Source organism: Ranitomeya variabilis, chromosome 1 (genome assembly GCF_051348905.1).
Source record: "Ranitomeya variabilis isolate aRanVar5 chromosome 1, aRanVar5.hap1, whole genome shotgun sequence".
Classification (NCBI taxonomy): domain Eukaryota; kingdom Metazoa; phylum Chordata; class Amphibia; order Anura; family Dendrobatidae; genus Ranitomeya; species Ranitomeya variabilis.
The window spans coordinates 738,781,389-739,035,215 of NC_135232.1; the positions used below are offsets into that span (position 1 = coordinate 738,781,389).

General features: G+C 46.7%; 2 protein-coding genes across 6 annotated transcripts; one reads left to right on the forward strand and one right to left on the reverse strand.

Moving 5' to 3' along the window:
* Nucleotides 1-46,800: 46,800 nt before the first annotated feature.
* On the forward strand, nt 46,801-142,846 carry CDC42BPB (CDC42 binding protein kinase beta). Of its 4 annotated transcripts, none has more exons than XM_077268938.1 (38): nt 46,801-47,230; nt 72,063-72,154; nt 75,520-75,603; nt 75,739-75,834; nt 76,991-77,139; nt 77,752-77,845; nt 78,393-78,593; nt 88,245-88,493; nt 88,973-89,052; nt 89,181-89,347; nt 90,279-90,398; nt 90,484-90,617; nt 91,722-91,964; nt 92,307-92,417; nt 93,025-93,278; nt 93,558-93,663; nt 93,968-94,092; nt 94,214-94,319; nt 95,084-95,134; nt 95,663-95,811; nt 96,901-96,995; nt 97,080-97,153; nt 102,030-102,122; nt 102,228-102,305; nt 104,141-104,246; nt 104,472-104,608; nt 104,773-104,912; nt 105,131-105,212; nt 106,119-106,338; nt 106,437-106,499; nt 106,972-107,568; nt 138,682-138,779; nt 138,859-138,943; nt 139,393-139,513; nt 139,597-139,714; nt 140,926-141,046; nt 141,278-141,333; nt 141,884-142,846. In XM_077268938.1, exons 1-38 carry the CDS (start codon nt 47,056-47,058, stop codon nt 142,013-142,015), a joined length of 5,202 nt encoding a protein of 1,733 aa, XP_077125053.1. In that variant the 5' UTR covers nt 46,801-47,055; the 3' UTR covers nt 142,016-142,846. The 4 variants fall into 4 exon arrangements, with proteins under 4 accessions (XP_077125053.1, XP_077125073.1, XP_077125063.1 ...); XM_077268948.1 differs by having other exon boundaries at nt 46,802-47,230; nt 93,025-93,269; nt 141,884-142,845; XM_077268958.1 differs by lacking the exon at nt 95,084-95,134.
* A 4,324-nt stretch (nt 142,847-147,170) lies between these two features.
* AMN (amnion associated transmembrane protein) lies at nt 147,171-224,777 on the reverse strand. 2 transcript variants are annotated; one of them, XM_077268978.1, is made up of 12 exons: nt 224,627-224,777; nt 218,290-218,411; nt 217,396-217,440; nt 175,621-175,705; nt 174,971-175,206; nt 172,896-173,033; nt 172,665-172,773; nt 170,713-170,795; nt 169,854-170,031; nt 169,358-169,532; nt 168,580-168,700; nt 147,171-147,321 (listed from the first exon to the last, which is right to left on the reverse strand). In XM_077268978.1, the coding sequence occupies exons 1-12, from the start codon at nt 224,718-224,720 to the stop codon at nt 147,235-147,237; spliced, it is 1,473 nt and encodes a 490-aa protein (XP_077125093.1). In that variant the 5' UTR covers nt 224,721-224,777; the 3' UTR covers nt 147,171-147,234. The 2 variants fall into 2 exon arrangements, with proteins under 2 accessions (XP_077125093.1, XP_077125098.1); XM_077268983.1 differs by lacking the exons at nt 174,971-175,206; nt 175,621-175,705.
* Nucleotides 224,778-253,827: the final 29,050 nt, after the last annotated feature.

Genomic DNA, 253,827 nt, shown 5'->3' on the forward strand with positions numbered 1-253,827 from the left:
GTCTCAATGACATATATATATATATATATATATATATATATATATATATATATATATATATACATACTGTATATATGTTTTAATGAACATTTGAGCACATAAATCCATTAGATGTCGGTTTTGCAAGCCTGCGCGAAAATATCGCAGTACGGATGCCATACGGATGTCACACGGATGTCAAAAGGATCATTTGATGCGAGGAAATTGCATCCTCGCACTGCACACGGATCACTGTTTTGGAAACATTTGTGCAATTCTCGTCCGTGAAAAACGGACCGTTTTTCTATACGTTGTGTGTGTCCCCGGCCTTATAGTAGTTATATTCTTGTACATAGGAGCAGTATTATAGTAGTTATATTCTTGTACATAGGAGGCAGTATTATAGTAGTTATATTCTTGTACATAGGGGCAGTATTATAATAGCTATATTCTTGTACATAGGGGCAGTATTATAGTATTTATATTCTTGTACATAGGGGCAGTATTATAGTAGTTATATTCTTGTACATAGGGGCAGTATTATAGTATTTATATTCTTGTACATAGGGGCAGTATTATCACAGTTATATTCTTGTACATAAGAGCAGTATTACAGCAGTTATATTCTTGTACATAGTGGCAGTATTCTAGTTGACATACTTTTTTACATATGTTATAAAAATAAATGTATCTCAAAGCTGACAATCATTGCCCGTTGTCAGAATGGTGCTGGGCAGTTTTCATTTCTCTTTTTCCACTCTTTTTTAGAATACATGATGCAGCTGGGGAAATGTTGGGCACAGAGAAAATCTCCAATAATCAGGAAGATGTGAAACCTGTGCTCCGCCCCAAGGAGCGATGTCGATCATGAGGTCATCTTGGTCACAGCTATATCCCTATTTTTGGAATAGTCTTTGCTCCACAGTAAGTGAGTACTTAAAGAGCAGACGGCAGCTTTTTACTGGACAGCCTTAACGCAATTACAAGATGTCTTCCAGGATAAATGGATCTTAGTGTTGTGTGCTTCCTGTCAGCTGAACACATGGGGATTTCTACCATTTAAAGGGACCTGCACACGTTATATTGTCAGCCTCGTGCTACAGATGATGTGATCAGATTTTTGGGAAATTACAATTTAATGATTAATAAATCTTTTATGTTCTGTACATATGATTTTCTCTCTTTGATGTCAGAGAAGTGTCTACTCCTCACAATAGAACACGTTGGACATCTAGATTTTCTTATTCTGTCTTCCTGAAGACTAGGGGGTAATCCGGACTGTTCCTTTATACTAACAGCAAGCAGAGATATTATGAGAAACATATTTCCAGGGTTACAATATGGTTTGCCTATCCTTAAGATACGTAATCAGTGTCAGATTGGTGGGGGTCCAAATGGTCGGTACCGGGTCCGGTCGCAATTAAAGGGGTGGTCACGGTGGCAGTGACCCGGTCCGTGGCCCTGGGCGCCCAAGTAAAAGGGACAGTCTTTAAAGGGTTTTTTGAAATTAGGAAAGTTTGTGATGCCACCTGTGGTATTCGGTCAGTGGGGACCGACGCTGCTTAAACGGGTCCGCTGGGGTGATGTGATGGCAGCTAGATGGTATATCTTCCCACAGGTGAAGTAGGTCCCTAGGGCTCCCGATGTATTTAGCAGGGATGGCGAATGCCGCAAATAATTTTGCAGTCTTTACCTGGTTTACTGAGATGGTATTCAGCCTCAGTCCAGGGTACCGGCAACAGGTGTAGATGGAGTCCAGGCAGCCTGAAGACAGGTAGAAATCCCCTTGACAGGTCAGTTTAGGAGCCTTCCACTGTGCGCTGGTCTGTGGTCCCTTGCTGCCTGTAGCTCTCTAACAAGGTCCTCTTTCTTCCCTGTCCAGGGACAGTATCTGCACGGCAGGCAACTTGAGCCGTCTCTTTGGGGTCTCTGTTCAAGGTGACTCTGGGCACTGATTGCTGCTGTACCTCAGTTATTATGTTGGCAAGTCCCTTTTAGTTTTCTACCCTCTGGGATCTGCCGTGGGGCTTGCAGTCCCCCTCAGCCTTGGGCTCTCGGTACCCCGTTTCTGCTTAGAGAGGCCCAGTAGCAGTCTCTCTCTAGCTCCTAAGTACCTCTGTCCTCCTTCACTGTCTGCTACCAACTGTCAACTCTCTGCTTGTCTGCCTATTAACTGCCTAGCAACTGACTCCTCCTCCCGACCAGAGAGAGCAGCTCCCCTCAAGTCTGGTGTAGAGCTTCCCCTTCTGGCCTGGAGTCAGAATGTGCTGCATGTAAGGTTACCTGCCAAAGGGATTCCTCCTGTCTCCAGGCATGGCATTACCCTCCCCGAGAGGAAGGCAATACTACTGTGGTACCTGAACTCCTGGAAGGTGAGAATAGCAGGTTTTTTGTTTTTTTATTATTTTTAACATGACATCTTTTTACTATTGATGCTGCATAGGCAGCATCAATAGTAAAAAGTTGGGGACACACAGGGTTAATAGCAGCAATAACGGAGTGCGTTACCCGCGGCATAACGCGGTCTGTTACCGCTGGCATTAACCCTGTGTGAGCGGTGACTGGAGGGGAGTATGCGGGCGCCCGGGCACTGACTGCAGGGGAGTAGGGAGGAACTAATTCTCGGGCGGACTGTGCCCGTCGCTGATTGGTCGCGGCAGCCATGACAGGCAGCTGGCGAGACCAATCAGCGACGCGGGATTTTCGTGACGGAAGTACCCCTTGGACAATTATATATATAGATATACAGCAGCGCACACTACAATAACCACACATCACAAAGCCCAAGTTTGGCGCCTTAAGCCCTACATCACTGTATAATGATCAAACAAACCAAAAATCTACAGTGTACACTGTGTTCCAAATTATTATGCAAATTGGATTTAAGTGTGATAAAGATTTAATTGTTTTGTTTTTCAAATAAACTCGTGGATGGTATTGTGTCTCAGGGCTCAATGGATCACTGAAATCAATCTTAAACACATGTGATAATTGGTTTTCCAGGTGATTCTAATTAAAGGAAAACTACTTAAAAATGATGTTCCACATTATTAAGCAGGTCACAGTTTTCAAGTAACATGGGAAAGAAAAAGGATCTCTCTGCTGCTGAAAAGCATCAAATAGTGCAATGCTTTGGTGAAGGGATGAAAACATTAGAAATTTCCCGAAAACTTAAGCGTGATCATCGTACTGTTAAGAGATTTGTGGCTGTATCTGAGCACAGATGTGTTTGTGCTGATAAAGGTATAATGAGGAAGATTTCTGCCAGGCAAGTTCATCGGATTAAGAGAACAGCTGCTAAAAAGCCATTACAAAGCCGCAAACAGATATTTGAAGCTGCTGGTGCCTCTGGAGTCCCTCGAACCTCAAGGTGTAGGCTCCTTCAAAGGCTTGCTGTGGTGCATAAACCTACTATTCGGCCACCCTTAAACAGTGTTCACAAGCAGAAACGGTTGCATTGGGCCCACACATACATGAAGACTAATTTCCAAACATTCTTGTTTACTGATAAGTGTTGAGCAACCCTGGATGGTCCAAATGGATGGAGTAGTGGATGGTTGGTGTATGGCCACCATGTCCCAACAAGGCTGCAACAACAGCAAGGAGGTGGAGGAGTCATGTTTTGGGCCGGAATCATGGAGAAACAGCTGGTAGGGCCCTTTATGGTTCCTGAAGGTGTGGAAATGACCTCTGCAAAGTATATAGAGTTTCTGACTGACAACTTTCCTCCATGGTATAAAAAGCAGAAACGTGCCTTCAGGAGCAAAATCATCTTCATGCATGACAATGCACCATCTCATGCTGCAAAGAAAACCTCTGAGTCATTGGCTGCTATGGGCATAAAAGGAGATAAACTCATGGTGTGGCCACCATCTTCCCCTGACCTCAACCCTATAGAGAACCTTTGGAGTATCATCAAGCAAAAGATCTATGAGGGTGGGAGGCAGTTCACATCAAAACAGCAGCTCTGGGAGGCTATTCTGACTTCATGCAAAGAAATACAAGCAGAAACTCAATGGATGCAAGAATTGTGAAGGTGATATCAAAGAAGGGTTCCTATGGTAACATGTGACTTTGGCCTGTTTGGATGTTTTGGAGTTAAATAGCTTTTTGTTCAGTGAATGTGACCTCCTAATGCTGCAAATGCAACAAATGAGCATTTTCAGTTCTTTAACCCCTTTGCGACATGCGCCGTACTAGTACTGCGCTGCCGGCACTGCATTTGTGCCAGCAGCAGTACTAGTACGGCGCATCGATCACCGCGGTCTCGCGCTGAGCGCCGCGGTGATTGGGTGCGGGTGTCAGCTGTATATGACAGCTGACACCCCGCAGCAATGCCCACGATCGGCGCTATTGCCGATTGCGGGCATTTAACCCCTCTGATGCCGCTGTCAATAGTGACAGCAGCATAGAGGGGGATCGCGCAGGGACGGGGGCTCCCTGCGCTCTCCCACCAGAGCAATGCGATGAAATCGCGCTGCTCCGGTGACCTGGAAGGAGTCCCCGGATCCAAGATGGCCGCGGGACTCCTTCCGGGTCATGAGATGACCTAGCTTGCCGCGCCTGCTGAGAGTTCCTAATAGCAGGCGCCGGCAAGCCTCTGCCCTTGCCTGTCACATCGGTGATCTGACAGAGTGCTGTGCACACTGTCAGATCACCGATCTGTGATGTCACCCCTTGGGACAAAGTAAAAAAGTTTAAAAAAAAAATGTCCACATGTGTAAAAAAAAAATAAAAAAAAAATTCCTAAATAAAGAAAAAAATATATATATATTCCCATAAATACATTTCTTTATCTAAATAAAAAAAAATCACACAATAAAAGTACACATATTTAGTATCGCTGCGTCTGGAACGACCCCACCTATAAAACTATATCACTAGTTAACCCCTTCAGTGAACACCGTAAAAAAAAAAAAAAAAAACGAGGCAAAAAACAACGCTTTATTCTCATACCGCCAAACAAAAAGTGGAATAACACGCGATCAAAAAGACGGATATAAATAACCATGGTACCGCTGAAAACGTCATCTTGTCCCGCAAAAAAAAAAGCTGCCATACAGCATCATCAGCAGAAAAATAAAAAAGTTATAGCTCTCAGAATAAAGCGATGCAAAAACAATTATTTTTTTATATAAAATAGTTTTTATTGTGTAAAAGCGCCAAAACATAAAAAAATTACATAATTGAGGTATCGCTGTAATCATACTGACCTGAAGAATAAAACTGCTTTATCAATTTTACCACACGTGGAATGGTATAAACGCCCCCCCTAAAAGAATTTCAGGAATTGCTGGTTTTTGTTCATTCCGCCTCCCAAAAATCGGAATAAAAAGCGATCAAAAAATGTCATGTGCCCGAAAATGGTACCAATAAAAACGTCAACTCGTCCCGCAAAAAACAAGATCTCACATGACTCTGTGGGCCAAAATATGGATAAATTATAGCTCTCAAAATGTGGTGATGCAAAAACTATTTTTTGCAATAAAAAGCGTCTTTTAGTGTGTGATGGCTGCCAACCATAAAAATCCGCCCAAAAAACGCTATAAAAGTAAATCAAATCCCCCTTCATCACCCCCTTAGTTAGGGAAAAATAATAAAATTTTAAAAAATATATTTCCATTTTCCCGTTAGGCTACTTTCACACTAGCATTGGTACGGGGCCGTCGCGCTGCGTCGGCCCGACGTACCGACGCATACTGTGCAAGCACCGCACAACGGGGGCAGCGGATGCTGTTTTTCCACCCATCCGCTGCCCCATTGTGAGGTGCGGGGAGGTGGGGCGGAGTTCCAGCCACGCATGCGCGGTCGGAAATGGTGGACCGTCGGCACAAAAAAAGTTACATGTAACGTTTTTTGCTGCCGGCGGTCCGCCACAACACGATGCAACCGTCGCACGACGGTTGCGACGTGTGTCAATACGTCGCAATGCGTCGCTAATGTTAGTCTATGGGGAAAAAACGCATCCTGCAGATGACTTTGCAGGATGCGTTTTTTCGCCAAAACGACGCATTGCGACGTATGCAAAAAAACGCTAGTGTGAAAGTAGCGCTAGGGTTAGGGCTAGGGTTGGGGTTGGGGTTAGGGCTAGGGTTAGGGCTGGGGTTAGGGTTGGGGTTAGGGTTTCAGTTAGAATTGGTGAGTTTTCACTGTTTAGGCACATCAGGGGCTCTCCAAACGCGACATGGCATCCGATCTCAATTCCAGCCAATTCTGCTTTGAAAAACTAAAACAGTGCTCCTTCCCTTCCGAGTTCTCCTGTGCGCCCAAACAGTGGTTCCCCCAACATATGGGGTATCAGCGTTCTCAGGACAAGTTGGACAACAACTTTTGGGGTCCAATTTGTCCTGTTACCCTTGGGAAAATAAAAACGTGGGGGCTAAAATATCAGTTTCGTGGAAAAAAAAATATTTTTGATTTTCACGGCTCTGCGTGATAAACTGTAGTGAAACATTTGTTGGTTCAAAGTTCTCACAACACATCTAGATAAGTTCCGTGGGGGGTCTAGTTTCCAATATGGGGTTACCTGTGGGGGGTTTCTACTGTTTAGGTACATCAGGGGCTCTGCAAATGCAACATGACACCTGCAGACCAATCCATCTAAGTCTGCATTTCAAACGGCGCTCCTTCCCTTCCGAGCTCTGCCGTGCGCCCAAACAGTGGTTCCCCCCAATGTATGGGGTATCAGCGTACTCAGGACAAATTGGACAATAACTTTTGTGGTCCAATTTCTCCTGTTACCCTTGGGAACAAAAAAATTGCAGGCTAAAACATCATTTTGTGGAAAGAAAAAATGATTTTTTAATTTTCACAGCGCTACATTCTAAACTTTAGTGAAACAATTGGGGGTTAAAAGTGCTCACCACACATCTAGATAAGTTCCTTAGGGGGTCTTCTTTCCAAAATGGTGTCACTTGTGGGGGTTTCCACTGTTTAGGCACGTCAGGGGCTCTCCAAACACGACATGGGTTCCGATCTCAATTCCAGCCAATTTTGCATTGAAAAGTCAAATGGCGCTCCTTCCCTTCCGCGCTCTGCCATGCGCTCAAACAGTCGTTTATCCCCATATATGAAGTATCAGCGTACTCAGGACAAATTGCACAACAACTTTTGTGGTCCAATTTATCCTGTTACCCTTGGGAAAATAAAAAATTTGGGGCAAAAAGATCATTTTTTGTGAAAATTAATATTAATTTGTTTTTTACGGCTCTACATTATAAACTTCTGTGAAGCACTTGGAGGTTCAAAGTGCTTACCACACATCTAGATTAGTTCCTTAGAGGGTCTACTTTCCAAAATGGTGTCACTTTTGGGGGTTTCCACTGTTTAGGCACATCAGGGGCTCTCCAATCGCGACATGGGTTCCGATCTCAATTCCAGCAAATCTTGCATTGAAAAGTCAAATGGCGCTCCTTCCCTTCCGAGCTCTGCCATGTGCCCAATCAATGGTTTACCCCAACATGTGGGGTATCGGCGTACTCAGGACAAATTGTACGACTTTTTTGGTCCAATTTCTCCTCTTACCCTTGGTAAAATAAAACAAATTGGATCTGAAGTAAAAATTTTGTGAAAAAAAGTTAAATGTTCAATTTTTTTTAAACATTCCAAAAATTCCTGTTAAGCACCTGAAGGGTTAATAAACTTTTTGAATGTGGTTTTGAGTACCTTGAGGGGTGCAGTTTTTAGAATGATGTCACTTTTGGGCATTTTCTGTCATATAGACCCCTCAAAGTCACTTCAAGTGTGAGGTGGTCCGTAAAAAAAATGGTTTTGCAAATTTTGTTGCAAAAATGAGAAATCGCTGGTCAACTTTTAACCCTTATAACTCCCTAACAAAAAAAAATTATGTTTCCAAAATTGTGCTGATGTAAAGCAGACATGTGGGAAATGTTGTTTATTAACTATATTATGAGATATAACTCTCTAATTTAAGGGCATAAAAACTAAAAGTTTGAAAATTGCTAAATTTTCATAATTTTCAACAAATTTTTTTTTTTTTTCACAAATAAATGCACGTCATATCGAAGACGTTTTACCACTATCATGAAGTACAATATGTCACGAGAAAACAATGTCAGAATCGCCAGGATCCGTTGAAGCGTTTTAGAGTTATGACTTCATAAAGTGACAGTGGTCAGAATTCTAAATTGGCCCTGTCACTTAGGTGAAAACAGGCTTCAGGGTGAAGGGGTTAAAACATATCAAATGTCTAGAAATTCTACTGTGCCTAATAATTTGGAACAGTGCTTTTTAAGTTTTTATTCATTTTGGAGATTATACTGTTATCATTGGGAGGTTTATTCAAAAACATTTGATGTATACTCTAACGGGTGATTACTTTTATTAGACTGACTGTCATTTGCACCAACCATTTAGGAAAATCAGAGAAAAATGTCATTTGCATAATAATTTGGAACATAGTGTATATCACACGGAGAAAATAGGAGTCATTAGGTATAAAAATAGTAAATTTATTTGTACTTCAAAAAAATCAACATACTAAAACATACTAAATCCATTACATCAAAAAACAAGTATCTGCAGGAAATTGAAACAGAAAAGAAGGAACCCTGCTGATTACCCCTGCCCACTCTGTGCAAAAATAGCATTAGATAAGGCATACCTCCCAACTTTTGAAGATGGGAAAGAGGAACAAAGTTTGCGGCACGCAACGCGGCAAATTTTAGGCCACGCCTCTGACCACACACATTCATAATTAGTCACACCCATATCCACGTCCCAACCACACCCATTTAGCACTGCTGATCACACTGTTTTATATACAATAATTATAAACAAAAAAAATATGGCCACACAGTGCTCCATACTGTATAATGACCCCACATGATGCTCCATACTGTAAAATGGCCACACACAGTGCTCCATACTGTATAATGGCCACACAGTGCTCCATACTGTATAATGGCCACACATGATGCTCAATACTGTATAATGGCCACACATGATGCTCCATAGTGTATAATGGCTGCACATGATGCTCAATACTGTATAATGGCCACACATGATGCTCCATAGTGTATAATGGCTACACATGATGCTCCATACTGTATAATGGCCACACATGATGCTTAATACTGTATAATGGCCACACATGATGCTCCATAGTGTATAATGGCCACACATGATGCTCCATAATGTATAATGGTCACACAGTGCTCCATACTGTATAATGGCCACACAGTGCTCCATACTGTATAATGGTCACACATAGTGCTCCATACTGTATAACGGCCACACACAGTTCTCCATACTGCATAATGATCCCACATGATGCTCAATAATGTATAATGGCCACACTGTTATGACCCCAATGGCAGAGGGTCTCAGAAGTACATACCAAGTCTGCAAACATAAAAAAACAGCTCATAGGGCAGTGGTAACTGGGCTAACCGTATATCTGATCCTAGCACCACAAATAGCAGCAGCCGGGGAACGTGCCTACGTTGGTTCTAGACGTCTCGCGCCAGCCGGAGAACTAACTAACCCTAGAAGGGAAAAGATAGACCTTTCTTGCCTCCAGAGAAAAGACCCCAAAAGTTGGATACAAGCCCCCAACAAATAAAAACGGTGAGGTAAGGAGAAAAGACAAACGTAAGAATGAACTAGATATTTAGCAAAGAGAGGCCCACTAGCTAATAGCAGAATATAGTAAGATAACTTATACGGTCAGCAAAAACCCTATCAAAATTTCCACGCTGGATATTCAAGAACCCCCGAACCGTCTAACGGCCGGGGGGAGATCACCAGCCCCCTAGAGCTTCCAGCAAAATCAGGAATCACATTTAGTACAAGCTGGACAAAAATAAGAGCAATGCAAAATAACCAAAAAACAAAGAAGCAGGACTTAGCTTAATTTTGCAAGAACCAAGACCAGCAGACAGGAGCAAACAGAAAGGATCTGAATACAACGATGCCAGGCACTGGACTAAGGATCCAGGAAGTTTATATAGCAACACCCCTGGACTAACGACCCAGGTGGGTGCCAAACTGAGGAAATACAATCCCAGAGTCATATCACTAGTGACCACAAGAGGGAGCCAAAAAGTCTAATTCACAACAGTACCCCCCCCTTAAGGAGGGGTCACCGAACCCTCACCAAGACCACCAGGGTGATCAGGATGAGCAGCGTGAAAGGCACGAACTAAATCGGCCGCATGCACATCAGAGGCAACCACCCAGGAATTATCCTCCTGACCATAGCCCTTCCACTTGACCAGATACTGAAGCCTCCACCTGGAGAGACGAGAATCCAAGATATTCTCCACCACGTACTCCAACTCGCCCTCAACCAACACTGGAGCAGGAGGCTCAAGAGAAGGAACCACAGGTACAACGTACCGCCGCAACAAAGACCTATGGAACACGTTGTGAATGGCAAACGACACCGGAAGATCCAAGCGAAAGGACACAGGATTAAGGATTTCCAATATCTTGTAAGGACCGATGAAGCGAGGCTTAAATTTAGGAGAGGAGACCTTCATAGGAACAAATCGAGAAGACAGCCATACCAAATCCCCAACACGAAGTCGGGGACCCACACCGCGGCGGCGGTTGGCAAAACGCTGAGCCTTCTCCTGTGACAACTTTAAGTTGTCCACCACATGATTCCAGATCTGCTGCAACCTATCCACCACAGAATCTACCCCAGGACAGTCAGAAGACTCCACATGTCCCGAGGAAAAACGAGGATGGAAACCAGAGTTGCAGAAAAATGGCGAAACCAAAGTAGCGGAACTAGCCCGATTATTAAGGGCAAACTCAGCCAATGGCAAGAAGGTCACCCAATCATCCTGATCTGGAGAAACAAAACACCTCAAATAAGCCTCCAGAGTCTGATTAGTTCGCTCCGTTTGTCCATTAGTTTGAGGATGAAAGGCAGATGAAAACGACAAATCAATGCCCATCTTAGCACAAAAGGATCGCCAGAACCTGGAAACAAACTGGGATCCCCTGTCAGACACGATATTCTCAGGAATGCCGTGTAAACGAACCACATTCTGAAAGAACAAGGGAACCAGATCGGAAGAGGAAGGCAATTTAGGCAAAGATACCAAATGGACCATCTTGGAAAAGCGATCACATACCACCCAGATGACAGACATTCCTTGAGACACCGGAAGATCAGAAATGAAATCCATGGAAATGTGTGTCCAAGGCCTCTTCGGGACAGGCAAGGGCAAGAGCAAGCCGCTGGCACGAGAACAGCAAGGCTTAGCTCGAGCACAAGTCCCACAGGACTGCACAAATGACCGCACATCCCGTGACAAGGAAGGCCACCAAAAGGATCTAGCCACCAAATCTCTGGTGCCAAAAATTCCCGGATGCCCTGCCAACACCGAGGAATGAACCTCGGAAATGACTCTGTTGGTCCACTTATCAGGAACAAACAGTCTGTCAGGTGGACAAGAGTCAGGTCTACCGGCCTGAAATCTTTGCAACACACGTCGCAAATCCGGAGAAATGGCTGACAAGATTACTCCCTCTTTAAGAATACCAACTGGTTCTGTGACTCCAGGAGAGTCAGGCACAAAGCTCCTTGAAAGAGCATCAGCCTTCACATTCTTTGAACCTGGTAAATACGAGACCACAAAGTCAAAACGGGAGAAAAACAATGACCAACGGTTCTGTCTAGGATTCAGGCGCTTAGCAGACTCAAGATACATCAGATTCTTGTGATCAGTCAAGACCACCACACGATGCTTAGCACCCTCGAGCCAATGACCCCACTCCTCAAATGCCCACTTCATGGCCAGCAACTCCCGATTGCCAACATCATAATTCCGCTCAGCAGGCGAAAACTTCCTAGAGAAGAAAGCACATGGTCTCATTACAGAGCAACCAGGGCCTCTCTGCGACAAAACGGCCCCTGCCCCAATCTCAGAAGCATCCACTTCAACCTGAAAGGGAAGTGAGACATCAGGCTGGCACAAAACAGGCGCCGAAGTAAACCGGCGCTTCAACTCTTGAAAAGCCTCCACGGCTGCAGGGGCCCAGTTAGCAACATCAGAACCTTTCTTGGTCATATCCGTCAAAGGTTTAACAACGCTAGAAAAATTAGCGATAAAACGACGGTAGAAGTTAGCAAAACCCAAGAACTTCTGAAGACTCTTAACTGACGTGGGTTGAGTCCAATCATGAATAGCTCGGACCTTGACTGGGTCCATCTCCACCGCAGAAGGGGAAAAAATAAAACCCAAAAAGGGAACCTTCTGTACACCAGAGAGACACTTTGAGCCCTTAACAAACAAAGCATTTTCACGCAAAACCTGAAACACCATCCTGACCTGCTCTACATGCGAGTCCCAATCATCAGAGAAAACCAGAATATCATCCAGATAAACAATCATAAATTTATCCAGATACTTCCGGAAAATATCATGCATAAAGGACTGAAACACTGAAGGAGCATTAGAGAGCCCAAAAGGCATCACCAAGTACTCAAAATGACCTTCGGGCGTATTAAATGCGGTTTTCCATTCATCTCCTTTCTTAATGCGCACAAGGTTGTACGCACCACGAAGATCTATCTTGGTGAACCACTTGGCACCCTTAATCCGGGCAAACAAGTCCGACAACAGAGGCAAAGGATACTGAAATTTAACAGTGATTTTATTCAGAAGCCGATAGTCAATACAAGGTCTCAAAGATCCGTCCTTCTTGGCCACAAAAAAAAATCCCGCACCAAGAGGGGAAGAGGATGGACGGATATGCCCCTTCTCCAGAGACTCCTTGATATACGAACGCATTGCGGTATGCTCAGGTACAGACAGATTAAATAGTCTTCCCTTAGGAAATTTACTACCTGGAATCAAATCTATGGCGCAGTCACAGTCCCTATGAGGAGGCAGAGCACTGGACCTGGACTCGCTGAATACATCCTGATAATCAGACAAATACTCAGGAACTTCCGAAGGCGTAGAGGAAGCAATAGACACCGGTGGGGAATCACCATGAATTCCCTGACAGCCCCAACTTGACACAGACATTGCCTTCCAATCCAAGACTGGATTATGGGTCTGTAACCGTGGCAAACCCAAAACGACCAAATCATGCATTTTATGCAGAACAAGAAAACGAATCACCTCCCGATGTTCAGGAGTCATGCACATGGTTACCTGTGTCCAAAACTGCGGTTTATTTTCCGCCAATGGCGTAGCATCAATACCTCTAAGAGGAATAGGATTTACCAATGGCTCAAGAACAAAACCACAGCGCTTGGCAAATGACAGATCCATAAGACTCAGGGCAGCACCTGAATTCACAAACGCCATAGCAGGGTAGGAGGACAGTGAGCAAATTAAAGTCACAGACAAAATAAATTTAGGTTGCAAATTACCAATGGTGACAGGACTAACAACCCTAGTTAGGCGTTTAGAGCATGCTGATATAACATGTGTAGAATCACCACAGTAAAAACACAACCCATTCTGATGTCTATGATTTTTCCGTTCATTTCTAGTCTGAATTCTACCACATTGCATTAAATTAGGTGTTTGTTCAGACAACACCACCAGAGGACTCGCGGCTTTGCGCTCCCGCAAACGCCAGTCAATTTGAATAGCCAGCGCCATGGAATCATTCAGACTTGTAGGAATGGGGAACCCCACCATCACATTTTTAATGGCTTCAGAAAGGCCATTTCTGAAATTTGCGGCCAGAGCACACTCATTCCACTGAGTAAGCACGGACCATTTCCGAAATTTTTGGCAATACACTTCAGCTTCATCCTGACCCTGAGAAATAGCCAGCAAGGCTTTTTCTGCCTGAATTTCAAGATTGGGTTCCTCGTAAAGCAATCCAAGCGCCAGAAAAAACGCATCAATATTTGCCAATGCGGGATCTCCTGGCGCTAGCGAGAAGGCCCAATCCTGAGGGTCGCCCCGTAAGAAAGAGATAACAATTTTAACTTGCTGAGCTGAGTCTCCAGATGAACGGGGTCTCAGAGATAGAAGCAATTTACAATTATTCCTGAAATTCCTAAACTTAAATCGGTCTCCAGAGAACAATTCAGGAATAGGTATTTTAGGTTCAGACATAGGACTCCTAGTAACAAAGTCTTGTATACCCTGCACACGAGCAGCAAGCTGGTCCACACTTGTAATCAAAGTCTGGACATTCATGTCTGCAGCAAGCACAAGCCACTCAGAGGTAAAAGGGAGGAACAAAGAGAGGAGAAAAAAAAAAAAAAAACCCTCAGAATTTCCTTTCTTATAATCCCACTTCTGCAATGCATTAAACATTCAATTTGGGCCTGGCATACTGTTATGACCCCAATGGCAGAGGGTCTCAGAAGTACATACCAAGTCTGCAAACATAAAAAACCAGCTCATAGGGCAGTGGTAACTGGGCTAACCGTATATCTGATCCTAGCACCACAAATAGTAGCAGCCGGGGAACGTGCCTACGTTGGTTCTAGACGTCTCGCGCCAGCCGGAGAACTAACTAACCCTAGAAGGGAAAAGATAGACCTTTCTTGCCTCCAGAGAAAAGACCCCAAAAGTTGGATACAAGCCCCCAACAAATAAAAACGGTGAGGTAAGGAGAAAAGACAAACGTAAGAATTAACTAGATATTTAGCAAAGAGAGGCCCACTAGCTAATAGCAGAATATAGTAAGATGACTTATAAGGTCAGCAAAAACCCTATCAAAATTTCCACGCTGGATATTCAAGAACCCCCGAACCGTCTAACGGCCGGGGGGAGATCACCAGCCCCCTAGAGCTTCCAGCAAAATCAGGAATCACATTTAGTACAAGCTGGACAAAAATAAGAGCAATGCAAAATAACCAAAAAACAAAGAAGCAGGACTTAGCTTAATTTTGCAAGAACCAAGACCAGCAGACAGGAGCAAACAGAAAGGATCTGAATACAACGAGCGTCCCATGCTGGACAGCGGGGCGAAGCAACAAAACCGGGACATTCCTGCACAATGAGGGACGGTTGGGAGCTATGGATAAGGTGCAAGTGCAGTAATATATTGCACATAGAAGGTAAGCAAAAAAAAAAAAAAAAGCCAGCCAGGATTCTAAGATCACTCTATCAGTATATCGGCCAAAGAGTAACAAAATGCTTACCAAAGGCAGGGAGGTTCCAAACCCGGGCGTGGATGCCCCAAAAAACCCCGACGCACGTTTCGCGTGTCTATAACACCGCTTTCTCGGTGATAGAGTGATCTTAGAATCCTGGCTGGCTTTTTTTTTTTGCTTACCTTCTATGTGCAATATATTACTGCACTTGCACCTTATCTAATACGATTTTTGCACAGAGTGGGCAGGGGTAATCAGCAGGGTTCCTTCTTTTCTGTTTCAATTTCCTGCAGATACTTGTTTTTTTATGTAATGGATTTAGTATGTTGATTTTTTTGAAGTACAAATAAATTTACTATTTTTATATCTAATGACTCCTATTTTCTCCGTGTGATATATATATATTTTGGAGTTGGTTTGCTTTGCTGTTTCTTTTGTTTTGGAATGGGCTATTTTTAGGCCCTATTGTAATGATTACAATATGTTATTGAGGTTTTTGTTTCTAAAAATCTACAGTGTCAGCAGCAGCCCACCTCTAGGAAAGGAGATTACCAGACTAGGGCACACTAAAAGAAAAGCCCCTCCAGAGGAGAGCGGCCCTCTGTGTGCCCAGTCTCTCATACTCCAGAGAGCGCACCTTCACCAGGTCACCGAGTATGATCCTAAACACATCGTCCACTGGGAGGATTTTTCGTTTCATTGATACTAAGCACCATGCGCTCCACGTGTGATACCTAACCACTGCGCTAACTAGAAATAAGGTGCAGCGGTCCCGACCACCAAAGTCTCCGAATGCTCCATAGGCCCATTCTGCATAAGAAAGATCGGCCAGCCGAGACCAGCCAATGGAGGCGAATGAGAGAAAAAGCATCACTACAAATATGCACACCACATACACAAAAATAAGAGACACGATAATAAATCATATATAAAAAAAACAAGATTTTTATTGACACAGCCAATGGAGGCGCCCACCCTGTTGTACACCTCTGTGTTGAAGGGACAATGAATCAGGAAGTGGTCCATGTGCAGCGCCCCAGAGTCCTGGTCGTTGCAGTACTGTGGCTCCGCCACTATGGGGAGCCATGGTGCGTCCGATGGCACTGAAGGAGTTCATCTGATCAGGTATCACAGACACCAATACATTTCACAGCTGGGCCTCCGGGGGGAGCTAAGGGTTCTATTTATTAGGCCACTCCCCACCATAGTGGGTAAACTGGGGGTCAGGCAGGAAGTTAGTAGAGAAAGCTGACTGGATTGAACGAAGCAACACCTGGTGGCAGAGGGTGTTGTGGAGGAAGAGACAGTAGGGTCTCTGTCAGGGGTGGGATCCTGACAGAGGCTTGGCATTGAAAAGAACGTAACGGGTCCGCGCCAGCTCCGGGAAGCGGCGGGACCCAAGAAAGGACTAGAAGCGAGATAGATTGTGCTGAGTGAGAAACGAGATCAAGCAATAGGAGAATACCAGTAGGGGTCGTGCTGTAAGACCGGAGCAACATCCTACTGAGGCGCACTACCGGCGGCCGGAACGCCGAGGGAGTATTTCATTAGACAGCTTCAAGCAATACTCTAAACAGCGGCAGGACAGTCAGTCTCAGGCGGGCTGTCTCACCTAAATCACCTATGAAGTCTTGGGAGGCAATTGCGGGAGAGGGGCGTCTCTAGGGTCCCGGAAGAACTCCAGGCCTACCCGACAAACGGGTGCCGTTCTAACTGTAACATCAGGAAGGGACGGAAGATTAGCAGAAGATCAGTTAATCGAGTTGTGAGGGAACACGAGAAACAGACACAACAGTTGTGGGGTACTTTCCGTAAGCATAGCAGGGAAGGACTACAACACATAGCGCTAAGAAGGAAGGCACCGATTTCCACCTGTGAAGTGAACTCTGGAGGTGCCATTGGACCGGCCGGACTTGCGCAGCCTGGTGAACCATATTCTGGACTGAGGACTCAGAGATCTCCAGTAAAGAGGTAAAGAGACTGCAACCTGGTGTCCTCGTTATTTACCGCGACCTGCACCCCACAACTGCACCACCAACATCCACACCTAGCATTCACTGTGCGCCCCACGGCAGGGTCACGGACCGGGGCCTAGCCGCCGTGACAACCCCAGAAGCAGAGACTCAGAGGCCCGGTACCGGGTACCCCTCGGCCCTGCGGCGGTGGGGGCGCTACAATTTGGCATCACGAACAGGATCTACTTAAGCCTGAAGAATCGGGTCATGTGTGCCTTGGAATTGTGATTTATTTTGCTTGAACTGTGACTTATTGCAAAGACTGTGGATTGCCACTTGCCGCCAAAAGTTCCCGCCAAAACCGCCGCCATTGCAGCGCCACAGGGAGCGCAGAGGGAGAAGAAGGGCGTGCCATGGGAGGAGACTACCAAAGCGGCGCCAGAAGTAGCGACCGCCCCCTCCGACTCCTGCTGCGAGAGAACGACCTGCCCAGCAGCGGAGGAGAACCGCCTCCTGATCTGCAACGGCGGGAACGAGGTGAAGAAGGAGCCCGGCCCTGGAGAAATGGCGGAGTTAGGTGCATGCACTGCCACCGACTATCAGGCAGCGATGACGAACAGCAAGTGCCTGAACGAGGAAGGAGCGATTCCGGCTTGCCTTCCTTCACCAGAGGCGCACCTATGTCCACTGCAGCGGAAGGATCTGAATTCTTTGGAACCGGCCGCGGAGCTGAGCTTACCCATCCCGTCCTCGGAGTCAGCGGAGGAGGAACCCTGGTGGGCGGAGCCGCATCCAGGGACCCCATTGGAGGGGCCGCGGTCCGGGCTGCGGCCGACTCCAGCGTTCTCGTTAATGGACCGGAGCGACATCGGTGGAACCACATCAGGCGCAGGTATGGAAGACGCCCCTGCTCCCTTGCTCGATCCCGCTCCCGCGACCGGCCCTCGCCCCAGTAAAAGTCATCTACTATCGGCAGAGCTAGTGGTGCTACCCCCCGATGCAATGGGGAAGCTGGTGCCACCGCTGCCGACTAGGATGGGGGAACCCGTAGACGTGGGCCCAGACGGGGTGACCCTCCAGTGGGACACCCCCCGGGTTGGGCCAGATGGAGTTCGGGAAGAAGGATTCACCCTTGCTGTGCTTACCTGGGAGCAATACAAACAATGCTTGATCCTACATTGGAAAAGGCAGAAAGAGGCAGAGCTGACTGCCCCACTGAGGGTACGACAACCACCTCCTGCAGGTGATGACCGGGACGTGGTGAGGCGGGGCACTGTGTTGGCCTTCCACCCGAAGAGAGGATGGGGCTCCATACAGGAACCGGGGCTACCAACTGACGTCTTCGTTGCCAGCTGCAACGTGAAGGCTCCCTGCTGTGGCCGAAGTGGTAATCCGCTACAAAGGGGAGATCCGGTGACTTACACCCGTCATCGGAATGCATACGGGTGGTATGCCCGGGACGTGCGCCGTTGTGAGCTTGGGGGAGCGTCATCTGGTACTTCAACCATGATGGAACCAGACATCACAGATCTTACCAACATTGCTGCCGTACGTCTCATTGCAGCGACTGAGCTGGCGGCTAGAGTCCGCCTTCGGGTCCAGACATCGGGTGGTCTGACTGCACCAGGGAAATCCATCGGTGATACTGGTGCGGCATCAGCTGCTGACCTAAGATCAAAGTCTGCACAGTCGGAAGGTGCCCACTTTCGGCTGATGTCTTGTGATTTACTATGAAGATAAACCTCGATACCATGAATCTGTAAATAGTTACTGTTTCCTGTTGGCTGCTAAACCCGTTCAGGGTAAACTTTTAAGGGGATCCCTCTATGGACCCGGGATCCCTATTGTTTTTGGTTACTTTTCTATTTTTTCTATGTTATTCAAAAACTGCTGAAATCATGAACAGTGCATGATCCGAACTTCTTGTAAATAGTTGCACCTTATTAAAGGCGCTCCCTACTGGTTTTACTTAAAGACTCTTTGCGAAGATACCGCACTGGAACCTTTGCTGAGTATGGACTGGTAGCTTGAGAAAATACGCTACCTCACAGAGACTTGGTCCTCTCTTAAAGGGGATGTTCATTTGTCGCGTTTCGATAGTAATATTGCTTAAGACAAGTAGCAATAATGATGATGAGAGAAAAGTGATGATAATGTTTGTACAAGAAAGTTATATGTGTTTAATTAGTTAAATGTGAAGAAATACTGATGATGTGCTCTGAGAATTAGAAGGTGAAAGATAGAAGAAAGATGCAGTGGGCCCGTAGAGATAGATGTGGTGTCCAGCATGCAAGAAAGGAAGAAAGATAATGAGAAGGCTTAATGTTCGATAGACAATGTTTAGATAATGCTGATAGAAAGTTAGGATAGAAGGTAAACCCTGAGTCCTGATAGGAGTCATGTAGAGATGACTCAGTGCTCTTAAACTGAAAGTAATGTTATGTTCTATACTGTGTATAGTAGTTGAAAAGGCAGTAGGCCCTGGCTGAACGGGGCGGTCCTGTAACAGAAAGGAGAGGCAGTAGGTCTGGTGCCGATAGGACAGGCGGTCCTGGAGATTTAAAGAAGGCGAGTGGGAAAGTTAAAATACCTTATAATGTGATTATAGGAAGGTCTTTAGTGGATTTAGAGTGTGAGTCCTTAAAGGCAATGTTAAATTATTGTTCAACAATTTTGTACTTAGTAGAATACCCGGTTGGGTAACAGGAGTTATTTATAGCCTGTAATTTATAATGTTAACCATGTTTGTAACGTTCAAGTGTCCTCACCTCCCATAAAGGGAAGCCTGTTCAAGTATACTTATTGTTATTACACTCAATGAAACTGTGTGTCTTTTTGCTAACTTGTATTGTTGTTTTCTTCCCAGTCCCGGAGTACTGTGTTTAACCAGGGGGGAGTGCAGCTCCCCAGAGTCCTGGTCGTTGCAGTACTGTGGCTCCGCCACTATGGGGAGCCATGGTGCGTCCGATGGCACTGAAGGAGTCCATCTGATCAGGTATCACAGACACCAATACATTTCACAGCTGGGCCTCCGGGGGGAGCTAAGGGTTCTATTCATTAGGCCACTCCCCACCATAGTGGGTAAACTGGGGGTCAGGCAGGAAGTTAGTAGAGAAAGCTGACTGGATTGAACGAAGCAACACCTGGTGGCAGAGGGTGTTGTGGAGGAAGAGACAGTAGGGTCTCTGTCAGGGGTGGGATCCTGACAGAGGCTTGGCATTGAAAAGAACGTAACGGGTCCACGCCAGCTCCGGGAAGCGGCGGGACCCAAGAAAGGACTAGAAGCGAGATAGATTGTGCTGAGTGAGAAACGAGATCAAGCAATAGGAGAATACCAGTAGGGGTCGTGCTGTAAGACCGGAGCAACATCCTACTGAGGCGCACTACCGGCGGCCGGAACGCCGAGGGAGTATTTCATTAGACAGCTTCAAGCAATACTCTAAACAGCGGCAGGACAGTCAGTCTCAGGCGGGCTGTCTCACCTAAATCACCTATGAAGTCTTGGGACGCAATTGCGGGAGAGGGGCGTCTCTAGGGTCCCGGAAGAACTCCAGGCCTACCCGACAAACGGGTGCCGTTCTAACTGTAACATCAGGAAGGGACGGAAGATTAGCAGAAGATCAGTTAATCGAGTTGTGAGGGAACACGAGAAACAGACACAACAGTTGTGGGGTACTTTCCGTAAGCATAGCAGGGAAGGACTACAACACATAGCGCTAAGAAGGAAGGCACCGATTTCCACCTGTGAAGTGAACTCTGGAGGTGCCATTGGACCGGCCGGACTTGCGCAGCCTGGTGAACCATATTCTGGACTGAGGACTCAGAGATCTCCAGTAAAGAGGTAAAGAGACTGCAACCTGGTGTCCTCGTTATTTACCGCGACCTGCACCCCACAACTGCACCACCAACATCCACACCTAGCATTCACTGTGCGCCCCACGGCAGGGTCACGGACCGGGGCCTAGCCGCCGTGACAACCCCAGAAGCAGAGACTCAGAGGCCCGGTACCGGGTACCCCTCGGCCCTGCGGCGGTGGGGGCGCTACACATGCTTTCCAGCACGGTACCACAATGCTCCCGGGGACAGTTCCTGTCTTCAGAGCTCCTACACTTCGGATTGTCCCTCACACACAGTTTCCCATTGAAGCAGCGCCAAGCCAAGTCCCAAAACTTCGAGGGGATTCTGATAGAATTCAAAGGATGCAAACCCACCCCAAGATCCCGACTTGGGCAATCTCTGAGCTCCAGAGGCCTCTGGAAATGGGTCAACAGAACCCTATTGTCAAGGAGTTTCCTTGGCAGAGTCCTGATCTCCCACATTCCCAGACCCCACCGATGAATTACCTTCAGAACCAAGGTAGCCTAAGCCGGAAAATGTCCATGCGGTGTGCGAAGATCCTTCACTTGCCCTCCTGCCTCCCATTCGTGGAAGAAAGGCTGAAACTATCCCCTACAGGAGAATACCCTTGGAGGAGCCCTCTCTTTCCAGAGGTTTACAATATTGATCTTAATGAAGGTATCCACAAGGAATACCACAGGGTTGACCATACCCAACCCTCCTAGTCTCTCGTACGGTAAGTAACCTCCCTCTTGACCAGGTTCAGTCTATTCCCCCATAACAGTTGGAAGAACAAACTGTAGAACCGAGTCCAGAGAGATTCCGGCAAGATGCACACTCTGCCCAGATAAATAAGTAAAGGGAGCATGTAAATTTTGATCAGGATCTCCTTCCAGCTAGAGACTCTCACACTTATCCCGGTTGATCTTGGACCCGGATGCCTCCGAGTAGCGATCTACCTCTGACATCAGCCACCCTGCCTCCTCGTGAAAGGAACCAAAAACAGTGACATCATCGGCATACGCCACCACCCTCTGAGTGGCTTCCGGTGCTGCCCGGTCCATCCTGATCCCGGCCAATGGTCCACGCTCCACCCTCTTAAGAAGTGGGTCAATCGCAAACATGTACAGCAGTGGGCTCAAGGGACAACCCTGGCGAACACCAGACCCAACCTCAAAAGAGCTGCCAATCCAACCATTCACAAGCGGGAAACTCTCTGCCCCACTGTACAAGGTCATAAACCAATCAACAAACCCCCCCGTCAGGCCATATCTCAGAAGGACGGACCAGAGGTACTCGTGATTAACCCGATCAAACGCTTTTGCCTGGTCCAGTGACAGCATGTACCCCTTTCAGTGACCAGCTCTACCCTGCTCCACTGCCTCTCGGACACAGAGCACAGCACTAAATGTGCTGCGGCCTGGAACAGAGCAATGCTGGGCCCCCAAAAGGAGTTGGGGGTGCAAATTTCACCAGCTGATTAAACAGCACCTTTGCCAGAGCCTTCCTGTCTGCATTGAGAAGTGCTATGGGACGCCAATTCTTGATGCAAGATCGGTCCTTACCCTTTGCAAAGATGATCAGGGCAGACCTCCTCATTGGCTTCGGCAGAGTGCCCAAGGAAGGACACTAATTGAATACCTCAGTCAAGAGGGGAAGCAAAACGTCCTTAAAGGTCTTTTATAATTCAGATGTTAAGCCATCTGGACCAGGCGATGTTTTTTTTTGGGGGGGGGCAAGCCCTTCAATCGACAACTTATCTTCCTCTGATCATTTCTGTCAAAACATCAAGAGAGGGGTCTACCCCTGGTTCAGGGATGGCTTCAGCCAGGAAAGCCGACATCTCATCCCAATCAAGATCCCTCTTCCCCAAGAAGTGTGAGTAGAAGGATCTGACATCCTCCAGGATCCCTGAACATCTCCCACCACTCTGACTTACTACTACAAAGATCCAGTAATGGTACCTGGCTCTGAAGAAAATCCTCAAAGGACTGTCTTATCTCCGCTTCTTCCAAGAGAGACGAATTGAGCCTCCAAAAGCCTCTTCCCATCCAGAGGGTCTCTGTAACATTCAGAGAAAACAAAATTAAACAGTGGTCGGAGAACTCCACCTCAACAACAGACACTGCTGAAGAGACAGCTTCCTCCTTTAAATAAAATCTATCTATCCTAGACCTACAATTACCTCTATGATAGGTGAACCCCTCGTGGTCTGGGGTGTGCTGAATGAGGACATCCACCAGGCGAGCCTCACTAGCTATACTATTAAGGGTGACGCTATCATAAGTCAGCTTGTCTCTGGAACCTCCCCTATCTCGGGGCCTCGCGACAGCATTGAAGTCCCCTCCAAAGACAACCTGCCAACTTGTAAAAAGGTAGGGCTTGATCCTCAGAAAGAGACACTGCCGGTCCCACTTAGATTGGGGACCATAGATGTTAATGAGCCGGAGCTCTTGTCCCTTCATGAGGACATCTAAGATCAGGCACCTCCCCATTTCTAACTCAATAACCAGTCAGCATTCCACCTTTGCGGTAAAAACACTATACAGCTCGGCAGCAAGAGACCAATAGGAGGGCCAGAGTCTCCACTCCCTCTTAGCTTTAAAGGGAACCTGTCACCCCCCCCCCCCCCCAGGCGTTTGAAACTAAAAGAGCCAGCTTGTGCAGCAGTAATGCTGCATTCTGACAAGGTGGCTCTTTTAGTTCTGGGTGCTGTAACTGCAGAAATAATCAGTTTTGTAATTTGTCAGAAAATACCTTTCTTCAGTCAAGAAGGCAGGCCTTTTACCCCTGCTGCAGACGCCACACAGCCGTCACTCAAGTCTTCTTGGCGCCGGGCGCTGCCTCCTCAGCACTGTTTTGAAATGAGCCGGCGCCTGCGCTCTTTTCTCCTGCCTTGGGCAGGCACAGTGAGCGCTGCCCGTCCTCATATGCAGTCTAGCTGACTGCGCCTGTGCGGCCGCCCTGCCTGTGAATCCCAGCCCCGCAGTGTCTTCTGATTTATTCACAGAGAAAAGAGCGCAGGCGCCGGCTCATTGCAAAACAGCGCTGAGGAGGCGGCGCCCGGCGCCAAGAAGACTTGAGTGATGGCTGTGTGGCGTCTGCAGCAGGGGGGGAAAGGCCTGCCTCCTTGACTGAAGAAAGGTATTTTCTGACAAATTACAAAATGGATTATTTCTGCAGTTACAGCACCCAGAACTAAAAGAGCCACCTTGTCAAAACGCAGCATTACTGATGCACAAGGTGGCTCTTTTAGTTTCAAACGCCTGGGGGGGTGACAGGTTCCCTTTAAACACGTCTGCCATGTTTGGCAGCCTGGTCTCTTGCAAAAAGAAAATGTCAGCTTCAACCCGGCTGAGAAAATCAAAGGCCGCAAATCTAGCTGTATTTGACTTTATGCTGGCGTCATTAATGGACGCCAGCGTCAACGGAGTGGGTACCGCCATCACTGGTGATTGAGTTAGATGGCTTTCTTCTTCCAACTCCCCTTATCCTCTACCTCAGAGGAGGAATCCTTCCCCCTCTTTAAGGACATAGAGGTATCCATTTACACGTGTTTTTTCTGTTTATCGTCTTCGTCTCCGGACTCTGGGCCAGTCTCTCCCTCCAAGGACCTTACATTCCCAGAAGAAGGAGACTCAACGCCCCCTGTAAGCCCTGCCGAAGCCAGAACCTCACCCTCAGCTTCCTCCTCAGAGAAAGAGATGTTCTCAAGGGCTTGGAACCGGTTAGAAAGACCAACCAGAGGGGAGTCAGTTTTTCCTTCCTTAGGTACCTTGGTCAGAGCGGGAGATGATGTTTTATCTCCCTTCTTTTTGGGGCCGAGCTTACACTTGTCCTGTAGCCACTGCCTATTATCCTGATCCATACTTTCATAATGGGAGGATTCAGAGACAGTGGCACTTTCCTCCCTGTGGATCCTCCTAACCTCCTTATCCAACTCATCATCCCTCGGGGCCTCAGCAGCAAGACTGGTGTCCAGGACAGGGGCCGCCCCAGTAGCCTGGGGCTCGCCCAGCTCCCTATCCTGTCTGCACCTGTCTAGACACCTCAGCTGGGCAGACGTCTTTTTATTGCCTTTCTCCTTGGCCCCTCAGCTCCCTCACCTCTGCTAGTCCCTTCCCCAGCAGAATCAGCCTCATGGCTTTCTCCCACCGGGGTCACGACTGCATTAGCAAATGAGCGAGGACAACGGCTGACCTAATTCACCACACAGGTGGTACCTAATCTACACACAAGATGCAGCAAGATGGCCGATATCCCCACACAATGCACATTTCTGTACAGTGCTGTTTGCACTGAAGTGTGTGGGGTCGCCGCACCTGTGACAGAGCTTCGGTTGCCCCTGGTAGAAGACCAAGATACGATCCCTACCCAGGAAGGCAGATTATGGTATGTGGGCAACCGTACCACCTGAACGCTTAAGTTTTACCATAAACGTCCAGGCCCCTGACCAGATACCAAACTCGTCACGGTTTTTCTTTGGCATCTCCACTACCTCTCCATACCGGCCAAGCAACGTCATGATGTCATACAAAGAAAGCGACTCGTTACATGCCATCACGGTCACTTTCTTGACTTAATTTTGGCGAGACACTGTCTGAATGGCAAAGTCTTGCCAGCCGGACTCATTTTTTGCCAACTCATAGTTCGACCAGAAGAGCTCAAGCCCCTCCGGCCGAACAAATCTGACATCAAACTCAAGCGTGGAATAGGGATGTATGAAGGTGTAGATGTCAAGCGCCTTGAAGCCCATCCTCAGCAGGAGCTCCACAACCTTTGACCTTGGAGGACATGCATCACTGCCCCTCCACCGAAGACGGTCCACATTCCTACGCACACTACTCGGCCCGGCTGTTGGGAGGGACCACACTGTATCCCCCTTCTTTGTTCTTGGAAGGCCCCGAGGCCATGCCTCTCTATCCAGAAGGATAGATCAACCTCTCGACCCTTTACCATTAGCGATCTCTCCCCCTTCTTTAGAGCTTCCTGGAGACGCCGCTGCAACATGCCGTCCCCAGACCCCGGAGATGAGGACGATGCCCTATTTCCTCCAGAGGTGACAGCGGCATAACTCCTGACATGTGCTGCCACCACCGAGGTGGCAACCGAACCAGTGACCACATCCACACCAACAGCATCACTATTACCCACCTCCATAACCCCCTCACCCTCCTCCAAACCAGGAACCACACCATTAGACAAAGAATTTTCCCCATCCATACCCACCACCACATTCACTTCTGATGGACCAGTGACAACAGGGGGTGGCATTTTGACCTCCGCATCATCAGGCACAAGGGGCTGAATCTCCCCATACAACTGTGGGCGACCTCACCCCTGGTTTTGTGTGTGCCCTCCGCATCATCAGTTGATATTTTCCCCCGCTTCATGGTGGCTACCAGGCGCCGTTGATCCTTAGCTGATGTGAAGCACTGCTGATCCTTAGTATCAGGATCATATTGACCAGCGGCCCCAACACAAAATATGACTTTGGTGGGAGGACCGGAACTCCCAGCCCCGGTAACCCCCTCATACTGCCGCCGCTTCTCAACTAAGTGATCAGTGGCAACAGCAGTCAGGGGTACTGAGGTTACCGGAGCTGCCCCTGACACTGGGCCGCTCCCCCCTCCCACTGAGGAGCGCACCACAGCATCGTGCCCTGACCGTATGCCCACCACCGAGCCGCCCTCACTGTCCAGCCTCTCGGCCGATGCACCTGCTGCTATGTCCCCGCTACTACAAGCAGAGACGGAGCTCTGCGCCTCATTACGTTGCTTTGTAATCTCCCCGTGCCTTTGCACCAGATCCACAACAGGACCCGGGCTGGGCTGGGCAACGGGGCTTATACAGCGTGCTGACCCTACAGCTGACTCAAGGGGTACAGGGAGGGGGGATACACGTAGCTTACCACTTCCTGCAACTTTGGCTAGTTGGTTTTCTTTGTCTTTTTCTTCTGGCCCCCAGGTGCCTCCTCTGGTAAATCATCACCAAGGTGGAAGTTCTGAAGGCACACTGGGGACTCCAGGAGCTTGATCTCCGCCATTAGCACCCCTCCCTGGCCGCTGTTGTCACTGTCCTCCCCAGAGCCAGCAGAACTGCAACCAGATGTCAATGTCGCCTGTCCTACAGGAAGCTTGCTGCACGTGGCCTGCGGGCGACTTTGCAGGCTGCCAGGTGGGGCTTTCTGCTGGTCATCATTCTCCTTATCATCGTCCACCTGGCTCTCAGGCTGCAGCCCCATCTGCCTTTGCTCTCTATTTTCAGCCATTTCTCTGAATCTGTCCTCATTCATAAGCTTTTCTTTAAATGGACCACTTTTTTTCTGATGAAAGCTTTTCTGACTTCAAGCTCATTGAATTCAACTTTCAGTCTTCTTACCGCCGCCTGGAGCCGATTCTTCCTCGGTTTGGAGGCACCTACAACTTTAGCGCTTGTGCAGCGCAGCTCCTCCCGGAGCCTCCTCGGGGTCTTACTCTCCTCTTCATACTCACGGAGGTGGCTCATGACCCGGGAAGCATAGGTCATAGGACCCGGTAGGCATTACATGACTGATCTTGAGTTACATACATTACATTACTGATCTTGTACTGATCCTGAGTTACATCCTGTATTAAACTCCAGAGCTCGCACTCACTATTCAGCTGGTGCAGTCACTGTGTACATACATTACTGATCCTGTGTTACATCCTGTATTAGGGTATGTGTCCATGTTCAGGAAACGCTGCGTTTTTGACGCAGTATTGAGCAGCATGCATAAAAAACGCAGCGTCCAGATGTTACAGCATAGTGGAGGGGATTTCATGAAATCCTGTCTCCACTAAGCAGTAAAAGACGCATGCGGCACACCCGAGAAAACTCACATGCGGCGCGTCTTTTAAGAACGCAGCATGTCCTTACATTGCAGAAAAAACTCAAGGACAACGCAGGTGACCTGCCAGTGACCTCAGGTGCAGATTTGGTCAGGATTTTACCTGCATAAAATCCTGACCAAATCCTGAAGCAATCCTGAACGTGGACACATACCCCTATACTCCAGAGCTGCACTCACTATTCTGCTGGTGCAGTCACTGTGTACATACATTACTGATCCTGAGTTACATCCTGTATTATTCTCCAGAGCTGCCTTCATTATTCTGCTGGTGCAGTTACTGCATTTAAATTGGATTGCACTCATGACTAGTGTTAGGGTACCGTTACACAAAACGATTTACCAACGATCACGACCAGCGATACGACCTGGCCGTGATCGTTGGTAAGTCGTTGTGTGGTCGCTGGAGAGCTGTCACACAGACAGCTCTCCAGCGACCAACGATGCCGAAGTCCCCGGGTAACCAGGGTAAACATCGGGTTACTAAGCGCAGGGCCGCGCTTAGTAACCCGATGTTTACCCTGGTTACCAGCGTAAACGCAAAATAAAAAAAACACATACTCACATTCCGGTGCCTGCGTCTGCTTCCCTGCACTCCTCCTGCATCCTGTGTAAGCGCCGGCCAAAGCAGAGCGGTGACGTCACCGCTGTGCTCTGCTTTCACTTTACGGCCGGCGCTCACAGTCAGTGCAGGGAAGCAGACGGCCAGGGACCTGACGGACACCGGAATGTAAGTATGTACTGTTTGTTTTTTTTTACATTTACGATGGTAACCAGGGTAAACATCGGGTTACTAAGCGCGGCCCTGCGCTTAGTAACCCGATGTTTACCCTGGTTACAAGAGAACGCATCGCTGGATCGGTGTCACACACACCAATGCAGCGATGACAGCGGGAGATCCAGCGACGAAATAAAGTTTCAAACGATCTGCTACGACGTACGATTCTCAGCGGGGTCCCTGATCGCCGCTGCGTGTCAGACACAGCGATATCGTATGGATATCGCTGGAACGTCACGGATCGTGCCGTCGTAGCGATCAAAGTGCCAATGTGAGACGGTACCCTTAGTCAATGATTCTGTGCTCATCTGCAATTTTTTTTTCTCAGCTCTGAGTGAGTGGTCTTGTATGTCGGACGAGAGTCACCAATGAAAATTTAACGGGTGCGAGAAAAAAAACAATTGCACGGCACACAGACCATGCATATGTAGTGCGATTTTTTTTATGCACCCATTGCAGCGTGAACCATCAGATTAGAATACATATTGTAGTGCAGCGGTATCCACACTGTGAAGTGATGAATGAGGCAGTGACCCTGCAAAGTTCAAAACAAAACGTGTTTGAATGTCCAACTCGTATAAATACACAGCACACGATATCCTCCGGATTGCAGCTGAGAACAAGACAGTCCACCTCCGAGATCGGTTGCCATGGGCGACCGCACCGCTGTGCACGCTGAGGGGTGCCAGGCCTTTTGGCTCCGCTTGGCTGTGTTACCTCACACAGGTTGAGCTCTCTCTCTAGAGCATTCTGCTCTGCACGCTTGCAAGACCAAACTGACACATCCAACCATCTGCTTCAGGGGTTTTACAAGGAACCTGTGGCCATAGGTCACATGGAAAACCCAGCCGGGAAGGAAATGGACAGCCCCACTACTATCCTGTAGTCCATTTCAAAAATAAAAGCCCAAAGCAGGTGTTCTCAAATCTGCCTTGGACAAATGGCTTTCCCAAGACCAACTTACTTTTATTTTGCATTGCAATCACAGCTATGCCTGTGACTGCAATGCACTCCCTGGGCCTCCATATGCCTCTGTGCGCAACCTGGGGGGGGACACATAGCGACCCTCACATGAGACACCAGTCACTGCCTCACAATATATAGATAGAGGTCATTCAGATATGTAATCAGTGCAGAGCGTGTGTAGCTTGCTGTGCATGTATTTAGCAAACAAAGAAAACAATGATGTGGAGGCCCTTTTTTATTAACCAGCTGAGGGAAAGCCAACAGCTGGTCTTAATAGTCTGGGAAAAGAGCAATAAACATAGAGCTTCCCAGCCTATTAACACCTTCAAGTCGCGGCCCTTTTTTGTTTTTGCGTTTTCGTTTTTCACTTCCCCCCTTCCCAGAGCCATAACTTTTTTATTTTTCCGTCAATATGGTCATGTGAGGGCTTATTTTTTGCGGGACGAGTTGTACTTTTGAACGACACCATTGGTTTTACCATGTCTTTTACTAGAAAACGGGAAAAAAATTCCAAGTGCGGTGAAATTGAAAAAAAAAGTGCAATCCCACACTTGTTTTTTGTTTGTCTTTTTTGCTAGGTTCACTAAATGCTAAAACTAACCTGCCATTGTGATTCTCTAGGTCATTACGAGTTCATAGACACCTAACATGTCTAGGTTATTTTTTATCCAAGTGGTGAAAAAAAATTCAAAACTTTGCTTAAAAAAAAAAAAGTGCCATTTTCCGATACCCGAAGCGTCTCTATTTTTCGTGATCTGGGGTCGGGTGAGGGCTTATTTTTTTATCTGCACCGAAATGGTATCATTAAACACGAGCTGGCGTGTTTAATGATACCATTTCGGTGCAGATACGTTCTTTTGATCGCCCGTTATTGCATTTTAACCCCTTAATCCCATCTGACGTACTATCCCGTCAAGGTGACCTGGGACTTAATTTCCAGTGACGGGATAGTACGTCATACGCGATCGGCCGCGCTCACGGGGGGAGCGCAGCCGATCGCGGCCGGGTGTCAGCTGCCTATCGCAGCTGACATCCGGCACTATGTGCCAGGAGCGGTCACGGACCGCCCCCGGCACATTAACCCCCGGCACACCGCGATCAAACATGATCGCAGTGTACCGGCGGTATAGGGAAGCATCGCGCAGGGAGGGGGCTCCCTGCGTGCTTCCCTGAGACCCCCGGAGCAACGCGATGTGATCGCGTTGCTCCGAGGGTCTCCTACCTCCTTCCTCGCTGCAGGTCCCGGATCCAAGATGGCCGCGGCATCCGGGTCCTGCAGGGAAGGAGGTGGCTTACAGAGTGCCTGCTCAGTGCAGACGCTGGTAAGCCTGCAGCCCTGTCAGTGAGATCGGTGATCTGATAGAGTGCTGTGCACACTATCAGATCATCGATCTGTGATGTCACCCCCTGGGACAAAGTAAAAAAGTAAAAAAAAAAAATTTCCACATGTGTAAAAAAAAATAAAAAAAATTCCTAAATAAATAATAATAAAAAAAAAATATTATTCCCATAAATACATTTCTTTATCTAAATAAAAAAAACAAAACAGTAAAAGTACACATATTTAGTATCGCCGCGTCTGTAACGACCCAACCTATAAAACTGCCCCAATAGTTAACCCCTTCAGTAAACACCGTAAGAAAAAAAAAAAAAAACCGAGGCAAAAAACAACGCTTTATTACCATACCGCCGAACAAAAAGTGGAATAACACGCGATCAAAAAGACGGATATAAATAACCATGGTACCGCTGAAAACGTCATCTTGTACCGCAAAAAACGAGCCGCCATACAGAATCATCAGCAAAAAAATAAAAAAGTTATAGTCCTGAGAATAAAGCGATACCAAAATAATAATTTTTTCTATAAAATAGTTTTTATCGTATAAAAGCGCCAAAACATAAAAAAATGATATAAATGAGGTATTGCTGTAATCGTACTGACCCGTCGAATAAAACTGCTTTATCAATTTTACCAAACGCGGAACAGTATAAACGCCTCCCCCAAAAGAAATTCATGAATAGCTGGTTTTTGGTCATTCTGCCTCACAAAAATCGGAATAAAAAGTGATCATAAACGGTCATGTGTCCGAAAATGTTACCAATAAAAACGTCAACTCGTCCCGCAAAAAACAAGACCTCACATGACTCTGTGGACCAACATGTGGAAAAATTATAGGTCTCAAAATGTGGAGACGCAAAAACTTTTTTGCTATAAAAAGCGTCTTTTAGTGTGTGACAGCTGCCAATCATAAAAATCCGATATAAAAAACGCTATAAAAGTAAATCAAACCCCCCTTCATCACCCCCTTAGTTAGGGAAAAATAATAAAATTAAAAAAATGTATTTATTTCCATTTTCCCATTAGGGCTAGGGTTAGGGCTAGGGTTAGGGCTAGGGTTGGGGCTAAAGTTAGGGTTAGGGTTAGGGTTGGAGGTAAAGTTAGGGTTAGGGTTGGGGCTAAAGTTAGGGTTAGGGTTGGGGCTAAAGTTAGGGTTAGGGTTTGGATTACATTTACGGTTGGGATTAGGGTTGGGATTAGAATTATGGGTGTGTCAGGGCTAGGGGTGTGGTTAGGGTTACCGTTGGGAATAGGGTTAGGGGTGTGTTTGGGTTAGGGTTTCAGGTAGAATTGGGGAGTTTCCACTGTTCAGGCACATCAGGGGCTCTCCAAACGCGACATGGCGTCCGATCTCAATTCCAGCCAATTCTGCGTTGAAAAAGTAAAACAGTGCTCCTTCCCTTCCGAGCTCTCCCGTGCGCCCAAAAAGGGGTTTACCCCAACATATGGGTTATCAGCGTACTCAGGACAAATTGAACAACAACTTCTGGGGTCCAAGTTCTCTTGTTACCCTTGGGAAAATAAAAATTTGGGGGGCTAAAAATCATTTTTGTGGGAAAAAAAAAGATGTTTTATTTTCACGGCTCTGCGTTGTAAACTGTAGTGAAACACTTGGGGGTTCAAAGTTCTCACAACACACCTAGATAAGTTCCTTGGGAGGTCTAGTTTCCAATATGGGGTCACTTGTGGGGGGTTTGTACTGTTTGGGTACATCAGGGGCTCTGCAAATGCAACGTGACGCCTGCAGACCAATCCATTTAAGTCTGCATTCCAAATGGCGCTCCTTCCCTTCCGAGCTCTGTCATGCGCCCAAACAGTGGTTCCCCCCCACATATGGGGTATCAGCGTACTCAGGACAAATTGGACAACAACTTTTGTTGTCTAATTTATCCTGTTACCCTTGTGAAAATACAAAACTGGGGGCTAAAAAATCATTTTTGTGAAAAAAAAAAAGAATTTTTATTTTCACGGCTTTGCGTTATAAACTGTAGTGAAACACTTGGGGGTTCAAAGTTCTCACAACACATCTAGATAAGTTCCTTGGGAGGTCTAGTTTCCAATATGGGGTCACTTGTGGGGGGTTTGTACTGTTTGGGTACATCAGGGGCTCTGCAAATGCAACTTGACGCCTGCAGACCAATCCATTTAAGTCTGCATTCCAAATGGCGCTCCTTCCCTTCCGAGCTCTGTCATGCGCCCAAACAGTGGTTCCCCCCCACATATGGGGTATCAGCGTACTCAGGACAAATTGGACAACAACTTTTGGGGTCTAATTTATCCTGTTACCCTTGTGAAAATACAAAACTGGGGGCTAAAAAATCATTTCTGTGAAAAAAAAAAAAGAATTTTTATTTTCACGGCTTTGCGTTATAAACTGTAGTGAAACACTTGGGGGTTCAAAGTTCTCGCAACACATCTAGACAAGTTCCTTGGGAGGTCTAGTTTCCAATATGGGGTCACTTGTGGGGGGTTTGTACTGTTTGGGTACATCAGGGGCTCTGCAAATGCAACGTGACGCCTGCAGACCAATCCATTTAAGTCTTCATTCCAAATGGCGCTCCTTCCTTTTCGAGCTCTGTCATGCGCCCAAACAGTGGTTCCCCCCCACATATGGGGTATCAGCGTACTCAGGACAAATTGGACAACAACTTTTAGGGTCTAATTTATCCTGTTACCCTTGTGAAAATACAAAACTGGGGGCTAAAAAATCATTTTTGTGAAAAAAAAAGAATTTTTATTTTCATGGCTCTGCGTTATAATCTGTAGTGAAACACTTGGTGGTTCAAAGCTCTCAAAACACATCTAGATAAGTTCCTTAGGGGGTCTACTTTCCAAAATGGTGTCACTTGTGGGGGGTTTCAATGTTTAGGCACATCAGGGGCTCTCCAAACGCAACATGGCGTCCCATCTCAATTCCAGTCAATTTTGCATTGAAAAGTCAAATGGCGCTCCTTCCCTTCCAAGCTCTGCCATGCGCCCAAACAATGGTTTACACCCACATATGGGGTATCAGCGTACTCAGGACAAATTGTACAACAACTTTGGGGGTCCATTTTCTCCTGTTACCCTTGGTAAAATAAAACAAATTGGAGCTGAAATAAATTTTGTGTGAAAAAAAGTTAAATGTTCATTTTTATTTAAACATTCCAAAAATTCCTGTGAAACACCTGAAGGGTTAATAAACTTCTTGAATGTGGTTTTGAGCACCTTGAGGGGTGCATTTTTTAGAATGGTGTCACACTTGGGTATTATCTATCATATAGACCCCTCAAAATGACTTCAAATGAGATGTGGTCCCTAAAAAAAAATGGTGTTGTAAAAATGAGAAATTTCTGGTCAACTTTTAACCCTTATAACTCCCTAAGAAAAAAAAATTTTGGTTCCAAAATTGTGCTGATGTAAAGTAGACATGTGGGAAATGTTACTTATTATGTATTTTGTGTGACATATCTCTGTGATTTAAGGGCATAAAAATTCAAATTTGGAAAATTGCAAAATTTTCAAAATTTTCGCCAAATTTCCATTTTTTTTACAAATAAACGCAAGTTATATCGAATAAATTTTACCACTATCATGAAGTAGAATATGTCACGAGAAAACAATGTCAGAATCGCCAAGATCCGTTAAAGCGTTCCAGAGTTATAACCTCATAAAGGGACAGTGGTCAGAATTGTAAAAATTGGCCCGGTCATTAACGTGCAAACCACCCTCGGGGCTTAAGGGGTTAATGCAATGTCGCGGCGACCAAAAAAACTTAATTCTGGCGTTTCGGATTTTTTTCTCACTACGCTGTTTAGCGATCAGGTTAATGCTTTTTTTTATTGATAGATCGGGCGATTCTGAACGCGGCGATACCAAATACGTGTAGGTTTGATTTTTTTTTTTTATTGTTTTATTTAGGATGGGGCGAAAGGGGGGTGATTTAAACTTTTATATTTTTTATATTTTTTTCATATTTTTAAAAACATTTTTTTTTACTTGTGCCATGCTTCAATAGCCTCCATGGGAGGCTAGAAGCTGGCACAACCCGACTGGCTCTGCTACATAGCAGCGATCATCAGATCGCTGCTATGTAGCTGAAATGCAGGTGTGCTGTGAGCGCCGACCACAGCCGGGTGAATAGCGATTTCACCCTCCGCTATTGCGCGCACATGTCAGCTGTACAAAACAGCTGACATGTCGCGACTTTGATGTGGGATCACCGCCGGAGCCCACATCAAAGGGGGAGACACGACATGCGCCGTACTATTACTGCCATTAGACTATGTGTGCACGTTGCGGATTTTGATGTATTTCCACGGTGTTTTTGGCAGCACGGATTCGCATCAAATCCGCAGTGTAGTGCACAGCCAATGTTAGTCTATGTGAAATTGACATTTGTTCTGCACATGCTGCGGAAAAAAACGCACGGAATGGTGGCTTTTTCCCGCACGTCAATTCTTTTGGCGGATCTGCAGCGTTTCTGCACCCATTGACTTCCATTGAGTCAGGCACATCCGCTGCAAACCCGCAGATGTAAAAAAAGATCTGTGGTTTTGCTGCGGATGAAACACTGCAGATCGGGAAGAGGGAGTGTGTAGGCGGAGTTTCGGTGGAGCTATGTGCGTGTATAGTGTGTGCGTGGGTCTGCGTGTATGTGTCCCTGTGTGTGGGCCTGGGTGTGTGTCCCTGTGTGTGTGTGTGTGTGTCACTGTGAGTCCCTGAGTGTGTGCGTGTCTGTGTAAGCAGCCATTGTCTGATGGGATTACTGCTCCCATCCAGCAATGAATGCTCACAGTGACAGCATTGCCGATGATGGGAAAGTAGTCCCATCAGACAATGGCTGTGTTCAGTAGTAAAAAAAAACAAACAAAAACATACAGAACATACAACATATAACATACATGACACACACATAACATACAACGCATAACATAGAGTACATACTTAACAATCACCTAGTCCCCAAGCCCTCGATTCTCCTGTAATAAAAATCACATAATAAACCAACTTATACTTACCTTTCCGCCGTAGTCCAGTTAATAACGAGTGTCCCCCGACGATCTCCCGTGTAGAACAGTGACATCGGGCGATGTCAGCGCTCTACAGGGGCCCCGCGATGAACTGACAGCGGAGGTAATCCTCCACGATGTACAGTACAGACCAAACATTTGGACACGCCTTCTCATTTAAAGATTTTTCTGTATTTTCATGACTATGAAAATTTTACATTCACACTGAAGGCATCAAAACTATGAATGAACACATGTGGAATTATACAGTCATGGCCAAAAGTATTGACACCCCTGCAATTCTGTCAGATAATACTCAGTTTCTTCCTGAAAATGATTGCAAACACAAATTCTTTGGTATTATTATCTTCATTTAATTTGTCTTAAATGAAAAAACACAAAAGAGAATGAAGCAAAAAGCAAAACATTGATCATTTCACACAAAACTCCAAAAATGGGCCAGACAAAAGTATTGGCAGCCTCAGCCTAATACTTGGTTGCACAACCTTTAGCCAAAATAACTGCGACCAACCGCTTCCGGTAACCATCAATGAGTTTCTTACAATGCTCTGCTGGAATTTTAGACCATTCTTCTTTGGCAAACTGCTCCAGGTCCCTGATATTTGAAGGGTGCCTTCTCCAAACTGCCATTTTTAGATCTCTCCACAGGTGTTCTATGGGATTCAGGTCTGGACTCATTGCTGGCCACCTTAGAAGTCTCCAGTGCTTTCTCTCAAACCATTTTCTAGTGCTTTTTGAAGTGTGTTTTGGGTCATTGTCCTGCTGGAAGACCCATGACCTCTGAGGGAGACCCAGCTTTCTCACACTGGGCCCTACATTATGCTGCAAAATTTGTTGGTAGTCTTCAGACTTCATAATGCCATGCACACGGTCAAGCAGTCCAGTGCCAGAGGCAGCAAAGCAACCCCAAAACATCAGGGAACCTCCGCCATGTTTGACTGTAGGGACCGTGTTCTTTTCTTTGAATGCCTCTTTTTTTCTCCTGTAAACTCTATGTTGATGCCTTTGCCCAAAAAGCTCTACTTTTGTCTCATCTGACCAGAAAACATTCTTCCAAAACGTTTTAGGCTTTTTCAGGTGAGTTTTGGCAAACTGCAGCCTGGCTTTTTAATGTCACGAGGTAAGAAGTGGGGTCTTCCTGGGTCTCCTACCATACAATCCCTTTTCATTCAGATGCCGACGGATAGTAAGGGTTGACAATGTTGTACCCTCGGATTGCAGGGCAGCTTGGACTTGTTTGGATGTTAGTCGAGGTTCTTTATCCAACATCCGCACAATCTTGCGTTGAAATCTCTTGTCAATTTTTCTTTTCCGTCCACATCTAGGGAGGTTAGCCACAGTGACATGGGCTTTAAACTTCTTGATGACACTGCGCACGGTAGACACAGGAACATTCAGGTCTTTGAAGATGGACTTGTAGCCTTGAGATTGCTCATGCTTCCTCACAATTTGGTTTCTCAAGTCCTCAGACAGTTCTTTGGTCTTCTTTCTTTTCTCCATGCTCAATGTGGTACACACAAGGACACAGGACAGGGGTTAAGTCAACTTTAATCCATGTCAACTGGCTTCAAGTGTGATTTAGTTATTGCCAACACCTGTTAGGTGCCACAGGTAAGTTACAGGTGCTGTTAATTACACAAATTAGAGAAGCATTACATGATTTTTTGAACAGTGCCAATACTTTTGTCCACCCCCTTTTATATGTTTGGTGTGGAATTATATCCAATTTGGCTTTAGAACAATTCTTTTTGTGTTTTTTTATTTAAAGGGAACCTGTCACCTGAATTTGGCGGGACCAGTTTTGGGTCATATGGGCGGGGTTTTCGGGTGTTTGATTCACCCTTTCCTTACCCGCTGGCTGCATGCTGTCCGCAATATTAGATTGAAGTTCATTCTCTGTCCTCCGGAGTACACGCCTGCGCAAGGCAATATTGCCTTGCGCTGGCGTGTACTCCGGAGGACAGAGAATGAACTTCGATCCAATATTGCGGCCAGCATGCAGCCAGTGGGTAAGGAAAGGGTGAATCAAACACCCGAAAACCCCGCCCATATGACCCAAAACTGGTCCCGCCAAATTCAGGTGACAGGTTCCCTTTAAGACAAATTAAATGAAGATAATAATACCAAAGAATTTGTGCTTGCAATCATTTTCAGGAAGAAACTGAGTATTATCTGACAGAATTGCAGGGGTGTGAATACTTTTGGCCATGACTGTATACTTAATAAAAAAGTGTGAAATAACTGAAAATATATATTATATTCTAGGTTCTTCAAAGTAGCCACCTTTTGCTTTGATGACTGCTTTGCATACTCTTGGCATTCTCTTGATGAGCTTTAATAGGTAGTCACCGGGAATGGTTTTCACGTCACAGGTGTGCCCTGTCAGGTTTAATAAGTGTGATTTCTTGCCTTATAAATGGGGTTGGGACCATCAGTTGTGTTGTGCAGAAGTCTGGTGGATACACAGCTGATAGTCCTACTGAATAGACTGTTAGAATTTGTATTATGGCAAGAAAAAAGCAGCTAAGTAAAGAAAAACGAGTGGCCAGCATTACTTTAAGAAATGAAGGTCAGTCAGTCCGAAAAATTGGGAAAACTTTGAAAGTGTCCCTAAGTGCAGTGGCAAAAACCATCAAGCGCTACAAAGAAACTGGCTCACATGAGGACCGCCCCAGGAAAGGAAGACCAAGAGTCACCTCTGCTTCTGAGGATGTTTATCTGAGTCACCAGCCTCAGAAATCGCAGGTTAACAACAGCTCAGATTAGAGACCAGGTCAATGCCACACAGAGTTCTAGCAGCAGACACATCTCTACAACAACTGTTCAGAGGAGACTTTGTGCAGCAGGCCTTTATGGTAAAATAGCTGCTAGGAAACCACTGCTAAGGACAGGCAACAAGCAGAAGAAACTTGTTTGGGCTAAAGAACACAAGGAATGGACATTAGACCAGTGAAAATCTGTGCTTTGATCTGATGAGTCCAAATTTGAGATCTTTGGTTCCAACCACCGTGTCTTTGTGCGACGCAGAAAAGGTGAACAGATGGACTCTACATGCCTGGTCCCCACCGTGAAGCATGGAGGAGGAGGTGTGATGGTGTGGGGGTGCTTTGTGGTGACAGTGTTGGGGATTTATTCAAAATTGAAGGCATACTGAACCAGCATAGCTACCACAGCATCTTGCAGCGGCATGCTATTCCATCTAGTTTGCACTTAGTTGGACCATCATTTACTGTATTTTTCAACAGGACAATGACCCAAACACACCTCCAGGCTGTGTAAGGGCTATTTAACCAAGAAGGAGAGTGATGGGGTGCTACGCCAGATGACCTGGCCTCCACAGTCACCAGACCTGAACCCAATCGAGATGGTTTGGGGTGAGCTGGACCACATAGTGAAGGCAAAAGGGCCAACAAGTGCTAAGCATCTCTAGGAACTCCTTCAAGATTGTTGGAAGACCATTCCCGGTGACTACCTCTTGAAGCTCATCAAGAGAATGCCAAGAGTGTGCAAAGCAGTCATCAAAGCAAAAGGTGGCTACTTTGAAGAACATTGACTATAAGACATATTTTCAGTTGTTTCACACTTTTTTGCTAAGTATATAATTCCACATGTGTTAATTCATAGTTTTGATGCCTTCAGTGTGAATGTAAAATTTTCACAGTCATGAAAATGCAGAAAAATCTTTAAATGAGAAGGTGTGTCCAAACTTTTGGTCTGTACTGTATATCTCTCCGCCGCTGCCGGGAGAAAGGTCACTTAAGTTCATTTTCTCGCTGGCAACGCTGTGTGAGAAAATTCCCACGCAGCATTGCCGTAAAGCTAGACAATGAACTCAGGTAACCTCTTCAGCGATGCACTGCAGGAGCCATTATCTCCTGTCAGTGCATCACAGGAGGCCCTATAGAGCAGTGACATCACCCGATGTCACTGTTCTATAGGGGAGATCATCGTGGGACTCGTTACTAATTGGACTACGTCGGACAGGGAGTATACGGTTGGTTTATTATTTTTTTTTTTTTGCAGGTGCTCGATGGGTTCGGGTAATTAGGTGTGGTTGTAAGTATGGTGAAATTAAGAATATTAAAATACTTTTTTCTGGCTGTCTTTTTTTAACTCTTTCACTACTATAGGATTAGTAATCGGCACTCCAGTTGCTGGCTTTCCCACTCTGGACTTGAAAATTGCGCAGGAGCCCATGATTTTTTTTTTCATTATTTTTAAACTAAACAGATATTGCGTTTAAGGCTGGGGTCACACTTGCGAGAAACTTGCACGAGTCTCGCACCTCAATACCCGACACTGCCACTTGGGACTGGAGTGTGCGGCTGTATGTATTTCTATGCAGCTGAACGTTCCAGTCCGAGTGCTGCATACTGAGGTGTGAGACTCGTACTTGGACCGGAGATAGAGTACAGAGGGACGAAGGGAAGGTGAGACTGGGGGAGAGCGAATGTCTGGGGTAGAAGGACAGGCGGAGACTAAAGGGGCTGAGGGCCGGAGAGCGAGGGGATGGACCAGTGGGCTGTGGCAAATATTCTTGGGGGTGACTGGCAGCAGCGCCAGGGGAAAGTGTTTTTTAGGGTGAAGGGCAGCGCCGCTCTCAGTGCGATGTTTGGTGGGGTGACGGGCAGTACTACGCTTGGGAGTGACAGGGGGATCTGCTTTCCAACATAGTACATGGGACCGCTGGGGGTCTCCAGCATACCTCCCAACCGTCCCGATTTCAGCGGGACAGTCCCGCTTTGGCACCGGGGTCCCGCTGTCCCGCTTCGGGCATTTAAAATCCCGAATTTGCGGCCGCCGGTGAAGCCCCGCCCACTTCCGGGACGTAGAGAGAGCCAGCCTGTTTTTTTTTTTTTTTTTTTTATAAAAGCTGCCTCCTGACCGCCCGCGCAACACCCCCCCCCCCCCTCCCGCCCCCTGTGCGGCGCTGCCACGCTGAAGGAGAGAGCCTGCAGCAATCAAGAAGAAAGGTCAGCGATTCACTACCTCTGGCTGTGTGTGCACGGAGCTCCGGCTTCTGCTCTTAGCTGCTATCCCGGCAGAGAAGGAGAGACGGGGGAGGTGCCGGGATAGTGCAGAGCTGTGAGCAGGAGACTGAAGACTTCAGCAGAGAGCTGCACATGGACATCAGCCGCCCCTGCATCACAGAGGAGATTGTGTGTGTGTGATGTGTGTGATGGCTGCGTGTGTGTGTGTGATGGCTGCGTGTGTGTGTGTGATGGCTGCGTGTGTGTGTGTGATGGCTGCGTGTGTGTGATGGCTGCGTGTGTGTGTGTGTGATGGCTGCGTGTGTGTGTGTGATGGCTGGGTGTGTGTGTGTGATGGCTGCGTGTGTGTGTGTGATGGCTGCGTGTGTGTGTGTGATGGCTGCGTGTGTGTGTGTGTGATGGCTGCGTGTGTGTGTGATGGCTGCGTGTGTGATGGCTGCATGTGTGATGGCTGCGCGTGTGTGTGTGTGTGTGATGGCTGCGTGTGTGTGTGTGTGATGGCTGTGTGTGTGTGATGGCTGCGTGTGTGTGTGTGTGTGTGTGATGGCTGCGTGTGTGTGATGGCTGCGTGTGTGTGATGGCTGTGTGTGTGTGATGGCTGTGTGTGTGTGATGGCTGTGTGTGTGTGTGTGATGGCTGTGTGTGTGTGTGTGATGGCTGTGTGTGTGTGATGGCTGTGTGTGTGTGATGGCTGTGTGTGTGTGATGGCTGCGTGTGTGTGTGTGTGTGATGGCTGCGTGTGTGTGATGGCTGCGTGTGTGTGATGGCTGTGTGTGTGTGATGGCTGTGTGTGTGTGTGTGATGGCTGTGTGTGTGTGTGTGTGTGATGGCTGTGTGTGTGTGATGGCTGTGTGTGTGTGATGGCTGTGTGTGTGTGATGGCTGCGTGTGTGTGTGTGTGTGTGAATGATGGCTGCGTGTGTGTGTGTGTGTGTGTGATGTCTGCGTGTGTGTGATGGCTGCGTGTGTGTGTGTGTGTGTGATGGCTGCGTGTGTGTGTGTGTGTGTGTGTGATGGCTGCGTGTGTGTGTGTGTGTGTGTGTGATGGCTGCGTGTGTGTGTGTGATGGCTGCGTGTGTGTGTGTGATGGCTGCGTGTGTGTGTGATGGCTGCGTGTGTGTGTGATGGCTGCGTGTGTGATGCATTTGTGTCAAAGCTGCATGTGTTTGTGAGCTGCGTGCGTGTGAGCTGCGTGCCTGTGTGTGAGCTGCGTGCCTGTATGTCATTATACAGTCTGGAGCATCATGTGCGGTCATTATACAGTCTGGAGCATCATGTGCGGTCATTATACAGTCTGGAGCATCATGTGCGGTCATTATACAGTCTGGAGCATCATGTGCGGTCATTATACAGTCTGGAGCATCATGTGCGGTCATTATACAGTATGGAGCATCATTTGCGGTCATACAGTATGGAGCATCATGTGCGGTCATTATACAGTATGGAGCATCATGTGCGGTCATACAGTATGGAGCATCATTTGCGGTCATACAGTATGGAGCATCATGTGCGGTCATTATACAGTGTGGAGCATCATGTGCGGTCATTATACAGTATGGAGCATCATGTGGGGTCATTATACAGTATGGAGCATCATGTGCGGTCATTATACAGTCTGGAGCATCATGTGCGGTCATTATACAGTATGGAGCATCATTTGCGGTCATACAGTATGGAGCATCATGTGCGGTCATTATACAGTATGGAGCATCATGTGCGGCCATTATACAGTATGGAGCATCATGTGCGGTCATTATACAGTATGGAGCATCATGTGCGGTCATTATACAGTCTGGAGCATCATGTGCGGTCATACAGTATGGAGCATCATTTGCGGTCATACAGTATGGAGCATCATGTGCGGTCATTATACAGTATGGAGCATCATGTGCGGCCATTATACAGTATGGAGCATCATGTGCGGTCATTATACAGTATGGAGCATCATGTGCGGTCATTATACAGTATGGAGCATCATGTGCGGTCATTATACAGTATGGAGCATCATGTGCGGTCATTATACAGTATGGAGCATCATGTGGGGTCATTATACAGTATGGAGCATCATGTGCGGTCATTATACAGTCTGGAGCATCATGTGCGGTCATTATACAGTATGGAGCATCATTTGCGGTCATACAGTATGGAGCATCATGTGCGGTCATTATACAGTATGGAGCATCATGTGCGGCCATTATACAGTATGGAGCATCATGTAGGGTCATTATACAGTATGGAGCATCATGTGCGGTCATTATACAGTATGGAGCATCATGTGTGGCCATTATACAGTATGGGGCACTGTGTGGCCATATTTTTTTGTTTATAATTATTGTATATGAAACAGTGTGATCGGCAGTGCTAAATGGGTGTGGTTGGGATGTGGATATGGGTGTGACTAATTATGAATGGGTGTGGTCAGAGGCGTGGCCTAAAATTTGCCGCGGCGCGCAAAGCGCGCCGCAAACTTTGTCCCTCTTTCCCATCTTCAAAAGTTGGGAGGTATGGTCTCCAGTGAACTGGCTAGAATTAGATACAACTTACCAGATGGTACCGCACATGATAGGATCACATACCCCATGCAAGACGGGATTAGATATAGCTCAGTATCGCACATAGCATGAGATACAGCTCTATATTGGACATCATAGGAGTAGCTAAGGTGCAGCATCAGATACATGATAAAATGAGACACAGCTCAGTATCGCACAGGGCAGGATTAGATACATAAGATTAGATACAGCTCAGTATCGCACAGGGCAGGATTAGATACATAAGATTAGATACAGCTCAGTATCGCACAGGGCACTATTAAGCAGAACGCCGGGGGACAGACACCGGAATGTGAGTATGTACTGTTTGTTTTTTTTTACTTTTACGCTGGTAACCAGGGTAAACATCGGGTTACTAAGCGCGGCCCTGCGCTTAGTAACCCGATGTTTACCCTGGTTACAAGCGAACGCATCGCGAAAAAACGAAAGAAAGTTCCAAACGATCTGCTACGACGTACGATTCTCAGCAGGGTCCCTGATCGCTGCTGCGTGTCAGACACAGCGATATCGTATGGACAGGGGCGTAACTACCGCGGTCGCAGAGGTCGCCATTGCGACCGGGCCCGGCAGGTCAGGGGCCCAGGCAGTGGCGTATCCAGGGGGGGCAGCCGGCAGGGGGGCGCAGTCGGGCCGCCTAATTCGGCGGTCCGCAGTGTCTCCCCCGGCGGCTGCATTCTGCCGCCCCCGGTCTAGGAGTCGGCTGTTCTCTGTGCCGACTGTCAAGCTGACAGCCGGCACAGAGAAGCTGCAGAGCGCCGACTCCCAAAATGTGTGGACGTACCGCATATGGGCCCGGAGGTGGAGGGGGGCCCCTGCATGGTGGCTGCGGCTGGCAGGAAGAAATCCCTGCAGATCCGCTGCCTACAAGAGAAAATAGCTGCGGAGCTGCAGCGATCTGTATTCCTGCTTCCTGCCCGCGCTTCCTCTCACACAGACAGCGCCGCTGGATGACGTCATCATTCAGCGGCCGGCTGTGTCAGAGGAAGATGCTGCAGCAGAGCGCGAGGAGAGGTGAGAGGGCTGGTGTGTGTGTGTGTGTGTGTGTGTGTGTGTGTGTGTGTGTGTGTGTGTGTGTGTTATCTGTAGTATGTGTGTGTGTGTTATCTGTAGTATGTGTGTGTGTGTGTGTGTGTGTGTGTGTGTGTGTGTGTGTGTGTGTGTGATATCTGTAGTATGTGTGTGTGTGTGTGATATCTGCAGTATGTGTGTGTGTGTGTGTGTGTTATCTGTAGTATGTGTGTGTGTGTGTTATCTGTAGTGTGTGTGTGTGTTATCTGTAGTATGTGTGTGTGTGTGTGTGTGTGTGTGTGTGTGTGTGTGATATCTGTAGTATGTGTGTGTGTGTGTGATATCTGCAGTATGTGTGTGTGTGTGTGTGTGTGTGTGATATCTGTAGTGTGTGTGTGTGTGATATCTGTAGTGTGTGTGTGTGTGTGTGATATCTGTAGTATGTGTGTGTGTGTGTGTGTGTGTGTGATATCTGTAGTATGTGTGTGTGTGTGTGTGTGTGTGTGTGTGTGATATCTGTAGTGTGTGTGTGCGTGTGCGTGTGTGTGTGTGTGTGTGTGAGGCAGGGGCGTAATTACCACAGTCGTATGTAGCCAAGATATGCAATTCTGTTCATGCTGATCTTAATGAACATGAAAAAATACTAGTTATAATCATTTACTTGGACAGGAGAGATTTTGGTAGGGGGTAAATAAAATAAATGTACACATTTCGTGGCGATCCCAAAAACTAAAAGACAGATAATGCTACAGCAGTTCTCCTGCACAGTGGCGCTCCTAACCATCCTGTGTGTGTGTGTGCCCTGCACATCAGGTGGCCGAAACATTGATGCGTACAATAAATTTATAAAGTGGCCGGAATGTTAAAGGGGAGGTTAATGTCTGGTGACTAGGGGCACCACTACTGGCTCCGACCGATCACTAGACTGGGGATCATGAGCTCCTTATTCCTCATCACTGCACAATTGCAGTGCTCTTCCCTCTCAGGGGACGCTTAATTTCTTGACTGTCTCTGAGGCCGCTTCAGTCCTCATCCGTCTCTGTGGATGCTTCCTTCCTTGTCCCTGTCTGGGGATGCTTCCTTCCTTGTCCCTCTCTGGAGGCTCTTCCTTTCTTGTCCCTCTCTGGGGGTGCTTCCATCATTGTCCCTCTCTGGGGGTGCTTCCTTCCTTGTCCCTCTCTGGGGGTGCTTCCATCCTTGTCCCTCTCTGGGGGCCCTTCCTTCCTTGTCCCTCTCTGGGGGCCCTTCCTTCTTTGTCCCTCTCTGGGGGCCCTTCCTTCCTTGTCCCTCTCTATATGTGTGTGTGTGATATCGTAGTGTGTGTGAGGCAGGGGCGTAATTACCACAGTCGCAGCAGTCGCCGCTGCGAGCGGCTCTGGCAGGTCAGGGGCCCGTGTGTCCCCTTGAGCCTGTCTCCCTTGTCCCCTTATGCTTGTGTCCCTTGTCCCCATGTGCCAGTCTCCCTTGCCCATTAGTCCCTGTGTGTCCCCATGTGCCTGTCTCCTTTGTCCCCTTGTACCAGTCTCTCTTGCCCACTAGTCCCTGTGTGTCAGTCTCACTTTCCCACTTGTCCCTGTGTCCCCTTGTGCTTGTATCCCTTGTCCACTAGTCCCCGTGTGCCCCTTGTGTCAGTCGCCTTTGCCCACTTGTCCCTGTGTGCCCCTTGTGTCAGGCTCCCTTGCCCACTAGTCCCCTTGTGTCAGTCTCTCTTGTTCCCTTGTGTCAGTCTCCCTTGCCCACTAGTCCCCTTGTAACCTTCTCCCCTGCCTCCTAGCCCCCATGTGTCCCCTTGTGCCTGTCTTCATTGCTCCCTAGCCCCCCTATGTTACCCTTGCGCCTGTCTCCCCTAGCCCCCTTGTGCCCTCTCCCCTGCCCCCTCGTCACCATTTGCTCGTGTCTTTCTCACTGCCCCTGTATGGAGGGGCTGCATTATACTATGAGGGGGGCTGCGTTGTATTCTATGGGGGTTGCATTGAGTTGTATGGCAGGGCTGCAGGGGGGGGCCCCATTTGGAAGTTCGCACCGGGGCCCATAACTTTGTAGTTACGCCACTGCGTATGGATATCGCTGGAACGTCACGGATCGTACCGTCGTAGCGACAAAAGTGCCACTGTGTGACGGTACCCTCAGATACAGCTCATTATCGGACAGGATTAGATACAGCTCAGTATCGCACAGGGCAGGATTAGATACATAAGATTAGATACAGCTCAGTATCGCACAGGGCACTATTAGATACAGCTCATTATCGGACAGGATTAGATACAGCTCAGTATCGCACAGGGCACTATTAGATACAGCTCATTATCGGACAGGATTAGATACAGCTCAGTATCGCACAGGACTGCTCAGTCAGGACTCATGATTCTGCCCACGGTGAGGTCCGCGGTTCGCCCTCTTCTGTCCCTCGCCGCTCCCCGTCCTCCCCTCTTCCCTTGGGAGCTGCAGTGCCGCCAGTGGCCGCTGGAGGCTCTCGCGGTGACGTCGCTCCTCCCTCCCTTTCCGGTGGGCGGGCTGTGCTCTCCCGGTCTGCTCCGTGATCCCGAATCCCAGGGACAGGGAGGGACGGCGCCGGCCATGTTCCCGGGCAGTGCAGGGCGGGCAGCGAGCCGGGTCATGGCCTGAGAGCCGGGAGGTCACACCGCGCCTCCGACCTTCGTGTGGGGATTACTCCCGGATTATTCTCCTCTTCTCAGATATTTTCTCGGATTTGTCGCACAACATGTCGGCCCGGGTGCGGCTGAAGAAGCTGGAGCAGCTGCTGCTGGACGGACCGCAGAGGAACGAGGCCGCGCTGAGTGTGGAGACGCTGCTGGACGTGCTGCTGTGTCTGGTCACCGAGTGCGGCGGCTCCACACTGCGCCGCGACAAGTACGTCAGCGAGTTCCTGGAGTGGGGTGAGTGTCCGGGGGAGAACAGGGAGGTGGACCGGGGGAGGGAGAGGAACTGGGGGAGAAGGACAGGCGGAGACTAAAGGGGCTGAGGGACCGAGGGCTGGAAACGGAGTGGATGGACCAGTTGGCTCGGGCAAATGGGCTGACTGGCAATGTTGCTAGGGGATGACATGCAACACCACTCTGTGTGATGTTTGGGGGTGATGGGCAGCGCCGCTCTGTGTGATGTTTGGGGGTGATGGGCAGCGCCGCTCTGTGATGTTTGGGGGTGAAGGGCAGCGCCGCTCTGTGTGATGTTTGGGGGTGATGGGCAGCGCCGCTCTGTGTGATGTTTGGGGGTGATGGGCAGCGCCGCTCTGTGTGATGTTTGGGGGTGAAGGGCAGCGCCGCTCTGTGTGATGTTTGGGGGTGACGGGCAGCGCCGCTCTGTGTGATGTTTGGGGGTGACGGGCAGCGCCGCTCTGTGTGATGTTTGGGGGTGACGGGCAGCGCCGCTCTGTGTGATGTTTGGGGGTGATGGGCAGCGCCGCTCTGTGATGTTTGGGGGTGAAGGGCAGCGCCGCTCTGTGTGATGTTTGGGGGTGATGGGCAGCGCCGCTCTGTGTGATGTTTGGGGGTGATGGGCAGCGCCGCTCTGTGTGATGTTTGGGGGTGAAGGGCAGCGCCGCTCTGTGTGATGTTTGGGGGTGACGGGCAGCGCCGCTCTGTGTGATGTTTGGGGGTGACGGACAGCGCCGCTCTCAGTGCGATGTTTGGGGGATGATGGGAAGCGCCGCTCTGTGTGATTTTTGGGGGATCACGGGCAGCGCCGCTCTCAGTGCGATGTTTGGGGGGTGATGGGAAGCGCTGCTCTGTGATTTTGGGGGGATGACAGGCAGTGCCGCTCCGTGATCTTTGGGGGGTGACGTGCAGCGCCGCTCTCAGTGTGATGTTTGGGGGGTGACGGGAGGCACCGCTCTGTGTGATGTTTTGGAGGTGACGGGCAGCGCTTCTCTCAGTGTAATGTCTGGGGGATGACAGTGCCGCGCTGAGGGTGACATTTGTGGGTGACGTACAGCGCTGCCCTCAGTGCGATGTTTGGGGGCATGATGGGCAGCGCCATGCTTGGGGTGACATTTGGAAGGTGACAGGCAGCGCCACTCTGTGTGATGTTTGGGGAATGACAGTGACGCGCTCAGGGTGACATTTGTGGGTGACGTGCCGTGCCGTCCTCAGTGCAATGTCTGGGGGCATGATGGGCAGCGCCGTGCTTGGGGTGACATTTGGAAGGTGACAGGCAGCGCCACTCTGTGTGATGTTTGGGGGATGACAGTGCCGCATTCAGGATGTTTGGGGGTGATGGGCAGCGCTACGCTTGGAGGCTCAGGAGACAGGACTGGTGTAGGGTCGTGTATCTGGCACCATATGGGCACAAATGTATATTCTTTGGCTTCTGTTCTTTGTTTGGCGTTGCGGGTGCCGTACACACAGCTCCAGGGTCGGGTATCTGGAGGGGCACAGTTTGGGCATCGCACAAGGCTCCTTTTGCTGGCTCATGTATAATGGATGTGGCGATCTTCCGATGTCCCTGTGCCAATGAGTGCATCTGTCCGGAGTCCTATAACAAGGGCACATATATGTATATAACGGTTATGACCACCCTCTTGGCACAGGAGACATTGGCGTATTGCCATCGGTGCATGTATCCACAGTTGGGTGGTCTGGGCATTGCACAGGGTACATCGATATGTATTTCTCAGGCTGGTACAGTGGTTTGTTAGGAATTGGGACCATTTCCCGGAGGAGCAGAGATGCTACAAGACTTCCAATGACGTCCCCTTGGGGTTGGTATAGTATATAACGGGCATAGGTCCGGACACCTATATGGGTGTAGTAATGGGACATGAGACTGGTTATTCGGACATTGTCCTCGCAGGGGTGCAGCGTGCCAGCATTGCACTGCATTGTGCACAGATCGTACCCTTCAACTGTGGGTGATATGTGTACAGCATTGTATGCAGAGTGGTACGGTGAAACGGGTATTATGCCAGGAACATTGCCTGGGCACATCCAGTTTGTAGTGAGAACTGAGACCTCGGTGATACGCTGGACCATGGGGTTCACATTATGCCTGTGGGCATGGGCGGCATCCTGCTGTCTGGTGTACAGGGCATCATCCTGTGATAGGTCACTGGTTACTTTCAGAGGGGGCACAGACTTTATGCAGGACTTACAATATGGGCACCAGTGACATTGGTAGTGTTATAACATTTTGAGGGTGGTATATTATGTGTTGGATTTGCATTTGCTGACCCTGTCACAGCTGGCAATGCAGCCGCCACTGCAGTGATACATTTTCAGGAGAGCATGTTCAGATTCTTGGGTGAGATTATTCAGGCAAGGAGTAAATTTTGCCTCACCTGCCATGCCCGTTCATTGCAAAGGGCACTGCCAGGAGTGTAATGATGTCAGGTACACATGGCGGGACATTGCAGAGGCTGATTATAAGGGGCATAGGTGACAGGCGGTGTTGACAATAGTGCCGGGATATTACGGAGGTGGCATCTAACAGGGTGAACCTAGAGTGTCTTCTAGGGTGATACCGCTGGAGGGAAGCACTCAGGGTAGCAGAGTAGACTCCAGATTAGGATGCGTGTTGCCCGGGGCGTAGTCGTCGGTTGGCAGAGCTGCATTGGACTGACACAATTTGTGTCTCTCTGGCTGCGGCGAAGCTACAACTCTCATCAGACTGTCAGGTCAGCAGTGTGCGGGTGATCACTCTCTTTACAGTTTAGTGGATTCTGAAATGAAATCTTGTAGGTTATAATCCACCTAGTGATCCCATCTGGGCGAGTGAGTTCCAGAGAAACTACAACTCCCAGCAGACCACTTTCTAGGTGTCAGGTCTCATCTGCTGGGAGTTATAGTTTCTCCATAGCTTTGGGACCATGATGCAGGTGACACATTGTACGCATCCGGATCCCGGGTCTAGTCTGAGGTTTTAACTTCCTGTTTTTTGTGGTTGACTATTGGACAATTGCATCCACAGCAATTCCCTAATTTACATGTATTAGCAGAATTGCTTCCTGTAAGCGCCAGGCAGTAGGATAAGAAGCCAAGGTAAACACCAGGATGTCGCCACCGTCCTGCATCCTGGCACAGGCATCGGCTGGAGGACTGGCAGGGAGTGGTGCCCCGTTACCAGAATGAGGCAATCCCCTGATCCTGTCTGCAACCATGCCGACTGCGCAATTACCTAAGAAGCAGATGCCTCGGTGATGAGATGGTTAATGTAGCGGTCACTATGATAATATATTGAAGTATTGGTTATATAGCAGTAGCTCATCTATTTTTTTTCTCTCATTTTACTTGGTGGTCCCATTGAACTAAAGGAAGTGGTGCCAGTGCCCCTGGTCTTTGGAGGGTGGGGGGATGCTGTCACTCTTCATTTTAACTGTAACACAATAAAAACTTTTACAACTTTTCAATATTTACTCATTTTAATGTCTCACCAAGATCACTGCTTGCTGGGAGTGGATAAGAACTATTTTGTTGTTCACCATCCTGAAGGCAAACTCACCCAGACCCAATCCTTCCTTCAGCTGAGGATTTGCTTCAGTTGTATCCAGACAGTCCCCTGTGAGAAGCAAGTGTTACCTGCGCTGATACGCTGTACCAAAGAGGACAGAAAAAAGATCAGGAGCCCCAGGATCTGCTTCACTGGGTATAAATGTAACAGCCTCTCAGCTGTCAGCTGGAACCTAGAGGTCTGCTTACATCTTGTGATGTGAAGCTGAATGTTTCCATTCACTGGCAGAAAGCAGAGGACTGGAAATATGAAGAATTAACAGTGTAGTAGAAAGAAGCAGAACTTCTTGGGAGGTAAAGCAGGCAGCCGCTTTATGCCTTACATGGCTGAACCCAGGTAAACACTGACTTAGAGGATATTCTTGTGTAGTCAGGTCGATGCACTTCCTGCTGCCGCCCATCCCTGATCTGGAGAACGTCTGTGGTGTGGAATGTGCGGCCGCTGTATACAGATTCCAGGAGCCTTGGGTTAGGAATGGTGCAACGGCGCTTCCTTCGTCCGTCAGGGCGACGCACGGCGCTTCCTTCGTCCGTCAGGGCGACGCACGGCGCTTCGTCCGTCAGGGCGACGCACGGCGCTTCCTTCGTCCGTCAGAGCGACGCACGCCCCTTCCTTCGTCCGTCAGGGCGACGCACGGCGCTTCCTTCGTCTGTCAGGGCGACGCACGGCGCTTCTTTCGTCCGTCAGGGCGACGCACGGCGCTTCCTTCGTCCGTCAGGGCGACGCACGGCGCTTCCTTCGTCCGTCAGGGCGACGCACGGCGCTTCCTTCGTCCGTCAGGGCGACGCACGGCGCTTCCTTCGTCCGTCAGGGCGACGCACGGCGCTTCCTTCGGCCGTCAGGGCGACGCACGGCGCTTTTTTCGGCCGTCAGGGCGACGCACGGCGCTTTTTTCGGCCGTCAGGGCGACGCACGGCGCTTTTTTCGGCCGTCAGGGCGACGCACGGCGCTTTTTTCGGCCGTCAGGGCGACGCACGGCGCTTTTTTCGGCCGTCAGGGCGACGCACGGCGCTTTTTTCGGCCGTCAGGGCGACGCACGGCGCTTTTTTCGGCCGTCAGGGCGACGCACGGCGCTTTTTTCGGCCGTCAGGGCGACGCACGGCGCTTTTTTCGGCCGTCAGGGCGACGCACGGCGCTTTTTTCGGCCGTCAGGGCGACGCACGGCGCTTTTTTCGGCCGTCAGGGCGACGCACGGCGCTTTTTTCGGCCGTCAGGGCGACGCACGGCGCTTTTTTCGGCCGTCAGGGCGACGCACGGCGCTTTTTTCGGCCGTCAGGGCGACGCACGGCGCTTTTTTCGGCCGTCAGGGCGACGCACGGCGCTTTTTTCGGCCGTCAGGGCGACGCACGGCGCTTTTTTCGGCCGTCAGGGCGACGCACGGCGCTTTTTTCGGCCGTCAGGGCGACGCACGGCGCTTTTTTCGGCCGTCAGGGCGACGCACGGCGCTTTTTTCGGCCGTCAGGGCGACGCACGGCGCTTTTTTCGGCCGTCAGGGCGACGCACGGCGCTTTTTTCGGCCGTCAGGGCGACGCACGGCGCTTTTTTCGGCCGTCAGGGCGACGCACGGCGCTTTTTTCGGCCGTCAGGGCGACGCACGGCGCTTCCTTCGTCCGTCAGGGCGACGCACGGCGCTGCCTTTGTCCGGCCAGGAGACGCACAGCGCTGCCCTCATCCGCTCTGTTTTTAGGCTTCTAATATTCACAGGCGATCAAATGAGTTACCCCCCCTCCAAATAGAGAAGTGTATCTACTTATGAAAGCAATATCACCCCCATTTCCTCACCCTGTCCTTAATTTAATGTCAGGTTCAGTTGTTTTTCTGGCAGCGTCTTCCGCGGGTGCAAGGCAGGAAACTTTATTTCCTGTTTATAGGACTAGGAATAACAGCGCTGCTGGAGCCGCCTGCGGAGGGGAAGGTGTCAGTCCGATTCAGGGACGCCTCCTGTCAACTTGTGAAAGTGCGGAGAAGGAGGTCTGTGGATTCTCCACCTGTTCTGAAACTACCTCTCCCAGCCTGGCCACATTATGGCCTGTAGTTTTAGGCTTTGCACTACATCTCTCAATATGTCTTGACAGCTATGTTTAAACTGGCTCTTAAGTTATTTTGCAACTACAACTCCCAGTTTGCTTTATGAAACATATATAGGCCTGGTATTGTTTAGTTGTTGTGCAAATACAACTCCTGGCATGCTCTTTATTTCCATTCATCTTGTATTAAAACTACAATTCCTGATCACAATCTGTATCTAGGGGCTCTCTTGGCCGTAAAACTACAACTCTCAGCATGCCCAAGTGGCTAGTTGTAAATGTAGTCTTTCCAGCTGCTCTTAAACTACAACTCCCAACATGCTGAGTCAGGCATGTGCCACCAATTCTCCAGCTGTCATAAGACTATAACTCCCAGCATGTTTTGTCAGCGATTGTTATCTTGGTACTGTCCAGCTGTTGTAAAACTACAACTCCCAGCATGCAGTGGCCATAGGAGCTCCGCGTTGCTGACCAGTGTGGCATGTCCTTGCTGGGTGAGGGGTCCAGCTGACAGATGGGGCCACTATTATATTGTAGGAAATGACATTTGAGAATCTCTGAGGAGGCAGGAAAAATCCTGTAGGAGTGGAGAATCCTTTCCTGTGATGGGGGAGCTGTGTCCTGACAACTGGCTGCCAATTTACTGAGCTCAGGAAATTGCTTAAAGAGCGCTTACTTAGATGAATTTCAAGCCCTGACAGTCAGTTGACAGATGCCTGCGGGCGGCCATATCGCTGGTCACCCAGCTTTCCTGGAAGCGAGAGGCCGTCTGTTCTGCGTAATTGCACTCAATGATTGCTCGCTAATATTTAATGAGCTGTAATGGCCGGCTCTGCAGATGACCGTTTCCTGTGCAGCCTCCCTCCAGGCTTCACTTAATGCATGAAGCACCCTGGTGTTAGGAAGGTCTCCTTTAATTAAAGGCGTTGTGCATTAGTAATGCTGACACAGCTTTAGCTGAGCTTCCTTGTCTATTGCAGCCTGAGGTTGTATGAAATAAACCTCCTGTTATAGGCTCAGGGCACAGTTCTGTCCCTTTCCCATTCTTTACATTTCAGCGCTTCTCTTCAGTGGCTCCTGCCTGGGCTTCATTGTCTATTGGCGTTTGTAGTAATCTGAAATCCAAGTCCTGCGTTATCAGAGGCTCAAATTCTTGTCCTGTATGTGCACATGTTGCGGAATGGGGTGCAGAACTTTCTGCACAAAATCCACATCTCCTGGCAGAAACCGCAGGTGCAGATTTGCTGCGGATTTTGTGCGTTTTTTAGGCGGAATTGATGCTTATTTTGTGCGGTTTTTACCACTGCGGATTTCTATAATGGAAGGGTGCAGAAACACTGCAGATCCGCACAAAAGAAGTGACATGCGCTTCTTTTAAATCCGCAGCGTTTCCGCTCTGATTTTTCCACACCATTAGCACAGCTTTTTTTTTTTTTTTTCTACTATTGATTTACATTGTACTGTAAATCACAGGGTGGATCTGCAGCGTGTCTGCACGGAAAAATCCACTGCGGATCCGCACCAAATCCGCATCGTGTGCGCATAGCCTCACACTGCAGCCGTTCTGTTTAAGATCAGCTTAGCTGCATTGTCTATTGGAGTCTGAGGTTATTTGAAATCTTCCTTCTGTCTCATCAGAGGTTCAGACAGCTGTTCTGGCCTTCCCCCATCCTTTACCCTTCAGCTCAGCTCTTTAGTGCACAGCTATGACCAAAGTAAAAAAGCCTCCGGTCTGATCAGAATCTGAGAGCTGTCCTTTCCAATCCTTCCACTGTGCTTTACACTGCTATAGTTTCCTCCAGCTGAGCTGCATTGTCTGTTGGAGTCTGAGGTAGTCTGAAATTTGCCTTCTGATTCATCAGAGCTCCTCGCGGTCACTTTCTCCCTCTCGCTCGTTTTACACCATGAACATTATGCTTTACTCTGCAGCTCTGATTGAATTGACTGCTGCACCTTGTTTTTAATCTTAACTCTCTGTACTTTATAGTGCACCACTGCTTACTCAAATTAATTCACACCTTGTCTTATTCACTCACTGTCCTTTACACTTCAGCTTCGTTCATTCAGATTGGCTCCTGTGTCTTGTTTTTTATTTTAGCCCTTTGTATTTTACACTGCAGCACTTCACACATCAGTTTTTTGCCGTCAGGCACAATCCGGCGAATGTTGAAAAAAAAACGGACCAGTGCAAATTGTGAAAAATGGATCAGTGTTTTTTTTTTTTGCTGGATCCGTTTTTGTTTGTTTTTTTTTAACATGGGAGGAGAGAGAGATGGAAAATGCATCGCCGGATTCCATCATTTCACCTCAAGTTTCATACGTTTTTAGCTGGAAAGAAAAAACGTTCCTATGTTTGTTTTCTCCGGCCGCTGGAAAACGAATTTTCGAAGGATCCGGCAAAAAACGGATGAAACATGTGGACATCCGTCGCAATCCAGCGCTAATACAAGTCTCCTTGTCTTTTGATCTTAGTTCGCTATGCTTTACACTGCAGCTTTTCTCATTCATGTTTATGATCTTGACACGACTGTCCGCTTTGCATCGACTTGCACATGGAAACACGGAATTTATCTGCTCATAACTGTAAGGGTACGTGCACATTCTGCGGGTTTTGCTGCGGATCCGCATGAGTTTACAGTACAATGTAAACCTATGGGAAAGCAAATCCGCAGTGCACATGCTGCGGAAACGCAGCGGTTTATTTTCCGCAGCATGTCAATTCTTTGTGCGGATTCCGCTGCGGGTTTGCACCTGCTCCAATAGAAATCTGCAGATGAAAACCCACAGAGGAAACCGCAAAAGAAACCGCTGTAAATCTGCAGTAAAAAACGCAGCGGTTTTTCACTGCAGATTTTGCAAATCCGCTGCGGAAAACTCCGCAATGGAATCCGCAGCGTGTGCACATGGCCTTAGGCTATGTGCACACGTTGCAGAATTGCCGCGGCAAGTATTGGCATGCATATTCCCACTAAACACTAGCCTTTTGCAAGCGTAATTAGCTTGCAGAATGCTAGCGTTTTCCATGCGATCTATAGCATCGCTTGGAAAACTGATTGACAGGTTGGTCACACTTGTCAAACATAGTGTTTGACAAGTGTGACCAACTTCTTACTATTGATGCTGCCTATGCAGAATCAATAGTAAAAAGATATAATGTTAAAAATAATAATAATAAAAAATTGTGATATTCTCACCTTCTGGCGTGTCCCCCGCAGCCTTCTCGCTCCTTGCGATGCTCCGGTCCCGGTAATGCCTCGTGGCAATGACCCCAGATGACGTAGCATCACGCGAGACTGCACGTCATCACAGGTCATTGTCGCAATGCATTACTGGGAACGGGAGCATCGCGAGGAGCGTGATGTCTGCGGGGGCAGCCGGAAGGTGAGAATATCACGATTTTGTATTTCAATTCTTTTTTTTTTTTTTTTTTTTTTTACAAGTATATGGTTCCCAGGGCCTGGAGGAGAGTCTCCTCTCCTCCACCCTGGGTACCAACTGCACATGATCCGCTTACTTCCCGCATGGTGGACCTAGCCACTTGCGGGAAGTAAGCAGATCAATGCATTCCTATGTATGCGGAATCGCCGCGATTCCTCACAAAAAATGAATATGCTGCTTTTTTCCGGAATGCGATTCCGCCGTGGAAAAAAAACGCAGCATGTGCATAAAACATGCGGAATGCATTAAAAATGATGGGATGCTTATGTAAGCTGTTTTTTTGTTTAGCGTTTTTTTTTTCCGGCTGAAAGCGGCCCAAAAAAAGCTGAAAAAAGGTAAATATCCTGAACGTGTGCACATAGTCTAAAGACGGAACATTCCAAGGTTTTAGATTTTTGTAAATTTTCTTCACTACAGAAAAAGTTTCTGCCGTAGTATTTTCACTGCTATCCATTTAGCCTCGTTTTCATGAACTCTGCATGCGGTCAGTGGAAAGGAGTGTGCAGTGGGTTGAGATCTGCCCTCATCAACCTCCTGGTCAGGACTCATTACAATGTATCGGTGCAGGAGATGATCAGGACTTTCTTACTTCCTCTAGATTTTTTATATTAAACACGGTCTTATAAAAAGAAATTATTTGCAAAACGTCAAAAAACTGTAATAAATACACACTACTGCTTAAATACTGAGTAGAAAGACGAAACAGCAGAAATAATTAAAATGTTAATTTTATTGAAAGATAATTAAAACATGTAAAAAACCAAAATTAAGCTATAAGAACCACACATAACAGAGCACACAAAAAGGGGACTTCTGAAAAAAAAAATATATATATATACACATGTACCAAGCCAGGTATGCTTTAAAGAATTAATGCCTAATAGGAAGCATATAAATAAATAAATATGATTGACTGTACTGTTAATTATATGTTACACTTCATTATATGTGCAAAAATGCTGCATAAAGTGCTAATAAATAAATGTTCTATTAATTATATATACAAAGAATAATAATTAAATAATAAAATGTGACCTTATAGATGACCTAAAGTGTCTTAGTATGGATTGCATGTATATATAACTAGATAATCATAAAGTGCTGGATGCTCAGTGCAAGTGAATGTGCCATTACAAAATTACAACAGAAAAAAATCCAGCATGAAGTGCTAAATGTTCAGTGCAAGGACATAATGTCCACAGGTCTCGCATAAAATACAAAGTGTCCAATGAAAAACACCTGCTATGCATGTATGTCATTACCGAGTAACCACAGTATGGATCCAATCTAAGGTGCTGAGTGCTTAGTGCAAATATATAACGCACAAATGTGCTATTACAAAGTTATATCAGCAAGGATCCAGCTCACCCGTAAACATGATATGACAAAAACATGTAATCATACCTGGCTATGAATAAGCACGGTCCCAAATTCGGCGTGTGCCCTCACCCCGACAGCGCCGTTTCGCCCCCATAGAGGAAGCATTAGCGAAACGGCGCTGTCGGGGTGAGGGCACACGCCGAATTTGGGACCGTGCTTATTCATAGCCAGGTATGATTACATGTTTTTGTCATATCATGTTTACGGGTGAGCTGGATCCTTGCTGATATAACTTTGTAATAGCACATTTGTGCGTTATATATTTGCACTAAGCACTCAGCACCTTAGATTGGATCCATACTGTGGTTACTCGGTAATGACATACATGCATAGCAGGTGTTTTTCATTGGACACTTTGTATTTTATGCGAGACCTGTGGACATTATGTCCTTGCACTGAACATTTAGCACTTCATGCTGGATTTTTTTCTGTTGTAATTTTGTAATGGCACATTCACTTGCACTGAGCATCCAGCACTTTATGATTATCTAGTTATATATACATGCAATCCATACTAAGACACTTTAGGTCATCTATAAGGTCACATTTTATTATTTAATTATTATTCTTTGTATATATAATTAATAGAACATTTATTTATTAGCACTTTATGCAGCATTTTTGCACATATAATGAAGTGTAACATATAATTAACAGTACAGTCAATCATATTTATTTATTTATATGCTTCCTATTAGGCATTAATTCTTTAAAGCATACCTGGCTTGGTACATGTGTATATATATATATTTTTTTTTTCAGAAGTCCCCTTTTTGTGTGCTCTGTTATGTGTGGTTCTTATAGCTTAATTTTGGTTTTTTACATGTTTTAATTATCTTTCAATAAAATTAACATTTTAATTATTTCTGCTGTTTCGTCTTTCTACTCAGTATTTAAGCAGTAGTGTGTATTTATTCCTCTAGATTTTCCATTCCACGAAAAGCAAGCAGAGATCTTGCACATGGTGAGAAATAGGGGCTGCATGATTTAAATTTACATTTTTGGGGTTATGGGTGAGATGAGATCCGTCAGCAGCCGCTTGTTGACAGTTTTCAGGCAGCAGCAAAGCAAGTGCTGATGACCCCAGTGTTTTTGAAGCTGCGTCCCTTTAAATCTTCACCCCAGCAAAGCGTCAGGCCGCAGTGTGTGCCAGCCCTCACCTGGTGCAGGGTAGGTGCGGTGTGCTCCACTTTCCACCACTTATTGGGTGGTTTATAGCAGTTTACCTTACACTTAACAGCGCGGTTATATACCAGCTGGGTCATAAACCTTTAGAGGAAGTCACGTAGGGGGCCGCATGTAGCTACACTCCGTGTAAAATGGTGCACGTATGCCAGCGTTTGGAATGATGCATTTATTTTCTTTCTTTTATTCCCTTTTTGTTCTGTATCTGACTTGGAATCATTAGAATAAAGTTCTATTTAAAATAATAATAAAAAAAAAAAAAAATCTATTTCCCAAGCTTTTGGCCGGCGGGCCCCATAAAAGGTTGATTTGTTGCCAGGTGACATGGCTGACAGCTGGCGTGACTTCATGGATTACAGCGATTGGCCGAGTAGTCAGAGCTGTCGGCCGGACGTCCCAATGGGGACATTACTCCCTATAAATATTTAATGACCCCCATCTTAGTTAAAGTGAAAAAAAAAATTATTTCCCCCCCCCCCCCCCCCCAGTCTGTGAGGGATTAACCGTCACTTCCCAGGAAGTAGATGGAACAGGAAAGGGAAGCAATCACTTCAGCAGCTGACAACCTCTCACCTCCATTGTTTAACAGGCGGCAGAGGCCACATCTGCAGCCATGATCGGCAGGCTATCTGTGCTCATCTCATCTGGGGACTTAGAAATGGTTTTAAAAGTTGATTTTTTTTCTAACTTTAAAAGAATAGGAAATCATTTTTTTTTAATAATGTAAATTCAATTCCTCTGAACAGGTTTTAAAGGGTTCGTCCAGAATTAGAAAAATACCTACTTTCTTCCAGAAACAGCACCTCACCAGGTGGCATGTGGTATTGCAGCTCAGCCCCATTGACATGTTTAGACATGAGATGTGATGCCGGACACAACCTGTACACAGAGTTGGCACCGTTTTTGGAGGAAGTCAGATATGTTTTGTTTGGCATCTAACAAGTTGTGATAAAGAAGCTAATCTGTACTGGTATAAAGAGATTGTTTTTACCCCCATTGGTGCTTTCCATATTTCCTGTTTGGTGACAGTCTTAACTGTAGTATTGGCATTAGATTCATGACCTGCAAAGCTTGAGATGGTTTGTGTTATTTTGGCCGTATACTTAGAAAGAAAATTGTGGTTTTTCCATAAGGGTCATGGTGCAAGAGTGTCTGGGGTATGCTAATAAATGGGGAAATGGGTTTCTTAAAGGGAGGTGGTCAAAACGAACATTTGCTAGCATCATGTTATAGAGCAAGAGGATTGATATATAAGTTTGTGGGGAAAAAATATAATTTGTAATTTATTTATTTGACCTTATTCTGCAGTTAGGAGTCCATTGGGCGGGTCATAATCAGTGATGGACACACATCTCAACTTAAACTAAATTTATTCTTACAAACCTATATCTAAAATTACTCAGCTCCTCCAGCTCTGTAGCATGCTTGTCAGCATCTCCATGCTGACAGGTTCCCTTTAATTATTGTGTGCTTTATAACAGGAGCTATTCCTTTAGGACAGCTCCTATCCGTGGGCTCTGATGTAGCCTCTGGATGTCATTGGCAGCTCTTAGGCTATGTGCACACAGTGCAGATTATTTGCGGTTTTTTAGCGTTTTTGCGCTATAAAAACGCTATAAAACCGCAAATAATCTGCATACATTAAGCATCCTATCATTTTTAATGAAATCCGCACTTTCTGTGCACATGATGTGCGTTTTTCCGCATGAAAAACGCATTGCAGTAAAAAACCGGACATGCTCATTAATTTTGCGGTTTTTTCGCGGTTTTCCCACTGTCTAATGCATTGGGAAATGTTTGGGAAAAACCGCGTCAAAAACGCGTCAAAACCGCGTCAAAAACGCGCAAAAAACGCGCAAAAAAACGCATGCGGTTTTTATGCGGAAATCTGGCAGAAATGTCCGGATTTTCACAGGAATTTTCTGCATCAATTCCTGAACGTGTGTATGGGGCCTTAGGGTATGTGCACACGTCAGGACTTCTTGCAGAAATTTTCCTGACAAAATCCTGACATTTCTGCCAGAAATCCGCATGCGTTTTTTACGCGTTTTTTGTGCGTTTTTTATGCGGATTTTTTTGCGTTTTTTTTTCCTGACACTCCAATTTAATGGGAAATCCGCAAAAAATCCGCAAAAATAATGAACATGTTGCTTCTTTTTCCGGAATGCGTTTTTTGTGCGGAAAAAAAAAGCAACATTTGCACAAAAAATGCGGAATGCATTCTAAATGATAGGATGCATAATGTATGCGTTTTTTATTGGGGAAATCCGCAAAAAAACCCGCAAAAAATCCTGAAGAAACCCTGACGTGTGCACATACCCTTAAAGTTTGTATGCAAAAACAAATTTCTCTTGCTACCAGGAAACCATCAACAAGATGCTGTTGACAGATCTACTATTCTTATGTCTGTGTTGTTCTGCCAGGAATGAGATGAGCATCTCATTGTTTCTGCAGTCGGGATAATTAACCCCTGGATCTCCAGAGCAAATCAGTCTTAGGTTACTGTGGTATCGACTCTCAGATATTCGTGCACTTAGTATTTTCTTTATATTTTTTTCCCATTTTTGTACTCATTTATAGAACCTTGTGCTTTGCTTGGTCATCACCCTGGAGGACAACATTCATCAGATTTCCGTCATTGATACGGATCTTCTTATGGAAAGTGGTTGCTTTATGGGGGGAGATAGACTGTGCAGATCCATAATGGTGGAGAAGGCCTGAGATCATCAGGTGGTGCCATAGAGTGGATAAAAGGAAGCCTCAAGGCTACAGGCGAATGCAGCAGAACTAGCTACATGGCAGAAGCTTAGCCTGGCACCGCCACCAGCAGGCATTGAGCATTTCATCTAGAGGGGAACATGGGATCCCGAAGAGGAAATTCCTGACCTGCGGCTCTGTGCCGAGGCATAATGGTCAGGATGCAGAGAGGAAGCGAGGACCTCCACGAAACCCAACATGCAGCTGCGGCCCAGGGAGCAAACAGGATACTGACCTGTTATATGGAAGTGGCCGTATATCTCTCTCCACAAGATGCATCAGAGAAGGCTCCTAATGGACCGAGGATTTGGAGTGAACTCTTTACCTACTGGAAAAAGGCCTTTTTTTAGTTGCCCTATCATTAATTTTGGGGGTGCACCATACATTGATTGAGTTAGCACACGATCTTGATATTTTTTCCCCATATGGTTCTGGTGTCAGCGACTCATAACTCTAATTCTCGTTGACCTGCGTCGATGGCGTGTTGTTACAGCCGGGGGCGGCCTCATCTCTTGTTACCTGCGCAGAGCTTTCAGTAAACCCGTCTGACATGAGCCTGTGCACAATACAAGCTCGCCACCCTGATTGTAGCTCCTCTGTACCCCAGCTGGGTGTGTATCCAGGGCCAGGCATGTCATATATTGACATTTAAAGAGCGGATTGACCAGCTGGAGCAGGCACGCCCTGACTGCCGGGACGCCCGGATCTGCCATTGTCACCACTCCTCCCGAAACGCCGAGGCTGAATCTTTCATCGCTGTTCCATGTTTGTTTTCTATAAATGATACTTTCAAATACACTTTTTTTTTTTTTAATGTCTGCTTGCTTAAAGTGAAAGAAAAGGGATCATGTCTATAAGGAACCATCAGACTGTAAACATCGTCCGACGAACTCAGAATCTGGTCTGTCAGGTGCTGCGCTGTTCGGCCAGTGAAGAACGAGGGGACACAACTGCAGCAAACCCTCTGCTGTCATGAGTGGACTTTCCAGGCCTCAGAGCCTCCTCCGCAGATGTGAGCACATGAGGATGGAAACCCATCCTGACATTATCACAGCAGAGCGCTTGCTTCAGTGGTATATAGCAGAGACCATCCTCTGTGATCTAAACCTGGCATGATGGTTCGCTACAATGTATCATTACAGGAAAGCTCACATCCACTCAGGATTGTCAAGACTGTAACAAAGTGACATCATACATTCAGGTTTCCAACCCTGCATGGTAGAGGAGGGTTTGGAAAGAGAAGCTTTTTTTGATAATTCTTGAAAAAAGGAGGTGCTGTTTTGTCTTTTTTCAGCTACAGTAATCTGCTCGTGACCTGCTCGTCTGTTTTTACTCTTGTATTAAACCTTTCAAACAATATCTAAGCCCAGATACAATATATTCTTATAGACTCCAGCTATATGACACAGTAGAAAGAAGCCTAAATCAGGTGTCCGTCATTGGATGCTTCACTTAAAAGGCCAGGTCTTGTGTACTGTTCTCTGTTATCAGCCATTTTAAGAGGTGGAGCAAAACTTTTATCAAAGACTGATGAATTTCAGAGTGCAGATTTTCACAGAAGGTTTTCATCATCGCACTTGTTGTATTTGTACATATCTGTCTGGATATGTACACAGGTGTTAGCACCTGGTCCCACAGCCAGAACCTTAGGTGAAATACGCCTTTAAGAGGTAAGCTAAGGCTCTGAGTCTCTGCGATGACGGGCGGAGCTGTACTTTATTACCTGCGCTGAGTCACTCGGCAAATATGAGAGAGAAAATTGTTTATGATCCTGTTAGAACAGGTAAATGTGCCGATCAGACAGCCGACAGTATCCAAGGGTCTGCAGCCTAGGGGGGAGCCGGGGACCCCAATAACCACAAGAGAGTAGCTACATGATCGTAAATCTCATATCAGAAACTGTTCATATGAAGCTGGAAATGGGGGAAGACTGAGGGGGTTAACAAGAAATACCTGGAGAGAAAAAAGTATATTGGGGTGGGGGGGATTAAAATCTGCAGTGTTGCCAGATAAAGGATTATCATCCCTGACAGCAGTGTACTATAAATTAAGTGATAACATATGTGAAACAGTCCAGTTCCTCTATTATAGGAAGCTGACACGTCACGTGAGCGTCACTACAAATCCCACAACCACCAATTCATCCTATATATGACATTGAGTGATAGTTCTTATCTATGTCTGCAGTCACAGCGCAGCCGCCACTCATCATAGGCTTATCTTAAGGTACCTTCACACTAAACGATATCGCTAGCGATCCGTGACGTTGCAGCGTCCTGGCTAGCGATATCGTTTAGTTTGACACGCAGCAGCGATCAGGATCCTGCTGTGATATCGCTGGTCGTTGAACAAAGTTCAGAACTTTATTTGGTCGTCAGACCGGCGTGTATTGTCGTGTTTGACACCAAAAGCAACGATACCAGCGATGTTTTACACTGGTAACCAGGGTAAACATCGGGTTACTAAGCGCAGGGCCGCGCTTAGTAACCCGATGTTTACCCTGGTTACCAGCGTAAAATGTAAAAAAAACAAACAGTACATACTTACATTCGCGTCCCCCGGCGTCCGCTTCCCACACTGACTGAGCGCCGTAAAGTGAAAGTGAAAGTACAGCACAGCGGTGACGTCACCGCTCTGCTGTTAGGGCCGTCGCTCAGTCAGTGCAGGAAGCGGACGCCGGGGGACGCGAAGGTGAGTATGTACTGTTTGTTTTTTTTACATTTCACGCTGGTAACCAGGGTAAACATCGGGTTACTAAGCGCGGCCCTGCGCTTAGTAACCCGATGTTTACCCTGGTTACCCGGGGACCTCGGCATCGTTGGTCGCTGGAGAGCTGTCTGTGTGACAGCTCTCCAGCGACCAAACAGCGACGCTGCAGCGATCGGCATCGTTGTCGCTATCGCTGCAGCGATCGGCATCGTTGTCGCTATCGCTGCAGCGTCGCTTAATGTGAAGGTACCTTTAGTACAAGAATATAACTACTATATTACTGTCCGTATTTACAAGAATATACAGTGCCTACAAGTAGTATTCAACCCCCTGCAGATTTAGCAGGTTTACACATTTGGAATTAACTTGGCATTGTGACATTTGGACTGTAGATCAGCCTGGAAGTGTGAAATGCACTGCAGAAAAAAAGAATGTTATTTCTTTGTTTATTTTTTTTTTAAATTGTGAAAAGTTTTATCAGAGGGTCATTTATTATTCAACCCCTCAACCCCCCAGAATTCTGTTTGGTTCCCCTAAAGTATTAAGAAGTAGTTCAGGCACAAAGAACAATGCGCTTCACATGTTTGGATTAATTATCTCTTTTTCCAGCCTTTTCTGACTATTTAAAGGCCCCGTCTCACATAGCGCGATCGCTAGCGAGATCGCTGCTGAGTCACAAGTTTTGTGACGCAACAGCGACCTCAGTAGCGATCTCGCTATGTTTGACACGTACCAGCGACCCGGCCCCTGCTGTGAGATCGCTGGTCGTGTCGGAATGGCCTGGACCTTTTTTTGGTCGTTGAGGTCCCGCTGACATCGCTGAATCGGTGTGTGTGACACGGATTCAGCGATGTCTTCACTGGTAACCAGGGTAAACATCGGGTTACTAAGCGCAGGGCCGCGCTTAGTAACCCGATGTTTACCCTTGTTACCATCGTAAATGTAAAAAAAAAAAAACAGTACATACACACATTCCGGTGTCCGTCAGGTCCCTTGCCGTCTGCTTCCCGCACTGACTGACTGCCGGCCGGAAAGTGAAACCACAGCACAGCGGTGACGTCACCGCTCTGCTGTTGGGGCCGGCGCTCAGTCAGTGCAGGAAGCGGACGCCGGGGGACGCGAAGGTGAGTATGTAGTGTTTGTTATTTTACATTTTACACTGGTAACCAGGGTAAACATCGGGTTACTAAGCGCGGCCCTGCGCTTAGCAACCCGATGTTTACCCTGGTTACCCGGGGACCTCGGCATCGTTGGTCGCTGGAGAGCGGTCTGTGGGACAGCTCTCCAGCGACCACACAGCGACTAAACAGCGACGCTGCAGCGATCGGCATCGTTGTCTGTATCGCTGCAGCGTCGCTATGTGTGACGGGGCCTTAAGACCCTCCCCAAACTTGTGAACAGCACTCAAACATGGTCAACATGGGAAAGACAAAGGAGCATTCCAAGGCCATCAGAGACAAGATCGTGGAGGGTCACAAGGCTGGCAAGGGGTACAAAACCTTTTCCAAGGAGTTGGGCCTACCTGTCTCCACTGTTGGGAGCATCATCCGGAAGTGGAAGGCTTATGGAACTACTGTTAGCCTTCCACGGCCTGGACAGCCTTTGAAAGTTTCCTCCCGTGCCGAGGCCAGGATTGTCCGAAGAGTCAAGGCTAACCCAAGGACAAAAAGGAAGGAGCTCCGGGAAGATCTCATGGCAGTGGGGTCATTGGTTTCAGTCAATACCATAAGTAACGTACTCCACCGCAATGGTCTCCGTTCCAGACGAGCCCATAAGGTACCTTTACTTTCAAAGCGTCATGTCAAGGCTCGTCTACAGTTTGCTCATGATCACTTGGAGGACTCTGAGACTGACTGGTTCAAGGTTCTCTGGTCTGATGAGACCAAGATCAAGATCTTTGGTGCCAACCACACACGTGACGTTTGGAGACTGGATGGCACTGCATACGACCCCAAGAATACCATCCCTACAGTCAAGCATGGTGGTGGCAGCATCATGCTGTGGGGCTGTTTCTCAGCCAAGGGGCCTGGCCATCTGGTCCGCATCCATGGGAAGATGGATAGCATGGCCTACCTGGAGATTTTGGCCAAGAACCTCCGCTCCTCCATCAAGGATCTTAAGATGGGTCGTCATTTCATCTTCCAACAAGACAACGACCCAAAGCACACAGCCAAGAAAACCAAGGCCTGGTTCAAGAGGCAAAAAATCAAGGTGTTGCAGTGGCCTAGTCAGTCTCCTGACCTTAACCCAATTGAAAACTTGTGGAAGGAGCTCAAGATTAAAGTCCACATGAGACACCCAAAGAACCTAGATAATTTGGAGAAGATCTGCATGGAGGAGTGGGCCAAGATAACTCCAGAGACCTGTGCCGGCCTGATCAGGTCTTATAAAAGACGATTATTAGCTGTAATTGCAAACAAAGGTTATTCCACAAAATATTAAACCTAGGGGTTGAATAATAATTGACCCACACTTTTATGTTTAAAATTTATAAAAATTTAACTGAGCAACAAAACTTTTTGGTTTGTAAGATTTATGCATCTGTTAATAAATCCTGCTCTTGTTTGAAGTCTCTAACTTATTTGCATCTTATTAAACCTGCTAAATCTGCAGGGGGTTGAATACTACTTGTAGGCACTGTAACTGCTATAATACTGCCCCTAAGTTCAAGAATATAACTACTATAATACTGCCCCTATGTACAAGAATATAACTACTATAATACTGCCTCTATGTACAAGAATATAACTACTATAATACTGCCCCTATGTACAAGAATATAACTACTATATTACTGCTCCTATGTACAAGAATATAACTACTATAATACTGCCTCTATGTACAAGAATATAACTACTATAATACTGCCCCCTATGTACAAGAATATAACTACTATAATACTGCCCCCTATGTACAAGAATATAACTACTATAATACTGCCCCTATGTACAAGAATATAACTACTATAATACTGCTCCTATGTACAAGAATATAACTACTATAATACTGCCCCTATGTACAAGAATATAACTACTATAATACTGTCTATATGTACAAGAATATAACTACTATAACACTGCCCCTATGTACAAGAATATAACTACTATAATACTGCCCCTATGTACAAGAATATAACTACTATATTACTGCTCCTATGTACAAGAATATAACTACTATAATGCTGCCCCCTATGTACAAGAATATAACTACTATAATACTGCCCCCTATGTACAAGAATATAACTACTGTAATATTGCCTCTATGTACAAGAATATAACTACTATAATACTGCTTCAGCACAGCTGTGTGCTGATATTCATAGCCTAGAGAGGGGCCATGGGTATTACCGCCTTCCCAAGCTACAAATATTGGCCCCCAGCTGTCGGCTTTCCCCCTCTGGCGCAGAAAATTGCGCGGGAGCCCACGCCATTTTGTTTTTCAAATTTTTTTTTTTCTAAATTAACCCCTTCCCGACATGTGACGGAATAGTACGTCACATGTCGGGACCCCCGCTTTGATGTGCGCTCCGGCGGTGAGCGCACATCAAAGTCGCGACATGTCAGCTGTTTTTTACAGCTGACATGTGCGCGCAATAGCGGCGGGTGAAATCGCGATCACCCGCCGCTATTAACTAGTTAAATGCCGCTGTCAAACGCAGACAGCGGCATTTAACTACCGCATCCGGCCGTGCGGCCGGATATGAGCGCATCGCCGACCCCCGTCACATGATCGGGGGTCGGCGATGCTCCTCCATTGTAACCATAGAGGTCCTTGAGACCTCTATGGTTACTGATTGCCGGTGGCTGTGAGCGCCCCCCTGTGGTCGGCGCTCACAGCACACCTGCATTTTAGCTACATAACAGCGATCATCAGATCGCTGTTATGTAGCAGAGCCGATCGGGCTGTGCCTGCTTCTAGCCTCCCATGGAGGCTATTGAAGCATGGCAAAAGTAAAAAAAAAAAGTTTTTAAAAATGTGAAGAAAATAAAAAAAATATAAAAGTTTAAATCACCCCTCTTTCGCCCCAATCAAAATAAATCAATAAAAAAAAACCCCAACCTACACATATTTGGTATCGCCGCGTTCAGAATCGCCCGATCTATCAATAAAAAAAAAGCATTAATCTGATCGCTAAATGGCGTAATGAGAAAAAAATTCGAAACGCCAGATTTACGTTTTTTTGGTCACCACGACATTGCATTAAAATGCAATAACGGGCGATCAAAAGAACGTATCTACACCAAAATGCTATCATTAAAAACGCCAGCTCGGCACGCAAAAAATAAGCCCTCACCTGACCCCAGATCACGAAAAATGGAGACGCTACGAGTATCGGAAAATGGCGCAATTTTGTTTTGTTTTTTGCAAAGTTTGGAATTTTTTTTCACCACTTAGGTGAAAAATAACCTAGTCATGTTAGGTGTCTATGAACTCGTAGTGACCTGGAGAATCATAATGGCAGGTCAGTTTTAGCATTTAGTGAACCTAGCAAAATAGGCAAGCAAAAAACAAGTGTGGGATTGCACTTTTTTTGCAATTTCACTGCACTTGGAATTTTTTTCCCGTTTTCTAGTACACGACATGCTAAAACCAATGATGTCGTTCAAAAGTACAACTCGTCCCACAAAAAATAAGCCCTCACATGGCCAAATTGACGGAAAAATAAAAAAGTTATGGCTCTGGGAAGGAGGGGAGCGAAAAACGGAAAAACGGAAAAAGCTCCGGGGGTGAAGGGGTTAAACATTGCATTTAAGGCTGGCATCAATACCTGGCACTGCCGCGGCCACTCGGGACCGGAGCGTTCAGCTGCATAGAAATACATGCAGCCACACACTCCACCCCCCGAGTGACGGTGGCAGTGCCGGGTATTGAAGCGACAAACTTGTGTGAGTTTCTCGCGAGTGTGACCCCGGCCTAACGCAGATTTCGTGTGTGTGTCTTCATTTAAGGCCGGGATCACACATGCGAGAAACTCGGATGAGTCTCGCATCTTAATACCCGACACTGGCGCCGGCACTCGGGAGTGGAGCGTGCAGCTGCATAGAAATACATGCAGCTGCACGCTCCGCTCCCAAGTGCTGGCAACAGTGCCGGGTATTAGGCCATGTTCACACTTTGCGGGTTTTACCGCGGATCCGCAGCGTTTCTGCAGCTGCGGGTCCGCAGCAGTTTCCATTGCGTTTACATTTACATGTAAACCCTATGGAAACCGCAATCCGCTGTGCACATGCTGCGGGGAAAACTGGGCCGAAACGCAGCGGTTTACATTCCGCAGCATGTCACTTCTTTGTGCAGAATCGCTGCGATTCTGCACACATAGGAATGCATTGATCCGCTAACTTCCCGCATGGGGCTGTGCCCACGATGCGGGAAGTAAGCGGATCATGTGCAGATGGTACCCGGGGTGGAGGAAAGGAGACTCTCCTCCAGGCCCTGGGAACCATATTTGTGTAAAAAAAAAAGAAATAAAATAAAAAAATAATGATCTACTCACCTCTCAGCGCTGCACGTGGCTGTCCAGTCGCAGGGTTGCTGCGAGAGCAGGACCTGCGGTGACGTCGCGGTCACATGACCGTGACGTCACGAAGGTCCTTCTCGCACAGCATCTTTGGAACCAGACCGCCGCGTGCAGCGCCGAGGAGATCGGGACGTCAGAGGGTGAGTATAAACCATTTTTTAAATTATTTTTAACATTACTATTGATGCTGCATATGCAGCATCAATAGTATAGGAGTAAACCCGCAGCGGAAACCGCAAAACAAACCGCGATAAATCTGCAGGGATAACCGCAGCGGTTTTGCCCTTCAGATTTATCAAATCCGCTGCGGGAGAACCCGCAGAGGACCCCGCAGAGGACCCCGCAAAGTGTGCACATAGCCTTAAGATGCGAGACTTGTCCGAGTTTCTCGCTTGTGTGATCCATCTATCATATCTACCTATCGTATCCATCTATCTATTGTATCTATCAATCATCTGTTTATCTATTACCTATCTATTGTATCTATCTATTTATTATCTATCGATATATCTATTTATCAATATATCTATCAATATATCTATATATAGATAGATATATCGATAGATGGATACAATAGATAGATAGATATGATAATATCCATTTTATCCATCCATCGTATCCATCCATCGTATCCATCCATCGTATCCATCCATCGTATTTATCTATTATCTATCTATCAATATATCTATCTATCGATATAGCTATAGATAGATATATTTATAGATAGATATATCGGTAGATACCATAGATAAATACGGTAGATAGATCCAGAGATAGATAGATACGATACATAGACAGATACGATCGATATGTATCATATCTATCTATTGTATCCATCGAACGTATCTATCTATCTAGCTGTGTGTGTATATTCCTCAATGGAGTATGTAAATGAAGAGGTTGGACAAGAAATAACATCACAATTCTTTTTTTTTTTTTTTTGTATATCTTTATTGAGCTTACAAAAACACACACAAATCCGCATGAAAAACGTGTCAAAAAACGCAGGTGACCTGCCAGTGACCTCAGGTGCAGATTTGGTGCAGATTTTACCTGCGTCAAATCCTGATGCAATCCTGAACGTGGACACATACCCTAATACTGCCTCTATGTACAAGAATGTAACTGCTATAATACTGCTCCTATGTATAAGAATATAACTGATACTGTCCCCTATGTACAAGAATAGAACTACTATAATACTGCCCCTATGTACAAGAATAGAACTACTATAATACTGTTCCTATGTACAACAATATAACTACTATAATACTGCTCCTATGTACAAGAATATAACTACTATAATACTGCTCCTATGTACAAGAATATAACTACTATAATACTGCTCCTATGTGCAAGAATATAACTACTATAATACTGCTCCTATGTACAACAATATAACTACTATAATACTGCTCCTATGTACAAGAATATAACTACTATAATACTGCTCCTATGTACAACAATATAACTACTATAATACTGCTCCTATGTACAAGAATATAACTACTATAATACTGCTCCTATGTACAACAATATAACTACTATCATACTGCTCCTATGTACAAGAATATAACTACTATAATACTGCTCCTATGTACAACAATATAACTACTATAATACTGCTCCTATGTACAAGAATATAGCTACTATACTGTCCCCTATGTAGTATACACAGAGCGGTGTAACTGGCTTTGGTGGATGTAGTTACTGATTTTTGCATGGACATTTGGAGTTTGTTTTGCTCGGTCTCTTCCATTTCCTCGTCCTTGTTTAGTGCCTGTGTTTTTTTTTTTTAACTGATCGATGCGGTTTAATATTTGTCGATGATTACCTGCATTGGATATCGAGTGGCCACTTAACTTGTAATTCACATCAGTGTCTTTCTTCGTCCACACAAATTATATGACTGTATTTTACTTGTCGGCTGGGGTATGCTGTGAATTGTGGTCCCAAAAAGCCTTGGAGAGCAGGGAACTAAATAATGAGTCCGTGTATTTTTGGGGCGGCGATCACCGTTCTGCACTCAGTACTGGTTATGTGACTTTCTCCCCCTAACGTGTTCACCTTTTCATTATCTCTGCTTCTTGTCACTGTGAGGAGACATATTTACATTCAACATACCTGTCAAAATCAAGACTGTATCTATTCATTGACAGCCAGCACATATTGCGTCTGCCTAAAGCCGATGTACCACTATACATTGTGTCGCTTGGATTAGACCCTCATGATTTTTTTTTCTTTTTCTCACAGCAAAACCGTTCACACAGCTACTGAAGGGAATGCAGCTACGACGCGAGGACTTCGAAATTATAAAGGTTATCGGCCGAGGAGCGTTCGGGGAGGTAAGTGTATGGGTCAAGCACTGTATATTGGCACGCTCGTACTGCTGTGGTACTCCAGTGTCGGTGAATGCCGAGTATGACCTTACATCTCATTTGCCAGGAGTAAGGCTCATAGATTGGGTTGCCTTGTCTTGGCGGATATTCCTGACCAAGAATCTAGCATTTCCCTCCTGTGAAGGACCAGTCCTGGAATGTGCAGGTCGGGTGGCCAATCCTCTGATGAGGACAGGCCCTGATTTCCACATACCTGAAGTAGTAATGTTCTGTGCCCACGTCTTATCATCTAGCTCCACAATACAGAGTATAATCATATTTCCTGCCAGACGTCCAGAGTATCGTGTCTCTCAAGGACAAGTGATCTGTATATTTAAAGGGCTTGTCCTCCTCTTATACAACTTCCTACAGTTTACAGAAGTGAAGCTGTACAAGAAATGTAACACTGCACATATTACATTACTGGTCCTGAGTTACATCCTGTATTCTACTCCAGAGCTGCACTCACTATTCTGCTGGTGCAGTCACTGTGTACATACATTACATTACTGATCCAGTACTGATCCTGAGTTACATCCTGTATTATACTCCAAAGCTGCACTCACTATTCTGCTGGTGCAGTCATTGTGTACATACATTACATTACTGATCCTGAGTTACATCCTGTATTATACTCCAAAGCTGCACTCACTATTCTGCTGGTGGAGTCATTGTGTACATACATTACATTACTGATCCTGAGTTACATCCTGTATTATACTCCAAAGCTGCACTCACTATTCTGCTGGTGGAGTCACTGTGTACATACATTACATTACTGACCCTGTACTGATCCTGAGTTACATCCTGTATTATACTCCAGAGCTGCACTCACTATTCTGCTGGTGCAGTCATTGTGTACATACATTACATTACTGATCCTGAGTTACATCCTGTATTATACCCCAGAGCTACACTCACTATTCTGCTGCTGCAGTCACCGTGTACATATATTACATTACTGATCCTGAGTTACATCCTGTATTCTACTCCAGAGCTGCACTCACTATTCTGCTGGTGCAGTCATTGTGTACATACATTACATTACTGATCCTGAGTTACATCCTGTATTATACCCCAGAGCTGCACTCACTATTCTGCTGGTGTAGTCACTGTGTACACACATGACATTAAATTATTGATCCTGTACTGATTTTTTTCTTATCTGAGCAGAGATCTCAGCTTCTGCTCCTCTCTTCTCGAAGCAGAGCACTCGCTGCTGCTCCTTTCTTCTCGGTGCTGAGCTCTCGGCCACTGCTCCTCTCTTCTTGGTGTGGCGCTCTCGGCCACTGCTCCTCTCTTCTCAGTGTGGCGCTCTCGGCTGCTGCTCCTTTCTTCTTGATGCGGAGCTCTTGGCCGCTGCTCGTCTCTTCTTGGTGCGGTGCTCTTGGCCGCTACTCCTCTCTTCTCGGTGCGGAGCTCTCAGCTTCTGCTCCTTTCTTCTCGAAGCAGAGCACTCGCTGCTGCTTCTCTCTTCTCGGTGCAGAGCTCTGGCCGCTGCTCCTCTCTTCTCGGTGCGTAGCTCTCAGCCGCTGCTCCTCTCTTCTCGGTGTGGAGCTCTCACCGCTTCTCTTCTTGGTTCGGAGTTCTCAGCTGCTGCTCCTCCACTCTTCTCGGTGCGGAGCTCTGGCCGCTGCTCCTCTCTTCTCGGTGCGGAGCTCTTGGCCGCTACTCCTCTCTTCTCGGTGCGGAGCTCTCAGCTTCTGCTCCTTTCTTCTCGAAGCAGAGCACTCGCTGCTGCTTCTCTCTTCTCGGTGCAGAGCTCTGGCCGCTGCTCCTCTCTTCTCGGTGCGGAGCTCTCACCGCTTCTCTTCTCGCTGCGGAGATCTCAGCCGCTGCTCCTCCACTCTTCTCGGTGCGGAGCTCTGGCCGCTGCTCCCCTCTTCTCGGTGCGGAGCTCTCAGCCGCTGCTCCTCTCTTCTCGGTGCGGAGCTCTCAGCCGCTGCTCCTCTCTTCTCGGTGCGTAGCTCTCAGCCGCTGCTCCTCTCTTCTCGGTACGGAGCTCTCACCGCTGCTCCTCTCTTCTCGGTGCGGAGCTCTCACCGCTGCTCCTCTCTTCTCGGTGCGGAGCTCTCAGCCGCTGCTCCTCTCTTCTCGGTGGGGAGCTCTGGTTGCTGCTCCTCTCTTCTCGGTGCGGGGCTCTCACTGCTGCTCCCCTCTTCTCAGTGTGGAGCTCTCACTGCTGCTCCCCTCTTCTCAGTGTGCAGCTCTCACTGCTGCTCCCCTCTTCTCAGTGTGGAGCTCTCACTGCTGCTCCCCTCTTCTCAGTGTGCAGCTCTCACTGCTGCTCCCCTCTTCTCAGTGTGGAGCTCTCACCGCTGCTCCTCTCTTCTCGGTGCGGAGCTCTCACCGCTGCTCCTGTCTTCTCGGTGCGGAGCTCTCACCACTGCTCCTGTCTTCTCGGTGCGGAGCTCTCACCACTGCTCCTGTCTTCTCGGTGCGGAGCTCTCACCACTGCTCCTGTCTTCTCGGTGCGGAGCTCTCACCGCTGCTCCTCTCTTCTCGGTGTGGAGCTCTCACTGCTGCTCCTCTCTTCTCAGTGTGCAGCTCTCACCGCTGCTCCTGTCTTCTCAGTGCTGAGCTCTCACCGCTGCTCCCCTCTTCTCAGTGTGGAGCTCTCACCGCTGCTCCTTTCTTCTCGGTGTGGAGCTCTCACCGCTGCTCCTCTCTTCTTGGTGCGGAACTCTCACTGCTGCTCCTCTCTTCTCGGTGCGGAGCTCTGGCAGCTGCTTCTCTTTTCTCGGTGCGGAGCTCTCACCGCTGCTCCCCTCTTCTCGGTGTGGAGCTCTCACCGCTGCTCCTGTCTTCTCAGTGCGGAGCTCTCACCGCTGCTCCCCTGTTCTCGGTGCGGAGCTCTCACCACTGCTCCTGTCTTCTCTGTGCGGAGCTCTCACCGCTGCTCCTCTCTTTTCGGTACAGAGCTCACTGCTGCTCCTCTCTTCTCGGTGCGGCGCTCACTGCTGCTCCTCTCTTCTCGGTGCGGCGCTCACTGCTGCTCCTCTCTTCTCGGTGCGGCGCTCACTGCTGCTCCTCTCTTCTCGGTGTGGAGCTCTCACCGCTGCTCCTCTCTTCTCGGTGCGGAGCTCTCACCGCTGCTCCTCTCTTCTCGGTGCGGAGCTCTCACCGCTGCTCCTCTCTTCTCGGTGCGGAGCTCTCACTGCTGCTCCTCTCTTCTCGGTGCGGAGCTCTCACCGCTGCTCCTCTCTTCTCGGTGCGGAGCTCTCACTGCTGCTCCTCTCTTCTCGGTGCGGAGCTCTCACTGCTGCTCCTCTCTTCTCGGTGTGGAGCTGCTCTTGCCTGCCAATCGCTCAGTCTTATGTTTGTTTCCTCAGGTTGCTGTGGTGCGAATGAAGAGCACAGAGCGCATTTATGCCATGAAAATCCTCAACAAATGGGAGATGCTGAAAAGAGCAGAAGTAAGTGCCCCTTGTTTGTGGTTCGCTGTTCAGGGCTCTATATCCGGGTGTCCCCTTGTCCATGTATTTGTCCTGTACTGTGTGCTGCTGGACAAACGTCTGATTTTTCACTCTTGGCTTTCCTTCCATTTGCAGACCGCCTGCTTTCGGGAAGAGAGGAACGTGCTGGTCTATGGGGACTGTCAGTGGATCACCACGTTACACTTCGCCTTTCAGGATGAGAATTATTTGGTAATGTTTTGATTGTGAATTGCATATTTCCTTTTAATCAATCAAAAGATACAATGTAGTATGGGGTATTCAACCCTCTGTTCTCTGCAGCCCGCATGCTCCTGAAAAGGTTAGGAGTAATATCACATGGGTAACCAAGATTTTTCAAGGAGGGGGTCGTGCAGCACATTGTTGAATTGCTCGCTTTTTTTTTGCAAAAAGCTGATCTAAGTCACTGAGGAATCAGATCACAGCTGCCTACTGATGTCTATGAGGAGAGGAGGAGTAGAGCGAGTGACAAAGGCACAAACACACAGACGATCCTGCTGTTTTCAGCTGATGTTCTGATTTGCGCGTCTTACAGTCTGGGTGCGGACTCATATTAAACAAGGGTCAACTGACCTGAACTTACTGCTTCATAAGTAAATATAGACTGTAAGTTTGGACAAAGATCTGCTGTCAGTAGTTGCGTGCGCTCCTTAAATAGCCATAAGAGCCTTGGCGGCCTTTTTGTAAGTTTTGTTTCACGCCAGAACTGGATTCCCATCTACATTGCTTAGTGCAGATGTATAATGTGCTCCTTGCTGCTGCTTTCTGGTTGTTTGTCTCTCTCTAGATCAGTTCTCACAGCTACACCAGCCAGTACTGCTGTACAATATTCTCAATGCTGCTGCTCACCCAACAGTTGGATTCACAGCTGCACTGCTCAATACTGCTATGTAATGTCCTACATGTTACTGTCCCATTCTAGTAAGTCTTTTTCCTGACCCCCAGAGCTGGATTCACATCTACACGGCTCAGAACTGCTGTGTTTATGTGCTCCCTGCTGCTGCTTTAGAGCATGTGCTACATAGAGACAGGAGTAGAGCATGTGCTACATAGAGACAGGAGAGCAGGAATCCCTCATGTCTGTGTGCTGCATATGGAAGACATCTTTCCAGGTAGCCTCCATCCTCGTCTAGGATTTTGGACCATGTTTCATTGCTTCTTATTCACATAATTGGTAGCTCTGTCAGCAGAACTTGCGCCATCTTGCCCCTCTGTGCTTCTCATGTAGGGGGGGTATTACAGCTGTGCCATGATTTATGGTTCCTGCACAGTCTGGTGTCCCCCTGACTTACATCGTGATTCTGGGTGATTGCGGGTGCTGGTGACACTCGTCTGTGCTTTGTTGCAGTATTTAGTCATGGATTACTACGTAGGAGGAGACCTTCTAACTCTTCTCAGTAAATTCGAGGATCGCCTCCCCGAGGACATGGCCAAGTTTTATCTGGCAGAGATGGTGCTCGCCATACACTCCATCCATCAGCTGCATTATGTGCACAGGTAAAAACCTTTGATTCTAAGTATTTATTAGAAACAGTCCGCAAGCTTGTCTCGTCAGATAGCGTCAAACTAACAGGGAGGGAATGCTGGGAAAGTAATTTTTTTATTTTGTCAATTAGCACTTTTCTGAGAAGTATCTTCCACTTTAAGAGGGTTCTCCATTGTAATGACGCATGCACAGTGGTCAGTGAGCGATGCTGGAGAGCCCCTTTAATTCCTCATCCATCACATCAGGATACTTAGCGTCAGGAGTCTTATAAGGCTCCTCAGGAAAGTTGCGTTTTTCTTTCCTGTGGTACTTGGGTCTTACCGGAGACCCTCACACCATAAGGATTATATAGGAGGGTGATGGTGGGGTAAGGGGGTTAGCGACCCTTTTCCCCTGGTATGTTGCTCCTTCCCCCCTGCCTGCAGTTAGTTTATTGACTCCTTCCTCCATGGGCCTGGTATATTGAGTAGAGGGTCTTCACTGATTCATTGTAGCCCCCATCACAGTCTCTTCGCATACACTTCAGGTTAACTTACCAGCGTGCCTTATGGTGCCCGTGGTTGCCTCCAGGCCGGGTGGTTGCAACGAGGCTTTATCGGTCTCTTCTTCAATCTGTCCTCTAGGGATATCAAGCCAGATAACATCCTCCTGGACATGAATGGCCACATCAGACTGGCAGACTTTGGGTCGTGTCTGAAGATGAACGATGATGGCACCGTGAGTTATCCTCAATTCTACACCTAAACTGTGGACCCTGCGCTGCTCCTGAGAATAATGGGGCTGCAGCGCTGCAGACCTTTCCTTGGATGTCACTGCGCAGCGGTGCGATGAGCTGCCACCGGCTCCATCTACTTCAGGGACCATGCTCTGCAGCGGGAGTCTGTGACCATCCCTGAGAAAGGGATGCAGCACTGTGGCCCTTTCCTCTGGGGCCACCACTGATCTATATACCAGCACTTGGGGGGACACTGGAATACCTTTTTAATAAATGTAGTATTTGGTGTTTCAGTTCCCCAGCATTCTTTATATTTCTACTTGCTGTCAGTGAATGGCACTGGCAACCTGTGCTAATATCTCTCCTGCCCTGATAGTTTCTTACACTGTCATGTAACAGAGGATTTTTTGGCCATATACCCTTGTTTTTTAGTTTGCCCAGTGTCATTATTCACTGACAGCAAACAGATATTATACATGGTAAGGTATTGCTTCCCCTGTAGTACTACATTGCTTATCATCTGTTGACACCTCTTATCCTGCTTTATAGGTGCAGTCTTCGGTGGCGGTGGGGACCCCAGATTACATCTCCCCAGAAATCTTACAAGCTATGGAGGACGGGATGGGGAAATACGGGCCCGAGTGCGACTGGTGGTCTCTAGGGGTCTGCATGTACGAAATGTTATATGGAGAAACCCCCTTCTACGCAGAGTCTCTGGTGGAAACCTATGGGAAGATCATGAACCATGAGGTGAGCTCTGATCCCAAGGATCTGATCAAGAGGCAGCGTAGGACCCCCAGCGGTTGTAATATACATCTCTCAACAAGTTAGGATGGAGGAGGTGAGCTGTGACCTCGCCCATTTTCGATCCGGTGTTGTCTACTGTATACAGAGGTGTTGTCAGTCATTGTACAGGAGGGGAAGACTGTGAGCTGTGACATCCGCTATTGTGAATGGTGGATCCTGTCTTCTGTAAACAGAGGTGTTATCAATCATTGTACAGGAGGAGGAGGTGAGCTGTGACATCCCCTATTGTGAATGGTGGATCCTTTGTTATCTACTGTATATAGAGGTGTTATCAGTCATTGTACAGGAGGAGGAGGGGGTGAGCTGTGACATCCCCTATTGTGAATGGTAGATCCTGTTATCTACTGTATATAGAGGTGTTATCAGTCATTGTACAGGAGGAGGTGGTGAGCTCTGACATCACCTATTGTGAATGGTGGATCCTATGTTATCATTCTGAATGGTGCGCTGAGGAGCACTTACCTAAGCGAGTGTATGACATGATGAACGGAGCGATCACCTATGCGAGCATTCAACATGCTGAAAGGTGCGCTGAGGAGTGCTGACCTCGGCGAGCGTGCAACATGCTGAATGGAGCGCTGACCTAGGCTAGCGTGCAACTTACTCAGCAGTGCACTGAGGAGGGCTCAACTGTACGAGCATGCGACATGCTTTATACTGAGGTGAACACTCACTTCAGCATGCGACATGGTTAAGGGTGCACTGAAGAGCGCTCACGTAGGTGAGCATGTGACATGCTGAACGGAGCGCTGACCTAGGAGAGCACGCGACTTGCTGAGTGGTGCACTGAGGAGGGCTCACATAGGCAAGCAAACATGCTGAGCGGCGCTTTGAGGAGCGCTGACCTATGCGAGCGTACAGCAGGCTGAGCGGTGCGTTAAGCACTGACCTAGGTGAGCGAGCGACATGCTGAATGGTTCACTAGTATGTGCAGTGCTCAGCATGTCACATGCTCGCCCACGTGAGAGCTCCTCAGTGAACCGCTCAGCATGTCGCACGCTCACCTAGGCGAGTGTGCGTCATGCTGAGCAGTGCTCTGAGGAGCGCTCACCTAGGCGAGCGTGCGTCATGCTGAGCAGTGCTCTGAGGAGCGCACACCTAGGAGAGCGTGCGTCATGCTGAGCGGTGCGCTGAGGAGCGCACACCTAGGCGAGCATGCGACATGCTGAGCGGTGCACTGAGGAGCGCACACCTAGGCGAGCATGCGACATGCTGAGCAGTGCTCTGAGGAACGCACACCTAGGCGAGCATGCGACATGCTGAGCAGTGCGCTGAGGAGCTCACACCTAGGAGAGCGTGCGTCATGCTGAGCAGTGCTCTGAGGAGCTCTCACCTAGGCGAGCATGCGTCATGCTGAGCAGTGCGCTGAGGAGCTCACACCAAGGCGAGCGTGCGACACGCTGAGCGGTGCACTGAGGAGCGCTCATTAGGCAATATAAGTTTTCTGCACAATTAAAGGGAAGTCTATATGGCAGGTGTGAGTTTTAAAAGCCTTCCCTATAGCACTGTATAAATGGCTCACATCTCGTTTTGGGGTGACGGACCCCCTTATAATTGTGGTGATTTTATGTTTAATGCTCATTCAAAACAGTGAAGAAAAAAACACATTTAACATAAAAACCTGATGGGCCCGTGTCCAATTCCCTCTGACATGCCCCTCTGGACAGCTTTTATTTGATCCGTCTCGCGTTCCTCTTATCTATGTAGTGATTGTTTTATTTAACCCCTTTCCGACATTTGACGTACTATCCCGTCGAGGTGGGGTGGGCCCGTATGACCGCCGACGGGATAGTACGTCATACGCGATCGGCCGCGCTCACGGGGGGAGCGCGGCCGATCGCGGCCGGGTGTCAGCTGCATATCGCAGCTGACATCCGGCACTATGTGCCAGGAGCGGTCACGGACCGCCCCCGGCACATTAACCCCCGGCACACCGCGATCAAACATGATCGCGATGTGCCGGCGGTGCAGGGAAGCATCGCGCAGGGAGGGGGCTCCCTGCGGGCTTCCCTGAGACCCCAGGAGCAACGCGATGTGATCGCGTTGCTGCGAGGGTCTTACCTCCCTCCCTGCCTGCTCCAGACCCGGATCCAAGATGGCCGCGGATCCGGGTCCTGCAGGGAGGGAGGTGGCTTCACAGAAGCCTGCTCAGAGCAGGCACTGTGAAGCAGCCTGCACTTCTCGCAGATCGGTGATCTGTCAGAGTGCTATGCAAACTGGCAGATCACCGATCTGTATTGTCCCCCCCTGGGGCAAAGTAAAAAAGTAAAAAAAAAAATTTCCAAATGTGTAAAAAAAAATAAAAAAAAATATTCCAAAATAATGAAAAAAAAAAATATATATTATTCCCATAAATACATTTCTTTATCTAAATATAAAAAAAAAAACAATAAAAGTACACATATTTAGTATCGCCGCGTCCGTAACGACCCGACCTATAAAACTGGCCCACTAGTTAACCCCTTCAGTAAACACCGTAAGAAAAAAAAAAAAAAAAACGAGGCAAAAAACAACGCTTTATCATACCGCCGAACAAAAAGTGGAATAACACGCGATCAAAAAGACAGATATAAATAACCATGGTACCGCTGAAAGCGTCATCTTGTCCCGCAAATAACGAGCCGCCATACAGCATGATCAGCAAAAAAATAAAAAAGTTATAGTCCTGAGAATAAAGCGATGCAAAAATAATTATTTTTTCAATAAAATAGTTTTTATCGTATAAAAGCGCCAAAACATAAAAAAATGAGATAAATGAGGTATCGCTGTAATCGTACTGACCCGAAGAATAAAACTGCTTTATCAATTTTACCAAACGCGGAACGGTATAAACGCCTCCCCCAAAAGAAATTCATGAATAGCTGGTTTTTGGTCATTCTGCCTCACAAAAATCGGAATAAAAAGCGATCAAAAAATGTGACATGCCCAAAAATGTTACCAATAAAAACGTCAACTCGTCCCGCAAAAAACAAGACCTCACATGACTGTGGACCAAAATATGGAAAATTTATAGCTCTCAAAATGTGGTAACGCAAAAAATATTTTTTGCAATAAAAAGCGTCTTTCAGTGTGTGACGGCTGCCAATCATAAAAATCCGCTAAAAAACCCGCTATAAAAGTAAATCAAACACCCCTTCATCACCCCCTTAGTTAGGGAAAAATAAAAAAAAAGTATTTATTTCCATTTTCCCATTAGGGCTAGGGTTGGGGCTAGGGTTAAGGCTACAGTTAGGGTTGGGGCTAAAGTTAGGGTTAGGGTTTGGATTACATTTACGGTTGGGAATAGGGTTGGGATTAGGGTTAGGGGTGTGTCAGGGTTAGAGGTGTGGTTAGGGTTACTGTTGGGATTAGGGTTAGGGGTGTGTTTGGATTAGGGTTTCAGTTATAATTGGGGGGTTTCCACTGTTTCGGCACATCAGGGGCTCTCCAAACGCGACATGGCGTCCGATCTCAATTCCAGCCAATTCTGCGTTGAAAAAGTAAAACAGTGCTCCTTCCCTTCCGAGCTCTCCCGTGTGCCCAAACAGGGGTTTACCCCAACATATGGGGTATCAGCGTACTCAGGACAAATAGGACAACAACCTTTGGGGTCCAATTTCTATTGTTACCCCTGGGAAAATACAAAACTGGGGGCTAAAAAATAATTTTTGTGGGAAAAACAAAGATTTTTTATTTTCACGGCTCTGCGTTATAAACTGTAGTGAAACACTTGGGGGTTCAAAGTTCTTACAACACATCTAGATAAGTTCCTTGGGGGGTCTAGTTTCCAAAATGGGGTCACTTGTGTGGGGCTTCTACTGTTTAGGTACATTAGGGGCTCTGCAAACGCAATGTGACGCCTGCAGACCATTCCATCTAAGTCTGCATTCCAAATGGCGCTCCTTCACTTCCGAGCCCTTCCATGCGTCCAAACGGTGGTTCCCCCCCACATATGGGGTATCAGCGCACTCAGGACAAATTGGACAACAACATTTGGGGTCCAATTTCTCCTGTTACCCTCGGGAAAATACAAAACTGGGGGCTAAAAAATAATTTTTGTGGGAAAAAATTTTTGTTTTATTTTTATGGCTCTGCATTATAAACTTCTGTGAAGCCCTTGGTGGGTCAAAGTGCTCACCACACATCTAGATAAGTTCCTTAGGGGGTCTACTTTCCAACATGGTGTCACTTGTGGGGGGTTTCTACTGTTTAGGTACATTAGGGGCTCTGCAAACGCAATGTGACGCCTGCAGACCATTCCATCTACGTCTGCATTCCAAATGGCGCTCCTTCCTTTCCGAGCCCTCCCATGCGCCCAAACAGTGGCTCTCCCCACATATGGTGTATCATCGCACTCAGGACAACTTGGACAACAAATTTTGGGGTCCAATTTCTCCTGCTACCCTCGGGAAAATACAAAACTGGGGGCTAAAAAAATAATTTTGTGGGAAAAAAATTTTGTTTTATTTTTACGGCTCTGCATTATTAACTTCTGTGAAGCCCTTGGTGGGTCAAAGCGCTCAAAACACATCTAGATAAGTTCCTTAGGGGGTCTACTTTCCAAAATGGTGTCACTTGTGGGGGGTTTCAATGTTTAGGCACATCAGTGGCTCTCCAAACGCAACATGGCGTCCCATCTCAATTCCTGTCAATTTTGCATTGAAAAGTCAAACGGTGCTACTTCCTTTCCGAGCTCTCCCATGCGCCCAAACAGTGGTTTACCCCCACATATGGGGTATCAGCGTACTCAGGACAAATTGTACAACAACTTTTGGGGTCCAATTTCTCCTGCTACCCTTGGAAAAATACAAAACTGGGGGCCAAAAAATAAGTTTTGTGGGAAAAAAAAGATTTTTTATTTTCACGGCTCTGCGTTGTAAACTGTAGTGAAACACTTGGGGGTTCAAAGTTCTCACAACACATCTAGATAAGTTCCTTGGGGGGTCTAGTTTCCGATATCAGGGGCTCTGCAAATGCAACGTGACGCCTGCAGACCAATCCATTTAAGTCTGCATTCCAAATGGCGCTCCTTCCCTTCCGAGCTCTGTCATGCGCCCAAACAGTGGTTCCCCCCCCACATATGGGGTATCAGCATACTCAGGACAAATTGGACAACAACTTTTGGGGTCCAATTTATCCTGATACCCTTGTAAAAATACAAAACTGGGGGCTAAAAAATCATTTTTGTGAGAAAAAAAAAAGAATTTTTATTTTCACGGCTCTGCGTTATAAACTGTAGTGAAACACTTGGGGGTTCAAAGTTCTCACAACACATCTAGATAAGTTCCTTGGGGGGTCTAGTTTCCAATATGGGGTCACTTGTGGGGGGTTTGTACTGTTTGGGTACATCAGGGGCTCTGCAAATGCAACGTGACGCCTGCAGACCAATCCATTTAAGTCTGCATTCCAAATGGCGCTCCTTCCCTTCTGAGCTCTGTCATGCGCCCAAACAGTGGTTCCCCCCCACATATGGGGTATCAGCATACTCAGGACAAATTGGGCAACAACTTTTGAGGTCCAATTTATCCTGATACCCTTGTGAAAATACAAAACTGGGGGCTAAAAAATCATTTTTGTGAAAAAAAAAAAGAATTTTTATTTTTACGGCTCTGCATTATAAACTTCTGTGAAGCACTTGTTGGGTCAAAGTGCTCACCACACATCTAGATAAGTTCCTTAGGGGGTCTACTTTCCAAAATGGTGTCACTTGTGGGGGGTTTCAATGTTTAGGCACATCAGGGGCTCTCCAAATGCAACATGGCGTCCCATCTCAATTCCAGTCAATTTTGCATTGAAAAGTCAAATGGCGCTCCTTCCCTTCCGAGCTCTGCCCAGCGCCCAAACAATGGTTTACACCCACATATGGGGTATCAGCGTACTCAGGACAAATTGCACAGCAATTTTTGAGGTCCAATTTCTTCTCTTACCCTTGGGAAAATAAAAAATTGGGGGCGAAAAGATCATTTTTGTGAAAAAATATGATTTTTTATTTTTACCGCTCTGCATTATAAACTTCTGTGAAGCACTTGTTGGGTCAAAGTGCTCACCACACATCTAGATAAGTTCCTTAGGGGGTCTACTTTCCAAAATGGTGTCACTTGTGGGGGCTTTCAATGTTTAGGCACATCTGGGGCTCTCCAAATGCAACTTGGCGTCCCATCTCAATTCCAGTCAATTTTGCATTGAAAAGTCAAATGGCGCTCCTTTCCTTCCGAGCTCTGCCATGCGCCCAAACAGTGGATTACCCCCACATATGGGGTATCAGCGTACTCAGGACAAATTGTACGACAAATTTTGGGGTCTATTTTCTCCTGTTACCCTTGGTAAAATAAAACAAATTGGATCTGAAATAAATTTTGTGTGAAAAAAAGTTAAATGTTCATTTTTATTTAAACATTCCAAAAATTCCTGTGAAACACCTGAAGGGTTAATAAACTTCTTGAAAGTGGTTTTGAGTACCTTGAGGGGTGCAGTTTTTAGAATGGTGTCACACTTGGGTATTTTCTATCATATAGACCCCTCAAAATGACTTCAAATGAGATGTGGTCCCTAAAAAAAAATGGTGTTGTAAAAATGAGAAATTGCTGGTCAACTTTTAACCCTTATAACTCCGTCACAAAAAAAAATTTTGGTTCCAAAATTGTGCTGATGTAAAGTAGACATGTGGGAAATGTTACTTATTAAGTATTTTGCGTGACATATGTCTGTGATTTAAGGGCATAAAAATTAAAAGTTGGAAAATTGCGAAATTTTCAAAATTTTCGCCAAATATTCGTTTTTTTCACAAATAAACGCAAGTTATATCGAAGAAATTTTACCACTATCATGAAGTACAATATGTCACGAGAAAACAATGTCAGAATCGCCAAGATCCGTTGAAGCGTTCCAGAGTTATAACCTCATAAAGGGACAGTGGTCAGAATTGTAAAAATTGTCCCGGTCATTAACGTGCAAACCACCCTTGGTGGTGAAGGGGTTAAAGGGGTATTCCAGCATGGAGCAGTGGTATCGTGTCCTCTTTCTGGTCGGCTCGGTGCTATTTCTGCTTTATAATAAGACAAGTAGCAGTTTTATTGTCCTCCCACTGAATGTCTGGACACGTGCTTTAGTTTCAATAGATTTTTATTTTCTCAAATAAAATTTAACAGCAATTTTCCCTCGCAGGGGATCATTGTTCAATTGTAAATCATGTAACATAAGAACATAAGAACATGAGTCGTATAAAAGGAACGACTAAACTTATATAAAGTAAACATTTAAAACAGTAAGACATAGACAAAGAAGGAAAACACATAGGGATGGGGGGGGGGGATTAAATAGCCCTTGAGCATTATGCAACAGGAATGATTGTAAATAGAATTAGAACCATCACAAGGATAATAACAAGGTCTGCTCCAGGTTATTATTAACATCCAAGTCCATCCAGGGACGCCAAGTCTGGTAGAAAATATCCCATGTATCATTTCTTGTGGCCTGAATACGTTCATAAAGAAGTATGGTGTTCATTTTGTCCAAAACCGACATCATTGAGAGCGAAGGAGTCTTCCATCTTGACGCAATGTGTAGCTTTGCTGCCATGCAGAGCTGGGCAACCAAATTGTGAAACTTATTAGAAAAACCCGGCACCTTAGTCCCCAGAAGAAACACCGTAGGGTTTAATAGAACTCTCCCACCGAACATTCTCTCCACCACGGACCGCACCTCCCTCCACAGTGTCGAAACCACTGGGCATCCCCACCAGATATGCTCTAGGTCGCCCCGCGCTCCACATCCCCGAAAACAACTGTCCAATGTGTTAGGGTATATGGCATGTAATTTACTTGGAACTAGGTAGGTTCTGTGCAAAAGCTTAATAGATGTCTCAATTAACGAAGTTTGACAACTTCCCTTGGTAAGTGTAGTACAACTCCTACGCCAATCCTCCAAGGACATTGATACATTCAGATCTGTTTCCCACTGCTCCATGAATGTTAATTTTTCATCACCCTGGGTGTCGTTTAAGGATGAGTAAATGAGAGAAATGGTTCCTCCTCCCAAGGGATCTACCATACATCTTTGTTCATACCCAGTAGGGCGCGGAGGGACCCTATACTGCATGATCTGGTTAGCGAAATGGAATATTTGACACATGCGTAATGCCTCTCTTGCTGGTGGGGTAAATTTTTGAGTGAATTCTTGTCGGGTAAGTAACGTGTGGAAAGGGGTGCAAAGCTGCCTCAAGGTGGAAATGCCATTGGAGATCCACCACGAGAAAGGGCGGGGGTCCAGCCCCAGCAGGCAGTCCGGATTATGGAAGAGGTGCGTCAACAGGGAGGATTTAGATTGGAGATTATGCTTAAACCTCTCTTTTCGCCAAATGATTAAGGAATGGAAGGTGAATGGTGCTGTTATGTGTAGACCTTTTGGGAGTTTCTGCTTAGTCCTAAAAAGGAGGATTCTAAACCAATCCACCTAGGTTGGGTGTCTTTATCAGCACAAGATGAAGTTAACTGGGCTAGTTGGGCTGATTTGTAATACAACATAAAATTGGGTAAAGACAATCCACCCAACCCCCTGTGTCTAAATAGGGTCTTTTGTCTGATCCGGGGTCTTTTTCCCAGCCAAAGGAATTTTGAGATCATGGTATGGATCTCATGCAATGTCTTAGACGGTATCGGGATAGGTAGGGACCGGAAGAGGTATGAAAATTTTGGGAGGGACTGGACACGTGCTTTAAGGTACCGTCACACTCAGCGACGCTGTGGCGATATAGACAACGAGCCAACCTAAACTAGATCGCTTGAGCGTCGCTGTTTAGGTCGCTGTAGAGACTTCAAACACAGCAACTCCAGAACGATGCAGGAGCGATCCAGTGACATAGCGGTGACTCGCTTATCGTTCTCACAGGTCGTTAGCTCCATGTAAAACATCGCTGGCATAGTTGCTTTTGCTGTCAAACATGACGATACACGCCGACCTGACGACCAAATAAAGTTCTGGACTTCTAGCTCCGACCAGCGATGGCACAGCGGTATCCTGATTGCTGCTGCGTGTCAAACACAAAGAGATCGCTATCCAGGACGCTGCAACGTCACGGACTGTTGTCGTTCTCTTTGCAAAGTTGCTGAGTGTGACGGTACCTTTAGTTGTTGGACTCCCCTCCTGGCCCAGCCACCTTCCAGACTATACTAGTCTGCATTGTCTCGTCCTGAGGGGGGTAATTAGTTTGTCATGTCTGTAATGAAGTGGCTGTGATCTTCCATTAGATGCACCCGTACTGCTGACGGCTCTCTACGCCTCATGGCAGCGCTCCAGATCGATGCCGCCGCCGGTATCACAAACTAAACAAGTAGCCCTTTTAAGTTTTTATTGGCGTCAATACATTGTAACCAAGTATGAGTACAAGAGAAATTGTTGCCACTTTGTGTAGGTGCTGTACAAATGTACTAAACCCTCATCAGTGGCAAGTATTAGGCCAGGACTGGTGCAAAGGATAATGTTTGTATTTACTGAAAGCAAGCAGAGACCTTAAAGGGTGAATAATGGAAACGTAAAGTATATTAGTAAGTTGCAGAACTGTTTGCATTGATCTGTAATGCCCGTGTGATCAGATCTGACGTTTCCCGTCTCTTCCAGGAGAGATTCCAGTTCCCGTCTCACATCGCCGACGTGTCGGAAACTGCCAAGGATCTGATCCAGAGGCTGATCTGCAGCCGAGAGCGCCGACTGGGACAGAACGGCATTGACGACTTCAAGGCGCACCCCTTCTTCGAGGGTATCGCCTGGGAGAATATCCGAAACATGGAGGCCCCCTACATCCCCGATGTCAGCAGCCCCTCCGACACGTCCAACTTTGATGTGGATGATGACATCCTGCGGAATCCAGTAAGCGGTGGAAGATGGGAGTGATGTGTCCAGGCCCTTTTGGGAATTATTTTAAAGGGGATGTTCAGAACTGGACTGCCCCTTTTAAGGCATATTTAGCTAATAGAGCAGTGTGGAGCGCTGTTATATATTATCTAATATAATAGATGCATTCATTACAAGTGGAGGCTTTGTGCTTGTTCATCCAGCCAGACCCTCCAGACCTTTGGTCACTCTTGACCATTTGCCTTTCTGCAGTCTGTACCTTTTGTGTCTCACAAATACAAATATCAATTTACCCGTAGTTACTGTAATAATCATTCTGTTCGTAATGGAAATTGGCTCCCATGTTCAATTTTTGCAACTAATCTGTATAAGTAGGGCTGCAGTATAAAGCGTGGGGGAAGATAGAGCGGTAGCCCGTGATGAGACAGGTGGTGGATTTTTCTTTTAAGAGATAAACCAAACTATCTTCACATATTTTTTTATTTCTATTACAGGAAATGGTTCCCCCGAGTACTCACAGTGGATTTTCGGGGTTCCACCTCCCGTTTGTGGGATTTACATACACAACTGACAGGTAAACCTTATGATGGGTGTGGGAAGTAGATGATGGAGGATGCGCGGCCTTATTGCTATCATGTGGTTACGGTCACACACTTCCTACCTAATTCTTGTATCCTTAGTCATGATTTCTTTGTTTCATAGCTGTTTTTCCGACCGAGGCTCCTTGAAGGACACCATCCACCCAAACGCCGTGACCAAAGACGAGGATGTGCAGCGCGGGCTAGAGAACAGCCTGCAGATTGATGCCTACGAGCGCCGGATACGACGACTGGAGCAGGAAAAGCTGGAGCTGAACAGGAAGTTGCAGGGTGAGATCCTCAGCCCTCAGTGTAACCATTGGGGGTCCAAGTACTGGGAATAGGTCCCGCATCCTCCAACTTAGAGGAGAACAAAGAGCAGAAGACACGCGTCCTATAGATTTATGATCTAGATGAGAAACCCTCAGAGTGTAAAGTCAGTCGTATGCATCAGAAGTCAGATTTAAGGTTCCCTTGCAGCCCTTTGCCACCTTACGCTCCGTGTCGGTGCTTCATCCACCTTCAGCCAACCTTCTGACAATTCTGTGCTTCCAGCTTCCATCCATGACACTGCTTCCATGCTTGCATCTTCTGTTCTTCCACGTTTCGCCCCCTGCTGCCACTTCTGTGCTTCCACCTTTTGCCCCCTGCTGCCACTTCTGTGCTTCCATTTTTTGCCCCCTACTGCCACTTCTGTGCTTCCATCTTTTGCCCCCTGCTGCCACTTCTGTGCTTCCACCTTTCGCCCCCTGCTGTCACTTCCGTACTTCCACCTCCCCCTGCTGCCACCTCTGTGCTTCCCCCTTCTGCCCCTTGCCGCCACTTCCATGCTTCCACCTCCCTCTGCTGCCTCTCCTGTGCTTCCACCTTTTCACCCCCGCTGCCACTTCCGTGCTTCCACCTTTGGCCCCCACTGCCACGCCTGTGCTGCCATCTTTCTCCCTGTGTCGGTGCTTCCTCATGTATTTGCACAAGAACGCAGAGGCCAGCGATTGTCTGCAGCTGGCATGTGAGCAGCTGTATGGACGCTGTTTGTGTGCTGAACATTAGTCAGTGTGTCCGACAAGGCACAGGTGGGTATGCATGCTCAGGCCTGTTTTTCTTTCACTCTCATCATCTCTGCGTCCAGGTCTCCACCGTTAGTCATCAGAACCAGTGATGCATCCAGGCTTATGGATCTCTTCAGTACATCTTTATTGTTGCTCTCGTGTACCCCCTCCAGAGTCCACACAGGCCGTGCAGTCCCTCCAGGGCTCCAGTCGGTCGATGGGGACCCTAAATCGGGACAAGGAGATTCGGAAGCTGAACGAGGAAATCGAGCGTCTGAAGAACAAAATATCAGGTATCTCAGGGCAGTTTGGGCCAGTGATGGGGAAGGGACGCAACCATTTGTTTTCGTTCTATCATGTTTACCATTTTTATTTCAGATTCTAACCGGATAGAGCGTCAGCTGGAGGATGCCGTCGCTTTACGCCAGCAGCTGGAGGAGGCTGTCAACAAGATCAAAAGCCTTGAGAAACAGCAGAGGATCCTGAAGCAGGAGCGAGATGATCTGCAGAAGGTGGGTTGTGTGAGGAGACTCTCCGGCTGTTCAGGATTTGATAATGCAGCACTTCAGCCCCAGAGTGCCGGATTATTGGAATCATTGAAGAAAAGTGATGTCTGTGGAGGTAAAGCTCTAAAATCGAGAGTTTCCTGAGAGGAAAATGATGTGACTGCCAACCTTGCGTAAGCTTCACATCTGTCCTCCAGGCCTGTGCTGAGCCTGCGGGGAAGAAAAAAGGTGAAATTAATTCAGGAAAACCCTTTTAAAAGTCTCCTAGAAAATGGGACAGACGAGTTTAATTATTAGAGGGCCTTAAATTATCAACATTGCTGGACTTAGAGCTTCTGCAGGAGGTAAGAACATTTGGATCGCTGTGCCACATCTTAATACAAACTTATCAGAGTGGTTCCAGTGCCCTGCCTTTATGTGAATGAGCTGCAGTACCACATGTGGCCTCTGGATAGGAGTGGTGCTGAATGCTGATCTCGGACTATCTGGCATTATACACACAATGTCAGGTGATCCTTATTGATGACGGATTTCTGTGCTCCACACTAACTCACCACGTAGTAAACGTCCGCCTTTGTTATACCCATCTGACCACAAATATGTGCTCATTGTCAGATTTTACAATTCCTTGTGCCTTTGTTCTCACTCCTTGGTGCAGTTCGTTGATTTTACGACTAGAAGAAATGTGGTGGGCGTTCAACTGGAATTTGTCATAGATTTCTGCAGCTGCAAAGCCCAATGTATTTTTTGCCTGGTCCGATGAATCTGCAGATAATAGCAGCGTTGGTGCGGAGTGTAGGGCTTTGCACGCAGACTGTGGCTTTTGCAGCAGATCTGCTACATGCTGAGTATGCTTATGTGTCCACTGCTTGTGTAGGGAGTTTTCGGGGCCCCCTCCACATGTACTGTCCTGCTTGGGGTGAAAGATCCCCTGTCGGCCTTTTTTTTGGAGTAAGAATAATATATTCTAACTTCTTGGATACAGCCAGCAGTGTAAAGAATGGTGTCTTATTCACAGTTGCTCGATCATGATCTTATATTGAGCAGAGCGGGATTTCCTGGTGATGGGTGCGTTATCCAAGTGTAAACCTCTATTTTTCCCATTGGCAGCAACACCTAGAGGCGCAGGAGCGGCTCAAGGCTCAGACCAAGGAGCTGAAGGATGCGCACCAGCAGAGGAAGTTCGCCCTGCAAGAGTTCTCTGAGCTCAACGACGAGATGGCGACCCTCCGCTCTCAGAAGCAGAAGCTTACCCGCCAGCTTCGGGACAAGGAGGAAGAACTGGAAGCCGTTATGCAAAAACTGGACTCTGTGCGGCAGGAACTGCGCAAATCTGAGAAGGCGAGAAAAGAGGTGAGGGGGCTGCGAATGGGCCTGAGGGGGCTGCTGAGGGGGCTGCGGATGGGCCTGAGGGGGCTGCGAATGGGGCTGAGATGCGGATTTGGCTGAGATGCGGATGAAGCTGCGGATGGTCCTGGGGGGGCTGCGGATGGGGTTGAGATGCGGATGGTCCTGGGGGGGCTGCAGATGGGGCAGAATTGCGGATGGGGCTGAGATGCGGATGAAGATGCAGATGGTCCTGGGGGGGGCTGCGGATGGGGCTGAGATGCGGATGGGGCTGAGATGCGGCACTTGGTGGTTCTGGTGAGGGAGGAGGACTCATCTTTTACATATATTGTCCCTATAATTTTTCAGCTGGAGGCCCAACTTGAAGACACCAGCGCCGAGGCCTCGAAGGAACGCAAATTGCGGGAACACAGTGACAACTTTTCCAAGCAATTGGAGAGTGAACTGGAGGCTCTGAAGGTAGCGGATTAGTTATGTCGGTAGCTTTAAAGTGAATGTCCTCTAGATATTGATGAACTATGCTTAGAATGGGTCATCGATATCAGATTAATGGGATCTGGCATCTGACACCCCTAATGATCCGGAGCAACAATGATTGGGACTGAGTCGGCGCAGTCTGTGCATCTAGTAGTGGCCGTTCTGGGTACTGCAGCTCAGATCACATTCACTATAATAGGAGCTAAGCTGCAGAGCGGTGATGTCTCGCCTCTGTACACATCCAGCCGCCGCGGGACCTGCAAACGGCTGAAATCTGGGGGTGCCGAGTGTCAGACCCCAATGATCTGATGGTGGTGAGTCTTGGACCGCACCCTTACATGCAGAGGCTGAAAACCCCATGCAGAACTAGTATTTTTGACAGTTGTACCTAGGCTAGAAATAAAGCATGTGAGCCGACAGTGCTACAGCACAAAACTCTCCTGATGGTTTGTTACTATGTATCAGTTCTGGTAATGCGAGTCTGGAGTCTAGAGGAAGGCATAGCTGCCACTGTAACAAATCCTCCGCTGTGAGACGCAGGGCTTTCTATTCACATCATGGGTTTGACTCTGCAATCTCTTGTGTTCAGTTGAAGCAGGGAGGACGCCCCCCGGGGGCGACACTGGAGCACCAGCAGGAGCTGACCAAAGTCAAGTCCGAGCTGGAGAAGAAGATCCTGTACTACGAGGAGGAGTTGCTGCGGCGGGAGAACTCGCACTCCTTAGAATTAAAGAACGTGAAGAAAGGGATCCACGACTCCGAGAGCCAGCAGCTCGCCCTGCAGAAGGAGATCCTCATGCTTAGGGACAAGCTGGAGAAAGCAAAGCGCGAGAGGTGGGCACTGTGAGTGTGGGGCGGGGATAGCGAGTCTGCGCACGGCATTTGTGGTCCCGGGGGGAAGGGGGTGGGCACCGCGAGTGTTGTGCCAGGAGTTGGCCTCTGATGCAGCATTGGTGCCCATCATCTTCATGCGCTGCTCTCCTCCTTGGACCCCTTTAATGATCGGCTCAGCCAGCAGTTGTTAGATGTCTCTGACGCACTTGCCCCTGGTGGGCCGGTGATTTGTGGCTTTTCCAGCTTTGGCCGTTGAAATCATTGCTCCGTTCCTTCTTAACTTTCCAGACACATGGAGATGGAAGAAGCCGTAGGAACAGTGAAGGAAAAGTATGAACGAGAACGAAGCATCCTACTGGAGGAGAACAAGAAGCTTTCTACCGAGACCGAGCGGGTAAGGCAGCCCGGACACCGATGAAAGGGTTAACACATTTTCAAAGAGAATTTGGGGTAATTAGGAGCTTGAGGATGGGGCTTTGTATATATGTCTATCAGCTGTTACAAAGATACACTACAGGGCCCAGCATGTCCGGCACTCTTGATTAAAATGAGAACTGTGTACTACCGCATTCCTCCTGTGGTGACGCTGCAGTTCTTGTTACTGGATTCCACTTTAGATTAACACTATGTTTACATAGGGAGTCTCTTATATCGGGTTTAACCCAGTCTGCTCACCCCACTTTGCTCCCATTTTCCAGCTTTGCTCCTTTGTGGATAAACTATCGGCACAAAACCGACAAATGGAGGACGAACTGCAAGACCTGACGAATAAGAAGGAGTCCGTTGCTCACTGGGAAGCTCAGATCTCAGAGATCATCCAGTGGTAGGTGACCCGGGAGAGGAAGTGACTCTCCCTGCACCTCGTCTGCCTGCAGTGTCGGTCACAGGAAGTAGCTAACTTCTCTGTAGAGCTGATGGTGACATGTAGTGGTTTTGTTTCCCAGGGTCAGCGATGAGAAGGACGCCCGCGGTTACCTGCAGGCATTGGCGTCTAAGATGACGGAGGAGCTAGAGACGCTGCGGAGCTCCAGTCTGGGGTCTAGAACACTGGTAAGTGCCGGCAGAGAAGTGTGGCCATCGGATATGCAGCTGCTTTTCCTTTTAGAAATCGGCAGTATGAGAGATTTAAAGGGGGCTGACCTCAGACGCCCCACCCATCCTGAAAAGAAAGGGGCCATAGTGGCAAATTGATAATTGCAAGATAAGCCATGGGATTGATCACAGCAGCACAGATTATTTCAGGAGAGGATCGTGGCTTACTTTACCGGATGAGAAGCTTCATAATGATGGTGGGATGGTATGACGGGGTCAGTGAGTTGTATAGCGACCGTAGAGTGGTCTTCAGCAGCACAGAGTATTTCAGGATAGGTGTGAGCTATTGTCCCTGTATAAGGAGCAGAGTGCCACAGCAGCACGTTATTCCAGGATATTATTATAATGTGTGGGGGGTGGAAATGTAGTGAACTGCAGGGACCCCAGCAGCACAGAGTATTTCAGGAGAGGATCGTGGCTTACGTTACCGGATGAGAAGCTTCATAATGAGGGTGGGATGGTGTGACGGGGTCGTTGAGTTATATAGCGACCGTAGAGTGGTCTTCAGCAGCACAGAGTATTTCAGGATAGGCGTGAGCTGTTGTCCCTGTATAAGGAGCCACAGCAGCACGTTATTCTAGGATATTATTATAATGTGTGGGGGGGTGGAATTGTAGTGAACCTCAGGGACCCCAGCCGCACAGAGTATTTCAGTATCGTCATGTAAGACGTAGTTTTCCTTTGGTTTCCGGTAACCCTTTGTGTTCTGATTGTTGCTTTAGCCTGAGATGTCATTCTCGCAGGGCCTGGCGCCATACAGTGCCGACAGGCTGGTGAGTGCTGTGGTCGTCCCTGCTCTGGTGACAAATGGTGGTGGGATTCATGGCGCCTCCCTGCATGTGTCATCACTTCTTCTGTCGTCGCCATCTATTTCTCTGTTGCTCAAACTTTTCAAGAAACTTTTTTGATGAATGTGACTCCAGATCACACAAAGGATCCTGAGTCATCTGTGCAGCAGCAATAAACGCTGTGTGATCCCCAGGAACTGGGGTGTCTCCGGTACCCTTGATTACCTGAGATTTGTGATTATTTGCGATAAGGATTAATACTTTTCTTCCTCAGGATCTGTTTCCCTAATTTCTGGTGTTGGGACTGACCTAAATCGGTGGATGTGTTGTCCTAATTCTGAACTTTTCCATAAACCTGCTGTCTGGCCCCTCTGGCACTGCCCAGTCCCCCCCCCCCACAGGCAAATGTCAACAATGGTAGCTGCGGATGGGAGTTGTAGTCCTCTAATTAACCCCTTGCTGGGTGTTGGGTTTGTGTCTTGGTGGCATTAATCGGTCGCCTCTTCTCTGCAGGATCCTCTCTGGAAGGTGCGGCGTAGCCAGAAGCTGGACATGTCCGCCCGGCTGGAGCTGCAGTCTGCTCTCGACGCCGAACTGCGTGCCAAACAGATGGTGATGGAGGAGCTGCGGAAAGCAAAGGACTCCAACATCTCGTTCGAGAAGTAAGGAATATTCGTAGAAATAACAACCTCCTCTGTGAAGGAGCAAACTACACCTGTTAGTCTACTTTTACACATCAGGTTTTTTGTTTCAGGCAGAATCCGGCTAATGTTCCAAAAAACGGATCCGTTGCAAATAGTGAAAAAACTGATGTAACAGATCCGTTTTTCTGCCGGATCCGGGTTTTTATTTTTAACATGGAGTTATAGTGACTTCCTGGAGGGGAGTGACTTCCGGGAAAAGAGAGAGAGAGAGACCCCAGTACGGAAAATCTGCATGATTTTAATGGAAAATGCTTGGAAACCGGATCCGGAGGCCGGATTCATTGTTTCACATCTCCGTTTCATACGTTTTTGGCCGGCTCCGTCACTGTGCGCTTTTTTCGCTGCACAAAAAAACATTCCTCTGGACGTTTTCTCTGTCTGCCGGAAACTACTATTTGGACGGATCCGGAAAAAAACAGATGAAACGTGTAGCCCTCAGGCGCAATCTGGCGCTAATACAACTCTATGAGAAATAAAACGGATCCACTTTTTTCCAAACTTGCCGGATTGTGCCTGAAACAAAAAACCTGATGTGTGAAAGTAGCCTTAGGCTACTTTCACACTTGCGTCGGTACGGGTCCGTCGCTATGCGTCGGGCCGACGCACGTTGTAAAATTTGTGCACGACGTGGGCAGCAGATGCAGTTTTTCAACGCATCCGCTGCCCATTCTGAAGTCTGGGGACGAGGGGGCGGAGTTCCAGCCGCGCATGCGCAGTAGAAAATGGCAGACGCAACGGACAAAAAAAGTTCACTTGAACGTTTTTTGTGCCGACGGTCCGCTAAAACACGACTGATGCGTTGCACGACAGACACGACGTGTGGCCACCCGTCACGATCCGTCGCTAATACAAGTCTATGGGCAAAAAACGCATCCTGCGAGCACATTTGCAGGATCCGTTTTTTGCCCAAAACGATGGATTGCGACGGATTCAAAAACGCTAGTGAGAGTAGCCTAACCTGTGCTCATTGTGTCAACCAGCTCGCTGACTGTTTCCAAAATAATTTTATTGATACTAATATTTTTATAATTTTTTGTTTCTTTTTAGTAAACTGAAAGAGGCTGAAGCTAAAAATAAGGAGCTCCTGGAAGAAACGCAGAGTCTAAAGAAGAAGCTGGAGGAGAAGATGAGAGATGATGGTGGTCAGTGCTTCTCCTGCCTGAGGATCTATAAGAGGGATGTCGGCTTTTCTGCTTCTAATTTTGTGGTTTGTCTTTGTATTTCAGGTCTTAAACTCCCAGACTTCCAGGAATCAATCTTCGAATACTTCAACACCTCTCCCCTGCCCCACGACCTGAGGGTAAGTAGATGTGTCCGTCTGTTCAAACCTACATTTACCATGACTGACATATTTCTTAAGACCTGTGCTTGCTGTCAGTGAATGGAAGCCCTCTTCTTTAGAGATGGGGAGACACCTGGGTGTTCTGGTATGGTGGGTTTGGTGAAGTTATTCAAAGTTTGGGTTCAGGTACCAGAACAGTACCCCAACCCCATTCACTTGAATGGGGGGCCCAAACATCCATTGTTTGCCACGCTGTCATGTGCAAACACTGCTTCAAATCAACTGAGAAATCATCCCCGCCGGTCAGAGAGCAGCTGTTCCCACGCTATCAAAAGACAGCTTGCGCGCTCAGCCGTGATCGGAGGTATAAAGTTTACCTCCGGTCACTGGCATCAGTGGATGGGACTACTGCTCCCATCATCCGACACCTGCTGCCGCTAATAACAGCGAGAGCAGGAGCAGCTGATGTGAGTATTCATTAGCCTCTCCTGCGCTGTAGTATTTTTAAATTGTTTAGATAATTTAAAAAAAGAACAACGTGGGGTACTCCCCATTTTTGACAGCCAGCCTTGCTAAAGCAGACACTTGAGGGCTGGTATTCTTAGGCTGGTAAGGGGCCATGGATATTGGCTCCCCCTGCCTAAAAATAGCTGCCCGCAAGCCGCCCAGAAAAGGCACATCTATTAGATGTGCCAATTCTGGCGCTTTGCCCGCCTCTTCCCACTTGCCCTGTAGCCGTAGCAAGTGGGATTAATATTTGTGGGGTTGATGTCACCTTTGTATTGTTAGGTGACATCAAGCACACGGATTAGTAATGGAGAGGCGTCTATAAGACAGCTATCCATTACTAATCCTATAGTGGTATGGTAAATAAAGACACAGCCAGAAATAAAACAAAACACCGTTTCCCTTTTTTTAATTTAAAAATAACAAACAGTTATACTCACCAAACGCCTAATTCCACCTAAGCCCTTGTTCTCCTGTAATAAAACTAAAATAAAAAATAACAATATACCATACCTGTCTTTCGTTCTGTCCCACGCCGTAATCCATGTCTGGGGGATAAACCGTTTTCAACCTGAACTGTGCCATGATTCGACCGTCAAAGCTGCGTGCCACTGATGATTGAACTGCTGTGAGCACAGCCTCAGTGACCGGTGGTGACGTCATGGAGGTTACCTCTGGTCACTGATGCTGCGTTCCCAGCTGGTCTGAACTGCAGTGACCTCTTTGAGATCCCCGCTAACAGCATGAGAGTTTTTCTTACGCTCGCAGCAGCTTATTTCCCAGTGGTTCTCAGCCTGGACGGTCGCATCTTGGCACTGTCCAGGTTGAAAACGGTTTATGAATTACAGCGTGGGACAGAACGACAGACAGGTATGGTACATTGTTGTTTTTTATTTTAGTTTTATTACAGGAGAACGAGGACTTTGGTGAAATTAGGAGTTAGGTGAGTATCATTGCGTTTGTTATTTTTAAATAAAAAAGTAAGTGTGTTTTGTTTTATTTCTAAGAAAGGACTTTATTCTGGCTGTTGAATACAAATTTCAAAAAACTGACCGTCACATCCAAACATAGATCAAGTGTGAACAGGTGCTGAACCTAGAGTCACCAACTCGTACACAGTCAAAAAAGGCAGCTCACTGTAGCGCTAAAACATGCAAACATGAAAGTTGAACTGCATTACTGCACTAGAAATATGAAAAAATGAGAGCGTTTAGCGCATAAATTGTCCAATTTATGTGTACCTGGTAGCCACATTAGGGCATCTCTCATGTACCAGGTCCTACGCTTTCCTTTCCTCGCTGAGAATAAACGTCTTCATCTGAATGGGTACCTGTGAAACCTTTTCTTAAGACTAAATTTCTCTCTCTCTGTGGAGGGGTAATGGACCTGCTGCGATTAAAACACCTGTGGCTAAGAGGCAGAGTGCTCGGTCAGAAGGCTAGTGAATACAAATTTCAAAAAACTGACCGTCACATCCAAACATAGATCAAGTGTGAACAGGTGCTGAACCTAGAGTCACCAACTTGTAGATAGTCAAATAAATAAGGCAACACACTGTAGTGCTAAAACATGCAAACATGAAAGTTGAACTGCATTACTGCACTAGAAATATGAAAAAATTAGAGCGTTTAGCGCATAAATTGGCCAATTTATGTGTACCTGGTAGCGCTACAGTGTGCTGTATTTTGTAAATTGGCCAATTTATGCGCTAAACACTCTCATTTTTTTCATATTTCTAGTGCAGTAATGCAGTTCAACTTTCATGTTTGCATGTTTTAGCGCTACAGTGTGCTGCCTTATTTATTTGTTTGGTTTTATTCTGGCTGTGTCTTTATTTACCATACCACTATTGGATTAGTACTGGATAGTTTTCTCATAGATGCCTCTCCATTACTAATCCGTGGGCTTGATGTCACCGGACAATACAAAGGTGACATCAACCCCACAAATATTAACCCCACTTGCCAGTGCTACAGGGCAAGTGGGAAGAGCCAGGCAGAGCGCCAGAATTGGTGCATCTAATAGATGTGACTTTTCTGGGCGGCTGCTATTTTTAGGCTGGGGGGATGCAATATCCATGGCCCCTTACCAGCCTGAGAATACCAGCCCCCAGCTGTCTGCTTTAGCAAGTCTGGTTGTCAAAAACAGGGGGACCCCGCTTCGTTCCTTTTTTAATTATTTATTATTATTTATATAATTAAAAAATACATTGTGGGGACCCCTCTATTCTTGATAACCAGCCTTGCTGACCGCTTAGGGTTGCAGCCCCCAGCTGTGGGTTTTGCCTGGCTGGTTATCAAAAATATAAGAGAACCTGCTCCGTTTTTTTTGTTTTGTTTTTAAATTATTTATTTACAGCGCAGGAGTCAGCTAATGAATAAACCAATCAGCCGCTCCTTTGCTCTCTGTTATTAGCAGCAGCAAGTGTTGGATGATGGGAGCTGTAGTCCCATCTGCTGACACCAGTGACCGGAGGTAAACTTTATACCTCCGATCACAGCTGAGCGCTCACTTTGTCATTTGACAGCGTGGGAACCGTGGCTCTCTGACCGGCGGGGATGATTTCACCACCGATCAGAAGTGGTGTTTGCTGTGCTGTCATGCACATGACAGCGCGACAAACACCCGCTATTCAGGCAGCCGAACCTGAACAGTAACACGGACTTCCTGGTGAAGTCGGTGTCCATGCCCGAACAGTAGGTGTTTAGTACGGACGCTGAACTTTACTGTTCGGGTTTTCCCATCTCTACTCTTGTTCTCATTCTGAGGCTCAAACCCTCTTTGACCTTCCTGCACAGCTGTAGTTTGTTACAATGTATCAGCCTAAAGAGAAGAATAGCGCTGCACGCAGCCAACAGGTCCCACGGTCAGGGTGGTCTGTCTCTGGATGTAAAGTACATTGTTCTCATTCAATAACAGCCAGCAGAAATATTGAGGATGGCGCTTTATTAAAGCATAAAGTACCCGATTCATTATCGCATTTCTTCCCTTTTAGTTTAGTAATTTTTTAGTTTAGTAATTTTTGTTGTTTTGGCACAAAACAAAAACCGGCTAAAATTTGTCATTTTTATGTTTTTGGTTTTTGTTTTTTTTTTACATATGCCTGTTAATTTTTTTTTTTCTGTTTTCCAATATGGGCGAGATGTTTGCAACCGATTACGGTAATTAATTGCAACTTATTAAAAGTTTCCGTACGCCTGAAAATTTGCTCACATTTGGCAACATTTTAACGTAACGTGCAACTTTTTGCCAGGAAAATTCTTGAAGCGATGGCAAAAGCAAAAATAAGCTTTGTGTTTTTTGCACAAAGTTCATGAATTGTGTGCGCTATCTTGTATGTTGATGAGTTTGCTTCAAACAAAAGTCAACAAATGGCAAATAAACTATGGAATAGCTTTAAAAAAAAGTAAATGATGAATCTGGCCCAAAAATTTAAAAAAAAATGACAAATTTTGAGAACTTCTGAGAACTCTGCTGCCTTTTGCGTATCTGCTGTGATCCCCGGACTGCAGGGTACATGGTACTGATGTGATGTCCCTCATAGGCTCCAGTATCTACCTCCTCCACGTCCTCACTTCTTGCCTATTGGGAAGACGTAAGTCCGATCACAGCCATGAACCCCAGTAACCCCAGGCCAACTGCCATTGTAATGACCTTTACCTTTTTGTAGACCAAGGCGCCTTCACTAATGCATAGACACATATAATTTAACCATCCAGCGCCTGCTCTTTTTTGCGCCATGTTATCTCATGTAATATTTGTTTAACCCTTCATTGCTCAGAGCTCGTGGCACCGACCAGCAGAAGGTTACAATTTTGGATTTCATAAGATGAATTTGATCCTTTCTTTTTCTTCCAAAAAATGCAGTATGTTGTTCAAACTTACTTTTGTAGCAATGGCAATTTTTGTACTTTAAATTTTCTATAATATATATTTAAAACATAAAAAATATCTTTTTTCATATTTATACATTTTTTTTTACATCTTATGAAACACATTTTTTTTATTCTGGAGGGTGAGCCGATGAAATACTACATTCAGTGATTGACAGTTACTTCTGAATGGTTAATCAGGAGGGATTATAGCTCCGCTCTATTCGCTGCTGCTGCAGGCGGGTGTCAGCTGTGTAATGCAGCGGCCATCTGCCGAGTTTGGTGCAGCCTGAGCCTTTGCAAATGTAGGATGTATTATTCTGTCCAGAAGGTTTTTGGGTTTTTTTCTACTTTTTTTCTTCTACGATTTTGCAAAGTGTTTGCATTTTCTTTCATAGAACTAAAATCAGAATTAACTAAAACCATCTATTATTTCGATATATTCGTGGCCGTCTCTGAGCTCCTCAGATCGCGCTCCCCATGGTCCATGTAACAGATGTTGTCTTATTCCACAGTCCAGTATGATCAGCGAGCCGGAGATCAGCGCCCCCAAACTGGACGTCTCCCCCTCACTTCTAGTTCCTTCCAGTCAGGAGCAGCAGCCGGAGGTGAGAATGGGCGCCGCTGTTCTGCGTGTTGTTGGATTTGGTGCTTTCATTTACATCATATACAGCACCGCATATCATCACTTATATTAATGTCTCTTCCTGCAGGAGGTTATAAGATCTCAGCCGCGGACACCACCCGCTCCGTCCCCAACGTTTACTCCATTGTCCAGCTCTGCTCCAAAGGTGCGTCTGCAAAATACCAAAATGTAGACCTGTAATGCGCTGCAGTCTGGGAGACATGCTGAAGACCCTACATGCTCAAATGTGGACCTTCCCTTTAATGTCTGCCTTCTCTCCCAGCTGTCTTACCGCCACAGACCATTACGTTTTAGGGTGCACACTCGTCCTAGTGTCGGTCGCAGCGAAAACCATTAGGTATTAGGGTGCACGCTCGTCCTGGTGTCAGTCCCGCCGCAGACCATTAGGTATTGGGGTGCACGCTCGTCCTGGTGTCGGTCAAACTGCAGATGGTTAGGTATTAGGGTGTACGCTTGTTCTGGTGTCGATCCTGCCGCAGACCATTAGGTATTAGGGTGCACGCTCGTCCTGGTGTCAGTCCTGGCGCCGGGACTATTAGGCTAGGGTCACATTGCGTTAGGGCAATCCGCTAAGCGCATAGCGCTAGCGGGTTGCGCTAACGCAATGCTTCCCTAGGGTCCGCGTTCGGTGTCCCCGCTAGCGCAGATCCCCGATCTGCACTAGCGAGGAACGGACCTCGGGCGCGCCGCGGACGCTGCAAGCAGCGTCCGAGGTCCGTCACTCAAATGACGCGACATCGCTAGCGCCCGCCCAATGTGGGCGGGCGCTAGCGACGCGCTCACCATTACAGGCTATGGCGGCGTTAACGGACTACGTTAACACCGCGTTATGCCGCGGTGTAACGTAGTCCGTTAAACGCGGTCACATAACGCAATGTGACCCTAGCCTAAGGGTGCTCTCTCGTCCTGGTGTCGGTCCTGCCGCAGACAATTAGGTATTAGGGTGCATGCTCGTCCTGGTGTCAGTCCCGGCGCAGACTATTAGGGTGCACGCTCGTCCTGGTGTCAGTCCCGGCGCAGACTATTAGGGTGCACTCGCTCGTCCTGGTGTAGGTCCCGCCGCAGACCATTAGGTATTAGGGTGCACGCTTGTCCTGGTGTCGGTCCTGCCGCAGACAATTAGGTATTAGGGTGCACGCTTGTCCTGGTGTCGGCTCCGCCGCAGACCATTAGGTATTAGGGTGCACGCTCGTCCTGGTGTCGGTCCCGCCCCAGACCATTAGGTATTAGGGTGCACGCTTGTCCTGGTGTCGGCTCCGCCGCAGACCATTAGGTATTAGGGTGCACGCTCGTCCTGGCGTCGGTCCTGGCGCTCGCTCCTGATACTATATCAGCTGACTGCACAGTTCTTCCTCTGCTGACAGTGTTCTCGCCCAATATCAGGGGAGCGATATAGTGTGACGGGGAGGGCTGTGCCTTCCTGCCTTCTGTAGTCAGCACGGTCTCTGGCAGGATGTGATCTATAAATGTGTCCATCGGGCGGCCACTCTTCCTCTGCCTCCCATCATTATTATATAACCTTTGCAGCCATCAGTGTAAGGCTGGATGTGTAAGGCTAGATTCACACACACTGATTTACAGCAGTTTTTGGGAGCTTAGGGGTGGCTTTGGGAGCACGGCAGCTCTCTATGGGAGCCTGCTGGCGCTGCGGGTCTCTTTGGGAGCCTGCTGGCTCTGCTGGTCTCTTTGGGAGCCTGCAGGTGCTGCTGGTCTCTTTGGGAGCCTGTGGGCACCTCGGGTCTCTTTGGGAGCCTGTGGGCACCTCGGGTCTCTTTGGGAGCCTGCGGGAGCCTCGGGTCTCTTTGGGAGCCTGCGGGCTCCTCGGGTCTCTTTGGGAGCCTGCGGGAGCCTGCTGACTACTAACAGCTCACTGTAGTTTGGATATCCTGCTAAACAATGCAGTAAGAATTCTATCGGACTAACAGATCAGTCAGCAGCAGCTTTTAATGTAAAGTGTCTTTGTCTCTGTGTCGTCTGCAGCCCAAGGCTCATCAGCTCAGCGTGAAGTCCTTCACCAACCCCACACAGTGTTCCCACTGCACGTCCATCATGGTGGGTCTCGTACGCCAAGGCTTCTCCTGTGAAGGTGGGTGCCGTCATCAACTGTACATCATCTTTACACAATTAGACACATACAGTATCTGCCTCCCTGCATGAACAGCGCCACTCTGTACCCAAGCTGTGTCAGGTATAGTAGCTTAGCCCCATTTGCTTCCATGAAGCTAAGGAGCAATACCAGACACAACCTGTGCACAGGGGTGGGGCTGTTCATGCAGTTCTGGAGCATAATGGTATTTCTTTCCGTGCACAGTGTGTCCGTTCGCATGTCACGTGTTGTGTAAGGACCTCTCACCACAAGTGTGTCCGATCCCGGCTGAGCAGTCTAAGCGGCCTCTGGGGGTGGACGTGCAGCGTGGTATTGGGACAGCTTACAAGGGCTACGTCAGGGTCAGTGCTCACATAAACTTGTATTTTGATTATTTTTCTATGATTTTGTAATGTTTCCGTACAGATCCGTTCCTGCCATATTGTGCGGTTGCTCCTTTTGTTGCTTTAATTTTAGTGCGATTCGAACTACGATGTCCGGAAATTAATGTTGCCTTTCTTGACAGATTCCAAAGCCGACGGGTGTGAAGAAAGGTTGGCAGCGGGCGTACGCCGTGGTGTGCGACTGTAAACTCTTCCTGTATGACATACCGGAAGGAAAGTCTACCCAGCCGGGAGTGGTGGCGAGCCAAGTGGTGGACCTCAGGTGTGTGAGCTGCCAGTTCTCCTCTGTGGCTGATAACAGCGAGTAATTGCACACAAGACTCTTGTGTCTGAATAATGTGCATGCACCGTCTGTCACCCCCAGAATGCTCTGAGATACAAGTGTGGCTGCCAGAGCATGCTGGGAATTTCTGTATGAGGCGTATTAACCCCTGACTTGATCCTCAGGCTCCTTATTGTTTTGTTTTTTCCCTTCATCAGAGACGAGGAGTTTTCCGTGAGTTCAGTGTTGGCGTCGGATGTGATTCACGCCACCCGCAAAGACATTCCCTGCATATTTCGGGTAGGTGTCACCCCGATAACACGTGCATGAAGAATCCAACACCTTTAATGACATTAGTTCTGCTGTTCGCCGACAGGAGGGATCGGGCCGGGGGTGCTCTGGATTTTTGTAGGTATTACTGGTGGGTAATAATGGAAGCCCTAGTGGGACAAAGGGGTCTCCAGCATCAGTGGGGGACGGACCAGGAGGAAGGAATTGATGTCCAGTTCTTAGGATCGGCGACAGATATCACCAGGTCGTACAGAGGCGGAAGAGCACAGCCGTTCTGTACCGCAGCTTCAGTCACATTCACTTCTATGGGAGCCAAGCTGCAGAAGCAAGAACCGCTGCTTTAATACTTGGGAAGCAGTTGGCTTGGGAGCCATCTCTTACCGCATCACAAGTGCAGATTAAACGCTTAAACTGGATAGGACACAACCCTTTAAAGGTTTGAAGTCTTTTATTTATTTTACTTCCTGCAGCTGCCACAAGAGGGTGCCCATGATATGTCTGCAGGGAGCTCCCTCTAGTGGTGGCTGCAGGCAAGCCAGAATGCTGTCACTTCTGTTATGTCTATGCAGGGAGGTTTGGTGCTCTGTATCGGAGGAGTACACAAGCTCCGATATCTCTAATAATGTATCAGCAAAATGATTTTGGACCCAAGTGACTTTGTTTTAAAAGGTGGAGAATCCCTATTTACATAGGAGTAAGTGCAAGACATCTGCGAATGCAACTCTGAATTGTATAAAGCTGCCGTTACCCTGGAGCAGATGAGCGCTGTCCTGCTTACAGCTGAGTGCTTGCTACAGTTGTATCCTGGCTCAATAGTAAAGTGTATCAGGTCGGAGTAGAGTGGATACGACTGCAGCAGACCCTCAGCTCTGAGATATAGCAGGCGTTAAACTTCTTGACATTTTTATTCTACAGATAACGGCCTCTCTCCTTGGTGCTCCGTCCAAAACGACGACTTCCCTGCTCATCCTCACGGAAAACGAGACGGAGAAGAGGAAGTGGGTTGGGATCCTGGAGGGGCTGCAGTCCATCTTACAGAAGAACAACCTGAGGAACAAGGTGGTCCACTGCCCGCAGGAGGCGTACGACAGCACGCTGCCCCTCATTAAAACCATAGTGGCGGCAGCGATCATAGGTAGGTGCCAGGACAGGTTTGTACGACGCCCGCAGGCGGCATGTGGCTTTTCCAGTTGGGCAAACATGGAGGCTGACAATGATGTTTCACTTGCTCAGATCGGGACCGTATCGCCGTTGGCACGGAAGAAGGACTCTACGTCATAGAGGTCACCAGGGACGGTAAGTGGTCTGTCCTCCATCATTAGAAACAACATTCAGAGCTGCACTCACTCATTCTGCAAGCTTCAGAGCTGACATCCCCCAGCATGCCTTGCTTGTTAAGTGCCTTTATTGCCATTTTAAGGAAGTGTAATTTTTACAGCAGACTCTGTAAATGCTCAGCCTGGTTGTGTACCAACTTAACTGACTGTTTCCAATTACAACTACCAGAATTGGGCATGCAGCTCCAACACTAATATATTTGACCCTTTATAAAAGATTCCCCCAACGTGTCCTGCTGTTAGGAGCCATACTAATTTATTTTGGAATCTGCAGCAAGTGCATTTCCATATAGCGCCCCCACTGGTGAAAAAAAGCATTGCAGCGTTCCTATTGGCATCAGGGTCTTTATAGATCCCCACAGCTATTAGATGAGGGTGGTATTGCAGAATATTTTGGTGCCCCCTCGTAACACCGCGTCCTCTCCTTGCAGTGATCGTCCGAGCCGCAGACTGCAAGAAGGTCTATCAGATCGAACCGGCTCCAAAGGAAAAGATGGTCATCCTGGTGTGTGGCCGGAACCACCACGTCCACCTGGTGCCATGGGCGTCCCTGGACGGCTCGGAGGGCAGCCTGGACATCAAGCTACCGGAGAGCAAAGGCTGCCAGTTCATCACCACCGGAAGCCTGAAGAAGTCGTCCACGTCTTGCTTGTTCGTCGCCGTCAAACGTCAGGTCCTTTGTTACGAAATCCATAGGACTAAACCATTTCATAAGAAGTTCAACGAGGTGTCGGCCCCGGGGAATGTGCAGTGGATGGCGGTGTTCAAGGACAAGCTCTGTGTGGGGTACCAGTCAGGATTCTCCCTATTAAACATCCACGGAGACGGGCCCCTCATAAACCTGGTCAGCCCCGTGGACCCCTCCCTGGCATTCCTGTCCCAGCAGCCGGTAGATGCCCTGTGTGCGGTGGACCTTGGCAACGACGAATACTTGCTATGCTTCAGCCAGATGGGAGTGTACGTGGATTCACAGGGCCGGAGGACGCGGATGCAAGAGCTGATGTGGCCAGCCAGTCCCGTCGCCTGCAGTAAGTGGAGCCAAGCTAAACTGCCAGACATATAGGGAGAGCCGGCGAGCACACACCGCTCACACCGACGCTCCCCCTAGTGGTGGTTGCAGGTATCGCTTCATATCTATTCTCTTGTGGTCAGCTCTGTACAGTCCATTTTTTGTTTTTTAACTTTGGTTTTAGTAGTAATCGGATTCTCCAGGTCTGTACAGTTGTAGCCAAACCCGACTTGGGCTGAATGTTCACATTCAGTGTTGTTGCTGTGGGGTTGTTTTTATTCGAATTAAAAGCTCCACTTTTCCTGACTGAATTTGAGAACTGCAACATTTTTTACTTTTGCAGAATGTCAATTCTTTCAATGTTTTTTTTTTTTTTTCCTGCACTTTTTTCATCCAGAGAAAATGACGAGAAAGTGACAAAATGCTGCCGAAATCACAATTCACGGTTTTCACAGGTTTTCATCTTTTAAACATTATTAAATAAGAGTAACTTTATTAAAGCACTCGTATAATCTGTATCCTAAAAATGACAAAAATGCAACGAAAACCCTGTGTGTACGCATAGGTGTATGATTGATAGATGCATATATAGCAGTGCTCCAATGGAGATCGGTGAAATCATGGATACATGTCACCTTTCAGCTCATTTGGAGCCTTTGTGTATAAATAGTGTTTAGGAGCAATCTTTACCTGATTATTGTATGTAAGTACTTAATGTAACTCTAGTAGTAGTATTAATATATATATTATAATAACCTGCGGGAAAGAAGGAAGGATGATTATCTATAAGCGGAGTTCTTGGTTATGGGGCAGGAGGAAAGGGAAGAAAACATAAGGAAGGAAACTTTAAAAAATGAGGGGTTACAATAGTGATAGAATAGTTTACAGCAACATCAGCTAAGTGTCCAAAATTCCAAACCACAAATATAATTATAGTATTAATAATCCGTCAGTAAGAATGATGTTCTAAGAAGGCTAACCACGGTTCCCATTTATATAAATATTTTTTCCAAGAATTATTGACAGTTGTTAATCTTTGCTCATAAGAGATATGAAAGCAGATCTTTTCTAGAATACCCTGCAGATTACAGTTTTTTCCCAGTGTGAAGCAATAGCATTTTTAGCCACTAAAAATATATGTACCAAAATGGATTTACAATCTGGCTTAATATTTTCTATTTTTAGGGAGAGAAGAGCTAAATGTGAGGTCACCGTAATATTTCCACCAGTAATTTTGCTAACAAAGTTAGATTTTTCCCTCCAGAAACTGTGAATTTTCAGGCAATACCAGAAAGTATTAATTAAATCAGCCTTATATCCACAAAATTAGAATATCATCAAAAAGTTTATTCCAGTTCTTCAATACAAAAAGTGAAACTCATCATTACAAACAGAGCGATGTATTTCATGTGTATTTCTGTTAATGTTGTTGATTATGGCTTACAGCCAATGAAAACCCAAAAGTCATTTTCAGTAAATTAGAATAATTAGCAAAAACCACCTGTAAAGGCTTCCTAAGCACTTATAAAGGTCCCTTAGTCTGTTTCAGTAGGTCCACAATCATGGGGAAGACTGCTGACTTGACACATGTCCAGAAGGTAGTCATTAGAACAACAACACTGTGAGCACTACTTAAAGGGAACCTGCCCCCCCAACCAGCAGCACTGAGGCTGCATTCTATGAAGGTGGCTCTTATGTTTATTATCCCTAGGAACGCTGAAATAATGATTTTTTCAAATTTCCCGCCATACCTCTATTGAGTCAGGGAGGTATGTTTTCTCCCCCTGACTCAACCGCCTTTCAGCCGTCCGTCATCCAGCTCTGTCGTCCGTGTGCCGCCTCTTCTCTTTCTACTGACCAGCACAATCTGATCTCTATGCCACTTAATACAAGCCAGGCTCGGACTGGCCCACAGGGTAACAGGGGAATCCCCCGGTGGGCCCCGTGTAGATCTTGGCCCCCAATCCCACTGTATGGGCAGTACTTGGCATAATTCACTTTATTCACTCTGTACAGAAGAAAGCAGCATCTCATCATTCATTAACCACACTACCCAGTTTATTATTATATAGAGAGATAGGTAAATTTGTGAACGAAGGTAGTATAATATTTACATGCAGGTGAAAAATTGGCCCCCACAAAGTCAATGTTACTGGTGGGCCCTTGTCACCCCAGTCCAACACTGATACAAGCTACCAGTGTCCTCTGGCTACCACCCATGTAGTAATTGGTAACTGATGAAGGTCAGGTGTGACCGAAAAGTTGTTTACTACATTTTGGGCGACATTACATTCATTTCGTGTATCACAAAGTTGAGTGTCGAGTTTCTTATGTATTGATCAGAAGTCAGTCATTGACACACTCCACAAGGAGGGTAAGCCACAAAAGGTCATTGCGAAAGAAGCTGGCTGTTCCAAGCATATTAGTGGAAAGTTGAGTGGAAGGAAAAAGTGTGGTAGAAAAAGTTGCACAAGCAACCGGGACAACTGCAGCCTTGAAATGATTGTTAAGAAAAGGTCATTCAAAAAAGTGGGGGAAATAGTAATAATAATAATTTTATTTATATAGAGCCAACATATTCGGCAGCGCTTTACAACTTATAGAGGGGACTTGTACAGACAATAGACATAATAGCATAACAGAAATCACAGTTCAAAACAGATACCAAGAGGAATGAGGGCCCTGCTCGCAAGCTTACAAACTATGAGGAAAAGGGAGACATGAGAGTTGGATGGTAAAAATTGGTTTCGTTGTTCGGACCAGCCACAGTGTAAGGCTCGGGTGTTCATGTAAAGCTGCATGAACCAGTTCACTGCCTAAGTGTGTAGCAGTACAGACACAGAGGGCTATTAACTGCATGAAGTGTATGAGAACATGATGTGAGGAACCTTATTAAGGTTTAAGGCCATGTTCACACAGTGCGTTTTTTACTGCAGAACCGCAGCGGTTTTGCCGCTGCGGTTCCGCAGCTGTTTTCCATGCAGGGTACATTACAATGTACCCCTATGGAAAACAGGAACCACTGTGCACACAGTCCTGAATTTCCCTTAAAAAGCCGCGATGAATCGGTGCGGGAAAAAAGGAGCATGTCACTTCTTTCCCCGAAACTGCAGCGGTTCTGCACCCATAGACCTCCATTGTGAGGTCAAACCCGCAGTAAAACCCGCAGATCAAAAATATATCTGTGGGTTTTATTGCGGTTTGTGGTGCAGAACCGCTGCAGCCGGAAGTGCGGGGAAGCGGCCGGAAGTGCGTCGGCGGAAGTGCTTGGGCGGAGAGACATGGAGGCGTACCGTCGCATGGGGATCGTGTCGGCCGTTTGATTGAATTGGTATGTATGTGTGTGTGTCTGTCTGTGTGGTGTGTGTGTGTATATGTGTGTGTGTGTATGCGTGTGTGTGTGTCCCCATGCGACGCTAGTGCCACCATTGTGCTAAGTCGCCGTATGGGACTACGACTCCCATCCGGTATTAGGATGGGAAAGTTGTCCCTGTGTCCGGCGACTTAGCACAATTGTAAAGTTACACAAAACACCTACACACAATACACATAATAAATAATAATAATAATTTTATTTATATAGCGCCAACATATTCCGCAGCGCTTTACAACTTATAGAGGGGACTTATACAGACAACAGACATTACAGCATAACAGAAATCACAGTTCAAAACAGATACCAGGAGGAATGAGGGCCCTGCTGCTCGCAAGCTTACAATCTATGAGGAAAAGGGGAGACACGAGAGGTGGATGGTAACAATTGCTTTAGTTATTTGGACCAGCCATAGTGTAAGGCTCGGGTGTTCATGTAAAGCTGCATGAACCAGTTAACTGCCTAAGTATGTAACAGTACAGACACAGAGGCTATTAACTGCATAAAGTGTATGAGAACATGATGGAGGAACGTGATTATGTTGTTGTTTTTTATTAATAGGCCACACAGGGATAATTAGGTTAATGCATTGAGGCGGTAGGCCAATCTGAACAAATGAGTTTTTAGTGCACGCTTAAAACTGTGGGGATTGGGGATTAATTGTATTAACCTAGGTAGTGCATTCCAAAGAATCAGCGCATCACGTGTAAAGTCTTGGAGACGGGAGTGGGAGGTTCTGATTATTGAGGATGCTAACCTGAGGTCATTAGCAGAGCGGAGGGCATACACATACATGACACACAGTACAGTACATACAACACAGAGTATATACTCACCAACAGCACACTTGTAGGCGAAGCCCTCGATCCTCCAGGAAAAAATCACAAAATAAAAAATCAAATCCATACTCCCTGTCCGCAGAATCCATAAAACGAGTGTCCCACGCCGATCGGCTGCTCTCCGGCGATACACTGCCAGGAGCGAAGCTCCTAGCAGTGTATCGCGTACTGTTCCGGAGTTCAATGACTCCGGCGTCTCGGTTAACAGCAGTACAGCTGTGTTTAACTTTCCCACGCAGCACTGCCGTTAAGCGAGAGTGCCGGGGTCAATGACCGCCGGTAAACTCGCTCGCGCATGAAAAGTGACACACCGACAGGAACTATGGCTCCTGTCAGTGTGTTGCTGCAGCCGTGGAGAGCAGACATGTCTCTGGATGTGTCTGTTCTCCATGGAAAATCTTCGTGGGATACGTGGCACTTAAATACGTGGCAATTAAATACGTGACACGTGGCACTTAAATACGTGATACGTGGCACTGAAATACGTGATACGTGGCACTGAAATACGTGGCACTGAAATACGTGGCACTTAAATACGTGGCACTGAAATACGTGATACGTGGCACTGAAATACGTGGCACTGAAATACGTGGCACTTAAATACGTGGCACTTAAATACGTGGCACGTGGCACTGAAATACGTGATACGTGGCACTGAAATACGTGATACGTGGCACTGAAATACGTGGCACTGAAATACGTGGCACTGAAATACGTGGCACTGAAATACGTGGCACTGAAATACGTGGCACTAAATACGTGGCACTGAAATACGTGGTACTGAAATACGTGGCACTTAAATACGTGGCACTGAAATACGTGGCACTGAAATACGTGGCACTGACATACGTGATACGTGGCACTTAAATACGTGGCACTTAGGCTATGTTCACATTTGCGTTGTGCGCCGCAACACACAACGCAAACAAAAACGCAGCAAAACGCATGCACAACGCTGCGTTTTGCGCCGCATGCGTCCTTTTTTTGATTGATTTTGGACGCAGCAAAAATGCAACTTGCTGCGTCCTCTGCGCCCGGATGCGTGCGCTGCAGTGACGCATGCGGCGCAAAACGCAAGTGCGACGCATGTCCATGCGCCCCCATGTTAAATATAGGGGCGCATGACGCATAGCTGGATCCGCGGGCTGTGATCTGGCCTACGCTCCGCACTCGGCGGAGCGCTGTCATTCAAAACACGTCCACTCATTTTGGTGTTTAGTCCCAAAATGGAGGATGGAAGAAGAAAAGGGTTGGACAAGGAAATGACATCATTTCTTTTTTTTTTTCCCCCCACTGCAGTTAAAGCTTTATTTGTGTCAAACACAGACAATCTGCAGAGAAAACTGCATAAAAAACCGCACTAAAAACCGCATCAAAAACCGCATCAAAAACGCATCAAAAACGCACCAAAAACGCACCTGCGTTTTCTGCCAAGAGCTGCGGTTTTTGTCCTGAAAAAAAAAGGATTGAAATCAGGATCGTGTGAACATACCCTAAGGGGTTTTTTTTGTTCTTTTTTTGAGTGGGCCACACAGGAATAGTTAGGTTAATGCGTTTAGGCGGTAGGCCCGTCTGAACAAATGCTGTGTTTTTAGGTCACGCTTAAAACTGTGGGGATTAATCTTATTAACCTGGGTAGTACATTCCAAAGAATTGGCGAAGCACGTGAAAGAGTCTTGAAACGGGAGATTCACAAGGAGTGGACTGCTGCTGGAGTCATTGCTTCAAGAACCACCACACACAGACGCATCCAGGACATGGGCTACAAGTGTCTCATTCCTTGTGTCAAGCCACTCATGACCAATAGACAACGCCAGACGCAGAAGCATCTTACCTGTGCCAAAGAGAAAAAGAACTGGACTGTTGCTCAGTGGTCCAAGATGTTGTTTTTAGATGAAAGTAAATTCTGCAGTTCATTTGGAAATTGAGGTCCCAGAGTCTGGAAGAGTGAAGAGTGGAGAGGCCACAATCCAAGCTGCTCGAGGTCTAGTGTGAAGTTTCCACCATCAGTGATGGCTTGGGGAGCCATGTCATCTGCTGGTGTAGGTCCACTGGGTTTTATCAAGACCAAAGTCAGCGCAGCCGTCTACCAGAAAATTTTAGCGCACTTCATGCTTCCCTCTGCCGACAAGCTTCTTGGAGATGGAAATTTAATTCTCCAGCAGGACTTGGCACCTGTCCACACTGCCAAAAGTACCAATACCTGGTTTACAAACAACAGTATTACGTGCGTGATTGGCCAGCAAACTCACCTGACCTTAACCCCATAGAGAATCTATAGGGTATTGTCAAAAGGAAGATGAGAGACACCAGATCCAACAATGCAGACGAGCTGAAGACTGCTATCAAAGCAACCTGGGCTTCCATAACACCTCAGCAGTGCCACAGGCTGATTGCCTCCATGCCACGCCGTATTAATGCAGTAATTGATGCAAAAGGAGCCCTGACCAAGTATTGAGGGCATTTACTGAACATACATTCCAGTAGGCCAATATTTTGGATTTTAAAATCCTTTTTCAAGCCAGGTTTTCATTGGATGTAAGCCATAATCATCAACATTAACAGAAATATACACGTGAAATAGATCACTCTGTTGGTAATGACTCTCTATAATGAGTTTCACTTTTTGTATTGACGAACTGAAATAAATTAACTTTTTGATTATCTAATTTAGTGAGAATTACCTGTATTAGGCGTAAGGTACCATCTACAGTTGAAACCAGAAGTTTCTATCCACTATATAAAAAGACACATCTGCAGGTTTTTCCTCAACATCTGACATGAAATCAGAATAACCCTTTACCGTTTTAGGTCATTTAGGATTACCATAATTATTAATATTTGATAAATGCCAGAATAATGAGAGAATGTTTTAATGCATTTTTATTACTTACTGCAAAGTTAAAGGAAAGGTGCCGCATTTTATTTTTTGTATTAAAAATAATTGTTTATATAAACAATAATTTTTCATACAAACTTCCTTTTTTTAACTTTAACATTTTTTTTATTATTATTTTTTTTTTCAGCCACTGGGCGCCGCCATTTTGCTTTGCAGGAGTGTAAGTGAAGCTGCACGTCACTTACACTCTGCATTTACGGCAGCCCAGGGCATAGAGATCTGCAGTCGGGAGGCGACTCTATTCCTAGCATTATAATCTGCTCCCTGCTCTGGTCTGGCCACGCCCCCTGAGCCGTCCACAGCACGGCAGAGGCAGGAGATCAGAGCCATCTTCCTGGAGCTCACACTGCAGCTGTGAGCTCCAGGCCAGCTTCCCAGGATGATCGCAGGAGCCCTGCAGTCATAGGAGGAGGAGGAGACCATGGACGGGAGGGGGAAGCACTCAGCAGGCAGCCGTGAGTATCAGTGGGGAGGGGGAGAGGGAATCTAATCCTCTCCTTTGTGGTGCTGACTCTGAGCAATTATCTCCTCCCATGTGTGTTACTGAGCTGTGTATCTACTCCTCTCCTGTGTGATACTGTCTGCTTAGCCATGCATCTAATCATCTCCTGTGTGTTACTAACTGAGCTGTGTACCTAATCCTCTACTGTGTGCTGAGCCATGCATCTAATCCTATACTGTGTGATACTATGCTGAGCCATGCATCTAATCCTATACTGTGTGATACTTTGCTGAGCTGTGTACCTAATCCTATCCTGTGTGATACTGTGTGCTGAGCCATGCATCTAATCCTATACTGTGTGATACTATGCTGAGCCGTGTATCTAATCCTATCCTGTGTGATACTGTCTGCTGCGCCGTGTATCTAATCCTATCCTGTGTGATACTGTGTGCTGAGCCATGCATCTAATCCTATACTGTGTGATACTATGCTGAGCCGTGTATCTAATCCTATACTGTGTGATACTATGCTGAGCCATGCATCTAATCCTATACTGTGTGATACTATGCTGAGCCATGCATCTAATCCTATACTGTGTGATACTTTGCTGAGCTGTGTACCTAATCCTATCCTGTGTGATACTGTGTGCTGAGCCATGCATCTAATCCTATACTGTGTGATACTATGCTGAGCCATGCATCTAATCCTATACTGTGATACTATGCTGAGCCGTGTATCTAATCCTATACTGTGTGATACTATGCTGAGCCATGCATCTAATCCTATACTGTGTGATACTATGCTGAGCCATGCATCTAATCCTATACTGTGTGATACTATGCTGAGCCATGCATCTAATCCTATACTGTGTGATACTTTGCTGAGCTGTGTACCTAATCCTATACTGTTTGATACTGTGTGCTGAGCCATGCATCTAATACTATACTGTGTGATACTATGCTGAGCCATGCATCTAATCCTCTCGTGTGATACTAACTGAGCTGTGTATCTAATCCTATCCTGTATGATACTGTCTGCTGCGCCGTGTATCTAATCCTCTCCTGTGTGATACTATGTTGAGCCGTGTATCTAATCCTATCCTGTATGATACTGTTTGCTGAGCCGTGTATCTAATCCTGTCCTGTGTGATACTGACTGCTGAGCTGTGTATCTAATCCTCTCCTGTGTGATACTGTGCTGAGCCGTGTATCTAATCCTATACTGTGTGATACTGTATGCTGACCTGTGTATCTAATCCTATACTGTGCTGACCTGTGTATCTAATCCTCCTGTGGAATACTGACTGCTGAGCCGTGTATCTAATCTGCTCCTGTGTGATACTCTCTGCTGAGCCGTGTATCTTATCCTATCCTGTGTGATACTATGCTGAGCCGTGTATCTAATCCTAACCTGTATGATACTGGCTGCTGAGCCGTGTATCTAATCCTATCCTGTGTGATACTGTCTGGTGAACAGTGTATCTAATCCTCTCCTATGCATTCCTTTCCCCCCTGCATGTCTTTCCCCATTGCACACACAACTCTATGCGTGCGATAACAGGAGCTGCAGGGGTCATGCTGTATTATGGCATTATGTGAGATCTATATGACGGTATTATGTGATCTGTATGGTGGTATTATGCTTGATCAGAATTGTGAGAATTATATGGTGGTATTGTGTGTGATCTATATGGCGTTATTATGTGAGATCTATATGGCGGCATTGTGAGAAGTATGTGGCGGTATTGTGTGATCTATATGGCGGTATGCGAGAACACTGGCGGTATGTGTGATCTATATGGTGGTATTATGTGAACTGTATGACAGTATTGTGTGATCTATTTGATAGTATTGTGTGTGATCTATATGGCGGTATTATGTGTGATCTATATGGCGGTATTCTGTGAGAACACTATGGCAGTATTATCTTCAGAAAGCGGACCCATTCTATGGTGGTTCTGGCTGAGCACCTGCACGCGGGTCTGGGGTAATAGAGGGGGCAGCATGACCTCCAGTTAGGTGCAGTCAGGGCTGGTGAGGCAGCTTTAGAGAGGGGTCTCATTTTTATCGTTACTATATGGCTACATTTCCCCCCAGCGTCACCCCAGACTGCGCCTGTCGTCTCACTTTCACACATCGCCAAGACAGGATCTGAGGAGCCCGACGTACCGACGCATGCTGTGAAAGAAATGCCCGACGTGGGCAGCGGAAGCAGTCTTACAACGCTTCCGCTGCCCCATTGTAAGGTCTGGGTAGGAGGGGGCGGAGTTTCGGCCGTGCATGCGCAGTCGAAAATGGTGGGACTCGACAAACAAAAAAAGTTACATGTAACGTTTTTTGTGGCGGCGGTCGCACGACGGTTGCGACGTGTGGCAATACATCGCAATGCGTCGGTAATGTTAGTCTATGGGGAAAAAAACGCATCCTGCAGACAACTTTGCAGGATGCGTTTTTTCTCCTAAACGACGCATTGCGACGTATTGCAAACAACGCTAGTGTGAAAGTAGCCTAAGGCTGCCGTCACACTAGCAGTATTTGGTCAGTATTTTACCTCAGTATTTGTAAGCCAAAACCAGGAGTGGCTGATAACTGCAGAAGTGGTGCATATGTTTCTATTATACTTCTCTAAGTGTTCCACTCCTGGTTTTGGCTTACAAATACTGAGGTAAAATAGTGACCAAATACTGATAGTGTGACGGCAGCCTTACTCTGCAGTCACCAACAAAATGGCTGCTCACTGGGTTCCTGAATATCATCCTCTTATCCCTTAGCAAACGCCCAGAAGGGAAGGAGAGGAGACATCACACACATCAGCAGACTCCGCCCATAATTACTGCAGTGCTGGAATGTGAGCTAGTTGTACCATACCTCCCAACTTTTGAAGATGGGAAAGAGGGACAAATTTTAGGCCACGCCTCTGACCACACCCATTCATAATTAGTCACACCCATATCCACATCCCAACCACACCCATTTAGCACTGCCGATCACACTGTTTCATATACAATAATTATAAACAAAAAAATATGGCCACACAGTGCCCCATACTGTATAATGGCCACACATGATGCTCCATACTGTATAATGACCGCACATGATGCTCCATACTGTATAATGACCCTACATGATGCTCCATACTGTATAATGGCCGCACATGATGCTCCATACTGTATAATGACCGCACATGATGCTCCATACTGTATGACCGCAAATGATGCTCCATACTGTATAATGACCGCACATGATGCTCCAGACTGTATAATGACCGCACATGATGCTCCATACTGTATAATGACCCCACATGATGCTCCATACTGTATAATGACCGCACATGATGCTCCATACTGTATAATGACCGCACATGATGCTCCATACTGTATAATGACCGCACATGATGCTCCATACTGTATAATGACCGCACATGATGCTCCATACTGTATAATGGCCGCACATGATGCTCCATACTGTATAATGACCGCACATGATGCTCCATACTGTATGACCGCAAATGATGCTCCATACTGTATAATGACCGCACATGATGCTCCAGACTGTATAATGACCGCACATGATGCTCCATACTGTATAATGACCGCACATGATGCTCCATACTGTATAATGGCCGCACATGATGCTCCATACTGTATAATGACCGCACATGATGCTCCATACTGTATGACCGCAAATGATGCTCCATACTGTATAATGACCGCACATGATGCTCCAGACTGTATAATGACCGCACATGATGCTCCATACTGTATAATGACCCCACATGATGCTCCATACTGTATAATGACCGCACATGATGCTCCATACTGTATAATGACCGCACATGATGCTCCGTACTGTATGACCGCAAATGATGCTCCATACTGTATGACCGCACATGATGCTCCATACTGTATAATGACCGCACATGATGCTCCATACTGTATGACCGCAAATGATGCTCCATACTGTATAATGACCGCACATGATGCTCCAGACTGTATAATGACCGCACATGATGCTCCAGACTGTATAATGACCGCACATGATGCTCCAGACTGTATAATGACCGCACATGATGCTCCAGACTGTATAATGACCGCACATGATGCTCCAGACTGTATAATGACATACAGGCACGCAGCTCACACACAGGCACGCAGCTCACACGCACGCAGCTCACAAACACATGCAGCTTTGACACAAATGCATCACACACGCAGCCATCACACACACACGCAGCCATCACACACACACACGCAGCCATCACACACACACACAGCCATCACACACACACACGCAGCCATCACACACACACACACACACGCAGCCATCACACACACACACACACACGCAGCCATCACACACACACACACACACGCAGCCATCACACACACGCAGACATCACACACACACACACACACGCAGCCATCATTCACACACACACACACACACGCAGCCATCACACACACACAGCCATCACACACACACAGCCATCACACACACACAGCCATCACACACACACACACAGCCATCACACACACACACACAGCCATCACACACACACAGCCATCACACACACGCAGCCATCACACACACGCAGCCATCACACACACACACACACACAGCCATCACACACACACAGCCATCACACACACACAGCCATCACACACACACACACAGCCATCACACACACACACAGCCATCACACACACACAGCCATCACACACACACAGCCATCACACACACGCAGCCATCACACACACGCAGCCATCACACACACACACACGCAGCCATCACACACACACAGCCATCACACACACACACGCAGCCATCACACACACACACACACGCGCAGCCATCACACATGCAGCCATCACACACGCAGCCATCACACACACACGCAGCCATCACACACACACACACGCAGCCATCACACACACACACGCAGCCATCACACACACACACGCAGCCATCACACACACACACCCAGCCATCACACACACACACGCAGCCATCACACACACACACACGCAGCCATCACACACACGCAGCCATCACACACACACACGCAGCCATCACACACACGCAGCCATCACACACACACACGCAGCCATCACACACATCACACACACACAATCTCCTCTGTGATGCAGGGGCGGCTGATGTCCATGTGCAGCTCTCTGCTGAAGTCTTCAGTCTCCTGCTCACAGCTCTGCACTATCCCGGCACCTCCCCCGTCTCTCCTTCTCTGCCGGGATAGCAGCTAAGAGCAGAAGCCGGAGCTCCGTGCACACACAGCCAGAGGTAGTGAATCGCTGACCTTTCTTCTTGATTGCTGCAGGCTCTCTCCTTCAGCGTGGCAGCGCCGCACAGGGGGCGGGAGGGGGGGGGGGGTGTTGCGCGGGCGGTCAGGAGGCAGCTTTTATAAAAAAAAAAAAAAAAAAACAGGCTGGCTCTCTCTACGTCCCGGAAGTGGGCGGGGCTTCACCGGCGGCCGCAAATTCGGGATTTTAAATGCCCGAAGCGGGACAGCGGGACCCCGGTGCCAAAGCGGGACTGTCCCGCTGAAATCGGGACGGTTGGGAGGTATGGTTGTACACTAGGTTTTTCTGAAATTTCAGCAGCTGCTCCCCCTAGTGTTTAAAAGTGGAAATTCCAAAACTTTTCAAATTATTTTTCAAATTTTACTAAATTATAAACAAATGATAATATTTTTTAAGAAAATGTAAACATTAATTGTTTACATTTTTACAATTGCTGTAAAAAAAAATTTTTTGATGGCACCTTCCCTTTAAGTTTCCAATCCATTTCATAAGTATTTGGTACCATTGCCCTTACATTGAATGACTTGGGTCACACGTTTGGGATCACCTTCCACAAGCTTCTCACAATAGTTGGTCGGAATTTGGGCCCATTCCTCCTGACAAAACGGGTGTAACTGATCCCGGTGTGTAGGTCGCTTTGCTCGCACCAGCCTTTTCAGCTTTTCCCATACATTTTTACTAGGATTGTGATCGGGGATTTGTGATGGCCGCTCCAAAACATTGATTTTGTTCTCCTGAAGCCACTTTGTTACCATTTTGGCAGTATGCTTCAGGTCATTATCCATTTGGAAGACCCATTTCGGCTCAAGCTTTAACTTCCTGGCTGATGTGTTGAGTATTGCCACATAGTCTTCTTTTCTCATGATGCCATCTATTTTGTGAAGTGCACCCATCCCTCCTGCAGCAAACAACCCCACAACATGATGTTGCCACCCGCCCCCCCTTGTGTTTCACACTGGGGATGGTGTTCCCTTTTTCCTACAAACGTAACGATGGTCATTATGCCCAAAAAGTTCAGTTTTAGTTTCATCAGACCACAGGACGTCTCCAAAAATTGTGTTTTCTGTTCCTGTGTGCATTTGCAAACATTACTCTGGCTTTTTAATGTTTCTTTTGGAGTACTGGCTTCTTCCTGTCAGAGTGGCCTTTCAGCTCATGTTGATACAGTACTCGTTTCACTGTGGATATTGAGACAGTTACCAGCTTCCACCATCATCTATACAAGGTCTCTTGCTTTTGTCCTTTGATTGATGTGCACATGCACCAAGAAGTAGAAGTAAAGCGCAAATAGAGTCTTAACTGGTTAAGAACATGGGGTGCATCGGCGAGAGGTATGCTCAGCTTGTTTTGTTGCAACTAAGCAACATGTAAAAAGCATGGATCAGCTGCTGCAGGACACTGGTCCAGAGACCGAGGATAATGGTGAAACCGGGTGTATGTATCCAAATATGTGCTGCTGATAAAGATGGATGGCAGACGATATTCTTCAAAGCTTTATTTCTAACAGGTTTTGAGGTCAACCAGAACCTCTTCCTCAGGATAAAACCTTACAAAAACAAGGTATTTTCAGGTTTCTTGAAGTTGTACCCAAGGATGAGCCAGACTTGAGCAAGTCCTCAGTTGTCTTCCAAATATCTTGACTTTTTTTTTGAGACTTTCCAATGATGCTACACAAAGAAGCAGTGTGTTTCAGGTGTGCGTTTAAAATACATCCACAGGTGTGTCTCTTAATTAACTCAGATGTTGCCAAATAAGCCATCGCAAGCTTCCAAACGCATATCATCATCATATGGGCAGTCCAGATTAAAGGCATAGTGATCTTAAGGTACCGTCACACTCAGCGACGCTGCAGCGATATAGACAACGAGCCGATCGCTGCAGCGTCGCTGTTTAGGTCGCTGGGGAGCTGTCACACAGACAGCTCTCTCCAGCGACCAACGATCAGGGGAACGACTTCGGCATCGTTGAAACTGTCTTCAACGATGCCGAAGTCCCCGGGTAACCAGGGTAAACATTGGGTTACTAAGTGCAGGGCCGTGCTTAGTAACCCGATATTTACCCTAGTTACCATTGTAAAAGTAAAAAAAAAAACAGTACATACTCACCTTCTGATGTCTGTCACGTCCCCCGGCGTCCACAGGGTTACGCGCTGCTGCTCAGAGCTTCCTGCACTGACTGAATGTGTCAGCGCCGGCAGTAAAGCAGAGCACAGCGGTGACGTCACCGCTGTGCTCTGCTGCCGGCGCTGACACAGTCAGTGCAGAAAGCTCTCGGCAGCAGCGCGTAACCCTGTGGACGCCGGGGGACGTGACAGACATCAGAAGGTGAGTATGTACTGTTTTTTTTTGTTTGTTTGTTTTTTTAGCAAATTTTGGTAATTTTTTTCACCACTTAGGTAAAAAATAACCTAGTCATGTTTGGTGTCTATGAACTCGTAATGACCTGGGGAATCATAATGGCAGGTCAGTTTTAGCATTTAGTGAACCTATCAAAAAAGCCAAGCAAAAAACAAGTGTGGGATTGCACTTTTTTTGCAATTTCACCGCACTTGGAATTTTTTTCCCGTTTTCTAGTACACGTCATGGTAAAACCAATGATGTCGTTCAAAAGTACAACTCGTCCCGCAAAAAATAAGCCCTCACATGGCCAAATTGACGGAAAAATAAAAAAGTTATGGCTCTGGGAAGGAGGGGAGTGAAAAACGAACACGGAAAAACGAAAAATCCCACGGTCATTACATAGTTACATAGTTAAGGTTGAAGGAAGACTGTAAGTCCATTTAGTTCAACCCATAGCCTAACCTAACATGCCCTAACATGTTGATCCAGAGGAAGGCAAAAAAAACCCATGTGGCAAAGAGTAACTCCACCATGGGGAAAAAAATTTCTTCCCGACTCCACATACGGCAATCAGACTAGTTCCCTGGATCAACGCCTTATCAAGGAATCTAGTGTATATATACCCTGTAACATTATACTTTTCCAGAAAGGCATCCAGTCCCCTCTTAAATTTAATTAATGAATCACTCATTACAACATCATACGGCAGAGAGTTCCATAGTCTCACTGCTCTTACAGTAAAGAATCCGCGTCTGTTATTATGCTTAAACCTTCTTTCCTCCAGATGTAAAGGATGCCCCCTTGTCCCTGTCTCAGGTCTATGATTAAAAAGATCATCAGAAAGGTCTTTGTACTGTCCCCTCATATATTAATACATTAAAATAAGATCACCCCTTAGTCTTCGTTTTTCCAAACTAAATAGCCCCAAGTGTAATAACCTATCTTGGTATTGCAGACCCCTCAGTCCTCTAATAACCTTGGTCGCTCTTCTCTGCACCCGCTCCAGTTCAGCTATATCTTTCTTATACACCGGAGACCAGAACTGTGCACAGTATTCTAAGTGTGGTCGCACTAGTGACTTGTATAGAGGTAAAATTATGTTCTCCTCATGAGCATCTATGCCTCTTTTAATACATCCCATTATTTTATTTGCCTTTGTAGCAGCTGCCTGACACTGGCCACTGAATATGAGTTTGACATCCACCCATACTCCCAGGTCTTTTCATTGATGGTTTTGCCCAGAGTTTTAGAATTAAGCACATAGTTATACATCTTATTACTTCTACCCAAGTGCATGACCTTACGGTCATGAAGGGGTTAAAAAAAATCCATACATTTGATTGAATATGTTATAAATCTTTTTTTTGTTTCAGGAATTTTCATTGTCAGGGTTACAAATTAACTTCCCAATGTATTCTGGTGAAGAACGTTCAGAATCCAGCAGGCCCGTACTAGGTTTTCTCGGTACAATATAATAATATGACTTTGGTCGGTTTCAGGAATTTTATATTTTAATTTAAGCTGAATAAATGGAACAAAGTTCTCATCATGAACTGTTTTAACCAATTTTAGTCCAACCTTCTTCCAGGATAACAAAATGTTTTGATTAGTTCTAAGGTTTATTTAAGGAATATTTATATTTTTTATTTGCTCAAATTTAGAACTATTTCTTTGGTAGAACTGAAAATGTTTACTAAGCGGACAGAAAAGCAAAGGTAGTCTGAGGGTCTGGTAAATGCGTGTTAGGATTTAGTTAAAAGGTTAGTAAAAGAATGTAGCCGGGATTTTATGCTTAAGGAAGATTCACAATCTACCCAAGCCGAGGAATCCGTATTTGTAAACCAATTCTGGCTTTAACCCCTTAACGACCGCCGATACGTCTTTTAACGGCGGCCGCTAAGGGTACTTAAACCACAGCGCCGTTAATTAACGGCGCTGTGGAAAAAGTGAATAGCGCCCCCCAGAGTCGGATTTTCTCTGGGGTCTCGGTTGCCGAGGGTAGCCGAGACCCCAGAGAACATGATTCGGGGGTTTTTTACCGACCCCCGAGTTGCGATCGCCGGTAATTAACCGTTTACCGGCGGTCGCAACAAAGAAAAAAAACGCGATTTGCCATTTAATTTCTCTGTCCTCCGATGTGATCGCACATCGGAGGACAGAGAAATAGGGCCCCCGATAGCCCCCCAATACTCACCTATCTCCCCCGGTGCTCCTCGTGGCTCCCGATGGGCGCCGCCATCTTTTTCCAGGGAAAAAATGGCGGGCGCAAGCGCAGTGCGCCTGCCGCCCGGCCCCCGGAAGATCTTTGGGGTCTCGGCTGCCGGGGGTAGCCGGGACCCCAAAGAACATGATCGGGGTCGGTTTTTACCGACCCCTGTTTTGCGATCGCCGGTAATTAACGGTTTACCGGCGACCGCAAAAAAAAAAAAAAAAAAAAAGCGATCTGTAATTCTCTGTCCTCTGATGTGATCGCACATCAGAGGACCGAGAAATAGGGGGATTCTGGGACCCTATCATACTTACCGGTGTCCCTGGGTCCTCCTGCGTCTCCTCTGCCGGCCGGCTTCTTCCTCGGGAAGGAGAGACGAGTTGGGGCTAAAATTAGGGCTAGAGTTAGGGTTGGGGCTAAATTTAGGGTTAGGGTTGGGGCTAAATTTAAGGTTAGGGCTAGGGTTAGGCTACTTTCACACTAGCGTTTTTTGGCTTCCGTCGCAATGCGCCGTTTTGGAGAAAAAACGCATCCTGCAAAAGTGCTTGCAGGATGCGTTTTTTCTCCATTGACTTGCATTAGCGACACATTGCGACGGATTGCCACACGTCGCATCCGTCGTGCGACGGATGCGTCGTGCTTTAGCGGACCGTCGGCACAAAAAACGCTACATGTAACTTTTTTTGTGCGACGTGTCCGCCATCCCCGCCTCCCCGCACCTCACAATGGGGCAGCGGATGCGTTGAAAAACAGCATCCGCTGCACCCGTTGTGCGGCGCTTACAACGCTAGCGTCGGTACGTCGGCCCGACACACTGCGACGGGCCGAGTATGATGCTAGTGTGAAAGTAGCCTTGGGCTTCTTTCACACTTGCGTCGGTACGGGGCGGTCGCAATGCGTCGGCCCGACGTACCGACGCACGTTGTGAAAATTGTGCACAACGTGGGCAGCGGATGCAGTTTTTCAACGCATCCGCTGCCCAGTCTATGTCCTGGGGAGGAGGGGGCAGAGTTACGGCCACGCATGCGCGGAAATGGCGGACGCGACGTACACAAAAAAGGTTACATTGAACTTTTTTTGTGACGACGGTCCGCCAAAACACAACGGATCCAGTGCACGATGGACGCGACGTGTGGCCATCCGTCGGCAATACAAGTCTATGGGCAAAAAAGGCATCCTGTGGGCACATTTGCTGGATCCGTTTTTTGTCCAAAACAACGGATTGCGACGGATGCCACACGACGCAAGTGTGAAAGTAGCCTTAGGGTTGGGGCTAAAGTTAGGGCTAGGGTTAGGGTTAAATTTAGGGTTAGGGTTGGGGCTAAATTTAGGGTTAGGGTTGGGGCTAAATTTAGGGTTAGGGCTAAAGTTAGGGTTGGGGCTAAAATTAGGGTTGGGGCTAAAATTAGGGTTGGGGCTAAAATTAGGGTTGGGGCTAAAGTTAGGGTTGGGGCTAAAGTTAGGGTTAGGGTTGGGGCTAAAGTTAGGGTTAGAGTTGGGATTAGGGTTAGGGTTTGGATTAGGGTTGGTATTAGGGTTACGTTTGGGATTAGGGTTGGGATTAGGGTTACGTTTGGGATTAGGGTTGGGATTAGGGTTAGGGTTGGGATTAGGGTTAAGGTTGGGGTTAGGGTTAAGGTTAGGGTTGGGATTAGGGTTAGGGGTGTATTGGGATTAGGGTTAGGTTTGAGGTTAGGGTTGAGATTAGGATTAGGGGTGTGTTGGATTTAGGGTTTTGATTAGGGTTATGGTTAGGGTTGAGATTAGGGCTGTTTTGGGGTTAGGGTTGTGATTATTGTTAGGGTTGTGATTAGGATTATGGATTGGGTTGAGGTTAGGGGTGTGTTGGGGTTAGGGTTGGAGTTAGAATTGGGGGGTTTCCACTGTTTAGGTACATCAGGGGGTCTCCAAACATGACAGCCAATTTCGCGCTAAAAAAGTCAAATGGTGCTCCCTCCCTTCTGAGCTCTACCATGCGCCCAAACAGTGGTTTACCCCCACATATGGGGCATCAGCGTACTCGGGATAAATTGGACAACAACTTATGGGGTCCAATTTCTCCTGTTACCCTTGTGAAAATAAAAACTTGGGGGCTAAAAATCTTTTGTGGAAATTTTTTTTTTAATTTTCACTACTCTGCATTATAAACTTCTGTGAAGCACTTGAGCATTCAAAGTTCTTACCACATATCTAGATAAGTTCCTTAGGGGGTCTAGTTTCCAAAATTTGGTCACTTGTGGGGGGTTTCAACTGTTTAGGTACATCAGGGGCTCTGCAAACGCAACATAACACCCACAGACAATTCTATCAAAGTCTGCATTCCAAAATGGCGCTCCTTCTCTTCCGAGCTCTGCTGTGTGCCCAAACAGTGGTTCTGAAGTAAAATGTTTGCAAAAAAAAGTTAAATGTTCATTTTTTTTTTCCACATTGTTTCAGTTCCTGTGAAGCACGTAAAGGGTTAATAAACTTCTTGAATGTGGTTTTGAGCAGCTTGAGGGGTGCAGTTTTTAGAATGGTGTCACACTTGGTTATTTTCTATCATATAGACCCCTCAAAATGACTTCAAAGGTGATGTGGTCCCTAAAAAAAAGATGGTGTTGTAAAAATGAGAAATTGCTGGTTAACTTTTAACCCTTATAACTCCCTAACAAAAAAAAATTTTGTTTCCAAAATTGTGCTGATGTAAAGTAGACATGTGGGAAATGTTATTTATAAACTATTTTTCGTGACATATCTCTGATTTAAGGGCATAAAAATAAAAAATTTGAAAATTGCAAAATTGTAAAAAAAATTTCCATATTTCAATTTTTTTCATAAATAATCGTAAGTAATATCGAAGAAATGTTACCACTAACTTGAAGTACAATATGTCACGAAAAAACAGTCTCAGAATCAGCGGGATCCGATAAAGCGTTCCAGAGTTATAACCTCTTAAAGTGACACTGGTCAGAATTGTAAAAATAGGCTCGGTCATTAAGTACCAAATTGGCTCTGTCACTAAGTGGTTAAGTAGGTTGGTGTAATAATATGCAGCCAAATTGTGACGTCCGAATCCCCCAGAAGACCTTCTGCTTCTCCAGGTTACATTTGTTTAACAAATCCTGAAGGTTTTGAATGTATTTTAATGGGAAAAATAAAGGAACCACTCATAAGATATCTCATGTTTGGGGAAGTGCACACATCTTAACCCCTTTACCCCCAAGGGTGGTTTGAACGTTAATGACCGGGCCAATTTTTACAATTCTGACCACTGTCCTTTTATGAGGTTATAACTCTGGAACGCTTCAACGGATCCTGATGATTCTGTCATTTTTCTCGTGACATATTGTACTTCATGATAGTGGTAAAAAAATGTTGATATTACCTGCGTTTATTTGTGAAAAAAATAGAAATTTGGCGAAAATTTTTAAAATTTAGCAATTTTCCAACTTTAAATTTTTATGCCCTTAAATTACAGAGATATGTTACACAAAATACTTAAGTAACATTTCCCACATGTCTACTTTACATCAGCACTATTTTGGAACCAACCAACATTTTTTTTTTTGTTAGGGATTTATAAGGGTTAAAAGTTGACCAGCAATTTGTCGTTTTTACAACGCCATTTTTTTTTAGGGACCACATCACATTTGAAGTCATTTTGTGGGGTCTATATGATAGAAAATAACCAAGTGTGACACCATTCTAAAAACTGAACCCCTCAAGGTGCTCAAAACCACATTCAAGAAGTTTATTAACCCTTCAGGTGTTTCACAGGAATTTTTGGAATGTTTAAAAAAAAAAAATGAACATTTAACTTTTTTTTCACAAAAAATTTAATTCATCTCCAATTTGTTTTATTCTACCAAGGGTAACAGGAGAAAATGGACCCCAAAAGTTGTTGTGCAATTTGTCCTGAGTACGCTGATACCCGATATGTGGGGGTAAACCACTGTTTGGGCGCATGGCAGAGCTCAGAAGGGAAGGAGCGCCATTTGACTTTTCAAAATTGACTGGAATTGAGATGGGACGCCATGTTGCGTTTGGGGAGCCCCTGATGTGCCTAAACATTGAACACCACAAGTGACACCATTTTGGAAAGTAGACCCCCTAAGGAACTTATCTAGATTTGTTGTGAGAGCTTTGAACCCCCAAGTGTTTCACTACAGTTTATAACACAGAGCCGTGAAAATAAAAAATAATTTTTATTTTTTATTTTTATAGCAGGTTTTTTAGCGGATTTTTATGATTGGCAGCTGTCGCACACTAAAAGACACTTTTTATTGCAAAAAAATAGTTTTTGCGTCTCCACATTTTGAGAGCTATAATTTCTCCATACTTTGGTCCACAGAGTCATGTGAGGTCTTGGTTTTTGCGGGACGAGTTGCCGTTTTTATTGGTAACATTTTCGGGCACCTGACATTTTTTGATCACTTTTTATTTCGATGTTTGTGAGGCAGAATTACCAAAAACCAGCTATTCATGAATTTATTTTTTGGGGGGGGCGTTTATACTGTTCTGCGTTTTGTAAAATTGATAAAGCAGTATTATTCTTCGGGTCAGTACGATTACAGCGATAACTCATTTTTTTTATGTTTTGGCTCTTTTATACGATAAAAACTATTTTATATAAAAAATAATTATTTTTGCATCGCTTTATTCTGAGACCTATAACTTTTTTATTTTTTGCACTGATGATGCTGTATGGCGGCTCGTTTTTCGCAGGACAAGATGACGTTTTCAGCGGTATCTTTTTGATAGCGTGTTATTCCACTTTGGCGGTATGATAAAGCGTTGTTGTTTGCCTCGTTTTTGGGGGGTTTTTTTACGTTGTTCACTGAAGGGGTTAACTAGTGGGACAGTTTTATAGGTCGGGTCGTTACGGACGCAGCGATACTTAATATGTGTACTTTTATTGTTTTTTTATTTAAAGAAATGTATTTATGGGAACAATATTTTTTTTTTTCTTTATTTAGGATTTTTTTTTAATTTTTTTACACATCTGAATATTTTTTTCTGACACTTTGCACAGCACTCTGTCAGATCAGCGATCTGACAGGCAGGGCTGCAGGCTTACCAGCGCTTGCTCTGAGCAGGCGCTGGTAAGCCACCTCCCTGCAGGACCCGGAAGCAGCCCCATGGCCATTTTGGATCCAGGGCCTGCAGGGAGAAGGAGGTAGGAGACCCTCGGAGCAACGCAATCACGTTGCTCCGAGGGTCTCAGGGAAGGATGCAGGGAGCCCCCTCCCTGCGCGATGCTTCCCTATACCGCCGGAACGCTGCGATCATCTTTGATCGCGGTGTGCCCGGGGTTAATGTGCCAGGAGTGGTCCGTGACCGCTCCTGGCACATAGTGCCGGATGTCAGCTGCGATAGTCAGCTGACACTGGGCCGTGCTCCCCCCGTGAGCACGGCCGATCGCATATGACGTACTATCCCGTCAGTGGACATACGGGCCCACCCCACCTCGACGGGATAGTACGTCTAATGTCAGAAAGGGGTTAAAGATCATTAACTTTCCCATCCATGAAAAGTCAACTTTTAAAAAATTCTTCAAAACTTCCTGAATAATCTTGAGTGAGATTTTTAATATCATGTTTTTTATTTTAGTGGGATCTACATAAGACAAGTCCTACATAATTGATAGAATCATTTTCCCAAAAAAGAGGATATATTTTGTGTGAGTTGGTTTGGACATCAGTTAAAAAAGGGATGAATTTTGTATTTATTTTTGTTGACTTTGTAGTATGAAACGCAAATTTCTTGTGTAAGAACTTCTTTGATTGAAATAAGAGGGTGGCCTAGAGACAGAATTATGTCGTCATCGTAAAGACAGATTTTATTGCTATTATTAATGTTATTTTTTTCCGCTAATGGTTCCCTGGCAAATAATAAAGGGGAAAGCAGACAGCATTGATGTGTTTTGTTGGTATTGGAGAAGGCGCTCGACAGATAGCCACTAGCCAAAAGTTGGCATTTGGACCGGCATGAAGAGCCTTAACCCCTTTCTGACATTAGGCATACTATCCCGTCGAGGTGGGGTGGGCCCGTATGACCACCGACGGGATAGTACGTCATATGCGAGTGTCAGCTGACTATCACAGCTGACATCCAGCACTATGTGCCAGGAGCGGTCACGGACCGCCCCTGGCACATTAACCCCCGGAACACTGCGATCAAACATGATCGCAGCGTTTCGGCGGCATAGGGAAGCATTGCGCAGGGAGGGGGCTCCTACCTCCTCCTCCCTGCAGGCCCCAGATCCAAATGGCCACGAGGTTGCTTCCGGGTCCTGCAGGGAGGTGGCTTACAAGCGCCTGCTCAGAGCAAGCGCTGGTAAGCCAGGAGCAGTGCACGTCAGATCGCTGATCTGGCACAGTGCTGTGCAAAGTGTCAGATCAGCTATCGGACACTTTAGTGTGATGTCCCCCCTGGGGCAATTTAAAAAAGAAAAAAAAAATCCTAAATAAAGAATAATATATATATATTGTTCCAATAAATACATTTCTTTATCTAAATAAAAAAACAATAAGAGTACACATATTTAGTATCGCCGCGTCCGTAACGACCCGACCTATAAAACTGTCTCACTAGTTAACCCCTTCAGTGAACACCGTCACAAAAAAAAGAGGCAAAAAACGACGCTTTATTATCATACCGCCGAACAAAAAGTGGAATAACACGCGATCAAAAAAAGGATATAAATATCCATGGTACCGCTGAAAACGTCATCTTCTCCCGCAAAAAACGAGCCGCCATACAGCGTCATGAGCAAAAAATAAAAAAGTTATAGTACTCAGAATAAAACGATGCAAAAATAATTATTTTTGATATAAAATAGTTTTTATTGTATAAAAGCGCCAAAACATAAAAATAAATTATATAAATGAGGTATCGCTGTAATCGTACTAACCCGAAGAATAAAACTGCTTTATCCATTTTACCAAACGCGGAACGGTATAAACGTCTCCCCCAAAAGAAATTCATGAATAGCTGGTTTTTGGTCATTCTGCCTCACGGAATAAAAAGCGATCAAAAAATGTCACATGCCCTAAAATGGTTCCAATAAAAAGTCAACTCGTCCGTCCCGCAAAAAAGAAGACCTCACATGACACAGTGGACAAAAATCTGGAAAAATTATAGCTCTCAAAATGTGGAGACACAAAAACTATTTTTTGCAATAAAAAGCGTTTTTTATGTGTGACAGCTGCCAATCATAAAAATCCGCTAAAAAAACCCGCTATAAAAGTAAATCAAACCCTCCTTTATCACCCCCTTAGTTAGGGGAAAATAATAAAATTTAAAAAATGTATTTATTTCCATTTTCCCGTTAGGGCTAGGGCTTGGGGTAAAGTTAGGGTTGGGGCTTGGGTTAGGGTTGGGGCTGGCTAGGGTTGGGGTTAGGGTTGGGGCTAAAGTTAGGGTTAGGGTTGGGGCTAAAGTTAAAGCCAGGGTTTGGATTACATTTACGGTTGGGATTAGGGTTAGGGGCGTGTTTGGATTAGGGTTTCAGTTAGAATTGGGGGGTTTCCACTGTTTAGGCACATCAGGGGCTTTCCAAACGCGACATGGCGTCCGATCTAATTCCAGCCAATTCTGCATTGAAAAAGTAAAACAGTGCTCCTTCCCTTCCGAGCTCTCCCGTGCGCCCAAACATATGGGGTATCAGTGTACTCAGGACAAATTGCACAACAACTTTTGGGGTCCAATTTCTCCTGTTACCCTTGGTAAAAAACAAAAACAAATTGGAGCTGAAGTAAATTTTTTGTGAAAAAAAATTAAATGTTCATTATTATTTTTATTTTTTTTAAACATTCCAAAAATTCCTGTGAAACACCTGAAGGGTTAATAATCTTCTTGAATGTGGTTTTGAGCACCTTGAGGGGTGCAGTTTTTAGAATGGTGTCACACTTGGGTATTTTCTATCATATAGACCCCTCAAAGTGACTTCAATTGTGATGTGGTCCCTAAAAAAAAAATGGTGTTGTAAAAATGAGAAATTGCTGGTCAACTTTTAACCCTTATAACTCCCTAACAAAAAAAGTTGGTTCCAAAATTGTGCTGATGTAAAGTAGACATGTGGGAAATGTTACTTATTAAGTATTTTGTGTGACATATCTCTGTGATTTAAGGGCATAAAAATTCAAAGTTGGAAAATTGCGAAATTTTCAAAATTTTCGCCAAATATTCGTTTTTTTCACAAATAAACGCAAGTTATATCGAAGAAATTTTACCACTATCATGAAGTACAATATGTCACGAGAAAACAATGTCAGAATCGCCAAGATCCGTTGAAGCGTTCCAGAGTTATAACCTCATAAAGGGACAGTGGTCAGAATTGTAAAAATTGGCCCGGTCATTAACGTGCAAACCACCATTGGGGCTTAAGGGGTTAATATTTTTTACTGCTTGTTTCTTAAGGGTATGTGCACACGTCAGGATTTCTAGCAGAAATTTTCCTGACAAAAACCGGACATTTCTGCCAGAAATCCGCATGCGTTTTTTTCGCGGTTTTCATGTGTTTTTGACGCGTTTTTTGTGCGTTTTTTACAAATGCATAGAATTGCGGGAAAAACGCGGAAAATCCGCAAAATTAATGAACATGCTGCTTTTTTTACTGCGATGCTTTTTTTCGCGGAAAAAAAACGCACCATGTGCACAAAACATGCAGAATGCATTCTAAATGATAGGATGCATAATGTATGCGTTTTTAATGAGTTTTTATAGCGTTTTTATCGCGGAAAAAACCTGATCGTGTGCACATAGCTTTATAAAAGCCAGATTTTTCCAATGTTTTCCTCAAATATAACCAATTGATTCTGTGGAAGGCCTTCGCCTCATGTAGTGTAAGTAAAAGTGAAGGGATTTTCTTTTTATCTAGAAATTCTGTTAAATTATGAGATCTACTCGTTCCATCCGATGCTCGTCATCCTTTTATGAAGCCCAACTGATCCGAATTTCTTATATGGGGGACTATATGGTTTAATCTGTCGGAGGAGATCTTGATATCCGTATTAAGTAATGAAATGGGTCTGAAACTCGTGACTTAAACTGGATTGTTTTGTATTGCCTTTTTCAAAAAAGTTTTCTATAGCACTCAAATTTGGTTTGGGAATCAATGAATTTTCTGCTAAGTTACATCAGTTACTATAGTGTTTGGCAAATTTGTGCACTATTTCTTTAGGATGGGTACAAAAGGAACACTCTTGTTTTTTAAACAATTAATTCTACTTTTAATTCTCTGGTTTTTTTACCCTTAAAGCCATACGTTTAGAGGGTTTATTCACTGCAAAGTAGAAATTGGACCGAACTGTTTAATTCTGTTTCTTAGTTCTATTCTTAGTTTAAGAATTTCAGAGAAAATTTTGAGCAGGGAATAAGCAATTTTGTTGAGATTTTTCTTTATTTCTTATTTCAACTTGAAGTTGTTTTGTTTTTCTTCTCTGGATTGTTTTTTTGACTCTAGAAGAGATTTCAAACACAAAAGAGAACCACAGTATAAAGTGCCAATATAGCATAGATTTTATTACACAATTTATAAAAGAACAAAAAGTACCCAAGGTAACTGCTTAAAAAGCAGGGACGGCTACTACTAATATATACAACAAGTTGTGCCAAAACAGTGCCTGCATATAAATAGTTAATGCTAATCCAAGTCACAAGCACATCAACTACATAGTGTAGTGGTATTGCGCCCTGTCAGAATCAATGATGGCAATGTAATAAGATTATAGTTAGCAAAGTACTGCAGTGCTCAGGTGCTGGGAAAGGTCAGAGAGGCCCAGCTCCTACACACAGCAGTACTTTGCTCTGCCCTCAAAAGGGCAGACAAAGTACGCCTGCGCAGGCGCTGGGCCTCTCTGACCTTTCCCAGCACCTGAGCACTGCAGTACTTTGCTCTGCCCTCAACAGGGCAGATAATGTACGCCTGCATCGGAGCCGCAGCGTGAAGAAAAGAGGACGTCATCCTATGAAGATGGGAGGCCCCGGACCGCGACACCCATCGGACCGCCCCCCCCAGGTGAGTATAACCTAACCTCTTTTTCTCATCTTTCAGGATACATCGGGGGCTTATCTATATCATTACAGAATGCTGTAGCTAAGCCCCTGATGCCGGTGGGCTTAGCTCACCTTCGATTTTGGGGGCAACCGGTTCCCTTTAAGATTTTGGAGATTGGATAATCGAGGCGTTGCATTTCCTTTTGAAGCCTTTAGCGTTGAGTAAGGCTTCAAATGAGGAGCTGAAACGTTGCATGTATCTGTGTGAATAAAGTCCACTTTTTTCACTGCTTTCCATTGGAGTGCTGCTTCCAGTCTATTTTTCCTACAGTTGGAGCCTTTTTGGTGGGTTGTTTGCACCGACAACATTAGGGCCCTGCTGCTATTTCTCCTTATTATTAAATATATCTCTTATCATATTTCCCTGAAAATAAGCCCCAGCATGATTTCCCTGGATTTTTGAAGTATAAGCAATAGTTACAGTCTCAGCCGTTGTTGGCTGGGTAGAAAACCGGGCAATTGCCCAGTGCCCCCAGCATCTGAAGGGCCAAAACATTCCTATTCCAAGGTTGTCTGCTTATGGACCTTTGGTGACATAGGTCATGTGACCATGATGTCACCCAAGGTCCTTTGACAACAGGAGTCTAGAGGACACAGGCTGGTATGTATGTGCAGTGTGTATATACCTGTGTATGTGCAGTGTGTATATGCCTGTGTCTGCATATACGTACAGGTGTGTGCGCAGTGTCTGCATATACACGTGTGTGTTTGCGCAGTGCCTGCATATACACGTGTGTGTGTGCGCGCAGTGTCTGCATATACACGTGTGTGTGCGCAGTGTCTGCATATACACGTGTGTGTGCGCAGTGTCTGCATATACACGTGTGTGTGCGCAGTGTCTGCATATACACGTGTGTGTGCGCAGTGTCTGCATATACACGTGTGTGTGCGCAGTGTCTGCATATACACGTGTGTGTGCGCAGTGTCTGCATATACACGTGTGTGTGCGCAGTGTCTCCATATACACATGTGTGTGTGCGCAGTGTCTGCATATACACGTGTGTGTGCGCAGTGTCTGCATATACACGTGTGTGTGTGTGCAGTGTCTGCATATACACGTGTGTGTGCGCATTGTCTGCATATACACGTGTGTGCGCGCGCGCGCAGTGTCTGCATATACACGTGTGTGCGCGCAGTGTCTGCATATACACGTGTGTGTGCGCAGTGTCTGCATATACACGTGTGTGTGCGCAGTGTCTGCATATATACGTGTGTGTGCGCAGTGTCTGCATATACACGTGTGTGTGTGCGCAGTGTCTACATATACACGTGTGTGCGCGCGCAGTGTCTGCATATACACGTGTGTGCGCGCGCAGTGTCTGCATATACACGTGTGTGTGTGTGCGCAGTGTCTGCATATACACGTGTGTGTGTGTGCGCAATGTCTGCATATACACGTGTGTGTGCGCAGTGTCTGCATATACACATGTGTGCGCGCAGTGTCTGCATATACACGTGTGTGCGCACAGTGTCTGCATATACACGTGTGTGTGCGCGCGCGCAGTGTCTGCATATACACGTGTGTGTGCGCGCGCGCAGTGTCTGCATATACACGTGTGTGTGCGCGCGCAATGTCTGCATATACACGTGTGTGTGTGCGCAGTGTCTGCAAATACACGTGTGTGCGCGCAGTGTCTGCATATACACGTGTGTGCGCGCAGTGTCTGCATATACACGTGTGTGCGCGCAGTGTCTGCATATACACGTGTGTGCGCGCAGTGTCTGCATATACACGTGTGTGCGCGCAGTGTCTGCATATACACGTGTGTGCGCGCAGTGTCTGCATATACACGTGTGCGCGCAGTGTCTGCATATACACGTGTGTGCGCGCAGTGTCTGCATATACACGTGTGTGCGCGCAGTGTCTGCATATACACGTGTGTGCGCGCAGTGTCTGCATATACACGTGTGTGCGCGCGCAGCGTCTGCATATACACGTGTGTGTGCGCGCGCAGCGTCTGCATATACACGTGTGTGTGCGCGCGCAGCGTCTGCATATACACGTGTGTGTGCGCGCGCAGGGTCTGCATATACACGTGTGTGTGCGTGCGCAGTGTCTGCATATACACGTGTGTGTGTGCGTGCGCAATGTCTGCATATACACGTGTGTGCGCGCAGTGTCTGCATATACACGTGTGTGCGCGCAGTGTCTGCATATACACGTGTGTGCGCGCAGTGTCTGCATATACACGTGTGCGCGCGCAGTGTCTGCATATACACGTGTGCGCGCGCAGTGTCTGCATATACACGTGTGTGTGCGCGCAGTGTCTGCATATACACGTGTGTGCGCGCGCAGTGTCTGCATATACACGTGTGTGCGCGCGCAGTGTCTGCATATACACGTGTGTGCGCGCGCAGTGTCTGCATATACACGTGTGTGCGCGCGCAGTGTCTGCATATACACGTGTGTGCGCGCGCAGTGTCTGCATATACACGTGTGTGCGCAGTGTCTGCATATACACGTGTGTGTGTGTGCAATGTCTGCATATACACTTGTGTGTGTGCGCAGTGTCTGCATATACACGTGTGTGCGCGCGCAGTGTCTGCATATACACGTGTGTGCGCGCGCAGTGTCTGCATATACACGTGTGTGTGCGCGCAGTGTCTGCATATACACGTGTGTGTGCGTGCAGTGTCTGCATATATACGTGTGTGCGCAGTGTCTGCATATACACGTGTGCGTATACACGTGTGTGCGCAGTGTGCGTATATACAAATGTGTATGTGCAGTGTTCGTATATACACGTGTGTGTGCGTATATACACATGTGTATGTGCAGTGTGTGCGTATATACACATGTGTATGTGCAGTGTGTGCGTGCGTATATACACGTGTATGTGCAGTGTGTGCGTATATACACGTGTATGTGCAGTGTGTGCGTATATACACGTGTATGTGCAGTGTGTGCGTATATACACGTGTATGTGCAGTGTGTTTGTATATACACGTGTATGTGCAGTGTCTGTGTGTGTGTGTACACGTGTATGTGCAGTGTGTGTGTATACTTTCTTGGTCCAGAATAAATGTGGATCGTTGTTCATGGCAACAAAAATAAGTATACCTGACCTCCCCTGAATATAAGCCCTCACCACAGAGCACAGAATAATATCAGCCTCTGTGTTTTTATTCTGGGAAATATTTATGTGGACTTTTTGGGGGGTAAGAGGCCACAATATAAAAACAGAACATGAAAGTGAGATCCCTGAGCGTGCCATGTCACGGGCAGTAGCAGCATATTTAATGGTGGGAAGAGGTTGGACCGTGATGGATGTATGCAGGCACTCCCTAGCCCTCCTGACTGAGAGCGGTCACCACCAAGTCTTGCCCACGTTGGTGCTGGCACTGCGCTCACCCCCTGATCGGGGAACGGTCGATTATTGACCAACAGTCATATTGTCACCATGTGCATGCAATGCAAGAAGCGGCAGGGGACTTGGCGGGCTGCAATGGTGGTCTTCATAAAGGTCCCCTGCAGTGATGGTCATAGGGAACCCCCCATCTTGGATGCTTAACCCTTTAAGTCTTGTGTATAGCAGGTAAAGCAAAAAGTACTTGGCTTCTTTTCTGTTTATATGGGGCTTATAGACCTCTATATAGGATGCTACATTGTAATCACTTCCCCCTAAACAAGTAAACTGATTGATAGTTATATATATATATATTGTTTGCCCCCCAGGTTGTAGTCCTTCCTATGTGACAATCTACAGTGAATACGGAATTGATGTGTTTGACGTCCACTCTATGGAATGGGTGCAGACCATAGGACTGAGGAGGGTGAGTCGGACCCCCAGTGACTTACGCGCCCCCTATATGTTGCATATATGTATATACTGGATATTTGCTTCTTTGGCAGATCAAGCCATTAAATGTAGAAGGGACCCTCAACCTGTTGAACTCGGAGCCTCCGCGCCTCCTGTATCTGAAGAGCACATATTCAGGTTGGTTTATGTTCACCCATGTGCACTCACAGTACTTATAGGGTTATCCCGGCTCTGCTCGCTGCCCTATCTGGGGGTAAGTGGGGCCGGTGAAGTCACGTCTACTGCTACCTGATGGGGGCTCATTCTGCAAATTACCAGCCGGCCATCTCTCTAACAGCAGGGCCCCATTCTCCAAAATAAGTGGTAGCAAAGCTGCAGAGACGCTCTCCTTACTGTGTCATGGTCTCCTTCGATGGCCTCTAAATGGACCTGTGACTCTGTCGGCAGCTTTGGGCAATGGCCACTGCAGCGGTCACAGGTCCACAATGAGATGCTATCGGCGGAGGAGGAGCGGTAAGACAAACTCTGCCTAGATTATGGGAATGTTGTAAAGTCCTAACCTGTCAGCAGCTTCTAATCCTATTTTTTGATGGTTTGTAGAAATGTCTGTCTCCAATGTCTTCTAGAAGGGGCCGTCCTCACAGTCCCCGAGACGTCCGATAACAGCAAGAAGCAGATGGTGAGAACCAGGAGTAAGCGAAGATTCGTCTTTAAAGTCCCGGAAGAAGAACGATTACAGCAGCGCAGGTATCGGCGGCGTATATGGCGGCTTTTATCATTTACCGGTAACGTAGATGTAGACTCACCTAAAACTCGCCCTCTTCTTGTAGGGAAATGCTCCGAGATCCCGAGCTGCGCTCGAAGATGATCTCCAACCCCACCAATTTCAACCACGTGGCGCACATGGGTCCTGGAGACGGGATGCAAGTGCTGATGGATCTCCCTCTGGTAAAATATCAGCGGCTCATCGCGTCTCGTATACTCCAGTCACATCCAGAGCTGCATATCATGGCGTGTCGGATACTCCAGTCATATCCAGAGCTGCATATCACAGCGTCTCGTATACTCCAGTCACATCCAGAGCTGCTTTCAAACATCTGCAGAGACTGTTATGCGCAGATACTGAGCTAGCAGGGGGCTGAGATGATGAAGCTGAACTCTGAATGCAGCTCTGGAGTAAACAGCCGAGCTCTTATAAGACACTGCTCTTCTCCTGTCCTCAGAGTGAAAGTCCTCACGCACCGCGCTCTCCAAACTCTCCTGATCTTGCCTTCTTCAAACTTTGAGTCTATCACATGAACCCTGTCTCTGCCAACAACTATCTGCAGCACAAGCCGAGCTCTCGGCCCTCTTCCTCCTCTGCTCCCTCTTTACCAAGGGTAGGAGTATAGCGAAACGGTAGCAGGAATCCACCCCAATCCCTGCAGGCCTGAAACGCAGCAACTAACCAGCAGCATGACGGGAGAAATCCGGAGCAGATCACAGGGTTATAAATGCATGGCTGGTTTCTTCCATGAACAGCTCCATCCCTCTGCACAGGTCGCGTCCAGTATTGCAGCCACATTCAGGTCAGCAGAGCTGCAGTACTGCATGCAGCCACCGTAGTCTGGGGTGGCGCTGCCATGTTTTTCTAATCATGTTGAACGCCTGCTCTCTGTGGCTTGCAGTGTTGTCTCCACCGCTTCATGCTCAGAATATACCGTATACCTGTCATGCAGCTTTTTGGAATATTTTTGGATTTTGAGGCTTATAACCCACTTTGCTGTAACTTTCTGCTTTAGTAAAGTTCCTTTAATTCAATGTGACTGGATTATGGGATGTTTTGGATTATCAGACTTAAACAGAAGTGTACAGAACCTCTGTGGTGATAATAATGTGCCGAGTGATTTATTATTTCCGCTCAGCCTTCAGATGGACCTCTTTCCTACTATCAGATGTTTGCTTGAAGGAAATTTACAGTGTAAAATTAACCACTTTCCTGCTGGCCTAATCTTGCAGAGTTGGATGAGTAGAGGTTCTATATCCAGCACTTCTTGCTTTGCCCTGATGATCGGGTGTTTGAGTCCGTCCGCTGCACCCAGTATAAAGGACATTGCCCGTTAACACTGTGTAAATATTGTAATAACAGTAGCACTAAAATCTTGGTTTCTCCTCCATAGACTGTCATGCCATCGGCCCAAGACGAAAACCCCCGAGAAAAGTCACGTCCACCCTCCACCACCAACCTGGCCCGACAGCAGCAGCTCAGAAGCAGGTCCTACATTTCCTGGCCATCCTCAGGTAAGGGGCTAGCCCCACATGGGTTCCTCTGCTTCTATCCCTAAACTGCCACAGCGTGGTATTAGCCAATTTATTTTCCATTCTGGAGACACCTGGCGCAGCTTATCTCCAGCGTTCCTTTAAGGGAAGATCATTGAGAACTATTGGCGTTTTCGCTATATATTCAATTTTCACCTCAATCAATATGTCCACGTCCGGAGGTCACTAATGTGAAACACTTGTTCCCTTCAGGTACAGGTGATTCATCAAGAAGTATATCAGACATTGATCAAGACATAGAAAAAGAGGTAATCTCCTTTCCCATCCTGTCATAATTTCTGTATTCCTTACAGCACTGCATTTTTTTTTAAATTAAAATGGTGGTTGAGTTAAAAAAAATAAATAAATAAATAAAAATTATTGCATTCACATACATCTGTATGCATTTAGCTCTTTCCTGGTGGTGGCTGTATATATCTTTGTAAAGTGGGCTCCCCCTAGTGGTGGCTGTATATACCTGTGTGTAGTGAGCTCCCCCTAGTGGTGGCTGTATATACCTGTGTGTAGTGAGCTCCCCCTAGTGGGGGCTGTATATACCTTTGTGTAGTGAGCTCCCTCTGGTAGTGGCTGTGTGTAGTGAGCTCCCCCTAGTGGTGGCTGTATATATCTGTGTGTAGTGAGCTCCCTCTGGTGGCTGTGTGTAGTGAGCTCCCTCCGGTAGTGGCTGTGTCGAGAGCTCCCCCTTGTGGTGGCTGTGTATATTTATGTGTAGTGAGCTCCTTCTGATAGTGTCTGTGTGTAGTGAGCTTTCCCTTGTGGTGTATGTAATATGCTTTTGTCTCTGTTTTCATCCTGCAGCCGGATTCAGACTCCACAAAACATTCCACTCCCTCAAACAGCTCCAACCCAAGCAGCCCACCGAGCCCCAACTCCCCACATAGGAACCAACTGACGCTGGACGGCCTGGATCAGTCCGCCTGTGACGCATAGCGGGTGCTGCTGGCGCTCACTCTCCAGAGATGTCATCTTTGTAGTGTGTCAGTCCCATGCAATAGTGCCAAGATGTGTTGCACGGACATCCCCTACCTCTCTCCCCCAACACACAGCACCCCCCACCCCATTATTGTAGATACAACGTAAAGAAAAATCAAGGTTTAATATATGTGATGGAGCTTTTATATGCAAATGAGTTGACCGTTTCTAATATCCGTTCCACTGATAGGAGGTTTTTATTTTGTAAAAAAATTTTATATGATTATCTCCCTTTTTGTACGATGCTGCTAGATTCTGGGAAACAACGAAAGCTGCTGCCACAGGTATCGGTGACGGGCGGAGGAGGAAACGCCAGCAAACTAGGAACATGATTGAGTTTTTTGTCTAGGAACGTGTAGCTTGTTATTGGGATCTCTCTAATGATCCCTGCAAATAGAAGAGGAAGAGACACTAACTCTGTGAGGACCACTCCCATCATGCTCTGACAGCCTGGGGAGTTGTCCCACACAGTCAGCAGCCCACTGGGCCTGAAATAATGTTCTCCTAAATCAGTATTTAAAGCCTAACTATTTCTAATGAAATTGCGCCATAATTCTGCAAACTACTCCAGGAAGTTTATTCTAATTATTTTGTTATTACGTGTAGAGTTGTACATTCCTCAACCGCAAAAGCTCCACGGTACCAGGCGCTCTGTTGCTCAAGCCTTCGTGAGATCGCCGCCCTCGTGTGCCGGGGTGAGATCGCCGCCCTCGTGTGCCGGGGTGAGATCGCCGCCCTCGTGTGCCGGGGTGAGATCGCCGCCCTCGTGTGCCGGGGTGAGATCGCCGCCCTCGTGTGCCGGGGTGAGATCGCCGCCCTCGTGTGCCGGGGTGAGATCGCCGCCCTCGTGTGCCGGGGTGAGATCGCCGCCCTCGTGTGCCGGGGTGAGATCGCCGCCCTCGTGTGCCGGGGTGAGATCGCCGCCCTCGTGTGCCGGGGTGAGATCGCCGCCCTCGTGTGCCGGGGTGAGATCGCCGCCCTCGTGTGCCGGGGTGAGATCGCCGCCCTCGTGTGCCGGGGTGAGATCGCCGCCCTCGTGTGCCGGGGTGAGATCGCCGCCCTCGTGTGCCGGGGTGAGATCGCCGCCCTCGTGTGCCGGGGTGAGATCGCCGCCCTCGTGTGCCGGGGTGAGATCGCCGCCCTCGTGTGCCGGGGTCAGATCGCCGCCCTCGTGTGCCGGGGTGAGATCGCCGCCCTCGTGTGCCGGGGTGAGATCGCCGCCCTCGTGTGTCGGGGTCAGATCGCCGCCCTCGTGTGCCGGGGTGAGATCGCCGCCCTCGTGTGCCGGGGTGAGATCGCCGCCCTCGTGTGCCGGGGTGAGACCGCCGCGCTCGTGTGCCGGGGTTAGATCGCCGCGCTCGTGTGCCGGGGTGAGATCGCCGCCCTCGTGTGCCGGGGTGAGATCGCCGCCCTCGTGTGCCGGGGTGAGATCGCCGCCCTCGTGTGCCGGGGTGAGATCGCCGCCCTCGTGTGCCGGGGTGAGATCGCCGCCCTCGTGTGCCGGGGTGAGATCGCCGCCCTTGTGTGCCGGGGTGAGATCGCCGCCCTCGTGTGCCGGGGTGAGATCGCCGCCCTCGTGTGCCGGGGTGAGATCGCCGCCCTCGTGTGCCGGGGTGAGATCGCCGCCCTCGTGTGCCGGGGTGAGATCGCCGCCCTCGTGTGCTGGGGTCAGATCGCCGCCCTCGTGTGCCGGGGTCAGATCGCCGCCCTCGTGTGCCGGGGTCAGATCGCCGCCCTCGTGTGCCGGGGTCAGATCGCCGCCCTCGTGTGCCGGGGTCAGATCGCCGCCCTCGTGTGCCGGGGTGAGATCGCCGCCCTCGTGTGCCGGGGTGAGATCGCCGCCCTCGTGTGCCGGGGTGAGATCGCCGCCCTCGTGTGTCGGGGTCAGATCGCCGCCCTCGTGTGCCGGGGTCAGATCGCCGCCCTCGTGTGCCGGGGTCAGATTGCCGCCCTCGTGTGCCGGGGTCAGATCGCCGCCCTCGTGTGCCGGGGTGAGATCGCCGCCCTCGTGTGTCGGGGTGAGATCGCCGCCCTCGTGTGTCGGGGTGAGATCGCCGCCCTCGTGTGTCGGGGTGAGATCGCCGCCCTCGTGTGCCGGGGTGAGATCGCCGCCCTCGTGTGCCGGGGTGAGATCGCCGCCCTCGTGTGCCGGGGTGAGACCGCCGCGCTCGTGTGCCGGGGTTAGATCGCCGCGCTCGTGTGCCGGGGTGAGACCGCCGCCCTCGTGTGCCCGGGCGAGATGCAGAATTGTAAACTCTTGTCTTAAAGGAACATGTATTCACAGTGGCCTCCGAGGTTAATCATGTATGGGGGGCTTTCTAGTGTGGCCGATGGTATTGTCAGGTTGGAAATGTTTCTCCTGAACACCTGCTCTACTCCAGTCACATCCAAAGCTGCATCCAAACATCTGGTTCTTGCTTGTACTAAATGCGTTCTGCTACTTTCACAGTGTGGACGAGACGAGGAGCAGAATGCTGCAGCTCTGCATGTGAGCGGAGTAGGCATTTCCCAATCATCCGCACATTTCCAACCTGAGAAATCATTAAGTTACTGAAGATCCAGATAAATGTGTTTCTAAGTTAATTAATAATAGTATTCTGTTTTTTTTTTGTTTTTTTTTGTAAATAACGTGTAAAAGTGCCCTCATGCACCGCTCTGTTCCACTTCCTGACACTTTTTTTCAACTTTTTCAAATTCATCCCATCTATGAATTAGCCGGTGACGACACTACAGAAATAAATACATATATATGTATTATTATTTTTTTAATTGCGTTTTCCAACTTTTAAGAAGAACTCGCGTAGGATTGAACATTTTTTTTGCTGCAGTCCATAATATTTTTTCACTGCCATTTGGTTGTTCCGGTTTTTATTTGCAGCAAATTATATTTGGTATGTTTTTTTATTATTATGAATTGTGGCGACCACAAAACATAGTGATTTCCTTTTTTTTTTTTTTTTTGCCAGCACAGAGCAGTGAGTCTCTAACCTGCATGAGGCCACGTGATTGACAGTAGGTTTCCACGCCCCATGTATACGTTGCTTCGGTGGCGCTTCCCCCCCCATGTGTATATTTACTCTTCTTGCTTCCTTGTATAATACATTTTATTACCCACGAGCCGCGGCCACGCTCCTTGACGAGCTTGTAGTTATGCTCATGGCGCCCCCGTGTCGTCGCTGTCATTACTAGCGTGCCTTTCGTGCCAATTCTGACAGTCGGATTGTCATTAGGTTACATTTCCTTGGTTCCTTTGGGCTAATGATGATTTTTCTGATACACTGTATAGGACTTGCACTTATTTTTAAGTTTTTAAAACAAAAAAGTGAGGTCTCTGAGGACTTCTGTTGCGTGATCGGTCGCCCCCCATGTGCTTCAGGCTGAGGGAGGCCACCCACACACTACTGCTTATGGAGGGGCCTGGTTTTTACTTTTATGTAATTTTTGTTTGTTTCTGTAATTATAAATTGTAAGATTTGTTTTTGTTTGTTTTTTTTAACATGAGACCTGTTAATAAATCCGCAGTGAGCAGTCAAATCCTGGTCTGTCGTGACATTTTACGTGTCCTTTTTGTTATGTTTTTCTTTTGTATATATCTGGCAATGAGGGTGCGGAGACCTGGAGGAATCACAGTGGGGTCTGGAGCCGTTTATAAAATTAAACAAAAATCACCGATCGCTGATTTAAAACAAAACAAAAAAGTGCAAAAAAAATCCCGTCTAAGAGGAAATGTATTCTGGATTTTCATATGTTGTCTAAAATTTAATGTAACTTATTAATAAAAAAAAATCTAGTTACATTTTGTGGTTTAGTTCTGATGTCCTTCCTCTTTGATTGCTTTACACTTGTGTCTCGGCTGCCACTTTTACGGTTTGTGTGCAGCCCAGGTGGGCCGGGGGTCTCCCGACTAACACTCCACAACCTTATATACAACATATCAGATGTTGTACACTTCTGCTCAAGAGACCCCCAGCCACAACGTGCGAGAGCGAGACCAGTGCAAGTGACGGACCAGACACTTTATCCAGACTTTTTTACATATATGAGGAGGGGGTGTCACAATTCCTAATGTTGGAGAGCCAATGGCCATGGGGATTGGTAGGTTCCACTAAGTCTTGTAGCGACTTTCGATTTGTCTGATATGTTGGAGAATCAATCATGTAATCATCATCTGTGACAATCTCATGGACAGTGTCATTCAATTCCACCCATGAAAATATATATATATATAATATTTTTATTTTATTTTTTATTTTTTTTATGTATATTAAAGAGATTGTCCAGGCTGAGGGGAAGTTGATCACCAGCTCCATACACTGTGTGGTGGCCATTCTTGGTACTGCAGCTTACCTCCCATAGAAGTGGATCCAGTCTGAGTGGCAGTTTTGTGTACAGAGCTGTGCTGTTTGGGGTCCGTGTGACCGCTTATCAGCTGAGTAATGCAAGTCTGAGACCCCCACTTATTCTGGGATTCAGAGGAATAAAACAACAGTTACTCTAAAGAAATCTTTTACCTGTGAATTTTGAGAGATCAGTCCTAGGTGAGAAGGAAACGCATTTCTCTTGACAATGAGGTACTGTGTAATATCATTTTAAGGGCAATGTTTTAGGGTTGTACTGGTCACATACAATGGGAGGATCTGTACAAAGAGGACGAACATCACCGCAAACCACAAATGTCAGAACTCCCTCCCTGATAGAGGAGAGAAAGCGATGCAGCCATGTTGTCTCCTGTGCGACACTGTTCAGCGGGAAGGTTCATAAAAGAGTCGAAAGTTATAACTCTCAGGAACATGAGAGATCAGCACAGCCCGGATTTATCAGGGGGGAAAGTGACAAAGTGTTCAGCTTCTTAGAAATATGACTCCGAGAATGTCATCAGAAAGGGACATTGTATACATCTTATGTTTGTAAATTGCCATTAGCTTTTGCACAATAGTCTGTTAATTAACAAATGATCACTTTTCTCACACATACAGGACCCATTGTGATGATAATGCCCCATTATGTCCAGGGCAATTGTCTGCGGTCAATAAAAGCGTAAAGATCTAATGGCAAATTTTCTATTTTTGTTCCTAAAAATTGTAAAAAAAAAAGAAACATTCAAAACCATAAATATTTTTTGGATGACACATTACTAAATCCCATTTATTTTTTCACAACCCAAAGAATTGTACAAATTATAGATTAAAATCAAATGCGGGATTAGAGAATTCCGTTTTGTGCCATGTGACTTCTGGCAAATCGTCTTTACTGCAGTCTGAACCCTGTGGAGCAAGAAAAAGGAAAGGTTGTTTATTAGCGATGAGCGAATGTGTTCGGATAAGGTAATACCGGGGCGCTCCGGTGCTAGTGGGTCTTTGGTGTGTATGTAAAAGAAGGGATTGCCTAACAGGCGCTAGACACGCAGGGATTGCCTAACAGGCGCGAGACACGCAGGGATTGCCTAACAGGCGCGAGACACGCAGGGATTGCCTAACAGGCGCGAGACACGCAGGGATTGCCTAACAGGCGCGAGACACGCAGGGATTGCCTAACAGGCGCGAGACACAGGGATTGTCTAACAGCCGCGAGACACACAGGGATTGCCTAACAGGCGCGAGACACGCAGGGATTGTCTAACAGGCGCGAGACACGCAGGGATTGCCTAACAGGCGCGAGACACGCAGGGATTGCCTAACAGGCGCGAGACACGCAGGGATTGCCTAACAGGCGCGAGACACGCAGGGATTGCCTAACAGGCGCGAGACGCAGGGATTGTCTAACAGCCGCGAGACACACAGGGATTGCCTAACAGGCGCGAGACACGCAGGGATTGTCTAACAGGCGCGAGACACGCAGGGATTGCCTAACAGGCGCGAGACACGCAGGGATTGCCTAACAGGCGCGAGACACGCAGGGATTGCCTAACAGGCGCGAGACACGCAGGGATTGCCTAACAGGCGCGAGACACGCAGGGATTGCCTAACAGCCGCGAGACATGTAGCTGCGGGGACTTGTATCTGAGCTCACTGAAGTCTCTCTGTGGCCCCTGAGCATGTGCCAATAATACCTTATCCCGGCACGCTCGCTCATCACTATTTCTGTCCTGTATGAAGTGCGTGGGAACATCAGCTCAGTGGTTTGCGCTGTGGACTCGGCTCTACATCTCCTAGATGTCCTGATGTATAGACGCCATGTTCTGTTGTACTCTGTGTATATCCTGCCCCTTGCATTCTATATATATATATATATATATATACTGGGTGCTCAATTTGTAGTGTGAGGCTGGGGCCGTAGAGCTTCGCAGTGGTGCTCGCAGTTCTGAAGTCCTGAGTAGAAATCCCATGAACAAGGGAAGTAAATTGGAGAGTGTGTAGACAGGGACATACTTAGAAATCATGGGGTCACATAGGCGAAGTTCTAATGGCCCCTTGTGCCACAAAAAAAATATAATATTGTTTGGGGTCACACAAGAGCGTGTGCCTTTACAAAGTCAATTTTCCTCTTTCATTCCATAAAGTACGATGCCAGCAAAAGTGCCCCCCAAACACAGTATGATCCCCCCACATGCACAGTATGAGGACACTACTGTACCCCACTTCACTTCAACTCCACTGACAGTACGGTGACCCTAGTGGGCGTCATGTAGTGTAGTCATTGTGCTTGTTCTGCTGAGGAGTCTGCTGGTGATGGAGGACGACATGTCAGCTGATTATCTTTGTCATCATTACTTTCTATTGTATCAGCATTTTGATGCGGTTAACGTTTGTGTTTGATTATGGGGAGCTGTGGGCTGCGCTTGCACTGGGTTCCCTTGGATCATGGTCCTTATAGCCGCCATTGTGCTATGCCATGGAGTGTCTGGTGTGTGATGGGGGTCTGTGGGCTCTGCTGGCACTGGGTTGCCTTGGCTCTTGGTCCCCATAGCTGCCATTGTAGTATGCCATGGAGTGTCCGATGTGTGATGATGGGGGGCTGTGGGCTGTGTTGGTACTGGGTCCCCTTGGCTCATGGTTTCCATAGCTGCCATTGGTGGTTTGCCATTGAGTTTCCAGAGTGTTCTGTAGATTGTGCTGATCATGTCTGATGTGTTGATAGTTGTTTAGGTTGAAGGTTGACTCCAGTCCATTGCGTTGACCCTATAGGACAGAGTTTCTGACCTCCAGACCCTCCAACAGGTGATATTTTCTGGATTTCCTTAGTATTGCACAGTGAAAGAATTAATGCTTGAGCAAGTGATGAAATTATCATCAATACTAAGGAAAACCTGAAAACATGACCCTTTGGTGGGTCTAGAGGACTGGAGGTCAGTGACATTGCACTAGGCTGAGCTGGTGATCCAGAAGAGGCAAAAACCTCTAGAGGCCGATGCTAATAGCCCCAGGGTAATTGTACATTTCTTTTCCAACTTCACATATTACAGTCGCACTAGTTTCCTGATCACAAAATGTGGTTCTCATAACGTGTACGATTATCTTTTGTAAAGGAGGCGTCGTGTCCCCGTGTGAGCGGTTGGAGTGAATCCACCATCATGTGAATGTGTGATCAATGTCCTTGGTCTGGAGTGTGAGGGCCGTGTCCCCAAATCTCCTGCACCTCGGCTGCTGTTGTGACGCCCCAGGGTCCTGGCCGTCACAGTGGCATTGCTTTCCCCTTGGGGAGAGTGGTGTCACGCTTGGAAGCGATGAAGGATATCTTCCACCAGGTAAACACTACATACAACATGTTCATACTCCAGGCCAGAAGGGGGAGCTGCCCTGATATATTCTGGCTGGAGGGGAAGTTAGTGAGCAGTGAGTGTCTGACAGCGAACTGGAGCTGTACAGTCTGAGGTGCTGCAGCTCCAGGATTAAGAGAACTAGAAAGAACGAACAGCTTGTAAGAAGAGTGCAGGAGGGAGAAAGCGCAGGAGAATAACACCAGTAGAGCAGAGCTGAGAAGTGGCTACCTCCCTGGCTAGTGCAGATTCTGGTAGCCTGAAGACCGTGGCATAGCTGAAACCGGCAGGACAGCTGGATTGTACATCACCTGTCCGCATTGATACCCAGGAGACACAGTGATATCTATAGGGCCCGGGTCATGATAGAGTCCCTGTAAAAAGGCCCAGTTCACCTGTCATACGGGTTGTGTCCTTACCTTTATGGGGGACAGAGCGGAACTGTGAGGACCTTATTGGAAGCCTTAGGGTATGTGTCCACGTTCAGGATTGCTTCAGGCTTTGGTCAGGATTTTATGCAGGTAAAATCCTGACCAAAACTGCACCTGATGTCACTGGCAGGTCACCTGCGGTGTTCCTGCGTGTTTTGCTCATTGTAGCAACATGCTGCGTTTTGAAAAAACGCACCGCATGTGCGTTTTCGCGTCAAAAACGCATGCGTTTTTTAACGCATAGTGGAGTCGGGATTTCATGAAATCCCCTCCACTATGCTGTAACATCTGGACGCTGCGTTTTTGACGCTGCGGAAAAACGCAGCGTCAAAAACGCAGCGTTTCCTGAACGTGGAAACATACCCTTAGGCAGTAAGGGACTACAACACCACCGCACTTGGAGGAAGGCTTTGATCTCCACCTGGTAAGGGAGGCTCTGGATTCACTTCCAAGCCGGCCGTACCCTGCCTGTACCTGTGAACTGGTGCCCTGGACTGCGGTTGCCTGAAGCCTACAGTAAACCAGGTAAAGACATTGCAAACCTGTGTCCTCGTTCTTCATCGCACCACCCACCATCTTTACCGTACACTGGGAGCCCTGGGGACCTACTTCACCTGTGGGAAGTTATACCATCTAGCTGCCATACCATCACCCCAGAGGACCCCTTTAAGCAGCGTCGGTCCCTACTGAACGAATACCACAGGTGGCGTCACAAACTGTATTCACAAAACCCTAAAATACTTTCCCTTTGGGCGTCCAGGGCCACGGACCAGGTCGCAGCCACCGTGACATCCCCTTTAAGTACCGAACGCGGTACCGAGTACCCCACTGCCCAGGCGGGCAACTCACTGTCAGTGATATGTAGTGTTCCTGCATGTAGCCCTCATGCTTGATACAGAACTAGACTATGTTCACACGATCAGTATTTTCCATAAGTATATGTAGCCAAAACCAGGAGAGGAATCAGAGGAAAAGTATAATAGAAACACGTCACCACATTTGCATTTATCACCCACTCCTGATTTTTGCTAACAAATACTGATGTAAAATACTGACCAAACATTGAATGTGTGAACATGGCCTAAATCCCATTTGTTTGTGTTTTTTGTTGGTCTGTTTGTTCCTATGTCATTGTGTGCTACATTAGCTAACAGCAGCAGTCTTTCTTTCTTTCCACCTGTGTGATAATTAATGGCAGTCTTCTCCAGAGAGGTGTGACCCTCCCTGCTGGTTACACCTGGGATCTGTTATGTGCAATTACCTTTGTATTAGGGCTGTCCCACACGTCCAGATAATTCCGGTACCGGAATAAATCGGTACCGGAGTTATCCGTGTCCGTGTGCCTGGGAACTCACGGAGGCCATACGTGCGGCACACGTGTGCCGCCCGTATGGCGAGTGGGTACCACACGGAGCGTGTGGTACCCACTCTGCATGGTGCTGAAGCTGCGATTCATATCTTCCCTGCAGCAACGTTTGCTGTAGAGAAAATATGAAGAATAGTGTTAAAAATAAAGATTTAGGTGTCCGCCGCCCCCCCACCCCCTGTGCGCCCCCCCCGCTGGTCAGAAAATACTTACCCGCTCCCTCGCTGCTTCCTGGTCTGGCCGGGGCTTCTCCTGCATGCAGTCACGTGGGGCCGATCATTTACAGTCATGAATATGTGGCTCCACCTCCCATAGGGGCGGAGCCGACTATTCATGATTGTAAATGATCGGCCCCACGTGACCGCATACAGTAGGAGGCGCGGCCAGACCAGGAAGGAGCGAGGGAGCGGGTAAGTATTTTCTGACCAGCGGGGGGGCGCACAGGGGGTGGGGGGGCGGCTGACACCTAAATCTTTATTTTTAACACTATTCTTCATATTTTCTCTATAGCAAACGCTGCTACAGGGAAGATATGAATACCGGCTTCAGCACCATGTGGGGGGGACAGCGCTTACTGTAGCGCTGTCTCCTGCACGCACACGGACCCCAGACGGAGAATGTCCGTGTGAGGTCCGTGTTTTACGCGGACCCATTGACTCTATTGGGTCCGTGTAAAACGTGCGCTCCCACGAACACTGACATGTCTCCGTGTTTGGCACACGGAGACACGGTCCGCAAAAAATCAATGACATCTGCACAGATGCATTGATTTTTATGGGTCTACGTGTGTCAGTGTCTCAGGTACGTGAGGAAACTGTCACCTCACGTACCGGAATCACTGACGTGTGAAACCGGCCTAAAGTAGCATCTAGTGGTCTTTGTGTGTTTAGTGCTGTTTTTAAGTGCACAGTAGAAATAGACCAGAAACAGACAAAAGTGACCACAAGGTAACAACCCCCACTCTTCATTAACTACTTGCCACTAGGGTTGAGCGACTAAGTTTTTTAGGATCGAGTCGGGTTTCGCGAAACCCGACTTTGTCAAAAGTCGAGTCGAGTCAAATCGTCCGATTATCGCGCAAAGTCGGGGATCGACCGAAACACGAAACCCAATGTAATGTAAGAGTCTCTCTCTTCCCTGCAAAGCAAAGGTTGTGTTGGACTGTGGAAATCGCTACATCCCAAACGGTAATATGGCGGTTTTACCCCCTGTGACGCCGCAGAAAGCAAGCCGGAACCTATGTCATCACGCTGCCCACACCCCTTCATTGGCTGAAAAATGGCGGGGAAAGCGTCATATGAAACGCGACTTTGGCGCGAAGATCGCCGACCGCATGGCCGATCCCACAGTGGGATCGGGTCGGGTTTCATGAAACCCGACTTTGCTGAAAGTCGGAGATTTTTGAAAATGTCCGATCCGTTTCGCTCAACCCTACTTGCCACTAAAAAACACACAATTCATCTTCATCTATCTGTCTTATGCCCTCACACATTCACCACCACAGTGCCTTAGGCTACTTTCACACTAGCGTCGTACGACTCACGTCGCAATGCGACGTGCCGATGTATACTGTGCAAAAAAAACAACGGGGGCAGCGGATGCAGTTTTACAACGCATCCGCTGCCCCATTGTGATGTCCGGGGAGGCAGGGGCGGAGTTCCGGCCGCGCATGCGCGGTCGGAAATGGCGGACACGACGCACAAAAAAAAGTTACATGTAACAGACGGTGCGCCACAACATGACGCATCCGTCGCACTACGGAAGCAACGTGTGGCAATCCGTCGCTAATGCAAGTGTATGGAGAAAAAACGCATCCTGCAGGCAATTTTGCAGGATGCGTTTTTTCTCCAAAACGACGCATTGCGACGTGCGTCATACGACGCTAGTGTGAAAGCAGCCTAACTCTACGCAATCCATACAAAAAAAACACTTTCCAAACTCACCACTACACTAACTCCTCTACACAACCTACCGCTAACCTCTAATACCCTTCCTTTCTACTTCCAAGCATGCCGCCATCACAGCTATTGGGAAGAAATCCTCCCTCAACCCAACCTGTACATCCGGCGTGTGCCAAACATCACAGCTCTCAAACTCCTCACACAGCACGTCCACACAGAACTTTCCACCCATCTGTCATTTAACTCACTCTTCAGCAACCTATAATACAGTTTCCATCCCCACCAGTCTATAGAAAACAACTTACAGCCAATGCTAACAGACAATTCTCTATTCTCCTCCTTCTAGACCCGTCCTCTGTCTTCGACACAGTTGACCACTGCCTCCTCCTACAGACCCTCTCTTCCTTTGGCGTCAAAGACCTCTCCCTATCCTGCATCTCCTCATACCTTACCAACCACAAATTTAGCGTCTCCCACACTATCATGTTGTCCTCTCTCTGTTGGTGTCCGTCAAGGCTCTGTCCTAAGACCCTACTCTTCTCCATCTACACCTTTAGCCTGAGATATCAAAGTCCCATGGCTTCCAATCCCACCTTCAAACTGCACTAGCCCAGATCTCACATCTCTACTGTCCAAAATCACTGAGTGTCTGTGAGCCATATCCTAATTAAAGCAAATACAAGTGTTTCTCACAAAATTAAAATATCATCTAAAAGTTAATTTATTTCAGTTCTTCAATACAAACAGTGAAACTCATATATTCTATAGAGTCATTACAAACAGAGTGATCTATTTCATGTGTTTATTTCTGTTAATGTTGATGATTATGGCTTACAGCCAATGAAAACCCAAAAGTCATTATTATTATTATACATTTTTATAGCGCCATTTATTCCACAGCGCTTTACATGTGAAATACGGGGCAAATATAGACAAATACATTAAACATGAGCAAAAAACAAGGCATACGGGTACATAAGGAGGGAGGACCCTGCCCGCGAGGGCTCACAGTCTGCAGGGGACGAGTGATGATACACTAGGAGAGGGTAGAGCTGGTTGTGCAGCGGTTCAGTAGGTTCAGGATCACTGCAGACTGTAGGCTTGTCAGAAAAGGTGAGTCTTCAGGTTCTTTTTGAAGGTTTCTATGGTAGGCGAGAGTCTGATGTGCTGGGGTAGAGAGTTCCAGAGTATGGGGGAAGCACGGGAGAAGTCTTGGATGTGGTTGTGGGAAGAAGAGATGAGAGGGGAGTAGAGAAGGAGGTCTTGAGAGGATCGGAGGTTGCGTGTTGGTAGGTACCGGGAGATCATGTCACAGATGTATGGAGGAGATAGGTTGTGGATGGCTTTGTAGGTCATTGTGAGGGTTTTGAACTGGAGTCTCTGGGCGATAGGAAGCCAGTGAAGGGCTTGGCATAGGGGAGAGGCAGGGGAATAGCGGGGAGACAGGTTGATTAGTCGGGCAGCAGAGTGCTAGAGGGGAGTCCAGAGAGTAGGAGGTTGCAGTAGTTGAGGCGGGAGATAAGGGCATGCACTAGTGTTTTTGCGGTGTCGCGGTCAAGGAATGCGCAGATCCGAGAAATGTTTTTGAGTTTGAGGCGGCAGGAGGAGGCAAGGGCGTGGATATGTGGCTTGAAAGAGGGCAGAGTCGAGGATCACCCCGAGGCACCAGGCGTGTGGGACTGGGGAAAGTGAGCAGCCATTGACATTGATGGATAGGTCTGGTGGAGAGGTAGAGTGAGATGGGGGAAAGATGATGAATTCTGTTTTATCCATGTTCAGTTGTAGAAAGCGAGCAGAAAAGAAGGCTGAAATAGCAGACAGACAGTGCGGGATTTTGGTGAGTAAGGAGGTGAGGTCAGGTCCAGATAGGTAGATCTGCGTGTCGTCTCAGGAAATTAGAATAGTTTATAACACCAGCTTGAAAAATAATTTTAAAATCTGAAATGTTGGCCTACTGAAATGTATGTTCAGTAAATGCACGCAATACTTGGTCGGCGCTCCTTTGGCATCAATTACTGCATCAGTGTGACGTGGCATGAAGGCGATCAGCCTGTGGCACTGCTGAGGTGTTATGGAAGCCCAGGTTGCTGTGATAGCAGCCTTCAGCTCGTCTGCATTGTTGGGTCTGGTGTCTCTCATCTTCCTCTTGACAATTCCCCATAGATTCTCTATGGGGTTAAGGTTAGGTGAGTTTGCTGCTCAATCAAGCACAAAGATACTGTTGTTTGTAAACCAGGTATTGGTACTTTTGGCAGTGTGGACAGGTGCCAAGTCCTGCTGGAGAATGAAATTTCCATCTCCAAAAAGCTTGTCAGCAGAGAGAAGCATAAAGTGCTCTAAAATTTCCCGGTAGACGGCTGGGCTGACTTTCGTCTAGATAAAACACAGTGGACCTACACCAGCAGATGACATGGCTCCCCAAACCAGCACTGATTGTTGAAACTTCACACTAGACCTCAAGCAGCTTAGATCGTCTGTCTCTCTACTCTTCCTCCAGACTCTGGGACCTTGATTTCCAAATGAAATGCAAAATTTACTTTCATATGAAAACAACACCTTGGACTACTGAGCAACAGTCCAGTTCTTTTTTCTCTTTGGCCCAGGTAAGACGCTTCTGACGTTGTTTATTGGTCATGAGTGGCTTGACACAAGGAATGCGACACTTGTAGCTCATGTCCTGGATACGGCTGTGTGTGGTGGCTCTTGAAGTAATGACTCCAGCAGCAGTCCACTCCTTGTGAATTTCCCCAAAATTTTTGGTGGCATTTTCTTAACAAACCTTTCCTGGTTGCTTGTGCACCCTTTTCTACCATACTTTTTCCTTCCACTCAACTTTCCATTATGCTTAGATACAGCACTCTGTGCCTCATTGGGGGACACAGGACCATGGGTGTTATGCTGCTGTCCACTAGGAGGTGACACTATGCATAATCTGAAAAAGATTAACCGTGGCTCCTCCTCTGCAGTATACACCCCTGGGCGGCATCAGCCTTCTCCAGTTTTTGCTTAGTGTCGCATAGGAGGCACACCTAAAACTTTTGTTTTACTCCGTTTTTTCTGACGGGATTACAGATGAAGAAAAGTGGGTCTCCTGCGAGACTCCCGGCATGGCTCCTTCCTCGGCCCCCTATTACGGGGTGCCCGGTTGAAACTGAGATGGCTATTCCGCATGTCGCTCCTTCCCCAGTCCCTCGGGTGCTGGTTTGAAGTCGAGACCCCCCTCCTTGCCCAATTCCTTTTGGTTTCTGGGTTGAGGTCGAGGCGAGGATAAAGCCCCCTGATGGTGACAACAGCACCCTCCCTAATCCCCCTCTGGGAGCATTAGGTTGAGACGCCTCAGCTAGGGCCTGTACAGGCAGCACTCTGCAGCTCCCAGCAGCATGGGCCAGCACACTGCGGCTGCATCCAGGGACCCCAGCCCAGCTGCAGGCTCTTGTCGGGGACGGGGGGAGTGCAGGCAGGCATGGCACAATAGAGACACAGGGCTCTCTGCGCACCAGCTCTATAGTGCCTCAGGGGGACCCCTCACAGGGCCCCCTTTTGCTTATAGCCCCACCGCTATCCTGCCTTTAAACCCGGAGGGGTCCGGTTCAGATCCGACCCCCTCCCGGACTTTCGCGCCAGCCTGGAGCCTTTCTGGGCATCAGGCATCTAATTTAGGCCGCGGCTTCGGCCTAGCTGAAGACGCCTCCTCTTCTCCCCCTGGATGACAAATATGACACTCTACAGTGTCATAGAGGGGGCGAATCGAGACAGAAAGGGTGCGTTTTTTACACAGCTCTGCCGCCCTTTTTCAGCTCTCCGCCCCCTTCTCCCCCTTCCTCTTCTCAGCGGCCATTTCTGCTGCAGGACAAGGATTAACCCTGCATCTCCCGGTCAGCAGGACCAGGCCAGCCAGTCTTCGGGGGGGAACAGGACTGTGGATCTTCGGCGCTGGACCTAGGGGAAAACTGGTGGGGTAAGATCACAGCAGGGTTTTTTTACTCGGCTGTGAATCCATATTCCCTATAAGGCTTCCCTATAGGTTCCTCTGCATAGCCAGCCCTTCTGCACTCCGTGTACTATGTCGGGCTCAAGGTCCAAGAGAACCAGGCAGGACTGCTATTATGCATTCTGCACAGCCTGCAGGACCGCTCTCCCCAGTGGCAGCATGTACCCGCACTGCCAGGACTGCATCCAGACTATGTCAGAGCCCCAAGAAGCCCCTGGCAATGCTTCGATGTCTAATGCCACGCCGGAATGGGTCACTCAGATGTCGCAATCTATGACGCAGTCTATAGATAACCTAACCTCCACATTGCTTCAGACTCTGCAGAGTCATGCCTCAGCTATGACTGTTACCCAGCAAAGCGAAAGCTTGACTCAGGAACAGGACGACCCTGGCACATCCACGTCTAGGTCAGGACGCAAGCGGACCCATAGGTCAAGTCCATCTGCGTCATGCCATAGCACACGGCCATCCACTTCTAGGGAGAGACACCGTAGTTCCAGGTGAAGGAGCTCTGAAGCCGCCTAAGGTTTTCTCTAACCACCCAGAGTTTAAGGTGATCCTTAAAAAGCAGCTCTCACAGCCTGAGAAAAAATTCGATAATCGCAAATATCTGGAGGCAAGGTACCCCTTCCCACAGAAGGGCACCAAGGAATGGACAGATCCACCCGAAGTGGACCCCCCAGTCTCTAGGCTAGCAGCACAGTCCCTCCTTTCACTGCCAGATAGCTTAACCCTCAAGGACACAGCAGACCGGCAGGTAGAACGCATGGTTCGTTCAATTTTCGAGGCTGCAGGGGCATCCCCTGGCTCCTGCGTTCGCTTCAGTTTGGGCTGTCAAGGCCATTCTGGCCTGAGCCAAAAATTTACAAGCTGGCCTCCAAGCGTCCGCTCCTGAGCTGTCAGACCAAGCGGTTTAAATAGCAGTTGTAGCAGATTACATGCTTCATGCAGCTCTGGATTCAGCAAGGGGTGTAGCGGGGATAGCATCAAACGCCATCACAATTTGGCGTATCCTCTGGCTGGGGAATGGAAAGCGGACGCAGCCTCAAAGAAGTTCCTCACGCACCTCCCCTACCTCAGTGGGCGACTTTTCTGTGAACAGTTGGACACGATGATATCCAACGCCACCGGGGGTAAGAGTACCTCTCTTCCCCAACTGAAACCTAAACGCACTTACAAGAAGTGTAACCAAACTCTATTCCGATCCTTTCGGAACTCCTCATGCTGGTTCGTCTCGCGTCCAGCACAAAATCATAACCGTTCCCTACACAGGGACAACGCACGATCGACGTAAAGGTCGGACAAGACCTGGCAGTCAAAAGCAGGCCAGTTTAAGCCCAGAGGAGGAAAATCTCAGACTTTCACCTCATCATGACTCACGGACTCCGGAAGACACCACACCCGTAGGCGGCCGACTTTTGCTCTTTCATCAAGTCTGGCTGCCTATTACAGAAGACAGGTGGGTCAGGGAACTAGTGTCTTCCGGATACAAGATAGAGTTCACCTCCAACCCACCGGACCGATTCTTCCTCTCTGTCCCCCCAAAACCACCAGCCAAGGCTTGTGCCTTCCACCAAGCGGTCTCCTCGCTTTTTCAAGCAGGAGTCATAGCACCAGTTCCCACGGCCGAGCGCTTCCGAGGGTTCTACTCCAATCTATTCGTAGTTCCCAAGAAAGGAGGCAGCGTACGGCCCATACTAGACCTAAAACAGCTCAACAAATATGTACAGGCCCGTCACTTCCGCATGGAGTCCATCATTGCATCCATGGAGAAGGGAGAATATCTCGCCTCCATAGACATACAAGACGAATACCTGCATATATCTATTGCACCCGCCCATCAGAGATTTCTCAGGTTCGCAATCGACCAGGACCACTACCAGTTCGTGGCTCTCCCGTTCGGACTTGCCACGGCTCCCAGAGTGTTTACTTACCAAAGTCATGGCAGCCACCATGGACATCCTGCACTCCAGAGGCATAGTAGTCGTTCCATACCTGGACGATCTACTCAAGTCTCCCACCTTCAAGGACTGCGAGCTCTGGGTCTCAATCACAACCGACACTGAGTCTCATGAGCTGGTTAGTCAACCGACAAAAGTCATCACCAACCCTGAGTCTCTGACCTTCCTGGGAATGCTATTCAACACCTCCAGGAGTTTAGTGCTCCTTCCCTCCTCCGCAAACCCCCTCGATCTCTCCGGTTTGCCATGAGAGTCCACGGCAGAATGGGGGCAGCAATAGAAGCTGTCCCATTTGCCCAGTTTCACCTCAGGCCTCTCCAACTAGCCATTCTCAAGTCCTGGGACAGGAATCCTTTTTCTCTCGACAGGGAGTTCCAGCTAACGTCGTCAACCAGGAGGTCCCTGCACTGGTGGCTCAAGCCAACCTCGCTGGCAAAGGGGAAATCCTTTCTCACAGGTCAATGGAAGGTTCTGACCACCGATGCGAGCCTGACGGGTTGGGGTGCAGTGTACCTCCACCACAGGGCAAGTGGTCCCCAGTGGAAGCGACCATGCCCATCAACATCCTGGAAATTCGTGCCATCCTCCTGGCATTGAGGGACTTCCATCACTTACTGGCAGCCTCTCACATCAGAATACAGTCGGACAATGCCACGGCTGTGGCATATGTGAATCACCAAGGGGGGACCCGCAGTACCCAGGCGATGCGAGAAGTGTCACACATCCTCCACTGGGCGGAGGACACAGGGTCGGTTCTCTCGGTGGTCCACATTCCGGGTGTGGACAACTGGGAAGCAGACTTTCTCAGTCGACAAGGAATAGACTCGGGAGAGTGGTCTCTCCATCCCAAAATTTTTCGCCAGATCTGCCATCGCTGGGGGACCCCGGATGTGGACCTAATGGCATCCCACTTCAATGCCAAGGTCTCCAACTTCATGGCCAGAACACACGATCCGCAGTCGCTCGGAGCAGACACTCTGGATCAGGACTGGACCCAGTTCCAGCTTCTGTACATTTTTCTACCTCTCCCCCTGATATCCAGAGTGGTAAGGAAGATCAAGCAAGAGGGAGTTCCAACCATCCTAATCGCACCGGATTGGCCCAGACGTACATGGTACGCCAACATCGTACAACTTACAGCAGACGCCCCCTGGCGCCTCCCCGACCGCCCGGATCTTCTATCACAAGGCCCATTCTACCACCAGAACTCAGGCCCTCAATTTGACGGCATGGCCCTTGAAACCTGGGTTCTAACCCAGGCAGGGCTCTCGCCGGACGTCATTAGGACCATGATCAGGACACAGAAGCCAGCCTCTGCCAAGATCTATTACCGTACCTGGAAAGCTTTCTTTACCTGGTGCGAATCTCGTTGCCAGACCCCATTCCCTTATTCCCTCCCCAAACTACTTGGTTTTTTCCAATCGGGTCTGGAGGTCAGGCTGTCCCTAGGCTCGTTTAAGAGCCAGGTGTCAGCCCACTCAGTGCTTTTTCAAAGGCGCATTGCTACCAAGCCACAAGTAAGGACATTCCTTCAGGGGGTTTCCCGATTGGTTCCCCCCTACAGACGACCACTAGAAACGTAGGACCTCAACCTGGTCCTGACAGCATTGCAGGAACCACCCTTCGACCCCCTTAAGGAGGTCCCGCTCCGCCTTCTATCCCAGAAGGTGGTTTTCCTGGTGGCAATCACCTCGCTATTCAGGGTGTCTGAACTGACAGCACTTTCCTGCAGACGGCCCTTTCTGGCTTTTCACCAGGACAAGGTAGTCCTCCGTATGGTCCCATCCTTCCTTCCGAAGGTTGTGTCCAACTTCCACCTCAATGAGGAAATTTCTCTGCCTTCCCTTTGTCCGGTCCCAGTTCATAGAGTGGAGAAGGCTCTGCATACGCTTGACCTTTTCAGGGCATTGCGTATATATGTGTCTAGGACTGCGTCCTTCCGGAAGTCCGATTCTCTTTTCCTTCTTCCGGAAGGCGGCCGCAAGGGTCTGCCAGCTTCTAAAGCTACCCTTGCCAGGTGGATCAAATCCACCATACAAGAGGCCTACCGCCTTAAGAATTCTCCAGCCGGTATTACGGCACACTCTACACGGGCGGTAGGGGCCTCCTGGGCCATTCGGCACCAGGCTTCGGCACAACAAGTGTGTAAGGCGGCCACTTGGACTAGCCTACACACGTTTACTAAACACTACAGAGTTCATACCCAGTCCTCAGCGGACATGAGCCTGGGTAGATGTTTCTGCAGGCGGCGGTGCCCCAAGTGTAGGGGCCTGTCTACACAATATTCGTCCATTGCTTCTCACCCAGGGACTGCTTTGGGATGTCCCATGGTCCTGTGTCCCCCAATGAGGCGACAAAGTAAAGGAGATTTTTTTGTACTCACTGTAAAATCTCTTTCTCTTAGCCTCTAATTGGGGGACACAGCTCCCACCCTGTTGCCCTTTCCGGGCTGTTGTTACTGTTGAGTTCTCATATTGTTTTCTTGAGCTTGTACATAGTTACTTTCTTATAGACATGGTTATGTTATTCATGTTACGTTCCTCCTAATGCTTTTGCACAAAACTGCAGAAGGCGGACGCCATCCAGGGGTGTATACTGTAGAGGAGGAGCCACGGTTAATCTTTTTCAGATTATGCATAGTGTCGCCTCCTAGTGGACAGCAGCATAACACCCATGGTCCGTGTCCGTTTTTAAAAAAAAAATAATAATTCCATTTTAACCCTATGAATTAAAAAACGCACACGGACAGCACACGGATGGCATCCGTGTGCCGTACGTGTTTACACGCACCCATTGACTTTAATGGGTCCGTGTGATCCGTGCTCTCCCACGAACATTGACATGTCTCCGTGTTTTGCACACAGACACACGGTCCGTGAAAACACACTGACATCTGCAGAGACACATTCATTTTAATGAGTCTACGTGTGTCAGTGTCTTCGGTACGTGAGGAAACTGTCATCACACGTACCGGAGCCACTGACGTGTGAAACAGGCCTTAGCAATGACCTTTTTGTGGCTTACCCTCCTTGTGAAGTGTGTCAATGTCTGCTTTCTGGACATCTGTCAAGTCAGCAGTCTTCCCCATGATTGTGACACCTACTGAAACAAACTAAGGGTCCTTTTTAAATGCTTAGGAAGCCTTTGCAGGTGTTTTGTTAATTATTCTAATTTACTGAGATAATGACTTTTGAGTTTATTTGCTGTAAGCCATAATCATCAACATTACCAGAAATAAACACGTGAAATAAATCACTCTGTTTGTAATGACTCTATATTAGAGTTTCTCTTTTTGCATTGAAGAACTGAAATAAATTAACTTTTTGTTGATATTCTAATTTTGAGAAGCACCTGTATGTTCAGATTCAATCGCCGAATCTGAATTTGCCACATTGTTATCCTATTCATGCTGAATTTATGTTTGACGATCAATTTCGAACATATTCGTTCATTTCTATTCCCATTTACTCCAATGATGTTCGGCTGTGTTCGGTGAATATTGCAAATACATTATTCGCCACCAATCGTAATCAGAACTGAATTTTGAAATATTCGCTCAACTCTAATCCTAATGATCACCTAATTCCTCTACCCCATCTATCACAATAAGTGACATCACCCTTTTTTCCAGGACCACAAGTCTGCTGCTTCGCAGTAACCCTTGATACTGCCTTGTCCTTCAAACCGCACATCCAGCCTCTCGCCACCTCCTGTTGCCTCCAACTCAAAAATGTTTTAAAAAATCCGTCCTTTTCTCCACATTGAGTCTACTAAAATGTTAGTCCATGCACTCATCATCTCCCGCATGGACTACTGTAACATCCTTTTCTGTGGCCTCCCTGCTAACACTCTCGCACCTCTCCAGTGCATCCTTTAGGATATGTGCACACGTTGTGGATTAGACTGTGGAATTTTCTGTGCGGATTCTGCATTTCTTGGCAGAAAACACAGGTCAGAATCTGCACTTTTTTGCGTTTTTTTTTGCGGATTTGCTGTGGATTTTGTGCAGATTTCTTCCTTTTTTTTTTACTCCTGCGGACTTCCATTAGAGTATGTGCACACGTTGCAGATTTCCTGCGGATCCGCAGCTTTTTTTTTTCCGCGCAGAAACGCTGCAGAGCCACAAGTGATTTACAGTACAATGTAAATCAATGGCAAAAAAAAAAAAATGCTGTGCTAATGGTGCGGAAAATTACACATGGAAAATGCAGCAGATTAAAAAAAAGGACCATGTCAATTCTTTTTGCGGATCTGCTGTGTTTGTGCACCCATTCCTTAATAGAAATCCGTAGGGGTAAAAAAAAGGAAGAAATCCGTACAAAATCCGCAGCAAATCCACAAAAAAAAACCCCACAAAAACCGCAAAAAAAAAACCCACAAAAAAAACGCAAAAAAACATGCACGGATTCTGGCTTGCGTTTTCTGCCAAGAAATGCAGAATCTGCATAGAAAATTCCACAGTCTAATCCACAATGTGTGCCTATAGCCTTAAGGAAAGGTTGCAGAAACGCAGCAGATTCGCAAAAAGAATTGACATGGTCCTTTTTTGAATCTGCTGCGTTTTCCGTGCAGATTTTTCCGCACCATTAGCACAGCATTTTTTTTTGCCATTGATTTACATTGTACTGTAAATCACTTGCGGATCTGCAGCGTGACTGCACGGAAAAAAACGCTGCGGATCCGCAGGAAATCTGCAACATGTGCACATACCCTAAACCCTGTCACTAGCGCCCCATTCCTTAGTGTATCCAGTTTAAACTACGAACACTGACCTACAAAGCCGTCCATAACCTCTCTCCTCCATATATCTCCAAACTCTCCCCATTACCTTCCAGCACAGAATCTCTGGTCCTCCCAAGCCCTCCTTCTTTCCTCCATGCTTATACATTATATCATCTCCAACACTTCCCCCAAACATGCCCTCCACCACAGTGTAGAATTCTGGGCCCAAACACTTCCAATTATCCACCGGTTTCAAAACTTTCAGTCAAAACTTGAAAACCCATCTCTTAAAGCAAACTCCAGCCTGCAAGAACCCCGATGCCTCCTCACCATCACCAGAGCTTCTGCGACCCCCCACCCTGCTGTCCCCGTCCCCATTATCTAGTACACTATGTCCTCACTACGGCAGGTCTGGACCAGTAATTTATACTTTGTATGTAACCCCCTCCTCATGTGCAGCACCAAGAAATCATAGCTTCTAGATAATAATAATGAATCTATATGTTTAGAGAAATATTTTAATAATGGCGGATCATTAGCCTGTCTCCGGCCAGTGATGTCCACAAGTCCACAGCTTTCACCTTCTTGGTGTTGCAATTTTAATCTTTAGCAATGTATGAGAATATATGTGTGTAATGTGTATATGCTCACAAATGTTATGTGGATGAGCAAGTCTGCTGACTGTTTCCAGTAACAGCTAGCAGAATAGTGAGTGCAGCTCTGGGGTATAATACAGGATGTACCGTAACTCAGGATCAGTACAGAATCAGTAATGTATGTACACAGTGACTGCACTAGCAGAATAGTGAGTGATGCTCTGGAGTATAATACAGGATGTAACTCAGGATCAGTACAGGATCAGTAATGTAATGTATGTATACAGTGACTGCACCAGCAGAATAGTGAGTGCAGCTCTGGGGTATAATACAGGAGGTAACCCAGGATCAGCAATGTAATGTATGTATACAGTGACTGCACCAGCAGAATAGTGAGTGCAGCTCTGGGGTATAATACAGGATGTAACTCAGGATCAGTAATGTAATGTATGTACATAGTGACTGCACCAGCAGAATAGTGAGTGCAGCTCTGGAGTATAATACAGGATGTAACTCAGGATCAGTAATGTAATGTATGTACACAGTGACTGCACCAGCAGAATAGCGAGTGCTGCTCTGGAGTATAATACAGGATGTAACTCAGAATCAGTAATGTATGTACACAGTGACTGCACCAGCAGAATAGTGAGTGCTGCTCTGGAGTATAATACAGGATGTAACTCAGGATCAGTACAGGATCAGTAATGTAATGTATGTATACAGTGACTGCACCAGCAGAATAGTGAGTGCAGCTCTGGGGTATAATACAGGAGGTAACCCAGGATCAGCAATGTAATGTATGTATACAGTGACTGCACCAGCAGAATAGTGAGTGCAGCTCTGGGGTATAATACAGGATGTAACTCAGGATCAGTAATGTAATGTATGTACATAGTGACTGCACCAGCAGAATAGTGAGTGCAGCTCTGGAGTATAATACAGGATGTAACTCAGGATCAGTAATGTAATGTATGTACACAGTGACTGCACCAGCAGAATAGCGAGTGCTGCTCTGGAGTATAATACAGGATGTAACTCAGAATCAGTAATGTACAGTGGGGCAAAAAAGTATTTAGTCAGTCAGCAATAGTGCAAGTTCCACCACTTAAAAAGATGAGAGGTGTCTGTAATTTACATCATAGGTAGACCTCAACTATGGGAGACAAACTGAGAAAAAAAAATCCAGAAAATCACATTGTCTGTTTTTTTAACATTTAATTTGCATATTATGGTGGAAAATAAGTATTTGGTCAGAAACAAAATTTCATCTCAATACTTTGTAAAATATCCTTTGTTGGCAATGACAGAGGTCAAACGTTTTCTGTAAGTCTTCACAAGGTTGCCACACACTGTTGTTGGTATGTTGGCAATTCCTCCATGCAGATCTCCTCTAGAGCAGTGATGTTTTTGGCTTTTCGCTTGGCAACACGGACTTTCAACTCCCTCCAAAGGTTTTCTATAGGGTTGAGATCTGGAGACTGGCTAGGCGACTCCAGGACCTTGAAATGCTTCTTACGAAGCCACTCCTTCGTTGCCCTGGCGGTGTGCTTTGAAACATTGTCATGTTGGAAGACCCAGCCACGTTTCATCTTCAATGCCCTTGCTGATGGAAGGAGGTTTGCACTCAAAATCTCACGATACATGGCCCCATTCATTCTTTCATGCACCCGGATCAGTCGTCCTGGCCCCTTTGCAGAGAAACAGCCCCAAAGCATGATGTTTCCACCACCATGCTTTACAGTAGGTATGGTGTTTGATGGATGCAACTCAGTATTCTTTTTCCTCCAAACACGACAAGTTGTGTTTCTACCAAACAGTTCCAGTTTGGTTTCATCAGACCATAGGACATTCTCCCAAAACTCCTCTGGATCATCCAAATGCTCTCTAGCAAACTTCAGACGGGCCTGGACATGTACTGGCTTAAGCAGTGGGACACGTCTGGCACTGCAGGATCTGAGTCCATGGTGGCGTAGTGTGTTACTTATGGTAGGCCTTGTTACATTGGTCCCAGCTCTCTGCAGTTCATTCACTAGGTCCCCCCGTGTGGTTCTGGGATTTTTGCTCACCGTTCTTGTGATCATTCTGACCCCACGGGTGGGATTTTGCGTGGAGCCCCAGATCGAGGGAGATTATCAGTGGTCTTGAATGTCTTCCATTTTCTAATTATTGCTCCCACTGTTGATTTCTTCACTCCAAGCTGGTTGGCTATTGCAGATTCAGTCTTCCCAGCCTGGTGCAGGGCTACAATTTTGTTTCTGGTGTCCTTTGACAGCTCTTTGGTCTTCACCATAGTGGAGTTTGGAGTCAGACTGTTTGAGGGTGTGCACAGGTGTCTTTTTATACTGATAACAAGTTTAAACAGGTGCCATTACTACAGGTAATGAGTGGAGGAAAGAGGAGACTCTTAAAGAAGAAGTTAGAGGTCTGTGAGAGCCAGAAATCTTGATTGTTTATTTCTGACCAAATACTTATTTTCCACCATAATATGCAAATTAAATGTTAAAAAAACAGACAATGTGATTTTCTGGATTTTTTTTACTCAGTTTGTCTCCCATAGTTGAGGTCTACCTATGATGTAAATTACAGACGCCTCTCATCTTTTTAAGTTGTGGAACTTGCACTAATGCTGACTGACTAAATACTTTTTTGCCCCACTGTATGTACACAGTGACTGCACCAGCAGAATAGTGAGTGCTGCTCTGGAGTATAATACAGGATGTAACTCAGGATCAGTACAGGATCAGTAATGTAATGTATGTACACAGTGACCACCAGCAGAATAGCGAATTCAGCTCTGGGGTATAATACTGGAGGTAACCCAGGATCAGTAATGTAATTTATGTACACAGTGACTGCACCAGCAGAATAGTGAGTGCAGCTCTGGGGTATAATACAGGATGTAACTCAGGATCAGTACAGGATCAGTAATGTAATGTATGCACACAATGACAGCACCAGCAGAATAGTGAGTGCAGCTCTGGAGGATACAGGACAAATCATGTGTGTAATAGTGATGAGCGAATATACTCGTTACTCGAGATTTCTCGAGCACGCTCGGGGGTCCTTCGAGTATTTTTTAGTGCTCGGAGATTGTTTTTCTTGCCGCAGCTGAATGATTTCATCTGTTAGCCAGCATAAGTACATGTGGGGATTCCCTAGCATCTAGGCAACCCCCACATGTACTTATGCTGGCTAAGGCTACTTTCACACTAGTGTCGGGCTCGGCCCGTCGCTGTGGGTCGGGCCGAGGTCACCGACGCTAGCGTTGTCTCCGCCGCACAACGGGGCAGCGGATGCATTTTTCCAGCGCATCCACTGCCCCATTGTGAAGTGTGGGGAGGTGGGGGCGGAGTTCCGGCCGCGCATGCGCGGTCGGAAAAAGCGGACCGTCGGGAGCAAAAAACGTTACATGTAACGTTTTTTGCTCCCGGCGGACCGCCACAACACGGCGCAACCGTCTCACGACGGTTGCGACGTGTGGCAATCCGTCGCAATGCGTCGCTAAAGTTAGTCAATGGAGAAAAAACGCATCCTGCAAGCACTTTTGCAGGATGCGTTTTTTCTGCAAAACGACGCATTGCGACGGATTGCAGTTAACGCTAGTGTGAAAGTAGCCTACGAGATGTAAATCATTCAGCTGCGGCAAGAAAAACTAAATCTCCGAGCACAAAAAAATACTCGGAGGACATCCAAGCGTGCTCGAGAAATCTTGAGTAACGAGTATATTCGCTCATCACTAGTGTGTAACTATGGTTTCAGATACAAAGAACGAGAATTGCATTTGTGATTGTGTTTTCTAATAGAGATTTATAATGTCCTGATCTGATGAATCTTGGACAGATTGTGCTATAATCTCACCTGAATATTTTCTGCTACCGACTCAAAAATCGGATTATCAAATCCCTTCCGATCCACAGGTTCGGTGTCCTCCATTGTAGATCTATTCCGCCCAAATTGAAAAACAACAAAGTATCGAAGCCTAAGAGGAAAGAGAATATTTTATTACATTTCTGACAGCAAACTTGAAAATGAGAACCCATCTTTTATGAACATGTTATATGCGCTGTCCCAAAAAGCCCAACAGTGTCCTTGGCCAAACATTGCTCCACTGAAATGGGTACTCAGGGCCCATTATGATCAGTGGGGGTCTCAGCTGTCACACCTTCAGTAATAGTCAGATCTCAGGTGCAGTATTTGGTGATAAAAGTCTGTTAGTCTGTTACATGAAGTCACCACTAGGGGGAGCTTACAAGCTTTCTGCAGTCACACAAGACCCAAACTGTAGACTCTGATGCTCCCTCTATTGGTGGAACCCTAAATCAAAATTAGGGATTTGTGTCACAAATAACTCTGAAGATACCTTGGATTAAAAAACAAAATAGTGTCCAATTGCATACAATTTAACACATTATATGGAGGTGAAGTCCTCCACGTTACAGCAATTCATTGGTCTCTTCAGCGCTGATTCCTCCGATCTGCTTCTCAGAGGGTAACGGTTTGGTTGATCGGAGAGCAAAGTACTGTAAAATCCACATTCTGCATTATCAAACTGTCAATTTGTCCAAAACCCGTCATGATAGAATTTGGGGTATTATGATCTACATGTGTCAGTGTATGGGAGCAGCATCGTAGTCACCTGCAGGTGTCCATTCTGTACAGGAAATAGGAGGCAGCAGCGACCAACAACAACCCTAACAATGTGCCAAGGACTATTCCAGAAATCGCCCCGGCGGACATGGATCCTTTATGGGGACTTGTAAGACCACCGGTGGCAAACTGCATCTCTGCCCTTGTGATGCCGAAAGACTCTCCTGCAGCGAGGAAACAAAAACACCTTAGAGGGCGGAAGATATCGCAGAATTGTCTTATAAGATGAGTGTCACAAGAAGACGAGGCGGTTGCAGCATCTAATTTCACAGCGCATGCCCACCGTCCGAGCCGCGCATGCACACCGTCCGAGCCGCGCATGCACACCGTCCGAGACTCACATGTGCTGTAAGCAACTGCACTTCGGCCTACCCAGGTACACGACGTCACTTTTGACTACACGTACATCGGGGGAAGGCCGTCGTCATGTATTTTACCACACATGAGACGCACCGTGATAACAGTTCCTGTTCATGACCATTTACCGTGCGTTTCACTGTCCGCCATGATGTCATAGCCGAGCTGCAGAGCATCGCCTCCTGCCAGCGATCCTTCCTTTTCATCCATCAGTACAATCTGGATTTTTAGTTCTGCGCCAAGTCGCTCCACAGACGATTGACTCCGAACTTTAGAAATCGCCAACTTGACTGAAGAATATTTTTGCTAGAAGAAAACAATAATAATTCTGTAATGTACAATTGTAGATCCTGAAAGTGAAAAGGTTAAGCTACATATGGGACATTCTAGACTGAGAGCGATTGCTCAACATCCATCACTGGAAACGGGAAGCGGTGACTTATATGGTGGGAAATGGTCGACCTTTACTGGCAACATGAGCTGTGCGCCAATCCGTGATAAGAGGAAGTGGCGAGAGCCGCCATCATCTTCTTTATTTTTTTTTATATAGCGCTAACATATTCCGCAGCGCTTTACAGTGGGAGGAAACCGGAGTACCCGGAGGAAACCCACGCAAACACGGGGAGAACATACAAACTCTTTGCAGATGTTGTCCTTGGTGGGATTGGAACCCAGGACTCCAGCGCTGCAAGGCTGCTGTGCTAACCACTGTGCCACCGTGCTGCTCCGCCATCAGGAGCTATAATGACGGCATGCCGGGGTGCCATATCTAGGTGGCCGTATGGCGGCCAGGTAATATTCCTTACTCTGTTGTACCAGAGGACCCAGGACATTCAGAATTCTAGGAAAGTTGTGTGATCACCAGGCTGTCCTAGATATGGGCCAATATCTGACAAGAAGCCATGTGACTGAGTAGGGGGGTGACAGGACGGAATGGGGTCTCAGACAGCTGGGAGAAGAATCCAAAAAATGTCATCAGAACAATACCAGACTGAGAAACGTGTGGATTAGCCTATTTCTGTACGTCTCCAAGCTGAATGCAGAGGAGTAATCCAAGGAGATGACAACACCTGGAGAAGACAAGGAGATCTGTCTGAGATCAAGAGAGGTGATCTATGACAGACACATAAGATTCTGTCTGCAGCCACCACAAGGGGGAGCTCCCTGTATGCAGAGATACATGATAAGATCCTGTCTGCGGCCACCACTAGGGGGAGCTCCCTGTATATAGAGATACATGCTAAGATCCTGTCTACAGCCACCACTAGGGGGAGCTCCCTGTATACAGAGATACATGATAAGATCCTGTCTGCAGCCACCACTAGGGGGAGCTCCCTGTATACAGAGATACATGATAAGATCCTGTCTGCGGCCACCACTAGGGGGAGCTCCCTGTATACAGAGATACATGATAAGATCCTGTCTGCGGCCACCACTAGGGGGAGCTCCCTGTATATAGAGATACATGCTAAGATCCTGTCTACAGCCACCACTAGGGGGAGCTCCCTGTATACAGAGATACATAAGATCCTGTCTGCAGCCACCACTAGGGGGAGCTCCCTGTATACAGAGATACATGATAAGATCCTGTCTGCAGCCACCACTAGGGGGAGCTCCCTGTATACAGAGATACATGATAAGATCCTGTCTGCAGCTACCACTAGGGGGAGCTCCCTGTATACAGAGATACATGATAAGATTCTGTCTGCAGCCACCACTAGGGGGAGCTCCCTGTTTACAGAGATAAATGATAAGATCCTGTCTGCAGCCACCACTAGAGGGAGCTTCCTGTATGAAGAGATACATAAAGATCCTGTCTGCGGCCACCACTAGGGGGAGCTCCCTGTATACAGAGATACATGATAAGATTCTGTCTGCAGCCACCACTAGGGGGAGTGCCCTGTATTCCACTGGTGACTGCAGATAGAATCTTATCGCGCATCTCTGTGTACAGGGAGCTCCCCCTAGTGGTGGCTGCAGTCAGGATTTTATCATGTATCTCTGTATACAGGGAGCTCCCCCTAGTGGTGACTGCAGACAGGATCTTATCATGTATCTCTGTATACAGGGAGCTCCCCCTAGTGGTGGCTGCAGACAGAATCTTATCATATATCTCTGTATACAGGGAGCTCCCCCTAGTGGTGACTGCAGGGCGGGATCTTATCATGTATTTCTGTATACAGGGAGCTCCCCCAAGTGGTGGCTGCAGACAGGATCTTATCATGTACCTCTGTATACAGAGAGCTCCCCCTAGTGGTTACTGCAGACAGGATATTATTATATATCTCTATACAGGGAGCTCCCCCTAGTGGTGGCTGCAGACAGGATCTTATCATGTATCTCTGTATACAGGGAGCTCCCTCCAGTGGTGGCTGCAGACAGGATCTTATCACGTATCTCTGTATACAGGGAGCTCCCCCTAGTGGTGGCTGCAGACAGGATCTTATCACGTATCTCTGTATACAGGGAGCTCCCCCTAGTGGTGACTGCAGACAGGATATTATCATGTATCTCTGTATACAGGGAGCTCCCCCTAGTGGTGACTGCAGGGCGGGATCTTATCATGTATCTCTATACAGGGAGCTCCCCCAAGTGGTGACTGCAGACAGGATCTTATCATGTATCTCTGTATACAGGGAGCTCCCCCTAGTGGTTACTGCAGACAGGATATTATTATATATCTCTATACAGGGAGCTCCCCCTAGTGGTGAGTGCAGACAGAATCTTATCATGTATCTCTGTGTACAGGGAGCTCCCCCTAGTGGTGAATTCGCTCACTCAGATTCACTTTTCTAGGGCTCATGAATTCACCCTTATTGGCCCATTGATGGCGGCCATATTGCTTGTCTTTGGAATCAGAATTAAGTAATGGGTGAATATGAAATGTTATCAGTAGGGAAGTATGACTCAGGGACTGGTGTGTACTGGTGCAGACCTACCGCAGATACCACAGCAGTGTCCTACAGGCTGCAGGGGGGCAGCGCAGGGCAACTCTGGACATTTGCCCCCCGTGTGCTGGAGCTGCACAGAGCAGATTTCTTGGAGCATCTAGAAGGAAACCGCAGAGACAGGAATTTGTACTTTCCTTGTAGATAAACAGCAGCGGATTATGTGGTTTTCAGGAGGACAATTTGTTCTTCAGGTGTAGACTGATGGCGCCGCGGCCTCACCCCGTCATTGCCGCATAGGCAGCCCGTGGCATCCTGGCATATCAGGTTGGTAATCTGAGGCTGGGCAGGACCCGGGAACTGCAGCTTCCCAGTGGGCAACTGAACATATTGCGAAAAGTCTTCATTCTTGGTGAATTTCTGAGAAGACAAAAAGAAACAAAAACACTTCAAGGGATTGTCCATCATGGGGTTTTCTGGCTCCGGACGAGGATCATCTCTAATAATCGGAGTAGAGACATCACAAGCAACAACTCTCCCCCCAGGGAACTGACCATTGCTTTACACTGCAGCTCTGCTTGTTCTCATCGTCAGAAAGTCAATGTGCAGAATGAGGCCATAGGAAAGGAAAGGGATAGTGATGTGATAATCTGCGGGCTGTATAGATTACCGGGAGCTAAAACGTGAAGAGCAATGTTCTGCAGATCTTTGGAGAGCCCAGAAATGTAATAATCTGCAGAATGTGGCAAGTGTTAGTAATGCTCCATACCTGATGATCTCTGTTATGTATGATCAGAAACCAGCAATGAGAGGGAGCAATGTTCTGCAGGCGTCTTTCAAGGCCTGTAATGTAATGCTCTGCAGAATGTAGCAAAATGACTTGTCAGGAAAAAGAAGGGGATAAAGAAATGCTCTGCAGAAGTCTAAGACGCCAATAAAGTAATAATCTGCAGGACTATATCACTGCACCTCTGAAGCTAGCAGACTAAGCAATGCTCTGCAGACCTCAAAAAATAAAGAAGGTATATGAGAAAATATTATTATGTAGAGGTCACAGAAAGGCATGGGGTGGCGCAATGTTCTGCAGACGTCTAATCGATGCAGGTCTATGGTACAGAGCAATGTTCTGCAGAGGTCCAAAGAAAGCAGCGATGCAATAATCTGCAGAATGTTTGATTATGGTATCTCTTACAGGAAGAAATAATTGATGATCTGCAGCTCTCTAAACAGACCAGTGATGCAATAATCTGCAGGATATTTCACTACGTATGCCTCGGGCTATGGAGGGGACAGAGCAATGTTCTGCAGAAAGGGGTGATGCGATAATCTGCAGAGTGTATCATCATGTGTCAGTGCTTCCAGTAATCACCTGCAGAACGTTGCTCTGTCTCCTCAACCACCAGATACCTTGCGGTGTATTCTACAAGTCATCGCCTTCCTGCAGAGCATTGCTCTGTCCTACCGACCTTCTGATAAACTCTGCAGACTATTGCCTCAGTCAGAAGGTACAAAGTAAAGAGCAATGTTCTGCAGCTCTCTAGAGATCCCAGAAGGGCAATGGTCTGCAGAATATGGCACTATGTACCAGGAGGAGGTAGAGGGGAGAGCAATGATCTGCAGAGGTCACTCAAGGTCAGTGATGTAACTGGCTGCAGAGCATTACTTTGTTGCGGTGGCCGGGGAAGGGTTAACGCTCTGCAGCGGAGAATTCGCCATTGTATCCAGAAGAAAGATCTTTAATTAACGAAGAAAACGCCCAGAAACCTGAGCTGTGAGTCACCTGGAGACGAGTCAGCGCAGGTGGGGACGGGGCTGATAACAGCGAGCAGCAGCATGCACACAGGGGGCTGATGGCTTGTACTTCTCACAGCTGAGTGTTTGTCACATTGACATCCAGTCCACACAATTCTCTGCACAAACAGCCCAGAAGTCAGAGAGATACACTGCATCCAAGTGTCGCAGGACGGGTGAGACAATTGTAACAAACCCTCAGCTGTGAAGTATTCGCTCAGATGTGATGTAAAGCAGAACGATCTCATTCACTGACAGCAGAAATGGGGGAAATGGGGGGAACTTAATTTGCTAGACGAGCCCTTGAAGGCCGGGGTGACAATGTGACACTTGCAGCATTTATCTCACATGGCCTCCATACAACTCCCATCAGCCCAGTGTGACAGCCCAATATTTGGCTTCTTGGCTCCCCCTGCTGGCAGTCTGTGGTATATACTAGTGCAGGCTGCACAGGAGCTGTATATTGTAACCATGGAGACACCAAGGCTGCACTGGAGCTGCATACACAAAACGGAGATGGGCTGGAACAAATAGAAATCAGAAAAAGCGGCCATTAATGCACTCACCTGTCCCAGCACAGAAATGCTCCTCAGCTGCACGTCTGATCCCGTCTCCGGCATTTGGACCCGGAAAGAGGTTTCAGGTGAAAATAAGACATCGTCATAGCGACAAGGAACGGATTCCGCGTCCACGGAAAAGAGGAACCTGCCCGTCTCCAGGTCCTCGGTGGACAGGGCCGAGCGCCACAGCGAAGGGTCAAACCAATGGTGGCCATCCACATCGTGAAAGTGTACGGACGACCCTGAGTGTGGAAACACGGCGTCACGAACAGGACCTGGTGTGTACAGTGCAATTCATAAACTCAGCTACCCAACGTGAGGTTCTGCAGCAGCTGAAAAGTGTATTATGAGCAGCTGCAGAGGTGTGGGGTATTAGGTTCTGCAGCAGCTGAGGTGTGCAGAATGAGGTTCTGCAGCAGCTGTGTATAATGAGGTTCTGCAGCAGCTGTGTGTAGAATGAGGTTCTGCAGCAGCTGTGTGCAGAATGAGGTGTGTACTACGAGGTTCTGCAGCAGCTGAGGTGTGTACTATGAGGTTCTGCAGCAGCTGAGGAGTATAGAATGAGGTTCTGCAGCAGCTGGGGTGTGCATTATGAGGCTATTTTGTGATATACCGCTGCAGTCCACTAGGGGCACTATATATCACTGTCTTCTCACCTTTTCCACAGTCGGGCTCCTCTGTGGACGCAGCCATGAAGCCGGCACCGTGTGACAGGAGGAACTCTCCGTCCTGGGGCATGTACTAGACACAGACATGGACACTAATAATGCAGCTGTAAATAACACTAGTATTCTGCAGCACTTCTCCTGTTCTCCAGCAGGGGCAGCACTGTCTGTGAGCGGTCACCGAGCAGCGCTGGGGCCATTCAGGCTATGTGCACACTTTGCGGATTCTGCTGCGGATTTATCGCGTTTTTTTGTGCGGTTTCCACTGCGGTTTTAGACACCTGCGGGTTTTTAACATGGAGCAGGTGCCAAACCGCTGCGGATTCCGCACAAAGAATTGACATGCTGCCGAATGAAAACCGCAGCGTTTCCGCGCGTTTTTTTCCGCATGTGCACAGCGTTTTTTGTTTTCCATAGGTTCACATTGTACTGTACACCACATGGAAAACTGCTGCAGATCCGCAGCGTCAAAAAAGCTGGGGATCCGCAGCCAAAACCGCAGCGTGTGCACATAGCCTTATCCTTCAGATGCGCCATTGTCAGGTTCCCACAGCGTGCACCGGTCACCCACTATGAACCTTGCGCCTCCAGGGGTCCTCACCATTACGTCGGCCTCAGGCTCAGCGTGCTGCCAGCCCTCTGCACCCCGAGGTAACAGGTGTACAGATAGCAATGACAAACTTTTCTTAAGGGGGTCCTCTGGCACCTGCCAAGTGTCATGCCCACCAGTGATGTAACCTGAAGCTTATGGGCTCCGATGCCAAGACCCCCGACCATCACGAGTCTTTATTGACCTTCTCATATGACCTTTTGGGCCCCACTTGGTTCCAGGGAATCAGAGGCGACTGCACCCACGGTAGTGACGCCCGGGTGCCCAAATCCTGCTGTAATGAATAACAGATGTAGAAGGCGGACGCCGTCCCTCGGGGGCCTTAGAGCGACTGATGCGTCGTTTCACAGACACACTACATGGGATGGCGGCTCCGCAGCGATTAGTAACGATGTAACCGTGGGACGTTCCCGGGGCTCCGGCCGCACGTCTTACCCCTTAGGCTATATGCACACGTAGGAAAAGTGGTGCAGAGTTTTAAAAAAAACCCTCCAGTCTACGGGCAGTGCCGCCTCTGCAGGTAGTTGCTTAACAATTGTAAGTAGCCAAAACATCATTATGCTTCTCAGAAGAGTGGCCACAAGGGGGCGACAGCAAGACTTCCTCTCTGCAATATGGCTGCATTGGATACTTCGTTGCTTGCAACATAATCCCTAACCCTGAGGCTATGTGCACACGTTGCAGATTTTGCTGCGGATTCACAGCAGTTTTCCATGCGTTGTACAGTACCATGTAATCCTATGGAAAACAAAATCCTCAGTGCACATGCTGCGGAAAAAAACACGCGGAAAAGTAGCTTTGTTTATTCCGTAGCATGTCAATTTTACACCTGCTCCATAATAGGAATCTGCAAATGTAAATCCGCATGTGGAATCCGCACAGAAAACGCGGTAAATCCGAGGTAATTCTGCAGTAAATCCACAGTGCGGATTTCATGGGGATTTACCAAAATCAGTGCAGAAAAATCCACACATCTTTCTGCAACGTGTGCACGTACCCTAAATCATCCCTTTACCACTGACCTCCTACTGCTAAATTTGTGCATATGCAAAGCAGCCAATCCAAGAAAGCAGAGCTGCGGTGTAAAGCATGGGAGAAAGAAACCAAACAACAGCTTTAAAGAGACAAAGATTGGATGCTAATGGGCAGCACGGTGGCTCAGTGGTTAGCACTGCAGCTTTGCAGCACTGGGGTCCAGGACCACATCTGCATGTTCTCCCCATGTCTGCGTGGCTTTCATCACACACCAAAGACAAACTGATAGGGAATCTAGATTGTGACCCCAATAGGGACAGCGATGGTAATGACTGTAAAGTGCTGCGGAATTAATGGAGCTATATAAGTGAGTAAAACCAATTTTCACAACAAGGAAAAAAGAACCTCAAACACTACATGCAAAAACATCATAGCACCCCAAGCTAAACTATATATATAATAATATACTGGACACACTCCCCGTGAGAACGCATTAGTGCGAAACGCGCGTCGGGGCGGCTGTAATGGTCCCCCAAGGACTCTGTGATTACACTATGGCTAAGCACTGACTCAAGGTAGCCTTATTTTAATTATGTAGCTGCACTAATTAGAGATCTACTTTACACATATAGAATTAATGCCCATTTGGCAGCCATTTAGTGACCAGCTGAGTAGATTTGGCATTTGTGCCCTTAATCACACTTGATTTACCATCACTTCTTTTTCTTTACTTGAATTACCCTCTTTGTCGAATCCTCACACTTCTGTCTTCCTTTTTGTATGATGCTAGGGTTTTTTTTGTTTAAATATGTTCAATAAAATTTTATTCATTTTGCTTTCTCGTGTGATTGGTTAATGGACACTTTGTATCCATATGTAGGTTATCATATGATTAAATATACTGCATATATAAAAACTATTAATGGGGAGACTGATACAGATATGTCTGTAGACTGGTTTAACGTTATATGTTTCGAATGTATGAATAATATACAGTATATACAATCGATACCTCCTTTGTCCAATAGGTGGCGGCATTCTCTGCAGGTTTATCTAGAAGGAAGCGCATCAGTAACCTCATGTAACCGCTGCGGAAACTACCCAGGCTTTATAATAAAGAAATTCCTTGAGTGTAACCAAATCAGATCACACGAAGCCCCTGAGCTCACCGACCGCCGCACAATCCACAATCCGCCTTCCTCCTTTCATTATCTTATTTAAAAGAGATTTCAAACATTTTCCAACATTTTTAATTACAAGTTGGAAATTCCAGAATATTTCTTGCGCTCAATGTATCAATAGGGGAAATGAAAAAAAGAACATGTCCAAATCATATTGTACCCAACTGGACAGAATAGTGAGTGCAGCTCTGGAGTATAAGGGTGAGTGTCCACTGTCAGGAAACGCTGCTTTTGTTTGACGCTGCAGCGTCAAACACGCAGCGTCCAGATGTTCCAGCATAGTGGAGGGGATTTGTTGAAATCCCGTGTCCACTATGCGTGGAAATCCGCACGCGGCGGCCCTGCGACTCCGGACATGCTGCGCGTCTTTTCAGATCGCAGCATGTCCGTACACCTTGCGGGGACGCAGCGTCCCCACAAGGCATATCACAGGGCCCTATGGCGAGGGGTGCGATGATCCCGGATGTGTACTGTACACATCCGGCACCATCGCGTCCCAGAAAGGGGGCGGGGCTTAGCGCCGAGCGGCTTCGCCGCTGCGGCGATACCGCCGGCCATCCTGAGCGTGGACACGCACCCTTACACAGTATATAACTCGGGGACAGTAATGTAATGTATGTACACAGTGACTGCACCAGCAGAATAGTGAGTACAGCTCTGGGGTATAATACAGGATGTAACTCAGGATCAGTACAGGATCAGTAATGTAATGCATGTACACAGTGACTGCACCAGCAGAATAGTGAGTACAGCTCTGGGGTATAATACAGTGTGTAACTCAGGATCAGTAATGTAATGTATGTACACAGTGACTGCACCAGCAGAATAGTGAGTGCAGCTCTGGGGTATAATACAGGATGTTACTCAGGATCAGTACAGGATCAGTAATGTAATGTATGTACACAGTGACTGCACCAGCAGAATAGTGAGTGCAGCTCTGGGGTATAATACAGGATGTAACTCAGGACCAGTAATGTATGTGCACAGTGACTGCACCAGCAGAATAGTGAGTACAGCTCTGGGGTATAATACAGGATGTAACTCAGGATCAGTAATGTAATGTATGTACACAGTGACTGCACCAGCAGAATAGTGAGTGCAGCTCTGGAGTATAATACAGGATGTAACTCAGGATCAGTACAGGATCAGTAATGTAATGCATGTACACAGTGACTGCACCAGCAGAATAGTGAGTACAGCTCTGGGGTATAATACAGTGTGTAACTCAGGATCAGTAATGTAATGTATGTACACAGTGACTGCACCAGCAGAATAGTGAGTGCAGCTCTGGGGTATAATACAGGATGTTACTCAGGATCAGTACAGGATCAGTAATGTAATGTATGTACACAGTGACTGCACCAGCAGAATAGTGAGTGCAGCTCTGGGGTATAATACAGGATGTAACTCAGGACCAGTAATGTATGTGCACAGTGACTGCACCAGCAGAATAGTGAGTACAGCTCTGGGGTATAATACAGGATGTAACTCAGGATCAGTAATGTAATGTATGTACACAGTGACTGCACCAGCAGAATAGTGAGTACAGCTCTGGGGTATAATACAGTGTGTAACTCAGGATCAGTAATGTAATGTATGTACACAGTGACTGCACCAGCAGAATAGTGAGTGCAGCTCTGGGGTATAATACAGGATGTTACTCAGGATCAGTACAGGATCAGTAATGTAATGTATGTACACAGTGACTGCACCAGCAGAATAGTGAGTACAGCTCTGGGGTATAATACAGGGTGTAACTCAGGATCAGTAATGTAATGTATGTACACAGTGACTGCACCAGCAGAATAGTGAGTACAGCTCTGGGGTATAATACAGGATGTAACTCAGGATCAGTAATGTAATGTATGTACACAGTGACTGCACCAGCAGAATAGTGAGTACAGCTCTGGGGTATAATACAGTGTGTAACTCAGGATCAGTAATGTAATGTATGTACACAGTGACTGCACCAGCAGAATAGTGAGTGCAGCTCTGGGGTATAATACAGGATGTTACTCAGGATCAGTACAGGATCAGTAATGTAATGTATGTACACAGTGACTGCACCAGCAGAATAGTGAGTGCAGCTCTGGGGTATAATACAGGATGTAACTCAGGACCAGTAATGTATGTGCACAGTGACTGCACCAGCAGAATAGTGAGTGCAGCTCTGGGGTATAATACAGGATGTTACTCAGGATCAGTACAGGATCAGTAATGTAATGTATGTACACAGTGACTGCACCAGCAGAATAGTGAGTGCAGCTCTGCAGTATAACACAGGGTGTAACTCAGGATCAGTAATGTAATGTATGTACACAGTGACTGCACCAGCAGAATAGTTAGTACAGCTCTGGGGTATAATACAGGATGTAACTCAGGATCAGTAATGTAATGTATGTACACAGTGACTGCACCAGCAGAATAGTGAGTACAGCTCTGGAGTATAATACAGGGTGTAACTCAGGATCAGTAATGTAATGTATGTACACAGTGACTGCACCAGCAGAATAGTGAGTGCAGCTCTGGGGTATAATACAGGATGTTACTCAGGATCAGTACAGGATCAGTAATGTAATGTATGTACACAGTGACTGCACCAGCAGAATAGTGAGTGCAGCTCTGGGGTATAATACAGGATGTAACTCAGGACCAGTAATGTATGTGCACAGTGACTGCACCAGCAGAATAGTGAGTGCAGCTCTGGGGTATAATACAGGATGTAACTAAGGACCAGTAATGTATGTGCACAGTGACTGCACCAGCAGAATAGTGAGTGCAGCTCTGGAGTATAACACAGGGTGTAACTCAGGATCAGTAATGTAATGTATGTACACAGTGACTGCACCAGCAGAATAGTGAGTGCAGCTCTGGGGTATAATACAGGATGTACAGTTGTGGCCAAAAGTATTGATACCCCTGCAATTCTGTCAGATAATACTCCGTTTCTTCCTGAAAATGATTGCAAACACAAATTCTTTGGTATTATTATCTTCATTTAATTTGTCTTAAATGAAAAAACACAAAAGAGAATGAAGCAAAAAGCAAAACATTGATCATTTCACACAAAACTCCAAAATGGGCCTGACAAAAGTATTGGCACCCTCAGCTTAATACTTGGTTGCACAACCTTTAGCCAAAATAACTGCGACCAACTGCTTCCGGTAACCATCAATGAGTTTCTTACAATGCTCTGCTGGAATTTTAGACCATTCTTCTTTGGCAAACTGCTCCTGGTCCCTGATATTTGAAGGGTGCCTTCTCCAAACTGCCATTTTTAGATCTCTCCACAGGTGTTCTATGGGATTCAGGTCTGGACTCATTGCTGGCCACCTTAGAAGTCTCCAGTGCTTTCTCTCAAACCATTTTCTAGTGCTTTTTGAAGTGTGTTTTGGGTCATTGTCCTGCTGGAAGACCCATGACCTCTGGGGGAGACCCAGATTTCTCACACTGGGCCCTACATTATGCTGCAAAATTTGTTGGTGGTCTTCAGACTTCATAATGCCATGCACACGGTCAAGCAGTCCAGTGCCAGAGGCAGCAAAGCAACCCCAAAACATCAGGGAACCTCCACCATGTTTGACTGTAGGGACCGTGTTCTTTTCTTTGAATGCCTCTTTTTTTTCTCCTGTAAACTCTATGTTGATGCCTTTGCCCCAAAAGCTCTACTTTTGTCTCATCTGACCAGAGAACATTCTTCCAAAACGTTTTAGGCTTTTTCAGGTGAGTTTTGGCAAACTCCAGCCTGGCTTTTTTATGTCTCAGGGTAAGAAGTGGGGTCTCCCTGGGTCTCCTACCATACAGTCCCTTTTCATTCAGACGCCGACGGATAGTACGGGTTGACACTGTTGTACCCTCGGACTGCAGGGCAGCTTGAACTTGTATGGATGTTAGTCGAGGTTCTTTATCCAACATCCGCACAATCTTGCCTTGAAATCTCTTGTCGATTTTTCTTTTCCGTCCACATCTAGGGAGGTTAGCCACAGTGCCATGGGCTTTACACTTCTTGATGACACTGCGCACGGTAGACACAGGAACATTCAGGTCTTTGGAGATGGACTTGCAGCCTTGAGATTGCTCATGCTTCCTCACAATTTGGTTTCTCAAGTCCTCAGACAGTTCTTTGGTCTTCTTTCTTTTCTCCATGCTCAATGTGGTACACACAAGGACACAGGACAGAGGTTGAGTCAACTTTAATCCATGTCAACTGGCTGCAAGTGTGATTTAGTTATTGGCAGCACCTGTTAGGTGCCACAGGTAAGTTACAGGTGCTGTTAATTACACAAATTAGAAAAGCATCACATGATTTTTCGAACAGTGCCAATACTTTTGTCCACCCTCTTTTTTATGTTTGGTGTGGAATTATATCCAATTTGGCTTTAGGACAGTCCTTTTTGTGTTTTTTCATTTAAGACAAATTAAATGAAGATAATAATACCAAAGAATTTATGTTTGCAATCATTTTCAGGAGGAAACTGAGTATTATCTGACAGAATTGCAGGGGTGTGAATACTTTTGGCCACAACTGTAACTCAGGATCAGTACAGGATCAGAAATGTAATGTATGTACACAGTGACTGCACCAGCAGAATAGTGAGTGCAGCTCTGGAGTATAATACAGGATGTAACTCAGGATCAGTCCATGCGCCCCCATGTTAAATATAGGGGCGCATGACGCTGCGGCGCACAACGCAAATGTGAACGTAGCCTAACTCAGGATCAGTAATGTAATGTATGTACACAGTGACTGAACCAGCAGAATAGTGAGTGCAGCTCTGGAGTATAATACAGGATGTAACTCAGGATCAGTAATGTAATGTATGTACACAGTGACTGAACCAGCAGAATAGTGAGTGCAGCTCTGGAGTATAATACAGGATGTAACTCAGGATCAGTAATGTAATGTATGTACATAATGACTGCACCAGCAGAATAGTGAGTGCAGCTCTGGAGTCTAATACAGGATATAACTCAGGATCAGTAATGTAATGTATGTATACAGTGACTGCACCAGCAGAATAGTGAGCGCAGCTCTGGAGTATAATACAGGATGTAACTCAGGATCAATACTGAATAAGTCATGTACATACAAGGAGTCCATTTTATAAATTACATATAAGCTGTAGTAGTGTTCAAAGATGGACTTCTCCTTTAAGTCTGCTTTTTCTCTATCCCCATGATGGCACCACGGAGAGAGGGGTCCGCCCCCAGGGACAGGAAACCTACAGGTGAAAAAGGGCGTACCTCTCTCCCACATCAGTTGGTTTCCTGTCCCTGACGGGGAACCTACAGCACGTACCTGAAGGATTCTTCGTGGAGTTCCAGGGGCTGATGCAGTCGACTTTCTAACAGGGGGCGCCCTGTTACGGCTGGATCAAGCGGTTTTTTCCTCTCTTTTTTCTCCCTTTCCTGAAGCACCACCACAGGGGTCGGCGGGCCTCATGGGTGAGTGGAGGAAGGCAGTGAAAGGATCCAGTCTGCCTTCCATGAAAAAAAAAAAAAAAAAAAAGAGAGGGGGGGTAAGGAGCAGGTGACGGCGGTCACCGGAGGACTCTTAATGATAATATGGAGGTAGCGGCGGCTATCTTTCCATAAAAGGCCAAGTAAGACGGGCCAGAGGACACCGGCGTAATTACCGGTAAATCGGTGTGGGCGTCGGTAATGGAGCGCTGGTGCGCTCACCGGCGCCATCATCGCGAAAACGCAGCGCTAATGCGCGCGCGCCGGCGTCCCAGTACATTCATTCCCTCATGTGAAGCCGGAAGTTGGGCGGGCGCATGCGCAAACAGTCACTTCCGGTTTCGCCGGCACTAATGCATAAAAGCAACGCCAGCACAGGGAAAATGGTGGCAAATTCAAACTCCAAGTGCACCTTACAGTGCGGAGGCCACCATGAGCGAAAGCGAGCAGCAGGTTATGCAGGAAGCCGTCCAGCGATCTCCTGAGCAGGCACAAGTGCAGCGGCGTCTGCACCCACAGCAGCAGCGCAAAGGAAACTCGTCCTCTGTACAGCGCAGCAGCAGCGGACGATCAGAGTCTCAACGCAGTCGGGGGTCTGCAAAAACCACACGGCCGGCGACGATTCCAGCGGATACAGTCACCAGGCCTGAGACGGTATCTCTGATCCACAGGGGGTGAGTGATCTACGTGAAAGTGCTGACTTTAATGTAGGGCTCTTTCTGTTCTAGGGGAGGAAAAGTACAGCCAAAACTAAGCACAGAGAATGTGCCATATGTTCAGACGAGCTGCCTTCCTCCTGGGAGAAGAGACTATGCAGCGTCTGTATAAAAAAGACGATTCAGGAGTGCCATTAAAGGCATTAAAGCCACAAAGAAAAAACATAAGAAAACACCTGAGTCCCCCGTATCCAGTGCGGACGAGTCAGAGAGTGAACTATCTGACTCGAATAATTCGTCAGATTCTGACACCTCTTCAGTATCCTCTGAGGGGGGGCGCAGTTGCTTCCCTATCGAGGAAACAGACGCTTTAGTGAAAGCGGTCAGAGCAACAATGGGTCTAGTGGAGGAGCGACCTAAAAAAACAGCGCAGGACATAATGTTCAGCGGTCTGGAACAAAAAAGAAAAAGAGCATTTCCAGTAAATGAGAAAATTCACTCTCTAATTAAAAGAGAGTGGAAAAAACCAGACAAAAAAGCTCTCCTCACCCCCAAAAGAAAATACCCGTTTGATGACCCAGCCTGCTCATCCTGGAGTAAGGCACCAAAATTAGATGTGGCCATAGCAAAGGCCTCAAAAAAGTTTGCCCTACCTTTTGAGGACATGGGTACCTTAAAAGATCCGATGGACAAAAAAGCCGAGGTTTTTCTAAAAAACTCTTGGGAAGCGGCAGGAGGCGGACTTAAACCAGCGGTCGCGGCCACCTGCACAGCTCGCGCGCTAATGGTGTGGCTTGAGCACTTGGATTCCCAATTAAAAGGAAAAGTCTCGAGAGACACGATTCAAAAATCAGTGTCCGTAATGAAAGGTGCAGCAGCCTTTTTGGCGGATGCATCTGTAGACTCAGCCAGACTAGCAGCCAGGGCTGCCGCCTTTTCGAACGCCGCAAGACGTGCCCTGTGGCTAAAATGTTGGCCAGGGGACCTTCAGACAAAGACAAAACTATGTTCAATACCCTGTGAGGGGGAATTCTTGTTCGGCACAACGCTAGATGACATCCTCGGGAAAGCCGAGGACAAGAAAAAGTCTTTCCCTGGTTTCCCCAACCAATCATACAGACGTTCCTTTCGGAATAAAAAATTTATGCGGAGAAAACCTCCGAAAGGGAACAAAGAAACATGGGAGGAAAAAAGAAATAAAACCAGAGGGTTCCTATTCAACAAACCCACTCCCGACAACAAGAAAACTCAATGAAGGTGTCCCCCAGGTTGGCGGGAGACTAACAGAGTTCCTCCCAGCCTGGGAAAAAATTTTAAGCAGCCCCTGGATACTAGGCATAGTACGAGAAGGGCTCAAGCTAAAGTTCCGCATTCCCCCCAACAACCTCTTCATGGTGACACCACAGAGACAGTCTCAAGAACAGTCGGCTCTTCAGGAAGAGATTCTAGGCCTAGTCCAGAAGGAAGTCCTACAGGAAGTCCCTCACCAGGAAAGAGGCATGGGCTTCTACTCTCCCCTCTTCCTCCGAAAGAAGCCAGATGGATCATACAGGACAATAATAAATCTCAAAAAGTTAAACAGTTTTCTCGAGATCCCACACTTCAAAATGGAGACAATAAAATCTTGCGTAAAAATACTCTTTCCCAGGTGTTTCATGACTGTTCTAGACCTACGAGATGCATACTATCATGTACCGATCCACAAGGATCATCAAAAGTACCTCCGGCTGGCAGTGAATATCCAGGGGGAGGTGAAACATTATCAGTTTCGGGCCCTCCCTTTTGGGTTAGCTATCGCACCCCGGGTATTCACGAAACTAATGTCGGAAGTGATGGCTCATATACGAGAGCAGAATATCCTGATAGTCCCATACCTGGACGACCTCCTTGTGGCAGGGACATCATTCCATCACTGCAAACAGCAGTTGGATTTGGTTATGACTTCTCTGTCAAGCCTAGGTTGGCTGTTGAACCTTACCAAATCCAAAGTAGTCCCATCACAGGTACAGGAGTACTTGGGGATAGTCCTCGACTCGACCACACAAACGTGTTATCTTCCTCAGGGGAAGATTCAAAAGATGACACAGGCAGCGGTACAGTTGTCATCATCCCCAGTCACCACACTCAGGAAAGCCATGTCCCTGCTGGGCTCCATGACATCCTGTATCCCGGCAGTGCAGTGGGCACAATGCCATTCCCGAGACTTACAATGGGAGACTTTAAGTTCAAGCCTGTGTCTGGGAGGAAATTTAGACGGGCGGTTAAGCATATCACCAACTACGATACACTCCCTACAGTGGTGGGCAGATCCGATAAATCTTACCAAGGGGGTCCCCTGGTCACTACCAACAGAGAAAATCCTAACGACCGATGCAAGCCCCTGGGGGTGGGGTGCTCATATAGACGGTCAGGTGACACAAGGGAACTGGAACAAAAATCAGGAGCTAACCTCATCAAATATGAAAGAACTGCTAGCGGTAAAACTCGCCCTAATACACTTCCAAAACATCATCCGCTCCCACCACGTAAAAGTCTTTTCGGACAATCAGGTAGTGGTAGCATACCTAAACCACCAAGGGGGCACCAGGTCACAAACACTGATGGAAGAAACCCGGTCTATCTTCTACATTGCAGAACACAATCTGAAGTCCCTAACAGCCCTTTACATAAAGGGTTCAGAAAACCAGACCGCAGACTTCCTCAGCAGAACACGCTTGAGACAGGGGGAGTGGGAGCTGAAACAGTCGGTATTCAACCAAATAGTGAAACGTTGGGGAGAGCCAGAAATAGACCTATTTGCGGACTTTCAGAATCGGAAAGTGAGGAAGTTCTGCTCAATTGACCCCCGGGGAGGGCCAGTAGCTCTGGACGCTCTCACAGTCCCCTGGAACTATCGCCTCTCCTACGCGTTCCCTCCAATATCCCTCATTCCCCTAGTCTTGAGGAAAATTCGGGAGGAGGGAGCAACAGTGATAATCATAGCTCCATTCTGGCCTCGCAGGATATGGTTTTCTTGGCTGAGAAAGATGTCCTTAGACAGTCCGTGGGTTCTACCAGACACGCAAAATCTGTTATTCCAGGGCCCAGTGTGTCACCCCAATGTGAAAAGCCTACATATGACAGCCTGGCTTTTGAAAGGAAGCTATTAAGCAGCAAAGGGTTTTCATCCAACCTGGTGTCCACATTACTACAGAGTAGGAAACCCGTAACCACCAAAATATACGGCAAAGTGTGGAAAAAATTCATGTCTGTATCAGGGGTTGACCCAGGGGGGGAAATCCCAATAGATAAGATTCTCGAATTCCTGCAAAAGGGTTTGGAAAAAGGGCTAGCTACGAGTACTCTAAAAGTTCAGGTAGCAGCCTTGGGAGCACTATATAATTATGATCTAGCCAGAAACCGATGGATCGTGAGATTCATCAAAGCCTCGGGTAGATTAAAACCGGTTCCTTTGCATAATGCCCCTCCATGGGATCTAAACCTTGTTCTAAATGCACTAACCAAATCTCCTTTTGAGCCCTTGGCAGACGCACCCCTAAAGATTCTATCTTTAAAAACAACACTCTTAGTGGCCCTAACCTCAGCCCGTCGCGTTAGTGACATACAAGCATTGTCCGCGGGCCCTCCCTTCACTCAAATTCTTGAGGACAGAGTCATTCTAAAAACGGACCCGGCTTACCTCCCAAAAGTCGCGTCTCAATTTCACAGGACACAAGAGGTCTCCCTGCCCTCATTCTGTCCCAACCCCAAGAATGAGGGAGAAAAAACACTACATACCCTTGATGTTAGGAGGTGCCTACTCCAATACTTGTCAGCCACTAGAGAGTGCAGGAAGGATAGGGCTCTGTTTGTCTGCTTCCAGGGTCCACGGAAGGGACAGAAAGAGTCAAAAGCTACGCTAGCGAGGTGGATAAGAGATGCCATCGCCCTATCCTACTCTTCCAGCGGGACGGCCATCCCGGAGAATATAAAAGCGCACTCGACCAGAGCAGTGGCATCATCCTGGGCGGAAAGAGCGGGCGCTTCAATACAACAGATATGTAGAGCGGCCACTTGGTCTTCCCAGTCTACATTTTTCAGACACTACCGCTTAGACTTGACCTCCTCTGATCTCACCTTTGGTCGAAGGGTTCTAGAGGCAGTGGTCCCTCCCTAAAAAATTACAATCTATGTAAATCTCTCCGTGGTGCCATCATGGGGATAGAGAAAATCGTAGTTACTTACCGATAACGGTATTTCTCTGATCCCATGATGGCACCCGTATATTCCCTCCCTTTTCACACACAGGTGTGCACACTATAATGTATAGTTAGTTACCTTTAGTCACGGTGCCTCTGTTAAGTAAAAAATTGTTAAGTTTAATTTGTGTAAATATCAAATTGCAGCTGAAGTTCTGTATAAGGCTCTGTTAACCAACTGATGTGGGAGAGAGGTACGCCCTTTTTCACCTGTAGGTTTCCTGTCCCTGGGGGCGGACCCCTCTCTCCGTGGTGCCATCATGGGATCAGAGAAATACCGTTATCGGTAAGTAACTACGATTTTTCACATCATTTAGATAAATAATAGGATATTTTTGGTGCAATACAATTATTAGATATCAGGTCACCAGAGACCTGTACAAATTCCTTTAGTGTCTAGATCCCTATAGATTGCATGTTAGGGTTAAACTATCTCACTCACTCATTTCCGGTCAGTGGTACTGATGAGTTTCCTACTCACAATGTGATAAATTAGAGGAGATAAATGATTCATAAGAGATGGGAAGAGTTTGATGTCGTTTGGGTCGGTGCCAGACTACAGTGTACATGAGACAAGGGGGGCAAACACATTGTACTAAGCGTCTGCCGTCTGCTCAGATCCTATTACTCCAGTGTTAGTCACAAGTCAATGACCGAAAAACATCGTTAACCCATTGAGGAAAGAGATAATAATCGGCAGAGCTCCCACATTTTCAGAAATTCTTGCATATCATGAGCTCCAGAGGAATGTCTGTAATGATACTGCATTGGGATGGAAACAGACAACACTAGTAGCATAGCTCCCAACCGTCCCTCATTGTGCGGGACTGTCCCGGTTTTGAGCTTTGTCCCCGCACGGGACGCTCTGATCCCGCAGACAGTAGGAGTGAGAAGCAGCCGACACACCCCCTTGTGTTAAGCCATGCCCCGGGCCCTTACCCTTCCATATGGCTGCCTGCCTTCTGCGCACAGGACCTGTGATGAGGTCACAGGAGGGGAGGAGTCAGGGGTCACATGATCGGGACCTCCGTGGATTGCAGGACTCGGCTGTGCTGGTTGCCTGGATGAGGTAAGTAATGCCTTGTGTGGGGTCAGGAGGTGTACAGTGTGGATGTAGCAGAGCCGTGTGTGCGTGCGAAGTGTATGGAGCGGAGCCGTGTGTGTGCGAGGTGTATGGAGCGGAGCCGTGTGTGTATGAGGTGTATGGAGCGGAGCCGTGTGTGTACGAGGTGTATGGAGCGGAGCAATGTGTGTATGAGGTGTATGGAGCGGAGCCGTGTGTGTGTGAGGTGTATGGAGCGGAGCCGTGTGTGTACAGTGTGGATGTAGCAGAGCCATGTTTGTATGAGGTGTATGGAGCGGAACCGTGTGTGTGTGAGGTGTATGGAGCGGAGCTGTGTGTGTGCAAGGTGTATGGAGCGGAGCCGTGTGTGTACGAGGTGTATGGAGAGGAGCCGTGTGTGTATGAGGTGTATGGAGCGGAGCCGTGTGTGTACGAGGTGTATGGAGAGGAGCCGTGTGTGTATGAGGTGTATGGAGCGGAGCCGTGTGTGTGCGAGGTGTATGGAGCGGAGCCGTGTGTGTGAGGTGTATGGAGCGGAGCCGTGTGTGTGAGGTGTATGGAGCGGAGCCGTGTGTGTGCGAGGTGTATGGAGCGGAGCCGTGTGTGTATGAGGTGTATGGAGCGGAGCCGTGTGTGTATGAGGTGTATGGAGCGGAGCCGTGTGTGTGCGAGGTGTATGGAGCGGAGCCGTGTGTGTGAGGTGTATGGAGCGGAGCCGTGTGTGTGAGGTGTATGGAGCGGAGCCGTGTGTGTGCGAGGTGTATGGAGCGGAGCCGTGTGTGTATGAGGTGTATGGAGCGGAGCCGTGTGTGTATGAGGTGTATGGAGCGGAGCCGTGTGTGTATGAGGTGTATGGAGCGGAGCCGTGTGTGTGCGAGGTGTATGGAGCGGAGCCGTGTGTGTATGAGGTGTATGGAGCGGAGCCGTGTGTGTACGAGGTGTATGGAGCGGAGCAATGTGTGTATGAGGTGTATGGAGCGGAGCCGTGTGTGTGCGAGGTGTATGGAGCGGAGCCGTGTGTGTACAGTGTGGATGTAGCAGAGCCATGTTTGTATGAGGTGTATGGAGCGGAACCGTGTGTGCGAGGTGTATGGAGCGGAGCCGTGTGTGTGCAAGGTGTATGGAGCGGAGCCGTGTGTGTACGAGGTTATGGAGAGGAGCCGTGTGTGTATGAGGTGTATGGAGCGGAGCCGTGTGTGTGCGAGGTGTATGGAGCAGAGCCGTGTGTGTGCGAGGTGTATGGAGCAGAGCCGTGTGTGTGCGAGGTGTATGGAGCAGAGCCGTGTGTGTGCGAGGTGTATGGAGCAGAGCCGTGTGTGTGAGGTGTATGAAGCGGAGCCGTGTGTGTGCGAGGTGTATGGAGCGGAGCCGTGTGTGTGCGAGGTGTATGGAGCGGAGCCGTGTGTGTGCGAGGTGTATGGAGCGGAGCCGTGTGTGTGCGAGGTGTATGGAGCGGAGCCGTGTGTGTGCGAGGTGTATGGAGCGGAGCCGTGTGTGTGCGAGGTGTATGGAGCGGAGCCGTGTGTGTATGAGGTGTATGGAGCGGAGCCGTGTGTGTATGAGGTGTATGGAGCGGAGCCGTGTGTGTATGATGTGTATGGAGCGGAGCCGTGTGTGTATGAGGTGTATGGAGCGGAGCCGTGTGTGTATGAGGTGTATGGAGCGGAGCCGTGTGTGTATGAGGTGTATGGAGCGGAGCCGTGTGTGTATGAGGTGTATGGAGCGGAGCCGTGTGTGTATGAGGTGTATGGAGCGGAGCAATGTGTGTATGAGGTGTATGGAGCGGAGCAATGTGTGTATGAGGTGTATGGAGCGGAGCAATGTGTGTATGAGGTGTATGGAGCAGAGCAATGTGTGTATGAGGTGGATGTAGCAGAGCCATGTGTATGAGGTGTATGGAGCAGAGCTGAATGTGTACGAGGTGTACGGAGCAGAGCCGTGTGTGTACGAGGTGTATGGAGCGGAGCTGAATGTGTACGAGGTGTATGGAGCGGAGCTGAATGTGTACGAGGTGTACGGAGCAGAGCCGCGTGTGTATGAGGTGTATGGAGCGGAGCGCATGTGTACGGAGCGGAGCCATGTGTGCAAAGTGTATGGAGTGCAGCCGCGTGTGTAGGAGTAGCTATGTGTGGCCATTATATGGTACAAAGTATCATGTGCGGCCATTATACAGTATGGAGCATCATGTGGGGCCATTATACAGTATGGAGCATCATGTGCAGCCAATATACAATATGGAGCATCATGTGCAGTCATTATACAGTATGGAGCATCATGTGCGGTCATTATACAGTATGGAGCATCATGTGTGGTCATTATACAGTATGGAGCACTGTGTGGCCATTATACAGTATGGAGCTTCATGTGCAGCCAATATACAGTATGGAGCCTCATGTGCAGTCATTATACAGTATGGAGCATCATGTGCAGCCAATATACAGTATGGAGCATCATGTGCAGTCATTATACAGTATGGAACATCATGTGCGGTCATTATACAGTATGGAGCATCATGTGTGGTCATTATACAGTATGGAGCATCATGTGTGGTCATTATACAGTATGGAGCACTGTGTGGCCATTATACAGTATGGAGCATCATGTGCAGCCAATATACAGTATGGAGCATCATGTGCAGTCATTATACAGTATGGAGCATCATGTGCGGTCATTATACAGTATGGAGCATCATGTGCTGTCATTATACAGTATGGAGCATCATGTGCGGTCATTATACAGTATGGAGCATCATGTGCGGTCATTATACAGTATGGAGCATCATGTGCCGTCATTATACAGTATGGAGCATCATGTGCCGTCATTATACAGTATGGAGTATTATGTGTGGCCATTATACAGTATGGAGCATCATGTGCGGCCAATATACAGTATGGAGCATCATGTGTGGTCACTATACAGTATGGAGCATCATGTGCGGTCATTATACAGTATGGAGCATCATGTGTGGCCATTATACAGTATGGAGCATCATGTGCAGCCAATATACAGTATGGAGCATCATGTGCGGTCATTATACAGTATGGAGCATCATGTGTGGCCATTATACAGTATGGAGCATCATGTGTGGCCATTACACAGTATGGAGCACTGTGTGGCCATATTTTTTTGTTTAGAATTATTGTATATGAAACAGTGTGATCAGCAGTGCTAAATGGGTGTGGTTGGGATGTGGATATGGGTGTGACTAATTATGAATGGGTGTGTTCAGAGGCGTGGCCTAAAATTTGCCGTGACGCGTATTGCGCGACACAAATTTGGTCCCTCTTTCCCATCTTCAAAAGTTGGGAAGTATGTAGTAGGAGCTCACTACTCCCAATACAAATGGTGGCTGTATAACGCTGTATGTAATGAGCTCCCTCTAGTGGTGACTGTATAAATCTGTATGTAGTCAGTTCCCTCTAGTGGTGGCTGTATAAATCAGTATGTAGTGAGCGCCCTCTAGTGGTAGCTGTACAAATCTGTATGTACAGAGCTCTCCCTAGTGGTGACTGTATAAATCTGCATGTAATGAGCTCCCTCTAGTGGTGTCTGTATAAATCTACATGTAGAGAGCTCCCCCTAGTGGTACATGTATAATTCTGTATATATAGAGCTCTCCCTAGAGATGGCTGTATAAATATGGATGTAGTGAGCTTTACCTCTAGTGGTAGCTGTATGAATATGGATGTAGTGAGCTTTACCTCTAGTGGTACCTGTAAATATTTTAGTCAAAGTGGGGCTCTGGGTAAAAGTTTAAAATGGGTCCCCAAATGCTCACATATTGCTCTGTCACACACAAGCATTTTGGTTGGATTCACATGCGCTGAGTTCAGGCCGTTAAGCGAGTGTGATCAACAATATTGAAGTTGTTTGACATTTATTTCCCAGCCTCTTTACACTGGCTGAGGAACAATGATGGTGACAGAACCGTCACTATTAAATCAATCTGTCCATATACAGTATCATGTTATCAGCAGCATATCTGCAGTTTTCACCAGACGATGTGCTGCTGAGAACAATGACTGCTGTCCCGGCATAATCAATGCAATCACTTGATGAATAGGCAGCATTTTGCTTGCTTAGTATAATACACCCCATAGTCCTCCATATAGTATAATGCACCCCATAGTCCTTCACATATAATGCACCCCACAGTCCTCCATATAGTATAATGTACACCACAGCCCTCCATATTGTATAATGTACATCCCATAGTCCTCCATATAGTATAATACACTCCTCACAGTCCTCTGTATAGTATAATGCACTCCCCATAGTCTTCCGTATAGTATAATACACTCCCCATAGTCCTCCATATATTAAAATACACTCCTCAGTCCTCTATATTGTATAATGCACTCCTCAGTCCTCCATATAGTATAATACACTCCTCATAGTCCCCCATATAGCATAATGCACCCCACAGTCCTACATATAGTATAATGTGCATCACAGTCCTCCATATTGTATAATGCACACCACATAGTCCTCCATATAATGTGCCTGATAGTCCTCCATATAGTATTATACCCTCCTCATAGTCCTGCATTCACTCCTGCATAGTCCTGCATACACTCTCCATAGTCCTACATGTAGTATAATACACTCCCCAGTCCTCCATATAGTATAATACACTCCCCATAGTCCTCCATACATTATAATTAATTCCCTATAGTCCTCCATATAGTATAGTACACTCTTCATAGTCCTTCATATAGTTTAATACACTCCTCAGTCCTCCATATAGTATAATGTACTCCTCATAGTCCTACATATAGCATAATGCACTGCAAATAGTATAATGAACCCCATAGTTCTTCATATAGTATAATGCATTCCCCATAGCCCTCAATACAGTATAATGCAGCCCCACATATAGTACAGTTCTGCCCCCTCAAAGTATAATGCAGCCCTCAAATAGTATAATGCAGCCCCCTCAGAGAATAATGCAGTCACCCAACAAAATATAATGGAGTACCCTCATAGAGTATAATGTAGACCCCTCATAGAATATAATGCAGCCCCCTCATATAGTATAACGCAGCCCCCAATAGAATATAATGCAGCCTCTCATATAGTATAATGCAGGCCCTTGCAAAATATAATGTAGCCCCCTAATAGAATATAATGCAGCCTCCTGAAATGGTATAATCCAGCCACTCCTGCATAGAATATAATGCAGCCTCTCATAGAATATAATGCAGCCCCCTCATATAGTAGAATGCAGCGCCCCCATATAATATAATGTAGCCCCCTCACAGAATATATTGCAGCCACCCCATAGAATATAATGCAGCCCCCTCATAGGGTATAATGCAGCCCACTAATATAGTATAATGTAGCCCCCCATAGAATACAATGTAGCCCTCTCATAGAGTTTAATGCAGCCCCTTATAGAATGTAATGTAACCTCCTCATATAGTATAATGCAGCCCTCCATAGAATATAATGTAGCCCCCTCATAGAGATTAATGCAGCCCCCTATAGAATATAATGTAGCCCCCTCATACATTATAATGCAGCCCTCCATAGAATATAATGTAGCCCCCTCATAGAGTGTAATTAGGTCCCCCCATAGCATATAATGTAGCCCCCATAGAGTATGATGCAGTCCTCCTCATATAGTATAATGTTGACCCACCACCACCACCACGGAATATAATCCGTCCCCACAATCATACAGTATTATGGCCACCAGTGCTCACCCACTGATATATATGTAAAAAATCCCACAATTCTCATCTCTCCTCCTCATTCCCCCGCTGTTCCTGGCTCTGCTCTGGTCTCAACAACTACACTGCCGTCTGCCTGGCACACAGCGGGTACGTAATGAAGTTATGTCATCGCTCAATGGCTGTGTCAGAGGCAGAGTAGAATGATGGAGGAAGGAGCATCATATGAAGCTTTCTCGTCCATCAATGCTTTAAACTGTATTTACATATATCATGCTGATACAGTTGAATGCGGCACAGGGGGGTGGAATGCCGATGCCGGGCATGCGGTGTGCCGCGCGTAACTGGCTGGTAGTGAGCTCTATCAAGTGGTGACTGTATAAATCTGTATATATTGAGCTCCCTCTAGTGGTGGCTGTATAAATCTGTATGTAGTGAGCTCCCTCTAGTGGTGGCTGTATAAATCTGTATGTAGTGAGCTCCCTCTAGTGGTGGCTGTATAAATCTGTATGTAGTGAGCTCTCTCTGGTGGTGGCTGTATAAATCTGTATGTAGAGTGAGCTCTCTCTAGTGGGGGCTGTATAAATCTGTATGTAGTGAGCTTCCTCTAGTGGTGGCTGTATAAATCTGTATTTAGTGAGCTTCCTCTAGTGGTGGCTGTATAAATCTGTATGTAGTGAGCTCCCTCTAGTGGTAGCTGTATAAATCTGTATGTAGTGAGCTTCCTCTAGTGGTGGCTGTATAAATCTGTATTTAGTGAGCTTCCTCTAGTGGTGGCTGTATAAATCTGTATGTAGTGAGCTCCCTCTAGTGGTGGCTGTAGAAATCTGTATGTAGTGAGCTCCCTCTAGTGGTGGCTGTAGAAATCTGTATGTAGTGAGCTCCCTCTAGTGGTGGCTGTATAAATCTGTATCTAGTGAGCTCCCTCTAGTGGTAACAGTATAATTTCATATGCAGTGAAATTGGTATCAGCTGTATCAGCTTTTCCAAGGACAACCTAGATATGGACATGGATATTCAACAAAGCATTTTCTTTTTAGGGTCACTAAATTTCCTGACATTTGGCCATGCTCTCACAATGTAATGAGGATGTAGGTACATGAAACAGAACATCTCTCATTAACTCACGCATGCCGCAGTCTGCACTCACTGACAGATGCTGACACAAGCAATGCATTTCCATGGCAACTCGTACCTTGAAAATGTATTTTTTGCTACTATCCGCATCAGCAGTGAATACTATACAAAAGGAGAAAACATGGCTCAACGACAGCCCTTATACGAGGTGACGGCTTATTACACCGAGATGACTCCTGTAGGAGCAGTACCTGCACAAGCATCCTCATCATATCAATATGGAGCTGAGCAGTTGTCGCTCCCCTCCCTCCCTCCTTACAGAAGCTGACTCAGCAGGGGGCAATGAGAGCACAGAAGCAGCCACCATTGTAAATAGAATGTAAACCTGTGCTGCTCCTCAGTACTGTGGCCCAGTAGCGTAGCTACCAGGGGGGCAGAGGGGGCCATCGCCCCAGGCCCGGTGCTCAAAGGAGGCCCACCCACAGCTACGCTACTGTTATTGTATCGGTGCGCCCAGCGCGCTGATACAGTTGCATTCTGTGGCAGAGCAGGGAGAATCAATCTCCCTGCTCTGCCGCCCGGCCGCTATGGGGCCCGGTGTCAGCAGTGGGCCCCCCGCCCATCACCGCAAGGTTAGCTGTTTCGGCATTTAGCCCCTACAGCTGACCGCATTGATGAGGGGAAGATCGCTACGCTCCTTCTCCCATCATCCCCCTGTCAGCGTCTGACGTCGCCGACACTAACAGTGGGCGCAATGTCGTCCCCACCTGGCGCCCACTGTCAGGAGATGAGTGGAAGCTCGGAGCACCGCTGGAACAAGTAGGAAGAGAGGTGAGCATTTTTTATTGTCTTTTTTTATGGGGGCTGCCTTATACTACAGGGTCTGCCTATGGGAGTGCTGCCTTATACTACAGGATCTGCCTATGGGGGTGCTGCCTTATACTAAAGTATCTGCCTATGAGGGTACTGCCTTATACTACAGGATTTGCCTATGGGGGTGCTGCCTTATACTAATGGATCTGCCTATGGGGATGCTGCCTTATACTACAGGTCTGCCTATGGGGGTACTGCCTTTTACTACAGGATCTGCCTATGGGGGTGCTGCCTTATACTGAAGGATCTGCCTATGGGGGTGCTACCTTATACTAAAGGATCTGTATGGGGGTACTGCCTTATACAATAGAGTCTGCCTAGCCTATGAAGGGTGCTGCCTTATACTACAGAATCTGCCTATGGGGGTGCTGCCTTGTACTACAGGATCTGCCTATGGGGTGCTGCCTTATACTACAGGGTTTGCCTATGGGGGTGCTGCCTTATACTACAGGATCTGTCTATGGGGTGCTGTCTTATACTACAGGGTCTGCCTATGGGGTGCTGTCTTATACTTTGAAAGAAGGAATATAAACCAGCTCACCCATGATGCATAAGCCAAATTTCGGGAGTATGGACCCGCTGTGTCCAGGCGTGTAGAATCCAAGAGAAGAAAATGTCCAGCTTCACCGAATCCGTGAAAAAATAGTTTTCTTTATTCACAAACTTAACCCCTTCATGACCTTGGGATTTTCCGTTTTCCTGTGTTCGTTTTTCACTCCCCTCCTTCCCAGAGCCATAACTTTTTTATTTTTCTGTCAATTTGGCCATGTGAGGGCTTATTTTTTGCGGGACGAGTTGTACTTTTGAACGACATCATTGGTTTTACCATGTCGTGTACTAGAAAACGGGAAATAAATTCCAAGTGCGGTGAAATTGCAAAAAAAGTGCAGTCCCACACTTGTTTTTTGTTTGGCTTTCTTGCTAGGTTCACTAAATGCTAAAACTGTCCTACCATTATGATTCTCCAGGTCATTACGAGTTCATAGACACCTAACATGTCTAGGTTATTTTTCACATAAGTGGTGAAAAAAAATTCCAAACTTTGCGGAAAAAAAAAAAATGCGCCATTTTCCGATACTCGTAGTGTCTCCATTTTTCGTGATCTGGGGTCAGGTGAGGGCTTATTTTTTGCGTGCCGAGTTGGCGTTTTTAATGATACCATTTTGGTGCAGATACGTTCTTTTGATCGCCCGTTATTGCATTTTAATGCAATGTCGTGGCGACCAAAAAAACGTAATTCTGGCGTTTCGAATTTTTTTCTCGTTACGCCATTTAGCGATCAGGTTAATGCATTTTTTTATTGATAGATCGGGCGATTCTGAACGCGGCGATACCAAATATGTGTAGGTTTGATTTTTTTTTTTATTGATTTATTTTGATTGGGGCGAAAGGGGGGTGATTTAAACTTTTATATTTTTTTTATTTTTTTCAAATTTTTTTTACTTTTTTTAACTTTTGCCATGCTTCAATAGCCTCCATGGGAGGCTAGAAGCAGGCACAGCACGATCGGCTCTGCTACATAACAGCAATCATCAGATCGCTGCTATGCAGCAGAAATGCAGGTGTGCTGTGAGCGCCGACCACAGGGTGGCGCTCACAGCTGCCGGAGATCAGTAACCATAGAGGTCTCAAGGACCTCTATGGTTACCATTCTAAAGCATCGCCGACCTCCGATCATGTGACGGGGGTCGGCGATGCCGTCATTTCCGGCCGCCCGGCCGGATGCGGTAGTTAAATGCCGCTGTCTGCGTTTGACCGCGGCATTTAACTAGTTAATAGCGGCGGGTGAATCGCGATTTCACCCGCCGCTATTGCGGGCACATGTCAGCTGTTCAAAACAGCTGACATGTCCCGGCTTTGATGCTGGCTCACCGCGGAGCCCTGCATCAAAGCAGGGGAGCTGACCTCGGACGTACTATCCCGTCCGAGGTCAGTAAGGGGTTAAACATGGAGGATACAAACTTCAGCACAAACCATTTGGGTAAGAATCTCAACCCATTTCTGGAGACTAAGCTCCCTTAATCATGACATGTTGTCATGTTGTCATGACCGGATGTTGTCATGATTAAGGGAGCTTAGTCTCCAGAAACGCGTTGAGATCCTTACCCATATGGTTTGTGCTGAAGTTTGTATCCTCCATGTTTAAGTTTGTGAATAAAGAAAACTTTTTTTCACAGATTCGGTGAAGCAGGACATTTTCTTCTCTTAGCAGCAATCTGTCCCAACATCTGTGGAGATACAAATGAGCTCTCGTCTGCCAAAAGTTACCCCCATAAACATTGAGCCAGAGCAACCTACTTATTGCTGGGGACTTAATGCTGAATGTGTGCACAGCAACGAGCGGGATTATTTAAAAGGGAACATACAGAGAAAAAAGTTTCTAGCAAAAAGTTTGTAACTTTTTCAAACTTTATTTTTTTTCCCTTACTTCTGTATGTTAGTGATATGCGTATCAGCACTTTCAGAAAAGTGACTGTACAGGAGGAATTCCTAGCCATAAAGTCACCAGAGGCCAGACCATATCCCCAGGAGAGGAAACCTACACCTGTGCTGGTCTGGGAGGCAGCATCTTGTCAAGTGTCCTAATAAAGTTTGACTGGTCGATCAGTGGAGACGACACTTGGAGGAAATGACTGCAATCAGTTACTGTTTATTCCTCCAGAAACCTCTTTGCTTCTCATATTTGGGGAATTCCAGGCCTAATAGGGAAATGCACAGGTAAAAAAGGTGCAAAATGGAGCTCAAGACTTTCCTTTAATAAACACTGACCCCAGAAATGATTGATACCAGGAAGTTGATAGTCTCACCCTTCACTGCTAGTCAGTTTCAAGGAATTCATGCATCAATTTCCTCCTATTTTGTTCCATTTTTGGCCTCCAGGCACTTTGGGTATGGTATAGTCATGGGGTGGAGATCAAGGAACCAGATCTTATTATAGCAGATGGGGGATTTTTGCTTCTAAATTCATATGAGGGTGGGTCTGAAGTCCTGGCATGGGCAAGTAGCAATGAGACCCCATATCAAAAAGATTCACAGCTACAGGCAAAAAAAATGTGCACAGCGGTATCACCGTACAGAGATAATTGTGTACATAGATGTCACAGTACAGGGATAATACACAGCAGTATCACAGCACAGAGATAATTGTGCACATATACAGTACAAAGCAAAAGTTTGGACACACCTTCTCATTTAAATATTTTTCTGTATTTTCGTGACTAATTGTACATTCACACTGAAGGCATCAAAACTATGAATTAACACATGTGGAATTATATACTTAAAGGGAACCTGTCACCTGAATTTGGCGGGACCAGTTTTGGGTCATATGGGCGGGGTTTTCGGGTGTTTGATTCACCCTTTCCTTACTCGCTGGCTGCATGCTGGCCGCAATATTGGATTGAAGTTCATTCTCTGTCCTCCGGAGTACACGCCTGCGCAAGGTAATATTGCCTTGCGCAGGCGTGTACTCCGGAGGACAGAGAATGAACTTCAATCCAATATTGCGGCCAGCATGCAGCCAGCGGGTAAGGAAAGGGTGAATCAAACACCCGAAAACCCCGCCCATATGACCCAAAACTGGTCCCGCCAAATTCAGGTGACAGGTTCCCTTTAACAAAAAAGTGTGAAACAACTGAAATTATGTCTTATACTCTAGGTTCTTCAAAGTAGCCACCTTTTGCTTTGATGACTGCTTTGCACACTCTTGGCATTCTCTTGATGAGCTTCAAGAGGTAGTCACCAGAAATAGTCTTCCAACAATCTTGAAGGAGTTCCCAGAGATGCTTAGCACTTGTTGACCCTTTTGCCTTCACTCTGCGGTCCAGCTCACCCCAAACCATCTCGATTGGGTTCAGGTCTGGTGACTGTGGAGGCCAGGTCATCTGGCATAGCACCCCATCACTCTCCTTCTTGGTCAAATAGCCCTTACACAGCCTGGGGTGTGTTTGGGGTCATTGTCCTGTTGAAAAATAAATTATGGTCCAACTAAACGCAAACCGGATGGAATAGCATGCCGCTGCAAGATGCTGTGGTAGCTATGCTGGTTCAGTATGACTTCAATTTTGAATAAATCCCCAACAGTGTCACCAGCAAAGCACCCCCACACCATCACACCTCCTCCTCCATGCTTCATGGTGGGAAGCAGGCATGCAGAGTCCATCCATTCACCTTTTCTGCGTCACACAAAGACATGGTGGTTGGAACCAAAGATCTCAAATTTGGACTCATCAGATCAAAGCACAGATTTCCACTGGTCTAATGTCCATTCCTTGTGTTCTTTAGCCCAAACAAGTCTCTTCTGCTTGTTGCCTTTCCTTAGCAGTGGTTTCCTAGCAGCTATTTTACCATGAAGGCCTGCTGCACAAAGTCTCCTCTTAACAGTTGTTGTAGAGATGTGTCTGCTGCTTGATCTCTGTGTGGCATTGACCTGGTCTCTAATCTGAGCTGCTGTTAACCTGCGATTTCTGAGGCTGGTGACTCGGATAAACTTATCCTCAGAAGCAGAGGTGACTCTTGGTCTTCCTTTCCTGGGGCGGTCCTCATGTGAGCCAGTTTCTTTGTAAAGCTTGATGGTTTTTGCTACTGCACTTGGGGACACTTTCAAAGTTTTCCCAATTTTTTGGACTGACTGACCTTCATTTCTTAAAGTAATGATGGCCACTTGTTTTTCTTTACTTAGCTGCTTTTTTCTTGCCATAATACAAATTCTAACAGTCTATCCAGTAGGACTATCAGCTGTGTATCCACAAGACTTCTGCACAACACAACTGATGGTCTCAACCCCATTTATAAGGCAAGAAATCCCACTGATTAAACCTGACAGGGCACACCTGTGAAGTGAAAACCATTCCCGGTGACTACCTCTTGAAGCTCATCAAGAGAATGCCAAGAGTGTGCAAAGCAGTCATCAAAGCAAAAGGTGGCTACTTTGAAGAACCTAGAATATAAGACATATTTTTAGTTGTTTCACACTTTTTTGTTAAGTTTATAATTCCACATGTGTTAATTCATAGTTTTGATGCCTTCAGTGTGAATTTACAATTTTTATAGTCATGAAAATACCGAAAAATCTTTGAATGAGAAGGTGTGTCCAAACTTTTGCTCTGTACTGTATTTCACAGTACAAGGATAATACACACAGAGCTATCACAGCACAGGGATAATTGTGCACATACAGGTGCATCTCACAAAATTAGAATATAATCAAAAAGTTAATTTATTTCAGTTCTTCAATACAAAAAATGAAACTCATATATTATAAAGTGTTCATTTCTGTTAATGTTGATGATTATGGGTTACAGCCAATGAAAACCCAAAAGTCATTATCTCAGTAAATTAGAATACTTTATAACACCAGCTTGAAAAATTGTTTTAAAATCCGAAATGTTGGCCTACTGAAATATATTTTCAGTAAATACACTCAATACTTGGTAGGGGCTCCATTGGCATCAATTACTGCATCAATGCGGCGTGGCATGGAGGCAATCAACCTGTGGCACTGCTGAGGTGTTATGGAAGCCCAGGTTGCTTTGATAGCAGCCTTCAGCTCGTCTGCATTGTTGGGTCTGGTGTCTCATCTTCGTCTTTACAATACCCCATAGATTCTCTATGGGGCTAAGGTCAGACAAGTTTACTGGCCAATCAAGCACAGTGATACTGTTGTTTGTACACCAGGTATTGGCACTTATGGCAGTGTGGACAGGTGCCAAGTCCTGCTGGAGAATGAAATTTCCATATCCAAAAAGCTTGTCGGCAGAGGGAAGCATGAAGTGCTGAAAAATTTCCTTTTAGACAGCTGCCCTGACTTTGGTCTAGATAAAACACAGTGAACCCACACCAGCAGATGACATGGCTCCCCAAACCATCACTGATTGTGGAAACTTCACACTAGACCTCAAGCAGCTTGGATTGTGGCCTCTCCACTCTTCCTCCAGACTATGGGACCTTGATTTCCAAGTTCTAGTGTGATGGTTTGGGGAGCCATGACATCTGCTGGTGTAGGTCCACTGTGTTTTATCAAAACCAAAGTCAGCACAGCCGTCTACCAGGAAATTTTAGAGCACTTCATGATTCCCTCTGCTGACAAGGTTTTTGGAGATGGAAATTTCATTCTCCAGCAGGACTTGGCACCTTTCCACACTGCCGAAAGTACCAATACCTGGTGTAAAAACAACAGTATCACTGTGCTTGATTGGCCAGCAAACTCGCCTGACCTTAACATACCTCCCAACCGTCCCGGATCCAGCGGGACTGTCCCGATTTTGACAGTCAGCCCCGCGATCCCAGGCGGGACATTAGTTGTCCCGCACTGGTTGGAAGGTGTGTATATCACCCGGTCAGCTCCCTGAGCCCCTGCACCCGCAGAGCAGCATATTGGCTGCTCTGTGCGCACAGGACCTGTGATGAAATCACAGGATGGGAGGAGTCAGGGGGTCACATGATCGGGAGGACCTCCGTGTACAGGACTCTGCTGGTTGTCATGGCGCTGGAGGAGGGTAAGCGTATGTGTGAGGTCAGGAGATGTTTACAGTGTGGATGTAGCATAGCCGTGTGTGTACGAGGTGTATGGATCGGAGCAGCGTGTGAAAGGTGTATGGAGCGGAGTCGTGTGTGTAAGAGGTGTACAGAGCCGTGTGTACGAGGTGTACGGAGCACAGCCGCGTGTGTACGTGGTGTTCGAAGCGGAGCAGCGTGTGAAAGGTGTATGGAGCAGTCTCGTGTGTGTAAGACATGTACGGAGCGGAGCCATGTGTGTACGAGGTGTACAGAGCAGAGCCACGTGTGTACGAGGTGTGCGGAGCAGAGCCATGTGTGTACAAGGTATACGGAGTGGAGCAGCGTGTGCAATGTGTATGGAGCGTGTTATGACCTGGTGGTTAAGAGGCCACACTGATATGACCTGGTGGCTAAAACGCAACATGGAACGAGCTCTGAGAAGGTGGTATCTCTACTGACCGCAGTCCCTAATCCTAACAACAACACTAGTAATAGCCGTGGGATGTTCCTGACTCTCCCTAGACACCTCTTCACAGCCTAAGAACTAACTACCCTTAAAGAAGGAAATAGAAAGCTATCTTGCCTCAGAGAAAACCCCAAAAGGAAAGACAGCCCCCCACAAATATTGACTGTGAGTGGAGAGGGAAATGACGTACACAGAAATGAAATCAGATTTCAGCAAAGGAGGCCAATACTAAACTTGATAGACAGAGAGAAAAGGATACTGTGCGGTCAGTATTAAAAACTACAAAATCCACGCAGAGTTTACAAAAATGAACTCCACACTGACTCACGGTGTGGAGGGGCAAATCTGCTTTCCCAGAGCTTCCAGCTAGCCTGAATATTACATAATGACAAGCTGGACAAAAAGAGAAATATTTGCAGAGCAATAGAGTCCAAGCAAATGGACAAACAAGAACTAGCAAAAACTTATCTTTTGCTGACAAGGACAGGCCATATGAGAAATCCAAGGAGAGAACCAAATTCAACCAAGAACATTGACAGCTGGCATGAACTAAAGCCCAGAGCAGGTTTAAATAACAAACCCAGGCAAGGCGATTAGTGAAGGCAGCTGCTACAGCTACCTAAAGGAGCAGCAGTTCCACTCGAAACCACCAGAGGGAGCCCAAGGGCAGAACTCACAAAAATACCATTAGCAACCACAGGAGGGAGCTCCAGAACGGAATTCACAACAGGAGCGGAGCCGTGTGTGTACGAGGTGTACAGAGTGGAGCAGTGTGTGTACGAGATGTATGGAGAGGAGCCGTGTGTGTATGAGGTGTACGGAGCGGAGCCGTGTGTGTGCAAGGTATATGGAGCGGAGCAGCGTGTGCAATGTGTATGGAGCGGAGCCGTGTGTGTACGAGATGTATGGAGCGGAGCCATGTGTGTATGAGGTGTACGGAGCAGAGCCGTGTGTGTGCAATGTATACGGAGCGGAGCAGCATGTGCAATGTGTATGGAGCAGAGCCATGTGTGTACGAGGTGCACGGAGTGGTGCCGTGTGTGTACGAGATGTATGGAGAGGAGCCATGTGTGTATGAGTTGTATAGAGCGGAGCCGTGTGTGTGCAAGGTATACGGAGCGGAGCAGCATGTGCAATGTGTATGGAGCGGAGCCGTGTGTGTACGAGGTGTACGGAGTGGAGCCGTGTGTGTATGAGGTGTATGGAGCGGAGCCGTGTGTGTACGAGGTGTATGGAGTGGAGCCGTGTCTGTATGAGGTGTACGGAGTGGAGCCGTGGGTGTATGAGGTGTATGGAGCGGAGCTGTGTGTGTACGAGGTGTACGGAGTGGTGCCGTGTGTGTACGATATGTATGGAGAGGAGCCGTGTGTGTATGAGGTTTACGGAGCGGAGCCATGTGTGTGCAAGGTATACGGAGCGGAGCAGCGTGTGCAATGTGTACGGAGCGGAGCCGTGTGTGTATTAGGTCTACGGATTGGAGCCGTGTGTGTACGAGGTGTACGGAGCGGAGCTGTGTGTGTACGAGTTGTACGGAGCGGAGCTGCATGTGCAAGGTGTATGGAGCGCAGTCGTGTGTGTACGAGGTGTATGGAGCAGAGCCATGTGTGTACGAGGTGTACGGAGTGGAGCCGTGTCTGTACGAGATGTATGGAGAGGAGCCGTGTGTGTATGAGGTGTACGGAGCGGAGCCATGTGTGTATGAGGTGTACGGAGCGGAGCCGTGTGTATAAGGTGTATGGAGCGGAGCCGTGTATGTACGAGGTGTACGGAGTGGAGTCGTGTCTGTACAAGGTGTATGGGGAGGAGCCGTGTGTGTATGAGGTGTACGGAGCGGAGCCGTGTGTGTACGAGGTGTACGAAGCGGAGCCGCATGTGCAAGGTGTATGGAGCGGAGTCGTGTGTGTACGAGGTGTATGGAGCGGAGTCGCATGTGTACGAAGTGTACGGAGCGGACGCTGGCTGTGTCGGATCGGAGCAAATATTGCTCCTCGTTCTGGCACTGACTGGCACAGGAGACACGGAGAGGTCTTTATCAGTGGCGTATCACAGCTGCAGCGACATGAGCAGTCAATGGCACAGCTGGATGACACCATTCAGCGCCGTGGGAGTGGAAGCTGCCGGCTGCTGCGAGCGTGCGTGGTGAAAGGTGTGTGTAGTGATGGAGAAGGCAATGATGGGGGTGGGGTAAACTTGTGTGGCCATTATACTGTACCCAGCATTGTGTGGGGGCCATTATACTGTATGGAGCATCGTGAGGGGCCATTATACTGTACCCAGCATTATGTGTGGCCATTATACTGTGTAAAGCATCATGTGGGGCCATTATGCTGTATGGACCATCACGTGGGGCAAGTATACTGTACGCAGCATCATGTGGGGCCATTATACAGTATGGAGCATAATGTGGCCATTATACAGTATGGAGCATTATGTGTGGCCGTTATACAGTATGGAGCATTATGTGTGGCCGTTATACAGTATGGAGCATCATATGGAGCCATTATACAGTAAGGAGCATCATGTGTGGCCATTATGCAGTATGGAGCATCATGTGTGGCCATTATACAGTACGCAGCATCATGTGGGGCCATTATACTGTATGGACCATCACGTGGGGCAACTATACTGTACGCAGCATCATGTGGGGCCATTATACAGAATGGAGCATAATGTGGCCATTATACAGTATGGAGCATTATGTGTGGCCATTATACAGTATGGAGCATCATGTGGCCATTATACAGTATGGAGCATCATGTGTGGCCATTATACAGTATGGAGCATCATGTGTGGCCATTATACAGTATGGAGCATCATGTGTGGCCATTATACAGTATGGAGCGTCATGTGTGGCCATTATACAGCATGGAGCACTGTGTGGCCATAATTTTTTGTTTATAATTATTGTTTACGAAACATTGTGATCAGAAGTGCTAAATGGGTGTGGTTGGGGCGTGACTAGTTGTGAAATGGGTTTGGTCAGAGGTGTGGCCTAAAATCTGCTGCGGCGCGCTGCACGCGCTGCTAACTTTGCCCCTCTTTCCCTTCCTCGAAAGTTGGGAGGTATGGCTTAACCCCATAGAGAATCTCTGGGACATTGTCAAGAGGAAGATGAGAGACACCAGACCCAACAATGCAGATGAGCTGAAGGCTGCTATCAAAGCAACCTGGGCTTCCATAACACCTCAGCAGTGCCACAGACTGATCGCCTCCATGCCACGCCGCATTGATGCAGTAATTGATGCAAAAGGAGCCCCTACCAAGTATTGAGTGCATTTACTGCACATACATTTCAGTAGGCCAATATTTCAGATTTTAAAATCATTTTTTCAAGCTGGTGTTATAAAGTATTCTAATTTACTGAGATAATGATTTTGGGGATTTCATTAGCTGTAAGCCATAATCATCATTAACAGAAATAAACACGTGAGATAGATCACTTTGTGTGTAATGACTCTACACTGTGTTCCAAATTATTATGCAAATTGGATTTAAGTGTCATAAAGATTTAATTGTTTTGTTTTTCAAATAAACTCGTGGATGGTATTGTGTCTCAGGGCTCAATGGATCACTGAAATCAATCTTAAGCACATGGGATAATTGGTTTTCCAGGTGATTCTAATTAAAGGAAAACTACTTAAAAATGATGTTCCACATTATTAAGCAGGTCACAGTTTTCAAGTAACATGGGAAAGAAAAAGGATCTCTCTGCTGCTGAAAAGCATCAAATAGTGCAATGCCTTGGTGAAGGGATGAAAACATTCGAAATTTTCCAAAAACATAAGCGTGATCATCGTACTGTTAAGAGATTTGTGGCTGTATCTGAGCACAAATGTGTTTGTGCTAATAAAGGCATAATGAGGAAGATTTATGCCAGGCAAGTTCATCGGATTAAGAGAGCAGCTGCTAAAAAGCCATTACAAAGCAGCAAACAGATATTTGAAGCTGCTGGTGCCTCTGGAGTCCCTCGAACCTCAAGGTGTAGGCTCCTTCACAGGCTTGCTGTGGTGCATAAACCTACTATTCGGCCACCCCTAAACAGTGTTCACAAGCAGAAATGGTTGTATTGGGCCCACACATATGTAGGGGACAGGGACCTGGTGAGCTGTGCAGACGGGTGGAACCATTGTTGCCGGGAGTCGGGGTTCCGGGGGACGGATTTGAGGGGTGCATGGGAAGCCAGGCTCATGTGACAGGAGGAAGAGTGACGCAGGGAGAGGAGAGGATAAAAAGCAAAACGCGCGAAAGCAGGGGCAGAGAAGCGCGGGAAATCTCTGAGGAGAGGAAACTGCAGCGCAGTTGTTGTGAGTGTGCAGGCCGCAGTGAGACTTGCTGGAAGCAGGGGGGAAACGTGCAACAGACACTGCGGGCAACTACCAGAGCCCCCAAAAAGAGGCGCATTCGTCGTCAGCGACCCCCCAGGCAGAGGGGTAGTGCTGACCAGCTCAGGGACAGTATTACCGCGCTCCCTGAGAGCACCTTGCCAGAGAGTGCTACGGACTCGCATGGTTTCGTCTCAGCTGTGACTGATACTGATTATTCTCCTAATCCTCCTCAAAAAGACTCTTCTCTGGACTGGGAGGCTGTTACCTCGGATCAACGTCCGCCTGCAGGAGGGAACGCAGCACCGCAAAAGACATTCTGGACTCGACTCTACGCCTGGGCCCGCCGCCAGAAGACACCTCCTTCCTCCGCCATCAGGACTACGGCGTTGTCGGAGCCTCACCGTCAGGACTACATCGCTGAACCAGCACTGATAAGTGACCGTTGTTGACTTTATCTTAGTAGGGAGTCACTAGTGAGGCGCTGCCGCGTTCTACGGGTATAGTTCAGGGCGGTCATATAGTAATTAGGATTTACTGCGAGATTGTGTTCTTGTATATAAGTTCCCTGCGTGGAAAAACGTTTGTCATCTTTTTGGTTGGAAGTTAAAAAGAAAGTTAAAAACGCTATTTGCTTTCTGGCTCCTATTTGTCCCTGCATCCTTCTTTACCTGCGGTCCCTACATTTGGCGTAGTCGGCAGGATGCAGGATCCAAAGAAGGAGCCAGAAGATACGGAGGATGGGGCTGGGCCTAGAGCTTCTCTCTCATTGGGGGCCATGTTAAACAATTTGCCCAAGTTTAATGGGAGCAACATGTTGTTGTGGAGCTGGACTGAAAGGATGAGGGGGCTGTTGAGAATGCATCCTATGACCCCAGCCCTGGAAGCAGAGGTGGCCATTATGGCCTTAGACGGAGAGGCTCGGGATTCAGTGATGTTGAGACCCCCCACAGAGCGGAATACTTTTACCGGGGTGTTACATGTGTTAGAGGGGACGCACGGGGATCCCACCGACGTAGGAGAGCTGCGGGCCCGGTTGTTTGGACGGCGACAAAAAGAGGGCGAGACTGTCACTCAGTACATGAATGCTCTGCAAGAGCTAAACATTGCAATCGTGCGGAAAGATGGTATGGGGATGGGACATGTTGACGTGACCCTGCGCGACCAACTGGTGACGGGACTGCGGGATGAGTTGACCAAACAGGCTCTACGTGAACGAGTGCGGGTCGACCCGCGCCTGACTTTCTCCGACATAGGCAATGAGGCCCGCACCCGGAAGCAAGAGAGGGGGGTGACGGTCCTGACAGGAGAGGCTCGGGTTATCCTGACCGCTGCACCAGGAGGGGGTGAGCCGTCGTGGGTTCAGGAGATGCGGCAGGAGCTCAAACAAATCCGAGAGGAACTGGCCGAAGTTAAAAAAAATGCGCGAAGCCCAAGGGAGCTACCCCGGGGGCAAGGGTCTGGGAGTCCAGCTCGTGGCGCTCGTCCAGGATATTATCCGGTCCCCGGTGCTTGCTATGGTTGCGGGGAGGCAGGACATTTCGCACGGGAGTGCCCCCGGAGAGGGAGGGCCTCGTCACGGCGGCCGTTAAACTAGAGGACTCCGAGCTAAGGGGACGACGCTCGGAGTCAGAATCCCCGCGGATGGGTGGTGAAAGTCCCGAAAATTTGGTTGCCAGCTGCCCCCTGGTTTGGGCAGAGTTTGAAGGGCGGGCTGTACGTTGTCTGGTGGACACCGGATCTCAAGTCACGACGATGCCCGAGGCCTATTTTAGAAAACACTTCCCTGTGTCAGTCAGACCCCAATGGGGCCCCGTAATCCGGTTGCAGGCCGCCAATCAGCTGCCCATCCCAGTGGAAGGGGTCACCTGGATGCAAATATCTTTATGTGGGAAAGACCTGGGCCGCCGGGGGGTTGTGTTGACGCGGGGGGATCCCAGCCCACAACATATCGTGACTTTGGGGATGAATGTATTGAAGGACTTTGGCAGTTTGCTGTTAGGGGAGACCACACAAGAGACACTCAATCAGTGGGGGACCAGTACACCTCAAGGCTCCGTGTTCAGACAGTTAGTGAGGGAAGTCCGTGTGCAAGAGACCTTTCAGGAGGGAGACATACTAGGGAAAGTAATCACCTCCCCGACAGCAGAAGTGACGTTTCCCCCAGGACAGACTGTTATATCCCTGCCCATCCGAGCTCGCATCCCTCTGGAAGGAGTGCAAGTGCAGGTTGAGCCCACCTTTACGTCCCCTTTGCCCACAGGACTGCTGGTGGCCCGATCTCTGGCTACTGTTAAAAATGGGGCCGTACCAGTGCGATGTGTGAATGTGGACGAACACGATGTCGTGCTACGGGTCCGAAGTGAGATGGCCAAAGTGTTACGACCGTTAGAAGTGATGCCTCCTCCAGATACTTTACAGTTAAAGGTGGATTCCCCTGATCCCTGGATGGTCAGTGTCCGGTCTACACAGGATCCTGAGCTGATAGCGTTCCGAAAAGGTCAAACTATTCTGGAACATATGCGAGCAGAATTACCGGGTCTGGATCCATCACAAGTCTCGCGAGTGCAGCGGCTCCTTGGACACTATGCTGAAGTGTTTGCGCAACATGAAGATGATTTTGGCTGTACCACGGCCATCGAACATGGAATTCCGACCGGAGATACAGTGCCCATCAGGGAGCGGTACAGACAGATTCCCCCGCAGATGTACCAGGAAGTAAAGACGTTGTTAGGCCAGATGCTACAAAAGGGAGTGATCCGCGAGAGTCAGAGCCCGTGGGCTGCCCCGATCGTGCTGGTGCGGAAAAAGGACGGCACGCTCCGGTTCTGTGTGGACTATCGTAAGCTAAATGCATGCACCGTCCGAGACTCTTATCCACTTCCCCGTATCGAGGAGTCTCTCTCCGTGCTGGGTCGGGCCAAATATTTTTCCACCTTAGACCTAGCCAGCGGATACTGGCAGGTCCCGATGACAGAAGCAGATCGTCCTAAGACAGCGTTCATCCTTCCCATGGGACTATTTGAGTTCAATCGAATGCCGTTTGGGCTGGCCAACGCTCCAGGCACCTTCCAACGATTAATGGAGCGGTGTCTGGGGGATTTGAACTTCGAGGCCACTCTCATTTATCTGGATGACATCATCATCTACGCCCCAACATTCGAGGAACATCTGTGCCGACTGGAACAGGTACTAGACCGGTTGCTGAAATACGGGCTTAAGGTGAAGCCCCAGAAGTGTCACTTGTTCCGGGAACAGATCGAGTACCTGGGGCATGTGGTGTCCGCCGAAGGAGTCCGGCCATCGCAGGAGAAGATTGCTGCAATCCAGGAGTGGCCCACACCGGAGACCGCTAAGGATGTACGGGCGTTCTTGGGCCTCGCTGGGTACTACCGGCGCTTCGTGAAGAATTTTGCTCGCCGTTCTCACAATCTACAAGTCCTGCTGAAAGGAAGCTCCCCCAAGGAACGGGGAAAGAAGATACAATGGCAGGAGTCACAAGAAGCAGCGTTCCGGGACTTGAAGACAGCTCTCATGGAGCCGCCGGTGTTGGCTTATGCGGACTTTTCGCAACCGTTCATCCTACACACCGACGGCAGCTCTCAGGGATTGGGGGCTGTGTTGTCTCAGGTTCAGGATGGGCGGGAGAGAGTGATCGCCTATGCGAGTCGGTCTCTTCATGACTCTGAGTTGAACCCAGACAATTACAGTTCTTTCAAGGTGGAGCTGCTGGCCGTGGTGTGGGCTATGATGGAGCGGTTCGCTGAGTACCTGGCCGGTTCCGAGGTGCTGATACGCACGGATAACAACCCATTGGCACATCTGGAAAATGCAAAATTGGGTGCCCTAGAACAGCGCTGGGTAGCCCGGATGGCCAAGTACAGATACCGTATCCTTTACAAGCGAGGAGCGGAGAATGTTCATGCTGATGCATTATCTCGTCTGCGGAAGAATCCCCCAAGGACTAACCGAGATGAGGAGCTGGAGGGAGAAGAAATCCCCTACGCCATCGGGGGCGCTACTCGGACGGCTGTGAGCCGGGAACAGACCGGGAACGGAACGGCTACAGGACTGTTGGTTCAGAGTCGGGACGAATGGATACGGCTGCAACAGGAAGACCAGGAACTAGCTCCATTGCGACAGTGGATAACGAATGGTCTATTGCCCGTGAGAAGCCCTGGACAAACTCTCCCGTCAGACCTGAACCTTCTTCTGCGGCAGTGGGAGCGCCTAACTCTTCAGGACGGGCTCTTATGCCACTTAACCATGGCTCAGGCAGATTCCGAGCCGACCTGGCAGATGGTCTTACCAGGGCCCGTGGTGGCCGCAGTTGCTAAAGAAGCTCATGAGTCCGGGGCACACTTCGGAGTGAAGAGGACGTTTAAGTGGCTGCAAACTCGGTTCTATCATCCTCGGCTGCTTGCGGAAGTACAAACTGCCTGTAGACAATGTCGACAATGTGAGCTAACCAAGTCACCGGAGGAAAGGGCGCCTGTGCAGAGCATCACGACGTCTGCCCCTTTTGAAGTATTAATGATAGACTACATTACCATTGGAGCAGCGCATCAAGGCTACGAACACTGCCTCGTTATAGTAGATCATTTTTCAAAATTCGCGGTAGTCACCCCTACCCGTGATCAGACAGCTGAGTCGGCGGCGAGCGCTATCTGTAAGAACTTTATTCAAGTTTACGGCTGTCCGAGGCGAATACATTCGGATCAAGGCGCCTGTTTCTTGGGCAAAGTCATGGAAGAGCTGCATCGCCTCTACGGCATTGATAAGTCACGCACCACACCGTATCATCCCCAGGGAAATGGGGCTTGTGAGCGGTTTAACCGGACTTTGCTTCAAATGCTGCGTGCGCTAGAACAAGATCAGAAGGCCCGCTGGCCGGAGTATGTGTCGGACCTAGTGTGGGTCTACAACAATAGAGTTCATCAAGTCACAGGACGCACCCCGTATGAAGTGGTCTTTGGGCGCCCAGGAAAAGGCATGACAGATCTGGAACTGTCTTCGGAGGAAGAAGGCCCCCGAACAGGGATGGCTTCGTGGGTGCGTGATCATCGGCATCGGCTGCAGACCTTACACCGACTGGTACACACTCGAATTCGGGAAGTGGAGCATCGGAGCACCCCTACAGCAAAACCCCCAGAGTTCTGGCCAGGTGATCGAGTACTCGTTCGAGAGCAAAGACCGCAAAACAAGTTAGACCATCGTTGGGAAAAAACACCCTATCGGGTGCTTCGCCGTATAGACCCGCATGGACCTGTATATGAAGTGCAGTCTGAGGCCCTCGGAAGTACAGGTACTCGCATTCTTCATCGCAACATGCTCCGGTTGTGTCGCTCTGTTGACTCGGACACCCCGGAATCCGCAATCAGGGAAGAGCCACCTACGACTGAATCCCCCAACAACCATTGGTGGGATGAAGAAGATGATGAAGAAGAAGAACGGTAATACTCCCCCTATCTCGACTACTACACTACCCCTGACCAGTCACTCTTCCGCTGACGACATTTCCCCAACACCCCCTATACAAGGACCCGAGCCACGACGTTCTGAACGTTCTACTGCCGGTAGACCCCCAACTCGCTACAGTCCTGACTTACACACCAGACAGACCCAAGTGTGGAACAATCCGTCAGGTGGGCGACCTGTCAGTGCGAAGGCCTCGCCCAGGGACTGGCGAGCATACAGGGTGGGGGAATGTAGGGGACAGGGACCTGGTGAGCTGTGCAGACGGGTGGAACCATTGTTGCCGGGAGTCGGGGTTCCGGGGGACGGATTTGAGGGGTGCATGGGAAGCCAGGCTCATGTGACAGGAGGAAGAGTGACGCAGGGAGAGGAGAGGATAAAAAGCAAAACGCGCGAAAGCAGGGGCAGAGAAGCGCGGGAAATCTCTGAGGAGAGGAAACTGCAGCGCAGTTGTTGTGAGTGTGCAGGCCGCAGTGAGACTTGCTGGAAGCAGGGGGGAAACGTGCAACAGACACTGCGGGCAACTACCAGAGCCCCCAAAAAGAGGCGCATTCGTCGTCAGCGACCCCCCAGGCAGAGGGGTAGTGCTGACCAGCTCAGGGACAGTATTACCGCGCTCCCTGAGAGCACCTTGCCAGAGAGTGCTACGGACTCGCATGGTTTCGTCTCAGCTGTGACTGATACTGATTATTCTCCTAATCCTCCTCAAAAAGACTCTTCTCTGGACTGGGAGGCTGTTACCTCGGATCAACGTCCGCCTGCAGGAGGGAACGCAGCACCGCAAAAGACATTCTGGACTCGACTCTACGCCTGGGCCCGTCGCCAGAAGACACCTCCTTCCTCCGCCATCAGGACTACGGCGTTGTCGGAGCCTCACCGTCAGGACTACATCGCTGAACCAGCACTGATAAGTGACCGTTGTTGACTTTATCTTAGTAGGGAGTCACTAGTGAGGCGCTGCCGCGTTCTACGGGTATAGTTCAGGGCGGTCATATAGTAATTAGGATTTACTGCGAGATTGTGTTCTTGTATATAAGTTCCCTGCGTGGGAAAAACGTTTGTCATCTTTTTGGTTGGAAGTTAAAAAGAAAGATAAAAACGCTATTTGCTTTCTGGCTCCTATTTGTCCCTGCATCCTTCTTTACCTGCGGTCCCTACACATACATGAAGACTAATTTCCAAACAGTCTTGTTTACTGATAAGTGTTGAGCAACCCTGGATGGTCCAAATGGATGGAGCAGTGGATGACCACCATGTCCCAACAAGGCTGCAACGTCAGCAAGGAGGTGGAGGAGTAATGTTTTGGGCCAGAATCATGGGAAACAGCTGGTAAGGCCCTTTAAGGTTCCTGAAGGTGTGAAAATGACCTCTGCAAAGAATATAGAGTTTCTGACTGACAACTTTCTTCTATGGTCTAAAAAGCAGAAACGTGCCTTCAGGAGCAAAATCATCTTCATGCCGACAATGCCCCATCTCATGCTGCAAAGAATACCTCTGAGTCATCTTCCCCTGACCTCAACCCTATAGAGAACCTTTAGAGGATCATCAAGCAAAAGATCTATGAGGGTGGGAGGCAGTTCACATCCAAACAGCAGCTCTGGGAGGCTATTCCAACTTCACGCAAAGAAATACAAGCAGAAACTCTCCAAAAACTCACAAGTTCAATGGATGCAAGAATTGTGAAGGTGACATCAAAGAAGGGTTCCTATGGTAACATGTAACTTGGCCTGTTAGGATGTTTTAGAGTTAAATAGCTTTTTTGTTCAGTGAATGTGACCTCCTAATGCTGCAAATTCCACAAATGAGCATTTTCAGTTCTTTAAAACATATCAAATGTTTAGAACTTCTACTGTGCCTAATAATTTGGAACAGTGCATTTTGAGTTTTTATTCATTTTGGAGATTATACTGTTATCATTGGGAGGTTTCTTCAATAAAATTTGATGTATACTCTAACAAGTGATGACTTTTATTAGACTGACTGTCATTTGCACCGACCATTTAGGAAAATCTGATAAAAATGTAATTTGCATAATAATTTGGAACATAGTGTATATAATATAGGAGTTTCACTTTTTGTATTGAAAAAACAGAAATAAATTATCTTTTTGATGATATTCTAATTTTGTGAGAAGCACCTGTAGATGTCATAGTACAGGGATAATACACACAGAGTTTTCATGGTGCAGAAAGTGATGTAACATTTTATTGGTTATGGTCATTCAGTTCATTTAGTCGTGTGCCACTTATCAGTCTGCCGGGCAATGTCGTGTCTGATACTGAAGTGAACTTAGTACAAGTCCTAGAGCAGAACCTCCAGTAGTGAGTCCTACAGCCGCACAGATCTGCTTCCCATCTTCTCCCTCTACCCTCAGTTTGGTGGAATTCTACCTCTTTATCAGACGATCTAGATTATATGTTACCTGTACGATATTAGACCTGCGGTAGACATATAATTTATGGGTTTGGTTCCTTGTTTTCCTATTTCGCAGCGGGGTTTTCCACTTTCTGGCGTTATCATCACCCCTGTGTTCCTGCTGTGTGGCCTCCCCTGGGTGAGACATGTATGTGCAGATCTCCAGGCCCCACTGATTAAGAATCCTAGGGAAATCCCTGCGAGGGGGAAGGAAGGAGAAGGAAAACCTTCTTTGTGATCTTTGTAGATCTGCGCAGTCACCACCGCGCCATACTGCCTGCACGCTGGTTTCCTATGGGCTGATGAGCGCAATAATAGACTAAACGTAACAAGTTTTCCTACTGTCTTAAGGTTAATAGATAACTGTTCCTCCACCATGTTTTTTACCGCAGCTTTGCTTGCTCAGATTGGCTGCCCAGATCAGCCAGAAACAATGACATGGAAAGAGGATTTATAATAGATTGTAATTTATGAGCAACTAAAAGAGTCTGAAAAAGAGTCGGTCTTATACATTTTCCATTTAACGAGATTATAAAAACATGGCTACTTTCTTCAGAAAAAAGCGCCACGCCTGTCTGCAGGTTGTGTCTGGTATTGCAGCTCAGCTCCATTTAAGTGAATAGAGAAAAGCTGCAATACCGCACACAACCTGCGGACAGAGGTGGGGCTGTTTCTAGCAGAATGAAGCAATGATTTGTAAATATTTAGACAATGCTTTTAGCTGGAAAATGTTGACTGAGGCAGAAGAGTTGTAAACATAAGGATCGTAGCAATGGATTTCTTACCAGATCAGTCAGTGCGTGGGTCGACTGTACGAAGACGGAGACCCTCTGTAGAGTGAGAACATTACAGTCAGCTAGCAGACAGCATATAGGGGAAAGGGGGTCACATCATTCCTGCCAGCAAAATGGTGCCCTGCGGTGGTCGGGCTGGAGGGCTGGTTGGCCCATTATTAACTCCTGCTGTCCGGTGCATTGACCCTAAATACCCAGTGCAGGTATTAAAGGGGTCGCTTCATCAGAGACACAACATTTCAAAATATTTCTGTCCAGGAATTACTCCTAGAGACGGGCTATCCTTTCATCTGCATCGGCGGTGGACAGCGCTGAGGACATCCCCTGTACATGTGTGTGCTATGGGCCATGCGCTGCTGGCAGGTACTATCCATGCCTCGTATACTAATGCACATGATTGGGGGCTCTCACCTCCTGATACAGAAATGACACTGGAGATCCCTTTCCACAGTTAATAAAACAGAGCTGCCTTCTTCCAAAAATAGCGCCACTCCAGTCCATAGGTTGTTTCTAGTATTGCATGCTCCGCTCTATTGCTCTGAAGGAGGCTGAGCGGCAATACCACACGTAGCCTGTGTGCGGGTGTGGCACTATTTTTTGTAACTGCTTCTTTATGAGGTGATTAGAAAAACATGGCTGCTTTACTTCAGAAACAGCGCCACCTCTGACCATGGATTCTGAGTGGGATTATCGCTCAGCTGGGTTTACTTCAACGGAGCAGAGTTGCAATGCCAGACGTAACAGACGATCAGGGGTGGAACTTTTTGTGAACGAAAACAGCCATGTTTTTCGAATTCTTTACAATTCCTTTAAAGGGTTGGTATTCTGTGCATGGGATCAGAAAGCATGCTTGTTGGTGGTCTCCAGACTTAAGACCCATTATACCTGGTCTCCTGGGAACACGGCAGAATCCTGGCCACAGGGAACTCTCTGCTCCTTCCAGTTGGAGGCATTCTCAAAGTTTGTATCTGGGATCCAGCTCCTGTAAGTGGCGTCTAATGGGGCAACTAAAATAATAATGAATAAATATTTACAAAAATGCAGCAAAGTAGAAAACAAAAGGAAGGAAAATGGAGCCATCAAGAGTGGAGCCCGAGGCGGCTCTTATAGGGGCCCAAGGTCAGCTCTTATAGGGGCCCGAGGCGGCTCTTGTCTGCACTCTTACAATTTCTTACAAAGGGGAGAGGTTTTTTTTTGGAAGCCTCATTGCCCAGTATGGCAACTATATAACCTGCAACTTGCAGAACAGATCAATACATGCAGGGTCCTTATTTAATAGAAAGGAGGAAAATTGAGGATTTAGCTATCCTATGGCCCATATACTGCTGCCATGCAGTTCCTACAACCTCTGGCAAAAATTATGGAATCACCGGCCTTGGAGGATGTTCATTCTGTTGTTTAATTTTGTAGAAAAAAAGCAGATCACAGACATGGCACAAAACTAAAGTCATTTCAAATGGCAACTTCCTGGCTTTAAGAAACACTAAAAGAAATCATGGACAAAAATGTGGTAGTCAGTAATGGTTACTTTTTTAACCAAGCATAGGGTAAAAATTATGGAATCACTCAATTCTGAGGAAAAAAATATGGAATCACTCAATTCTGAGGAAAAAATTATGGAATCGCCCTGTAAATTTTCATTCCCAAAACTAACACCTGCCTCAAATTAGATCTGTTCTTTAGTCTGCAACTAAAAAGGAGTGATCACACCTTGGAGAGCTGTTGCACAAAGTGGACTGACATGAATCATGGCTTCAACACGAGAGATGTCAATTGAAACAAAGGAGAGGATTATCAAACTCTTAAAAGAGGGTAAATCATCACACAATGTTGCAAAAGATGTTGGTTGTTCACAGTCAGCTGTGTCTAAAATGTGGACCAAATACAAACAACATGGGAAGGTTGTTAAAGGCAAACATACTGGTAGACCAAGGAAGACATCAAAGTGTAAAGTCCTGAAACTTCAAGCAATATGTCTCCAAAACAGGAAATGCACAACAAAACAAATGAGGAACGAATGGGTGAAAACTGGAGTCAACGTCTGTGACCGAACTGTAAGAAACCGTCTAAAGGAAATGGGATATACATACAGAAAAGCTAAATAAAAGCAATCATAACACCTAAACAGAAAAAAAACAAGGTTACAATGGGCTAAGAAAAAGCAACCGTGGACTGTGGATGACTGGATGAAAGTCATATTCAGTGATGAATCACGAATCTGCATTGGGCAAGGTGATGATGCTGGAACTTTTGTTTGGTGCAGTTCCAATGAGATTTATAAAGATGACTGCCTGAAGAGAACATGCAGATTTCCACAGTCATTGATGATATGGGGCTGCATGTCAGGTAAAGGCACTGGGGAGATGGCTGCTATTACATCTTCAATAAATGCACAAGTTTATGTTGATATTTTGGACACTTTTCTTATGCCATCAATTGAAAAGATGTTTGGGGATGATGAAATCATTTTTCAAGATGATAAAGCATCCTGCCATAGAGCAAAAACTATGAAAACATTCCTTCAAAAAAAGACACATAAGGTCAATGTCATGGCCTGCAAATAGTCCGGATCTCAATCCAATTGAAAATCTTTGGTGGAGGTTGAAGAAAATGGTCCATGACAAGGCTCCAACCTGAAAAGCTGATCTGGCAACAGCAATCAGAGAAAGTTGGAGCCAGATTGATGAAGAGAACTGTTTGTCACTCATTAAGTCCATGCCTCAGAGACTGCAAGCTGTTAGAAAAGCCAGAGGTGGTGCAACAAAATACTAGTGATGTTTTGGAATGTTTTTTTGTTTGTTTGTTTTTCATGATTCCATAATTTTTTCCTCAGAATTGAGTGACTCCATAATTTTTCCCCTATGCTTGGTTAAAAAAAGAAACCGTTACTGACTGCCACATTTTTTGTTCTTGATTTCTTTAAGTGTTTCGTAAAGCCAGAAAGTTGTCATTTGAAATGACTTTAGTTTTGTGCCATGTCTGTGATCTGCTTTTTTTTCTACAAAATTAAACAACTGAATGAACATCCTCCAAGGCCGGTGATTCCATAATTTGTGCCAGGGGTTGTAGATACAGTGAGAAGTCGGCTGTTATCAGGGACAGAGTTTGGGGGGGCCGTGAGAAATACGCTTTTAGTTCATCCAAAAATGTACCCCATTTTGGAATATAAGTAAAACTAATATCGACTCCACAGCTGGACTTGGCAATATTTCGGTTTCAGTATCTGGGGTCATCGCATTTTGTAGAATTGCTCCCAATTTTGACTTTTCTTTCTTAAGTTTCATTGTATCAGTTTCTTTCTCAGGTTTTTTTTTTTTGTCTTGATATTACAGGTCACATCCAGTCATTAGAAAACTAGATGTGTGAGAAATACTGAGATTAAAAGAGCAAAAAAAATGTAAAAACTCCCTGCGTCTAATTCCCCTCTTATCACTGTATCACTATTGATAATTATTACGATCGCTATCACAGAGGTTTTCACTCATCAGTCCTGAGGGAGCGCAGATAAAAAGTCTCATCCCCCAATAAAGACCTTCGGGACTTAACCTGTGACCTACAAACTGCGTCTCCTTATTACACGGCGACTCTGCTAATATCGAAAACGGTCAAAGAAAGTTAGGAGCCCCCGATTCACTATTCACAGCGATGATCTGCACCTTGATTTGTAGAAGGTTTGCACAAATAGAAAAATGCAAAACTTTACCTTGCAGTGAAGATATCAAATAAATGGAGGAGGCCCATGTGACTTTTTTTTAAGCTTTTGCTTGTGATCACACGGTGATAATTGAACCACATTTCTACATGTAATGATCTGCAGGACTTACCGTAAATGTGATTGCTCAGAATTGTACATTGCCTGCTGTCTGCTACAGAACTGAGGTGCAATACCACACAAAACCTGTAGACGGGGGTGGTGCTGTTTCTGGAAGAAAATCGAACTTTTCTTTTCCTGGACTATCCCTTTAAGAGATTATCAAATTGAATCTTGACTCTTGTAACCCAGAGAGGAAGTGGTCTCATTACACAGATGACAATGTGAAGAGAGACCACTTTACATGAATGTTCTGACTTCAATTAGCAACTTGTTGGTCTGCTTCTTGGTAATAACTGGGGGCGGGGGGTGTCTGGCCTGCAAGCGCCTTTAAAATTGTATTGAACCCCTGAAAAATGCAGTCAATTTTAATTTTTGAGATCTCAATTTTTTCTTCCATAACTTTTTTTTTAAAACTTTTACGTGCATATATGGGGGCTCATTTCTTGTGTTACAATTTATAGCTTTCAATGGCGCCATTTATTATATTATACAATGTGCAGAAAACAATAAAAAAGGCAGAGTGTTAATAGCAGTATTATCTTGGTGCCTTTTTTTTATTTTGTTGGAACAGTCCATCATTGTTTATTGGGGTCCACTTTATGGGGTAACATTGACCTGGAGATACGATTCTCTGGGTCAGTTCGATTACAGTAATACCAAATCTGTATGGTTCTGTTTACTATTTTAGAGGCTATAAAAAAAAAAAAAAAGTTTTCAGAACTTTATAAATAAAAAAACGATTGTGTTATCTTTTTCAGAAACTTTATTATTCCATTTTTTGCGGTGTTTACTGGTTTGTGTTTTTTTTTGTGCCGAGCTGCGGTTTTTAATGCCAGAATCTTTGGGTACATTCAATGCTTTGATCACATTTATTAAAAAAAAAATCTAAAATTTAGTTGTGTTTCCAATGTTTAAACTTTATGGCATTTACGTTATATCATTTTATACGGATTAGAATTTTACAAATGCGACAGTACTAACTATGCTTTTATTTATTTATTATTTTTTTAACTGATGATAAGAGGGTGAATCCAATTTTAATAACTTTTATTTTCACTATGTTTTAGACCCTCCCTCCCCCAAAGGACCTGAAACTGATTGATCGATCACCAGTACTATATAATAGTATAATTCTGGAGTTCATATCAGAAGTCATGGTTCCTTATGGCGATCACAGCCTGTTTGGAGCAAGCGCAGCCCCTGAACCCACCCAATGATGTAACGGCAGCCAGGTCTGAAGATCTGTGATTGCCGAGTGACATTATTGTTGCAGTGATTTAACCATGGACCCCTTTCCTAAAATACTATACCAAAAAAATTGCAATAAAAAAATAAATAAAAATAACCTGTCTGAACCCCGATTATTACAATGTTTCCAGGAAGTGAATAGAAAGTAATAGGACCAGAAATTTAAGTCAATTTTTTGAAAGGTCACATCACAGTGAAGAGACCTGTTCGGAACATGCAAAGTAGTAAGAAAAAGTGGCAAATTCACCCAGAGGCTCTTCCACAGTCAAACTCATGACTAACAGAAGTAATTCAACACCAAAATGTATCTCTGTTTATTTCTATATTTACATATTTATCTTAGAATTCTACATTCACTTCTGTATCTGAATCACAGGGGTATATTTCTGGGAGGTGCTCCAGTACTGTATGCTTATTGGCTATCTGCACACAGTTTTTTAGGAGTTTATCGAGCAGAAACTCTACTAAATTTTCCTCCAATTATCAAAGCTGAGTTTCCGCTCAGTGGCTTGCCATGTGAGTTTTATTTTTTAAGAAGAATTTCTAGTAGAAACTCTAAATTTTTCTAAAAAATGCAAACTGCCTCAAAGACAAACCCTCTACAGAAAAAGCTCTATGTACATATATGCAAAAAAGCACTTGTGGTTTGACATCAGTTTTTTTGGCTTCTCTGCATAAGTCCATATGGAAAAATGCACCAAAAACAGCGCAGTCCCACAGTGCCTTAGATGCACAGTGAGGATGTGTCTGAAGGAAACCACATCCACCTTTGTTCGGTAAGGTCTCTTTCACATGTGACAGTTTTCACATGTACCAGAGACACTGACACACGTATGAATGGGTCTGTGCACATGTCAGTGTGTTTCCATGGACCGGGTGTCCGTGTGCACCACACTTTGACATGTCCGTTTTTTACTGTCAGCACGGGCCGCAAAGTGTCCCGCACACATACACACAGAGAACACACATTGATGGCATCCATGTGACACGCATCAGCTCCGGGGAAGAAGCGCTACACTAAGCGCTGTTCCCCGGCGGGAGGTGCTGAACACGGCTCTCATCATAGCAGGGGAGAATGATGAGAGACGTCTTCAGCCCCTGCTGCCGGGGAACAGCGCTTAGTGTAGTGCTTCTTCCCCGGCGGTCGTCCGTCTGGTACTGATGCGGCACACAGTCGCCACACGGACACGGATATCTCCAGTACCGGTTTTTCCTGTACCGGAAATATCAGGACGTGTGAAAGAGGCCTAAACTGTTTTGGAGCATATTTTGTGCACACACAAAAAAAAACAATGCAGCGCTCGCACTATGTGGGGACACGATATCCCCCATGTTTCTAAGTGCTGGAATGCGGCAGGGTGTTTTTTCCCCCCCAGGTGTCTGCACCAAATACACAATAGAAATCTGCTCCAATTGTGCTTTATGTTGCTGTTTTATTCCATTTTCCTCCTTCTTGGTGTGGATTCACTGACTGTAATCTGCTTTCTAATGTCGAAATGCTGCGATTCTGCACTTATGTCATTCTGATTATACATGGATTTTTTCCAGATCTCCTAAATAAAAGTCTATAAGAAAAAAATCATCAAAGGCCGTACAGTTTTGCAGCGTTTTTGAGCTTTCAGGTCATTAAATCACATCCACCTTACTTGAATTAATAAACATAACAGATTTATTTTATTTTTTCAGGAAAAAAATAAAAATAATTTCCTCTACGTGGGAACGTAAACTTGTAGATCCTGGGGGTGTCAGCACCTAAATTACAACTTGTGGAAGTTAGGAACCGTGGAGAGTTAGAACCCGTATGTGCAGGGGAAGAAATCTTGCTGCCTGACCGTCCCTGTGCCACACTAGAAGGTACCAGTATTAGTAAAGGCATATTTACGGTACATTTCACAGTTTTAATGCAGTTTTCTGCAAGTCGTCATCCCTGTGTCCACGGCTGAATATAGAAATAGTTTAGAAAGGTTGGAAACATCGTAAAGTGACAAAAAAAAAATCAGTCTGTGGATTATTGACGTTTTGTCTTTCCACTCAAGAACTGTATTATTCTGAGGGGAACCCCGATGACGGACGCCCCTCAGCTGCCTGCCCCTGGATTCCTCGAGCCATCACCAGCCCATATGGTTCTATGTTAGTTACATTATTACAAGCCGTACTTACTGACTGACAGGAGTGACAGCAGGATCTGTACGGTCCTCATGTTCTCGCAGATGTGACTGCAATGATCCCTGCACCTTGACCGCTGTTGTGTCATGTGAGGAGGTAGGAAGACGAAGATTCTACAAAGTCAGCAAAAACCTTCACTGCAAACTTTTCCCTCAAGTTTTTTTTTTTAGGGGGGGGGGTGAGTTTGACGAGTTCATGACTGATTAGCCGGCCTGGTGAGACGTGACATGTGTCACGCCACAATGTCATTGCACCGGCCCAGCCAATAAAAAGAAAACCTACAGATGCCGTCAGCCAAAAGACAGTCCTCCACGTATCTGCAGTGGCCGCAGACCGCCATCATGGGATGTGCGACTACATTTGTACCAACTTTAGTAAGAAATGTTATTCATAGGACAAGCCAAATAAAGTAGAGGGTTCAGCACCCAGTGTCCCTATCACCCCAACAGCAGAAGTGGCGAGTACCCTCCTCACGCTTTTATAATAAGCATTACCAAGCATTGAAGACCACTACTTAATGGTCTCTGTACTACATGTATCGGGCTCCAAGACAAAACTATGGGTGCAAAGGTAACAGGTGCACGTTGGCCCAGGTGACTGAGTGAGGTGAAAAGCTCAGACACAAGAAGACAACAGTATTACATAGTGGCATGTACAAGTTTGGGCACCCCTGGTCAGAATTACCGTGCCTAAAGTTAAAGATGACACATTTCCTTTGCATTTAAGGCAAAAAAAAAAAAATAATAAATTTTTTACACTGTAAAAATTGCAGAAAAGAAAATGAGGCGATGCAAAAGATTGGACACCTTTGGGGATTTGTGGGCTCAGATAAATTTTACCAATGTATAAGACCTTAATTAGCCTGTTAGAATTATGGCTCGTTCACTATCATCATTAGGAAAGGCCTGGTGATGCAAATTTCCCAGCTTTATAAACACCCAGCCTCCTCTAACCTTGTATCAAAAACAGCAGCCATGGGTTCTTCTAAGCAGCTGCCTAGTATTCTGAAAATGAAAATGGTGGAGGTCCACAAAGCAGGAGAAGGATATAGCAAGATAGCAAAGAGTTTTCAAGTTGCCTTTTCCTCAGTACAAAATGTAATTAAGAAATGTTCGTTACCAGTAACAATGGAGGTCAACATAAGGTCTGGAAGACCAAAGAAAATTTCTGTGAGAGCTGCTCGTAGGATCACTAGAGAGGCAAATCAGAGGCAAATTGACTGCAAAAGACCTTCAGAAAGATTTAGCAGACTCTGGAGTTGTGGTACATTGTTCTACTGTTCAGAGACACCTGCACAAAGGAAATGTGCCATCTGTAACTTTAGGCCTTTTAGAGCTCATTTCATCTTCAACTTGCTTAACTGTTCACAATAGTAATTTTAACCAGGGGTGCCAAAACTTTTACATGCCACTGTAAATGGCACCTGGTAAATGGGAGCAAGCTACACATTTCGCATTGTGATCTAGGAGCTTCAATTTCCTCTATAATTGAACATTAACCCCTTCCCGACATTTGACGTACTATCCCGTCGAGGTGGGGTGGGCCCGTATGACCGCCGACGGGATAGTACGTCATCACCGATCAGCGGCGCTCACGGGGGGAGCGCGGCCGATCGCGGCCGGGTGTCAGCTGCATATCGCAGCTGACATCCGGCACTATGTGCCAGGAGCGGTCACGGACCGCCCCCGGCACATTAACCCCCGGCACACCGCGATCAAACATGATCGCAGTGTACCGGCGGTATAGGGAAGCATCGCGCAGGGAGGGGGCTCCCTGCGGGCTTCCCTGAGACCCCCGGAGCAACGCGATGTGATCGCGTTGCTGCGAGGGTCTCCTACCTCCTTCCTGGCTGCAGGTCCCGGATCCAAGATGGCCGCGGCATCCGGGTCCTGCAGGGAAGGAGGTGGCTTACCGAGTGTCTGCTCAGAGCAGACACTTGGTAAGCCTGCAGCCCTGCACAGCAGATCGTCGATCTGGCAGAGTGCTGTGCACACTGCCAGATCAATGATCTGTGATGTCCCCCCCTGGGACAAAGTAAAAAAGTTAAAAAAAATTTTTTCCACATGTGTAAAAAAAAAAAAAAAAAAAATCCTAAATAAATAATAATAAAAAAATATATATTATTCCCATAAATACATTTCTTTATCTAAATAAAAAAAACAAAACTATAAAAGTACACATATTTAGTATCGCCGCGTCCGTAACGACCCAACCTATAAAACTGCCCCACTAGTTAACCCCTTCAGTAAACACCGTAAGAAAAAAAAAAAAAAAACGAGGCAAAAAACGCTTTATTACCATACCGCCGAACAAAAAGTGGAATAACACGCGATCAAAAAGACTGATATAAATATCCATGGTACCGCTGAAAACGTCATCTTGTCCCGCAAAAAACAAGCCGCCATACAACATTATCAGCAAAAAAATAAAAAAGTTATAGTCCTGAGAATAAAGCGATACGAAAATAATTATTTTTTCTATATTTTAGTTTTTATCGTATAAAAGCGCCAAAACATAAAAAAATGATATAAATGAGATATCGCTGTAATCGTACTGACCCGAAGAATAAAACTGCTTTATCAATTTAACCAAACGCGGAACGGTATAAACGCCTCCCCCAAAAGAAATTCATGAATAGCTGGTTTTTGGTCATTCTGCCTCACAAAAATCGGAATAAAAAGCGATCAAAAACGGTCACGTGTCCGAAAATGTTACCAATAAAAACGTCAACTCGTCCCGCAAAAAACAAGACCTCACATGACTCTGTGGAGCAAAATGTGGAAAAATTATAGGTCTCAAAATGTGGAGACGCAAAAACTTTTTTGCTATAAAAAGCGTCGCTGGTTTCACACTTGCGTTTTTGTCTGCAGCGTTTTTTGCACAAAAAAACGCATGCGTTTTTCCCTATATTTAACATTGAAAACGCATGCGGTTTTTTTGTACGCGTTTGGTCGCGTTTTCAAACGCATGCGTTTTTTTTCTGCATGCGTTCATTTTCAGAAATACAACCTGCAGTATTTTCTTGCGTTTTTAAGCACATGCGTTTGTTTGCTTTAAAAACGCATGCATTTAAACACACTGAAAAGCCACCCACCACCATCAAGGTGATAAAGGGATCCAAACCCTAACCCTAACTCTACCCCTAACCTCACCCCTAACCGTTTAATGAACATTTACTGACAGTCATAGTGCCACGTATTTCAGTGCCACGTATTTCAGTGCCACGTATTTCAGTGCCACGTATTTCAGTGCCACGTGTTTCAGTGCCACGTATTTCAGTGCCACGTATCACATATTTCAGTGCCACGTATCACGTATTTCAGTGCCACGTATCACGTATTTCAGTGCCACATATTTTAGTACCACGTATTTCAGTGCCACGTATTTCAGTGCCACGTATTTCAGTGCCACGTATTTCAGTGCCACGTATTTCAGTGCCACGTATCACGTATTTCAGTGCCACGTATTTCAGTGCCACGTATCACGTATTTCAGTGCCACGTATTTCAGTGCCACGTATCACGTATTTCAGTGCCACGTGTTTCAGTGCCACGTATTTAAGTGCCACGTATCACGTATTTCAGTGCCACGTATTTCAGTGCCACGTATTTCAGTGCCACGTATCACGTATTTCAGTGCCACGTATTTCAGTGCCACGTATTTCAGTGCCACGTATTTCAGTGCCACGTATTTCAGTGCCACGTATTTCAGTGCCACGTATTTCAGTGCCACGTATTTCAGTGCCACGTATTTCAGTGCCACGTATCACATATTTCAGTGCCACGTATTTCAGTGCCACGTATTTCAGTGCCACGTATTTCAGTGCCACGTATTTCAGTGCCACGTATTTCAGTGCCACGTATTTCAGTGCCACGTATCACGTATTTCAGTGCCACGTGTTTCAGTGCCACGTATTTAAGTGCCACGTATCACGTATTTCAGTGCCACGTATTTCAGTGCCACGTATTTCAGTGCCACGTATTTCAGTGCCACGTATTTCAGTGCCACGTATTTCAGTGCCACGTATTTCAGTGCCACGTATTTCAGTCACGTTTAGGGTTAGGGTTAGGGGTAGGGTTAGGGTTAGGGTTAGGGCTAGGGTTGGAGGTAAAGTTAGGGTTGGGGCTAAAGTTAGGGTTGGGGCTAAAGTTAGGGTTAGGGTTTGGATTACATTTACGTTTGGATTAGGGTTGGGATTAGAATTATGGGTGTGTCAGGGCTAGGGGTGTGGTTAGGGTTACCGTTGGGATTAGGGTTAGGGGTGTGTTTGGGTTAGGGTTTCAGGTAGAATTGGGGAGTTTCCACTGTCCAGGCACATCAGGGGCTCTACAAGCGCGACATGGCGTCCAATCTCAATTCCAGCCAATTCTGCGTTGAAAAAGTAAAACAGTGCTCCTTCCCTTCCGAGCTCTCCCGTGCGCCCAAAAAGGGGTTTACCCCAACATATGTGTTATCAGCGTACTCGGGACAAATTGAACAACAACTTCTGGGGTCCAAGTTCTCTTGTTATCCTTAGGAAAATAAAAATTTGGGGGGCTAAAAATCATTTTTGTGGGAAAAAAAAGATGTTTTATTTTCACGGCTCTGCGTTATAAACTGTAGTGAAACACTTGGGGGTTCAAAGTTCTCACAACACATCTAGATAAGTTCCTTGGGAGGTCTAGTTTCCAATATGGGGTCACTTGTGGGGGGTTTGTACTGTTTGGGTACATCAGGGGCTCTGCAAATGCAACGTGACGCCTGCAGACCAATCCATTTAAGGCTGCATTCCAAATGGCGCTCCTTCCCTTCCGAGCTCTGTCATGCACCCAAACAGTGGTTCCCCCCCACATATGGGGTATCAGCGTACTCAGGACAAATTGGACAACAACTTTTGGGGTCTAATTTATCCTGTTACCCTTGTGAAAATACAAAACTGGGGGCTAAAAAATCATTTTTGTGAAAAAAAAAAAGAATTTTTATTTTCACGGCTTTGCGCTATAAACTTTAGTGAAACACTTGGGGGTTCAAAGTTCTCAAAACACATCTAGATAAGTTCTTTGGGAGGTCTAGTTTCCAATATGGGGTCACTTGTGGGGGGTTTGTACTGTTTGGGTACATCAGGGGCTCTGCAAATGCAACGTGACGGCTGCTGACCAATCCATTTAAGTCTGCATTCCAAATGGCGCTCCTTCCCTTCCGAGCTCTGTCATGCGCCCAAACAGTGGTTCCCCCCCACATATGGGGTATCAGCGTACTCAGGACAAATTGGAAAACAAATTTTGGGGTCCAATTTATTCTGTTACCCTTGTAAAAATACAAAGCTGGGTGCTAAAAAATCATTTTTGAGAAAAAAAATAAAAATTATTTTCACGGCTCTGCGTTATAATCTGTAGTGAAACACTTGGGGGTTCAAAGCTCTCAAAACACATCTAGATAAGTTCCTTAGGGGGTCTACTTTCCAAAATGGTGTCACTTGTAGGGAGTTTCAATGTTTAGGCACATCAGGGGCTCTCCAAACGCAACATGGCGTCCCATCTCAATTCCAGTCAATTTTGCATTGAAAAGTCAAATGGCGCTCCTTCCCTTCCAAGCTCTGCCATGCGCCCAAACAATGGTTTACACCCACATATGGGGTATCAGCGTACTCAGGACAAATTGCACAACATTTTTTGGGGTCCAATTTCTTCTCTTACCCTTGGGAAAATAAAAAATTGGGGGCGAAAAGATCATTTTTGTGAAAAAATATGATTTTTTATTTTTACGGCTCTGCATTATAAACTTCTGTGAAGCACTTGGTGGGTCAAAGTGCTCACCACACATCAAGATAAGTTCCTTAGGGGGTCTACTTTCCAAAATGGTGTCACTTGTAGGGGGTTTCAGTGTTTAGGCACATCAGGGGCTCTCCAAACGCAACATGGCGTCCCATCTCAATTCCAGTCAATTTTGCATTGAAAAGTCAAATGGCGCTCCTTCCCTTCCAAGCTCTGCCATGCGCCCAAACAATGGTTTACACCCACATATGGGGTATCAGCGTACTCAGGACAAATTGCACAACATTTTTTGGGGTCCAATTTCTTCTCTTACCCTTGGGAAAATAAAAAATTGGGGGCAAAAAGATCATTTTTGTGAAAAAATATGATTTTTTATTTTTACGGCTCTGCATTATAAACTTCTGTGAAGCACTTGGTGGGTCAAAGTGCTCACCACACATCTAGATAAGTTCCTTAGGGGGTCTACTTTCCAAAATGGTGTCACTTGTAGGGAGTTTCAATGTTTAGGCACATCAGGGGCTCTCCAAACGCAACATGGCGTCCCATCTCAATTCCAGTCAATTTTGCATTGAAAAGTCAAATGGCGCTCCTTCCCTTCCAAGCTCTGCCATGCGCCCAAACAATGGTTTACACCCACATATGGGGTATCATCGTACTCAGGACAAATTGCACAACATTTTTTGGGGTCCAATTTCTTCTCTTACCCTTGGGAAAATAAAAAATTGGGGGCAAAAAGATCATTTTTGTGAAAAAATATGATTTTTTATTTTTACGGCTCTGCATTATAAACTTCTGTGAAGCACTTGGTGGGTCAAAGTGCTCACCACACATCAAGATAAGTTCCTTAGGGGGTCTACTTTCCAAAATGGTGTCACTTGTAGGGGGTTTCAGTGTTTAGGCACATCAGGGGCTCTCCAAACGCAACATGGCGTCCCATCTCAATTCCAGTCAATTTTGCATTGAAAAGTCAAATGGCGCTCCTTTCCTTCCGAGCTCTGCCATACGCCCAAACAGTGGTTTACCCTCACATATGGGGTATCAGCGTACTCAGGACAAATTGTACAACAACTTTGGGGGTCCATTTTCTCCTGTTACCCTTGGTAAAATAAAACAAATTGGAGCTGAAATAAATTGTGTGTGAAAAAAAGTTAAATGCTCATTTTTATTTAAACATTCAAAAAATTCCTGTGAAACACCTGAAGGGTTAATAAACTTCTTGAATGTGGTTTTGAGCACCTTGAGGGGTGCAGTTTTTAGAATGGTGTCACACTTGAGTATTTTCTATCATATAGACCCCTCAAAATGACTTCAAATGAGATGTGGTCCCTAAAAAAAAATGGTGTTGTAAAAATGAGAAATTGCTGGTTAACTTTTAACCCTTATAACTCCGTCACAAAAAAAAATTTTGGTTCCAAAATTGTACTGATGTAAAGTAGACATGTGGGAAATGTTACTTATTAAGTATTTTGCGTGACATATGTCTGTGATTTAAGGGCATAAAAATTCAAAGTTGGAAAATTGCGAAATTTTCAAAATTTTCGCCAAATATTCGTTTTTTTCACAAATAAATGCAAGTTATATCGAATAAATTTTACCACTAACATGAAGTACAATATGTCACGAGAAAACAATGTCAGAATCGCCAAGATCCGTCAAAGCGTTCCAGAGTTATAGCCTCATAAAGGGACAGTGGTCAGAATTGTAAAAATTGGCCCGGTCATTAACGTGCAAACCACCCTTGGGGGTGAAGGGGTTAATGGTGCTCTCTGAGTGTCGTGCACTTTAACAAAACTTTTTAATACCCTACTATTCCACCAAATATGCATTCATCTGTGGTTTTGGACGATGGCGGAGTATTCAGCAGGCGTTACATAACATGTAGAGCATTGGTGGGGAACCTCAGGCCCCCGGGCCATTTGCGGCGCTTGATGACCTTTCATCAGGCCCCCGGGCAGATTCTCAGGGACCGCATTCTTGGGCAGGGAGCTGTATTTTGATTACAACCAGCTCATTAATTTCTTCTTGCTCTGTTCGCACACACATGCAGTGCTCACTACTGAACACTGAAGGGCATGCAATGAAAGATTACGTCCTGACCCCAGTGCCAGAGTCAGGATGTACTTTGTGGGCGGAATTTGTACGGCCCCCGAAGGATGGTATAAATATCCACATGGCCCTTGGCAGAAAAAAGATTCCCCACCCCTGTTCTAGAGGTACCACCATCCAGGAGGCTTTGGGCTTTACAGGAGGGTTTTTTTTTAGAGTGGTCCAGATCTATTGGAAAGTTTCCACCTCTGTCCAGGACCCACCTGAGATTCATAGCAGACAAGACAAAGCTATAGGTAACCGTGATGGAGCGTTATCATATTGCCAGATCGTTAAAGCATCCGTGCCCGGTCGTCTGGCAGCATGGCAATGAGATGCCACAGGAGCGAGGGGCTTTTCTATTTATGGCTTCTGTAACATCTTACCAGTCATGCTGAATAGGTTTATGTCTTGAGTCTCTTCCTTTTAGAGGGCAAAGATTATTTGTGTCCCCATATAATTAATAAACATTGTGAATCAGCTTTCTCCAGCCAAGACGTCCAGCCAGACCTCAGACATCTGAGCTATGGACGTCATCAAGAATTTTCTAAATGAGTCTCCTGATTCATTCAAGAAAAAGGAGAGCTATTTTTTATTTTGGTCATGGGTAGGTGAGATCACAATATTGAAAAACTCCCCCTAACCTCACACTTCAATGCAGGTGACATATCAGGTTTTCGGCAGTAGTCTCCAAACCACGGCTCACCAGCTGCTGCAAAACTAGAACTCTCGGCATGCTGCACACCAACGCTGTGTGCGCACTCGCTGGGTCCCTGCAGTGTCAGTGCGATCGTGCAGGGCCAAAGATTCAACCAACTGAAGATGAGCTGTTCGGCTCGCTGACTGAGGAGGCAGTAAGGTGTACCGAGACCTTGGCCATGCAGAGGGTGCACTGAAGACCTCTCATTTACATACGACATGAAAAAAAATTATTTAGAAGAAGGTAAATCTATACTGCAGGTGTGAGTTTTAAAGAGGCTAAGTCCCTCGTAGGACTGTATCATTTAAATCCATACCTCCCAACTTTTGAAGATGGGAAAGAGGGACAAAGTTTGCGGCGCGCAAAGCGCGCCGTGGCAAATTTTAGGCCACGCCTCTGACCACACCCATTCATAATTAGTCACACCCATATCCACGTCCCAACCACACCCATTTAGCACTGATGATCACACTGTTTCATATACAATAGTTATAAACAAAAAAATATGGCCACACAGTGCTCCATACTGTATAATGGTCACACATGATGCTCCATACTGTATAATGGCCACACATGATGCTCCATACTGTATAATGACCACACATGACGCTCCATACTGTATAATGACCGCACATGACGCTCCATACTGTATAATGACCGCATGCATACTGTATAATGACCGCATGCATACTGTATAATGGCCGCACATGATGCTCCATACTGTATAATGACCGCACATGATGCTCCATACTGTATAATGCAAGTAGAGGAGCTGCGGAGACACCATCACGTGTTTCTCAACGCAGGCAGTGAATAGCCAGGCCTTTCCCCGGGAAGGAACAACCAAGGGAAGGGCAGCATCCAATAAAGGAAAACATCCAATAAAGGAAAACCACCTATGCCAAGCATGGTATCCATCCACAGACAGCTGTTTCGGGGTTTTTGCCCCTCATCAGTGTGGAGTAGGAAACTGGCTATCAGGAGCAGTGCCTAGTAGAAAGACTATAAAGGCACGGATGATTGACCTCGTGGAGACCAAAACATCCAACACTGCGGAGACACCATCACGTGTTTCTCAACGCAGTGATCCAGAACACTGCCCCCAAATATGCAAATGCAAGTAGAGGAGCTGCGGAGACACCATCACGTGTTTCTCAACGCAGGCAGTGAATAGCCAGGCCTTTCCCCGGGAAGGAACAACCAAGGGAAGGGCAGCATCCAATAAAGGAAAACATCCAATAAAGGAAAACCACCTATGCCAAGCATGGTATCCATCCACAGACAGCTGTTTCGGGGTTTTTGCCCCTCATCAGTGTGGAGTAGGAAACTGGCTATCAGGAGCAGTGCCTAGTAGAAAGACTATAAAGGCACGGATGATTGACCTCGTGGAGACCAAAACATCCAACACTGCGGAGACACCATCACGTGTTTCTCAACGCAGTGATCCAGAACACTGCCCCCAAATATGCAAATGCAAGTAGAGGAGCTGCGGAGACACCATCACGTGTTTCTCAACGCAGGCAGTGAATAGCCAGGCCTTTCCCCGGGAAGGAACAACCAAGGGAAGGGCAGCATCCAATAAAGGAAAACATCCAATAAAGGAAAACCACCTATGCCAAGCATGGTATCCATCCACAGACAGCTGTTTCGGGGTTTTTGCCCCTCATCAGTGTGGAGTAGGAATGTTTTCCTTTATTGGATGCTGCCCTTCCCTTGGTTGTTCCTTCCCGGGGAAAGGCCTGGCTATTCACTGCCTGCGTTGAGAAACACGTGATGGTGTCTCCGCAGCTCCTCTACTTGCATTTGCATATTTGGGGGCAGTGTTCTGGATCACTGCGTTGAGAAACACGTGATGGTGTCTCCGCAGTGTTGGATGTTTTGGTCTCCACGAGGTAAATCATCCGTGCCTTTATAGTCTTTCTACTAGGCACTGCTCCTGATAGCCAGTTTCCTACTCCACACTGATGAGGGGCAAAAACCCCGAAACAGCTGTCTGTGGATGGATACCATGCTTGGCATAGGTGGTTTTCCTTTATTGGATGTTTTCCTTTATTGGATGCTGCCCTTCCCTTGGTTGTTCCTTCCCGGGGAAAGGCCTGGCTATTCACTGCCTGCGTTGAGAAACACGTGATGGTGTCTCCGCAGCTCCTCTACTTGCATTTGCATATTTGGGGGCAGTGTTCTGGATCACTGCGTTGAGAAACACGTGATGGTGTCTCCGCAGTGTTGGATGTTTTGGTCTCCACGAGGTCAATCATCCGTGCCTTTATAGTCTTTCTACTAGGCACTGCTCCTGATAGCCAGTTTCCTACTCCACACTGATGAGGGGCAAAAACCCCGAAACAGCTGTCTGTGGATGGATACCATGCTTGGCATAGGTGGTTTTCCTTTATTGGATGTTTTCCTTTATTGGATGCTGCCCTTCCCTTGGTTGTTCCTTCCCGGGGAAAGGCCTGGCTATTCACTGCCTGCGTTGAGAAACACGTGATGGTGTCTCCGCAGCTCCTCTACTTGCATTTGCATATTTGGGGGCAGTGTTCTGGATCACTGCGTTGAGAAACACGTGATGGTGTCTCCGCAGTGTTGGATGTTTTGGTCTCCACAAGGTCAATCATCCGTGCCTTTATAGCCATACTGTATAATGACCGCATGCATACTGTATAATGGCCGCACATGATGCTCCATACTGTATAATGAACGCACATGATGCTCCATACTGTATAATGACCGCACATGATGCTCCATACTGTATAATGACCGCACATGACGCTCCATACTGTATAATGACCGCATGCATACTGTATAATGGCCGCTCATGATGGTCCATACTGTATAATGACCGCACATGATGCTCCATACTGTATAATGACCGCATGCATACTGTATAATGGCCGCACATGATGCTCCATACTGTATAATGAACGCACATGATGCTCCATACTGTATAATGACCGCACATGATGCTCCATACTGTATAATGACCGCACATGATGCTCCAAACTGTATAATGACTGCACATGATGCTCCATACTGTATAATGGCCGCACTTGATGCTCCATACTGTATAATGAACACACATGACGCTCCATACTGTATAATGACCGCACATGATGCTCCATATTGTATAATGACCGCACATGATGCTCCATACTGTATACTGGCTGCACATGATGCTCCATACTGTATAATGACCGCACATGATGCTCCATACTGTATAATGGCTGCACATGATGCTCCATACTGTATAATGGCCGCACATGATGCTCCATACTGTATAATGAACACACATGATGCTCCATACTGTATAATGACCGCACATGATGCTCCATATTGTATAATGACCGCACATGATGCTCCATACTGTATACTGGCTGCACATGATGCTCCATACTGTATAATGACCGCACATGATGCTCCATACTGTATAATGACCGCATGCATACTGTATAATGGCCGCACATGATGCTCCATACTGTATAATGAACGCACATGATGCTCCATACTGTATAATGACCGCACATGATGCTCCATACTGTATACTGGCCGCACATGATGCTCCATACTGTATAATGACCGCACATGATGATCCATACTGTATACTGGCTGCACATGATGCTTCATACTGTATAATGACTGCACATGATGCTCCATACTGTATAATGGCCGCACATGATGCTCCATACTGTATAATGACCGCACATGATGCTCCATACTGTATAATGACCGCATGCATACTGTATAATGGCCGCACATGACGCTCCATACTGTATAATGAACACACATGACACTCCATACTGTATAATGACCGCATGCATACTGTATAATGGCCGCACATGATGCTCCATACTGTATAATAACCGCACATGATGCTCCATACTGTATAATGACCGCATGCATACTGTATAATGGCCGCACATGATGCTCCATACTGTATAATGAACGCACATGATGCTCCATACTGTATACTGGCCGCACATGATGCTCCATACTGTATAATGACCGCACATGATGCTCCATACTGTATAATGACCGCACATGATGCTCCATACTGTATACTGGCCGCACATGATGCTCCATACTGTATACTGGCCGCACATGATGCTCCATACTGTATAATAACCGCACATGATGCTCCATACTGTATAATGACCGCATGCATACTGTATAATGGCCGCACATGATGCTCCATACTGTATAATGAACGCACATGATGCTCCATACTGTATACTGGCCGCACATGATGCTCCATACTGTATAATGAACGCACATGATGCTCCATACTGTATAATGACCGCACATGATGCTCCATACTGTATACTGGCCGCACATGATGCTCCATACTGTATAATGACCGCACATGATGATCCATACTGTATACTGGCTGCACATGATGCTTCATACTGTATAATGACTGCACATGATGCTCCATACTGTATAATGGCCGCACATGATGCTCCATACTGTATAATGACCGCACATGATGCTCCATACTGTATAATGACCGCATGCATACTGTATAATGGCCGCACATGACGCTCCATACTGTATAATGAACACACATGACACTCCATACTGTATAATGACCGCATGCATACTGTATAATGGCCGCACATGATGCTCCATACTGTATAATAACCGCACATGATGCTCCATACTGTATAATGACCGCATGCATACTGTATAATGGCCGCACATGATGCTCCATACTGTATAATGAACGCACATGATGCTCCATACTGTATACTGGCCGCACATGATGCTCCATACTGTATAATGACCGCACATGATGCTCCATACTGTATAATGAACGCACATGATGCTCCATACTGTATAATAGCCGCACATGATGCTCCATACTGTATAATGACTGCACATGATGCTCCATACTGTATAATGACCGCACATAATGCTCCATACTGTATGCTGGCTGCACATGATGCTTCATACTGTATAATGACCGCACATGATGCTGCATACTGTATAATGACTGCACATGATGCTCCATACTGTATAATGACTGCACATGATGCTCCATACTGTATAATGACCGCACATGATGCTTCATACTGTATAATGACCGCACATGATGCTGCATACTGTATAATGACCGCACATGATGCTCCATACTGTATAATGGCCACAGTTCTCCATACTGTATAATGACATACAGGCACGCAGCTCACACACACGCAGCACACACACAGCTCACACATGCACGCAGCTCACACACATGCAGCATCACACACACAGTATCACACATACACACGCAGCATCACAAACGCAGCTGACAAACACATGCAGCTTTGACACAAATGCATCACACACGCAGCCATCACACACACAGCCATCACACACACACACACAGCCATCACACACACACGCAGTCATCACACACACACGCAGTCATCACACACACACACGCAGCCATCACACACGCAGCCATCACACACACACACGCAGCCATCACACACACACACGCAGCCATCACACACACGCAGCCATCACATACACACACGCAGCCATCACACACACACCCAGCCATCACACACACACACCCAGCCATCACACACACACACACCCAGCCATCACACACACCAGATACCTCATACACACATGACACACACAAATGCAGCATCACACACACACAATGACACACAAATGCAGCATCACACACACACAATGACACACACATGCAGCATCAGACACACACACACATCTCACACACACACATCACACACACACACATCACACACACACACACAATCTCCTCTGTGTTGCAGGGGCGGCTGATCTGTCCATGTGCAGCTCTTCAGTTTCTCCGGCTGCTCACAGCTCTGCACTGTCCCGGCACCTCCCCCGTCTCTCCTTCTTTGCCGGGATAGCAGCTAAGAGCAGGAGAAGCCGGAGCTCCGTGCACACACAGGAGGTATGCTGAGTCGCTGACCTCTCATCTTGATCGCTGCTGGCTCTCTGCCTCAGCGTGGCAGCGCAGCGCAGCGCCGCACAGGGGGCGGGATCGGGAGGAGACCCAGCATGTATAAGAAAAAAAAAACAGCCACAAACCTAAGCTACTCAGGTGCCGCCCCCTGCATTGTCCCCGCCCTAGGCACGTAGTGCGGGACATTAGTGTCCCGCCCGGGATCCTGGGGCTGACTGTCAAAATCAGGACAGTCCCGCGGGATCCGGGACGGTTGGGAGGTATGAATTTAAATCAAGTTTTGGGGTGACAGACTCCCTTTAAAGGGTTTTTCCAAGATTAGAAAAACATGGCTTCCCTCTTCCAAAAACAGCACCACGCCCGTCCATGGGTTATTTGCGGTATTGTAACAACACTTAATTGAAATTAATATAGCTGAGCTGCAATATCTCACACTACCTGGGTTTATTTGAGTGCTGCATATTTCATCCAATTTTAGTCCATGTTCACAAGTTCGATATTTGTTTAGTATTTTACACTAGTATTTGTAGCCAAAACCAGGAGTGGAATAATCAGAGGAAAAGTATAATAGAAACACGTCACCATTTTTTAAATTATTATTATTAGTTATTTATATAGCACCATTGATGCTATGGTGCTGTACATGAGAAGGGGTTACATACAAAACACAAATATTACTTACAGTAAGCAAACTAACAATGACAGACTGATACAGAGGGGCGAGGACCCTGCCCTTGCGGGCTTACATTCTACAGGATGGTGGGGAAGGAGACAATAGGTTGGGAGGTTGCAGCAGCTCCGGTGTTGGTTAGGCGTCAGCTCCGGTGGTGAGGAGGTGGCAGCAGGGTCATTGCAGGTTGTAAGCTTTCTTGAAGGGATAAGTTTTCAGGTTTCTTTTGAAGGATCCAAATGTGGTGGATAACCGGACATGTTGGGGCACAGAATTCCAGAGCGGGGGGGATATTCAGAAGTCTTGGAGGCGATTGGGTGAGGAATAATATGTCTAGAGGAGAGTAGGAGGTCTTGGGAGGACTGGAGATTACGTGAGGGAAGATATTGGGAGATTAGTTCGGAGATATACAAAGGAGAAATGTTATGGATGGCTTTGTAGGTCAGTGTTAGTAGATGGAACTGGATACGCTGGGGTTTACAAAGGGGGGAATCAGGAGAGTAGCGAAAGGAGAGATGAACTAGTCGGGCAGCAGAGATAAAGGGAACCTGTCAGCAGATTTTGCAGCTATATGATGCGGCCACTGCAGGGCTTGTATACAGCATTCTATAATGCTGTAGATAAGCCCCCGGTCCGACCTGCAAGTGAAGAAAAGTAAGTTATATTATACTCACCCGGGGGGGCGGTCCTGTGCGGAGCGGTCCAATGGGTGTCTCTGGTCTGGGTCTGGCGCCTCCCATCTTCTTGCGACGCCGTCTTCCTGCTTCTTCATCACTCCCAGACATTAGCGCTCCTGCGCAGGCGTACTTCTCTGCCCTGTTGAGGGCAGAGTAAAGTACTGCAGTGCGGTGGCACCGGGAAAGGTCAGAAGTTAGTGATAGGTTGAAGAGATGGGTTAGGGATGGGATAAGTGTGGTGGTGAGGTTAAGGAGAAGGTGGCATGGGGTGGGGTCAAGTGCACAAATGGTGAGGTGCAACTTGGAGATGAGATGAGTAAGGCTACTTTCACACTTGCGTCGTTTGGAATCCGTCGCAATGCGTTGTTTTGGGGAAAAAACGATCCTGCAAATGTGCCCACAGGATGCCTTTTTTTGCCCATCGATTTGTATTGCCAACAGATTGTGACGTATGGCCATACGTCGCGTCCGTCGTGCACTGGATGTGTTTTGGCAGACCGTCTGCACAAAAAAACGTACAGGGGAACGTTTTTTCGTATGTCGGGTCCGCCATTTCCTACCGCGCATGTGTGGCCAGAACTCCGCCCCCTCCTCCCCGGGACTTTACAATGGGCAGCGGATGCATTGAAAAACTGCATCCGCTGCCCACGTTGTGCCAAATTTTCACAACGTGCGTCGGTACGTCGCACCGACGTTTAGCGACGGACCCGTACCGACGCAAGTGTGAAAGAAGCCTAAGCTGTCATTAAGTGATGTTGGATAGGGAGGTTATGGTGTAGGGGCATTGATCTGGTATACAAAGGGGTTGTGGTGGTTGGACAATAAAGACTTGCCTTGTTTGGTCTATGTTATTTTTGAAGTGCGTGACAAAGTCCTCGGCAGAGATTAGGGAGACTGGAGGGGGCAGTGGTGGGCGGAGCAGGAAGTTGAAGGTTTTGAATAACTGTTTGGGGTTGTAGGATAAGGAAGATACAAGGGTTGTGAGGTAGACCTGTTTAGCAGAGGTGAGGGCTGATTTGAATGTGAGTGTTGCTTGTTTGAATGTGGTGAAATCGTCTTGCGAATGCGTTTTCTTCCAACGCCGCTCTGTAATTCTGGATACTTGCTGACGCTTTTTAGTGATGTTATTGTGCCAGGGTTGTCCATTGATTTGTCGCACTCTGCCATGCATGAGAGGGGCGACTGAGCAGATAGCTGATGTGAGAGTGTAATTGAAGAAACTAATGGCAATGTCTGTGTTGTGGAGTGAAAATATGGAGGACAGTGGTAGAGTCAGAGAGTGTGCAAGTGTCTAGATGTGCAAGGTTTGTGCAGGGGTGTGCTAGTTGGTGGACATAAGTGACAGGTGAGGAAGACAGGGATGAGAATGTGAGTAGATGGTGGTCAGAGAGTGGAAGAGGAGAGGTTGTGATTAGATAGGGAGCAGAGACAGGTGAAGACCAGTTCTCATGTGTGTCTGTCCGTGTGGGTGGCTGAGGAGGACCACTGAGTAAGTCCAAGAGATGAAGTAAGCAACCAGAGCTTGGAGGCTGGTGGGTGTCAATGGGGATATTGAGGTCACCCATGATGATGGTGGGAATGTCAGCAGAGAGAGAAAGTGAAGAAGCCTGGTGGAGAACTGGTCAATAAAGGCAGTGGTCAAGCCCAGGGGTTGGTACATGACGGCCACTTGGAGGTTGTAGGGAGAATAGATGCGGACAGAGTGGACAGGGGAGGCTGCGTCAGAGGGTGTCAGCCATGTTTCGGTGAGGCCCAGGAAGGAAAAATTGCAAGAGGTCAGAGAAGCCCAGCGCCTACGCTCTTCAGTACTTTGCTCTGCCCTCAACAGGGCAGATAAGTACGCCTGTGTAGGAGTGCGATGCCGGGGAGCCTGTGAAGCAAGCAAGAGGGCAGCATCACAAGAAGATGGGAGGCGCTGGACGCGTACCTGCGACACCGATCGGACCGGACTGCCCTCCGGGTGAGTATAATAAAACTTATTTTTCTTATCTGTTAGGACGGATCGGTGGCTTATATACAGCATTATAGAATACTGTAGATAAGCCCTGAAAGGCAGTGGCCGCATCTTATATCGGCCAAACCTGGTGACAGGTTCACTTTAATAACAGGGGGTACTCGTACCTTCTAACCACTTCTGGAAAATTTCTGCTGCTCACTTATGGAACCAACGAAATATCCAAAACAATGGGCTAGCAAGAAATACCGAATACCAAGTATTCTATTCCAATAAAATTGCCTTTATTTCACAATTGTGGCAAACAGTGGTATTATAAAAAGAGTATTAGGAGTATATATATGGGAATACAAAAAATGAAGAAAAAGATATATATACACTGCTCAAAAAATAAAGTGAACACTAAAATCCCACATCCTAGATATCACTGAATAAAATATTCCAGTTGTAAATCTTTATTAATTATATAGTGGAATGTGTTGAGAACAATAAAACCTAAAAATTATCAATGTAAATCACAACTAATATCCCACGGAGGTCTGGAGTTGGAGTGATGCTCAAAATCAAAGTGGAAAATAAAGTTACAGGCTGATCCAACTTCAGTGGAAATGCCTCAAGACAAGGAAATTATGCTCAGTAGTGCGTGTGGCCTCAACGTGCCTGTATGATCTCCCTACAATGCCTGGGCATGCTCCTGATGAGGCGGCTGATGGTCTCCTGAGGGATCTCCTCTCAGGCCTGGACTAAAGCATCCTCCAACTCCTGGACAGTCTGTGGTGCAACGTGACGTTGGTGGATGGTGCGAGGCATGATGTCCCAGATGTGTTCAATCGGATTCAGGTCTGGGGAATGGGAGGGCCAGTCCATAGCTTCAATGCCTTCATCTTGCAGGAACTGCTGACACACTCCAGCCACATGAGGTCTGGCATTGTCCTGCATTAGGAGGAACCCAGGGCCTGACACCCATAATGTGGTGGTGCACCATCTTGCTGGAAAAACTAAGGGAACGTGCCATCTTCAGTGCATAAAGATGGCAACAACATCATCATGTAGCAATTTCAGATATCCAGTGGCATGAGGTTTCCATTGATGAAGAATGGCCCCACTATCTTTGTACCCAAGTTACCACACCATATCATCAATTATGGGTGTCAGGTCCGAGCATTCCTACATGAACAGTTTCTTGGAAAGTGGATTGGTCGTCGTGGGCCAGTTGAATGGCCACCAAGCTCTCCCGATCTGACCCCCTTAGACTTTTATCTTTAGGGTCATCTGAAGGCAATCTGAAACAACAGATACTGGAAGCCTGTGCTAGCATTTCTTCTGCGGTGCTGCTATCAGTGTGTCAGAGTGGGAGAAGAGGGTTGCATTGACAATCCAACACAATGGGGAGCACTTTTAAGACATTTTATAATGGTCATAAACTTGTAAATAACTCATGAAAGAATAAAGTTACGTTAAAACCAAGCACACCATTGTTTTTCTTGTGAAATTCTCAATAAGTTTGATGTGTCACATGACCCTCTTTCCATTAGAAAAAAATGGATCCAAAATGGCCACCATGGTCACCACCCATCTTGAAAAGTTTCCCCCCTCCAATATTACTAATGTGCTACAAACAGGAAGTTGATATCACCAACCATTCCCATTTTATTTAGGTGTATCCATATAAATTGCCCACGCTATATATCTTTTTGTATTCCCATATATATACACTCCTAATACATGCACATGTCTTTTTATAAGTGCACATGAGATAGGTCAGGTGTGAATAGCAGCGAGGAGCCGCAGGCGGACAGGTCACAGAAACACAGGAGGGGAGAATTAGGAGACAGACGCTCAAATGCATTCAGGAAATAGAGAAAATCAAATGGACAGAAAAAGGCAAGTGTGTATTAGCATCAAGGAATGAAGGTGATAAATATGCAGGAAAAAACATACCAGCAAAGACAGACAGGAGCAGTGTGACAGAGGGTCAGGAAATATGAATGATGATTATGCAGCCAGGAAATCACAAACCTGAGGATGAAGCAGATTGTCAGATTCTGTATTATCACCCACTCCGGGATTTTGGCTACAAATACTGATGTAAAATACTGACCGTGTGAACGAGGCCTTACTAGCAGGTTCCCCTTGGTCCAGGTTCACACTTTGCCCATTTGCTGTGACCCTAAATCAGTTAGTAGTGTCTGTATGATATAAGCTGCCAGTCTGAGCGCGGGTGATGTGACCACAACCAGAGTGCAGGTGGAAAAGCTTAAAAAGTTTCAATCTTTAAAAAAAAAAAAACCTTCTAAGATCCCCTACATCTCCTCTAAGGCCCTTCTGAAACTCCCTGCAGACTGTCAGAAAGTAACAAAGTTTCCAAGAAGCTGAAAACTTTTTTTAACTCTTCATTTACGGGACCACTTTGCCCACAAGCTTCGCCAAAGTTGCCGCCACTTGTAGCATAGTCACACATCATCAGCATAATGCAGCAGCTTTTGAAAAATTAGTTCATTGGTTTTTGCAGCAATTTTTGCAAAATAAAAGAAAAATGCCAATCACTGTCAGATTAGAATGAGAAATTCTCATTTTCACTTCCATATTTTATTCCCCTGAACTAACAGCACCATAGGGATGTATGACGCATGCTCATTAGACCTGCAGTCACGACGGATGATTTTCCGCAGTCTGAATTAAGTCTTACACGTTTCAAGGCAACTGTTGCAGTTTTTTGCTCTGGTCAATATTGTGGATAAATGCAGCAGTTATTTTTTGGAGAAATTTAATGTGATATCTGAACATGGCCAGTTTCTGCCTCGAGGGAGCAACAAAATGCCTAAAAGCTCCACCTCTGTAAAGCCGCAGGGGGGCTTATGGTGTCTGGCAAGGACTCGGGAGCTGAGCTCCCTCCACGAGTGGTAGATGCCGACATCTGTCAATAACAGCTGCAGATGAGCGCCAATTGCTGCTGTTAACCATTTATATGCTGCTGTCAATCTCTGAGACAACAGCATTTAAATAGCATGGACACAAGCACCACAAGGCTCCATCGCTGCCATTTTTGGGTCTCATGTGAGACTGTGATTTTCCTTATACACTGCCATACTGTTGAATGGCAATTTATAGTATAAGGGATCAGATGTGATCACAGATTCAAGTCCCTAAGGGGGATAAAAAAAAGTTTTATTTTATTTTTTTAAAATTATTATGTATATTTGGTCAGGCACATAGTGCTGCGGCCGGTAGGTATTTTCCATAAGGACCATCAAATATGTCAGCAGCCGTCTATGAAACACATGCTGGTAGTATCAGCAAAAAGAAACTATTCAGCGATTAAGAATATTTTTGTAAAATAACATGATTACTGGACTGAAAACCTCCATTCTGTACACTGCAGGCTGCACACAGACTGGTGCACAATAGAAATACAGTGACTTTAGCTTTTTATTTCACGATTAAACAAATTTATAAAAGTTTCTGCCTCCTCTTCCTCCCCATTACCTTCCCTCGTTGCACAGTAAGGCTACTTTCACACTAGCGTCGTTTTGCCTACGTCGCAATGCGTCGTTTAGGAGAAAAAACGCATCCTGCAAAGTTGTCTGCAGGATGTGTTTTTTCCCCATAGACTTACATTAGCGACGCATTGCCACATATGGCCACATGTCGCATCCGTTGTGCGACGGATGCGTCGTGTTTTGGCGGACCGCCGGCGCAAAAAAAGTTACATGCAACGTTTTTTTGTGCGTCGTGTCCGCCATTTCCGACCGCGCATGCGCAGCCGAAACTCCGCCCCCTCCTCCCCGGACATTACAATGGGGCAGCGGATGCGTTGAAAAACTGCAGTCACCACAACACATCAGGCTCTCGCCTACCATCGAAATCTTCAAAAAGAACCTGAAGACCCACCTCTTCCGACAAGCCTACAACCTGCAGTAACCACCGATCAACCAAACCGCTGCATGACCAGCTCTACCCTCACCTACTGTATTCTCACCCATCCCTTGTAGATTGTGAGCCTTCGCGGGCAGGGTCCTCTCTCCTCCTGTACCAGTTATGACTTGTATTGTTTAAGATTATTGTACTTGTTTTTATTATGTATACCCCTCCTCACATGTAAAGCGCCATGGAATAAATGGCGCTATAACAATAAATAATAATAATAATAATAATAATAATCTGCTGCGCCCGTTGTGCTTTTATTTCACAGCATGCGTCGGTACGTCGGCCCGACGCACTGCGATGGGCCCGTACCGACGCTAGTGTGAAAGTAGCCTAAGTGAAGCCAATGAACTTGGCATGAACGCACAATACCTGGAAACAATTTTTAATTTTACAAAAAAAATAAAAACATAATAATATACAGCAGAAACCTTATATAGGACACACTGACTCCCCTCCCCCACAGCAACTACAGGTAAGGCCGGGGTCACACTAGAGAGAAATACGGACGAGGGAGAGGCGCAAAAACCGCATTGCACACGGACCAATGTTTCTCTATGGGGCAGCTTCCATCAGCCGTATATTTCTCGGCCATATTTTACGGGCTGGGAAAATCTGAAGACACAAAAGAGCACAGTGAGGTCAAAAATACTCTGTTGTAAAAAAAAAAAAAATCACAGTAATCAGCAAGTGCTAGTCAAAAGATGTAAAGAAAACAGGGTATTTAGTTGATACGTTTTTTTGCAAAAAAATGTATACTAAGCTGCTCCACCAAATCGTCAAGGTATACCCTTATAGAGCAGTCCTAACTAATGTATAGAATCCCTATCTGATGTATTTAAAACCTGATCATCTGTATAGTACCTGTATAAGCAGGGTTCAGAGAAGGACTATCCATGTGGACATGCAGGATGGAGCAGTTAAATGCAAATGACCCACAGAGGAGTGGTGGACTCCCCAGTCTTGTAGAAACAAGAGAACAATATAGAACCAGAAACACATGGGCCACTTGCACATTGAACAAGTCTGTAGGAACCTGTTCACACCACCAGAAAACTTGAAGACACAAAAGAGCACAGTGAGGTCAAAAATACTCTGTTGTAAAAAAAAAAAAAATCACAGTAATCAGCAAGTGCTAGTCAAAAGATGTAAATAAAACAGGGTATTTAGTTGATACGTTTTTTTGCAAAAAAATGTATACTAAGCTGCTCCACCAAATCGTCAAGGTATACCCTTATAGAGCAGTCCTAACTAATGTATAGAATCCCTATCTGATGTATTTAAAACCTGATCATCTGTATAATACCTGTATAAGCAGGGTTCAGAGAAGAACTATCCATGTGGACATGCAGGATGGAACAGTTAAATGCAAATGACCCACAGAGGAGTGGTGGACTCCCCAGTCTTGTAGAAACAAGAGAACAATATAGAACCAGAAACACATGGGCCACTTGCACATTTAACAAGTCTGTAGGAACCTGTTCACACCACCAGAAAACTTGAAGACACAAAAGAGCACAGTGAGGTCAAAAATACTCTGTTGTAAAAAAAAAAAAAATCACAGTAATCAGCAAGTGCTAGTCAAAAGATGTAAAGAAAACAGGGTATTTAGTTGATACGTTTTTTTGCAAAAAAATGTATACTAAGCTGCTCCACCAAATCGTCAAGGTATACCCTTATAGAGCAGTCCTAACTAATGTATAGAATCCCTATCTGATGTATTTAAAACCTGATCATCTGTATAATACCTGTATAAGCAGGGTTCAGAGAAGGACTATCCATGTGGACATGCAGGATGGAACAGTTAAATGCAAATGATCCACAGAGGAGTGGTGGACTCCCCAGTCTTGTAGAAACAAGAGAACAATATAGAACCAGAAACACATGGGCCACTTGCACATTGAACAAGTCTGTAGGAACCTGTTCACACCACCAGAAAACTTGAAGACACAAAAGAGCACAGTGAGGTCAAAAATACTCTGTTGTAAAAAAAAAAAAAAAAAGACTGGGGAGTCCACCTCTCCTCTGTGGGTCATCTGCATTTAACTGCTCCATCCTGCATGTCCACATGGATAGTCCTTTTTTTTTTTTTTACAACAGAGTATTTTTGACCTCACTGTGCTCTTTTGTGTCTTCAAGTTTTCTGGTGGTGTGAACAGGTTCCTACAGACTTGTTCAATGTGCAAGTGGCCCATGTGTTTCTGGCTCGGGCTGGGAAAATCGCAGCATGCTGCAATTGTCAGCTTATGCCTCCAAAAATACGCCAAAGAAAGTCAATGGGGGCGAGAAAAATATGGATTACACACGGACCACACGTCTGCCTTGCGAGAAATATGCACCGGTGTCCTATAGAAAAGCCGGTAATTCAGTGCAGTGTACAGTAAAATCACACTGACAGGTTAGAATAGAATAGATAAAATAAATGTCTACACATAGAATAGATATATATATATATACAGTGGGGCAAAAAAGTATTTAGTCAGTCAGCAATAGTGCAAGTTCCATCACTTAAAAAGATGAGAGGCGTCTGTAATTTACATCATAGGTAGACCTCAACTATGGGAGACAAACTGAGAAAAAAAAATCCAGAAAATCACATTGTCTGTTTTTTTATCATTTTATTTGCATATTATGGTGGAAAATAAGTATTTGGTCAGAAACAAACAATCAAGATTTCTGGCTCTCACAGACCTGTAACTTCTTCTTTAAGAGTCTCCTCTTTCCTCCACTCATTACTTGTAGTAATGGCACCTGTTTAAACTTGTTATCGGTATAAAAAGACACCTGTGCACACCCTCAAACAGTCTGACTCCAAACTCCACTATGGTGAAGACCAAAGAGCTGTCAAAGGACACCAGAAACAAAATTGTAGCCCTGCACCAGGCTGGGAAGACTGAATCTGCAATAGCCAACCAGCTTGGAGTGAAGAAATCAACAGTGGGAGCAATAATTAGAAAATGGAAGACATTCAAGACCACTGATAATCTCCCTCGATCTGTGGCTCCACGCAAAATCCCACCCCGTGGGGTCAGAATGATCACAAGAACGGTGAGCAAAAATCCCAGAACCACGCGGGGGGACCTAGTGAATGAACTGCAGAGCTGGGACCAATGTAACAAGGCCTACCATAAGTAACACACTACGCCACCATGGACTCAGATCCTGCAGTGCCAGACGTGTCCCACTGCTTAAGCCAGTACATGTCCGGGCCCGTCTGAAGTTTGCTAGAGAGCATTTGGATGATCCAGAGGAGTTTTGGGAGAATGTCCTATGGTCTGATGAAACCAAACTGGAACTGTTTGGTAGAAACACAACTTGTCGTGTTTGGAGGAAAAAGAATACTGAGTTGCATCCATCAAACACCATACCTACTGTAAAGCATGGTGGTGGAAACATCATGCTTTGGGGCTGTTTCTCTGCAAAGGGGCCAGGACGACTGATCCGGGTACATGAAAGAATGAATGGGGCCATGTATCGTGAGATTTTGAGTGCAAACCTCCTTCCATCAGCAAGGGCATTGAAGATGAAACGTGGCTGGGTCTTTCAACATGACAATGATCCAAAGCACACCGCCAGGACAACGAAGGAGTGGCTTCGTAAGAAGCATTTCAAGGTCCTGGAGTGGCCTAGCCAGTCTCCAGATCTCAACCCTATAGAAAACCTTTGGAGGGAGTTGAAAGTCCGTGTTGCCAAGCGAAAAGCCAAAAACATCACTGATCTAGAGGAGATCTGCATGGAGGAATGGGCCAACATACCAACAACAGTGTGTGGCAACCTTGTGAAGACTTACAGAAAACGTTTGACCTCGGTCATTGCCAACAAAGGATATATTACAAAGTATTGAGATGAAATTTTGTTTCTGACCAAATACTTATTTTCCACCATAATATGCAAATAAAATGATAAAAAAACAGACAATGTGATTTTCTGGATTTTTTTTTCTCAGTTTGTCTCCCATAGTTGAGGTCTACCTATGATGTAAATTACAGACGCCTCTCATCTTTTTAAGTGGTGGAACTTGCACTATTGCTGACTGACTAAATACTTTTTTGCCCCACTGTATATACACTGTGTTCCAAATTATTATGCAAATAATATTTCCTCATTTTCTCTAAATTACCTATCTGAATTGCAGTCATTGTTATTTTCCAGTCATCTACTATTCTAGTATAATTGCAATGTTTTGGAACAAACTGCCTATGAAAACAGTATCTTTTAAAAAAAAATAAACACTCAATGCATGTTCCAAATTATTATGCACAGCAGAGTTTTCAACCTTTTTTTTTATTTTGAACAAAAAAATGGCCAATTGTGAAGTTATAAGCATTATCAGCTTATTACAAAATGAAATCAAACAGTTTTCAAGTGAAAACTTTATTCTAGGTGATGTTACATTTGCACATAGGACCCCTTGTTGGAAAGAAGCTTCTGAACTCTCTCGTCCATTGAATTTGTCAGTTTTTGGATGGTTTCTGCTTCAATTGTTTTGCATGTGGACAGAATACCCTCCCAGAGCAGTTGCTGAGATGTGAACTGCCTCCAGCCATCATAGACACTCATTTTGATGATGCTCCAGAGGTTCTCAATGGGGTTGAGGCCAGGGGAAGATGGTGGCCACACCATAAGTTTGTCCTCTTTTATGCCCATAGCAGCCAGAGATGCAGATGTGTTTTTTGCAGCATGAGACGGTGCATTATCATGCATGAAAATGATCTTGCTGCGGAAAGCACGGTTCTTCCTCTTGAACCCATGGCAGGAAGTGTTGTTTTAGAAACTCCACATAGATTATGGAGTTCATCTTTACCCCTTCAGGGATCATAAAGGGGCCGACAATCTCTCTCCCCATGATTCCAGCCCAAAACATTACTCCACCTCCTCCTTGTTGGCACCTTAGCCGTGTTTTCATGGGGTGTCCATCAACCAGCCATCCTCCACTCCATCCATCTGGACCATCGAGCGTTGCACGGCACTCATCGGTGAACAAAACAGTTTGGAAATCAGTCTTCATGTATCGTTTGGCCCACTGGAGCCGTTTCTGCTTGTGTGCAGTGGATAGAGGTGGTCGACAGGATGGCTTTGCACCTCTGAAGGACCCTACATCTTGTTGTTCTGGGGACGTTGGAGGCACCAGCAGCTTCAAACACTTGTCTGCTGCTATGACAAGGCATTTTTGCAGCTGCTCTTTTAACCTTACGCAATTGCCTGTTGGAAAGAGTCCTCAATTTTTCCTTATCAGCACGCACACGTGTGTGCTGGGAATCAGCTACATACTTCTTGATTGTGCGATGATCACGATGAAGTGTCTTGGCAATGTTGATTGTAGTCATGCCTTGACCTAAATACTCCACAATTTGTTGCTTCTCAGCAGCCGACATCCTTTTTCTTTCCCATTTTGGCAAAAAATGTAGGCTGCTTAATAATGTAGAACAGCCTTCTTAAGTAGTCTTGCCTTTATTTGGACACACCTGCCAAACTAATTTGCACAGGTATCTGCAATTGCTTTCGGTGATATAAAGAGCCCTGACACACATCACCATCAATGAGTTTAAATGACAAGCAAAAAAATTCTAATCTTATCACTCCTAAACTCTTTGTGCATAATAATTTGGAACACAGTGTATATATATATATATATATATATATATATATATATATATTTATTTAGTATAGAGCTAGATAGCATAGAGGCCGGCAATTCAATTGCCGGCTTTTGCTAACTCTTTACCAAACCCGACAGGTTATACATACAGTAAACTATTTCATATCCCTTATGTTTTTACATATTCCTTACTAATGATGTTAGTAGTTTGTGTGTGCAAAATTTGGGAGCTCTAGGTGTTAAAATAAAGGGTTAAATCACTGAAAAAACTGGCGTAGGCTCCCGCACAATTTTCTCCGCCAAAGTGGGAAAGCCAGTGACTGAGGACAGATATTAATAGCCTAGAGAGGGATCATTCTCTAGACCCTCGTTCTTCTGAAAAAAAGGGAAAAAAAGCAACAATATCCCATACCTGTCCGCCGTAGTCATGTCCCACAATGTAAATCCATCTGAAGGGGTTAAATACAGTTACAACCAGGAGCGGTGCTAATGCGACTACTCCTGGCTTTAAGAGACTAGGGAACGAATGAAATTAAGGTAACGTAGCTTCGGGGACTAGCGGTGTCGTCACCAAAGCTGCGCCCCCTGGTGGCATAAACTCATTTGAACTGTAGCGTGTGGATTTTGGAATTTTTCTGAATATTTTCTCACGCTACAGTTCACATGAGTTTATGTCACCAGTGGGCGCAGCTTCGGTGACGGCACCGCAAGTCACCGAAGCTCCGTTCCTTGCATTTCGTTCATTCCCCAGTCTTTTACAGCCGGGAGCGGCTGCATTAGCAGGCTCCTGGTTGTAACTATTTAACCCCTTCAGATGGATTTACAGCGTGGGACATGACTGTACGGCAGACAGGTATGGGATATTGTTGCTTCCTTACTTTCCTTTTTTTCTGAAGAACGAGGGTCTTCAGGTGGATTGAGCGTACAATAAAGATATTAAAACCCCATGTGTTTATTTATTTCATTAAAATACTTTATTCATAATGTGTGTGTGTATTTTTAACCCTTTACTACTATTGGATTAATAATGGATAGGTGTCTTATTGACATCTCTCCAATGTTAACCAGGCTTAATGTCACCTTACAATAGCAAGGTGACATTAACCCCTTATTACTCCATATCCCACCGCTACAAGGGACTGGGAAGAGAGTGGCTAAGTGCCAGAATAGGTGCATCTTACAGATGTGCCTTTTCTGGGGTGGCTGGGGTCGGATGTTTTTAGCCGGGGGGGGGGGGGCAATAACCATGATCCCTCTCTAGGCTATTAATATCTGCCGTCAGTCACTGGCTTTCCCACTCTGGCGGAGAAAATTGCGCGGGAGCCCACGCCAGTTTTTTCCCATGATTTAACCCTTTATTTTAACACCTAGAGCTCCCAAATTTTGCACACACAAACTGCTAACATTATTATTGAGGGATATGTAAAAGTATAAGGGATATGAAATGGTTTACTGTATGTAAACCATGTCCCATATCCTGTCGGGTTTGGTAAGGAGTTAGCAAAAGCCGGCAATTGAATTACCTGCTTTTATGCTATCCAGCTATGTGTCTCACTGACATATATATATATATATATATTGGTAGCCCGATTCTAATGCATCGGGTATTCTAGAATATGTATGTAGTTTATTTATGAAGATTTTAGAATAATACATTGAATGCACAGGATTCGGCCAGCCGGGTGCGACCAATTAGCGAAGCGTGATTCAAATCCCGTGCCAAGTCGCGGCCGGACTGCGCCTGTCGCTGATTGTTCGCGGCCGGCCACGCAGTATATAGCACAGCCACGTAGCATATTGCACAGCCCACGTAGTATATTGCCCAGCCCACGTAGTATATTGCCCAGCCCACGTAGTATATTGCACAGCCCACGTAGTATATTGCACAGCCCACGT

Excerpts from the sequence above, each read along its gene's own strand:
- CDC42BPB (XM_077268938.1), top strand. The coding sequence starts at position 47,056 with ATGTCGGCCCGGGTGCGGCTGAAGAAGCTGGAGCAGCTGCTGCTGGAC. Across the intron at positions 92,418-93,024 it reads GTGAACTGGAGGCTCTGAAG|TTGAAGCAGGGAGGACGCCC; the intron begins GTAGCGGATTAG and ends TCTTGTGTTCAG. Across the intron at positions 93,279-93,557 it reads AAGCGCGAGAGGTGGGCACT|ACACATGGAGATGGAAGAAG; the intron begins GTGAGTGTGGGG and ends TTAACTTTCCAG.
- AMN (XM_077268978.1), bottom strand. The coding sequence starts at position 224,720 with ATGACACAACAGCGGTCAAGGTGCAGGGATCATTGCAGTCACATCTGC. Across the intron at positions 170,032-170,712 it reads TCCACACGTTTCTCAGTCTG|CAAAAATATTCTTCAGTCAA; the intron begins GTATTGTTCTGA and ends GTTTTCTTCTAG. Across the intron at positions 169,533-169,853 it reads GGCGGACAGTGAAACGCACG|GAGAGTCTTTCGGCATCACA; the intron begins GTAAATGGTCAT and ends TCCTCGCTGCAG.